Source organism: Castor canadensis, chromosome 12, assembly GCF_047511655.1.
Source record: "Castor canadensis chromosome 12, mCasCan1.hap1v2, whole genome shotgun sequence".
Lineage (NCBI taxonomy): Eukaryota > Metazoa > Chordata > Mammalia > Rodentia > Castoridae > Castor > Castor canadensis.
This window is the reverse complement of record NC_133397.1, coordinates 108,515,015-108,796,291: the sequence shown is the minus strand read 5'-3', so window position 1 is coordinate 108,796,291 and position 281,277 is coordinate 108,515,015. Positions and strand designations below refer to the sequence as shown.

Sequence of the window (281,277 nt, the reverse complement as noted above, 5' to 3'; positions counted from 1 at the left end):
CAATGGCAGTCTGAAGTTAAGTTCCTGAAGAAGTAACTAAGTTTGGTGTTTCAGACTGAAAAATGACACTCCTCCCCATCACTAGTTAATAAAATTACTCTGGTACAGTATGAACTAAGTCATGTGACAGAAGTCTCCAACTGGATTATCAATCCACTAGACCAGCTGTTAGCTCATGAATCTTAACCATTTAAGCTCCTTCTGGGACTAGAAAGAGCGTTTATCTCTATTTGATATGTCCCTACATTTTTTTTTTTCTTGGTACTGGGGTTTGAACTCAGGGCCTACATGCTTACTAGGTAGGTACTGTTACTGTTTGACCATTCCACAGCCCTTTTTTATAATGGGTTTTTTCAATACAGGGTCTTGAGAACTATTTGCCCAGGCTGGCTTCGAACCTCGATCCTCCTGATCTCTGCCTGCTGAGTAGTTAGGATTACAGGCGTGAGCCACCAGCACCTGGCTGATTGTTTTGTTTTTTTAAAACATACATTTTGTTGCCCAGTTATTTAAAAAGCATTACAAAGCATTCTCAGGCGGTTTTGTAAACTGATCACTGGCAAGGTCTCTTGGCCCCTTTTCATGTATTTATGGATATCAAGTAACTCATGCAACTGTTGGCCTTTTAATGACCTTCAGTACTGCTTGTTAGAAGAGATGAAGCCTAAATAGCACAGAGATGCATCGGAGGCTCCCTCACAGCTCAAATACATAGACATCTTCAGGTACATTTCACGGCCAATCTAAAATATTTATAGTCTTTCTAGTAGTTCTAGCTAGAAGGCTGTATTTTGTCACTTAAAATTCTCAAGATTAATTCAGTCAAATATTAGTGACCCCTCTCCCTATCTTCTTTTAAAGGAAAACGGTGAAAAACATTTTTTTGTTTAAGTTTTGGTATAATTAAGTTCCCCATAAATACAACATTCCAGTGTCAGATGGAAGGCGGAGGCTTGGAATCATTCTTTTGTAACTCTTATCTTCTTAATTAGGAAATCCAAGCTATCCTAACCCAACTCCCCTATTTTGCAAACTGAGGGCCTGAGTAGTAGAATTAGTTGAAACTCGGGTTCTGGCTCCTAGCCTGATGCTCTTCCAACTGTTCCAAGATTGCTGGATTAAGCACTGATGCAAAAATATGACAAAAGCGTTTCAAATTAATGTACGACCATGTGACAAACAGCTATCCCCAAGGTGAGTGTTGAAGCAAGCGGTGAATGTTTTACAAAGTAGTCCTCACTTATCCATGAGGGACAAATTCCAAGATCCCTACTGGGTGCACAAAAATGCAGACAGCACTATACAAGTGCATTTTTATCACATATATATATATATATATGGTTTCTTCCTACACATACGTATCTATGATAATGTTTGGTTTTTGTAAATTAGGCACAGTAACAAGTTAAAAGTAATAAAACAGAGCAATGGAAATATGTAATACAATTACAGCAGCTGGGACCACTCTGGGTAAAGTTAAGGATTTACTTCAACTTAAGCACTGTGACACCTCCACAGATAATCTGGTAACTGGGAAACCTACAGAGTAGGTAGCATATAGACAGTGTGGACATGCTGGGCAAAGGACAATTCATGTCCCCAGGGAGATGGTGCCCAACAGACAGTAAGAGATTTATTTCATCATGCTACTCAGAAGGGAGTGCAATTTCAAACTTATGAAATTATTTTTTTCTGGAATTTTCCATTTAATATTTTTGAGCCTGGCATAACAAAAACCACAGAAAAAGCAATCTCAGATAAGGTGGAACCAGTATTGAAATCAAGCGAACTCGACGCTTCCAACACTGCCCAAATGTGACATCTAAATGGCTAAAATTATTATTAGCTTTCTAAAAAGGAACGTCAGTAGGGAAAAATTATGACTAAGCAAAGAACTTCCAGTTTTTATTTTTAAAACATTATTTCACAAGGAAACATTGAGCCAAATGTTAAAATGGATTAATTTACAATAAAATAATCAACTTAAAATATCAGCCCTTTCAGCTAGGGCCAAGGAGGTCAACAGTTCCCAGTTACACAGCAAAATTGCACAATTGATATTTTACCTAGGCTTGATGGCACAGAATTGTAAGTCATACAACTTGCATTGACACTTCCTTCTCTCCAGAGTAGAGTCAAACACTTGCCTCTTAGGTTGGTACTCAGACTTTTTAATAAAATCAGTTACATTTTGAAATATATCTACAACTAATCTGATGAGAACACTTTGCAAACAATTCTTATAGACAACAAATACCTTAAAATAATTTTGTGGCACATTAGACTGCTTAAAGAAACAAAAAAGATGAAAAGTAATGTACAAGATTTAGTTCCTGGTTTATAGAAACCATCCAAATACTTTCCCTAATTAATTTATCTCATTTCTTATAATTTATTAGCAGAGATCTATTACAAGAAGCAGAATGCACCATTTTTGGTTGTGGTTGTAGCTGCCAGCTTGAGTTCATGACTAAATACAAAGCAAAATATGAGGATGCTTCTAAATTCTGGACTGGGAAGAAACCCAAAATCTCTTTAAAAGTTTTTGTCTATCTTTGCTATCAAGTCACAACAAAGAATTCACAGCAGTTTTAAAGGATGTGAAAGAGTAAAGAGAGGCCCACTATAACAAAATCGAGATTAATTTTACACATTATATTCTTTAAGGAAAACCGTAATAAGTATGACATATTACCAAGTTAGCATTCTACATAGTAAGCTACTGGAGCAAACACAGCACTTGAGATGCATTTACAGATTAGGCATGGTCGCCGTTAGACGGAACATCTTATTTTTATACTGTCCAATGAGCAATCCTACAAAAACAAAGATAAAGGAATACGTAATTCATGACAGCTGGCCAGGCACTTCAAACTGGGGAAAGTGATTCTGAGGTAAATCAGAATTATTTTCAGCAATCACAAACATATTCCAAAAACTATTTTATACCACACTAGCTGGACTTATTCTGCTTTTAACTCTGAGCTTGTCACTCATACTGTCAAAATTCCTAAGTTTAACTTCTTAACAAGCTTTTAAAACAGCATTTCAAGCCTGAATTTTGGGCCCATTTGGATACTTCTGTGCTTAGAACACAGTTAAGAAAACAAGAGGACAAATTACATACCAGGGAAGTTCCTAAAGGCTTCGGTGGAGTAACTGTCTCTCTAGCTTGACATTAAATTTAATCTACTTTCAGAAAGAATCACATTGGCAAACACATAGACACATAACAAAAGAACATGACTGAGGTGACAAGCCTCAATCTAGCTTCAGCAGATGGCACAGCAGTGCTCCAAAAGGTGCAGAAACAAAGCAGTAGTTCCACTCACAGCTGACAGTCTACTGTGAATGATCCCAGCATCAGCATCACGGAGCACAGCTCAGCTTATCATCTTCTGGGCACAATGCATGTTTCCTCACCTCTTCTGAATTCATTTCAAGATAATGTGGAATTTGCTTAATCGATGAAAATTCATATTAGAAAACAAAGGACCAGCAAGTATTAAGACATTAGAAGACTGGACAAGAAAGTAGCTATTTGGAATTAATCTATTATCAAAAGTTATCCAAGTCCATTTTTTATTACAATTACTGGGGCTGGGCACGAAGTTCAGGGACAGAGCATGTGTGAGGCACTGGTTCCATCCCAGCAGGGCGGGGTAGGAGTTACACCAGGGCATTATCTGCAGGGGCAATGCCAAGCACATCCTCTTATTGGTTAATTACATTTTCCATTCTTTGCTCAAACAGCAACTTCAAAGCCTATTTCCTGTTGTGAATAAATCATCTGTTTTCATTATCTGGCATGCAGACTAATCTATTAACATCTGTTTTGAACCCTTCAAGGAACATTATAAATAAAGACTTTAAAATGCTTTTATCTGACACATCCTGATTCTCAAAAAATGAGAAAAAATATTAGCTTTTTAGTTTCCAGGGGGCTAAAAAAAAAGGGTCTAAGTATTTATAGACTTCTAATTGATCCTCCTTAAGCTCAAGCTTTTCTAGTCACAATGAAGATGGTACTAACTAACCTCTTCTTGTCTTGCAGGGCTAACAGCAGGAATACACAAAACCACGTGGAAGAATTTTTCCCTCCATGATGGTAACTGGCTTGTTCAAGTTTTGAAGCTGTGACCCTGGTCCATTAGCACCATGGCTGACTAAACTGAAACAATGAAGCCCCTGTTACTGTGGGTGAGGGAGAGGGGTGGAGGGAGAGGGGGATCTAGGGCAATTATGTCATTAACAGACTAGGATATGCAGTGAAGATGTAATTTGTTAACATACTTGAGGTTAGAAAATCACTGGTCATAGCAATAAAACACACCAATATTTTTGTAATATTTGAGTAACTGAAATTGTAGAGCTAATATGACCAAAATTTGATTATAAATGGAAGTTCATTGAATATTAGATTATCAGTAAGCTAGAAGAAACAAATTATACACATTTACAGGTAGTAATCTACAAAAGAATGGAGATTAAGATAAAAATGAAGTGAAATTATTCATAATTGTTTCCAGTTTCATCCTTCTGCTGGGAGACCCCAAAACACAGGCCTCTGGAAAACATTTTCATATGAAATGGCACCTGCTAGTATGTAGGTGTGTCTTTCCCTCAAAGATAGATGGGTTACAGATACTCGCTTTCATGTATCATGGTTTTTGAGACATACATTCCACTGAAGTACTGTAAGGAAGTCTATGAACCACTTCTAGGAAAAAGGCACTTTGTTGTGAAAATCGGATTTAATTTCATGAATGTCAAGATGACTAGGATGGACTCAAAAGTCAGTATTCACTTTTGTATTTATGAAGACAGAGCAGATACCAATTTATAGAATATAGCTGATAATATTATGACCAAACCAATCACCAATATTAATTATATTCTTGGCAAAACAGCAATTTATGACATTTCTCCAAAAACTAACATAGGTCCAGGTTCAACAGTAAAAAGAAAAAAAAAAAAAAATCACCAGCAGTTGCTACTTAGAGCTCAGGAAACTGTTTTCAACAGAATTTCATGTCTACAGTTTGGTTCTCTGTTTCAGAGGATGAATCGCTTTTCAGATGAAAAACCTGGCTGGTGGAGGTTTGTTTGTTTTGGGGAAAGGGGGAGAACTCAGGGCAGAAAATTACTGGGGAATAACAGGAGGTGCATTTCTCTGGTCAGACACCCAATTGAGGAGGTAGTTATTCTGAGAAGTTCTCAAGTAGATGCTGTGTGCTCATCTACTGAGAGGTGGGGAAGTGGCAGAGCTTCTCCAATATAAACAGCAACAGGGACACTTCTCCTCCAGGGAAGTCAGGACCAGGGGATCAGTGCAGCTGTAACAGAGATGGAATGCATGAGAAAAACAAGTGTAAGAACTCAGTAAGAATGACAATACATTTTCAAACTTGCCCTACCTTGAAAGTGGCTCTTTTCTGATGATAGAACTTTATAGAAGTATCTAGAAGAAAAAGACACACACCATGTAATTATCATTTAGTTTCCATGTAGTGATCCTTCAAACTTGAGTTCCATGCCAAGAGGATGACACATATATTTCCTGAATAGTATTTTTCTTTCTTCTTATTTATTTATTTTTTTTGGGTGGAACTGGGGTTTGAACTCAGGGCTTCACGTTTGCAAAGCAAGTAATCTACCACTTGAGCCACACCTCCAGTCCATTTTGCTCTGGTTATTTTGGAGATGGGGTCTTGTGAAGTATTAGCTCTGGTTGGCCTTCAGCTTCGTTCTTCCTGATCTGTCTCCCAAGTAGACAGGATTACAGGTGTAAGCCACTGGTACCTGACTAGTATCTTCTAATTTCTAATATCAAAAATAGATATGTCAGTAGAATAACTGAATGTTTCAAGAACAGGTTAGACCCTGGTAATCCCAGAAATGATGCTGTGAGAAAAACATTTCATACTATCAAATACTGAGAAACTCAGTTGAATAGCACCAGAGACAGGAACACTGGCAGTTTTCCAAATTGCCTGGTGCTAAATCCTAAGATTTATAATGACGTGAAAAGAAGATGTGCTCACCTTGTTACATCACAACACATGGCAACCCCATACAACCTTGTGTTCCGTCATCACTGCTGTTGAGCTTTTTCATTCGGTACTGGCGTATTTCTCTCACCAGTGTGTAAAATGCATCCTCGACACCCTGGGAAAAGAGAACAATGAAAGAAAAAGAGTAACTGACACAATCCAAGTTATAAACTCTCTCTCTCTCACATTTATGTGGATTCTAAGTACTAAATTAATGACCGAAAAACTGGATTATTTAGGAAGAGTACACCAAGCTTAGCATTTCTATAGGAATCACATTAACAGGCTGATAATTCAAATGGATTATTTTGCAAAAAACATGCCAGTAAAGGACACAGAACAACCAGATCTAAAGAGTCTATTCAGGAGGGCTTATGCCCTAAATTGTGTTGAGTGTTGGTAGAAAATGGATTAATGTTTATAAATATTTTTTAACCAAGGGTTTTCACAGAAATATTGGTGTCTGTTAATGTAGGATAAAAAATAAAAATGCCATAAAAATGGAATGTAAGTGAGTTCATTCTGGATGTAAAGAAAAAACTAGAACACTATCAGAAATCTGTAACAAAGAACATAGATCACCCCTTTACCAGATGTGATCAATCAAACTTCTCTGCCCTAAATAACCCTTTACGTAGACGCTGAAAACTCTATCATACCTGTCTAGTCTTGGCTGAGGTTTCAATGAAAGGAATCCCGTAACTCTTCGCTAGTTCATGGGCTTGTTTCGTGTCAACTGTCCTTGTTGGCAAATCACACTTATTTCCTACCAGCACCATAGGTACATCATCTGAGTCTTTTACACGCTTGATCTGTTCCCTAAAATAGGAAATATGTTATCAGAACATAAGGAAAACAAGCTTTCAGGAAGGAATAAATTGGTAGGGTAAAGAGAAACTGACAAACTTCATACAGGCCTAGACTTCTAGTATTTAGCTTCACGTTTTTTTAACTACTTCTAGAACACCGTGTGAACCATGAAGGCCAGTTTAGACTTGATGTAGCAGCCATAGGGAAGCTATAAGGACCAGTTCACCCCATCTGAAATGCGTGGCTACTCAATCCCGACACCTGCTCTAGTAAGCTCCAAAGACCTTGCTTCTGTATTTAACTGGCAACCAGAAATTTTACTTTAGATGAAGGTCTGAAGTATAAAAAGTAAAGCTCACTGCCTCTAAATAACTTTTTGAAGTTCCCTTGGGAGTGACAGTATTGAATGGAAAATAATCCATCCACTTTTCAAGATGGGCAGTGCTCTAACATTTTCTTCAAACAAAATTACAGCTGGGAGTCTAAGATATAAAACAGAAAACACTGGAACTACGCTTTTTTTTTTTGTGATGCTGGGGTTTGAACTCAGGGTCTACACCCTGACCCACTCCACCAGCCCTTTTTTGAAAAGGCTATTTCGAGATAGGGACTTGCAAACTATCTGCCCAGACAGGCTTTGAGGTTCCTTTTTCTTTTTTTTTTTTTTTAAGCTCTCTTGGGGATTGAACTCAGGGCCTCATGCTTACTAGGCAGGCACTCTACCACTTGAGCCATTCCACCAGCCCTTCAAGGTTCTGATCTCTTCCTCCTGAGTAGGCAAGATTACAGGTGTAAGCCACTGGTGCCCAGTTCACCAGAACTACTCTTAAAGGGGGTAAGAGTGATGAAGGATCTGCAACTCCCAGACACTCCACAAAGCACACTTGGGAAGTCATGGCTCTAGAGTCTCTCAACTAACACCGTCCAGGAGAACATGTGCAGTGATGGAAATGGTATCTAACATGTAGTCATTGGGCCTATGTAGCTAATGTGGCCAAGGAACCTTTCCTGTATTTTACTTAATTTTGATTAATTTAAATGTAAAAACCACATTTGGTTGTGGCTACCATACTGCACAGCACTGCTCTAGACTCTATCCTTGAGTTACACATTCATGTACCTAAATGACACCCTACTGGCTTTCTGCAGAATGTGCTTTGGGGTGGTGGTAGTAGTCTGTCTTGGTTTTGAGACAGGACTTGCTATGTACTCTGGACTGGTCTCAAAACTTGTGAACCTCCTGACTCCTCTTCTCAAGTGCTGAGATTACATGGATGTAGCACCATGCCCAGCAGTATCCCTATGTTAAGGGATACTGTAAGAAAGCTTAAAATACCTGGGACATGTCATTGTTGGAATACTACTGTTCTTTACATGAAACCACCTTCTTTGAGGATCCTTTTGGTGTCAGTATAATTCTGCTGTTTCTGAGCAACTGGTTTATTTTCAGCATACAGATATTAAATCTGTCAGTTTGCTACTCCCCTTTTCGCAAAAACTGCCAAATTTGTGGCTTCATGCAGTTGCAGAATAATCTCATTCCTACGTCTGCTTTACTTTCTCATTTTTCTCTTTGCCTTACTTCTTAAGCCTATTTTTCATTAATTTTATCTTGCCATACTATACACATTTTTACAAGATGCTTTAAAAAACTCTTAAACTCTTGGTCTTTCTCTCCCATATGTGGACATTAGATCAAGGGCAAACACAACAATGGGATTGGACTTTGAGCACATGATAAAAGCGAGAGCACACAAGGGAGGGGTGAGGATAGGTAAGACACCTGAAAAATTAGCTAGCATTTATTGCCCTTAACATAGAGAAACTAAAGCAGATACCTTAAAAGCAACTGAGGCCAACAGGAAAAGGGACCAGGAACTAGAGAAAAGGTTAGCTCAAAAAGAATTAACCTAGAAAGTAACACACACACGCACAGGAAATCAATGTGAGTCAATGCCCTGTATAGCTATCCTTATCTCAACCAGCAAAAACCCTTGTTCCTTCCTATTATTGCTTATACTCTCTCTTCAACAAAATTAGAGATAAGGGCAAAATAGTTTCTGCTGGGTATTGAGGGGGTGGGGGGGAGAGGGGGGGGGTGGGGACAGGGGGGAGAAATGACCCAAGCCTTGTATGCACATATGAATAATAAAATTAAAAAAAAAAACAAAAAAACTCTTGGTCTGAGGTATGGCAGATAGAAAAATGAATAAATTTTTGTAAGCTAGAAGAAATATGACTTCTAGAAATGCAACAGATGTGTATTAAATACATTTGTCCCTTAGTATCCATGGGTCATTGGCTCATGCCCCCTCCCCTGCCAATGAACACCAAAATCTGGGGTGCTCAAATCTTATACAAAACATGGTAATATTTGCATATAACCTATGTACATCCTCCTGTGTACTTAAATCATCTCTAGATTACTTAAAATATCTTACACAGTGTAAATGCTATGTAAATAGCTGTATAACTACATTATTTAGGGAATAATGACAGGGAAAAGAAGTTTATACACATTCAGAATAGAAGTAATTTTTTCCCTGAGGTTGGTTGAATCTGAGGACGCAAAACTGTACTGACAGTATTTCCAGAGAGAAAATGGGAAGTAAAGAAGGTTTAGAAAAAACAATGAACTCATTTTTGCACTACTGGCTTCTGAGAGCAGACATCTTCCTATCAATAGAAGCAGGCAGACCACTCACAAAAGACGTACTATAGGCAAACACTGTTCTGAGTAACATACGTGTCAAGGTGTTTAACCTTCACAACTCTGTGAGATAGGTGCTATTAGCCAGATTTAGTACTTTGCCCCAAAGTCACAGAGCTAATAAACGATGGTGCCAGGTTTCAGCCACAGAATGGTCTGTATTCTTGACCATTATATTTGTGCCTAAAAAGCAGTGAGCTAGGGAACAGGCGTGGGGTTCTGCTGCTTGCTCTACTACTACAATAAAAGCCATGACTCCAAGACCCAGCAAATCAGCTTCTGAGCTCTATTTCTGATGCTATAAAATAAGAATGTTGACTGGGCATGATGGTTCATGCCTGTAACTCCAGCACTCACAAAGTGGAAGCAGAAGAATCACAAGTTTGAGACCAGCCTGTGCTACATAGAGAGATCCTGTTAATGAATAAGAAGGTTGTTCTAGAATTTTTTTATGGTCCATTCTAGATTTCCTCTGGAGAAAGCCTACCTTCATGGTCCTCTACCTCCCTTTCATCTTTACATATTTGTTACTTCCTATCATCTTTGTATTACCCAGTAGCTTCATTTACGTATTATAAAACATTAGAGTTAAAAATATACTACAGAAAAGAAACTAGCATTTACTTTCATGAATACCCCAGACTCTCATGTGAAACAACCTAAAACCATCTTCCCTAAGTCTGTATCTCCCTTAAATCCAATTTGCGTGCAATGCTTCAGAATACACTTGAGATTCTGCCTATAATGTCCCTAGTACCTGTAGAGGTTAATATCTGCAAATGATTTGCTATTGTTGATGGCGAACACGCAGAGGAAGCCTTCGCCTGTCCTCATGTACTGGTCTCTCATGGCACTGTACTCCTCTTGTCCAGCTGTATCCAGAATGTCCAATAGACACGTTTCACCATCTATCACCACCTGCTTTCGGTAAGAATCCTGGGAGCGTGGAGGGCAGGGAGAGAGGGAGATTCAATTTTTATGAAACACCAGAGGGGATGAAGTGTTACCACGGACAAGTAAGCTCCTAAGCAAGTCTACTGAGGTCTATTTGATTTGTCCCTCAAACTGATCATGTGTAATCACAGAGAGTACGTCATGTTTTCCTAGGAAAAAGCCCCAAGTCCTACATGCCTGCAGAAAATGAAATGTGGTCACTCTGTTCCTGGAAATGATGGGGAAAAAATGAAATGAAGCAACTTCTGTACTGCAGTTAGAAAAGTAGAGGTTAAGTTCACAGTGTATTTTATATTTTACTAAGCTGTTTTCTGTGAAATAGACTGTTTTACTTGAGCTGTTTATCTTACTTTTAAAATTCTGAGCATACCTGCACCAATTATAACCTAGCCCTGAAAGCAGAACCATTTGTGTTTATGACTAAATATACAAATAACATTTTCTGGGTGCCAGTGGCTCATGCCTGTAATCCTAGCTACTCAGGAAGCAGAGATCAGGCAGACTGCAGTTTGAAGGCAGCCTGAGTAAACAGTTCATGAGACCCTATGTTGAAAAAACCCTGTACAAAAAAGGGCTGGTGGAATGGCTCAAGCAGTAAAAGTGCCTGTCTAGCAAGCCTGAGGCCCTGAGTTCAAATCCAAGTGCTGCCAAAACAAACGAAACCAACAAATACCTTTTGTTTCACAGAGACTATGATACCAAAACCATTTTTCTCATCATCACAGATTGTACCTTTGGGAACTATTCTTGAACCACATTCCTAAAGTTTCCACACAGGGCGCAAGTCCTCAGGAAGACAGACATACGTAATCATGTAAAAATAATTCTACTTGGCTTTCTGGCAATAAATTTTACTTGCACTTTAATACTGTCATCACACTTGGAAGAACTCTTGTGGTGTTTGAAATGTTCTATGCTGTCACCTAGGGGTGGTTACAGTAGTGTACACGAATGTCACCTAAGTTGTAGATACAAGATGTACTTTACGTATATAAATTAGCTCTCAATAAACAAAACCAAAAAATATTGCAACCAATTTTTTTTTTTTTGAAAGTACTGGAGCTTGAACTCAGGGCCTTCACCTGGAGCCACTCTACCAACCCTATTTTTGTGAAGGGTTTTTCAAGATAGAGTCTCACAGACTATTTGCCCAGGCTGGCTTTAAACAGCGATCCTCCTACAATAATCATTAGAGTTAGACATTTATAACTTGAAATGACGAAACCTTTGAAGTCTTCGACATCACTCACTGCAGAGTCTGTAACATGAATTTCTATGACAACAGAAGAATTCTTGAGTATTATGAGGTGCTTTACCATTCACAAATAATTTAAACATGTTTTTTCCCCAGTGCTGGGGATTAAATCCAGGACCTTACACGTGCTAGGCAGTGCTCTACCACGAGCTATCCTCTCAGCCCTTCTGTTTTCATTTTGTTTCTGAGACAGGGTCTTTCCACTACCTTTGCCTAGGCTAGCCCTCACAGTCTGATCCTTCTGCCTGAGATGACAGGCATGCGCCACCATGCAGGGCTTATTTGATCTTTTACAACATCCCTGTGTGATGGGCGCAGGCTGGCCTCAAACTCAGATCTTCCTGCCTCAGCCTTCCCAGTGCTGGGATCACAGGCGTGGACCAGTAGCCCATGGAAATTTAACACTTGAGGAAAATGAGGCTTAGAAAGATTTACGTGATTTTTCTCAACATCGCATAACTAAATAAGCAAAAAGCAAGGACTCAAAATCTCAAGTTCTTTATACTCCAACAGTCTCGGTAGACTTGACAAAGTTAAAAATTGGAAGTGGAAGAACATCCAGATCTATGAATTCTGTATCTCTACCTTATTAGCTCCTATAAAATCAGACAATCTCCTTTCCCTTGACCTGCGTTTCTATTTATTAGAGCTGTCATAGATGAAGAAGCCGAATGAATGCAACACCGAGTGTGCAACAGTTTACAGAACTATTAAAAACAAATTGTAAACTTTTAAAAGAAAATATTTAGCAGCTAGTAAATATGAACGCTTTTCTACAAATGGGAAAAATTTTACTGTATTATCGAGTGCAGTACCCAAATAACTTTTTCCTTTCTCTCCCTCTTCACCTTTAAATAGCCACCTAGAGGGTGTGGGTAAGGAGAAACCGAAAGCAGGCGCTGGGGTCAGCTGGTGGACTATCGCGGGGCCTCACCTCTATGGTGGGATCATATTCATCCACAAAGTGGTTCTGGATTAGCTGGATGGTCAGTGCGCTTTTCCCAACACCACCTGCTCCAACCACCACCAGTTTGTACTCAGTCATTTCACACCGGCAAGAACCTGTGGGAGAGCTGCAATTAGGGTAAACGGGCAAGCCAGAGCTAGTGACTCAAAGCTTTCCCAAATCAAGAGTGAGAAAACCGGGGTTTCGAATGAATCGCTTCCACACACGTGACCTTGCACCTAATCCTCAAAGTGACGGGGAGCACAGAGACACTGGCAGGCTAAGGTGGGCCTGGGCGCCTGGACTCGAGCCTTGCAGCCACCGCCGCCGCGCCCGGGCCCCGCCCTCAGCCCAAGGTGAAGGAAGCCCCCCTTCCTTCTCCCGCAGCCTTCTCAGCTCCGGTGGGCCTCCGGCCCGCGACCCCCTCCTACTCCCCCTTCCGGCTGCAAAGATCGCCCCGCGAAGAACCCCACGCCAAGGACCCCCGCCCCAGGCCTTTGTCTCGGGTCTGTGGACTCCGCCCGACTCCGGGCTCCGCCGCCGGCCCCCGCCGCCTGCGCGCTCGAGCCTTACCTCCAGCCCCGCTGCCCCCGCTGCCCACGGAGCTAAGACCTCAACCGGGAAAAAGGCTGGAGACCCCGGAACCGCCATGAACAGCCCCCACCAGGGAGCGGCACTTCCGGCCCCGCCCGCTACGTAATCAGTCGGCGCCCGGGGCGTCCAAGTCCCCGCCCCGGCCACGTGGGCCTGCGACCTAGGAGTCACGCGGCAGGCCGCACCCAGCCCCGCCCCTCCCACCCGGGACGTTTCAATAATGAAAGCGCTGGGTGCTAGTGTCTCAAAAATCAGTAAATCTTTATTCGCTTTCATTCTTTCGCCATTAACAGAAAACTGGAGAAAGCAAAAATGTTTTATGTTTACAAAGATAAACGGCCTCTTTACCCGGAGATCAAAACCTCAAACGACAACGGGGAAGAGAAGCGCCCTCCCCACATCCCCTGAGCTGACCCTTGTCATCTTAGACAAAGCCTTCGGTCCACTGGCCAGGGACTCTTTATGTGGCCAATTCGAGATGAGGGCCAAGAAATCAGACCAATCCATTCCCGTGATATAAAGTTGGACAGAAGCCACACCAAGGATCAAGTGCCTGTATCCTACAGTACACAAGAACCAGGCGGCCACTTATAAAAAAAACAAGATTCATTTCAGGCACAACTTTTTTATTTTTTTTTTTTTTACGTTTTGTTTTTAAATCAGTAAAAGAAACTGGGTCCTAGAAGCTGCAGTGATCTAAGCAGCAGCAAGTTTGTGCATTTCTTTTTTTTGTTTTCGTTTAAATACGTTTAAATTATCACACTGCTGGCACACATCATATGCATGAAATTCTGCACCATACATACTAATTGTAGTAAAGTTATTTAACCCCCATCCCACCAAAAAAAAAAAAAAAAACCCTACTCTGGAAGGTAATTTTCACTGAAATCTAATCAAACTTTGTTAAATGGATTGTGACAAGATTATAAATGGTATGAAAAATAACATCTTAACATTTGGCCATCAACTTAAGAAAAATGGTTTGCTATATAAATTTTTGCAAATTTTAAAAGGTAATATATTCTACCCTCATATGGTCCTCAGAATTAAAGCATAATGAACAGGAAAGAAAAAAGAATGCAACTGAGTGCTAAGGCAGAACACCTTGCCAGAAGTAATGAAGGTAGAGTATATACTAAATATCAAGTGCAGAATTTCATAGGGCCAACAAGGTAACAGTCTGTATTTTTCACTTACACAGGCGAGGTGGATTTTGCAATTACCAGTTGCGTTAAATGCACCAAATAAAGCTCCTAAAATTGATACTATAAGGCGCCACCTTAAGTTTTCCAGGCTGCAACTGTGCATAATTTTAAAATGGTTTCTTAAATTTATTTATTTTTTTTAAACATAACATGAGGAAGGTGTTAAAACTGGTGTAATAGCTCAATAGAATAAGTATTCCAGATTTTGGGAGGGATGAAGAGGGAGATATTCAGAACCCTTCACCAGAATCCCCCCAACTTGATCATAGTGGATTAATGATGTGCTTGTGGATGTGGTTAGTCAATGACACCAGCTTGACGGATCTTTCTTTCTGCACCAAATCCCTGTGAAGAAATAAAGTTAGTTAATGACTTGAGTGTATGACAATCAGCCACATTCACAATTCCAAAATGAAATATAAACAGTATTATTATATCAAATCCACTACCAATTCTTTCTGAAAGGAAGAAATCATACAAGCCCCTCCTAACCCATTATCTAAGCTATGTATCAGGAAAAGGCAAGATATGCACTTTTGTGTGTGTGTGTGCACACACGCACAAGAAATGCACTCAGGGCTTTCATCTTGAGCCACTCCACCAGCGTGTGTGTGTGTGTGTGTGTGTGCGCGTGCGTGTCTGTGTGTGCGTGTGTGTGTGCGTGTGTGTGTGTGTGTGTGTGTGGTTTTTTTTAAAGGGTCTCTTGAACTATTTGCCCAGACTGGCTTCAAACCTCGATTCTCCTGATCTCTGCCTCCTGAGTAGCTAGGCACCGGTGCCTGGCAAAAGAAATGCACTTCTTATTGAAAGCAACCAGTGTATTAGAGGCTAAAGCAACGTGTAAGGGGTCCTAACAAGCAATGCCGAAGCTCCTTGCTTCATTAAGTCCTCTAACTTTATGCTGAAATGGGACTTCAAATAGTTTTTTAGCCTGTCAGTTGGATTCTCTCAAGCCTTGCATGGCATCATACCATTGAGTTATCTGGTCCCCTTGGCTGACGAAGAACCATTAGACGAGGAGCACTGGCATCATCCAGGGTGATGTTCTTCAAGCGATTGACCAACCTGTCAGGTCGAGGAGCTGCAACAGCCTTGGGGCCCTCACTGTAATGAAATCAAGAAGTGAGAAGAATCCACACTTGGTGGGAAAAAAGCAAGTGCTACCCAAATGACTCACTTTTAATGAGGGGAAGTCTTGCCTCATCCAGACAGCTAACAAGACAAGATAGACAAGTTTGTTTAAGTGTGTTGCACATATCCCCCCCAAACTGGAAAGATCGTCTTTGTGAGGATCAACCCTAGACTTGTCTACAACAGAGACATGATACATAAAACAAGGTAGTTATGTGTTGAAAACCTAAGAAATGTGAAATATGAAGAAAATAGCTTTAGAGTCTAGATCCTCTCATGGTAACAATGTTGAGATTTAAAAAAAAAAGAAAAAAAAAGTCTGCCTAGCAAGCTGGAGGCCCTGAGTTCAAACCTCAGGACTACACCCAAAAAGAAAACAGCATATAAATCAGGATGACTAAGGTATAAAAATCAGAATTTTAAGAAGCATGTATCTTAGAAATGACTTGATGAAAGAAAATGAGCTAATAAGCAGAATTAAGAACAAGGACTAAAGGATTAAATTTTTTTATATTTAAAATCTAGCATACATAGTGCTAGCACGGCAGAGTGCACAAGTGTTTCACTGGGACAGGTTTATAAGGCTAAAGGTCAAACAATAAAGACTAGAGGTAAAGATCACAAAACCAGATATAGAAAGTATCAAGCAATTACAAAAAAAAAAAAAAAAAAGGCAAGAGGGGAAAATAGCAGAAATGGAAAAGAAATCTAACAAAGAAGATACTACAGATGTTAACAGACAGCCTAGTGTGGTTACTAATCCAACTACAATTAGAGAAAAAAAACTCACCAGACTCGCCAGACATTACAGGCACTGCACTTGCCAGTGCGCTGGTTAAGAATCACTGAGAACTCCACCTCATCTCCTGCCTGTAGCTCAATGCCATCCTGAACTTCCTTCACGTGGAAAAAGAGCTTCTTGCTATCTCCTACTTCATAGTTAATGAAGCCAAACTGGAAAACCAAAGAGTAGAAAGGAGAACATGTCACAGGAAGGAAAAGCACAATGCAGAAAGGGGATTTATAAAACATAGCATTGATACCCTATTTAATCTCACTCCAAACTCATTTTCCACACTATGTATTTAAGTCACTAATAATCATTCATATTTCCTCTTTGCTAATATTGTCACTCCTTTTTATTTTCTTTCTAGGTTTTCTTTGAATTTTTTTATTAGGTATCCAAACCATTGAAAAGACTAAAAGTCAAAATAAAAAACCAAATGAATGTTGATGGGCTATTTGTTGGCTGAAAAAATGTCAGTGTTTTGGTTCCCAACACATGAAAGGATCAAATTCAGGTCCAGAGATGCTGCACTTACCTGATCTTTCACACACTCCACCGTGGCCCTACGCAGGGGTGTGATGTTGTAGGCCATCGTCTGTGCATTTTGGCCCAGGACACACAATTGGAACTTGACACTCTCCCCTTTCTGCAGGCAATCCCCTTTGTTGGCCATCCCAACTATGCCAAATGGATAGACTTCACCTTTCATATCCCCTGTAAGGAGAAACATATAAATCTAAAAGGTAATATTCACAACAGTGCTTTGATGGTTTTAATACCTCTAAAAATATTTTACATGCCTTTAAAAATATTTTTAAATCCTGAAGTTTAACATTAAAGCTTAAAAGGAATCCGAATACTGGGGGTATATTGTGACATTTACAAAAGTTCTTACAATATATCATAACCGAATTCACCCCCTCCCATCATTCTCTTTTAGCCCTTTCTCCCTCCATTCATGTAAAAGCTTCAACATGTCTCATTTTTCCATTTTCATACATGAGTACATAATAGAGAAAAGACCTTACTTGGTGTGTAAAATTCCAGTACAACTTAAAGATGGCCAACATTAAGGAAAAAATAAATAAAAGGAATCTGAATGTTAAATAGTAATATGGAAACAAATATGAACTATATGAACTATATTATAAGCTCATTAGCATCCTAGCTAACTTTTAAATTGCATTTATGAACTTAAAATAACACTAAAATTTATAATCCCATGCACTATCTTCTAAGCACTATAGGTTGCTAATTTATCCACGACTATCTTCTTACACACATGATCTGAACAAACCACTCAAAAATATTTTTGCCTCATACTCAACCACACAGCAAACTAGCCAGGCATAGGCAAAACAATGCAGATACATTGACATTCGCCTCCTTTATTCTGATCCACGTTCTCTCAAACCACTGGCTACTTTCTCCTACAAAAGGGCTCATAAGCTTTTTTTTCTTTTTGGCAGTACTGGAGTTTGAACTCACACTTGCTAGGCAGATGCTCTACCACCTGAGCCATACCCCAGTACTTTTTTATCATTTTTAGATAGGGTATTGTATTTTTTGCCTGGTGCTGGCTATGGACCCCAAACCTCCTACCAATGGCTCTAGTGTAGCTGAGATAAAAGGTGTGCTAACACTCCTGGCTTATTTGTTGAGATGGGGATCTCATGAACTTTTTGTCTCGGCTGGCCTGAAACTGCTCTTCTTCTAACTGGGATTACAGGCATAAGCCACCATACTCAGCAACTTTTTAAGGATAGTAAATATTGGGGTCACAAGTCATTCCATGTCTATTACAACTACTTGACTCTGCTGTTGTCATAAAGCAAGCAACCAAAGGTAGTATGTAAACAAACAGTTGTGGTTATGTTTCAAGAAAACTTCACTTATAAAAACAAGCCTTTCTCTTCCCTAAATTCTGTACTACAACAGTAATAAGCTGCCAGCAAGCCATAAATAAGTGAATGAGAGTTCACTTGCTCATCAACTCAGCTTTTAGGTAAATCCATTTAATGGACAAAGAAGAGAAAAATAGGCAAGAAACAGAAGTTTCAGAACTGGAACTGCTTTTAGCAATCATCTCAGTGATTATAAGACAAAACTTCTTTTAAAACATGCAAGGACCAAACACTTGAGATTATTCCGACAGTCCAAGTCTAGAATATAACCAACTTTTATTAAGCACTTCTACTGTTTAAAAATGATGAAACTGCGCTAGGTAAAATTTGTCTGTTACATAGCTAGGAAGTGGTGTTCAGCTCTTGGTCTGTTTAACTCCCAAGTCTTCGATTCAGTTACAGTTGTTCTTACAACTATGTGAGAAAATGTAATCTTGTCTGGTCCCAGAAAAGTCTAAACAGAGATGCACCCAAAATTTCCTTTCTACAAAATTCTTGCTTTGGACTATATCCTACAGCCAGTGTTGAAGAATAAGAGGCATTAAAAAGGACCTGGTTGAAATCTCAGGTCTTCTCATCTATTCCACCATCATGTAGTCCTACTATCCTAATCATTCAGTGTTCTTTACTTCTATTGCACTTATTTTATGGACACCAATGGTATAAAGTTGGTCTTTCAGGTGGTAACTGTTAGGAGGAAAGAGGGTACCAGAACTGAGAGAATTCTTAAAAATGGGGAGAAAAAAAGCAGCAGAAAGTGGAAATGCACAGAGCCATTCTGGAGATGAGAAAATCTCCACGGAACTCTACCTATTAAGGTACAATTTTTTTTTTTTAATTGGTGGCAATGGAGTCTAAACTCAGGGTTCTTGAGTTTGCCAGGCAGGCACTCTAGGAATTGGGAGCTTTTTTTTTTTTTTTTTTTGCAGCACTGGGGTTTGAACTGAGGGGCACACGCTTGCATGGGCTCTCCATCTGATCTCTGACTCCTGAGTAGTTAGGATTACAGGCCTGAGTCTCTGGTGCCCAGTCCTAGGAGTTGTTATATTTTGATTAAAGGACAGATAAACTCGTACAAATAAAAATATTTTTAAACCTGAAAACTGAATGGTTGCTAACGTAAATGACTAGTAAAAACTGTTAATGTTTGTTTACCATCATTCAACATTATATGCATTTTTTCAGTATGAGATTTTGTTCGTCTTTCTCTACAGTACTCAAATAGTGACTCTTATCAGTCATGTACTCACACAGTAGTCACCTGTTCACAATTTAAATTCAGACTGACCTTATTTCCAAGGAGCATAAAAATAAAAACCAAGCATGGGAGGAAGGGGAGTCCTTTCTTAATTCAGTTTGTAAGAAACTGGCAATGAATCTCATCATATTTTAAAATGTTGAAAGTGCTCATCAGAAAGTACAGCAAATCTCAGAACAATGGGACAGATTTGTGCTTACCTTCCTCCACAATCTCAATCATTCCTTGGTACTCAATCTGCGTTGGATCAACACCCCTCAGAGGGCGAATGACTTTACCAGAGTAGATGGTGGGATCAGCTTCCTCAGTAATGCCATTCACTGTAAGACAAATGCATGCATACCTCTTACTCAATTTCATTTAAACTCTATTCAACAGGGAAAAGAGAAAAAAAAAAAATGAGCACAAATGCAACCACAAGGAGATCTAGCTGCCTGCTATACTTGAAATGGGACAGGAGAACTTAAAAGTTCTATTCCTAGAATAACTGACTTCAAATATTTTGGTTTTTCCTTATTCTTGGCAGTACTAGGGTTTCAACTCAGGGCTTCACACTTGCTAGGCAGGCACTTAACTGCTTGAGCCACACCTCTAGCCCTTCCAAACTACCATTAAAATGCTTGATTTTACTAAATAAACTCAACTTGTTTAAGGAATTAGCCAGTATCCATGTTTAAAATATGCCCGCTCTTTCATTTTTTTTTTTGGTGGAACTGGGGTTTGAACTCAGGGCCTTGTGCTTGCAAAACAGGCACCTTACCACTTGAGCCATGCCACCAATCCTGCCCGCTCTTTCAAAGGAGACCAAATGTCACCTTTTTTAGTTAGGCCTTTCCTGGTCTCTAAAATGGAAAATCTCAATAGCTATGTACTTCTCTGATTTACCTTATAACATCTTTCCAAACAAACTGCATACAGTATTTTGTTCCTCTTGTCTGTCCAATTTTCCATCAAAAAAATAAGATCAACGTAGGCAGGAATTTATCTGTTCTCTTCAATACTGTATGTTATCTCTAATGACTAAAGCATATCATATACCTAGATAGTTAGGGAACTAAAATTAATGGTCTCAACTATCATTCTCTATGTCTCACCCAGAGAAAATGTTACTTTTGGAAATTCAGCTGAAAGCTGAAACTTAAGTTACTGCTTTTTAAATAGCTATTATTTTCTTTTCTGGGGGAATAGGGGTGATCCTGGGACATGGACTCAGGGCCCCAAGGTGCTCGAACACTGGAGAGACACCTTTAGGTTTGTTTCTTTTTTGGTGGTACTGGGGTGAGAACTTAGGGTGTTGTGCATAATAGGCAGGCACTTTACTGGTTGAGCTACACCTCCAGCTCTTTTTTCTCTGGTTGTTTTTGGATAGGGGTCTTGCTTTTCTGTCCAGGCTAGACTGGACTGTGATCCCCCTGTTTTATACCTTCTGCCATAGCTGAGTGACAGGTACAACCACCATCCCAGCCTTTATCAATTTACATGGGATCTCACAAGCTTTTTGCCCAGGCTGGCCTCAAACCACAATTCTCCTGATCTTGGCCTCCAAAGTAGCTCGGATTACAATGGTCATGAACCACAGTGTCCCACCTTTTAATTTCTCCCCCTACCACCAGAAGTGGGTGAGCATGGTGCTGGGGATCAAATCTAGGGCCTTGCACATGTCAGGCAAGTCCTCTACCACTCAGCTACTTCCGCAGTCTACATTTTTCATGAGACTCACTATTCTCTCAGTCTACTGGGGAAATGCCTTTCTCCGTAACTCCCTGAAGATTTATATGAATAGGAATTTACTTTTAAGAGAGACATTTAATGAAACAGACTGTTCACCCTAGAATTTTAGTAGCTCTAGGGTGGGAACAGACAACCTCCAATTTTAACAAGCAGCCGGGTTATGATACTGATCTGGATATCATGGCTGAGAATGACTGATGTAGAACTGGGTCTCGTCTTCCTTTCCCACCCCTATCCCTTATCTTCCAATGAAAGTATAGGATGAATAACAGAAGTCACATTTCATTACCTGAGTGAGTTTTGTTTACTTTTTCAGCACTAACTTTATTGCCTTTGCCTTTGGACAAGCTGTATTCGACCATGTCCCCCAGTTCCAGGCTATCGACATCACCAGAAAACTCACTAAAGGGAAAGGAAATGACATTTAAATAAGATAGTACCACAAACATCAACAATAACAAGTAGATTTTATTTCTTCTATAACATTCATGGCAAGTCTATTTCAGTTACACAGGTAATAAAGTGGTAGAGCCTGAACTCAAAACTGAATCTTCTAGTTCTAAGAAACCACACTCTTATTAACTAGTATGCCATACTGTGTACCAAATGCACAACTTTCTGGTACCAACATTTGTAACAAAGCAGTATTCTTTCACTGAAGCAGAAAGGCCTTATCTAATGTTCAAAGAAAGCACAGGCCTTTCTATCTTTGGCCACATTTTCTCTATATATATGTAGATGATTAACTTCAGTTTATACTTGTGATATTTTATCAATATGAAATCTGGGCTTCAAAAACTAGTAATTAGTTTTTTAAATTAATCTTTTAAATTCTAATGTAAAAAAAGAATGGATAATAAGCTGCAAGTGCCCAAAAGACAATCCTTACCTATAATGGAAAAAGATTTCCTTATCATGATTGGCTGTTTCAATAAATCCAAAATTATCTTTCAGAGTTGCCACATAACCCAAGAGCCTTTTGGAGCTGGAATTACGACCTAAGAGTCGCACACAAGTTGCAATCTGCTGTCCAGGCCTCTGTTTGTCACTAATACTAAATTCAACCTGTGAAAAATAAGAATGATCCTAATACCATACTCTGAAAATGAGACCTAAGACTCCTCCACACCATGTTTTCCACTTCAGATATCTTTACAATTGCTCTGATGAAATAAGATTTTTCACCGAAACACCTCTAATGTCTCATTCCATTTTGCACAAAAGATTAAGTTTTGTCCTTCAGTGTGTATTCCTGTAATGTTCTAATTTTTCTAACGGAGGGCTAGTATGAAAAAAAAATGAACAGCAATATAAAATCAGAGACTTTACTTTGATAATATTTCAATTAACTTTTAACTTTCTTACCAATATTAATATTTTTTTCTATGCTAGTGGATTTAAGCTAATCTTATCTAATGTTTAAATACAGATTCCTCAAAAAAACTGAGCTTGGAAAACCCAGTTTTAATGGAATGAGCTTTTAAATTGGAAAATTATCAAATATTAAACCTTTTTAAGTGCAAAATATACTTAGTCGAAACTTGATGAAATGTGATCAATCCTGCAGCATTTATTATTAAGATGACAACCTTTAAACCTTCCTCAAATAAGCAGAATTATCTTGCCTTATCTCCTATTTGAGGAGAAGTAGATCCTTCCACATCCTTGGCTTGAAAAGCAATTGTCAGTTTCACCCCACAATCATCATAAGCAATAATGCCATCCTCAGCCTCCTACAAAAAAGGTAGTCAGAATACAATGAAAATAGCCTCAATAACAAAAAGCAATATAAGTAACTATAGTTTTTAAGAGATCCTTAAACCAAAAAATTGGCAGAGCTATAGAAATTTCTTAAGTCTTGGCTTCTTTAAACAGTAACAATTTTTTGGGGGGAGGAGGGGAAAGAAATGGGATTGGGGTTTGACCCCAGGGTTTCATACGTGCAAAGCAGGTGCTCTACAGCTTGAGCCACACCTCCAGTTTATTTTGCATTGGTTATTTTGGAGATGGGGGTCTCAAGAACTATTTGCCCCAGAGGTTGTTCTTGAATCATGATCCTTCCAATCTCAGCCTCCAGAGTAGCTAGGATTACAGGCATAAGCCACCAGGGCCCAGTGTGAGATTATTTTTTATAAGGCCTTAACCCAAGAATGGCTCAATCTGCTGCCATTGGGTTCTTTAGTCTTAATCTAACTTTTGCTGATGAAGAGAAGTTATTGAAAACTTATAATACACTTAATTGTACAGTCCTCACAGCCAATCAGAAATTAAAGTGAGAGTATCATTTTCAAGTTGAGACTGAGTACAACATCAAGTCTTAGCATCCTCTACAGAAGTTAATATGCCTTCTTTACTATCCCACCACACCTCACATGGTGCTTTGGACACTATGTCAGTCACTACATGTACTAATGCACTGTAAGACCTAGCACAGCTCAAAGTACTTGATATAAAGTAGGTGATGAATTAACATGTGTATTAGTGATATACTAATATTTCCACAGTAACGTTTAAGAATTTGTTATGTCATACATACTATTACTTACTTAATAACTACATAAATTATATAATTTTTATGGTTTCAACATCATTTCTCTGGGGTTAATGTCCTTATCATTAATCTATCTTCTTTCCTAAGCTTCAGATCTTATATATGCAAAACCAATTCACTTCTATTTTTCTACAATTCATATTCCTCCTTTAACTGCTTATATAATGACTTACTGAACACATTATTAAATTTGTTATAGCAAAAGCATCTCCTTAATTACTCTTCCCCTCAGTCTTAGGAAGTTAACTAAACTTGACTGAGGTAGTCAGTAAAATGTTTCAGTAATTATTTCAAATTACTTGATGCTCCAGTGTCTCTCTGATGTACCTTCTCTTGTTTATATCCATTGTCTGTCTCTATATCAATAACTATCTTAACTATTAAGTAATTTCTTATTAATCTTCTCCATTTTCTGCCATCTTCCACCCCCTTTTAGGCTCCATAATAACTGACATTTTCCCAAAGCACAAACCTGATAGTACCCTCCAACAGAAAATCTTTTTCTTGGGAGTACAGAAGGTCTAAATTCTTTTGATAGTAATTATCATCTCCCTCCTCATCTAGCTGCAGTCTGATAGCTCATTTCCCCTATTCTCCCTCATCCAAAACAAAAAACTAGTTACTGCTGCTTTTTAAAGAAACACAATTTTTCCTGTACCTATTTTCTGTGAGAGTTCTTTTCATCCTATCTTTGCTTATTAAATGTTAACATCTTAGTGGAATCATCCCAGTTCTTCTCAGGTAGAATGAGAATTGCCAGCACACTCATTTGCTTTGATATTTTTTTGGGGCGGGGCAGGGGAGGAGGGGGGCGGCTCAAACCCGAGACCTCCTGAAGGTTACTCATGTGTTCTACCACTTCAGCTACATCCCCAATCCTTCTCATTGACTTTGAATTGCATTGTTTTATATTCTATTACATATTTCTATATAATGCTTTCAATTTGTTTTTACTTGAAAGTAGAACCTATCTTAAAACATCCTATCTCCTATATAGTGGATTTTTTCAATAATGTTTTAAGAAAATCTACCCAATATTGTAGTTTTAATCTGCTTAGAATACAAGGATCAACACTTCAAAGAACTATCCACCTAAAAATATGAATGATGCCAAGGTATGAAACCATGCTCTCATTACTTCAATGATAATATTACAGGGAACTCTTAAAGAGATAACACTCTATTATTGTGTGGATTCTATTACAAGGTGCTTGTTAGAAAAAATAAATACATATAAAATCATTTTCATCAAGTAAAACTTACCTTCTCTTTGCCTTTATTTGGGCTAGTGGTTTTAGGGTTAGAAAAAGTGGCTTCTTTTTCTACAGTGCCCAGAAAACGATGATCTGAATGGGAATGGAATGAAACTGTGCCCTTGGGAAGTTTTTTAATCCTAATAGCATGATTTCTTTGGGCAGAGAGCATATCCTATAAACGACAACACAAAATTAACTTTAAACCGGCAAATGAAGCATGAGAAAACCATTCCCCAAAACTTTTCTCCACCGTACTCACAGGAACCACAGTAAACTCTACTTCATCTGCAATATGGAGCTGGTTCCCATCTAGAATTTCACTGAAGTGGAAGAACATACGAGCATCGCGATCCACACACTTGATGAAACCAAAACCATCTCTCATGGCAGCAATCACACCCTGAAACCCAAGTAATATTTTCATGGTTGTGAAACTTGTCAAGTAAAGCAACATTTAAGTATGGAAGCACCATCAAGTTAAATTCATTAGGATTTCTTTCTTTTAACAATCCAAATGTTATATCCACATTTTGTATTTTTTTCACTGAAATACAAAGTTATTGTTCTCAATGAAGTAATTTAACCTCAGCAATTTTCTGAGACTTCTTAGCAGATACTCATGAGAAAAACTGTATTTAAATGTAAGCACATATGTACAATGTACTTCATAAAAGCCCAAGCCTTTTTATACAAAAAGTATTTTTTACAAATAACTTTCAGAAATTTCAAATATTTGTTGATAAACATTGCAGAAGTCATGACAAAAGCAACTCTCTAGTCTCAACCTCAAAAGTAAGTTTAGGCACAGAAAGGACCTAATATTTAAGCCAGAAGAATAAAACATAAGAAATACTTTCTTCATGTTTTCTTTCTTCTTACTTTAGGAAGAAGCTCTGTAAGAGCATTTTGTCTTAATTACCTTGAACATGGTAGACAGTCAATGTTTACTAGAATGAGCAGATTCTTATCAGTCTAGTTACAAAAGTATGTATTACATATTTACTATTGCAGAGATGATTATTCTGTAACTAGTTTTGAATGTGACCTACACAATATCGTGACATTTAATCCTTGCCAAGTCCTGATAACCAAGCTATTATAATCCGTACAGAAAGGTAGAGCCCTTCCTAAAAAAAAAAAAATCACACCCTCAGACCACCAAACTAAGTTAAAAGTGTCAAGTAAGATAAAAAGCAAGTGCCAAATAAGATTATTTCTCCAAAATCAAAGGTTAAACAAGTGTCAAATTTTAAATTTCATCAAGTATATCCAGTTTCACTGACAGCAATGACATATATAATGTAGAAGGTCTGGTCCCAAAAAGAACTATGTATTATGTCAGAGAAAGTCAGTCCACAAAAACGGAGTTTGTGAAGTAATTCTGGTACATGCCACTTGCAGACACTTGCTTATTAAAAAGAATTTGAAAAGCTCTACCATCATAAAACAAACCAGTGCATGACCAATTAGACCTTGTTCAATCTAGTGCTTACTAAATCTCTTAGAAAACAGATTGGGGAAATCGACTTTCTACTACAGTTGGTTTGAATCCTGTCACTAGTCCAAATATCTTAGCAATCATCCTGTGTAAATTTCTATTCTGAAGTTTTTTGCATGTATTTCCAAGATAACTGCAGATGCCAAATTCAGACTGACTCAAATACCTGTGGCTCTTCATTATCATAACAAGCCAACTTCCCCAACATGGTTATTATTACAAGACCTTTCAATTTAGTAGTACAAATTTGAACTTGACACTGGACCCTACATAGTAGATGCAAATCCAATAACTTAGATGCAGATCCAGTAACATCACTTACCATTTCTCTGGCTTCATTAGTGAACTGAAATGTATTTGATAGAACTTCTATGTTGGTTGCTCGTTCTAATTTGTCACGTCGGTCTGTTGAAATATTAAACCTAACATGGTCACCTTCCAGCAGGGTCACCTTGGATTTTGTATCTTTATCTCCAAAGGGAAGTTCTTTAGGAATCACAAAGTCAACTTTGATTCGTCCTGGTAATGGGTCATTCTGATGAGAAGGAAAAACGATTTTAGCTGGAGATTTCTCATCCTTCCTAGTTCTAAGTCAAACAAGAAGAACACACAGCAAACCCATGTTATTTATAATACACTTCCCAAGAGGGGAAAAAAGGTGTTGAAAATAAAGTCCATTTTGAAAGCTTCACGTTTCTATGGTCACATGACACAACAATACAATCACAACACTGCAATTAAGACTCTAAACTGTGATACTAAGTGATTTACTTAAACAATAGCATTCCCTGTCTTTTATATTCCATATTTCCTCAACAATGACACCACCCATCTCCTTATGCCCCCACATATGAAACAAATTGGGGGGGGTGTGGTGTGGAATTTGGAGAAGAGGAAACAAATTCATGTCCAAACTGCAGTCCAATTTATGAGTGGTTTTTTCCAATTTAACCAACAGTCATTCTGGCCTTTTCTCATCACCCAGTTAAAATATTCATGGATGTATCATTCATTAGTTTCTTTTTCTCTGCAGTACTAGAGATCAAATCCATAGCCTCAAGCATGCTACACACTCTACCACTGAAGCCACCCTCAGCCCCCATGAAGTTTCTCTTTTAAATTACTCATTATCAAGACACACTTATGTTTCACTATCATGTAATTACATTAATCACATGGAATAAAACTTCAGTATATCACACTGCACTTTTCTATTACCGATTTGGGGGGGAGGGAGGAATAACAGAGAACTCTCTTAAAAAAGACAACTTACCTGGTTTTTACTGGGTACTTTTGGGATAACTTTGGTTACGGTTCCTTCAAAATGTTCAATGCTGATATCTTCAAAAATGACTGTTCCTTGAGGCAATAGTCTGACATCTGTTGCAACTTCTTTACCCTAAATCAGGGATGGGGAGGGTGAGAGGGACAGGAATGACAGTGTAATTTTTAGTGTTTCTTAAAAATGTAATCTACTATTAATCTTAAAAAGTCAAAGATCAAGTTATTTAACCATCTTACATTTCTGTCCTTGATTGTGAATTCCACATCATCTCCAGGCTGTAAAGTTTCTAGGTCACCTTTAAATTCACTATAGTGAAAGAATATCTCCTTCACAACATCACCTCTTTCAATAAAGCCAAACGCCTCCTAAAGCAAAAACACCCCAAACCCATGAACATTATACCATACAATTTATAAATTTATGATCACAATATAAAAATTAAACTTTTTCATAAAATTATACTGCAGTCTAAACAATGTAACTTGGTTAAGTTAAAACATTAATAGTATCAATGAAAAGACACATAAAGAACATAGGAGGAGTATTTTACTCCCATCTCCTGTGTGGGGAGCAGGAAATGTTTCTATCACTTTTCCCCACTTCTCTCTACTTTATCCTGTTTAAACTAAAATAAATCCTTGCCAAAACTTAAAAAAAAAATTGCATTGCTAACCACACAATTTTATAGAGATTAGTTTTGAGGTTAACAGTGAAGTATGTTTTAAAGCAGAAGACAGGAAAAACAAGAAGACATAATGTAGTCAAAGAAAAAATGGAAAAATTTCAAATTTGTTGACACTTACCTTCATGGCACAAACTACTCCCTGACAGCGGGCTTGCTTCTTTTTCAATAGCATAATGTTACGAGCACTTACAGCACCAGTACTAGAAAGAAATGGGGCGGGGGCAGAGAATGGGTTAAAAAACAATGGCTTGTTAGGTTAGAAAAGGTGAGTCTAGAAAAACTAGTTTGGGTTATGGTATCTGATCGTTTTTATATAGCTTCATATGCAAAGGACTTTTGATCAAACTTGCTAGCATTCTAAATTTGCCATTCTTATATGGATCATTTTGAGACTTGTTTTTTAAAATGTATACTTGGGAGTCAGGCACTCATGGCTCACTCCTGTAATCCGAGCTACTCAGGAGGCAAGTGTTCAGGACGATCTGGTTCGAGGACAGTCCAGATAAATAGTTTGAGAGATCTTATCTCAAAACAGGGCTAGCAGAGTGGCTCAAGTTAGACTACCCGCCTAGCAAGCCAAGCAAGTGTGAGGCTCTGAGTTCAAGCCCCAAAACCGTCAAAAAAAAAAAAAAAAAGGTTACATGGTGTTCTACTCTGCTTTTCAATTCCAACAAAGACAAATTAAATGTTATCAAAGGCATCAAACACTAAAATTTCCAACAGTATTACTGAACAAATGTTTGTAAGTACTATGTGCTGTAAACTGAAGTACTGGTAACAGACGAATTTAGAGATGGTCTGTTACCAATGAAGTATAAATTTAGTAGCCCATCACAGTTGGATGCCAGCCCAGGCAAATAGTTCTTGAGATCCTATCTCAAAAATAACCAACAGGCGTAGGCAGTAGAATGCCTGCCTAGCCAAGCATGAGACTTTGAGTTCAAACCCTGGTACCACAAAAAAAAAAAAAAAAAAAAAAAAAAAAAAAATATATATATATATATATATATATATATATATATGTATATATGATTATATAAGACACAGCAGTGTTGTTGGTATAGTTGTTTTAAAAGTTGTAGACCAAACAATTATTTCCTTAATTCTTCATGAACAAATGGTAAACAAACTGTACTTTTTATTTAAAATACTTAACAGACTAACAAAACAGCAGAAAAATCCTCCTTGCCTTTGCAACTCACTACAGTGATTTCAATATTCTGCTATTTAAAAGCTGCGTGAATTTGGCAAGTAATTTAGTAAGAATTCATACTTCGTGCAACAGGTGAAGAAACAGATAATGCTCTTGTGAGGATAAAGAACTAAATATAAAAGCATTTAATGCAAATTGTTGGCAGGCACATATAAGCACTTCGTATATCCATGCTCACAACTCAACTTGCATCCTTATAGAATTCTAAGAGGTCTGATACAACTACTACTGCCCATATGCTTGAACTTTCCTTTCCATATGTTGCTGAAAAGTGCATTCCTAGAGCTTTTTCCAGCCTTACTTTTGCAGTGCTGGGGCTAGAACCCAAGTCTCACATATGTGGTAAGCACTCTTTCACTGAGCTACATCCTCAGCATTTGGTTTATGAGACAGAGTTATAATATGTAGTCCAGACTGGCCTGGAACTTGTGATTCTCCTGCCTCTGTCTCCACAGTGCAGGCATTACAGACATGTGCTAATACAACCAGCTCCAAACTTCCTACCCTTCTTGCATCTCTCATCTCTTTCACCCTAAAATAAAAATAATTATCCCTGGGCTTTTTAAACAACACATTCCTTAACTGCTTATGCTAATGGATTGAACAGCATTTCCCATTACTAGCTTCTAAGTCTCTGTGCTGTTCATGCAACTGTACATTTAATATTTCTAGAGTTGAAAACAGACATTTCCAACTCTAACTGCCAAAGTAAGCATAATTCTTTTTACACACTGAGTACTTTCTCCTTTATCTCCTTAGTCAACCATCTGTCCAATAGGCCAGGCAAGAAAAATAGCATTTGGAATTTGTAATTCCAATTATACCTCTATCTAATCAATTATTAAGCTTAATGATTTCATCTTCCCAATGTGGTTTGAGTTCTCTACCCTATACCCTGGCCTACCTATATTAGGTTCTCATCTTTCATGCTAACTTTCATATTGTATCACTAGACTACCTCTAGTCTAGAGCATCACTACTTTCCAAAAGTCTACCATCTACCCCATTTACAAAGATCTAAATCAATCCCTCCTTGTATTAAATTATGTGAAGATTCCTATAATGATGGTATAGAGTACAAACTTCATGTTCCTACAATCAAATCAGTTCAGTCATCTCAAACTTTTAGCTATTTCCCCAAACCTGTCATAATATACTTCCTCTGCCCAAAATGCTTCTCATTTCCCTATGACTTCTCTTTGTTCCCTCAAAATAACCTCAAGCACTGCTACTTTTCTAAACTCTTCAATGACCTCTAGAACAACGTGAAAATTGACCGTGTTTTAATCACCTTAAACAGTGCCTATCACAGACTACTCAGAATGTCAAATATTCAGCTGATGAATAAAAAGTTCAAAAGGCATGAAACTATTCAGATTTGCATGTTAGGTTGTAACCTCACTTTGTATTTTGTAATGTAAAAACAACAGTATAAGTAGGGTGGAAAAAATTTGAAAAGAACTTACTGGCTGCTGGAGTGGCTCAAGTGGTAGAGTGTCTGCCTAGCAGTGTGAAACCCTGAGTTCAAACCCCAGTACAGCCACAAAAAAAAAAAAAGAACAGAACTTACTGTTTATTGTTATCGATTACAAAGTTTATTTTATCTCCGGTTTCAAGCTGAACATTCCCTTCAACATCTTCTGGGGTGTAAGTCAGATAGAACACTTCCTGTGAATTAACAAGTTATTATTATTATCTTGGCAGGATGCATAGTCACTGTATACTGTGATTTACTTAAATACTTAAACTGGTGGCATTTTAAAGTCAAATTTCTTAAAATTATATACTTTATGATAAGTTGTTTTATTCATATAAACACACTTCCCCCTCCATGGTGCTGATGACTTCTGGGAGTCCACAGCTGAGCAGCAATCCAACTTCAAAAAGCTTACACACGTGGAAGCATTTGCCCAGAGACTGTAGTTACATTTCAAAAAGACAGTTTTTACATAAGGCATTCCAAACAAAAAAGGTGGAGTTAGTGTTTAAAAGGAACCAGAAATAAATCCCCCCACCCACAACCCCCCAAAAAGTGATTTAAAGGAGCATTTTTACCTTAATGTTCTAACTAAGGTCACACTTGGGCAAGCTAACACACTTGGAAGTCCTATGGATTTTTTTCTTTTTAAATTTTTTGATTATGCTGCACTTGAAGTCTCTTAGAAACCAAATTTAAAACTGATTTTAGCAACTAGCTTACGTTTTCTACTTTGAATTTCAATGTACGCTTATAGATCACATGGTGGATCAGGCAAAGGTTTAAGAAAAATACACAAGTTTACCCCATTACGTTCGTAGCATACACTCCCTGTTGGACTCTGACCCGGGGCAGCTGGAGATTTACTCTCTAAGTTGTGAGGAACAGCGCACACAACCTACCAGTCAAAAAAAAAAAAATTTCCATTGCTAATCATTTCAGGAGCAGCACTGTGCAATATAAACTGAATTTTAATATCCTCTATCCTATACACAGGGATGCATTTTAATATGATCCACAAGAGGATGCCATGCTGCCAAGTTTCAAACTTACAGTATGTAAACTGACTGTAAGTACAGACTTAGGGTTATATGTAAAACCCAAACTGAGTCTTGACCATATTTTTATTTTAGGTCAAGAAATGCCAGTGCTTCTGATATAATTTTAAAATAGTAATCTTTATATACTATAGCTTTCTTCCGTGCAAACTGAGGAGATGGGGAAAATCTTCCTTTTCTAATGTGAAAGATATGCAAATGCAGGGCCCTAAGAAAATACAAAGCATCAAAGTCACTAACTTGTCCATTCATTCGTTCTTCAGGATGGGTTTCTGGTTTTATCTTCACCAGTTTAATAGCAATGGGTTTCCCAGTCCGCCGGTCAGATGACACTTCGAATTCAACATCATCTAAAATAAAGAATGTGTTATGTTTGTTGGACTAATATTTGCAAAGTGGTATCTCACTCCTGAGCTCTTATTCAGGGAGAATTTGAGTTGCTTTAGACCAGTGGTTCAAGGTGTGGTCCCTGGACCAGCAGTACCAACATTACCTGGGAGCTTAGTAGAAATGCCAATTTTTGGGCCTCACTCCAGACCTATGCAAAGACAAACTCTGGGGATCAAGTTGGTTTAACAAGCCATCCAGGTAATTCTGATACACAAATGTTTCAGAACCACTGCCTTAACTAAGATAGTCATATATTAAATCTTACTTTTCACAGTACTTATACATACTACAAATGAGGCAATAAAAAGGCAAGTTTTTCTTTTGACCTCTTTGTTCTTCAGTTTCTTTATCAGTAAAGTAAGAATAATTCCTAACTAAAAGGCTCTCTGTGAAAATTAACCTAAACAATGCTTTAGGTACAATAGCATGTACCTACATCATTTGACAACCCAAATACTCAGATTAGCCATGACTCTAACTCCTTTCTTAAAAATGTTTTTTGAAAAATACAGAGATCTCATGACTTCAGTCCTTTAAATTTTCCAAGCATCTACTGTAAAAATACTCAACGATATCAATTAGCCTTTCAATACCTCAAGGAAACTACTACAATAGATATTCGGATTCTGCAATACAAACTTCAGTAACTGGTACAACTAAAAGGCAAATTCTTATTCTTTGACTTAAATACTTTTTGAAAAGCACTCTCATGAGCAAGATGACATGCAAGAGAAATTTTAAAGTAAAAATGACAGATTACCTCCTACTTTTAAGTCCTGCAGGTTGCCATTATATTGTGAACAGTGGAAGAAAAGTCTAGCTTGACGTTCTGAACACTGAATAAATCCATAAGAGGTTAGCAGTTTTTCAATAACCCCAGTTTCACGCAGTGCTGCTGAAGTACCATTGGGGTACCCATTATGTCCATTGTTGTGGAGAAGGTTTGGATCAAAGCTCATCTGTTTTTAAAAGAGAAAGAACTCAATATATAAAGATTTGTCCTTTAGCTCCATAGTACAGTAAGTCTAAATGACAAGTCACTGAATCTTCACTTTTTAAAAAGGCAAAGAAAATAAGGGGAAAATAGATAAAAGGAAGATTATGGGCTTTTATTTCTGAAATGTTAATTAAGCTAATAAAACATTTGAGAGGAAAAAAATTATTCTGGGGAAGGAACCGCCCTGGATAGAATTTTCACTTACCAGACAAAACAGAATTTCTGGAGCTTAAAATTAAGGTCAAGCAACTACATTAATAAAAGTTGCCTTTATGCTAACTCTAAATTACCAAAAAAAAATTTCAGAATAAATAATTCAAGAGATGGTAACCCCAAAGTACCAAGACTTCCTCAGTTGACTTGCAAGCACTTATCTTAAAGACATTAGTAGAGTTTAGTATAATAAAACAAACTTTCTATGCAATACTTAATTAAAACTACAAACAAATCACAAATCCAAAGTGAGTTAGAAAACTGAAAGACAGGGCCGGGCACCAGTGGTTCATGCCTGTAATCCTAGCGACTCAGGAGGCAGAGATCAGGAGGATCAAGTTTTGAAGCCAGCCTGGGCAAATAGTTTGAGACCCTATCTCGAAAACCCTGAGTTCAAGCCCCAGTACCACAAAAATAAATAAACAAAAACTGCAAGAAAAATTCTTCTATTCTGGTAGTGTCCAATCACGTCACAAGTACATTTAAAAAACCTTTTCACCTGAAAGAAACTATTTACCTTTCAGACACTAATGAAATCTCTAAATAATGTCATCTGTTGATATGATTCACTTCTAAGATCAGATAAATCAAAAGAAAACTTTTTTTTGGGGGGAGGGGGGTACTGGGGTTTGAACTCAGGGGCTCAGGCTTGCTTGGTAGGTACCCTACCACTTGAGCCACACTGCCAGCCCTTTTTTTGTATTAGGTATTTTTAGATAGAGTCTCTTGAATATATGCCCGGGCTGGCCTTGAACTGTGATCCTCCTGATCTTTGCTTCTCAAGTAGCTACTTTAATAGGGGTGAACCAGCAGTGCCGGGCTGAAAAAGGTGCTATCTAAATGCAATACAATATAATCTGTTTAGGCCAAATACTATCTCCATGGCTATTTAATTTTTTAGTACAAACATAAAAAAGAATTATTTTCAAAGTTTAAATGAAACATAAAATAGGACAAAAACCATGGCAAAGGCTAGGGGAATAATTTTACTACAGCAGTGACATCTCCCAATCTTTACAATTACTTTTAGACCTGTGCATTTAAATTTTGATTTATAAGCATTTTCATTTAAGTGAAATATTGGGTAATATGAAAGTAGTATTACATTATCCCCATTTTACTAATGAGGAAACAGCACAGAGAGGTTAAATCACTTGCTGAAATGAAATGGTAGATGATTCAAACCAAGGTCTACCTTCACAGGATGGGTTCAAAACCAGGGCTTCTTAAACTTAAAAGTCACCTGGCAATATGGCTGAAATACAAAGTCACATTCAGTGAGGGCAGGGGTTTGAGATCCTCCATTTCTAGTAAGACCCAAGGTAATACCAATGTTTTTGACTCTTGGACATACTTTGAACAGCAAGATAACTCAAGTTATCTTTCAAAATTCAAGGTGAAAAGAAATGCTTAGGTAAGTTGTGAGGTGAGTCTGCAGGGCATTTTAACCAGAGTAAGTCATGCTATTAACACAAAGATAAGCTGGGATCATTGCTTTCCTGACTTACAGATCTCTGATACGTGGGGGTCCTCTTTTGTTTTTTAGTCCCAGATGAGGTAGAAGATGAAGATAAAGGTAAAGAAAGTGAAGGAGGGGGTGGAGGAGCTGATGACACAGTAAATATGTTCTCCATTTCAAACAGCTGTGGTAACATAGCATAATGTTTATAACTATGATTAATAACAATTTAACACATTTGGCATGCAACCTGCATTATTTATTAGGCTACTTTAGCAAAATATAATTCGTGTAGTCGGATTTCTATTATTTAGGAAATGCATAGCATTAGGTTAAACTGAAAGGTATTTTAAATACATTAAACAGGGTTGGCAGAGTGGCTCAAGTGGTAGATGCCTGCCTAGCAAGCATGAGGCCCTGAGTTTGAATCTCAGTACTGCCAAAAAAAAAAAGAAACTTTCTATGTATCAAATACATTAAATAATCCAACCCCATGTTAGCCACAAGTTTTGAAATGTCATAAACACTCTAGTGGTTGGGAGTGAGACTATTCAGCTCAACAATTTTATATAAAATGTAGCATTTTCAATTACTGGTCTCCCTAAAGGTACACACAGATAGTCCAAAAGGGGTGTGGGAAGAAAGTATCAGAACTACATCTTTGCCTAGAGATAAAAGTTAGCTTTTATGAATATTTACTATGTATTTACAGTAGAAGCCTGAGTTGGTATCTCGTATGGTCACAGGTCTCATATTACCCAAACTGGATAACCCCATCAGAGGCTGACCGCAAAGCCTTCTTAATTGTTTCCTTTCTCAGCATATTATAGTTTAAATGTTCAGCTAAGTGGCCATGTAAATTTAATTACCTAGCTTAACTATCTTCACAGATAAATGGTTGAAAAATATTTTTGCAGAAGAAATGAACCAAGCCTTGTATGCACATATGAATAATAAAAGAAAAATGAAAAAAAAAAAAAAAAAGAAAAATATTTTTGCAGAAACTTAGAAAACAAAGCAAGCACAGGTGAAGAGCACAGTTGACACTCTATTCCAAGTACTAGTTATTCAACCTCTTTTTGAAAGAAATGACTAATTAATGTGATCTAACAAGTATGCCAAAAAGTTAAGACCGAGACTATAGTATGGACTTGTGTATGTGCAATAAAACACACTACATGTATATTGTCCCTGAGATTCAGGATAGTATTTAGAAAAAAAATTTTTTAAATTATTTCTCCAGAGAGCAATGTATGTAGCGAAAAAGTTAACAGGAAACTATTTTCATAATATTGCTTTTCTCTTCTTTGTGCTCTTTATTTCTAACACTGTTTTACAAATACACATATTGACAATCTATGTTTTTAATTAAGCTTGAGGACTATTATTAGACAACTGATTTAGATCATAACTTTCAAAGCTGTGCTTTTTACATACTTTAGACCACAGTCTTCCTATATAAATAAAAAACCAACTATATGATCTGTAATACAAAAACCAGAAAGCTGCAAAAAAAACCAAAACCAAAAACCCCACTCATTGTCCAGTCTCTATTTCTGCCAGGTAGGAAATAAGAATCCCATGTTTCTCCCCAAGGGGAAACATTAACCAGTCAAAAGGGACCAGAGTTAGCATTTTCTTCTAAGACTTGCTCTCTAATAAGGGGTATTGGAATTTAGGCTGTACTGCTCGAGTCTTATCTCACCCCTAAAATGTATACCAAAGCTGGGTGCTGGTGGCTCATGCCTGTAATCCTAGCTACTCAGGAGGCAGAGATCAAGAGGATTTGAAGCCAGTCTGGGCAAATAGTTCACAAGACCCTATTTCAAAAATACCCATCACAAAAAGGGCTGGCAGAGTGGCTCAAGGGGAAGACCTTGAGCTCAAGCCCCAGTACCACAAACAAAACACCAAAATAGAATTAAAAAAATCCTCACAGTATCTTTGCTGACTTGAGCTCTTTTATTTTTCAAGAGAAGACAATACCATTCAAACAACTTTAGATATGGCAATATGTTAACACTTGTCAAAGAATTCCTAATAAATTGGCTGAACTGTATTTTTATGGCATTATAAATTACTTCTTCACCAGCACCACCAAATACCTTTTAAGAAATGCCATTAAACAAAATGCAAGTTATTACAAAACAATCAGATCAAGCAGAAGATCAATGGACAAAGTAAGTTCAATAAAAGAGTAAGACAAAGAAAGAACCAGTAAGTAAACATTATTTGGCTTTAAAAAAAAAAAGGGGGGGGAAACAACTTCCCACAAATCACTTGCTTCATAGCATATCAAAACATAATCCAAAATGGAATAAATTAAATGCCTTAATTACTAAAAGCAGATGTGTGTCTTTTCAACAATGGAAGAGGGACTTCTAGATTTGAAACCAACTGAAAAAATTGTGAAAGATGCTTGATTATATAAAAACTACAAGCGTTTATAATTACCTAAGGAAAATGAACAAATATTGGTATAATAATAAAGAATTTAAATAACTCTGTAGAATTACCAGAATATATGCTTCTTGAAGGCTGTTACTTTTTGTTCACAGCTAAATCGCTAGAGTCTACGTAAGTAGTGCTTGGCATATTTATGAGTACAAACACTCATTTGTTGAATTACTAAAAGATACTAAGACAAATGAACAAACTAATGAATTAATTTTGAAGACCATTCATTAAATATTAAAAATACAAAAAAAATTTGAAACATCAGAAATATGAAAAAAACCCTTCAATTCTGGAAATAAGAAAATCCAGGTAAGGGCTAGAAAGGCTCACATTCTTAACCACTGTCTTATTCATTCACCCAGAACCTGAATGCCTACAATGTATCAGTACTTAAGGACAGTTTCATCCACACAGGAGTAAACACAAGTTATATAAACTTTCTACCCTTTTCTATATACTTACTTTTAAAACTAAAGAAGTCATTAACAAAACTAATCATAAACATTTTGGGGGGGGTGGTACTGGAGTTTGAACACAGGGCTTCACTTGCAAAGCAAAAGCTCTACAACTTGAGCCACACCTCCAAGCCCTTAATTTTAATAAAAGCAGAACTGGAAAGAATCACAGATGAAATTTACACTTCACTCTTAATGCAAGATATCCCTAAAGAACAGAAGTCAAAAGACTACTTTTGAGTCCTGGTTCTCAAGTACAGTTACAGTTACTTTCCCTGGGATTGTTTCCTTAAATGTAAAGCCATATTCTAACGAATTCCGAGTTCCCTTAAAAAATAAATATTCTATGTTTGCAATTTCATTCTATACCTCTGGGGGAAAACTGTTTTCCTACCCTAGTCTGCTTGACCTTTACTGACAAAGAACTGCTAAGAAAAGGTAGTTTATTTCACTCAAAGGCAGTTTTAGAAAAGTTCTGCATTCCTAATCTAAGCTTATCTTCCCTTGTCTAAGGCCTACTACCACCCTGAATGTGACCTGACTCATCTAAACTCATCTACTATAACTTCCATGTTTTCTTTCAGCTTCTTGAATGCAGTATTTTCATGCTAACTATTCTTTCTGGATAGATCCTAAATAACTAATCCTTAAAGTGCATTTCCCTGCTATTTTTATTGTACCATGACCAACAGAGTACTGAGTGATTATTTCTCTTGATTCTGCAGACTGAGGTTTTATTAACTTTGTATATATTTTTAAAAAAATCCTCCATATAGTTTAACAAACTACATTAGTGAAATCTGGCTCTAAACATAGTACTTCTATAATCCATCATTTTTTTCCTAATAACTATAACCTACTGCTTTTTCTTTTGTTTTTTGGTAATACTGGGGTTTGAACTCAGGGCTTTACACTTGCTTGGCAAGAGTTCTACTGCTTGAGCAACTCCACCAGCCCTAACCTACTGTTTAACTACTTTTGCTGGTTAATCTGGATTTCCAACTTAAAGAAATTAATTTTAAATTATTTTAAAAGTTTGTAGTCTTTCAGTCATTCTTTGTCCTATACTAATATCCATCTTAAGTGTTGTTGGGATGGTTACACAAGTTACTTCATATAAAAAGCCTAAAATAACTGCTTGGTATATAAGTACTCACTATCTACTTATTACTGGGTCTTTGGAAAAAAATAGAGCAAGGAAGAATCAGGCACATATACCTAGAGACCTTTCTAAAATCAGTCTGTCAGTCAATGCCTTTTAATAATTTATTACCCAAACAACATTTCTCCATACTGACTATTATAAGATATTCTGTCAAACATCCTTACTGAAATGTCTTTCTTAGTTTTTACTTATTGGCTCCTAGATTTTGCTAAGATGGGGAGAGCAAGTTCATAGTTTTGTTGACTTTGAAAAATTAGGACATTTTCCCTACCAAACAAATTTTTCTTTTTTTTTTTTTTTTTTTTTTTGGTGGTACTGGGGTTTGAATTCAGGTGTTCTACTATTTAAGCGACTCTGCCAGCCCTCAAATAAATTTTTCGTGTTTTTCTTTCTTGCCATTTTAGGGCTAATTCTATTCTTCTGTATTTATTCATTCATAATTATATACTACTTCTAACACTTTTACAAAAAATCCTTTAAAACCTGGGGTTCTGTTGCATTACCAAATCTGTTTCCTTATCTGTACCCCTTTCGATGGGAACGTTTCACAGCTATATAATTAGAGCATGTTTGGTAGCCAGTATCCTCTGCCTCAACTGCTGCAGCTTGTTCCCAAGTATGTACATAACTAAAGTTTTAGACAGCAATGACTAAATAAGGGCGTCCTTATTTATATATTAAAAATGTTCATGTAGCAAATATTCAGAATATAAAGATTGGTTAAACAAAAAAACCTGTAATAGAAGCATTTATAACTACTCTTTTGTACCACACTCCCCCCACCTTTTTTTGAATAGTCTCCCTGTTTTGCTCAGGCTGGTCTTGTGGGCTCAAGTGATTCTTCTGCCTCCCTAGTAGCTGAACTACAGGTGCATGCTACGACACCAAGCCTCTTTTACCCTTTTGAATCATAAATATAAAACTGTAATTTCAATTTAGTCTATCTTCTTCATCTAATCAAACAGAAATCACAGTCTAAAAATATTTTTAAAAATCAAATGAAATACAAACAGAAATGGTGTATGATATAATTATCTTAAAACTAATTATTGTTTATAGAAATAAATTAATTGGTACCCCTGGCAGTTTTCATTTTCAGTTGTTACAGAATAATTTTCGTCCACAATGAAGACACAAACACAACCTTTCAATAAATCAGATATAGGCCAAATGCTTTCTGAGATGAAGTTTTAATGATTTCTTTCTGAATCCCAAGCCTTTATTTCTATTTATTTTAGAAAATCCAGCATTTAATGATTAAAAAGGAAATGCTTAGGTGGGCGCTGGGGCTCACACCTATAATCCTAGCTACTCAAGAGGCAGAGATTAGGATGATCGAGGTTCGAAGTCTATCATGGCAAATAGCTTGAGAGACCCTATCTTGAAAAAACCTATCACAAAAGGGCTGTTGGTATGGCTCAAGGTAAAGGCCCTGAGTTCAAATTCTAGCAACACACACACACACACACACACACACACACACACACACACACACAAAGTGCTCTTCATAATCCTAACCCAAAGATAGCTACTGTTTAACATTCCATAAGCATACTGCCTTCAATTTCAGATTATCATCTAATAACACAATAGATTTCCACAATGTATTTCAAATTTCAACAAGTTTCCACCCAACCTTCCCTATTTCTGTGAACAACAGGTTTCTAGCTTGGACAGTTGCATAGACTAAGTCATTCTCTCTAGGCTTATCTTCACATTCCATTGGTCACTAAGACTTCCTTCTTACCATTAGAATAACTAATATTTATCCTCTTCTCTATCAATACACTATCATTTATATCTTTAGTCTATCCACTGTTTTTAAAAGATCTTTCAAGGCCAGGTGCCAGTGGCTTATGCCTATAATCCTAGGCTGAGATTGGAAGGTTAATGGTTCAAGGCCAGCCTGGGCAAATAGTTTGTGAGATACCATCTCTAAAATAAGCAGAGCAAAAATAGACTGAAGGTGTGGCTCAAGAATAGAGTGACTGCTTTGCAAATGTAAAGCCTTGAGTTCAAACCCCAGTCCAACAAAAACAAAACAAAAAATTTTCCAACTTATTCCTCAAATATAAATTATTTCATACATATTAATTTTAAATTAATATTTTATATTATACATTTGAACTTATTATCAGATATAAGATCTCAAATAATTATTTTCAAATTTATGTTGGTTTTAAACTACTTTAAACTCTAAAGCAATAAAGCTATATCACACTTGTAAAACAAAATCCATTAAGCCCTTGCCAATAAACCATCTGATGGTTCCTCTACAGAATATAGCCAAATATACTGGGCCCTTCAAAATGTGGATCCAGTAAGCCTTGCTGTCCAGTTACTCTCCCCACCCCACAAAATTGTATTCTCTACTCTATTCCACAATAACTATTCAATACACATGTTAATTTTCTAATTCTGTTACTTTTGTATTTCTACCAAAAGACTCTTCTCCCTCTTAAAGTGATACTCTCATCTTCAAATATCCTTCCCTCCAAGGCAACTGCTCCTTCAGTTACATTCTTATTACCTTGAGAAGTTCCTCTCTTTCGCCTTTATTAAACTGTAGTATTTTGTAATGAGGTGCTCTGAATCATAAGCCCATTAACACCTTATTCATTTGTTGTTACATTCAAACACAAGCAATGCTTAACAATACAGTGAGCATGTGAACCATCCATTCATAAATCTGCAGTAAATGGCAGTCAGTGGCAGCATGTAAGTACTGGACGGCTCCTCACTCACAAAGCTAACACTGGAAAGCGTGAGAAGAAATATGTCAGTACCAAAATAACACCTAGGTTTCAAAGACTTCTGTACAAAGACTACAATGGCTTATCTATTTGAAACTTCTAAGTAGTACAAATGAAGCTTCTCTAAGAGACTAATTAATCAAGAGACTGGCATGTATTAATATAATATTTTGTGATAAATCCTAGTTCTGAACATAAATACTGTCCTATCTAACAAGAGGCAATCAATTAATCTAGTATTAATATTTTTATACTAAGTAATTGCGAATATAAAAATTAGAGACTAAGATTTTACATATGGCCAAATAATTAGGAAATTCAGAATTACAGTATGGGGTTTGAACTATGGACCTTGTGCTTTATGATTGATTCTAAACAAAAGAAAACTACAAACTTACCTCGCAGTGATAATCTAATATTGCACTTTCAGTAGTATTTGCTGATTCTTCTTTTTCAGCACAAGTTTCAAAGGATGAAAGTTGCTAGTATTAAAAAAAAAGAGCGAGAGAAAATGATCTACCAAGCTAATAAAGAATACGACTGCTGCTGCACCAGGCAATCTCACAGTACAGCACTGAAGAAAACAAAGACTACTAGCAGCGTTGGGAAGTGCTCTTTCAAAGCTGTTGAGTAGGCACAAACTTCTTGTTTCAGATCAAGTGTTGTGTCTTCAACTTAAGTGTACTCTTCTTTGGTCTTGTTGGTTGTTACGAGGTTTGTTCCTTGCCTGATCTGAACTTGAAGCAGCAGTTTCAGGTGGTAAAGTCTGTTCTGTTACACTTCATACTAGAGGCAAAAAAACGAAGACATTAAGTATAACATACATAACAGAATTAGGAACAGAGGGTGGGAAGAGGGACAAATTTGTAATCAACTTAGAATTACTGGGTAATATAGGAAACTTGGGAGGCACTCTCATTCGACAGTACTCGAGAAATTATTCAAGCAACTATAACCACCTTTTCTGGCATCACACACGCAAGACCTCAAACTATTCCAGAACTTACTGACCTCCCATCCCAAATAAGCTGGAAGCTACAAAGCATGATATTCAACTTAGTACAAAGCATTTCAAAGGCATCTAACACTGGTTTTTTTGAAAATAGAAAAAGAGTTTACAATCTCTTTAATGGGATTTTGTAATCCCATTAGAGTTTATAATCTTGCTGAGTTACACTTGGGAGAAAAAACAGAATGTAGAACAAAATGTCAAAAATTAATTCCCTCAGCTAATATCTGGATATCTACATGTCACATAATATACTAGAAATATGCCAGATACTGGCGGCTCACACCTGTAATCCTAGCTACTTGGGAGGCTGAGATCAGGAAGATCAAGGTTCGAGGCTAGCCCAGGCAAACAGTTTGGATATAACCAAAGCAACGTTAACTCTGGAATTAAAAAATGAAAGAGAGAGTGTAAAATAGGTACAGTGTGTGTATGTGGGGGGGCCCTTGTGGGAGGGAGAGGAAGAAGGAATGGAGATGAAGTTGAGGGAATATGGTCCATAGGATTCATATACATATATGAAACAGAAATGATGAAACCTCTTGCAATTGCTTTAAGTGAAGAGCAGGGAGAGTGTTGTGTGGGGGATATGGTAGGGGTAATTTTACCCAATGTGTACACGGTTAAGGCAATGAAGCCCCCTGTACAACAAATATATGCTAATAAAAATGAAAAATGTAAAAAACAAAACCCCAAAATAACCAGATCAAAATGGACTGGAGGCATGGCCCAAGCAGTAGAGCACAAGCCTGGAGTTCAAACCTCAGTTCCACCAATAAATAAACAAATAAATAAATAAATAAATATCCAACCTACCTAAAAATACTACTTATTATTCACTACTATATATAAGCATCAAAGCATCATGGTGAGCACAGATAAGTAAGACAAAGAATTTGAGATGAACCTGGGGGGCGGGGGAGAAGGCAAATTCTAGAACAAAATAAACAGCTGAGTGCTGTAGGCACAAAATATCACATAAGCCAAGCCAAAATATGCCACTAAGTTCTAAGTTCCTTGAGAACAGAAACCACGTATTATAAAATTTTCCTAAGCCTGGCATCAAGGAAGGTTCTCTGAATGGCTATGGCAACAAGTGTGGCTTGCTTCAGAGGAAATCAACAGGACAGCCTGGCTAGAAGAGAGAGCTGGGGGTGGAAAGCAGATATGTGGTGTGACAGGTGTAATGGAACCAAATAACACTTTAACTTAATACAACAGGAAACAGAGCCTTAGTTCTTAGTGAAAAAATGGTATTAGTTAAAATCCTATGAGAGACTTAGTGAAGGAAACGAATCTCATTTGAGCTGTTATAGTAAATAGATGAAAATGTCTATAGAAGAGAAATATATTTAAAAAAACTTTTTAAACCACAGAATCGTTTTACACTACTTGCAAAATAATGATTTTTTTGGTACTGACTCCAACATTAACTCTCCCTGTTGACTTTTTTTTTAAGACAGGGTCTAGCTAGGAATGGTGGCTCTTTTCCGTATCTAACATTTCATAACTTTATACTGTTGCTATAAGTATCAAATATTGCTCAGTGGTGTAGAGTCCATGCTTAGTATGTGCAAGGCCCTGGATTCTACCTCCAGAAAGAAAAAACTAAAATGCTACCCATCTGCTTTTTCAACTTCACTTTGATCATCCTCCTATTCCAACTAGAGGAGTCTTAATGCAACAGTTCTCCAACCACTTGGAAGCTTTAAATATCTACTCCCAGTCTTCTCTTGGAGTAATGTACCTTGAGGCTTGAGGCTGGGCCTCTTCTTTAACTATCTTGATTATTCCCTTTCCATTTCCATACCCAGTATTTCAAGCCTTATTAGTATTTCCCTAAAAGTATCTTATGTATTCATCTCTTCTCCAAAAGGCAAGAGTCCAATAAACAAACTTGCCAGCTTCTCCTGCTGACCTTTTCCATCTTGTCACACACCACTGCCAGACTGACCTATGAAAAATTCCAATTTCATCAGGGTGCTGTGCCAAGCACCTGTAGTCCCACCTACTCAGGAGGCTGAAGTAGGCTCCCTCAAGCCCAGGAGTTCAAAGCTAGCCTGGACAACATAGTAAGGCCATATCTCAAAATAAACAAACAAATAAATAAAACCTTGTGGTTTTTTCCCAGCACTCCAGATGGAGGTTCTTAATCCCGACTATCCTCCGGACTCAACCACATGTGCAACTTTAAAAAAAAAATAATAATGGGGCTGGCAGAGTGGTCATGCCTGTAATCCTAGCTATTTGGGATGCTGAGATTGGGAAGATCGCAGTTAGAGGTCAGCCTGGACAAATAGTTTTTGAGACTTTATCACCAAAATAACCACAGCAAAATGGATTGGAGGTGTGGTTCAAGTGGTAGAGTGTCTGCTTTTATATAAAGCCCTGAGTTCAAACTCCAGACCCACCAAAAAAAATTCCATGAAGCCTAGGTCCCAGAGAGAGATTAAACTAAATTTACTAGCTAGGTTAGGTCTCAAGCATGGCATATTGTCTGCACATTCTCTCTCCCAACATGTTTCTCACTTGCATCCCCGGGGTTAAAAACCACCATTCAAGCCTGGTGCTGGCGGCTCACACCTGTAATTCTAGCTACTTGGGAGGCTGGGATCAGGACGACTGCAATTCAAGGCCAGCCCCAGCAACTAGTTCTCGAGACCCCCATTTCCAAAAATAGCCAGAACAAAATGGGCTGGAGGTCTGGCTCAAGCAGTACAGCGCCTGTTTTTTGCAAGTGTGAAGCCCTGAATTCAAAACCCCAGTACCACTGGTGGAGGGGGGGGGACCCACCATTCAAAGTAGGTTTCTCTACCTTTCCATCTTTACTTCTTTCTACTGCTTCCCAGTTCTTCTCTAAATGATGTCCATTCCTTCCCCCAGTCCTTAAACATAATTCTTGGGATGTTCTCAAACTCGATCATTCTTTGACCACTGCAACATAGACTCCATTACTTTTTTTTTCTTTTTGAGTTGCTGAAGACTGAAACCAGGGTCTCATGCATGCTATGTAAGTGCTCCACCACTGAGCTATACCCCCAGACCCATCATCTTAATTCCCCCTAAGTAAGGCAGCAGTATGTCTACATCAATCTTTTTGGTACCAAAATCACTTCTGCACTTTGTTTACTTCATCTTCTAACTATTTTCAAATTTCTCTGAGGCAAACTCAAGTTTAACTCTTTGTCATTTTTTGTTTTAGTGGTAATGGGATTTGAACTCAGGGTCTCACACTTGCTAGGCAGGTGCTGTTACCACTTTTTTATGATTTTTTTTTTCAAACTAGGGTCTTGCAAACTATTTGCATGGGCTGTCTTTGAACCACGATCCTCCTAATCTCTGCCTCCTGAGTAGCTAGGATTACAGGCATGAGCCACTGGGGTCTCACTTCAAGTTTAACTCATCATCACCCTTTTAGTATCTACCTAACCCAGTATTGCTAAACAACCACAACATAAACTACTATGTGAAAAGGGTAGTTAATCCATAATAGGCAAAAGGACACCACAGTTCAAGTTCTATCAACTTTAACTGACATCTTAATTATCCAATCAAGAAATAATTTCCTAGCTGGACACTGGTGGCTAACACCTATAATCCTACTTAGGAAGATTGTGGTTTGAAGCCCACCCGGGCAAATAGTTCACAAGACCCTAGCTTGAAAAACCCATCACCAAAAAGGGCTTCTGTCGTGAGTGACACATGTAGGGCAACTTGATTGCTCTGCATGCGGAATCTACATCAAGAGATTTTGGAAGCATAATTTTTTGGTATCTGGGCAGCTGGTGATAGTTGGTCCTAGCACCCTAATAAAAGAAAAAGAAAAAAAAAAAAAGAAAAACTCATCACCCTCACACACACAAAAAAGGGCCTGGCAGAGTGGCTCAAGTGGTAAGAGCGCCTGCCTTGCTAGCGTGAGGCCCTGTGTTGAAATCCAAATGTGCCCAAACCAAAAATTTCCTTCTTTCCCTGCTTCCTAGTTTTCCAACCTACCCGGACAGGTGGGCCACCATTGCTTTTTGAAATGCCTTCCCTTTACCACTAATAAACTCTACAAAAAGAAAAAGGAAATAATTTCCTTTTAAAAATGTAAACTTGGGCCAGATGCTGGTGGCTTATGCCTGTAGTCCTAGCTATTCAGGAGGATCATGGTTCAAAGCCAGTCTAGAGGGCTGGTGGAGTGGCTCAAGAAGAACGCCTTTCTAGCAAGCATGAAGTCCCGAGCTGAAATCCCAGTACCACCAAAAAGCAAAACAAGACAAAAAACAAATAAAAGCCAGTTTGGGCAAAAAGTTGGTGAGACCCTATCTCAAAAATACCCAACATAAAATGGGACTGGAGGTATGGCTCAAGTGGTAAGAGCACCTGCCTAGCAAGCAGAAGGCCCTGAGTTCAAATCCCAGTGCCCCCAAAAATAAATAAAACAAGACTGTGTATAGTGTAAGAAAAAATCATGAAGAAAAACAATTGTCAGTAGGATTAACCCAAACTAGGGTTTGTGTTATGTTAAGAACTATCAACTCTGTTGTCTGGACACTTCCAGAATCTAAAGTCTGCAGTACTACAGGGCCAATCTTAGGGCCTGATGAGGTCTATTAGGATCTTTTGAAGTTCAAACAAACTTATCAACAATCATGATATGAGAGTGGCTAAATTAGTATCTTCACATCTATGAGATTTCTAGAGTTAACATTTAAATAAAATTAGCTATCTACTCATGCAAACATTATTAACATCCATTAGTGATACTGACAACTTCTTTTGCCTTAGCCCTCTGACCATAAATGCATCTCCCTTCAATCCCTCCAAAGTTAAGACATTTAAGACTAGGGACCAATTCAAGAGTGTCTCCCTGACTGCTAAGTAATCAACTCATTTTTCCTTTACTCAAGATGGAAATAGTATCATTAGTTAGTTATCAACTATTATGCTTTTCAGGACTTAAAAGCTAATTCCTATACTTGAGGTGAATACAAATGGCTGCTCCTCATGGCACCCACCTTAAAATTATCACCACCTATTATTTACTATCTTCCTTAGCTGTTTTATCTCAAATGCCTAGCAGAAACCAGGGACATAGCAGACACTAAATTAATACAGGCTGAACTAATACATTAGTGTAAGAAAATCATCTAAACTGTATCATACTACCCAGTTTATCATTCTGCCAAATTATTATTGAAAGTATGACAGCACTTACTTGGGGCGAATGTTAATGAAAGGCTTAACCAATCTATAAAAGGCTCCCATCTAACGCACTTCCTTCAGGGAGCACTGTGTCCCTTTCAGAAGAAAAGCAAAGACCCATATGGGTGAAGTTTTCCACTGCTGACTATTTCAATGAGCACTATACTTAAAATTTCTCAATGCGGGAAAAAGCTGCCTTCACAGTTTTTCTTTTTTTATTTTGGTGGGTCTAAGGTTTTGAACTCAGGGCTTTGCATGTGCAAAGCAGACACTCTACCAATTGAGCCACACCTCCAGTTCATTTTGCTCCTTATTTTTGGAAATGGAGTCTTACAAACTATTTGCCTGGGCTGGCCTAGAACCACGATCCTGCTGATCACAGCCTCCCAAGTAGCTAAGATTACAGATGTGAACCACCAGCACCCACCTTCGGTTCATATTACTTGATGCATTAGCATATCTGAAGTCCAAGTATAACACGTGTGCTGTAACTGAAGTTACCTAAGAGGTCATAATTCACCTTTACCTTAGGATCTCAGGTTAATGGTAAAGTTCAGTTATTAACCAACTTATTCTAAGTTATTATCTATTGAGTAGAAATTTAAAAAATTACGCTGATGCAATTATCACTTTGTATATGTTTACTAGTAATAACTGTTGCACTGTTATCTGAATAGCTGAGATATTTAAAATTAATTATCTATCACTTAACTGCTCTTACATACTCTAATAGAATGAAGTAGGACAAACACCAGTATGAGGGAAAAGCTGAAGAAATGTCTAGACACATCAGAAAACAATGTATTGTTCAACAAAAATATAGTGCAAGCTACATTTGTAATTTAAAATTTTCTAGTAACCATATTATAGCTAAAGTGTTATTGTCCACATGTAACCAACCTAAAATACTGAGATTCTTACATTCCTTGAAATCAATGTTATTTTATAATTACAGAACATTTCAGACTAGTTACACTTTAAGTGCACAATAGCCACATATGGCTTAGTGACAACCACATCCTAGGGATGAGGTAAACTGGGATAAACTGAACAGGGGAGGAAAAAGCAAGCCTAAAAAAAGCACAAGTAAGGTTATTGGGCCATGATTTTCACTAATAAAAGGAAGCAAAGCTGGGCGCCAGTGGCTCAGTCATCTCAAGCTAAGTGGGGTGGCTAAGATCCGGAACTGTTTTGGTCAGCCCAGGCCAAAAAAACTTGTGAGACTCCATCTCAATGAAAAGAAGCCAGGCTTGGTGGCATGCACCAGCTATGGTTGGACACTGTAGAAGGATGGTAATCCAGGTTGGCCTGGGCAAAAAGTGGGACCCTATCTCCAAAATAACCAGAGCAAAAAGGACTAGGAGGCACAGCTCAATAGGTAGAGCACCTTTCTAACAAACAAGAGCCCCTGATTTCAAACTGCAGTGTGGACCCACACATACGCAAAAAAGGCATTTTCTAGCAAAAACTTATTGTAGGAGCTTGTAGTTACTTTAAAAGAAGTAGAAATGCAAATAACTGGCTATGTAGTGGCCACAGCCACAAATCAATGAACAGTTTGAATGTGCAACGTGAGAAAACTGTGGATCAATTTATTTTCAACTTCAGCATAAAAGGACTTATTAGAGCCAGGTGTGGTGGCTATGCTTGTAACTCCAGTACTAGAGAGGTTGGAAAGTTTGAGGCTTAACAGTCTAGGCTACATAGTTCCAAGCTAGCCTGGTCTACACAGTGAGGTACAGTTACCAAAAAAAGGCAAAACAAAAATATAATGCCACCCACCCCAAATATTAGATATTTTAAAAGTCTTGTTTTGTTTCTAAGTAGATACTCATACATGCAAGTGGAAAACAGTATCTAATATGAAGACAAAGGAATTTTTAAAATTCTGCTTAGGCAAAAGGACAAGAGATGATGGGACTCCAGAAAACAAGTCACTCCCACCACAGCAGTTTCACCACATAAACCATTCTAGCTATTAAATATTATAAAATACAATTATACGTTTTTTAGTTGTAATACTCTGTATGAAAATCCCAAAGAGGGTGTGGCAATGAACACTTGTAATCCCAGCACTGGAGAGGATGAGACAGGATGATCTTGAGTTCAAGGACAACCTAGGCTACATAGTTAAGACCCTGCCTTTAAAAAAAAAAAAAAAAAAGCTACTTAGGAGGAGAGATGAGAAAGATCTCAGTTGTAGGCAGCCCTGGGAAAAAGTTACCAAGACCCTCACCCCAACAAAACAAGTCAGGTCGGAGGCTCTCAGTCCAAGACCAGCCTGGGCACCAGACCCTATCTGAAAAATAAGTAAAGCAAAAAGGTCTGAGGGCATAGTTCAAGTTGTACAGTGTCTGCCTAACAAGCATGAAGCCCTGACTTCAAACCCTACTACAACACCTGCCCCCTCAAGACAAAAATCCTAATTTTTTTCAAATATGTGCATGTTGGAGGGGGTCTCACTGTAGACCTGGCTTGCCTTAAACTCAAGATCCTCCTGTCTCAGCCTCCTGAGTGCTGGGATTACAGGTGTGTTCCACCAAAAAGTTTTAACAGTTCTCCAGTTTGGGTTAAAGACCTTAAAGTGATTCCTTTGTTTTTTGCCACTTTTCTGTTTTTCTTGAGCCCAGAACCCTTTGTGCACACTAGGTAAACACTCTACCAATGATCTAAATTCCCCAGACCCTCTGTTTTTTGAAAAGACAAAGCTAAAAATGCATGTCAATCTTTGGGTTTACTGTACTTAAAAAAAAAAATCGTAATTTTTAAATTTCATTTTGCAACAGTCCTAAAATTCAACTCAAAGATTCACCCAAGGGCTGGCAGAGTGGCTCAAGTGGTAAAGAGCCTGCCTAGCAAGCAAAAGGCTGACTTCAAGCTCAAAAAAAATTCACCCCGAAGAAATTGTTTTAGTCATCTTGTTGGAAAAAATATAGCTCTCAATAATGTGAATATAATTAATACCACTGAACTGTACACTTAAAACTTAAAACAGTAAATTTTATATTATGTGTATTTTACCACAATTTTTAAAAAAGGGTGGAGGAATGACCCTGCTCTAGTGCTACCTTTAAGTGGGGGTGGAGGGAGAAGAAAACAGGGCAAAAGTCAAGTTTTACACTTTCAATTTTCATTTGCTAGAATTTTCAACCACTCTATAAAGGTCAAACTTAGAATTTTCAACCACACTCTATAAAGGTCAAACTTGTAAAGTCAGAACTTACTTACAAAAAAGGAAAACCTATCTTCTGTGCCTCAAATACTTTACTTTTCAACTCAGCTGCTATAAATACTCATCCTGATGGTAAACATCCAGAGCAGCTGCAAAACCACTCAAACTACTACCATCTCTTTTGTCTTAGGACTAGAAACAAGGCTGAATATAGTTCTATGACTTAATACTCAAGTATTATAGCCTCGTTCTTATCCATACTAACGCATTATAATACTCTTCAATGTAGTACTCAGAATGTTTGTTTACCAGTACCTCAAAATGAAAATTAGCATTTGGTAGCTTAAATTCACGGGTTATAATTTGGAACCTACATTTTTAAATAAACAGGTTGGTAGCTCTAGCTGTGAACTGCCAGTTCATACCAGCCTAATAAAATTTAAGTGTCTCTCTCAAAAAAACAAATTTAATTACCAGTGTCTGAGCATCCTCCCTCCCTCTCTGCCTGTCTCACAACTGGTTAAAGAGCATTATATTTTCACTCATTTTAAATGCAAAACAAGGAAATTAACTCGCCCGATAACGTCCAGCTTCTTTTTTGCAATATGAAGACTGTTTTAGGGAGCGTTCCCTGCCTCACTTGTGAGTCAAGCAAGACCGCAGCCATCTAGGTGTTTCTAAGCGAAACCTTTAAAGCAAAAGAATGATAGCACTAAGATTTCGTTCTCATTAAGCCTTCCATGTGTCCGACTGGGGCTCTAAAATCTACATAGAACGACGAAGCCAAACCATTCATTGCACAATGTGAGCTAGGGCTTGCACCATGTAGGGAGGACACCACCACTGAACTCTCAGCGCACGCCGTTTGCCCAAGATAGAAGAGGGGTGGATTTGTCTACAAGATTAGAAGCTGGTTCCCTTTCTCAAGAAGCCGAAGGTGGGTAGCTGTTATGACCCAGTTGTAGGTGACGGGAAGTAAAAATGTCAACTCTGCCGCGCTACAGCGCCAGATATGGCTGGGAAAAGGAGGTGTCCCTAAACACTTCCCCTAGATGGAGTGGGGTCTCAATCCACACACAAAGAAGGCGCCACTGCCGCACTGCGCTCTGGTACTCGTAGTCAATCCCCGAGCAGGTGACGGTCTGGAAACCACAGGATGCAGACAGCAGGCTCCTCTTTTCTGTCTCTTCCAGCCTCACACAAAGGACGGCGCCACCACCCCCGAGCTCCGCCCGCTGGGACTTGTAGCTCTCGTTTTCCCCGCCAAACCGCAAAGAGGGAAGTGGCCAGACTACAGCTCCCAGAAGCCTCCGCGCCAGAGCCCCGCACCCTCTGTCTCCATCTTGGCTGCGGTCGGAGCCTCCATTTTCGCTCCCTCCCCCCACTTTAGTCTCCACCGCCACTACCACCACGCGCACTCCCCTGGCCTCGACTCCTCGCTACGGCTCTGGGACCTGACAGGAGGCCCAGACGGTTGAACGGGAGAAGAATGGAAAAGCCCGGGTAGGAACTCGGTGAGATCTTCCCTACTCGGAGCTCTAGGAGAGCCCACCTTGACTCAAAAGTCTCTCCCGTTACACTTGGTCTTTTCATCCGCCCTTAGCCTGGGTTCTTGCTACCCCTAGTTGTACCCTGAGGCCGTACTCACCCCAACAGCTCAGCGCCCCCTCTCCAGCGCCGCCATAAGCAGCACGGCCCGGTACGTAGGAATAAATCTCGCTTCTCTCGCGAGAGTTGTAGGCTCCGAGCGCGTGCACGGCGGTGGGGTGGGGGCGTGCTTCTAGTACGCCTGCGCAGAAGGGCTGAGTGACGCCAGCCTGTGTGCTACGCTTATCCACAACCAAGATGGTGGCGACGTTCTCTTACCTTCTTTTCACCGGTGTGCTGCCAGAGGCAATCTTCGTGTTTCCTTACTCCACTGGAACGGGCGGGATGGCTGGTGACTTTGGGTGTCTCGGGTCTTTGCAAGCCTGACTACGTTTTAGGCAACGAGATTTGGGTAAACCATTAAGGGCGAACAATTCTAGGGCATGTCCAAGAATGTCATAAAAAGGATTTCCCAGCAATAATCTAGAAGTCCTTAACCCCCAATTTCTCTTTATTCACAAGGCAAAAATTCTTTTTCTTGTGTTCTGCATTAGATTGGAATGTCATTAGTATGGAATCCGGTTTTTAGCAAAGTAATTTGGAAGTCTGAGACTTTTGTCTTCCAGAAACTACATTGCTTGCAACAGATAAGACAAGAATAAACATGGCCGCATAATCGCTTGAAACAACAACAAAAATCCAAAACTCCTTCAACTGACCTTCCTAGTTGCCAGAAGATATTCTAGAGTATCAGGTAACCAGAGAATCTCAATTCATAATTAAAAGGTTGAAATCACGGTAAAGTATGATTCATCCAATGGAGGGAGAGCAGAGGAGAGAGATGGTTAATTCTGGCCCCAGAAAAGTTCAATGAATTATTGCCTGTCAAACAAAGAATCCTCTGGTGAGAGGAATGCTTTTCACAGATTCAGTGACTCTCTTACTTGACGGTAGTGGATAGTGACTTTTATCCTAAGAGTGTACCCATCCACTTTCCTCTTTGTGGAAGAATAAAATATCCTACCTGAAATACACGTCTTAAGCATACTTTGAATTGGTTATTCAAAGAAACTGCAGACTTCTGCAGACACATGTTGGCAATAATGGCGCTGATAGGTTTCAGTTCTTTACTGCACCCTTAAGCTTCTGTTTTCCAGGGTCACAGTCCTGCCTCAAGTCTAGCTTGAATCCTTCTGCCCCAACCTCCAATCAGCATGAACCATAAGATCCTAACCAATCAGATCATGCTGAGTCCCACTGAGGGGGTATTTAAGCCCCTGCTTTTCTCTCTCTCTCTCTCTCTCCCTCTCTCTCCCTCGCCAGATCACTCCTCTCTCTCTCTCTCTCTCTCCCTCGCCAGATCACTCCTCCCCGCTTTTGGGACCTATATTTCCTTACAATACAGGCATGGCTTTGAGGGAAAAGAAATATATCTAGAATAGTAAAAGTAAGCAACGAATGCAGATAGATTTTCTCTTCTACACTTCACCTTCTCTGCCAAAAAAGATCTGTTCAGAGGAAGAAGAGATTGGGGGTCTGACACCTAATCCAGGGCTGCTACCTGAGAAACTTGGTCTGCATAACAAGACAGCTTTTTTCTCTTGAGACAGGATTTTAGTATGTAGCCCTCATAGTCTCAAACTTGTGATCCTCCTGCTTCAGCCTCCTGAGTGCTGAGATTACAGGAGTGTACCACCATGCCCATGTAAAAAAATTTTTTTGGTAGCACTAAGGTTTGAACTCAGGGCCTCACACTTGCTCAGCAGGTGCTCTTACCACTGGAGCCATTCCACAAGCCCTCTAAAACAGTACGTGATTGCTGTGCAGCTCCTCTCTTGAGTCTCTTGTGGTTTGTGTTGCCACCACTTCCTCCCAGGAGCCCCTACCCACTATGCCTTTGTGTACTGCAAGATAGTATACAATTATCAATTATCTCTTTGTATGTGGTTCCCATGCCTATACAAATGAGAAATTTTGTTAGTTTTCCTATTAATCTGTCAATTAATTCACAGGCTAAAATGATCAAACCTTCATTGGGAAAAGAGAAAGATTTAAACTTCCTCACACTTTTACTACATTTTTCGGCTTCTTATATGAGTAATTGCTGGGAAGTATAGTAAAGATAAATGGAGTGCTGCACAGGTGGCGCATGCCTGCAATCAGGAGGACTACAAGTTTGAGGCCAACCTGAAAACTCAGACCTGTCTCAAAAATAAGAAAGGGGCTGGAGATGTAGCTCATTGGTCCTGGGTTTGCAAAATAAAAGGAAAAAAAATGGATATGTCCTGTCCTCAAGAAACTTTATTCTAGCTTTATTAAGAAATCACAAAAACAAGCCAGGCCACAGTGGCTCACACCTGTAATCCTAGCAACTCAGGAGGCAGAGATCAGGAGGGTCGTGGTTTGAAGCCAGCCCCGGCAAATAGTTTGAGGCACCCTATCTTGAAAACACCCAACACAAAAAAGGGTTAGTGGAATGACTCAAGGTATAGGCTCTGAGTTCAGACCCCAGTACAGCAAAAAAAAAAAAAAAAAAAAAAGACTGTAACCTCTGGTTCTGGCCATATCATCTTGAATTCTAAGAGGCAGCAGTATCCTATCTCTGTTTGAATATTCCCCCCAACCTCTGTTGCTGTTGGTCCAATCCCTTGTATACCACCTCATTGCTGCCTCTTTGGTATCTCTGGTCTTTATGCTTTCATATGCATAGATATGTGCTTCACTTTTTTTTTTTTTTTAAATACAGGGGTTAGATCTCAGGGCTTCATGCTTGTTAGGCAGGTGCTCTACTATTTGAGCCATGCCTCCAGCCTTATATGCTTCACTTTCAATGATTTCATAGTTCACTCTAATTAAGTAATTATTAGTTAGTACTAGCTAGTAATACTTCAGGACAGGGCCTTTGCATTCACCTTTGCATCCCTGTTTTCTGACAGAGCCTGGTCTAGACTTCTCTCAAAAGCTTCTTGAATGAGAAGCATTGGACAGCTATTGATGGGACAAGAGTATCAGAAGGTGTTAGAAATTGGAATGTCCTGCTAGGACAGAAAGTAACATTTCAAACCAGCTGTCTTGTTTCCTTTGTCCAATTCTTAAATATAGATCTCCCTTTCTTGGTAGATCTAACCTGGATATTCTAATGCAATGTTACAGAAGAGCTAGCTGGACATGGTGGTGCACTCCTGTAATCCTAGCACTTGGGAGACAGAGACAGAAGGATCCAGCCCAGGCCACATAGCAAGACACTGTCTCAAAACATCAGGCTGGAGGTGTGGTTCATGCAGCAGAGTGCCAGGAAGCTCTGAATTCAAACCCCAGTCCCACCCAAAAAAAAAAAAAGTTAAATAGTCAAACAAGCAATAGGTAAATAAATAAATAAGCTGGGCTAAAAGTAGAAAATAAAAAAATAGAATTAGGAACCAGGGCTAGTGGGTACTCCTATAATCCTAGCTACTCAATAGGCAAAGATCAGGTGGATCATGGTTTGAAGCCAGCCCAGGGAAGTAGTTTGAGAGACCCTATCTTGAAAATACCTCAGAAAAAAAAGAGGGCTGGTAGAGTGGCTCAAGTGGTAGAGTGCCTGCCTAGCAAATTTGAGACCCCAAGTTCAAACCCCAGTGCCAATAATAATAATAATAATAATAATAATCCTAGCTACTTGGAAGGCTGAGATCAGGTAGATTGCAGTTTGGGACCAGCCTAGCAAATAGTTCTTGAGACCCCCATCTCCAAAATAACCACAGCAAAATGGACTGGAGGTGTAGGTCAAGTGGTACAATATCTGCTTTGCAAGTATGAAACCTTGAATTAAAACCTCAGTCTCCCCTCTGTCCCCCCAAAAATAGAATCAGGACCCAAGATTAATCTCAGCACTCAGGAGGCTGAGGCAGGAGGATTGGGCTACATAGTGGGACCCTGTCTCAAGAAATAAGGTCTAAGAACACAAATTCTGAAATATCACAGCAAAGGGAAATGTGAAACATATAGTCATAGTATATTCTAGCAATACAATTTGCATTAATAAGAGAGGATAAATACTTGATTTCTACCATTACATATAACTTCTAAAGGCCTTAAGCCTCATTCTGAATATGTCCAAATTGCTTTTAAATTTCTTAGTCTAGAATTAGTGTCAATTTCTTTTAACACAAAATGTAAGTATGTATAAACCCAGAAGTGTAAATTTTAGCTTCTAATGAATTTAAGAAAGTAACAGGTGGAGTAATTTGATACAAATCACTAGTTAAAAGGATTTATTTTTCTATAATTATAACCCATAGAGATGGGATTCATTTTTAGCAGATCACTACATTTTAAGATAATGAATTTTTTTTCAGATGATAAAAAAGTCAAAACCTGAAAAGATGTAGTTATCTTTTAATGGTTTTTTAAACCAAAGTTATTAAAGCTGAAACTTGTGAAAGCACTTGAAACACTGCCTCCTATACAATGAAGTAGTCAAGGATTTGGGGAAGATATTTAGTCTTTTTAGGGAACAATCATCAGAAAACAAATGGATATATTATTTTTGTTATTCATCATACTTGTTTTTCTACTCTGAGAAATTTACTTTTTTTCCTCTTTTTTGTTCTTTTGTTCTTTCTTTTACTCTGAGAAATTTAAATAGACAATGAAGTTGATTATGATTAAATTTTTTTTTCTCTTCAATTATCAATAAGTACATTATCTCTGGAGTCTGAGAGTCAAAAGTCATCCTTCCATAAGAGCCGCCAAAACACAAAGCAGAAAAATCATCCTGTACATGTTTATAAGGTTTTTCTAGAGCAGTGATACATGAGATTTTTGTCATTTTTGTGTCAAGTGAGAAAAATTAGGTCAATGTGGAGCTTTTTAAAAAAAAGGCTAAATTTATTCAAGATTTTTAAGGACTTTTATTTTGACATGTCCTCGTTTAGGAGAGTTAAAAGAGGAACTTCTTTCATAAAATTATGGAAATAAAGTCCACATTTAAGGTTTCAAAACAGGAAAGTACATCTAGACCAGAATTTTCCTTAAAATGGATTATTTCGGGTCAGCCATGATGATCCATGCCTACAGTTCCAGCTACTTGGGAGGTAAAAATAGAAGTTTCATGGTCTGAGGCCAACCCCAGCAAAAGCAAGAGACCCTATCTGAAAAACAAACTAAAAGCAAAAGGACTGGGGGTGTGGCTCAAGTGGTAGGGTGCTCAAGGTTGAGGTCTAAAGTCAATCCCTGGTACTGCCAAAAAAAAAAAAAAAAGATATATTTCCCCAAGTCAGGCAGGCTGCACACCTCTATAATCCCAGCACCTGGGAGGCTGAATTAGGAGGTTCTCAAGTTTGAAATCAATCTGGGCTACATAGCCAGACCCTATCTCAAAAGAGAGAGGGAGCAGGGGAAGGAGGGGGCCAAAGGAGAGGAGGGGGGAAAAGAGAGATGGGGAAGATGGGGGGTGGGAGAGGGAGGGAAGAGGAGGGAGGAAAGGAGAGAGAGAATAAAGGAAAAGAACTATGTGGAAGTGCTAAACCATTGCATCTCAGTAATCACTGTAACATTGTAACTCTGGGAGTCAGTTAACCAGTGACAGAGTAGAGCAAAAGTTGTGTGTGTGTGTGTGTGTGTGTGTGTGTGTGTGTGTGTGTGTGTGTGTGTGTGTGTGTGTGTGATGGGGACTGAACCCAGGGCCTTGTGCATCTAAGCATGCACTCTACTGCTGTGTGTGTGTGTGTGTGTGTGTGTGTGTGTGTGTGTGAGATGGGGACTGAACCCAGGGCCTTGTGCATCTAAGCATGCACTCTACTGCTGTGTGTGTGTGTGTGTGTGTGTGTGTGTGTGTGTGTGTGTGTGTGAGATGGGGACTGAACCCAGGGCCTTGTGCATCTAAGCATGCACTCTACTGCTAAGCTACACCCCCACAGTCCAAGACATACATATATAAATATATTTATAAAAATATAAATACATATACATACATTTTGAGAACGGATCTGGATATATTGTCCAGGCTCACCTTGAACTCCCAATCCACCTGCTTCTGCTTCCAGAGGGCTGTTATTACAGGCCTGTACCATCATGCCTGGCCAAGAGTATTTTTAATTTAACTTAACTTAAATCCTGATTAAAGCCAATTGTACTTAGAATAAAGTTCAAACACTTGTGCAAGGACCTAAATGATCTAGACTCCATCTAATCATCTGGGTCCTGATTCACTGCGATCTAGTTCCACTCCCATCTTTTGTTTCCTCCAACACTTTGACTTTGTTCCAATTTTAAGACCCGTGAATCTACTGTTGCCTCTGCCTGGAATGCTTTTTTCCCTGTGTCACCACATATCTGGAACATTCACTTCATTCATGTCCCAGCTCAGATATCACTGACGCACAAAGATCTTTTCCAAAATAAAATCACTCCCCAGCCACATCACTCTGTATAATATTAGCTTGTTTATTGTCCTCACTACATGAATTGCTATCCCAAATTAACACACTTATGAATTTAATTGTTTAAATCTCATCTCTTTGAACTGCATAAGATTGAACTTTCTGCCTGGTTCATTATATACTCAAAAATCACTGCGTACAGTGACTTTCATATGCACTAAATACTTAATATTCATTGAATAAATGAATTGCAGATTTTATTGAATCTAACATATTTTTTATACTGCCAGGAATGGTCACAAAAACAAATATACTGCCACTTTCACTATGATGTAATACTTTTGTTATTTGGGATTGTTTTTTAGTTTTTTTGTATAGAGTCGTGCTATATATCCCAGAATAATCTCATATTCACAGTGCTGACTGCTGAGTGCATAGTGCTGAGTGAGTGCTAAGTGTTTTGGTTTTAGGTGTGTACCACCACACCTGGCTTAGACATAAACTTTTATTGTGTGTCACTCATATATATATAAGACAAAAAACTAAGCAAAGTAAGTTGGTAAAGGTATTCCTAAAACTTCCTGACAAGACTTAAATCTTTTGAATCTTTTTTTCATTTTAGTAATATATTCAATCGTATTTTTAAAATTCCATTCACTAAGAAGCAGCAGCTGGAAAAAGCCAGACACAGCTGGGTGCAGTGGCTCACACCTATAATCCTAAACACTCTTGAGGTAAAGATGGGGAGGATTGTGCTTTGAGGCCGGCCCTGGCAAAAGGTTTGCAAGACCTCGCCTCAACCAATTAAAACTGGGTGCACTGGTGAACACTTGTCGTCCCAGCTACGTAAGGAGGCTTAAGTAGGAGGACTGTGGTCCAGGCCAGCACAGGCATAAAAGTAAGATCATATTTAAAAAACAACTAATGTGTTAATGTTGAGCTGTCTCCTCACCTATCTCTCTGTGCCTTTTTCAGTCTAACATGCCTTTTTTTCAGTCTAACATCTGGTGCCAAAACCTGAGACAGGGCTCGTAGGTTCTACTCTCAGCTCTCCTGTTCTTGCAACATGAGAAGCAGTGGTCAGGGGCAGCTCTTTCTGGGTTTACTCCCAGATCCTGAGCAGACACTAGAGTCATCCTCCCCCATCCCCCGCTGCCTCTCCCTCCCTTTCATTACTCAGTTTCTCTTTCTTTCACTCCTCTCCTTTCTTTGATGGCTCTGTTGGGGACCACTCTCCATTGCTGGAACCTCCACCGAACACTGATCTTTAATTTTGCATTTTTAAGATGTGAGGACATCATCTGTAGGCCATACAGAATTAAAAATGGATGTCAGGCTACATTCCTTTGTACAGATTGCCACTCAAAACCATGTTGACAAAGTACTCATGCTTCGACAGGGACAATGCTGCTTTTATGTCAACCAGTTTAGGATTGTCCATGATGCTTGCCAATTATATATATATATAATTATTATATGTAAATATATACAATTATTAAATATAAAAATATATAATCAAAAGGCAGGAATGTTAGGGTGAACATCGGGCAGCCACTTTAGGACTGGATCCCTTTCCCATCACGGGTTACTGAAAACTCTCCACCCAGCCCTAAAGAATAACAGACATCCACCTTTAACCATTTGCTAAAAACAATTTGGCCACATACATGAATGTGGTCCCATATTACATCTGAAAAATTCCTATTGCTTAGTGATGTCATAGCCATAGTGAAGTTGTAGCATAAGAATAATGTCTAAGCTGGGCACCAGTGGCTCTCACCAGTATTCCTATCTACTCAGGAGGCACAGATCAGAATTGCAGTTTGAAGCCAGCCAAATAGCTCACAAGACCCTATCTCAAAAATACTCAACACAAAAAGGGCTGGCAGAATGGCTCAAGTGGTAAGAGTGCCTCCCTAGCAAGTGTGAGGCTCTGAGTTCAAACCCCAGTACTGCCAAAAAAATAAAAAGAATCATGTCTATATGGTGATGCTTGTTAGACAAACCTCCACTTCTAGCCCTGTGAAAATACAGCACATACGATTATGTACAGCACATAACTGAATATGCTATGTTTCTGGTTTACATATTTATTGTACTAGACTTTTACCACTATTTTAGAGTAAACAGTATAGTTTTACACTGGCAGTGGCCTTATACTTCACGTTTTCTAAATCTCAGTTGCATCAAGAAGCCACATGAAAGGGCTGGTGGAGTGGCTCAAATGGAAGAGCACCTGGCTAGCATGAGGCCCTGAATTCAAACCCCAGTGACCTAACCCATGTAGGTGTTGTTCCCACAATGAAGTCAGCAAACTGCATTTCTCAGAACACAATCCCATGCATTTGGAAGACTACAAAGGTGATATCCTTCATTGCGTCATATCAGGGGAAGGATATGGTGTTCAAATGTATTTCCTTAATATTTAATCAGTTGCTATCTGCCAGGATTCTCCATTACAAAGTTACTATTTTTCCCTTTGTAACTAGGTATTTTGGGAGGGATTCTGGGACTGTATGGGTTGAATAGTGTCACCCCTAAATTCATGTCCACCCAGAATCTTAGAATGTGATCTTAATTTGGAAACAGGTTCGTTGTACATGTAACCATGAAGTCATAATTGACTAGGATGGGTCTGAGTCTAATACTAGTGACCTTAGAAGAGGGAATTTTGAGACACATAGAGAAACCACCTTGCAAAGATAGAGATTGGCAGAACCTAGAACACGTTCTCCCTTAGATCATCCAGAAGACAACACCTTGATTTCAGACTTCTAACCTCAGGACTATGGGAGAATAAATCTCTATTGGTTTAAATCATCCAGTATGTGGTAGTTTGTAATAGAGACTATGCAAATGTCCTGTTTCTGCTTACACTTTAGTCCACTCATTTTATCGCCCATTGATGGACTGTTGAATCTCTTTTTTGCTCGTACTTGCCCACGTTTTTCCACACACAATTATTTCTGGACCACAAAGAACACTGGTGAGAAGGAATTTCCTCAGAGTGCTACATTGTCTGTAGGATTTTATTCCCAGCTGCTGAAGACATTCTGGAAGGTAGAATTCCAAGATGGCCACCAAACCTCCCACTCCCTGCTATACAAACCTTGTATCATCCCCTCCTCTTGAGCATGCTAGATATGAGAGGATATCACTCCTACTGCTTTTATGGCAAAGAGATTATGGCAGATGTAATTAATCAGTGGAGTTAATCATGAAGGAGATTATTCTGGTTGGGCCTGACCTAATCAGCTATATTCTTCCAAGGGAACCTAAGCCAGGTGTGTTGGTGTGTGCGCTTCTTTTCCCAGCCACTTGGGAAGCTGAAGAAGGAGTATTTTTGACTCCAAAGGAGTTCAAGGTCAGCCTGGGCAATTTGGCAGGATCCTGTGTCAAAAAAAAAAAAAAAACAAAACAGCCTGATGCTCTGATTTGTTATATGGTAGTAGAAAACTAATGTAGCCATACTTTAAATTTTTATGCTGGCACTCTCTTGAACCTATATGGTATCAATGGAAAGTTCACTGAAAACAGCCAAAACAGACACTCCTTTCTCAATTGGCTCTGTTAACTGAAATATTGAGACTGGCTTTCTTCAGTAATCCACCAGGAATGGAAATCAACTTTACTTGGCTTATAATCATTATCACAACTTCTAGTGTAAGATACACCACAATTGCAGATTAGGATAGGAAGTACAAGTCTTGGGATCAATAACATAAGAAATCCACCCAGTAATCCCACACATATTTCTAGGAGGCTAAATTAAATGTTGAGTGCAGTTGTAGTTAATTGCAACTCTGAAGGTCTTCCTCCTCTTTAGTATTCTTGGAGAGTGAAAGCTGGATGCGCGTGGCTCACACCTGTAATCCTAGCTATTCAGGAGGCAGAGATCAGGAGGATAGCAGTTTGAAACCAGTCTGGGCAAATAGTTTGCAAGACCCTATCTCAAAAATACCCAACACAAAACATGATGAGATGATTGAGATGTTGGTATAACATCTCAAATGGTAGAGTGTCTGCCTAGCAAGCATGAGCCCCACAATACTGTTAAAAAAAAAAAAAAGCAGCAGTAATCTGCTTTCCACAGTGTAAGTGGGTAACATTCCTTAACTCACTGAGAGTTGCCAAGCAGCACACCAGTGAAATAACTGCAAAACATGAAATATGAATTCTTATTTTGAATGTGGTTAATATAAATGAAGTAGCTGGAGGGAGAACTGAAAAGTCTGATTATTAACCCGAATTTTTTAAAGATGTATTTTATTACTTTTTTTTTGTATGTGTGTGTTGGATTGAACTCAGGGCCTTAGGCATGCTGGGTATGCATTCTACCATTGAGCTATACCTCCAGCCCATACATATGTATTTAAGAATGTACTGTATAATCACACAATGAAATATAAAGAACAAAATGTATGACTCTTAGAAACTTGAGTGAAAAAAACAATCAAATCCCTAGACTACTAATATGGTGTAACATTTCTATAAAGTCCACAAGGGAACAAAACTGAAAAATAAGTCACATTAGGAACACATATATTTTCAGTCTTTTTTTAAACCTGTGATTAAACTGTTGGGGGGAGGGTGGAGCAGAGAAGTGTTAGGAAGAGACAGGAGCTCAGATAGATAAATGCAAAACACTGGTAATATTTTATTTTTGGGATTGAACAAGGAAACATTCCAGGCAACACTCATCACTGAGCTATACTGTCAGCCCCAGCACTGCTAATATTTTAATTTCTTAAATTAGGTGATGAACTATTATGCTTGATGATTTGTATGGCACATTTACCCTTTTGTAAATGTCAAATATTACCTGAAAATATAAGTACAAATTTATAGTGAACAAAATTTTTGTACGTGCACAGCTGTTTGTAAAACTATGCTCATTTTGTCAGCATTCTTAGTTATAGGCAATTCAGGTTAATTTTAACAAAGTATATTTTTTCTTAAACTGAGATAGGGTCTTACTATGCAGCTAAAGGCTGGCCTGGAACTCCCCATGGAGCCCAGGCACGCTTGAACTTGGTGATCCTTCTGCCTCTGCCTGTGACGTTGCTAGGATTACAAGCATACACCACCACATTCAGCACAAAAAATGATTTTAATAAAAGTATTTCTCAAGATCTCTTGGCCAGCCAGAAAATGAAAATTAGAACTTACACAATCTCTAATGTCATCAGAGGATTGTTTCAGTGAAGTCTGCTGTTGAGTGGTCACTGTAGTTTGCAAAACTGACTCTGCTGACACTGAAGACTGAAATTAATGCCACTAAAAAAAAAAATCATTTTTTGGGGGAAGAGGTGGCCCAAACAATGTATACACATGTGAGTAAATGTAAAAATGATAAAATTAATAGAAAAAAATCACTTTTGCTGCTGTTCTATGAATTCTGTATGGTTCCCTATTTTGTTGTAACGCTAACTTTAAAATTTAAGGCAGATGTATCTTCTTTAGCTGCAAAGGAGCTAAAGAAAGCTCTTTTCTGGCACTTTTTAGTTGTTTAGGAGGGAGGAAGGCTCTGTATCATTTAGGTGAGGGAATCCTTATACCTAGGAATTACAACACTGGGCAGCCAAAAAAGAAAATGACAGATTTCTGCCACAGCCTGTTTTCTTAGCTATTCAACATAAACACATTTCTTCAAATAACTTAAGCTTGCTAAAAAGGATATTCAAGGTAAAAGGACTTGACAATGTAACACTTAAGACAATTTTCTCAATATAATTTCTCCTTGCTAACAGACTACTAATTTTATTTGGGATAGCTATATATTTGGCCTCATTTGCAATTAGAAGTGACCACTTAACAGGTCAGGCAGACAGGGCAAGAGGAAGTCCATTTGGAATTTCTAGAGAAGCTCCGCCTTTCTCATAAAAGGAGATATATAATATAGCTGGAGTAGGCCATTTCCTATTCCTTTCCCCTGCTTCCAGCATGGGCATGACATTCACACAGCTGAGACCTTGTAGCAACCACAAGAAAATAGAATAAAGAATGAAAGCCTTTATTCAGGAGGCAGGCAGACTGGAAAGACAGAATTGCACCATTTCCTTATATAAGAACCAATGATTAAGCATTGTTCTTTTTAATTACAAGCATAATACTCTCAACTATGCCATTCTAGAAAACAGGTAATAACGATTATATCTCATTAGTTGACTCCCATTTATCATGATATTTCCTAATGTATCAACTGTGATCTTTCTTTTGCCCTATTAATAAAAATAGGTTTTGCTAATCAAAAACCACAAACTCAGCTAGGGGCATGGCCCTGCCTAGCCCCTAAATTCAAGCCCCAACTGGTGAGAAAGGGAAGTGGGGAGAACCACAAACTGCAGTGTTTGGCATTTAAAGGCATGTTAACTTTGTGATTAAGAATGTATTTAAGAACCTGGGTTTGAATCTTGGTTCCAGTTTGGACAAATAACAACCTCCTTGTGTCTGAGCAATCATAAAATGAGGTACAGTTGAAATGGAGCTTATATATCAGTACCTGACACAGAAAACACTCATTAAATAGTGGTCATTGCTGGGAATACTACTCATACTTTACTTCTGTGATATCAAGGTTTTCCAGTTCCCCTCCTAGACATCATTGCTACTGGATTATCAAGTTTAAACTGTCTTTCCTCTATATACAGACCATACTGCATTGTATATACACTTGTTTATTTCCCCTTCCTAGACTTTTTTTTTCCATTTTCCAACTTCTGAAGTGTTTTTGCACACTAACATCCATATTCTTAAACTATATCCTTAGACATTATCTGGAATGATTATTAAAATACAAATTCTTGGGTCTCATCCTTCAATTTCTATTTCAATAGGTCAGTGAGCCATATTTTAAGGAACACTGAAATAGACCTTCAGTGGTTGCACAAGGTACTGCTGTAATTAATACCTAATTACTATTTGTAAAGTTTCACTGCTGGATATGTTGTGGTAATTACAAACCACTTATGAAACCTTTGTTGTGACTACTTGATAAGGTTACTCTGTGTGTGTGAAAGCCCAGTGCTTCCTAAAACTGAGTAAAATAAGCTAATCTTCTCAAAAAGACTTTTATTAGGGAAGATAATTTCCCACTAAAATTTTTGTTTTTTTTTTTGCAGCCCTGGGGTTTGAACTCAGGTTCTCACATTTGCTTAGGGAGGTGCTTTACCACTTGAACCACTCCACCAGCCCTCCTAAAATTTTGCACATCCATCAAATTCCTCCATCCACTGCAAAAGAGCATCCACTCAAAGTGAAGAGCATTCCTCCTCCATCTAATTTTCTAACTATATTACCTCCATAGTATTAACACCAGCCAGAATTCTGGCAGGCACTGAGAGCTGTTTATACTCTTTTCAAATGGAAAAGTTAACATATAGATATTTCCTGATACTTGAGATGTAAGGAACTTCCTAAAGAGCTCTAAAAGAACATAAGACAGATAAAAAGACACCATGCTATACCTTAAAGGACTATTTAATAACTATCATTTTCAGTGAAACCTGGCCATGACAGCTGGCAAATGGTATTGGATAGTTGCCTCCTAAATGGCTGGGTGGGACATACTTAGGGCACTTTCGGGCATTTTTCAAGGCAAACAGCTAGAATAACAGTTTAGTTACTCTTGGGAAATGACACCAAAAATGCTTACACTTGGGAGAACTATTTTTCAGTCAAATTTTCTATAGGACATGGGATAGAAGTTTGACAAATTCTGAAATGATACAAACCTGTTCGTCAATGCCCACTGCTCAGGCAGAGTCCTGTGATATTACTGGGATCAGATGTTTTCAGAACATCCTGGACAGAGTTTGTTGTTTTAACTGGAGTTAGTTCTTTGGAGTACAAAAGAAATTCTGAGTCACACAAAGCACTAGCAAATAACTTTTTAATATTGTTTTTCTCTCATGCAGTATGGTATTTAATGTTGGTGGAAAATATTGACAAACTTAACATTTGTTCTTTCAGCTGTTTTGGGGCAAACTTTATAGATAGTTGATAGGATATAATTTATAAATTTGAAATGTTAGTAAACTGAGATAGGTGAAAGAATTGATGTGTGAGTTGCTATCCAGCATTTAGTTGCTATCCAGCATTTAAATCTCGATGTTTCTTTGTTGCCCACAAAGCATTCTAAATATAGTAACTTTCTTTAGGTAATAAAAATGCTTCCATATTAAAAAAAAAAAGTATCTAAAAACCATTACTAGTGCTAGTAATGACACATCCAATTAAGTGGTAAATTTTAACTATAACAGTTATCTATAAATAGATATAGTACCTTAGAACTATTATGTGGATACACCTATGATATGCTCACTAGGTAAACTACTTAAGTTGAAGATTTCATACTAGGACAAAATTGAGAATTGACTATATTTAATCAAATAAATAATAGCTTCTTTTGGCATTTGATCTAAGTGCACATGTGTGTTTGCACATATGCAGGGCAAGTTCCTCAACATTCTTTGAATGATATAACTATACTATCAGTGGGAAACAAAAATTCCTGAAGAACAAAACAGTTCACTTATTTTCAAGTATGTTTCCTGGGGACTAGCAATGAGTTCTCTCAATTTAAGAGCAAAGACACCTGACCACAAAGTGCCAACTCCTAGCACCAGAGAGAATCTGAACTTCACAGGTGAATGGCATTACAAAGCAGAGAATCTACCAATCTAGTTCTGTGGCATCATATTACTTTTGACAAAAGGAAAAAAAAAAAAAACACATTTTATACCAAATACACAGTTTATATAAATTGAGGTCCCAGAAATGAAAATTAAAAGTAATCTCTTGGAGAAAGGAATGGTGAGACTCAGTATATATTCTCACTATTACATCCTAAAATTGTTTTGTTGACAGACTTCATTGACCTGGGAGTTCTAAACTGCCACCCAATACCTTTAAACAAACTAAATCAAGTCTGAGGCAAGACAGTGAATGGACAATACTCAAATGCAAAGATAACCACTTCCTTTCCGATTGACAATCTTCAGCCATCATTCAGAAGTTCAGTTATTTGATGGGCTGAGAAGCAGTGTCCACTGAGTTTTCCTTTCTGACCTGAAGAGACTCACTGCTGATGGACAGTAATTCTCGAAGTTCCTTATTTTCAAGCTGGAAAAAAAAAAGGTGTATGTTTATTTTCTGTATACTTATTGTCAAATTATGTCAGAACAGAAAACATACTTTAAAGTTTTAAGGGAACAAAAAAAAAACACTAGCTGAGTTTCTAAAGTACTATTTATTTATTCATTTAACATTTTATGAGTAATTTTTCTTTTCTCTTTTTGTTTGGTGGTCCTGGGGTTTGAACTCAAGGCCTCTGCACTTGCAAGGCAGGTGCTCTACCACTTGAGCCATGCTCCCAATGCTTTGTGCACTTAGTTATTTTTTGGATAGGGACTCACATTATTTGTGGGCAGGCCTGGACTGTGATCCTATTTATACCTTCCATACAGTTGGAGTGACAGGCATGTGCCACCATGCTGAGCTTTTTTATTGGTGTCTCCCTACTTTCTGTCTGCGCTGGTCTGAAACTGCAATCCTCCTGATCTCATGAGTAGCTAAAATTCTAGGTATGAGCCACTGTGCCTAGCCGTACTGTATATACCAAGTGTCAGGACTATAAAGAAAAACACTGGTCCTACTCTGCTTGAAGAATTTACTGTTTGTCATATTCTCCATTGTTCCCACAAGTTTTACTATTTTCTAAATTCCTAATATTAATTAGTTTCCTTTCCTAGAAGTACAGCAGTTTTAGAGAATGGATAAAAAAGGAGGAAAAGAAACCATGTACTGAGCACATAGCCACGTACAATGTGAGCACATTATACATTTTACCTTGTATCAATTTGTAGGCTAGATATCATTACCTACATACAGATTATATTTAAGATGAGGACACTGTGGCTCACAAAACTTGACCACATCCAGTCAACCTGAGATATGGTACTGCTGGCACCTGAATCAGCTGGCCATGTTTTTTCCATTTCATGTAATAAGTAAAACTTGTCCCGTATTTTCTTTGGGCAGTTTCCATAACAGGTAAATCAGAGGTAGTTTAGGTAAGGTTTCTGTGTCATTTAATTAACTCTTAATTTCTACTTACTGCCACTCCCTTAGATTTCTAGATAAGGTAGCTTGTACCCTTCATTTTTATTCTCTGCAGGAGATTCTGGTAACAACAGCATTTCCAGTTCCCCAAGAGGTCAAAGCCCATGGTCCATAAATCTTCTACCACAGAAAGTGCGTCCCTCAGTACTTTGTATCTTTCTTCTAGCACTTACATACCACTTCACATAATGTAAGTAGTAGTCTTGGTCCTTCCGCTAGACTTTTCCTCTCAAAGGGTCCATGACAGCACCTTGTAACAAGCACTCAAACCACCTGCTGAAATGTTTATCCTTAATAATTTGATGGCTACACTATTATTATAGGCCTTTCTTTTATACTATCTTCCTATTTTAATGAAAATAGTTTTGAAAAAATAAGAATGTTAGGCTTATAAAACAAATAACAGTTCCTTGGCTTTGTTAACACTTCTTTCTTTTTGGAAATGGTCTCATTATATAGCCTTGGAACTCATCATCTTCCAGCCTCCTGAGTGGGATTACAAGTGTGCACCACCAGGTCTAACTGTTAACACTTTTATCTATTTCTTTTGATATTCACTTCCATAATTGTAAATAATCTCCTATACTGCTATTTCCTGGTAATCAGTATTAGATACTATTTGACTTCCCATTATGACAGATGAGGGATTTCAGCTCACATAAAACCTCCCAATATGATAATATCTCACCTTCCAGTCAATACATGGTTGACATTGTCACTGATTGCTGCTTACTATACTTCCTTTCTTCAAAAGGGTATGGAGGAGGAATTTTAATTTTAAATCAGAATCACACAGAAAACATCAATACAACCTGCACATGTGATGGAGAGGCAGGAGGCTTGAGAGTTCCAGGTGAGCCTGGGCTATGTGGTAAGACCCTATCTCAAAAAATAAAGTAAAATAACATAAAACATCAATACATGTTTTGTGAAAAGTTGAGAATCTAAGTAACAATAATCTTACCTCTAATTGGGCTAGTTTTTCCTGAATCTTACAAAACTGATCATCATCCACCTGAACTGCCTTCCTCATCACTTCTCCCATTTCACAGATTCTGTCAATCTGACTCTCGATTTCCTATGAAAATAAGGTGAAAATTTATCTTTTGTACAAATATGAAGACAGGGCAACCTGTGCATTATGATTTTTTAAAAGCTCATTTAAAAAAACCTGCTATCTTGAAAAAATAAAAATGTTAATAGGGAAAAAAGTTCATTTAATCCAGACTGTAGAAATTATACTAACATCTGACCCATAAATAATATAAGTATACTTGTAGTATTCACAATTTCCATTTTTGAAAGATCAATTTTAGCCAAGTGTGGTGGCTTGGCTAAAATTCCCAAAGTGTGGAGTGCTTTAATTCCAGCACTCAGGAGGCTGAGGCAGGAGAATGGAGGATTTGAAGTCAGTCTGGGCTACACAGTAAGACCCTGTCTCAAAAAAAAAAAAAGTTAACTACTACCATTTGGTTGGACAGTATATCTAAGTGGCTATTTATCTTAAATTTGAATAATTTTATTGATAGGAAGCTTACCACAGTGCAAGTTGCACTTTGTTTTTGGGCATATCTCTTAGGAAGTATTTCTATTTGAGCTAAACGCCTATCTCCTTCAAGTTTTCTCCTCTGGATCACAGAAAATAAAATTAACTTTTCTCTTTCAGATGAAAGCCATTCAAATACTTAAAATATCCTTAGTCCCCAAAACTTTTAAGTCAATAAATATGCATTCAATGGAATCTACACTGAAGCTTGTCTTTCACATTTCACTGTACCAATCTATGAATCCAGGATTCGATGATGCAGAGTACATGTGGATGTACAATGACAACTAGAAACACTATACAAACTCCCAAATTAAATCATAAGCAAAGCAAAGTGTAGAAACTATGTTGTTTAAATTTTTTCCTAATAACATAGTATAATTAATTTAATGAAGATTTACTGACTGCCTGCTACGTTCCAGGAAGTATGTTACTGACAAAATATCCATTCATATTCCTTACAACCATGAACCTACCAGTTTAGTAAAATGTACAAGTAATAACTAACCAGGTGTTTAGTAAGTACCTTCAACACTAAATGGTGTTATGTTTGATGGAAAAGAACTCAATACATAACCCAGACTGGCCTCAAACTAGTGATCTTGTGGCCTTAGCCTCCCAAATACTAATTAACATCTTGAAAAAGAGATCTTGGTGAGGGAGAGAAGAACTTCAGTCTTACTCATGAAGGATCTGAGCATCCTTTCATCCCTTTTTCTATTCATGTTATTACAAAGCCATAGCAAGTTAAACAGTGAAAGAAAAACATACTTACTTTTCCAAAAACAAAAAAAAAAAAAACCAAAACAACCCCCCAAAAACAAAAACAAAACTAAGTAGACAAAGTAAAATGATCTCAAGAGTTCAAGTCAGTTCATTTAGAATTTATTTGTTAGCATTCTTACTGCAGAGTGAGACTGGTGAGCTTTCAGGACTGGCTCAGCATCCACTGCTTTTTTAGCAACCATTAACTGTAACATCTGTTTCCGGTACTTGCTCATGATGAGTTCCAAGGCATCCTGGTGTTCCTCCAAGGAAACCCACAGCTCTAACAAAAGAGTAAAACACCTTGGCAGTGATGTCTGAGCGATAGATCTCACAGCCAAACTTGCTAAGTAAGCACTCTACCACATGAGCCACACTCCTAGCCTCTCAACTCTTAACTGTTGGAGTTTTATGACACTGCATGAGCTACTCTAAATTCAAAGTTGTAGAAATATCATGTGATGCACAATCAGAAGACACGGGCTTGAGTTCAGTTCTATGCTCACTTGTTTAATACACAGAAGCAAATCTTTTACCTTCTTTCATCTTATTTCTTAACTGCACTGGGTAAATACTTGGTTTGTCTACCACCTCAAAATGAAGATATGAGAATATAGTGCAATGATGGATGTGAAAGCTGTAAACTGATATACAACTATTTACCACTATCACTATCTACCCTAAGAATATACCCTTAGGATAAAATTCTGCTCTTCCACTTTGTACAGGAACATAAGCAAAACTAATCTTAACTTCAGTTTTTACCCTAATTAGTACTGAAATATTACATTTTAGCTCTTGAGAATATTAACTCCTTTGTTAAGGCTTCTGAGATGCTTTAGAAAAGCCATACAATGATTCAGCTAAGTACCTCTTTGATAAATGTGTGTATACCATATACATATATATATGGTATATATGTGACTATACACATTTATCATACACACACACACATATATGGTCATTAACTAATTGTGTTTTTATATATATAAGCATGTAACATGTATATAAATACAGAATCAGTTTGTATGTGTACATATAAAAACATTATCTGTCAGATGACTTTAAAAAGGGTAATGTGATTAATTTTACAGTTACTGGAGAACTATCGAAAGTATTGATCTGGATGGGCTGGAGGTGTAGAGCACTTGCCTAGCATGTGCAAGGCTCTGGGTTCAACTCCAGTACTGCAAGAAAACAAAAATACATATAATACTGATCTGGAAATAGAGGATGTGCACTTTTGTAAACTGTTACAGCAATTTTGCAAGAACTTTATATTACCGGATATGAAAAAGGTCTGACTAACCTCTGTTTTCCTGCTGCAAGTCTCTAATCTGTGTGTTCTCTTGGGACAGCAGAATGTGAGGTTTGTATTTGGACATGTCCTTCACGTCGGATGCATCCTGTTGACACTGGACAGAGACAAAGGGCGCGGTAAACAACAGTGGCAGCCTCAACACAACTGGCAGGAGTCAGAGCACCGGGACAGGATCGTGACCCGCCCCCTGAGGGCGGGCACAAACTCAGGCTGAGATCCTCCCCTCAAGGTGCCCACACCGAGTGCACTGGCCTCGCACCCTCCGCCTGACCTGGTCCGGAAGCGCGGTCCCCGCCTCCCGCATAGCGGCCACCCGCCGGTGCAGCGCCGCTGACTGGTCCACCAGAGACTCGGCGGCCGCATCGTGTTCCCGCAGCCTCTCCAGCAGGGTCTTGGCGTCCGTCAGGATCTTCTCAATCGTGCAGCTCATAGCGGTTGGAGGACCCCAAACCTGGTCCTGCTCGCTTGCTCAGACCTTCCCGGAACTTGTCTCCGCGTTAACTGCGTCACTTCCGGGCACGCTGAAAAGGCCTGCTAGCGGACTGGCTGCGCGCATGCGCACCGGCGACCTGGCCTGCTGCTTGACCCACTTTAACCTGCAACTTCTCCTTTGCGCAAGCTGGGGGCTGCCCTTCCTTGCCATGTCCATGGTGGGCTCCCTGTTCCCAAACCCTGATGATCAAGCTGTTCTGGCCCCGCCATCTGGGGTTACAAATTACCTGCCGTTTTATTTTTTAATTAAAAAATTTTTTTCAGTTTTAATTTTTAAAAAAATTTTGGTTTTGCCATGGCTGAACTTTTAAATTGGTGATCCTCCTGCCTTTGTTAATCAGTCATAGGGTTTAAAAAAAACTTTTTTTTTTTCTGATGATGATACTGGGGTTTGAACTCAGGGCCTCTTGCTTGCTTGGCAGGTGCTCTACCACTTACTCTACTCCTCTAATCCTCTTTAATGTTGAGTATTTTCAAGACGAGCGCTCACAAACAATTTGTCCAGGCTGGCCTCCAACCACAATCCTCCTGATCTCTGCCGCCTACATAGCTAGGATTACTTGTGTTAGCCAATGGTACTCAGCTAAAAATTTTTTTTTAACTGGTAAAATACACCAAAACTTAACTGTTTCAGATCCCCCCCACCCCCTTAGGGTATTTTGGTTTTTGGTTTTTGGTTTTTGGCAGTCTTGGGTATCATGCTGACTTTGAGGTAGACCACAGAGCCCCGTTTATTAGTTTTTGTTTTGCTTTTGATAGTCATCCTAAGTGGGTTAAGGTACAGTCATTGTTATTTTCTGATAGCCCTGGTTTTTGGGGGGTTTTCTTCCTGGCTTGGTTTAATTAACCAATTGAGAATCTAACTAGCAGCAATAACTTCTGTGCTATTTGTTACATGGGCTTATAAGGGCTTAGTCAACCCTGTATGTCACTGTTCTTTTTCATTCATTAATTTAACACATGTTGTTAGAGACTCTTCTTTGTTTCGTGCGTGTTTAGTCTCTGTAAATATAGCTGAGCATAAGCACTGGTCTCTGCCCTTAGAAAATTTGTATTCCAGGTGAAGAAAGATTTCATACTCTAATCAAGAGTTGAAGGTAGGTAGTGAGAATTTAGAGAAGCAGTGAAAGGGTGAGGGCAGGTTGGGCTTTTAACTATTGTATGCCCAACAGCTGGCATAATGGAGACACTCCAATAAGTCTTTTGGAAAGAAGATGGGAAACAAGTTCAACCAAAATCAGGACCATTAGCCAACAAGAAAAAAATTATGTAGAGCCAAAGAGATAAAGAAGTTTCATTCATTCATAAAACAAAAACCACTGCTCCTAAGTGATCTGTTTCATTTGGCTTTGATTTCCATTCAGGGATAATATCTCTGAAATCCACTCTGTAGTCCAAATCTCTTTCATGAACATAAAATATTTATATTTAGTTGCTTCGAAGATGTTTCCACAGGGACAACTTACAGAAACCACAAATTTGATACAGTCTAAAACAGATCTCCTTGTCTTTACTGTCAGACTTGCTCCTGTTTCAGTAAAGAGAATGTTTACATATGCATTTGCCCAAACTATGATCCTGCAAGTCAGCCTTCTTGACCTCCTTATTTCTAGAGACATTGTTTATATTTGGCTACACCCTGTATCATTCACCAATAATTGTTCTTCATAGGGAATTTTAAGCTTTAATATCTAATCCTTTGGCTGTAGCCTTTGTTTTAATCTGTCTCATTCTTTTAAACCTTTCTCCCACTACCACTTTGATTTATCCAGGTCTTCAATTTCTGAATATAGCTATGCTATCCTAACCTATTACAGTATTCTCATAGTCTAATTTTCTTTCCTGCCCAGACTGAACCCTCATAATTGGCAGTCTTAACCATTGTCTTTCTTGTACCCCCAATTCCTTTACATCTTCATCTAGACTCTCTCTTCTTAGGCCTTTACATCTCTCTTCTTAGGCCAAATGAAACCACTAAACTGTTCTTTCTCAATCATACAATTCTAGTAGTGGCTGAAAGGTGACAGAGAAATAAAGGAGGGTATGTTTTCTGGATTTGCTATTGTTTTTAAATAAGGAAGTTTTGACCATATTCACAGGACCTGTAGGGTAAAGAGTGAAAAAAAAAGAAAGAAAGAAACACAGGAGAGTGGGGGGCATTTGAAGAAGGAAGAACTAGGAGAAGGATTCTCTGCTAGGTTCATTTTTGATGAATGTTGACTGGGATGATGGGCATAGATCAAGAGCACAGGTGCTATAGTTTGAGTGTCCTTCCAAAACTCATGTTGGGATTTAATTGGCATTGTGGACAAAATGCCTTGCTGACTCACTATGAAATAAAAATCTCCCCAGTTTTTTGATAGACTACTTTAAGCCATTTGTTACATGATATTCGTTTGCAAGTTGATGAAACTTTAGTGTATAAATTCTCATTTTAAAATTTTTTTCTTTTGTTCTGAAGGGAAAAGGCATTCTTTCACTTTGTTTTTTTGGTTTGTTTGTTTTTTGTTTTGTTTTGTTTTGTTTTTTTAATGACTTGCAGGCACAATACCTAGTACTGCAGCTGCCAGAACTTGGCATGGTAAATCCTGCTACCACTGACTAGCAGCTGGACTGATTGTGAATAAGAATGAAAGCATTAAAGGGTTTAACTACAAAAAAAAAAAAATTGGCATTGTGGTAGTATGAGATAGGACCTTTAAGAGGAGATTAGGTTATGCAGGCTATGCCCTAAGAAATGGATTAATGCTGAGGTCATGGGATTTGGTTAGTTATCACAGGAGTGGACTCTTTATAAAAAGGATAAGCTCATTCTCCACCTCTCTCCCTCCTCACCACCCATATTTCCTCACCACATAATGTCTTTCCATATTATGACATATCAAGAAGGTCCTTAACCAGGCACTGGGGGCTCACACCTGTAATCCCAGCTACTCACGAGGCAGACATCAGGAGGATCTCGATACAAAGCCAGCCCAGGCAGATAGTTTTTGAGACCCTATCTCAAAAAAAAAAAAAAAAAAAAACCACAAGGGCTCAAGGTTAGGCCCTGAGTTCAAACCCTAGTTCCAAAAAAATAAATAAATAAATAAAATAAAGGCCATGGCCTCTGGGCTCTTGGAGTTCCCAGCCTCCAGAACCACAGGCCAAATAAACTTCTATTGTTTATAGTTTATCCAATCTGTGCTGTAACACAGAAAACAGACTAAGACTGTAGATTAAGGTGCTAGACTTGAATAAGTGATATTTCACTCTCTCTAATTGGAAGGAAATAAGACTAAGTAACAAATACAGAGTCTAGATGAAGATGCATGAAGTTGAAGAGAGTTCTAAACTTTTTTTTATGGCAGTACTGGGGTTTGAACACAGGGCCTCACACCTGCTAGGCAGGTGCTCTACTGCTTGAGCCACTCCACCAGACCTTATTTGTGTTGGGTGTTCAAGATAGGGTTTCATAAACTGTTTACCTGGGCTTGCTTCAAACTGTGATCCTCTTGATCTCTGCCTCCTGAGTAGCTAGGATTACAGGTGTAAGTCACTGGCACTCAGCTGGTCTCCCCACTTTTATTCCCAGCTTTTGGCCTGACCATCAATCTCTCCTCTCTATCAAGGAATACATCTTACTCAAGTGGTCTTCTGAGGATCTAAATACCAAGTCTGACTCACCAGGCAGTGTTCCTGCTGTCCTGACATGAACTCTACCATGCCCACTGCTATAGTGGTCCCGTACTGAGAGGACAACAGGGTACTATTGTCCTTGAACATGAGAAATGCTGCCCAGAGGGAAGAGAGTACAGAGCGGTGGGAACATATAGTGGTCCTAGGGATCCAGTAATAGAGGCAAAGGACAGAGACATGCAACTTTACCTGAACTGTATCACCCACATGGGTCCCTAGAGTTATTTTCCAATATTCGTACCATACCTCTTGATGACACTCCTTTGGAACCTCTGGAAGATTTTTGCAACAATTCAACATGCAACTTTCTATAGAATTTAGAATCTATAGTTAAAAATATAGATGTAAAGCATCCTATGACTCATTTTGCATGTATGAAGCACCCTACTTTACTTTTTCCTCCTTTCCCTTATGGCAAGTTCTGAGCTCTTATATCAGTTATTTTGTTTTTGTTTTCTTCCCCCCTCCCCTTTTGCTGCTGCTACGTAATGGCTTTCTAGGATTTGGCTTTGAAAAAGCCCTTAAAGTCTGGCACTGCATGACCTTCACCTGTCATCCTAGCTACTGAGCAGGTAGAGATCAGGAGGTTTGTGGTTCAAGGCCAGCCCAGGCAAATAGTTCATGAGACCCTATCTCAAAATTTTCCAACACAAAAAAGGGCTGGTGGAAGTGGCTTAAGCAGTAGAATGCCTGCCTAGCAAGCGTGAGGCCCTGAACTCAAACCATAGTGCTGCCACAAAAAAAAAAAAAAGAAAAGAAAAAAAGAATTTTACTCATTGAAGCCAGGCAAAGTTGACTAAGCGTAGATAGTTCACATCTTATGATAGTGGTGCTTCTTCAACTTAACTGTACACTAACCACCTAGGAATCTGTCCACACACAGATTCTGATTTAGTGGGTCTATGTAACACAAAAAAGCATGGCTGGTGGGGTGGCTCAAATGGTAGAGCACCTGCCTAGCAAGTGTGAGACCCGGAGTTCAAACACCAGAACCTCCAAAAAAGGAAAAAAAAAAAAAGAAGTCCTTAAAATTAAAATTATAGTGAATGAATCTGAATAAGACACAGAGAAGTGTTTAGTGTTCTAGAAAATCAGATATGAGTGTGTATTATAAAATTCTTATGAATCTCATTTTTTTAACTTTTATTATTGTTGTACTGGGGGTACAATGTAACATTTACAAAAGTTCTTACAGTATAGGGTTTTTTTGTTTGTTTTCTTTCTGTCTTTTTTCTTTTTTTTTTTGGTGGAACCAGAGTTTGAACTAATAACTTATAGTCCTGGTCAATATTTAAATTAAATCCCTATTTTCTAAAATGTTTAAATATGCACTGTAGTGGAATTGCGTGTGGCCCAAGGATATGTCCAGCGGGTCACAGATGGCTCATGCCTGTGTCCTACCTACTCAGGAGGCAGAAATCGGGAAAATCACAATTTGAAGCCAGAGTGAGCAAATGGTGTGGAAGACCTTATTTCAAAAATACCCAACAAAAATAGGGCAGGTGGAGTGGCTCAAGTGGTAGACTGCCTGCCTAGTAAGTGTGAGGCCCTGAGTTCAAACCCAGGTACTCCCCCCCAAAAAAGAAAAGAAAATATATATGACAGCCTTCAAACATCTGTTGATTCAATCCACCACAAATTGAAAATATTCAGGAAAAAAGTTAACTGAACATGTATACTTTATTCTGTAAGCAATATAATATAAAAACTATTTACATAGCATTTTCATTATACTAGGTGTTATTAAGTAATCTAGAGATGATTTAAAGCTTGCAGGAGGGTGCACATGGGTTACATGCAAATACTATGCTATTTTGCATAAGGGACTTAGTATTCAAAGACTTTGGTATCTGCAGGGGTTCCAAATCCCCTGAAGATGCTGAAGGACTGCTGCTTACCCTTCCGTTACATGAAGATTCACATTACAGTAGATCTTGGAATTTGAGGATTTAGCACCTAGGATCTTTGAGTGTTCTCAGATGATTATGGGTTTATGACATGTAGTAATTTTTAATTTTACTGAGATATAAATCTCTAACTCTTCTAATAGTGCATCTGACCTCTGCTTAGAAGTGAGTTGGCTTACACAAGAGCCTAGCATCTGCACGGGCACCATTTTATTGTTGCCTAGGTGATTTTTGTGTTCATTTCATAGGGAAAATTGTATACTGTAATAGTCTTTTCAAATTTGGAATTTCACACCGTTTCAGGATTTACCATGAAGGAATGTTAAAGGTGAAGTGACTACAAGTCACCCTCACATACCTTGACAAGGTTTGAAGCCATACTACGATATTGTGAATGAAATAACAGTCCAACCACCTTCAAGAGTACTTCTTCGAGTCTGGCATTCTGGGATGCCAATGTAATCTGACCACCTTCATTTGGAATAACTCAGAGAAAAATGAGAAATGCTTAGCTTGCATCAGACGAAATAAGCACTTTTATAAAAATTTTTTACTTGCATATTCAGAATGTAGCCAGAACTGTTCGTTGTAAACTTGTCTGCAGGCTTGACAAAAGCATCCCAGGGCTTTTTGAGAAAGAATTTTCCTTAGAAATTCTGTAGCTGCTCAGCCCTCATTGGAATATATAATAGACTGTTCCCCTGCCCTCCGCTTAAATTTGGACAATAGAAATAGCGCTTTTCAAAAGGCCCATATTCTTTGTTGTTGCTCTTTGGCAGAACTGGGGTTTAAACTCATGGTCTCACACTTGCTAGGCAGGTTCTCTATCATTTGAGCCACCCTGCCAGCCCTGTTTTGTGTTGGATATTTTCAAGAAAGTGTCTCATGATTATTTTGTTTGGGCTGGCTTGGAACCACAATCCTCCTGATTTCTGCCTCCTGAGTAGCTAGGATTATAGGCATGAGCCATTGCACCCAGCTTGATGGTACTTTTTGAAGCACAAAAGTTTTTAATTTTGATGAAGTATAAATTATGTAATTTTTTTTCTTGTTTTTGCTTATACTTTTGGTGTCATATATAAGAAACTGTTGCATAATCCAAGATCATGATTATTTATTCTTGTTTTCTCCTAAGAATTTTATAGTGTTAGAGCTTACATTTAGGTTTCTTATCCATTTTTTTAAAATTAGCATATTTTAATTGTACAAAAGGGTTTCATTGTGATACAACATTCATATAATATGCTTTGATCACATTCACCCCATTTATGATAGTCTTTCTTGACCCTTTTTTCTTTCTCCCTCCTTCTTAACACATTTTGAGGTGATTCTTACGTCTGATGTGAGGTAGGTTTCCTCTGACATTGGTTATGAAATACCTTAAATTTCATAAATTACTTGAACATGGAAGTATATTTAAGGCATGATAGGATCCTGCTCCCTGACCACCACAGCTTGTCAAACTAGGAGTGGAATGAGTCACTTAATCTATAAAGATTGTCATTAGAAGGACAGTAAGTCATATATATATTGTGTGGTGAAGCTTGGAATTGTTTTATAGGTATTTTAGTAAGCGCTTTTAGACTTGGAGATGTTGATGTAATGAGTAATATTAATTATTGCTTTGGGGAGGGGCCTCACCCAGTGATACAAAACAAATTAATGGGCTTCCTTTTGAGATAATAAGTGTTTGGGTTTGATATGAATTGTATGCATCTCTTATGTGTAATTTCATCTTTTATAGAACCAGCTACCTACAAAGTTAATTGTTTTCTTCATAATTCCAGACTTAGGCTTCTGTCTGATAGAACTTAGTCATTAATTTCCTTTGGGAGTTGTGTGTGCCTTTGGTTTAAAAGAGCTTGGGAGGATGTGAGGGAGATCTGGCTGTGACATCTGTCACCACATTGATCGCCAGGGTTGATTCGGCTGATCTGGCTGGCTAGGCAGATGTCCCCTTCCTCCCTCACCGTGCTCCCTGTGTGTCCCTCCCGAAGCTGCACGCTCGGTCAAAGAGGACGACCATTCCCAATAGAGGAGGACCCTTCCTAGGTCAAGGGTATACGAGTAGCTTTGCTCCCTTGCTAGAACCTCCAAAATAGCTTGGGAGAACAGATCACAGGAGAGCATGCTAGTCTGAAATTTCTTTCAGTGTAACCTCCAGAAAAGGAACTGTATCAAGTCCATTGTGGCAATGCCTAAAGAACACAGTCAGTGAACCACACATGGTCTAGTTGAGGCTAAAAAAGTCAGAGTTTGGGACTTGTACTGTCAACTATAATACATTGACATCCAAGAGCCAGGGTCCAAATCATACTTGCATGGCAAGAAATAGATCTTGGCTTTGCATTGTGGTGTACAACTATAATCCCAGCATTTGAGAGATGGAGGCAGGAGGATCACAAGTTTGAGGTCAGCCTGGGTTACATAGTGAGGCCCTGTCTCAAAAAAGTAAAAAAAGAAGTTGCAGTTGCTGAAGCCTATAATCCTATCCTAGCTACTCTGAAGGCAGAGATCAGGAGGATTGTGGTTTGAAACCAACCTGGGCAAATAGTTCATAAGACCCTTCTCAAAAAAAAAAAAACAATACAAAACAGGGCTGGTGGAGTGACTCAAGAGGTAGGGCACCTACCTAGCAAGTATGGGGCCCTGAGTTCAAATCCCAGTACTGCCACACACACACACAAAAAGAATTTTCATCAATACAAATGTGGTCCCTAGGTAAATAAGACCAGCCTTTTCTCAGGCTGGGTCTGAAAGAGGTATATGGTGCAATGTCTTGTTGGCCTTGGCTAGGGGATGAAAAGGAAATATTGACAGGACTCTTGACCTTGAATAGGAAGCTGCCATTCCACAACACTGTGACTGACTGAAGAATATAGTAGGGCCTTTTAGAGGTCAGAGATCTGGACCGAGCCTTCAATTTGCCAGCCTTGGCAAGGTGGACCTGAGTGTGAAGAGTGAGGAGAGTCCCCTGGTGCCAGCCTAGCATGTATGATAATGTGGTTATAGATAGTCTAGTACTGTCCACATCCTATGTACTAGACCTCATTTCCTCCCCTGCCATTCTCTATCAGTTATACTCTAACTCTATTCCTATCTCATGGATTGAGTCTTGGCTTCCCCTCTTGTTTATCATTGTGGTCTTATTCATCAGCATTTGGTCTTCCCTGTTGGACTCTTGATCTTTCCTCAAGGACTTGGTTCAGGTACACCTCAGGTCTCAAAATCAAGCTCTGTTTTAGGATCCTGAAAACTCTTTAAAATTAAATTGTGATTGTAAGAGGAGCAATGACAGGCACTTTAAAACAGACATCTAAAGAGGTATGGGAAACAACAGGCTTCTTGGAGAAATAACAAGCCCCTTACCAAAATAACAAGATGCAGCTGCACAATGTAGTAGTGGACCCCAAGTCCAGGACGAGTTGGGCAAACTTCCAAGGCCAGGATGTGCTGACCAGACCCTCTTGGAATGTCCAGTTCAATAAGGAGAGGGACAGACAGGTGGTCAGATTTACTGAGAAGTTGACTAGGTGTCAACCAATCACCAGTGTAGTTTCAAGGTAGACTAGTTGGACCTAAGCCAGTTAGTGCCCTGTGTCATCTCCTGGACTTCAGCCTTTCTGTGACTTAGCTCCTTCACTAAGTCCCACCCATCAGGATGCTTTGCTGTCCTTTTAGTAAACTTTGTGCTTGCTTTACTCTTAACTCCTGCTCCAGCATCTTCAATCATCCACTACGCCAGGACACAAACTAGGGATCAACACTCCAATATTATGATGATGGTCATACAACCCTGTGAATATATTAAAAACTACTGAAATGTATACTTTACATGTGTGAATTTTATGGTATGTGAGTAAGCCTATTAAAAAATCAAGCTCTGAATCACTGGCCAGTGCAGAGTAAAATTAGCAGTATAGCATCCCTATGTGAAATAAAATGATCTGCATGCTTTATTCATAATTCTCACAACAGCCCTACATTTACACAGAAGGAGCATGCGACATTACAAAGCCATGTAATGTTCTCTAGGACTTGCAGCTTATCTAAGCCAGAGCCAAGATAAGAGTGGGAAGTCGGACTTCAAAATCAGTGTCATTGCCACTTTGCTACAGTGTAGCATTAGACAACTTAGTATATCTATTTTTCTAGTTGAAAAGAAGGTAAACTGAGGTGTAGGTAGTGGAAACAGTCATTGAATGGTGTAAATGTTTGCAGTAAAATAATTACTGAAGTGAATCAGAGCGCAGATCAAATACCTATTGTTGCATAATAAACTACACCCAAACTTTGTGGCTTAAAACAACAAATGTATTTTTTCACGTACCGGTGGGATAGTTCTGGTCTTGGTTAGGTTTGGCTGATTCCTGTTTGTGATTGGGTACTTGGCAGGGTCTATCTGGTTCTGAATGGATTCACTCACATGTCAGGTGGGTAGGCTGGCTATGAACTGTGATGATGGGGGTAACTGGGTAACAGGCTAGCCTGGGCTTGTTCATATGTCTATGGGATTGCAAGATCATTCAAGCCCCAGCATGCAAGTACTTTTCAAGTCTTTACTTCCTCATGTATGGTGCAATGTTTCATTGGACAAAGGAAATCCTGTGGTCAACCCACATTCAGAAGAATGAATGGGACAGAAAGAAAGTGTGACCATTTTTGCATCTACCATAGAAAGAGAGGTAACAATGATGAAGGATTAACGAGAGGTGTTAGGTGCTTGACTAAAATTAGAAATTATATATTTTTTGTCCTGTGGGAGATCAGATTGCACCCTGATCTGAGTTAGTGCATATTGTATACAGCAGTAGCTTTCAGGCTGTGTCTTGCCCTGAGTGACTCCATTTTATAAAATAGTAATTTATTCTATTTTGAATGCAAATGCTGAGGTAAAAATGACTCTGCACCTTCTTTGTGCAAGTAAAAAACCACCATCTGTCCAACACAAACCATGAGGCACAGATACTTTATTTACACAAATAAAATATCATCTATAAACTTATCAAATTAAATCAGTAACACATGGATACATAGTATATCAAAACACATAAAAAAAAAAACCCACCCCATCCCTATCGACTTATCAAACACACTAGCCCAATGAATGATGCAACTCCCTCACCTGGGAGTACCCCAAGACTGCTACAACGCAGGCACTGACCTATCACTTGGTCACTCATCACAACCTTTGCCAAGGAAAATCACCACAGTGAAGGATCTCTACCTCTGTCCCTAGGCTCCAACTCAAATACAGTTTCTCCTGTCTGTGACACACTACCTGCTTTAAACTGACTGTCAAAACTGCCGGCCACCCAAAACTGTGTTGGACAACCCTGCGCCCTGAACAGCTCTGTACCTGTGGTTTGTAGAACTTCTTTCCTGGACTCTGTATCAGCTCTCTGCTCATGCCTTCACTAAAACCCTTCTGAACTCAGCAACCATTTGAACCTCATTCTCTAACCTTTGTATCATTGTGTGAAGTGTACTGTCTGATCTGAGACTTAATATTAGTGAGTAAGATTGGAATAGAAGGAACTGTGTTTGCCAATGGTCACAAATACCAAGGGAAATTAGCATGGGTTCCAGATCATCTTTGGCTGGTCTTCTTTGTTGTCACAAGTGATTTATTTCTTGGGACATCCATAGTCTGAGTGCAGAAGACAGAAGACTTGGATGAAAGAATAAGGACAAAGGCCAGTGACACATACATTAGATTTTTAAACTCTATACAAAATCAAAACCATAATTCCTAGGAAGAAGATGGCTTCCATTTTTAATAAATTTGCCAGGTTGATCTAGGTTTGCCCTTTCCTTTTGAAAAAAAAATCTTCGAGTGGTTTGAGCATATGTGGGGGTACTGGCCTGGGTATAACTTTAGCTTTGTTATTCTCATGGGTTAGTGGTGATTATGCAGTAGACTTCCTCCACTGGATGGATGCCATGTTTCTGCAAGGTTACAAGGTTGTATATATTTTTAAGAAAGGCTAAGGATTGTAGTGCAATCTATAAACAATGTGAACATTTTCAGATATCATTAGACATTTTTTCCCTTGAAAAAATGCTATAGGAATTCTTTGGTAAATTTGACTTAGTGAAATATCTTTGTTAAAAAGAACAAAAGTAGTAGCAAAACTTAATGGAATATATCCACCAGAAAGCACAAAAATGTCTTTAAGCAGTAATAATCAAAATATGGATGTCATTGACGACTTTTTGTATTTTAGGCATGTGATAAGCATTTGTAAGATTTCATTTATGCTTTACAAAATTTTAGAATATAAATATGATCAAAGGGTATTGGTTGTGTTTAAAAACTTTGTAAAACATTTAAAATTTAATTATGGTAAGTCACTCACACCAATCAATAACTACATTTATACAAATTTAACATAGACAAGACATCCTTAATATTCAAATTATCCATTCAGATGTTCTTTGAAGGCCATATAATAAAAATCTGTTATGTTATTGAAGGACTGAAGGACGGGCTGCAGGAGGTCCCAAAAGGCAATAAGTAGTCAAGGAGACACTTCTCCTCCCTAGGAAATGCCTGTTTGCATCTGAAAGGCATCTCCTGCCATCAGGCAGTGCAAATAAGCTATAAAACCCACTCCCCACCCTGGCCCACGGGATCACCGGTTTCTGGGTCCCCCTGTATTCTCCAATATGTAGTCCTTCTCTTCTCTGTTCTCCAACTAAATTCTCTATAAATAAAATATTTCCGACCTCTGCTGTTAGAGTCTGTCTGTGCTTTCACTGTCAGAGCAGGCTCAAGAACCCTGAGCACCTGAAATTCCTGTGTGTGTCATTCGTGCATAATTATTTTCTCAGTAATATTTTGGTTTCTTTCCACAGTAATTATCTTCCCTTCAAATTAAAACAACAGAATTCATTGAATTAATTTTATTCTTGCTTTTGTATCAAAAGATTCTAAATTTTGCTAAGTGTGGTAGCTCAGGCCTATAATACTAGCTACTTGGTAAGTGGAGATCAGAATTGTGATTCAAGATTTGCATAGGCAAAAAATTCGTGAGACCCTATGTCAACCAATGGCTGGGTTTATAAAGCAAGATCCTATCTCAAAAAAACCAACAAAAAATAAAAGGGCTGGAGCATGGCTCAAGTGGTAGAGCATCTGCCTAGCATGTATATGGCCCTAAGTACCGCCCCTCCCCCCCAAAAATCCAAATTCCCTTGAATTTTTTTTTTTTTTTTTGTGTACTGAGGCTTGAACTCAGGGTCTACACCTTGAACCATTCCACCAGCCCTTTTTTGTGATGTATTTTTTTGAGATAGGGTCTTGTGAACTATTTGCCCAGGTTGGCTTCAAACTGTGATCCTCCTGATCTCTGCCTCCTGAGTAGCCAGGATTACAGGCATGAGCCACTGGCACCCAGCATGTCATGTGTTCATTTTTTTTTTTTTTTTTTTTTTGATAATACTGAAGTTTGAACTCAGGGCTTCATGCTTGTTAGACAGGCGCTCTATCATTTGAACCACTCTTCCAATCCTTGGTTTTTTTGGGTTTTTTTTTCCTCATTGCTATACTGGGGATCAAAGCCAAGTCTTTGAGCATGCTAGGCAAGTGCTCTACCACTGGCCTACATGCAACTCTATTGGTTTACTTTAAAAAATGTTCAGTTTAGCTGAGCGCCAGTGGCTCACGCCTGTAATCCTAGCTACTCAGGAGGCAGAGATCAGGAGGATCATGGCTCAAAGCCAGTCCTGGGTAAATGCTACGAAAGAGCCTATGTCAAAAAATACCCAACCCTAAACAAGGGCTGGCAGGGTGGCTCAAGTGGTAGAATGCCTGTTTAGCAAAAAAGGAAAAAAAGAAAGTGTTCAGTTTAACTTTCCTTTTAGAATATTAAATATTTAAGCAATTGTGTGACACAATTTTATTAAAACTGTTAAATCTTACTATTTCCTTAAGTTTTATTATTTAGTGTATACTTTTGAAACAGGAGATTTGAGGGTTGGAGTTCTGGGGCTCTTGTTTCACGAAGTAGAAGAATAAATTTCATGGACACGAGAAAAGTGTAAAGTGGGAGAGTTTATTGAGATAAAGTGTAAAGTGGGAGACTAGAGCCCCAGAGTTGGGGGGTGGGGTGCCAAGAAAGAGTGCCAAGAAGTGAAGTGATCTGAGGTTTATATCCATTCTCTCCAGGGCATTGCTCAATCTCTATGCTAATTAGGTGTAGAGAAAGCATTTTGGTTGACTGTGCCTGCACCGTTCTGATTTGTTGATCCTGATCATCACACAGTCCATCTGCCTGCATTCTTTCCACCCTTTAAGGTCACAGGGAGGTCATAACGGAGGTTTCCAGGGGCCCTTCCTTCTGTCTCACTTTGAAATTTAAATGGCCATTTACCTATGGAAAATACTTAAATTATATATATATATATATATATATATATATATATATATATATATATACACACACACATATATATATATATATATATATATATACATATACATATACATGTCATTCTTGCACAGGGGCCATGCTAGCTTTCTGTGTATTGTTTCAATTTTAGTAAGATGCTGAAGTAGGCACCTTAAATTGGTTTCCTTAGCTATTTTAAATTGACTCAAGGAATAATATAGAATATTATCAATTGAAGCATAGTGGAGATTCAGTTCAATTGTTTAACAGCTTCTGAATTATCTAGAGGAAAGAAATATGGTTAAGTTGTAGATAACATGATCAAGGTCATTCACTTAGATTATTTTTCTCAGTTTTCTCTTGAGACTTTAGTCTAATCTCTCCCTGTTACAGATTGTGTCTTGAAGATCTTTTATCTTCTTGTGCTTCAGTTACTAGGAAATACTTTTTCCAATGTATCCTGCATTATCAGTTCATCTCTGAAATTCCGTCACTGTCAGGTAACATGAACTCCTTTTAGGTTTGAATCTCAAACACTTATTAGGGTACAAATGTTAGGGTACCTTTGAGGCTTGCAGCCCACTCAGCCTGAAACCGGCCATGGCTAACATGACCCAAGCCACCACTTACTGGAACTAAGGGAGGTGGGATGGTTTCTGGGAACAGGGACAGTTTCTGGTTAATCTTGCTGGAACGGTATGTGAGTCAATGAGTTAAGACACCTGGTGTTTGCCAAATTCCTGATAAATAATCTTCAAGTAATCTTGCCCCACCACCAGGATGTAGGTGATATCAGAAATATGTGACCCCAGGGACCATAAAAATTACTGTGTGACCATGACTAATGTCTAAAAAATATAAAAGCAGCCTGAACTTTGTATTCGGGGTCCTCGTTGAAACCCGCTGCATCGGGCGGATATCCAGACCCCAGCTGGCTGGAAATAAACCTTGCTTTGTGGCTTACATTATCGTGAGTGTCTTTTGTTCCTCTGAGGGGTGGTCAACTTCAGACCCCAACATCTGAAGGTCCCACCAAGATCTTAGCCCCTCCCTGAGAGGAACAAACAGCCTCCGATACTGAGGTTTAATTGGGAAAGACCACGGAAGGAGGATTGGCCACCTCCGTTTGGAGGGACTTAGAGTCCCCATCTGAATTTGGTTGAGAATTCTCATTGAGTGGAAGGAAAGGGTTACAGCCCTGGAGGCTTCACTATTGGAAGTCGTGGGAGACATCCCCAATGGTCAGGAACCGTGCTGGTGTCCTCAGTGGACGCCGTTTGGGTAGTCTTTGGGTAAGGATCCTGAATCTGGTGTGAATGGAATTACGGCCGGTACTTGTGCATGTTAGAGAGTCCTGTGCGAATTTGTTTGTATGCTGGAATTGTCTCTCTTGTTCTTTGCTGTCTCCTCTGTCCATCTCTCCTGATCATCATGGGACAGGCTCAGGTAACTCCTAAGACCCTTCTTTTGAGTCATTTTTCAGAAATCCATGCTAAGGGACACAATTATGGCGTGAAAATTAAGAAAGGTAAGTTTGGCACCCTTTGCTCAGCAGAATGGCCAACCTATAATGTAGGCTGGCCTCCTCAAGGTACCTTCTCCTTGGACACGATTAAGAAGGTCCAAGATGTCATTAATAGACCCGATCTTCATGGCCACCCTGATCAATATCCCTACGTCCTTATGTGGCAGACTTTAGTAGAAGACCCCCCTTCGTGGCTGCAGCCATTTATCCATGGGGCACCTACAGACCGGCCCGCAATACTGGCCGTGTCGGGGAACACCCCACTCCCGTTAATTCCCCTAAGAAGCCTATCCTGCAGGAAGACCCAACTCTCCATCCATCCTTGATAGACTTAGATTGTGAAGTAAATCCCCCACCATATGCCGCTGCCGCGCCACTCCAGCCAGAGGCAGCTGGCTCCCCTGAGCCTCTCCACTCGTCATCCTCCCTGTCTGCACCCTCTGCCCCGGTCTCCAGACCAGTGAGGGGACTCAGGCCCCGTAGGCAGTGAGAAGAAGCCCCAGAGGAGGAGCCCTCCTCCACTTCCACTGGGCCCCCCCATCCTCCCGGTGCGGGCCCTGGGTGGTGCTGGTCCTGATGGGGGACACACCTATCAGTATTGGCCTTTTTCAAGTAGTGACCTGTACAACTGGAAAGCCCAGAATCCTCCTTTTTCTGAGGACCCTAGAGACCTGACTGATCTGTTCGAGTCCATTTTGCATACTCACAGTCCCACATGGGATGACTGTCAGCAGCTCCTTAAGACTCTATTCATCACCGAGGTACGGGAGCAGATTCTCACTGAAGCCAGAAAGAATGTCCCCAGCGACAATGGGCGACCGACCACCCTGACAAACCTGATTGATGATCGTTTTCCTTTAAACAGACCTGACTGGGACTATGGGACTGCAGAAGGTAGGGAGCATCTCCAGGTCTACTGCCAGACTCTTATGGCAGGCCTCTGGGTGGCAGCCCACCGCCCTACCAATTTGGCTAAGGTAAAGGCAATAATGCAGGGGGAAAATGAAAGCCCAGCTGCATTCCTTGAGTGTCTTTAGGATGCATACAGACAGTATACCCCCCTAGACCCACTAGCGGAGGTGAATCAGTCAGCTGTGATAATGTCCTTCATAAATCAGGCTGCCCCTGATATTAGGAAGAAACTATATAAGCAAGAAGGGCTTGGGGAGATGACTACCCGGGATCTGATGAAAGTAGCCGAAAGGGTTTTTAACACCCAAGAAACCCCAGAAGAACGAGAGGATAGAATCAGGAAGGAGAATCAGGAACTACAAGAAAGGATTCGGAAGGAGGACAGGGAACACCAGAGTAAGGAAAACAAGAAACAGCAAAAAGAGATGGCTAAGATACTGCTAGCAGGAGTCCAGGGTCTGGCTGGACCGAGTTCTGGATGGACCGGCCCCACATGTCCCCAAAGAGATCGACCCAGGCTAGACCAGGGACAATGTGCCTATTGTAAGGAATATGGACACTGGAAGAAGGAATGTCCCAAACTCCAGGGTCGCCCGGGACCAAATAGCAGGCCCAATAATGATGCCCGGGTCCTGTTAGCTGGAATGGACAGTGACTAGAGGGCATGGGACTCAGACCCCCTCCCTGAGTCTTGGGTAACCATATATGTGGAGGGGAAGCCCGTGAGATGCATGGTGGACACAGGGGCCCAATATTCAGTCCTTAATAAACCTACTGAGCAACTGTCCCAGAAAATTAGCCTCATGCAGGGAGCCACTGGATCCAAGGCATATCAATGGACTAGCAAATGTCAGGTGGATTTGGGCCGACATCAGGTGACCCATTTTTTTCTGGTCATTCCTGAGTGCCCTGCCCCCCTTCGGGGATGCGATCTGCTAACTAAGGTGAGGGCTCACATTCACTTTGAGCCAGATGGTATCAAAGTGACAGATGGACAAGGACAGCCCCTCCAAGTCTTGACCATGTCTCTCAAGGATGAACATCACTTGTTCTCCTTGCGGGACCCTCCCCCGAAACCTATTGAGTGGTCCCCTGAAATGGCTTATTGGATTCAAACCTACCCCCAGGCTTGGGCAGAAATAGCAGGTGTGGGGCTGGCAGAACATCAAGCCCCGGTAATAGTAGAGATCAAGGCTTCAGCTCAGCCCATCCGAGTCCATCAGTATCCCATGTCTTCCGAGGCACGGAAGGGGATTGTCCCTCACATTAACCGTCTCCTGGAGGCCGGAATATTACGGCCCTGCCATTCTGCTTGGAACACTCCACTCCTCCCCGTTAAGAAACCCGGGGGAAAAGACTATAGGCCAGTCCAAGATTTAAGGGAGGTAAACAAGAGGGTCGAGGACATCCACCCCACAGTCCCCAACCCCTATACCTTGCTGAGCCATTTGTCCCCCTCTCATGTTTGGTATACTACTTTGGACTTGAAAGATGCTTTTTTTAGCATAGCCCTGGCACCCAACAGTCAACACATTTTTGCCTTTGAATGGCATGATGAAAATACAGGAACCCCTGGACAGCTAACATGGAGACTTCAACAAGGTTTCAAAAACTACCCTACTCTGTTCAATGAGGCTCTTAATCAGGATCTGGACTCATATCGCCAGAGCCACAGTTCTGTCACACTTTTGCAGTATGTAGATGACTTGCTTCTGGCAGCTGCATCTGAAGCTGAGTGCCGGCAAGCCATTGGAGACCTCCTACAGGAGCTGGGGAAGTTGGGCTATCAGGCCAGTGCAAAGAAGGCTCAAATTTGTAGACAAACAGTCACCTACCTGGGGTATGAACTAAAAGAGGGAACCAGATGGTTAACGAATGCTATGAAAGAAACTATTCTCAGACTCCCCATCCCCACCTCGGCTCGAGAAGTCCGCAAGTTCCTGGGGATAGCAGGCTACTGCCAGCTGTGGATACTGGGGTATGCTAAACTGGCAAAACCCTTAATACGAGGCAACTAAGGACAAGGCCCTTGGGCCTGGGGGCCAGATCAACAAAAGGCCTTTGAGGAGCTCAAGACCGCCCTCCTGAGAGCCCCAGCCCCAGAGCTGCCAGACCCTCTAAAGCCCTTCACCCTCTTTGTAGATGAAAGGAAGGGGATAGAGAAAGGGGTACTAATGCAGTGCCTAGGGCCCTGGAAGCAGCCAGTTGCTTATCTATCCAAAAGGTTAGACCCAGTTGCAGCGGGCTGGCCCCCATGCCTGCAGATCATAGCAGCAGTTGCCCTAATGGTAAAGGACGCAGATAAGCTCACTTTTGGGCAACATCTGAAGGTGGTAACCCACCATGCAGTAGAGGGGGTCCTAAAGCACCCTCCAGGTAGATGGATGACCAATGTCCGACTGACTCATTACCAAGGGCTCTTGCTGGATGCTCCCTGAATCCTCTTCTCTGAACCAGTTTCTCTAAATCTGGCCACCTTGCTGCCAAATCCAGACCTGGAAGCCCCTCTACATGACTGTCAGGAGATTATAGCTGAAATCACCCAAGTGCACTCCGATCTCCAGGACTCAGCCCTACCCAGCAGTGAGCTGGTATGGTATACAGATGGGAGTAGCTTCGTCTCGGATGGGGTGCATAAGGTGGGCACAGCAGTGGTGGACCAAGGTGGGAACATAATTTGGAGTGTCCTGTTGCCCCCGGGGACCTCAGCCCAGAAGGCTGAACTGATCGCGCTGGCAGAGGCACTCGAGTGGGCTGAGGGAAAATGAGTGACTGTTTATACCGACAGCCGTTATGCTTTCGGCACCGTCCATGTACATGGCGCCATCTACCAGGAAAGGGGTTTCATTACAGCGGAAAGAAAGGAGCTACATAATCTCCCGGAGATCCAGAGACTGCTGACTGTGGTGCAGAAGCCCCAAACTGTTGCGGTAGTACATGTTCCTGGTCACCAATCTGCCCAGACTCTGGAAGCTACGGGGAACCAGTGTGTGGACAAAGCATCCCGAAATGCTGCTTTGGCCTCCACGACCCTAGCGCTGACCTTACCCGTGCCTGAGCTTCCACGCTTGCCACCGCGACCCGAGTACACCCTGGAAGACAAACAGTGGATCCAAGATCACCAATGCCCAGAGCCCAATCAGCAAGGCTGGTATCATGATATTGAAGGGCAGCTGATCCTTCCTGAAAAGTTAGGACTGTTTCTCCTCTCCAATTTACATCGAGCCAACCATTTAGGCAAGAAGAAACTACTCGCCCTCCTCAAGTTGGCCCGCGTCCAGTTCCCGCATCAAACAGCCCAGATTCAAAAGACTGTGGACCAATGTGCCAGGTGCCAGGCTATGAAACCCAGCAAAAAGGGACTCCTACATACAGGTACACGGGTATGGGGGAGGGCACTGGGATGGAGCTGGGAAGTGGATTTCACTGAGGTGAAGCCGGGAAGGTATGGGTATAGGTATTTGTTGTTCTGATAGACACCTTCTCAGGCTGGGTGGAGGCCTTTCCTACAAAACAAGAGACTGCCCAGGTTGTAGCTAAGGTTTTGCTGGAGGAAATCATACCCAGATATGGCATTCTCGAAACTCTAGGCTCTGATAACGGTCCGGCTTTCATCAGTAATGTCCTACAAGGGCTGGCCTGGGCAGTGGGGACTAATTGGAAACTGTATTGTGAATATAACCCCCAGAGCTCAGGGCAGGTAGAAAGAATGAATCGGACCCTAAAGGAGACCTTATCTAAATTAGCCATTGAGACTGGCGGAGACTGGGTGGCCCTCCTACCCTATGCCATCTTCCGGGTTTGAAATTCACCATATGTACATGGATTGACACCTTTTGAAATTCTATATGGGACTCCATCCCCCCATTGTTGTCCAAACCCTACCAGACCAAGACCCCAGTACGGCCCCAAATTACTTGGCCAGCTTAAAAGCCCTACAGGAGGTCCAACATGAAATCTGGCCCATAGTGTGCACCTTGTATGAGACAAAGGACACATCGAACCCAGAACATGGCATCGTCCCGGGGGATTGGGTATGGGTAAAGAGGCACAGAGCCCGCACTCTGGAAGAAAGATGGAAAGGCCCTTACCTGGTCATTCTGGTTACCCCCACTGCTCTTAAGGTTGACGGCATCAGGCCTTGGGTCCATCACTCCCACGTGCGTCAAGCCAATCATCAGGAACAGAAAGAGGCTAGAGAGTGGACCGCACGGTGGCACCCAGATAACCCATTGAAGCTGAAGCTTTTGTGACCCCGGGAACATGCAGAGTCTTCAGGAGCAGCCACGGATGGGTTGGCTGGTTGCTCTGATCTTGCTCAACGCCCAGAGCAGGAGCCTCGCAGAAACCAACCCTCACCAGACCTATAAGCAAACCTGCATACTCACCGATGGGGAGGCTCATACCATCCTTAACGAGACTACTCGCACTGCCCCCATAGGAACTTGGTGGCCGGAGCTTCAATTCTGCTTCAGAGACATCAATCCTGCCTACAAGTCTACTGCCCTGGAGTCAGCACAACGTTACAGTTTTTATGCTTGTCCCGGCCACAAAAAGAACAAGGACTGTGGGGGGATACAACTCCTTCTGTAAGTCATGGGCATGTGTCACATCCAACGATGGTGAATGGAAGTGGGGGATATCAAAACCGGACCTAGTCAAATTTTCCTTTGTAAACAGGGTACCCTGGGGGCACAGAATTCCGTCACCCACCCATGAATGCCAGCCCACAGATACAGATAGAATCAAGGTCACCTTCACTGACAGTGGCAAAGAGGACACCCATGGGTGAATACAAGGCAAGGTGTGGGGACTTGTGTTTTATAAATATGGTGGACATTCTGGCTCGACTGTAGTAATCAGATTAAAAGTTGAGCCCATGGGGCCACCGTCCAAAACGGTAGGCCCCAACAAAGTACTCAAGCCGCCCTATGTAGAGCCACCTCTCCGACCTTGCACAACCCCAGTCCCTACCCGGCCTCACACAAAGGCTAGTGTTAAAACTCCAGGACCATTAGGCACCGGCCCTCCCTTGGTGAAGCCCAGTGTCATGACCGGGTCCACAGACCCCCCTCTGGAATTTGGTAAATGCTGCATTCCTAACATTGAACCACACCCACCCTAATATGACTACCTCCTGCTGGCTGTGCTATGATGTGAGGCCCCCATTCTATGAGGCAATAAGGCTAAATGTCACCTCCGATATCTCGACTAGTGAAAATCCCACTCAATGTTCCTGGGGAGACCGTAAGAGAGGTCTGACCATACAACAAGTGAGCAGCCAAGGATCCTGCTTAGGGAAGGTGCCAGTGGGAAAACAGGACCTATGTGCTGTTGTAGATAACAACCCCACCTGGGGCGATGGTATTAAGTGGGTAATTCCAAAAGGCAATGGATGGTGGCTATGCTCACAGTCCGGGCTCACCCCTTGCCTATCAACTAATGTGTTTAATGGCTCTAAAGAATTCTGTGTCCTAGTGGCTGTGCTGCCCCGCATCATCTATCATTCTGAGGAGAGCCTATATTCATACTGGAATACAGGAACAGGTGAGAGAAAGAAGAGAGAGCCTATTTCTGCATTAACCATTGCTACCCTACTTAGCCTAGGGGTGGCTGGGGCAAGAACTGGCATAGCCTCCCTGGCTACTCAACATAAAGGGATGTCCTCGCTGTGTGCGGCCATAGACGAAGATATAGAGAGGATAGAAGCCTCCATTAGTCACCTAGAAAAATCCCTTACCTCCCTATCTGTGGTAGTGCTTCAGAACCGACGGGGCCTAGACTTATTATTCCTCCAGCAGGGGGGACTATGTGCAGCCCTAGGGGAGGAACGTTGTTTTTATGCTGACCATTCAGGGGTAGTTAGGGAGTCTATGTCTAAAGTGAGGGAAGGACTGGCAAAAAGGAAACGGGAAAGGGAAGCCCAAGAAAATTGGTTTGAAGCTTGGTTCAATAGGTCCCCCTGGTTCACTACCTTGGTCTCTACCCTGGTGGGCCCTCTGGTCATACTACTGCTTATCTTAACCTTTGGTCCTTGTATTCTGAATAAGCTAGTGACCTTCGTGAAAGATTGAGTTAGTACAGTCCAACTCATGGTCCTGAGACAGCAATACGAACAGTTACCTAGCCCTGAGGATGTTTACGCTCGTCGCCTAGATGAGCATGATTCCTCATTATGAACAACTAAAGGGGGGAATGTTAGGGTACAAATGTTAGGGTACCTTTGAGGCTTGCAGCCCACTCAGCCTGAAACCGGCTATGGCTAACATGACCCAAGCCACCACTTACTGGAACTAAGGGAGGTGGGACAGTTTCTGGGAACAGGGACAGTTTCTGGTTAATCTTGCTAAAACGGTATGTGAGTCAATGAGTTAAGACACCTGGTGTTTACCAAATTCCTGATAAATAATCTTCAAGTAATCTTGCCCCACCACCAAGATGTGGGTGATATCAGAAATATGTGACCCCAGGGACCATAAAAATTACTGTGTGACCGTGACTAATGTCTAAAAAAATATAAAAGCAGCCTGAACTTTGTATTCGGGGTCCTCGTTGAAACCCACTGCGTTGGGTGGATACCCGGACCCCAGCTGGCTGGAAATAAACCTTGCTTTGTGGCTTACATTATCGTGAGTGTCTTTTGTTCCTCTGAGGGGTGGTCAACTTCGGACCCCAACACACTCAGTAGTCTCAAATGCCTTCATTAATCTTGCCTTTTTAATCTAACTAACAACTAAAGGACTAGTTTCTTGGATTCTTGGGAGTTGTAAAGTAACTGTGGATTTCTGTGTCTAGCCACTTGTTTTTGTCCATTTTCGTGACTTCCTCTTTGATGGAGAGTTGCATGTCCCAGGAGATAAGATCGAAATATTTGTCTTTCGTTGATCTCATGACACTAGCCCTGGAAGAAGGAAATAATAAACATTTTAAAAAATGAGAATTTATAGGGATAAACATCTAATTATATACACTATATGGTTTTATATAATGTATAATAAAGCAATTTATGATACCATCCATTGTATAATCTTGAAATGGTTAAGATGACTTGGTTTTTATACCTAATTGAATAAAGTATCTGTAAGTTTCAGGCAGTAAATCTGAACAAATTTGGGAGTCCCAGAAAATATTCCACTTATATTTAAAAGAGTAATCCCAGGTAATTATATTTGTTCATCTGGACTTAATTCATAACATCCCAGTGTGGACCAAAATACCCAGTCTCTAATGTCAAGCCTTACTTAAGAAAGACAGGAGCTGGACATGGTGGGGCATGTCTGTAATCTAGCACTGGGGAGGCCGAGGCAGGAGGATCAGGGTTTGAGGCAAGCTTGGGCTCCATTTTCGGTTGGATGAAGGCTGTGCATTTCTTTCCTTTCTTTTCTTTTCTTTCTTTCCTTTTTTTTTTTTTTTTTTTGGTTTTGGGGATTGAATTCAGCACCTTGTGCATGTTACCCAACTACTCTAACACTAAGCTACATTCCCTAGCCCTTTTATTGTTTTAGGATTTTTTGAGACAGGGTCTTGCTATATAGCCCAGGCCGGCCCAGAACTCAAAGTTCTTCTGCCTATGCATCCTAAATGCTGGGATTATAGGTATGAGGTACTATGCCCACAAGAGGTATGCTTTCTTTTCTAAAGTAGGAGAAAGACTATTATCGTATAAACATGAGCTCATTCTCAGGCAGATCAAATGTGGAAAAGGTTTCTTCTTTTTGAGGCAGGGTCTTGCTATGTTGCTCTTATTTCTCAGGCTGGTCTTGAACTCACAATTCTCCTGACTCAGCCTTTCCAGTAATTGAGAACACAGGCATGTACCACTGTGCCCAGCCTAGAAAAGGTTTCTAAAAGACTTAGAAATTTATTTCACAAAAACATTCTTAGACAATGTAAGAAGTTTTCATGTGTGTCCATGGGGACCAGCATCCCAGTTTGGAGACTACTGTACCCTTAAGGTCACCTTTCTTTTGTAAACAAGTTCTTTGGCAAGCTGAATTTTTCAAATATATTTTCAATTTCTCTCTCTTTTTTTCCTCTTGTTTTTAAAACTTGGTTCTTTCTTGATAATAATCTCCTTGAACTCTTAAGAGGAGGCTCTTCTCTCTTGGCCTGCCACTGTGTCAAAGCTTCAGGAGATGAGATCTCTGATCTGGTCATTAATCTGACACATTCTTGCATCTCTGAAATCCTTTAAGGCCCAGCTTAAGTATCTTTTGTTCTTTGGGCCTCAACTCAAGGGTCCTTCATCAGGGAAGGCTTTATCAACTCCCCAGTTTTGGTTTGTTCCTTTATGACATATTGTTACAAATTGTGTTTCATTCAGAACTTATTTCATTTATAATTATATATTCACCAGGGTGATTATGAGATTATTTTTCCCTCGAAGATAATGATCTCCATTAGAGCAAAGACAATGCTCTTTTAGACTGTCACTGCTCCCTACCACCTGCAAAACACCTGAAAAACAGTAGACACTCAATATCATAGAATGACGGATGGTGTATTCTGAGTATTCTAACCAATTCCTCTAACTTAATTTGGAAATCTTAACTCTATTGTGAGCCGTCGAATTTGGAGACAAATGCTGCAACTACGTTATATGTGATAGAGGGTCTTGCTTAATATCCGGGCTGGTCAACAGGTGGAAATACGGCAGAAAAAAGGGTGGCCATCATTGTTAATTGCCACGTCTATCAGTTAGTTGTCTAGTTGTCTTAGTTGCTAGCTAAGTAAATCTTCCTTTTAGGATATCAGATTGCTTACAACATGACTAGGGAGACTGGAGGTATAATTTTTTAGTTGTGCGACCAAAAACCACATTCAATATCATATTGTAGACTTGGTCCAGAAAGGACATCATAATCATTATTCTCATCATTAGAGGCTCCAGATTGTTCCTCAGTGTTTGAGTATACCTATTTAATAATAATCACTTCAGGAACTTTATTTGCAATTGAAAATACTACTACAGACAGAGTTCTGTAGTCTTTGCTACTGGGGAGGGTTAGTGGGGGATGATGCCTGATCAATTGGGGTGAAATCATGGCCCAATATTCTAACTGCAAGGGAACATTTTGGTTTCTGTAGTGGAGAGCTATGGATGCAGCTCAGTGGTGAAGGATTTGCCTTGCATGTGCAAGGCCCCAAGAACAATCCCCAGTATGGTAAATAAACAAACAAAGAGTTTCTATAGTGGAAGTTGAGTTATTCTTTATCAAGAATCATAAGGTGAGGGGATTTTACAAACATAGTCAAAAGCTTCAGATACTGGGTAGTTAGAAAGAATGACAAATATCAACTACAACTGTTTACTGTAGGCTATACTAAGTCTTTCTTTGTTTCTTTTTCTTTCTTTCTTTCTTTTCATAGTTCTTTGTTTGCATAGTACACATCACATTCTACCCTGTGTACTATTACTTGTGGATATGTCTTACTTCCCACTAGAAAGGAATTACATTGTATTTATCTTTGCATTTGTTTAGTAACCAGTGAACTGCCTGGGTTGTAGTCACATGGCAAGAGGTTTGGGATAATTATTAATGTTTGTTGAGAACTTACTATTGTAGCTTGCTGTGGGTAGCTATAAGTTGAATTAAATTAAATTTGGCATGGAGATGGTGCTATCTAAAATATTGTGATCTGAAAATTCTTGAATCTAGAGTTCTTATATAATGTATAATAAGTCAACTCCTGATACTATCAATTCTACAGTCTTGAATGGTAAGGACTACATATAGTGAATGTTTTACTCTGACAGTTTAGTTTCACCGACCATAAGCAAATAGAGTTATGTTAATCAACATTAAAACAACTATTTACATTGCCTCTTTCTTCTAATGCCTTCACTTTTTATCATATTTATTCTTTCTAGGTTGAAGAGAATAGGTCAGTTTTTCAGTCTAATTTTTTTGTTTTTAACTTCAGCTTGATAAAATACTTAAATGTGTGTACCACATGAAAAATGGGGTTGCTAAAGGTTAATGCTTTTAATAACTTTTAGCACCACTTCTGCATCTTGTCAAAATGATACAAGTTCATTCCGGCAGGAACCAGAAGAGCTGCTAACAAAGAATTATTTGAGTTAATCAAAATACAAGAAGAAGCAAACATCTCCCTCAGTAGATAATTTTAAAATATGCTTTGTAACTCTGGCATTAATATAAATAAAAGTGCCAACTAGTTATAAACACTATGTTAAAAATGTGAATAATTTTTTCCCTTACAATTAGAGCTTGAGCTGATCTGTCAATGCTCTTTACACAAAACAGACCAAGTCCACAAAGCAGAAGGAAAGAAGAAAACATTGTAGAAATCATGTGCATTTTATACTATTATGCTAAATATATGATTGATTAAGAAAAAGGAAGTATAAAAAGAAAAATTCTTAGAGTATTTAATTCAGCATTTTAAAGCATATTGATAGAAAATATCTGACAGTCTAAAAACAATGGTGAAATTTCCACGTCACTAGTTTGGAGTCATAAATGGTGAAACCCCAAATTCTTATTGATACTGCTCAGTGCTTTATTTCATACCAGTATAATTCACCTGGCCATTTAAACCAGTTTTTTTTTTTTTTCTTTTTAATGTTGAGGACCCTCAATAGATGCTCATATACGTTGCTACTTTGTAAAAAAAGTAATATTTTTTTCCTAGCAGATTTTGGCTGGTGTTACGAAAAAGATATTGGGCAATATTATTTTTCAAATTCTCTAGATAGGAAAATTGTGGCCACTTTAGAAAACTTTCCTGCCCTTGAAATTGAGATTGCCATGAGATTTAATTTCCTCAATGGTGACTTTCTTTTGGAGGGATACTGGGGTTTGAACTTACACTCTTGTGCTTGCTAGGCAGGAGCTGTACCACTTGAACCACACACATCTAGACATCAAGGGTGATTTTATTAATACAATTTTTAAAATGTGTAATGTTCTATAAAAGCTGACCAGAAAAACCTCATTAAGTATTATTTAGTGCTAATTAGAAGTCATAAATTTTTGGAGTCATTTAAAAATAAACCAGGGCTAAGAAATAAAATTTAGAAAAAAAATATTGAAGTTGTCAGTAGGTAAAAATGGCCTTGACATTTTCTACAAATCTCTATATTTTGAAAAGTCTGAACTACATTCATGTACTAGAAACAACATAAAAATGAAGAGGAAAATATTTTAGAAGAAAGTATCACTTTTATATACAAGTCACACCAGAGAAACAAAAATGAAAATGATCCCTGCTTGTAAGGTACCAGTGATCAATTTGTTAGATAATTGATCATGTATTGGAATGAGAACAATTAGAGCCCAGTGAGATTAAGCATCCCAGTGAGTGGATGCATAAATTGTCAACTACTGATGGTCACTTGTCTCCTATAAAATCAATGTAAATGAACTTTGAATTCAAAATAGATAATGAACTCCTTCACAGAGTATCCTAACATCCTTCAGTGCTAGAATAGCTCAGTCGATTGGCACAGCAGCCATTCATGCTCCAGCATGCGCTTATTTAGTCACTCATACAAGAAATGCTGAGCACATTCTGAGCCAGGCTGTGGACACTGGGAACACAGAATAAAGAAGGCAGTCAGACCAAGAGCCTAACGGAATAATAATGAAAAAAGAGCATGGGCTTGACCTCCAAGCACACATTGGAGACTTTTCTGTCTGCATGTCTATAGATCGGCCCCTTTAGTCAGTGTGATTGAGAACTATAGAAGTAGCTCAAAGGGACAGGCTCAGTAGATGGTTACTAGCACCAGAGGAAGATAAAACTTGCATCTCATCGTTATCCTGTGTATTCTGAATAGCATTCTAGTACTCTGCATTATCTTTTTAAAATTAATATTCACATTTTCCTACAAACCATTTAAATATTTGTGGCATTCTCATTAAATCCCAACAAACTTATAAATGGATATTTAAATCTAATTTTATTTTTAGACGTACAAGCTGCTAATTTTGCTTGTGCCATCTCATAAGAAATGTATCTTCAAATAATAAATAAATCTTAAATTGCCTCACATGTTTTTCACTGAGTGAACTAAAAATTAGCTAGAATGTCTTTAAGAGTGGTTTGATTAAATGTAAATCTGATTTTTATTACTTATAGGCTACATAGGTAGTTAAAAACTTAAGTTTTTCACATCAGTGGATGAAAAGTACTGTTAAAATAATTACCCTGGTATAAAAGAATTCAGACAGATTCTAGAACAACTGTGCCAGAAGAAAGTCTATGGCTCTCCAGGAATCTTTCATAATAAATGGAAAACAATAATAAAGTAACCGGACTAGTCCTGTAATTAGTAGAAGTAGCATTTAACGTGCATTTGCTTTGCCCAAATCTTATTCTTTGTTTAAATTTTGTGTGACAGGACTTTTATTAATGATTAAAAGAGGTGGTTTCTGTTTCATTAATGAGGTTGATAATGTCTAATTGCTAAAGTAAACAGTTCAAAACCAGATTAAGAATGAAAAGCCAATTATGTAGAAATGATCCAGCTGTATTTAATATGATTTCCTTTTACTATCGAAAAACTCATGAGGTCTGACTTTTTTCCTAATAGAATTAAGAATTCTAATGTTGAAAACTTGTACAAGTTCATATGGAGCAAAGTCTAGAAAAATGAGAATTATAGATTAATCTATCCTAATATGTTATAAAGATGGGAAAAGTTTAGTGCCATAATTTCTCTCATCATTGGTGTTGTACTTTAATCAGTTGAAACATAAGATTCAATAAATGTTTGCTTAATTAAAAAGATACTTCAAATATGTGCTGGAATGCTTGAGAAAACTCAACTAAGTCACCTAGCCTTTAATGACAATTCTTGTTTTGTTTAAGATTAAAAGCTACATCTAGTTTTTTTTCAAATTCAGTGACACAGCTTCAAGACACAAAATGGAATTCATCTATCTAAATATAAAATGCAAATCAGTACTTTAAGAGATTTTTGGTTGCTTAAATATGGACTCCATCTGTAGAGTCTGGCTGTTTTTTAAAAAAAATTCAAGCAAGATTCATTCATATAGTATAAAGTTAACTGCAATATTTTAAAGTGAACAATTCACTGGCATTTGCATACTCACCATGCTGTCCAATTATCACCTCTATCTAGTTCCAAAAAATTTTCATCACCCCAAAAGGAAAGGCCACACCCATTAAATTGTTTCTCCCTAATCTCCCCAACCCCAGCTCCTGGCAACCATCAGGTGGATTTACTTATTCTATGTGTTTCATAGAAATGAAATCATACAATATGTGATCTTTTGTGCCTGGCTTCTTTTGCTCCACCTGTTTTTGAGGTTATTCTCCCTGTAGCATGCACCAGATTTCACTTATCTGATGGCTGAATAATAGCCCAGTGTATGTATAAGCCACATTTTGCTTATCCATTCATCTATTGATGGGCATTTGTATTGTTTCCATAGTTTGGCTAATACTGATGTTATGAACATGTATTTATCTGAATATCTGTTTTCAATTCTGTTGGTTATATACCTAGGAGTGGAATTGTTTGAGCAAGTAATTCTATGTTTATTTTTAAAATTATTTCGTGGCTTATATAAAATTGCACATAGTAAGGGTTTTGCCATGACATTTCCATACATGCATATTATGTACTTTGATCATAGTCATCTCTATTACTCTTTCTTATTCCCCTCTCTCCTTTCTCCTTTTATCTTCCCTGCCACCTCCTTAGTAGTTCCAATTTTACTTTCATGACTTTTTGGGGTTTGTTTTGTTTTGCTTTGCTTTGTTTCCTCCTAGTTTCATTCTTCTCAATGACTGAGTAAAACTCCATTGTGTATGTACACCACATTTTCTTTATTCATTCATCTGTTCATGGGTACTTAAATTGGTTCCATAATTTAGCTACTATAAATAGTGTCTTGACAAACATTATAGTAAGCTGATTTTGATTCTTTTGGGAATATATCCATAAGTGATATGTCTAAGTCATATGGGAGTTCTAGTTTAAATTTTTTGAGAACCTGCTATACCAATTTCCATAGTGGCTATGCTGATTTACATTCCGCATCAGCAGTGAATAAGATTTCATTTTAATTATATAATGTGATTTGGACAGGTTCTTTTCTGGTCATGTCTATTTGGGGTTCTAAATGCATCCTGTACTTGGATGCCTATATCTTTCCTTAGATTTGGAAAGCTTTCTGTTATAATTTCATTGAATAGATTTTCCATGCTTTTAGTTTGTATCCCAGCTCCTTCTACACAAGGATTCTTAGGTTTGGTCACTTGATTATTTCCCAGAGTTCCTGGAAGTTATGGTCATTATTGCTTATTTTTTCTTTATTGCTATCTGAATGTAATAATTCTTCAACTTTGTTTTCAACCCACGAAATTTGTTCTCGTGATTGATCTAGTCCATTGGTGATTCTTTCCAGTGTGTTTTTATTTTTATTGAATTTTTCCATTTCCAAGATATCCTTTTTTTTTTTCTGAATCTATCTCTTTGTGAATTTCTCATTCAAGCCTTGAATTGACGTTTTTACTTTATTCATCTGTTGAGTTGAATCTCCTTTGAGGTTATTGATTATTTTTAAAAATAAACTTTTGGAATAGGGTGCATGACTCAAGTGGTTGAGCACCAGCCTAGCAAGTGTAAAACCCTGAGTTCAAACCTCAGTACTGCCAAAAAAAAGAAAATAAACTTTTGAATTCTTTGTCTGTCATTCATTTCAGTATCTTTGGATTTGGTATGGAAGGTTTAAGAATTTTTGGAGGAGTCATAGTGACTGTTCTTGTATTTCTACATTATGATTTGTGCATCTGTTGGGATAGATACTTCTTATGGTTTTATATGTGGTCTACTAAGTGAACAGCTTTCTCTTAAAGTCTCAATTCCTACTACTAAAAATCAGGACTCAAACTCCTGGGCTTTCTCATGTTAGGTTCAGCTACTCACCCCTATATACCAAATAAAGAGACATAGTGAAGGGCAGAGAAAATAGATTTATTACATGGCCTGGAACATGCTGTTTGAAGAGGTTAAGTAAGCACTCACTCTATCTTTAGCCATCTTCAGGATACAGACATGAGCTGAGCTTTAAATAGACAAAGAATTTGGGCAGGGGACAAAAAGTATGCATAGTTAAACAGTCCCAGTCACAGGTGTGTTCCAGTGAGGCCTGGTTGACTACTAACTCAGTCCTTGTTTTTCAAGGGTTATCACTATCATCACTTTGAGGGGACTAAACTGGTTCCTAAGAGCTGATTGCTCCTGTTCCAGGATGCAGACTCATCATTGTAGGTAATTATCCTCATTTGGAGGGGTGGTCTGTCCTGCAAGGCTCTCCTGTTCCTTAGGGGAAGTTTCAGTCCCTTGTCATAAAGATGTTATTGATCATTTCTGTCCTTCCTTGATTCCAAGGTGGCTGCAGAAGAGAATGGCTCAGAGCAAAAGACAACAGGTACAAAATGGAGACACAAATGCCAAGCTTTTCTCCTGGTTTTAGTTAATTTGTGGACCCAAGTAAGGACTCAGTGCTTTTCAGCAAAAGCAGTTTAAGCACCTCTTAATAGTATCACTCAGAGAAGAAAAATCTGGTTGCAGTAGCAATAACAGCAATTAAACAAACAAACAAACAGATATTTAAAAATAGTTTAAAAAACATTGAAATTCTAAGTACATATTCAGAAAAGAGCTAGGATCTTTAGGATAAAATAGGAATTTAAAAATTAGTAAAGGTAAAAGTGTTAACTAGATAACAAGAAGAAGTGAGGATGGGGAAAGGAATAAAGAAAGAAGCAAGATAAGAAAGAGGAGAAAATACATAGAATGAAGGCAGGAGAAATGATATTGAGGGAAAATACAATAAAATACTGAACAAAAAAAAAAAAAAAGAAAGAAAGAAAGAAAAGAAGAAACCATCAGTCAGTCCTTTCTTGCTGAGGAGATGTTGTTTTGCAGTTTACCCGGTGAAGGGGACAAAGGGTTATTGAATTATTTTTTTGAAAAGTCTAAAGCAGTTAGACCAGAAAGGGCTGTTTGCAAGCTGAGCCCCACCCTGCATTTCCTGCTGGGAGCACTTGCTACTGTGACTGCTGCTGGGTTGAATTCCTGCCAGTGTTCTCCTTATTCAGGCCCAGAAAATGGTGAGCATAGGAGCCATCCTCAAGCTGCTTCTACCTGTTGAGCCTGCAGATTGCCTATTGGATGCCTTCTTGCACCAGAGGTGCTCTAGTAGTGTATGCACGGATATGGCAAATGCCTGAGCAGGAGCTGTGTTTACACCAAATATATATGGGGCTCTGGGGGTGTAGAAAACAAATCAGACCTAGCCAATCTGCTCTGGGTGGGGAGTGGGAGGGTGGGGAGGAGGCATGGGCACTGAGTGGTCCTACATGCCCTAGCTAAGCTGGTATTTGCCCAGACTCCCACTTATATTCATATACAGCTCGTCTTGCTCCTCTTCCCAGAGGTTAAGGCCACAGTTCCCAGCTCCATGTGCCCTCCACTTCCCTCCACAGCACAGCTTGTACTTCCCACTACATAGACCTGAGTCTGCAAATCTGCATTCAAGTTACAACCAGATTCCTGCGCCCACACTGATTTCCAAGGTGGTTTACTCACTTAACCAGTGGAGATGTAAGAGGTGCTTAAGTGGCTTTTGCTGAAAGGCACTGAGCCCTTACTTGGGTCCATGAATTAACTAACAGAAAATCTTAGCATCTCTGCCTCCATTTTGTGCCTGTTGTCCTTTGCTAAGTTATTCTTTTCTGTAGCCATCTTGGAATCAAGGAAGGATAGGAATGATCATAGCATCTTTATGACAAGGGACTGAAATTTCCCCTAATGACCAGGAGAGCCTTGCAGGACAGACCACCCCTTCAAATGAGGATAATTACCTATAATGATGAGGCTGTACCTTGGAGCAGGAGTAATCATCTCATGGGAACTGTAAGGAAATATAGGCCCCAAAATGACCACGTGGAGAGGAGTGATCTGGCCAAGAGATTCTTTATTGCTGGGTGGGAGAGGGAGAGAGCAGAGAGAGCCAAGAGAGCAAGAGAGAGAGGGGCAGGGGCTTAAATACCCCTCAGTGGGACTCAGCATGATCTGATTGGTTAGGATCTTATGGTTCAAGCTGATTGGAGGTTGGGGCAGAAGGAGGATTCAAGCTAGACTTGAGGCAGGACCGTGACCCTGGGAGGCAGGACCGTGACCCTGGAAAACAGAAGCTTAAGGGTGCAGTAAGAACCGAAACCTATCGGCGCCATTATTGCCAACATTCCTCCCTTTTTTGTTTGTTAAGGAAGGGGCGTTGTGTTCGCTCTGGCTTCTTCGAGCTGGCAAGGGGCGGCGTAGGGGAAGGGAGGGTTAGTTGGCAAATGGCATTGGGGTGCTGAGCCTCATGATGGCGTACACCCAGACTCCAAAAATGAAGATTTCCTCTTCCCTGAAGTTGATGAAGGTCCCTTGTAGCCATAGGTCATAAAGAGTCTCGAGCCAATCCTCCGAGCTCCGCATGGTGGGTGTCAGCCAACTATCCTGGCGTTTTGGAGAGGTTGGTATCCCTGGAGGTACAACTGGTTAAAGTTTTGATTAGCAATAGCAGACATGTAGTATGATACAAGGGAGGAAGGTTAAGAATAGGAGAGCAGAACACAGGCATTAGGACGGGCATTGGCCAGGAGAACCACTGTGAAATGTTGTTCCCTAGACAATTTCAAGAGTCCTCCAACTACAGAGAGAGAAATGGCTGGCCATACATTATCTAAGACCCAAATAAGAATATTAGGAGGAGCAAAAAAAGGTGTCTGTTCAGGGACTACATACCTAGGGATCTGAATTCTGCAAAATCCTGTAACTGTCAGGAAAGCTGTAAGCTGTCTTATGGTATGGGGGTTGGGAAACGGAAGATTGGGTTGATGCATTTATGACTCAGGTAGTGAGTCTGTCCCTTTAAGGCCACAGCTAGGTAGGTGACCTGTGGGAGGCAGGGACTGTCAGGATTTAAATGTAACACTCTTGGATAAAAGAGAGCTTTAGCTCATTATTTTATATAAATTGACACTTTGAATCTTTTAAATGTTTGTACCATATTTAGATAAAGTATAACATAACACTGTTACAAGGTGGTCATTTAAGACACATAAGCAAATATGTAAATGAACTCTGATTTAGTAGTAGTTAAAGCTTGACAAGATCAGCAGAAAACACGAATAATTTCTTTGATAAAATCTTTCTCTGTAATGGTTTTTTGTAGATGTTACTCAGAGCAGAACAATATTAAGATAACCTTGTTATTTCATAGACATAGAGGATTTGATTTTAGTTTGACATGACCCTAAAAATCTTTTAGGCAACTCTTAGATTATATTCAACTTTAACTTTATCACACATCGACATTTTTTTATTATACACTTTTAAAACTTACTCAGACCTTTATATAACTTAATAAACCCTTTGATAGTTTGTCCTCATATTTCCTATTTGAAACAATCTTTAGGACAAATCCTTCTTTACAAAATCCTTTCTCATCCAAAAAACCATTCCTTTTCTCTTTAACTTCCCAAAAATACATTTATTACCTATCTATATCCTTTCCAGTTGTTTACTTTGTGACTTGTATTTTAAAATTAACTTTCTAAGAATTTTAAATTTATTATAGGGGCTGGAGCAACTAATTAGTAGCCCTTGTTGTTTTAAGGAATAGGCATAAGGCCTGATCATCCCCAGGCTTGAGGTGATATTGTTTTAGGTGTGGAAACTGTAAGGGATTTTTGAGTTTTATTTGAATAGGGAGAGCCATCCTGGCTCACCCTACACTTGTCTCATCAGTCCACACTATGGAATCCTCTTTGTTCCTGAAGGAGGGGGCAGCAGATTTAGCTGCGGGGGGTGGGGGGTGGGGGGGAATTTGAGCTTTTAATTGAGATAGTAAATCCTGTCCCAGCAGGGACACTGGAGTTTTAGGTTCTATGAGGAAAGAGTGACAGAAGAGGAGGTCTCCCCAAGAGCAGGCCAGAGGCCAGGTAAACTAGCGTTCTAGGGGCTGGTCAGATTTGCCCGAATGATAACTTTTGTCATTGGACCAGGGACCAGGAGAAAAAGGTAAAACAGAGAAACGGGCTCCACTGTCTAGGAGGAAAATGACCTTTTGTTTTTCTGCCATTATGGCTCCTCAACATTGATGCCAAGAGTGGAGTGTGGCCAGGAGGCTTGGACCCATCAATCCATAGGAGGAAGCACCTCGCCTTCCATCTGGAGGCGGGGGCACTTAGGCCTCCAGTGGTTACCCTTGCAGAGGGCAGGGTCCCGGTTGGGGGAGAGGCTGTCTCCCAGGCTGTCCCCCCTTAAGCATTCTCTGCAGAAGTGCCCCTCCTGCCCACCATGGTAGCAAGTTCAGGATACAGGCCCCAGTCAGGTGGGGCCCTCTCTGAGAGCAGCAATGAGGCCATGGTGTCTCTTATCTTTTTCTCTCCTGTTAGTAAGGTCCTGGACATACAGACGTAGTCATAAATACAGACATGGCTAGCTGTATTACTTGGTTCAATGACTTTTTCCTTCAGCCACAGTCCCAATTTTTTACAAATATCTGGGACTGTTAGAAATTTATCTTTGAGGAGAACCTCTCTCACCTGTGACTCTGAGTCCACCGTGGTATGCTTTCTGATAGGTTGTTGCTATAAAGTAAAGTTGTTATTTTACGTTGACACCTGACACTCTGGAGAGCAAATCTCTGAACTGTTCTGGGCCTCAGTTTCCTCACTTGAAGAATGAGGGATCTGGTCTAGGTTAAACTATGTTTTTCCACTATGAGATGGCTGAAGTGATATAAATGCCACTTATCTTCTTTACCATTTTTTTTTTTTTTTTTTTTAGTAATGCTGGGGAATTGAACCCAGGGCTTTGCACATGCTGGGCAGACATTCTCCCATTGAGCTACTTCCTCAGCCCCAAATATTATTATTATTTTTTACTTTGGCTGTACTAGGCTTGAACTCAGGACTTTCTGCTTGTAAAATGGCACTCTACTGCTTGAGCCATATAATCATTTCCAACCTGAGTGGCCTGGGCCAGAACCCATTGCTTTTCTAATGAGAGAAATTTGAATAGGGGATCTCAGTTTACTTTTTTTTTTTTTTTTTAACTTTTATAGAAAAGGTCTAATTGGAATATGATATTGTAATTTAAGGAACCCTGTAAAAGCCACTTGTCTTGGTCACCCAAGGCATATTAAGGCCAGGCCTCAGTACAAAGCTTCCAACATCTACCAGCCAGAAGACTGGAAGATGCAGGTCCCATCTAGAAAGAACAAAACGTTAGGATCCTGCCTTTTAGCTAACAGCAGGCAGCCTCTTTAATAAAGGCTATCTTTTTAATGAAGAAATCATTTGTTAGAGGAGGGCATTCAGAGGGCATTTCAGACCAATAACAGTGCCATATGGGACAATTAGTATTAATATTTGGATGGAAAAATTTATGCTGAGGCCAAAGGTATAGGAAATTCTAAATGAGAAATTTAGAGACCACAGAAATGTCTATTTAGTTATTTCTGGAACTACAACCTTGAACTAACAATTGACTTACAAGGATCTGATGCCCTGAGGTGTGAGGTGGGGCTAGGAGCAGGACTTGTGCAAGGCGCCACTCCCTCCACACACAGCTGGGACAAATGACCCTGACTGCCTAGGCCTGATCCTGCGGTCTGTCACCCCTCCCCCCATGTGTGGCTGGTGGCCCAGGATTTGCTGGGTCCTCTCTATGGATTTTCTTAGCTATGGCAAGTATTTTGCTGTGTCCAGAAGCCAGCATCCTGTGCACAGGTGTGCCTGTTTGCTTTCTCTCCTCCCCTTGTGGGGGCGGAGTAAGAGCATAAGCATGGCAGCTGCAGGTTTTTGTAAGAGCTTTTGTAAAGCAGCTTATTTAAAGTTACTTTAGTCTGAGAGGCCTGGCAAACTAGTTGGAATAGCTTAAGTCATAAGGTACCATGCTACAGGTTTTTCATGGGAGGCAGGGTCCCAGTAAGCCCAGGGAGGGGAAGGCAGACAGAGACAGAGGACATGTGGTGAGACCATGGAGGAGGCAGAAAAGGTGAGCTGACATCTTAGGTAAGGGAGGGGAAGGCAGAGCCTGGAGGCATGACACACGCCTGAGGGATCAGCCATCACCTGTGTCTCCAGGTTGCTCCCATTGATTGGTACTGGCAGGCTTTCAGCAAAATGAAACCTCCACTCTCCAAATAAAGCATGAGCTCTCCAGAGATGGAACCACATTGAGGTCAGAATTGGCAAGGAGTGGCTTGCTTAACTCCATGACAGGGAAAGTTTTTCAGGAAAATAGGAGGAGTTAGGTATGGTAAGCAGTGCAAGAAGTCTGTTTACATGGGGAAGGAGGAGGTTTGGAGAGGAATTGGCTGATTTAGAAACTGGTTTACAGGCTGATAGAATCTGCGTAGGGAAACAGAAAGTACAGAGGGAGGGTTTGAAGTCAGAGAGCCAGATTTAGACGGAGGTATGAAAAGGCTTGGACATAATGGAATCTCTCCCCATCGTCCCAATCACTCACAGTAGTTACATGTCCCATAAAAGGCTGGGATTTAAAGACCCAAAAAGGGGCCAGTGATTTTGGTTGTCTAAAGGATAAGTGGGCCAGATTTGAGTGCAAAAGCGGATTAAATTTTTTTGGCTTTATGTCTGGGGTCAAACCCAAGGTGTCTAAATTATTGAGGAGGCATCTCAAAGGGGAGTCAGACGGCAGAGAAGATGTAGAGGCACCCATTATGAGGGACCCGGTCCCAGAATGGGAGAGGAGGATATTATGTACTGTGGAGCGTCCTCACGCGGCACAAATATCCGAGAAAACACAAAGTGCACGAGAATCAGCCGTCGCTGAGTTCAGGTGGTTTGCAGGCCAGAGGCCGGCGGCTTGGATTACCTAGGCCTAGGTTTTGTAGGGTCCCGGACCCTGTAAAATCCAAGCCCTGTGGCGAAGGGGATACCTCTACCGTCTGAGCTGCCCAGAGATACCCAAAGCAGGGGAAGTGTTCTAAAACCCAGAGACACCAAAGGGAGAGACCGCAAAGGGAGCCCAAGAAGGGTAGATGGACTCACCAAAGAATGTCCGGTGTTGAATGCGAGTGAGTTCTGGCCAGTCACGTCCTCAGGGTGGTCGTGGGGTGAGTTGGAATGGGGGTCCCACCAGGATTAGTGGGGAGCCTCCATCCAAGTCATGGCACCAAATGTAAGGAAATATAGGCCCCAAAATGACCACGTGGAGAGGAGTGATCTGGCCAAGAGATTCTTTATTGCTGGGTGGGAGAGGGGGAGAGCAGAGAGCCAAGAGAGGGAGAGAGGGGCAGGGGCTTAAATACCCCTCAGTGGGACTCGGCATGATCTGATTGGTTAGGATCTTATGGTTCATGCTGATTGGAGGTTGGGGCAGAAGGAGGATTCAGGCTAGACTTGAGGCAGGACCGTGACCCTGGGAGGCAGGACCGTGACCCTGGAAAACAGAAGCTTAAGGGTGCAGTAAGGACCCGAAACCTATCGTCGGCGCCATTATTGCCAACAGGAACCAGATTGCTCCATCAATAACTTCTCCAGAACCTTTCTCTGGCACCCTTGGGACTGAGATAATAGCCAACCAGGGCCTGCTTGGACACTGGAAATCACCTGTGATTGGCACTGTTTAACTATGCATACCTTTTACCCCCTACCCCTAATTCTTTGTCTATTTAAAGCTAAAGTTCATATCTACAGCTTTGACCTATAGCTCAAAGATGGCTGCAGTTGGGCAGAGTGTTTACCTCTTCTCAATGCATGTCCCAGGTCCTGTAATAAATCTCCTTCTTCTGTTCTTCTCCATGTCTCTCTATTTGGCTTATAGGGGCGAGTGGCTGACTCTGACCTGAAGAAGCCCAAGAATTTGGGCCTGGGGTCCAAAACTCCAGTTTCAGAGGGGAAGGCACTTGAGACTGGGGGAATATAAAAATGCAGATGCTTCTGCTCCCTCTGGATAGAGGTTTTGTTGTAGCTGCTGCTGATTCTAACCAAAAGATTTTCTTTTCTTTTTTAATTTTTCTTTTCTATATCAGAAGGTTTTTGGTTCTTGTGCTCTGGCAAGGAAGAATCCAAGCAGAACACATGGGTGTAGTGAGGGAAATAACAGAGATCTATTATAAGAAAGGAGGGAGGAGATTACAGGCAGCGTCTCTGTCAGGTGGAATGGAGGTGTTGTGTGCAGGAAAAAAAGAGGAAGAATTTTGTTGTAGGTCATTTTTATGTCATCCTTAACTTGGAGATGGGGAAGAAAATCTGCCTTGTTCCCGGTCTCCAGTGACCTTCTGGCCAGGGGGAGGACCGGGGACTCATGCATACACCTGGGCTAATTCTCAGGAATGCTATATCCACGTGGGAGGAAATTGCCACTCTAATTTAATAAAGGTTCTGCAATTGAAATGAAGCACTCTGGGCTCAGAGGAGATGGGTAAAGGAGGGGGGAGCAGAGTGCTCTAAATTAGGCTGAATGGTTTTTTAAAGTCCCAAACTTTCTCTAGCATCTAGTATGCCTCAGTTTTGTGAACAGCTCTGGTTCAGTCTGTGATCAGAAGACTTCCAAATTCTTTTTCCTGTGTGGAAGAATTGTGGGTGTAAACAGTGTTTATTAAAAGTTAGGGAAGAGAAATACAAAGAGAAGAATGGTGAGTCCTAGGTGGAAGCTGGAAGCCGAGAAAGCTTGTTTCTGCCTTTCAGGTGCCTTTAAAACCTACCATAACCTATGAGAAGGGGAGAAGAAGGAGATTCCCAGCCAATGATCATGACTAGGGAGGGGCATGGGTGGTTCCTAGCCAGGTGAGGGTGGTCCCTCAGCCAAAGCATGGTTATTAATCTAAGAAGTAACATTTTTTTTTTCTATGACCTGAACTTTCTCTACCTTAGTAGAGACCTAAAAAATGAAGAAATATTCCAGATTCATGGATTTGAAGATTCAACATAGTAAAGATGTTGATTCTCAAACTGATCTGTTATTTTACTATGATTCCTATAAAAATCCTACTGAAATTTCCGTAGCTGTTTTTTTTAAATTTGAAAATTATATGAAAATTACAAGTCCTAGAATAACTGAAATAATCTTGGCAAAGAAGGAGTAATTATGTAAGGAGGATTCTGTCTACACAATATTAAGACTTACTATATAGCTACAGTAATGAAGAGTGTGGTGTATTGGTGGAAAGATAGACACACAAATCAATGGAAAAAAATAGAGAACCCAGAAATAGACGCACACAAATATTCTCAACTGAATTTTGACAAAAGTGCAAAAGCAATTAGTTGGAGAAAGGCTCGTCTTGTCAACAGTGTTATAAGCATTGAACATCCATAGATAAAAAAATAAACAGCACCTTAATCTCGACCCCACACCTTATAATGATGTTAACTAAAAATGAATTATAGACTTAAATGTAAAAGTTAAAATATAGGTGAAAATCTTCAAAACCTAGTGCCAGGCAAAGAGTTTTTAGATTTAACATTAAAAGTAGGATTCCTTGGGTTGGTGGAGTGGCTCAGGTGGTAAAGCTCCTGCCTAGCAAGCATCAGACCCTGAGTTCAAACCCAGTACCACCAAAAAAATAAAAAGAATTCATAAGAAAATAACTTGACACATTAGAGACAATCAAGATAAAAAGAAAAAATTTTTTGCAAGTTTTGCAAGTCATATAAGCAGCAAAAGACTCGATCTAGAATTTTTAAAGAAATTTCAAAAGCCAATAGTAATAATATAAACAATCGAGTTAGAAAGTGGGGAAAATAGAGCCAGATGTCAGTCACTCACGATACTTGGGAGGATCACAGTTCGAGGCCAGCCCAGGCAAATAGTTTGTGAGACCCTCCCCCGCAATCTCCAAAATAATCAAACAAACAGGATTGGAGGTGAAACTCAATCAGTAGAGTGCCTGCTTTGCAAAAATAAATAAATAAATAAAAAGAAAGTGGGGAAAAGAGGATAGACAGGTGGCAAATAACACTTGCAAAGATGTTCAGCATGGTTGACAATGAAAGAAATGCAAATTAAAATCACAGTGAGATATTTCTACATATCCATAAATCAAATAATAACATTGAAAATAATAAATACATAAATGAAACCAGTGGGCTAGATCATTGGTGGCAAGGCATCAATATTAATATTTATGTTAAGTGTTATGTGTCTATTTAAGATGTCTGTGTATTGAGTGACTATACAAAAAGAATTAACTTCAAGAGATTGCCCCGCCCCATTTATGATTATTATGGCATGTCAGTGAATTATGTGGTTATAAATAGAATGTAAGTGATAGTAGCTTGTGTGAAATTTAGAAAATGTTCCATTTTCACTATTTGAAAATATTGGCATATTTACACATATCATAAGTGTAATCTCATGCGTCTGAGGTGTTACTGTAAACCAGGAAAGCACATGTACAAAGCTATAACTGCATAATTCTGAATGCTCATTTGTAAAACTAAACAAGGAAGTTGACTGTCAGTAAATTGGAGTATCTCAGATATAATTTCGATCTTAAGGAATTATATTATTTCTGACAATATTTAAGATGTATATAGTGTTAATTTAAAGGTAATGGACATATTGATACCTTGGGTTTCCAAAGAAGTTTGTTGTAATAGACTTCATTCACTAGTTGTATTTATGTGATAATGGTTTCAAACCAATTTTGGGTTTTTGGGTGTTGGATTAAGGGAATGGATGGTCAAGATGATATAATTTAATGAAAAGTTTGAATCATTTTAATACAGAAACAAATAATTCTGCTGCTTAGTAAAGGTTTAAATTGGGAATCATCTAAATAATAAAAGTAATTGAAAATTACCCCACTACTTTTTTTTTTTGGGGGGGTGGTACTAGGCTTTGAATGTAAGACCTTGTGCTTACTAGGCAGGAGCCCTACCAATTGAGCCATGCCCCTGGGCCTACCTTATACTTGTGTACTAATTATTAAAGGTCTGAAGTTCTTTTAAAAATGTTCTCCTAAGGCCTCCTAGTGCTTACCACAACTGTGTTCTTACACTGACTATAGAAAGAGGAGGTAAAGTAAACATGCCTCATGAACACCTCAGCGCAGACCCTGTGCCTGGTCTGTATTGTGAATAGGGAAACATGGGGTGGGAAAAAAAAAAAATGTTCTCTGGTAATGAATGCTCCTGCCAGGCTTGGTGGTGAACATTTGTAACTTAGCACTTGGTGGCCTGAGACAGGAGGATCGCAAGTTCAAGGTCAGACTGGGGCTGTTTAGTGAGACCTTGCCTAAGAACGAATAAACAACAACAACAAAACAACAACAGTAAAAGAAATAAATGTTTCTGATAAATATTTTAGAAGTAAAGCATTGCCTTTTTTTGTTGTTGCTGGGGTTAGGGTTTGAATTCAGGACTTTGTACTTGCAAGGAAGGGAGTCTACCGCTTGAGCCACACCTCCAGTCCATTTTTGCTGTGGTTGTTTTGAAGATGGGATCTCAAGAACTATTTGCCTGGGCCGATTTAGAACTGAGATCATCACAATTTCAGTCTCTCAAGTAGCTTGGATTACAGATAGTTTAAGCACTGCTTTTTTTTTTTTAATCAACTACAATATATTTGTCTTGCTATTTTTCAACAGAAAGTTGCTAGTAAGAGTTATAATTCTTTTAAGGCATAATTTTGAACTGTTTTTGGAGTATTTTAGAATCAATACAAGTGAACTATAACGTAGCATTAGTCTTTGGTTCATTGATTTAAAAATTTCAATACAGGGCCTATTATCAAAAAGTAAGCACAACTTCATGTGACTTAAGATATTTTATTGTGAATTCTTCCCTGTGGAAAATTTTAGCATGAATATAGAGGTTGCAGAGTCAGAAAATGGACTGAGACTAAAGCCTAGAGTCAGAAAACAAAAACAAAAACAAAAGATAACAACAGGTGAGTCATCAACAAGTTGGAGAAGATATGACTAGGAAAATCAGAATTTAATGGCAGGACTTTTGTAACCTTCCCCCCTTAGGAAGCTCTTAAAGGGATGAGACCATGAGCTTAGTATCCAACAGACTTTGTTTATATAAGTGATATTTCTTTAAAAAAACAAAAACAAAAACATAATGAGGTTACTTATATATCCTGCTTCAACTGCTTATATTTTCATTGAGTCTCATCTGTTATTAATTAGCCATGAGAACTTGACCAAGTAGTAACATCCATTTGTGTTGCAATTTTTTTCTGAGACAGAGATAGTATAAAACTTAAATAAATCTAACATATTAGTTTATGAATTCTTATGAAGTATGAATTCATACTTCCAGTTGGTTTAACAACTTCTTTCTCTGCAGGTAATTCAAAGAAACACTTTAAATTGTCACAGCACCTGTATTAATGGAGTTTCAATTTTTTCCTCCTTTCTGTATATATTATTCTTCAGTTCGTAGAGACCCAATGTTTTGTAACCATAGTGGAAGAATGTCAAATACAATAGAGAAAACAAAATATTTATTAAGTAAACAATATGGAACTCTGGAAGAGTGTGACCTGAGGTCTCAAAGGGCTCTACTCTGATGATCCATTTATATTTTGATTTATGTCAGCTTGTAATTGCCTGTGTTTTGACCCATGAGAGGACTGTGTGGGAAGTTTGTCTCTGAGATAGTGTCGAAGCATTGCTCTGCAGAGTGTCTGGGGCCTGAGTGCATGCACTGTCCCCCTGTCCACTCCTTCTTATTAAATAGAGAAAAGGCCCACATTGCTCCAGCTGGAAGCTGAAGTTGTTGCTCAAGCTATCTGTGCTCATTCCATGAAGAAAAGGACAGTCTATAGTGAGATCACCTAATGTGAGTATTTCGTCTTTTCTAATATGAGAATTAAATGTGAATTAAATATGAATGCTAATATCGATGGCAAATTGCTTTATTACTAAACTGTAAGATGTTAACCAAAAGGATATTCCTGACAACTTTAATCTCCACTGTCACAAGTTAATCTTTGCAAAGTTCAGTAAGTCAGTTATTACTGTAGCGTCAAACTACAAAAAGCATTTTCCCCTTGAATATAAGAAATTTAATTAAGTAAAGTAGATTATAGCAATTTGGTTCTCTTCCAAAGAAGGTCAAGCAATTTTGGACTGCAGCTGGACTTTCGCTGACATTTGATATTATAATGATATCATAATGATGTTTACTGTTAAACATTTGCTAAATGAAAGTTGTTTTAAAATCAAGAGCTTTTTGATAAAATAATTTTTGAAATAATGTTACATGTAAATTCAAAACAACATAAAATATACTCTGATAAATCTATATTCATGGAGTTAGATCTCTGTTGAAAATACTATGATGATACAATTATGAAAAATATTCCAGACCATGGAAATAGATACAAAACACATTTCAGTATCTCTAAAACATATCAATATTAATTTCATGGGCATTCATTTTCTAAATACTAGTCTTTTTTCTCTTTTTTGCTCTCTCTCTTGATCTATGATAATTACTTAATTACTTGACATAATATTAATTAAATACTTTTTTTCTTTTACAACTCTATATGGAGTTGTATGATTCTACACAGAGAGTAAGTACATCAGTCATTGTGAGGTGATAAGGACAAGTGGGAGTGAGGAGTGACTTCAAATGGATATAGGGTTTCTTTTAGGGGTGATTAAAGTACTTTGGAATTATTTAGTGATGATAGTTGCATACTCTGAACATTCTGAATTGTACCCTTTAAAAGACTGAATTTTACAAGTAAATTATATTTCAGTAAGCTGCTATAAAAAGTATATGTGAAGACTACACAATGGAAAATGGTTTCTATTCTAAAGTTAAAGTATAAATTCTTATAAAGTATTCAGTAAACCTTGATTTGTGTTGTTCAAATATGTCCTTTTTTATTTTCCTTTTTTCCAGTATGTTCTGACTAGAGAATTTTATGGCTCAAAGAAGCTTTACCATGGAAAATCTTTTAATTATTATTTAGCAAAGAACCATCCTACCATTAGAAGCCTTTCTACAATAACATGTCATCCTCTAGAGGCTACTATGAAAGCTAAAACGTTTTTCTTGTGAAAGGAATGTGCTTTTCAGTTCTATCAATTCATGCTGTGCATCTGTTCATAATTCAAGTGACATATATTGCAAGAATGAAATGTAATAGATGTCAAATTCTCCAGCCTGAGTATTTGGTACTCAGAAATCAATATATTTTTCCTGGTGAAGCTCAAGAAATATGAAAGTTTACTAAGAACCATTTTTGATTAAGGTGGAAGAAATGCAAATTCATTTATAGAATTAAACATCTCTTCAGTAGAATAACCATACAATTTGTGAAGGTTACAGTTTTTTAAAATAAAAGTTATATTTGTTAAAGAAAAGAGAAGTAGACCTTTTCCAAGCTCAGTTTATTCTCTTGTTAAAAGCTCTCTTTTAATTAAGTTATGTTGTTTTAAATAAATAGTAGGAAAGATAATAAAACAGAATCATTTCAGACCTGTGGAAACTTTTCTCTTTGCTTTAATAGGATAGAAGTTTTTATTATGTACCTCTCTACTAACAATTGACTTAAATACTTTATAAACAATTTTTATGAATGTTTTTGAGCCTCTCCATTATTAATAATTTGCTTAAATGTTTTAAAACTAATTTTTATGAATTTTTTGAAAGATTTATTTTACTATGCATACATATTATGTAACACTTCTATTAAACACTGAAGTAGAGTTGGGGGCATAGCTCAAGAGGTAAAGCACCTGCCTAGCAAGTGCAAGGCTCTGAGTTCAAATCCCAATACCCCAAAACAACCTGAAGAAGATTTAATTAGTGAAAAATATTATATAGAAATAAAAAAGTGTTATTGTGAGCACATAAAGAAATTCACATTTTAAAAGAGATTTCATATTTTAAACGGCATTTTTTAATCAGAGGGCTATATATATCCCATATATATTCCTGGAGTATACTAGTCCATACACTAGTAAGAACAGATCTGTTGTAGACAATAGTTGAGAGCATTTATTTACCTGTAGTGAAAGAACTTGGTTTTGGAACATTATTATTATTTGTAATATGAACCCTGACAGTGTATTATTATAAGGTGTTGTGGGTTTGTCAGCATATGACCAGTTTTGTTTAATATATGACCTCTGATTTGTTCTATATTATTTTTCATATGAATTGTCAGCCAACAAAGCCTATATGTAAACAGAATGAATGCTTTTATAATTTTCGGTCCTTTTCAGATGTTTAATACTGTATTAAGTGAAGCTTAATGGTATGCAGCAATTTTAAAAGGAGGGTGAATAACAACTTTCAAACCTTCGAAGATGTATCTTTTGGAGTGCCTTCTTTGGAAATAATACAAATAAATAGTGTTCTCATAAGGGATAGCATTAGATTTTTATTATTTTTTTCATCATGATGAATTACAGTTTTTAAGCTATACTATTAAAAGTAAAGTTTTTTTCCACTAAGTAATAAACTGTTGTCATTAGCCAAGCAGAACCAAAATTAATGTTTTAATATTTAGCATATCATAATGCTGTGGAAAAAAATAAATATTTACAAAGGACTTAGAAGATAAGAAAATGCTATAAGGCTGGTGTAGTAGTTCAGACTGTAAGAGTGTTTGCCTAGCAAGCATGAAGCCCTGAGTTCAAACCCTAGTACCACCAAAAAAAGAAAATAATATGAAATCCATTATTTTCCTGCTCTTTAATTTCCTCTGTATTCATGAAAAAGTCTAATTTTTATTCCTAATTCATCTTAATTTAGACAAAGCAGATCTGGAAGCAATTAGAATAACAATTTGGAATGAACTATTGTCAAGATTTGTGCTGGGTTTTTCAGACACTACTTACCCCCTCACCCCCACCCCGGCCACTAGAGAGGAGCCCAGGGTCTGGACCACACTAGGCCTGCACTCAGCCTTTTTGTTTGTATTTTGTTTTTGAGATAGGGTCTTGCTAACTTTGCCTGGGCAGGCCTCAAACTCGAGTTCCTTCTGCCTCTGTCTCCCAAGCAGCTGGGATTTCAGCTAAGTACCACCATGTCCTGCTTAATTAAAGTCTTCCAACAACTTTGCTATTTCTCTTCAACAAATAAGGAAACTAAGGTTCAGGGAGGCTTAATAATAACCCATAAGTAAGTGGTAAAGGTGAGGCTTACCTTTAAAGTGTGGTGCACTTTCAAGAGCTACAAATGATTGCTACCAATATTTATTAATTTATTTGTAAAGAGCTATAAGAAGTTGGCAAAATTTTTAAAAAATGGTGTTTAGAGAGAATACAAAAAGTCATTATTTTCTTAATTAAAATGGAAATCTAGATCTCATGTATAAATTCTTTATTTAAAAAAATTCCATTGTAATTTTTATAAAATCACACTGATTTGATAATTATCCTTTCAAATACTCTGCAAAAATTTTGTTTCCTTTAGGCTTTTTTCTGAAAAGTCTAAAATCAGCAAGCAGTGAGAACTGGACCAGAGAATGGCAAATACTTATGTCACTACATCTGATGGATACTGTCTTGCTGAACCTGTGCAGTACTGTGGTATGTAACAGTAAAACACTTTTTTTTGTGGTATTACAGTTAATAAAAGATACTTTTTAAAAGAAATTAACAAATTATCAAATGACTTTCAATTATTCCCTATGAAAGAAAATAATGAATTTTAATAATCAGTAATATAAGGCAAACCATAATGAAATATAAAAAGGGAAGGGCACATTGAGTCTAAAATTGCACTCAATTTAAAAAAGGAATTGACATGCAAATTGAAGCTATTTTTAGGGGCTAGCTGAAGGGATTTTTCATGCAATTTAGTAGATTCAGCTCACAGTAGCTATTTAACATACTTGACATTTTAAACCTAACACAAGATTCTTATAAAAAGGGAAGAAATAGAGAAGATGGAGGTGACACTAGAAAATTTCTACAAAAAGATTAAGGTAATAATATAAATTTAATTTTACATACAGTTTAAAAAACTAGTTTAAACTCTGATTTCCACATCAATGGAACATTAGCGAGGATTCTACTGGGGTGAAAAAGAGGCAGTTTTTTCCCTTGGACAGTCATCTAAGGATTCTTTCTTTCTTTCTTCCTTCCCTTCCTCCCTCCCACCCTCCCTCTTTTCTTCCTTCCTTCCTTCCTTCCCTCCTTCTCTTTCTCTTTTTTAAAGCTACATTGTTTTATTGATTTCCTTTCTTCTTATATAATACTATTTGGTATTCATTCAACATTTACAATTGCATCGGATGCTGTAAGATTGTAAATGATGTATGTGAACTAATAAAAATTATCCTGCTTACCAATCTCGGTGGTAGAATTTTGAGGGTAAATATAAATTGAATCACTTAGTGATTCAACACCATTAAAACACAACTATTACTAGTTAAATCATACAGTAACCAAGTATTCCTGAGTGGTTTTGGAGACAATATTTTGTATTTAAATTCAGTAATTCTCCCAAAAGCAGGGAAGCAAATTGATGTTTGGGAGCTTCTAATAATAGTAATAAACTATATGTCATTTTATAGTCTATATGTGCTTTTAATTACCATATTTCATTCTTACAATAACCTTGCAAGGTCACTAATTTTATCTCTAGATAAACAACAAAGCAAAAAAGAGCTAGTAATTAAAATCAGGCTAAAAATGGCATAGGAAGATGTTTAGATATATTTAATGAGATGTCAACCCCCCAATTTTTAAATTTGAAATAACTAAAGAACCGCTAAAAGAGTGTTTTAGGGTTTTTTAAAGGGTGTTATAATTTATTGATTCATATTGTTTTTGACCTGATTACATTCAGAATAGCAACAACCGCAACAAGGGAAAGGCAGAAAATAGGGAACGTTTTCCGTTCTAAGTTGTGGGAGATATTCCTTTCTACTTAAGGAGAGAGATTGGAGTGACGTGTGAGCCAGTGGCACCTATGGCTCTCTCTCCCAGCTCCTACTCGACTTCTGCCCACCTCTGGGATGGTGTAGTGCAATGCCCATCAAGTACTACCAGCCCATTGCGCTGGACAGCAAAATCCTGGGCTGCAGTGGGGGTGTTGAACTACTCATGTTGACCATGAAACACTTTGAAATTTAAAAACAATGATGAAGCTCTGACTTTTTTACCGTTTGTTCTTTTTTATGTGACTAAAACTAGATGTTTTGCGGGAACCAATTGATTATCAGCTGTATGACACTGATTTCCAAGAATCACCTTATTGCCAGTATTCTACTGCTCAGTTTCCTTCAGCTCTACAGTCCCATCCTATCCAAAGTCATTTCAATACCTATAGCTTGGTTCCACAGTACAGTGGAAATGGACAGTGTGGACCTGATGCTTGTGAACTGAATCAGCCCACTTACGTGGTTGTTCATGATGCTGAAGATGGGTTCCCTGGCAGAGAAAGGTGCAGACCAACTTGTTCTATGCGAGCGAAAGGACAGGAAGAGCTTTGTGTGGTTTGTGGTGATAAAGCGTCTGGATATCATTATAACGCGCTTACCTGTGAAGGTTGCAAAGGTAAGAATAAAGTTCAAATTAAACTGAGATCTCATTACTCATTGGAGGGATGAAATGTTAGGCATGTGAAAATACTCTTACTTTTTCAAATGTGATAAGCAAAATCGAGGTGGGCTAGACATGCGGGATCAAGGACATGAAAATAAAATGTAAAGTTTAGGTTTAGTTTCTTTTCATTTTTTGATGAGTTTCATATTTAAATTTAAAATCCAATATTTATAAAGCAGAAGATGTCCCTATTCCTAGCTGCATCTGATGCTGGAACAGAAAATGATGTTTTAAAATGATACGAATATTCACTATTACATCTGTTTATGTGGTTGGTATAATCCATGAATTTGGAGGGAGTTTGATTAACTGACTTCTAAGAGTCTATTTTTTTAACTGCTTAAAAAAAAAGGTCTGAATGAGAAGGCCAATATTGATAATGGTATTTGCAAATCATGAAATGATCATTAATTTTGAACAGTTTTGAAGCAGTCCTGCATTTTTTAAAGTCATAAACGCAGGGCTGGGATGTAGCTCAGTGGTAAAGTTGTTACCTAACATGTTCCAGGCTTTGGGTTTGGTTCCCAAAGCCAACCAAAAAAAAAAAAAAAACACAAAAAAAAGTCCCAAATGTATTGTCATGGGGCAGAACCTGGAACGGATTAGGCCAATACAGAATAGCTAAACATGTTTATAGAGGTTCAGGGTGAGGTTGACTGTCAGAATCTCACAATTCACCCCTTACAAAGAACAGCCAAATGAGGAACACTAGAAAAGAACCCACAGCTTCGTGAAGAGAATGGCTTGCTTCCTCTTGAAATGTAGGGTCTTGCTGTTAAAACTGGGTTGAACAATAAGGCATAGTTCTGAAAACCTAAGCCGAACTTTTTACTTCCTTTGTTGGATCCAAATTATGAAATTCCCACTCTTAAATATCTACTAAGAGAGGATGTGGCATGGCTTTAAAGAGAGGCACTGACTAAGTTTATCAGCTGCAATTGCGGGAAAGGAAGAAAGCAGAGATCATAGCAGAGAACAGAAATGAAGGAGATGGGAAGAGAGGAAAAAAAAAACAAAAATAAATCTTCTTTCTGTCAATCATTGCCTCTTCAATGTCTCAGATCATATTAAACTAGGAACACTTCTTAAAGTGCTTTAAACTGGGGGTGTGGCTCATGTGGTAGAGTGTCTGCCTAGCAAGTATGGGGCCCTGAGTTCAAACTCCAGTACCAAGAACCCCATCACACCTCTGCCCCAGGTTTTAGATGATATAGTATAGGTATTGTAGAATAGAGAATTTCTTCTTCTCCTTCTCCTCCTCCTCCTCTTCCTCCCTTTTCTTCTTTCTTCTTCAGTACTGAGGTTTGAACTCAGGGCCTACACTTTGAGCCACTCCACCAGCCCTTTTTTGTGATGGGTTTTTTCGAGATAGGGTTTTGCAAACTATCTTCCCAAGCTGGCTTTGAACTGTGATCCACCTGATCTCTGCCTCCTGAGTATCGAGGATTACAGGCCTGGGCCACGGGTGCTCAGCAGTTTTAGACCTGTTTTGAATAGGGTCTGGAATTTATGCCCAGTCTGGCCTGGACCACAATTCTCCTATTTATACTTCCTGAGTAGTTGGGATGATAGAAAGGCACAACCATACCCAGCTTTTTATTGTTTGAGATGGGGGATCTTGTTACTGCATGAAGGTTCCCTCAGATTCTCAGTTTCCACGTAAAAATCACAGGTTCTTTTTTTTTGATGGGACTAGGGTTTGAACTCAAGGATTCATGCTTGCAAAGCAGGTACTCTACATCTTGAGACACACTGCCAGTCCATTTTGCTCTGGTTATTTTGGAGATGGAATCTCCAGAACTATTTGCCTGGGCTGGCATCAAACAGCAATCCTCCTGATCTCAGTCCCCCAAATAGCTAGGGTTACAGGTGTGAGACACCAGCACCAGGCTAAAATCACAGGTTCTTGAGATTCACAAACATGAAAAGAATTTCAAGGTGTCTCACAAACAAAAAGGAGAGTCTCACAAAATGGAAGTTTTAGCAGGATTTATTTTAAGATGACAAGATAAAAGTAGGGAGAAATTTTAAAAAGAGAGGAAAAATCACCTCCTGTTGGAAGTGTGCGGGTGAGAGACAGGCTTAAAAATGGCAGCCCTTTTGTGTGTTCTATATGTTGAGTTGGGGACATACAAGTTATCAAATGCACGTCTAGTAACCCCTAATCATTAAATAATGGTTCTGGGTGCCAAGATGGGTGCTAAAACATGGAGATGTGATCTAGGCCTACCCAAAACACAGGAACTAGAGATGAGTTTTAGGACTTCCTTTTGCAAGACACTTCTTTCATTTTTCTCTCTACCCATTTAAGGAGTCTTGAAGTTTCTTAACATCTCAAAGTGGAGGGCAGATGTCTCCCCATTCTAGTAACTTAACATCTAAAAGGAGGTAGGAGGGAGGTTAGCTGCTCTGGCTCTTCAGTTTTTACTTTTACATCTGAGTTTGGCTCTTTTAATATTTATCAAAAATAGTACAATTTCTCTGTCTCCTCATCTGTCCTTTGTGGTTTGAAATGGAATTGTTAGGAGAGAAGAAGTCATGTTTTCTTTATAGTTTTATTTTACTTGACCTCATATTCTATTTTCTCTGTCTACCTACTTTTTCTCTGGGCTGATATAGAACTGTGATCCTCCCAATCTCTGCCTCCAGAGTAGTTCGAATATAGGTATGAGCGATGGTACCTAGCTTGGGTAGTTGTCATAATGGGATAGAATTATTTAGTTTAATTTCTAGATTAAGGAGAATTTATTGGAAGGAACAACCTTAGATTAGAATATATCAATTAGGAAAGTGTGAGAAATATGCCTACCTGTCCAAACTCAAAGAATGGACTCAGAGACATGTGGAGTACAGTGAAAGTGAGACTTTAATGGCGATCTTGCAAGATCAGGGGTGTGGCACAGAAGAGACACCAGAAGTGGTTACAATAAGCATTAGAGTGTCTAGTGCCAATTCCCTCCCTGGTTCCTCATTTGTACTATGGGGTGCACATTCTTTTCCTGGACATCATCTAGATTTTCTATTGGGTTATTTAAAATATGCCTCTCTTGGGATTGGTCATATTTTAGAAGTGGTATCTGCTTCTTCCTGTGGTTGGAAGGTCTCCCTGTGATATGTGCCTTCTGGCATGTACATAGTTTTTACCCCTCTCAGTTTAAGTTCCCTTATCACTTGCCCCTCCCCCAATATCTGCAAACTGATATGAAAACAAGTGGCTAAGGTTAAATGCCTTGCCTTGAAAATGGGCCACCACTGACTTTATTTCTAACAGAAAGGATTAGATAACTTTTCAGATAAAGTATATGTTAAACTGAACATTTTTGTCCAGAAAAAGCATCTTATTGAAATAATTTAGCATGATTACTTTTAAAGGTATTTAGAAATAAAAATGATGACTACAAATGCCTATGTTAAAATCTGAAAAATTGTTTTTATTAGGTTTTTTTCGACGTAGCATCACCAAAAATGCAGTATATAGCTGCAAGAACGGCGGCCATTGTGAAATGGACATGTACATGCGTAGAAAGTGTCAAGGGTGCAGACTGAACAAGTGTAAGGCAGTGGGAATGTTGGCAGAATGTGAGTGTCATTGTGTTTTTGCTTTGTTTTGAGGGAGATTTTAAATTTTCTTACCTTTCTGAGAACTTAATATATTCTTCATGTCATTTTGAACATTTACATATTTGTTTGGATTTAATCCATTTTTTTCCCAGCAACTGCTCAATTAGGATGACCAATTACCAATCTGAGCAGTTATTTCCACAAACTTTGCTGTATAATAATTTGCTCTAATTCTGGAAAAAATAATATTTTCATTTTAATTAGAAATTCTTATATTTTCATGCTACCAAGCCTAAAGTTATATAATGTACCTAGAAAGAGCAGAATTTAAAGTTAGTTGCTTCCCAAAGCCTACATGATATCTGGGTATGTAAGTAACAGTTAACACAGATGTTAAAACTCAGCTCCTGGGATTGGGGATTTAGCTCAGTGGAAGAGGGTTGCCTTGTTTACATGAGGGCTTGTTTCCATGCCCAGGGCTTCTGTATACAAACAAAAACACAAACTCAACTACACAAGCAGAACAGTGCTCAAACCTTTTGAGGCTCTGTATTTTTTGCTTAAATTAAATTATGTCATTTACTCCTCACAGTAGTGCTAAGAATTTGACATCATTTCTTCAGTTCTTCCCAATCCCCTGACTTAAATTTTAAAATTAATTCATTTCTGTAGTGTACTATTAATGTTTTCTTTTCATGTCTGATCTAGCCTTATGCAAACTCTTATTGTCTTATTTTTATGTTATGGTATTAGTTTCCTGGTTATCTCTTCATTTTGTGTAATTCAGTCTACTTTCCACTGCTGTAATAATCTTCTGCTGGAGACAGCTGCCTCTCACTGAGGGCTCTCACATGGTGAAGAGAAGAGAGAGCAAGCTCTCACATGTCCCTTTTCACAAGGGCACTATCCCTGTTTCAGGCCCCCACGGTCGCAACCTCAGTTAAACAAAATGATTTCCCAAATGCCCCCATCTCCAAATACCATCACACTGGGGGGTTAGAGCTTCAACACAAGACATTTGGGAGACACAATTCAGTGTGTAGCAATTCCTGATAAACTGTCTTTTAAACTATGCCTGAAACATATGTAAAGGTGAACTCATTTTCTTCTGAGGCAGTCTGTAAATGAAATGTGTCCCTCTTCCTATTAACTTGAGGGAATTATGCCAAGGCTGGAAAAAAAGAAAAGAGAACTGATATTAGTGTAGTTATCATGAGATGTGGATGTGAACAGTATTCAAATGTACTCACATGCACTCAGATTCCTGTCATCTTTACTACAGATCTTGTACTGCATCTACCCCTACTTTGACTGAAGAGTAGCTAGTGTGTTGAACACTTTAATCTTCTCACAGCTTCATAATTGGTCATAGTAGCTTGCACAAACAGGCCTCTACAACCTCACTTCCTTTCTTCTGTAGTCTCAGCTTTCTGACCGCATGATACTTCAAATATTTTGTTCCTCATGAATTCTTTTGTCTCATTTTAAAGCCATGTCTACTACCAAATATGTGATACTTACTCTAAGGTCTTGCATATATGAATAGTGAAATTCAAATACTTCTATCTTTCTAGTTACTATGATGCATTAAAATAGATTAAAACCATTTGGCTTTTAAGACCCAACACTAGGATGAGTGATCTAGGAGTATGATTGGATTTTGATGGAGGAATCGATCAGTGTTCAAAAGTGGACAGGACTGATTTAGTGATAAGAATGTCTCCTGTTCACTCTTTGAGGTATAATCACAATAGGTAGTGCAATGTTTGAAGTCAGATGAGTTGTAATACCGTCTTTCCAGATTATTAGTGAATTAAAATTGTAGCAGAAGTTCAAGGATGTAGGGGACCAAGACCCTATGAGGGAGCTGGTGAAATCTGAGTGTTTGTAGGTTTCTTGTCAAAGGCTAGGTCTTAGAACAAGGTTCCTCTCTCATTGAAGAGCTGAAAGCCAGTAAAAATAACTAAAATGGAAATGAGCATTTGTTATACATCACCTCATTTAATTCTCATTACAACCACCATGAAGCAGTGGTTACCATTCTGTTGTTAAACCATTTTATAGATGAGGCAAGTAAAAAAGTCATAGAGAGTCACCCAGCTAACTAAATGGTAGAGCCACAGTTCAAACTCAAGCATGCTGCCCAGTTCTAATGTCTGTTATGTTAACCATTATGCTGTTCTATAATCAGAAATGACAGACCCTTTATGTTATTCAAGATTGGTTACAAAGCACTGCAGAGCTCACCTTGCAAATTAAAGATATTAGCACCCCTGCTAGAGCATTGGAAAAATCGGAGACTGACATATTGATATCCTAACATCTATCCCAGTGAACTTTTCCTTTGTTATATTTCAGCATTTTTTGGCAGTACTGGGGTTTGAACTTAGGGCCTCATGCTTGCTAGGTGGACACTCTAACATTTGAGCCACACCCTCAGCCCTTTTTGCTTTTTTAGTTTATTTTTCAGATAGGGTCTAGTACTTTTGCCTTGTGCTGGTCTGGGACCATGAGCCTCCTACCTCTGCCTCCCACGTAGCTGAGACACATACCACCATGCCTGGCTTACACCAACAACCTTTTTTTTTTGTTGTTGTTGTTTTTATACCAATAATCTTGAATTCATCCTGGCTATTAGCATATATTATGAGAAATTGTAAGACATATTAAAGCCCATATATACTTTGTCTAAGATATTTCCTTGATCTGTCATTCTTAGAATCCTACCTAAGACAGAAGTTAAATTAAGCTAACATGACTTGTTCTGATTCTTTTATACTGGGTTTCACTGATTATTGCTTTTCCTGTGAGTTTCTAAAAGCAAAATGTTCAGGTATGTAGTTTGTATAAACTTTATCTTTCTGCTTTTTTTTTTTTAACTCATTATGAAGTTGAGTTAGCTTTCTGTTGCTGTGACAAAATACCTGTGAGAATCTACTTAAACTAGGAAAAGATTTATTTTGTTTCATGATTTCATAGGATTTAGTCCATGGTCACTTGGTCCAATCACTTTGGGCCTGAGATATAGAGAATATGTAGTGGAGCAAAGCCCTTATTCCATTATGAGAATGAGAGGGGAAGAGGAGAGAGAGAGAGGTGGGGCGGGGGAAGGAGGAAGAGAGAGATATGAAGAACGAGGAGGAGGAGGAGAAAGGATGGGGAGGACGGTAGAGAGGGGAGGAGGGAGGAGAGGGGAGAGAGGAGAAGAGAGAAGAAAAGATACATCTTTTGAGGACATGTGAAAGGAAGGAAGATAAGATAAACCCTTCAAGGGCATGACACATTTCAGCCAACTAAGCCTCACCTCAGAAAGTCTCCAACACTTCCCATGGTGCCAAACTGAGGGCCAAGCCTTCAGCACATGAGTCTTTGGGAGACATTCCAGATCCAAATTATAGCAGAGGTCTTTTAACTTTTGATACCATTCTTCTTATTATTTTCCAGAATCACAGGCTGCAGTTCAATTTAACCTCATTAAGAATACATGCTAATGGTGGGGTAGGGGTGGGAGGGTGAGGGTGGTGGTGGTGGTGGTGGCAATGGTGGTGAAGGTGTGGCTCAAATGGCAGAACTCCTTCCTCATAAGCTGGAAACTCTCAGTTCCAACCCGTTATCACCAAAAAGCCAAAATAAAACAAAACAAAACAAACAGAAACTTTGTTCATCAGTAGTTTGTTCACTCACTTTTATTTTTTTCTATCCAAAAAGGAAGATGATTTTTGTTTTCTTTATTATTTATAAGTATACCAAACTGTGAGTCTCATTAATTCTTACTGTGAATGTAACTAAAAGCATGTCCGTTTCCTTTGTATCTTGGACTCCATGATGATGTAACTTCTTTCCTTAAATTAGTCTATAATTATTCTTCACAAGTGACTTATTCTTGTTAATTAGAAATGGGTCTACAGTTGGAGTTTTTACCATCATTGTGTCTGTGTAAGACTTTTATCAGTTTTTCTCCCTTTCCCTATTTATCTTTGCCTGTCATTCCTTTTCCCTATAGGCAGCTCTTCTTTCTCCTAAATTAAAACCTCTTTCTAATGTACCTCTTTAGTAAGCCTTCTTTCAATTTGTCCCCTCTGATTCTAATGACCACTTTTCTGTATTTCATTTTTGCATTTGTGTTTTCAATTCAAATTATTTTGATACTTACTTGACTTACCTCCGCCCCACTCTAGTACTGAGGATTGAGCACAGGGCCTCCTGAATGTTAGGGAAGCATTCCACCATCCAGCTACACCCACTGTCTTTTTGTTCTTTTGAGACAGGGCCTTGTTAAGTTGTCCAGGCTGGCCTCCAGCTTGATATCCTCCTGCCTCAGCCTCCCAAGTAGCTTGGATTACAGGTGTGTGCAAGCACATCTGGCACTTGATAAGTTTTAAATGACTTCATATTTTGGTGTATTTTTGTTTCCTAATAAAATAATAAAGTTATTTAGAAAGGGGCAAGGGCTTTTGTTTTGTTCTCCACTTCAGTTCCTGACATAGTTATATAGTATGTATAAGTGTTTATGAAAAAGTGACAGACATAAAAAAAGGTAAATATTAATATTTCATTAACTTTAGTAGGGATTTATGAATAACTACTGCTGTTCAGGTAGAGGTGCCAGTTGAAGATTAAAAACTTTATAATGGCAACAAGCCCAAATTAAAAATTGTTCACTTTATAAAAAGAGTACCACAGCTTGCCTTATTTAAAAAGGAAAAATTTGACTTAGCTCATTTTAAAAATAATAAGATATTCTCTTGTTCTTATGATAGAAAAATCAAGGATTTTTAAAAGCTGTTGATAACAAGATAGTTCCATTGCTCTTCCAAATGACGTTCTATATTACTTCCAAGCTATAATTAGTGTGTTCATTTCCCATATAAAAAGTCCAAATTTATAATTGAAAGATGCAAAATTTTGAAATTTTTGTCTAGAGTAACTTTGTATTTGAGGTAGTAATGGGAGGAAAATGTGAAAGAAATAGAGTAAATTTAATTGTTGGGTACATACATGCCCCCAAAGAGGATTCTTTACAAAAAGACAAGTTGATGATCATATACGTGTACAACATAAGACTATCGTTATCAAATTCTATAATGTTATTTTCTGCACCAAAATCATTTTGTATGAATTTTATAATATCCCAGGTTTGCTCACAGAAATCCAATGTAAATCGAAGAGACTTCGAAAGAACTTTAAACAGAAGAATACTTTTTATTCTAACATCAAAGTGGAAGAGGATGGGGCAGACCACAAACTTGTATCATCCACCACTAGATCTGGAAAAGTGGCAAGATTGTTCTTCTTTTACAATTTCTTGTTTCTTTAATGATGATCTCTTGTTTAATAATACAGTTTTCTTCTCTGTTTTCTTACAGGTTCAGGATGGCCTGGAACTAACTCAAGAGGAGTATCATTTTATTAATAATATTGTGACTGCTCATCAAAAATATATGATTGCTTTAGCGGAAACAAAGAAATTTGTATGTATTATCGGCAAGAAATAATTTGAAATTAATTATGTTAGGAAATAAGAGTATAAACATAGATAAAAATTTCAACAGTTTAGCTGGGCACCCGTGGTTCATGTCATGGTTTGAAGACAGCACAAGGCAAATAGTTTGAGAGACCCTGTCTTGGAGAAAAACCCAGTATAAACTAGGGCTGGTGGAGTGGCTCCAGTGGTATAGTGCCTGCCTAGCAAGCTTAGCAAGCAGAAAGCCCTAAGTTCATGCCCCACCCCCCAAAAGTTTTTTTTTTTAAGTTATTTGAAGGAAAATAGCATTTGTTAATTTTGTTTCTTTTTATGGGTTAGTTGCAGGAATATGCTAACCCTGAACTGAGGTTTTTGAGACTTTCAGAGACAGCAATCCTACACATACATGGGCTGATGGATTTTACCAAGGGACTCCCAGGTAATTATTTATCTCTGTAAAAAAATGAATACTTAAGCTAAGTTTCCTGTTTTAAATAACAAAGTCAGTGTGAGAAAACAAAAACCTCTATTTTTCTACCAATGCAGCTTCTGATTGCAAAAGCATGTTTATTTTGTCTGTTCCAATTAATCAGGTGGGTGAAAAAGCTAAATATAAAAAAAATTACTGAAATTACTTTGTTTTTTAATTGAACACTAAACAAAAAATCCCCTATATAATACTAAAAATATCAAACCACTATTGGCCAAAACTTAGCTATTTACATTTATAGGTAACTCATTGTAAAAATCAATTCTTCAAGGTTAAATCAACTATGTTTAATTTGTTCTTGCCATAAGAAAAGTAATATCCAGTTCTCATGAAAGTGCCCCAAAATATTACAACGTGTCTTTTGATCTATGTCTATGATCATACATGTGTACAATATAATTTTCATCAAATCATATAAAGAGAACTCTATTCAGATTTGAATTAATATACCATGCTTATTCTAAGGGATAGAACTTATAAGTGAGAAATAATTTAAAACATAGATTACTACATTTGAACATTGTCTTTTTGTGATCTATTTCCTCATGATCTTTCCTTAAAGGATTTGAAAATTTGACCAATGAGGATCAGATTGCCTTGCAGAAGGGATCAAAAACTGAAGTGATGTTTCTTCACATGGCACAACTTTACAGCCACAAAGAATCAACCTCTGAAAGTAAAAAGGGCTTTCTTTTAACTTTAATATCAGTAGTTATATTAAATTTAGCAATGAATTATATAACATTGATTTTTTCTTAATATATTTTTATTTTACCAGTTAGTGTAGGAACAAATGCAGCTGTTTACAAATAGTTTTCTAATACATTGGTCTAGCTTTTATTTCCTTTAGAGAAAAATCATTATTTAAAAAACCCATTATTTTGTTAGCATATAATAATTGTACAGGGGGATACATTGTGGTATTTACATATGTGCTTACAATATATCTTAGATGATTCACCCCCTCCATTGTTCTCCCTCTCCCTCACCTTCTTAGAACAATTTCAACAGGTATCATTCTTCTATTTTCATATATGCATACAAAACACATCCACCATATTCACCCTCATTCACCTTTCCTTGTGCCCACCCCCTCCCACTGGAAAAGACCTCACCTCTGGAAAATGTATAGTGATAGTCCAAAGGGGTTTTGCATTAGTACATTCAGGCCTACATATTGTGCTTTAATCAAATTAACCTCCCTTACTTACACGTTCTCTGTCACATGTGCCCCCAATACTCAGCTACTTACTGTATAGTGCATTAAATTGTATTCAGATCTAGATGGATTGTTTCAATATTGAGAAAATCATTCTTTATAGCATCATGGAGAACACACTGTGGAGTGTCTTCTACACAATCTCTCTATAAAATGTGAACTATTAACCTAGCTTTATGCTTCAATAATTGAAAAGTTACCATTTGTTGGGAATGTTTCCTATTGAATAGCTATGCTGGATTCTGAAAAAGACTGAATTTATTGTCTATATAAGATTAGAAAAAAACCAGACTTTCTATTTTTTCTTTTACTAGGTAACACGAGACTATCAAAACACTCAGCTCATACACTGAATGGTCATAATCAAAATGGTGATAAAGATGCTATTTATTCTATGGAAAAATTTTGCAATGAAGATTGTTCTTCTGCTACTCTAACTGGTAATATTATACTATGCAAAATATTATATTGGATGGAAGAAACTTCGTTAGATATAATGTTTCATTTTTCCTCTGCTATTGAGAAAAGATGTTAATGACAACATATTTAATTGTGCACTATATCCTGTTAAAAATAGACTTCATATGAATCTTTTTTAGGTATTACTGAAGAATTTCTTACCTCACTGTTTTACTTCTACAGAAGAATGAGTGGACTTAATATAACTGATACTGAACATGCTTTGCTTGCAGCCACAACAGTGCTTTTTTCAGGTAAAAATCACTCTGCAGTAAAAATTTGGATTAAATTTGGTTATGAAATAATGAAATTTGTTGTTATTAAATTATTAGCTGCAGTCAAATGTACAAATTTATTTCATCATAATTTTATTCTCATGAGAGTATTTCTTTAAGCTCATGAACTTGCTGTTGTTTCTTGCATCTTAAAAAACAATGCCTTCTTGCTGGGTGCTGGTGGTTCATACCTATAATCCTAGCTTCTTAGAAAGTAGAAATCAGGAGGATTGAGGTTTGAAGCCAGGCCAGGCAAATAGTTTGCAAGACCATATTTTGAAAATACCTAACAGAAAACAGGACTGAAGGAGTGGTTAAAGTGGTAGAGCATCTACCTGTCAAGCATGAGGACCTGAGTTCAAACCCCAGTACCATCAAAACATGACAAAACAACAAAGTCTACTTATAATGAAATACACTGACTGTTCATAGTGGGTGGGGGAAGGGTAAGGGTAAGGGAGAGTAACAGAGGAGTAATCTGATTAAAGTACGATATATTCATGAGTGAAAAACCATAGTGAAACTTCTTTAAACAATTAATATACACTTAAAAATGGAGGACAGGAGTGTAAAACAGGTCCTGTTAGGGGTGGATACTAGTGGGAGGTGGAGGGTAAATGGAGAGGGTGAATATGGCTGGTGTACTTTATATACCTGTGTGAAAACAGAACAGTGAAACCTGTTGAAATTGTTTTAAGTAGAGGCATGAGGGTGAGAGAAAATGATGGAGGGGATGAATTTAACGAGGGCACATTGTAAACATAGATGGAAATGTGACAATGAACTCCCCCCACCCCCGTATAACTAATATATTTTAATAAAAATGTTTAAAAGAATGCCTTCTTGACCCCGCATCCCCTTTCTTCTGTTCTCTCATTTCTCTGTTCCACTTTATTGGAAAATATCCTTAAGAAGTGTATATTCCCCTTTATTGCATTCCTTTTACTCATTCACGAGCTCTCTAGTCAGATTTTGCTCTGTCCTCTCCACTCTATACCACAATTGTCATTAGCTTCAAGATTTTGGCATTTGCTGATTCCAGTGGCCAATTCTTAGTTATCTTACCTCACCCAGCTACTTTTGGCAGAGAAGACCATATGGTTTTTCTTTCTTTCCTTCCTTCCTTCCTTCTTTCCTCCCTTCCTTCCCTCCCTCCATCCCTCCCTCCCTTCTTTCTTGGCAGTATTGGAATTCAAACTCAGGGCTTTGCACTTGACAGGCAGACGCTCTACCACACCTCCTACCCTTTTACTCTGGTTGTTTTGGAGATGGGATCTCACTTTCTGCCCAGGCTTGCCTGGGCAGTGAGCTTCCTATTTATGCTTCTTGATGAAGCTGGGATGTCAGACAGGTGCCACCATGCCCAGCTTTGTTGTTGTTGTTGAGATGAGGCTGGCTTTGAACTGAGATCCTTCCAAACTCAGCCTCCCAAGTAGTTAGGATTACAGGTATGAACCCCTAGTGCCTGGCTTATACTCTTTCTTAAAACACATCAATTGGCTTTGCTTCTTGATGCACAATTTTTTTTCACTTGATTTTCAGAATACCATCCTTCTGGATTTTCCTTGTTTAGTAGCTGTTCTTTCTGTGAGTCCTTTATTCATTCTTCCTCATCTCCCATAATGACAAAAGTTAGAGTATCTCAGGCCTCATTTCTTTTACTTGCTTCCTTCATAATTTCATCCTATCTCATGACTTAAAGGCCATGTATGTAGTGACCACTCCAATTTACATACTAACCTGGGGTGCTCCCCCAAACTCCATTAAGTAGCCTCAAGGTTTCAACTTGAATGTCTAGTAGGCATATCAAATTTAGCATGCCCAAAGATGAATTCCTGATGGCCTCCTACCCCATTTTCTCTTACATTTTTTCTCTATCTCTACTAAACGATACCTCCGTCAAATGTCAAAATTGTTTAAGTCACCTTTAACTTCTTTCTCCTACATCTATATCAAATGTGTGACAAATTCTGTTGGTCCTTCCCTGAAACTATATTTAGAACTTAGTTACTTCTTATTGTCTCTAGTCCTACCACTCTCATCAACACTCTTTCTTAACTGGCTTTCCTGGTTCTGTGCTTGCCTCTCTAGAGTCTTATTCTCTATATAGTAGCAGAGTGATTCTTTGAAAATGTAAGTCATTCTTCTGTTCATAACCTTCAATGGCTTCCTATTTTATATTGATTAAAGCCAAAGTTCTATTATTGCCTATTACGATCTATCTCTCTTTCGTACTCCACTCCAATTACACTGTTTTTGACACACTTTCCTTGGAAATCTCAAGCAGACTCTCGCTACAAGTTCTACAATATTTGATGAGATCACTGTTCTGTTTTCATATATGTGTATAGAATACATGGACCATATTCATCCCTCCACTCTTTCTTTTCACCTTCTTCCTTCCCACTCATACCCACCCCTAAACAGAATGTTTTTACATTCTTGTCACTCATTTTTTTAAAGACTAGATTTCACATATGAGAGAGAACATATGATATTTGACTTTCCTAGTGGACTATTACAGTTAGCAATGATGATCCCTAGTTCCATGCATTTTCCTCCAAATGACATAATTTCATTCTTCTTTATGGCTGAATAATATTCCATTATGTGTATGCACCACTAGTCTCAAACCTAGAGTATAAGTTCAATGAATAGAGGGGATTTTGCCTATTATGTTCACTGTTGTATCTCCAGCACAGTGACTAGATGAATGATTACTGCCTAACCCTTCAGAAATTCTTGGTTGGCTCATATTTGACAGCTAGGAACCTAGGAAGCTTGGCCTTTTATTTCCTGTTGACCTCCACTGCTCTTACATTCTCAAAACTACTTCTCTTCCTATGTGACTTAGGGAAATTACTTAATTCCCTAAGTTTCAGGAAGCTCATCTGAAAAATGGTGGCAAAAACAGGACTCAGCAAAAAAAAAAAAAAAAAAAAAAAAAAAAAAGAACTTATCTCAAACAGTATTGTGATGAATAAATAAAATAATGCCCAGAGGCAAGGCACTTAACATAATATCTGGTATCTGTTAAGGGTTCACTATGCAGTTATTTTTATTATTTAAAAATTGCATTGTGTTAAATGAATTATCTCCTTCTACTTTGTAATATATATTAAGATAAATATGATGCTGTTTTTCAGATCGTCCTTGCATTAAAAATAAGCAACATGTGGAAAATTTACAAGAACCAGTTTTACAAATTTTGTATAAATATTCAAAAATCTATCATCCAGAAGACCCACAGCATTTTGCTCATCTCATAGGGAGGCTCACTGAACTGAGAACTCTGAATCACAATCACTCAGAAATACTTAGCACTTGGAAATCAAAGGATCCCAAACTGACTAGTTTATTGTGTGAGAAATGGAATTTGTATTCACATTGCTGAAGTTTCAGAGTATGTGTTTCATCTTAAATTTTCTAAATCTAAGTTGGATGACTGATTTGACAACATGAACAGGATTGCTGTGTTATTAATATGTCACCATCTAATGGATACCATTGGGGCTCATCAAATTTTGGGGACTATCGGTCAGTGGATGGACACCTAGAATTCTTCCCAAGATTGGACTCAAAAGAAGCAATGACTATTGTTTTTGAACAGTTCCTTCAAAGGAACTGGAAAAGTTTTCACCTGAAGAAACCACTTTAAAAATTATTTTGTTTTTGAGTTATCATACATTAAATATATGAGGGGATTTCATTGTGACAATTCCATAAATAGATAGAGTATCTTGAATAAGTTCACCCCTCCATTATATCCCATTTCCCCTTTTTCTCTCTACCCTTTTACAAACATTGTATTCTGGGTTTAATTATTACTGTTTTTCATTTTAGCTGAAAATACATAATTTATAGACATGAAAAAAGGTTAGCTAATGGAGACAGTTGTAATTAGAATAAGGTTGTTTGTGAAGCTCATTAATTAAGGCCAGGTCGATAGAATAGGGACCTAACATTTTAAACCAATTCCCTTTTTATTTCTGTTACAGCATTTTGTGAATTATTAAAGGGGAGCAAAGCTTCATTCAACTTTTTTTTTAATTAGTATATATTAATTGTGCAAAACAGTGGGTTTCATTATGACAGTTTCATACATGTATATAAGGTACTGTGATCATATCCACCCTCTCTCTCCTTACCCAGTTTTCCCTCCTCCCTCCTCTGCTGCTCCACTTCCATCCATTTTCCTGCAAATGACATGATTTCCTTCCTAATGGACAAACAATATTCCATTGTGTATATATGTTATATTTTCTTTATTCATTCATCTGTTGATGGTCACCTAGTTTAATTCCATGACTTGGCTATTGTAAATAGTGCCACAATAAACATGAGTGTGCAGGTACTCTGTTGTTTGCAATCTTCAGTTCCTAGGGGATATATACAAGAATGAGAATAGATGTGGTTGCCAGTAGTGTTCAAAGCAGCCAGGCTGCCATGAGGGCAGTTTAGTTGGCTGCTTAGCTGACTGGCCTCTGTTCAAAGCAGCTGAGACACCAGGGAAAGTCCTAACAATTTTCAATTAGAGAGTCAAATTGCCCAGGCCCCTAACATCTTAGCTTATTTAAAGGAAAAATAAACATTAAAAGGGTTGCTTCATTAAAGGCCTATTATTAACAGTGCTTTAACAGTATTTAACAGTGCTCTACTCTTAGCCAAATACCCTTGGGGAGAGTTGTGTCATATTTATCTCAAAAACTAGGGTGACAGACAATCTTGTCACTTGATTAGATTAAGAAATGCCTAGGGGATTATAAAACATACTTTTGAATGTGTCAGTGGGGGCATTTCCAGAGACGATTGGATCACAGAGCTCTGACCTAATCAATGGATTAATCCCTTGATGGATTCATAATACAGTGACATTATTGGGAGGTGGTGAAAGTAGGAGCTGGGGCCTAGTTGGAGGAAGCAGGTCACTGAGGGCGTGTCCTTCAGGGCTATATCTTATCCTGGCTTCTTCCTCCATTCCCTTTCTCTGTTTCTTGGCTGCCATCAGATTCTGTTTCTTGGCTGCCATGACATAAACTTCTTGCTTTGCCCTGCCATGGCCTCCCTACAATAGACTGACACCTTTGAAACCACGAACCAAAATAAATAACTCCTAAGGTTTTCAGGTATTTCGGTCACGTATGCCTAGGTACTCAGCCCCCTGATGACATATCTAATTACCCAAGTCTGAAAGCAGGCAGTCATCTTTGACTTCTCTCTCACTTCTACCAAAACACCATTAATTTACTTCGAAGTATCTTTTCCAGCCGACACCTCATCTCCAATGTCCCGCACACACAGCTCAGCTCCTCACGTCTTACCAAGGTTATTGAACCCTCCTCCCAACCTCCAGGCTCAGCTCATAAGCCTAGAGTATTCCTGACACTACAGATTTTCTGCTGAACCCAACTATGCCCCCCGCCCACGTTTCTGCTCGAAATTCCTCAGGACCCCGGTCCCTAAAGTCTAAGACCGAAATGCGTTTAAGAGGATCTCCGCTGTCCATTCCCAGTTTCATTTCTGGCGTTTTCCGTACTTGGTCTTCACACACCCACGCCACACTTCTTGGAATCCTAGGAAGGTCACGACCCCAGCGCCTTTGCCCACCTTCTCCCAGCCAGGAAAGCTCCATTTCACTCTTCTCTTGACTGAAGCAGTAACAAAAACACCCGTGAAGCCTCCCCTGACTCTCTAAGCCGCCTTCAGTGCCACTTTCCCTAAGTCCTCAGGACGTCACCTTTGAATGATTACAAGGGACCATCATTCTTTGCAAGACTGTCGGTTCTAAGGAGGCAACAATGGATTTTTTTTTTTTTTCACTCTCGACGCATCTATTCTTTCCCAGCATTCTTCGACAACAGGAGAAACTTACAGAACTCCAACTTGAGGGAGAACTAGAATGCCGGGAGAAGGGAAGTTCCCGCGAGAAGAGCAGTCTCGCGAGACGTGGCCCTGAGCGCCCGGACAGGAGACCCCGTGGACGGTTATTTAACCGTTAAACCGCCAGCGGCTCCTCTCTTTCTGCCCAGCGGCCGCCTTTCCCGAGGTTCGGAGGCCGAAGCTCGCGGTTCTTTCCGCTGTCCTCACAGAGGGCGGTCCACGCGGGCGCGGCCCACGGTCTCTCGCTAGTTCTACAAAGGTAGGGGCAGGTATGCCGGGTTCCTTTCCCGGTGATGGAACCTAGAGCCGCGCGAGAGGAGGCCGGGCTGGCCTTTCGGGCTGTCATGAAGCCTGCTTCGAGGGTTTCCCCCCTCGTGGCCAGTAGCGGTTGGGGGACCGGCTGGCTGGGAGTGGTGGGTGGTGAGCGTCACCATTGACGAAGTCTCACCTTTTTATAAAAAAAAAAAAACAAAAAAAAAAACACTGCACTAACCAAGTAATGTAACGCTTGCCTCCTCCCCGGGGCAGTAGGTCTTTGCAGGGAGAAAATGGAAAAGCACAAGCCTTTTAAATTGTTTGTACCACCAAGATTCAGCAGCAGTCAAGTGTCTGCCGTGAAGCCCCAGACTTCGGCAGGAGATGCTAATTTCTTCAAGGTAAATTTGCGTAGGAGTCTAAATCTGACTGTGCTTCACTTTCAGAAACAGAGTAAACGTCATCTAGTTTACCTAAACACTTTTTCTTTAGGTGGTGTGGCGTTTGAACTGGGCCTCGCACTAGTTGGTTGGGCGGGGGGGGGGGGGGGGGGGGGGGGGGGGGGGGGTGGTGGTGGTGGTGTAGCTCTTAAGCCACGCCCCCAGCCCTCTAGCAATAAACCAAGCCCCAACAGCTAGTCCTTAAGCCACGCCCCCAAGGATTTTGGCTGGATTCCTTTAAAGGAATGAGCTTTATCTGTAGGCATCATCCGTTTAAAAGAAATAATCATTGTTGCTGTAGAACTCTGCCTGCATAGCAGAATTTGCTTATTTAAATCCTTCCTCTTAAGTGATAAGATGCACATATAAGACCTGAACGATGAAGTAGGAAAACATAAATTAGGGAAATTTCCAAGGAAAATTAGACAGATGGAATTATAATTGGTGTGACTGAGCTTCAAATTTTGTTCTGAACTTCCTGGTGGACAGGATAGAGAAATCCACTTATATAATAAAATTGTCTTAGAAGTGGAGGAGTCTTTGAGTTTCTCAGGTGAAACAAAGCTTTTAATATTGCTCAATTATTTAAAAACTTTCTCATGTGGTGCTAGATATAGAACGATGCAAGTAATTAATTTTATATGCTGTAGAAAATTTGTTATGGATGCTATCTCCAAGATACATCAACATGGCACTCAAAGGTAGGTTGGTAGCACATGCCTGTAAACCCAGTACTGGGGAAACTGTGGTAGGAGGATCTTGGGTTCCAGTCCAACTGAGGCTACCTAGGCTAAACTCTATCTCAAAAAGCCAAAGGCCCTCTCTCCCCACAAAATACCCCCAAAACCAACCAAAAATGTGTTCAATGAAGACAATTCTCAATTTGATTGAGATGAAGATCATAATGAAATTGAAGGAAACTATTAATATTCTACTAATTACTAATATTCTTAAATATCTACAAAGCTTGTGATAAGTAATTTATAGTTTAGGTTAATTTTACTAGTGAAAATACCTAATTAAAATTTTGCTTTGCATTGCAAAAGCATTTGATATTTTTTTTTTGTTGAACTTGGGATTTGAACTTGGGGCTCCACCCTTGCTAGCCAGGCACTCTACTGCTTGAGCCACTCCACCAACCCTTTTTGTGCTGGGTATTTTCAAGATAGGGTCTCAGAAACTATTTGTCAGGGCTGGCTTTGAATCATGTTTCCTCCTGATTGCTGCCTTCTGAGTAGCTAGGATTACAGGCGTGGGCCACCGACACCTGGCAGCTTTTGATATTTTAAAAACTGTACATGTGGGGGTGAACCTAATCAGTGTATATTGTAAGCATATGCCAAAATGTCACAATGACTCCCCCCATACAACTCATATATGCTAATAAAAAAATTTAGATGTGAAAAAAAAAAGCTGTGTGCATCAAAGGATTTACAGTTACAGAGGCTTCTTTTAAGTCACTATGTAGATACATATTTGTGCATTAACTGCTATATTTCAAGGTGTTATGGAATGGTATATTTAAGAACTTCTTTTTATTTCTAGAGTTTCAGCAAATGTATTGAAGATGATTTTGGTTTTCCATTTGCAATGGCTAATCTCTCTAAAAATGGGAAAAACATTGATTCAGGTAAGAGCCTGGTTTTACCTGCTCTTGATTTGCATAGAATCATTTTATTATATATATTGTCATTTACTGAAATACAGTGTAAGTATTGATATCCTCACCTAGATATAATAACATAAAAACAAAATGTTGGCATATTTAATACTAGCTGTTTTTTATCTTGCAGATCCTGCTTTACAGAAACTTAGTCTTTTGCCCATGCTTGATCAGGTCAGTTGAGCATAGAGTATATAGATATAATCTGTTCAGGTATTGAATTGCTTATTTAAAGAACAGAAAGCTCTTTAGTTGTTGGATTAGTAGTCTTGTATATTTAATTGCTATTATTTGGAAGCTCTCAAGAATATTTTCTTATGAGAAGCATTCATTTTTTTAGGTTGATAATTCTGACAGTTGCCACTATCAGGATGGACTGAAAGACTCTGATTTTGAGGTCAGATTTCCTATTCGTATTAAGTTTTTCTTCTTTTCTTTCTTTTTTTTTAAGTTTAGAAAGGGCAAAACTGAGAGAAAAAGAAAAGGAGAAAGGAGCATCTCCCCTCTTCCCAAGGTTGGGAGTGGGAGGCTTACATTCATATTAAATTTCTTATAAGTGTAGTATGATTTATTACTTACATAACTTTCTTTTCAAGCTTTTGAAGGATTAATATTAATGTTTTAAAGTCAACTTTTTTTTTTTTTTGGCAGCTCTGGGGTTTGAACTCGGGGCTTTAAGCTTGCTAGGCAGGAGCTCTTAATTGCTTGAGTCACTCCACCAGCTGGGGAGTGGTGCTGGGGATTGAACCCAGGGCCTAGTACATGCTAGGCAAGCACTCTACCATGGAGCTTCATCCCGTCCCTCCAAACCTTTTAAAGTTGCCGAACCACTAAGCTTTTATATTTTGTTAGATTATAAAAGCATCCAATTCTTTAGAGGTAATTTAATTTTAAACCATAGAAATCAAAAATAGAAGATGGGAAATGGATACAATTTGTAAAAGGCTTAGAATCAAGTCAGTATTTTATAAAATAATACTTTAATAAGTGAAATTGAACATTTGGCTGATTTGTTGTATAAGGAATTTGTAGAGCATGCTATATTTGATATTAATAATGAAAATGATACCTACGGCATATAGATGTCTTTATTTTTTGGTAGTACTGGGGTTTTGTACTCAGCGCCTTGTAGTTGCCAGGCAAGTGCTCTACCACTTAACCCAAACCTCCAGCTAGATGTCCTTTAAATGAAGGGAAATTCCATGGCCCACAGTGCTATGTGTTTGTTGTGGTTAATAATGTCACAGAGTTTTAAAATTTGGAACCTATTCATGTGTTTGATAAAAAATGCTGTTAGCAAGTAGAAATCAGTATGCTTTAAAAAGATGAATAGGGTTTGATTGGACTGTAGTGGTAGAGCTCTTGGCTAGCATATGTGAGGCCCTGTTTTAGATCCAGCACTACAAAAACAACAAACAGAAACCTCAGAAGAACAACAAAAAACCCACTAAAACAAAAAAAAATCCAAAAAACCAAACATCAAGAAAACACGCTAGCCTTTACAACATTATGGGTATAAATAAGGCAAGAAATCTAAATAAAACCATAGGCTCAAAGTTATATTTTGTGTTCACTATAATCTTTCATGTCATTATGTTTTAAATTTAAATTTTTAAGTTAATCCTCAACTGTTTCTGTAATCTAAATGTTTGAAGACCATTGTTAAAATTTATAGATTTCTTGTGAAAGTGATGTATTTTAGCTTTTACCCACCCAGATTTTCTCATTGATTAAAATCTAGCTTCTTTTTAAAAAAGAATTTGCTCTAGAGTTTAATGTGCATGTATTTATGTGTATATATATATACACATATATATATATAGCAGTGCATTTAAATAATAGTACATTAATTGATTCATATTCCATGTAAGATTTTACAACTGTATGTTGTCATTTTCCCATTGTTTTTTGGGCTGTTTTTGCCTTAGGTTTTATGCATGCTTATTAGACTGTGGACTTTTTTTTTTTTCATTTAAAATTCTTTTATTTTTCATTTTTAATTCACATTGGTAGTACAGAGGTGTTTTATTGTGATAATACCATAGATGTGTACCAGTGTAATTGGAACAAGTTTACCCCCTCTATTATATTCCCTTAACCCTCACCCTCTTTCTAACCTTTTTTGGTGTTTGGTGGTCTTAATTATGCTATCTTCATATGCTAACTTCTTGAGTACATTTTAGTCATTTGATTTTATTCAGCAAGGTGTAACTTAGTCAAGTGACCCATAACTTTAGTGAGGTAGCTAACACTGCCTTAGTAGTTTAAAAGTTAATTCAGCCTTCAGTATGCTGTTGAAACGTAAATCTAAGAGAGAAATGGCCACCATTAGCATATTTTTGATAGGCACCTATAGCTTGGTTATATTAAAATTCTGAACAGTTATTTTTTAAAAATCCATTTTAATAGAATTCAGAGCCGATGAGCAGACTATATTCAAAACTGTATAAAGAGGCTGAGAAGATCAAAAAGTGGAAAGTGAGTATAGAATCTGAGCTGAAGCAGAAAGAAAACAAGTTGCAAGAAAATAGGAAGATAATTGAAGCACAGAGAAAAGCCATTCAGGAACTGCAGGTATAATGAAATTATGAATTTTAATTATAATGTAGTAAATATCATTATAATGTGCAAAACAGAGTATTATTTCAAGGTAAATTGGGTTAATTTTGTTTCTGAGTTGGAGACTTTTTTTTTTTTGGCAGTACTAGGGCTCGAACTCATGGCCTCATGCTTGCTAGGCATGTGCTTTAGGCAGGCACTCTACCACTTGAGCCACTCCACCAGCCTGGAGACTTTGAGAATAGGTTTTCTTTTGGGGCAATACTGGGGTTTGAACTCAGGGCCTAGCACTTTTCTTGAGTCTGGTCCCCAGCCCTTTAGCTTAGCTATTTTTCAGTTAGGGTCTTTCATTCTTGCCTGGGCAGCTCTGGGACTGCGATTTTCGTGACTGTGCTTCCCAAGTAGCTGGTATCACAAGTATGAGCTCCCATACCTGGCTACAAGGCCCTTTGAAGTTTCCTTGATACTAGCTGCAGTTCAGCTTTAGGAATGAGCCAGGACAAATTGCTGAAAACAATGCAAAATGATTAGGGAAATAATAAATGATTTCTGATAAAGACTGATGTAATAACAGCAATTTATTGTAGTTTGAATTTTATTGAAATGTCTTTCATTGTGTCACAATAGGCTATTTATAAAACTCTGAAACTCATTAGCTTTGATTTTATAGTATGAGGTGTGAAAAAATGTTGGGAAAATGCAGAGATAAAGCATCTCTTCAAAATGATTAAAGGAGGTAATATTGCATTAAAATTTTTTTTTTTTAGAAATCAAATTTTAGATTGATGAATGTGAGAAGCATATTATGGCAAATCTATAAACTGTGACAAAAAAGTTCTTTTTTGTACAGAAGGAATTCATGTAGGCCACTGTAGCATGTAGTAAAGAAATGCTACTTAGTGATTATACCCAAAATTATTTTGCTAACCAAAATATGAACTGTTCTGTTTTTTAAATTAGTTTGAAAATGAAAAAGTAAGTTTGAAATTAGAAGAAGAAATTCAAGAAAATAAAGATTTAATAAAAGAGTAAGTAATAATTTAATAAACTTGTTATTTCCAAATTTATTTTTATTATAAATTTATTAAAATAGTTTTCAAAAATTCTTGTACACTCTCTATGTGTTATAAATAATAATTTCTACCTGAGTACTGGGGAAAAAGGAAGACATACCCATTCTATGTTCCTGGATTTGGCATTGTGGTCATTGACTAATAACTTCTCACTTTTTAGAATGTTAGATATCAGGAAGAATTGTTGCTTGTTGTCAAAAAAGATACCTGGTAATTCTGTATCTATAATTCTCTATGTGTACTGTCTACCTCCTGTTTCACTATTGCCCTATGTGTAACACTTGCAAAATAGAGCTGGATTTACTTCCAAGCTGATTCTCATTCTCCATTCTCTTGTTGTTGCTAGTGTAATAATTTATTTCTGCAGAAAAATTAAAAGTTGGAGAATTAAATCTAACTATATATTAGTAACTTCAACAAGATAGCAGGTGGTCTTAATATTCACACAATTAATGCCTTCTTAGAAAGTTACCTTATTTTTTGTTTTGAAAGTTAGACATCTAGCACATTTTTGGGGTAATTAGTAAATGAAAAACCTAAGCCTCTCTTCTCACTATTCTTCTTAGGCAAATCTAGAACTATTTCTAGAAAATTTTTGATAGGAACTTGGGTGGAGATTTGTTAAGGAGTTGTCACTTTTACTTAAAGGGAGGCATTTACTAAATTATCTGCTAATGTAGTCAGTTTGGTTTTTTTTCATATTTGTGATACATGATATATACAAAATATATTTTAAAAATTTCTTTAAAATTTAAAAGTTACAACTAAATGTTTAATTACTTTTATATATGATTTTGCTTTCAGATCAGTTTATACTTAGACAAACTCTTTCCTTTGTTTTAGGAATTATGCTACAAGGCATTTATGTAATCTACTCAAAGAAACTTGTGCTAGATCTTCAGAAAAGACAAAGAAATGTAAGTATCTTTCATGTTCTATGAGTTGTAACAAGTTTTTTATTTATTTAGTGGGGGAGACAGAAAAAGAAATTGTCTTCATTTTTTGGAACTAATTTTGATTTGAATGTTGTATGTGCCTCGACCATTTCTTTGTATATGTGGTAACTAGATTCTTAGTTCTTTGAGTTCACAGCTTTCTGAAAGCTCAAAACTTTTTTTTAAAAGGTAACATAGTTCAAGAGGTATGTACTTGGCATTTGTAATTACTTCACATTTCAGTTAAAGTGTGATTTTTGGAACAACCTCTTCTTCTGTTTGGAACAACCTTTTCTTCTGTTTGGAACACCAGAAAATTGAGTCAAAAATAAGATATATAGCTATGTCATTGATAGAAGATGTCAAGGCAAGGCATGGTGGTGTGTGCCTGTAATCCCTTCTACCCTGAAGGCAGAGATTGAGGAGCCTATCTGAAAAATAACTCAAACCAGACAAGGCTAGAGATGTGAGGCATAGCTTAAGTGGTATAGCACTTTCCTAGCAAGCAGAAGGCCTTAAGTTTAAACCTTGGTACCACAGAATAATAATAATAAAGAAAATACTGGTGATACTGGTGTAGAGCTAAGCTGAAGGCATGGTACAATCATATGTTGTATGATGACATTTGGGTCAGTGATGGATTGCATACATGATGTTGGCCCTATAGTTATATAATGAACCTGCAAAACTCCTGTCACCTTATAAAGTAGCCTTTGTAATATTGTAATGCAGTATATTACTTGTATTTGTGTAATGTTGCTATCAACAAACCTACCTCATTCCAGTTGCATAAAAGCATACATAATACATACATTTTGTTTAGTAGATAATCCTTGATAATGATAATAAACAAGTATGTTACTATATTTATTTGCTTTACTATGCTTTTAATTGTTATTTATTTATCTATTTATTTTGCCATACTGGAAATTGAACCCAGGATCTCATGCACACTAAACCCTACTGCTTGAGCCACACCCCTGGCCCTTTTGTCTGTATTTTTGCTTTTGAAATAGGGTGTCACTAACTTTCCTGGACTGGCTTCAAACTTGAGATCATCTTGTCTTTGCCTTCCAAGTAGCTAGTATTATAAGCATGTGATATCACACACATGATTTGTTATGCTAGTATTTTATTGAGAATTTTTGAGTTCTTCATCAGGGATATTAATCTGTACTTTTGTTGGTGTGTCCTTATTTGGTTTTGGTATCAGGATAATGCTGGCCCTATAGAATGAGTTTGGAGTTCTGTTTTAATTTCTTGGAATAGTTGGAGAAGAATTGGTGTTAATTTTGTAAAAGTTTGGTAAAATTCAGCAGCAAAACCATACATGGTCCTGGGTGTATTTTTGTTGGGAGACTTTTTATTACTGATTCAGTCTTGTTACTTGTTATTGATTTGTATAGGTTTTTGTGTCTTCATGTTTCAGTTTTGGTAGGTTATATGTGTCTGTGAGTTTATTTGTTTTTTCTAGGTTTTAAAATTTTTTAGCATAGTAATCCCCAACAATCTTTGTCTTTCTCTTTTTTTTTTTCTTGGTTAGTCTAGCTAAAGGTTTGTCAGTTTTGTTTATCTTTTTAAGAAAGCCAACTCTTTGTTTCATTGGTACTTATATTGGTTTTTAAATCCTTATTTTATTCCTGCTCTGATTTTTATTATTTATTTCTTTTTACTAATTTTGGGTTTAGTTTGTTCTTGCTTTTCTAGTGCCTTAAATTACATTGTTAAATTGTTTATGTTAGATCTTTCTTTCCTTCTTTTTTTTTCATTGCTATAAACACTTAGTTTTGTTGTGTCTTATGGGTTTTGTTATGTTTGTTTCAATTTCATTTGTTTCAGAAAAAGTTCTGATTTCCCTTTGGATTTCTTCATTGGCCTCTTTGGTCACTCAGGAGCATGTTGTTGAATTCCCAAGGTTTTTTTTTCTCTTTTAATGTGATTTTGATTTTATTGAACTTGTTGAGATTTGTTTTGTGTTCCATGTACTAATGAGAAGAATTTGTATTTTGCAGTGTGTTTTGTTCTATAGTATAGCTCATCTCCAGTGTTTCTTTCTCAGTTTTTTTGTTTGGATGCTCTATCCACTGATGAAGGGATGGTGTTGAAGTTTTACTGTTATTATTGTTGTTATTATCAATATTACATTATTATCATTACTTATTATTTGTGGTGCTGGGGATTGAACTCAGGGCAAGTTTATCTCTCCCTTTAGAGATGAACTATTCTGCCATATAGGAAAAAGATTGACTTCTGTATCTTGCAACCTTGCTTATAATTGCTTATTAATTGCAGGAGTTGTTTTGTTAATTCTTTCAGATTTTGTATATAGGGAATGATGTTATATCTTAATAAAGAAAGTTCTATTTCTTCTTTCCCAATCTATATCCTTTTATTTCATCTTCTAATCTTATTGCATTAATTAGGACTTTTTAGTGCCTGTTGGAAAGATCTTAGTGGGAAAGCTTCTAATTTCTTACCATTAAATGTTAGTTGTACGTGTTTGTAGGTAATTCTTTAACAAATTGAGGAAGTTTCCCTTGTAGTTTACTGAGAGGTCTTTTTTTTTTTTTTTAAATTGTGATGCTGGGGATTGAATCTAGTGTCTCATGAATGCTGAGCAAACACTCTACCACATGACCCAGGCTCCTAACCCTTTTGTTTTGTAGTGTTTTGAGGTGTCCCTAACTTTTCCAGGGAGAGCCTTGAATCTGTTATCCTTCTTCCTCTGCTTTCTGAGTGGCTAGGATTATAGGTGTGCACTACCATCGGTATTTATTAGTATAACCATGTAAATTTTCTTTTTTAGCTTGTGATGTGATGGATTGCAGTGATTAATTTTAAATGTTGAATTAGCTTGAATACTTAGGATAAATCCTACTTGGGTTTGATGTATAATAATTTTATACATCATTCAATTTGATTTGTTAATATTTTGCTGAAGATTTTTGCATCTAGTTTTCTTGTCTTTGTCTGGTTTTGGCACTAGGGTAATGCTGGTATTATAGAATGAGTTAAGATATATTCTCTATGCTTCCATCTGTTGTTTTGGAGAGAGATTATTTTTTTCATTTTGTTTTTTCTGATATTAATTATTGATTAAATTCATTTAATAAATGTAAGTCTATTATCTTTTTTTTTTCCTTTGTGTTTTGGCAGTTGTGTTTTGGTAGTTCTATTTCATCAATGTTATCAAATTTGTGGACATAGAGTTATTTATAATATTCTTTTATTATCCCTTTTTTAATTCAATCCTTCTTGAGACAGGGTCTTGCTTTGTACCCTAGGCTGCTCTGGAACTCTTGATGTAGATCTAGTTGGTCTTGAACTCTCGATCCTCCTGTTTGAGCCTCCTGAGTGTTAGTTTTAAGGCCACCGTGCCTGGCCTTATTATCCTTATCCTTTTAATGTCCTTTTATTATCCTTTTAATGTTGGATGTATTTTATTGTAGTACCATCCTCTTTTATTTCTTTTAAGCTTTTTCTTTTTTTTGTGGTACTGAGGCTTGAACTTAGGGCCTATACCTTGTGCTACTCCACCAGCCCTTTTTTGAGATGGGTCTCGGTAACTCTTTGCCCAGGCTGGCTTCGAACTGTGATCCTCCTGATTGCTGACTCCTGAGTAGCTAGGATTACAGGCATGAGCCACTGGTGCCCAGCCCTCTTTTCATTTTTGTATTAGTAATTTGAGTTTTCTTTTATTCTGAGTTTGGCTAGAAGCTTATTGATTTTGTTAATATTTTCAAAGAACCAGCTGTTGATTGCATCGATTTTCTGTATTGCTTGTTTATTTTCAACTTCATTGGTTTCTGCTGTTACATTGGATTTAATTTGCTGTTTTTTTCTAGTTTCTTAATGTTGAAATTTAGAAAATTGATTTTAGGTCTTTATTCTTTTCAAATATAACACTCAAAATATTGTAAATGTATGTTTTTGCTGTATCCTTCAAATTTTGATGTGTATTTTCATTTTCATTTTCATTTTTTGCAGTGCTACAGATCAAACTTAGGGTCTTGCACTTGTTAGGCAAGTGTTCTTCTACAGAGTTATACTCTCAGCCCTGTGTATTTTCATTTAGTTCAATATATTTAGTTCACTTAGTTCAAAATATTTTTAAATTTCTCCTTTGACTTTTGTATTATTTGGAAGTATGTTGTTCAATCTCCAAGTATTTTGTGATTTTCTAGCTATCATTCTGTTACCAATTTCTAGTTTAATTCTACTGTGGTCTGAGAATAGACATTGTTTGGTTTCTGTTCTTTTACATTTGTTTGGTGCTATTGTTGGATGAAGTAGTCTGTAGATGTCCAGTTGACAGATGGTGTCAACTGATTTTCTCCCTATTAGATCTGTTCATTTCTGATAGAGAGATGTTGAAGTCTCCAACTACAACACTGGATTTTTTTCCTTACAGTTCTATCAGTTTTTGCTTCATGTATTTTTTATAGTATATTACATTATGTGTATTCATGTTTTAAATCATGTGTTCTTGGAGAATTGACCCTTTTGTCAGTGTCTAATCCACTTGGTTTTTTTTTTTAATTGAGTCAAGATCTTGGTATATTGTTCAAATGGACTTTGAAGTCACAATCCTTCTGTTTCAACCTCCTGCATAGATGAAATTACCTAGTGAATGTATTTTTTACTTGATAACTTTGGACTTCTTTGGAGTCTGCTCTGAATGAAATTAATTTAGCTACTCATAATTCCTTTTGATTAATGTTATATGGTATATCTTTCTCTGTCCAATTCCTTTTAATATATAGAAGAGTGTCTTGTAGACAACATTTAGTTGGGTTTTGGTTTTTGGTTCACCATGACTGTTTCTGTCTTTTAATTGGTCACTTAGACCATTTTCATTAAAACCGATGTATTGATGTAATTGGATTATTATCTGCTATACTTACTAATTTTTTCTATTTGTTATTCTGTGGATTGAACTCAGGACCTTTTTCTTGCTAGGTAGATATTGGCTAGACACTAGTTAGGCAGGCACTTTAACACTTGATCCATGCCCCCAGTCCTTTTTAAAATTTTCAGATAGAGCCTCATGTTTTTTGTCTGGGTCTGGCCTCAGACCATTGTCCTCTGAATAATTCATGAATGCATGAATTATATGAATCAACATACATAATCTAATACATTGTTATTATTACTAACAAACAATTATATGTTAGACCAGTTAAGAATAAGGAGGTTGGTTTCAGCAGTTCATGTCTGGAAGGCAAAGATGGGGAGGATTGAGGTTTGAGGTCAGTTTGGGCAAAAGTTAGAGAGAAACCCATCTTAACAAACAAGCAAGGCAAGGTAGTGTTCATCCTTGGTCCCAGCTATGGGGAGGCATAGGTAGCAGGATTATAGTCTCAGGCTGGCCCCAGGCAAAAAATGCAAGAACCTACCTGAAAGATAACTAAAGCAAAAAGGAGTAGGGTGTGGTTCAAGTGGTAGAGTGCTTATGGAAGACCCTGAGTTCAAACCCTAGTATCATAAAAAAAAAGAGAAGAAAGAAAATAAGCTGAGCATGGTAGCTCATGCCTATAAGCCCAGCATTTAGGAGGCTTAGGAAGGGGAGGATTGAGAGTTAGAGGCCAGTTGGGGCTACATAGCAAGTCGGGAGCCACCCTGAGCTACATAGTGAGACCTTGTCTCAAAAAAACCAAAGACTGGGGCTGTAACTCAGTGGTAGTACATATGGCCCTGGTTCCATCACCATCTTGATCTCCAGCACAGAAAAGAAAGTTTAAGGTTTTACCTTTATTTTTTCCCTGTCTAATGTGCTTCCTCTCTTTAATACAGATCTGAATTTCTTACCTTTATTAATTTCCTTCTCTCTAAAAAGTTTAAAATTTCTTGGAAGGCAGGGCCATTGGCAACATTTCCTGAATTCTTGTTGTCAGAGAAAATTTTATTTCTCCTTCATTTTTGGAGGATAATTTTACTGGGAATAGAATTCAAAGTTGGGTTTTTTTTTTTTCCTTTAAATTCTCAACACTTCAAATGTTGGGCTCTACTATCTTTTTGTTTGTACGTTGTACTCTATCTGAGAAGTCAGATGTAATTCTTACCTTTGTTTCTCTGTAAGGAAGATGTTTTCCCCCTCTAGCTTCTTTATCTTTGGTTTTCTATAGCTTAAATATGATATGTTTAGGTGTAATGCATTTTTCTTTTTTTCTCTTTTGGCATGTATCCTGCTTTGTGTTCTCTGGGTCTCTTGTAGGTTTTTCTTTTTCTTTTTTTTTGGCAGCACTGGGTTTGAACTGCCTGCTAGGCAGGCTCTCTTACCTCTTGATTAACTCTGCCAGCCCTCTCTGAGTCTCTAGGATCTGTGGTTTGGTCTCTAACATTAATTTTGGGGACATTCTCAATCATTGTTTTTTCAGATGTTTCTTCTGTTTTATTTTCTTGTTATTCTGGTATTCCTATTATGCGTATGTTCCATCTTTTGCAGCTGTCTTCCAGTTTGAGAATATTCTGTTCTATTTTTTTTTCAATATTTTTTTCTCAGTTTTTCATTTTGGAAGTTTTGGAAGTTTTTGCTTGTATGTCTCCCAGGCTCTGAAATTATTTCTTTAGCCATGTATAGTCTACTAATAAGCCCTTCATTTTTGTTACTATGTTTTTGATTTGTAACATTCTGATTTGGTTCTTTCTCCAATTTCAATCTTACATTGCCTGCCTTGTTTTTGGTGGGGGTGGGGGATGAAGGGTTAAGGAGGTAGGGAGTGGGGAGATGCTGGGAATTGAACCCAGGATCTTGGGTGTGGTAGGCAAGCACTCTACCATTGTGCTATATATACCCCTAACCCCTGCTTATCTATTCTTGTATTCTACTTTACCTACTGCAACCCTTGGCACAGTACTCACAGTTGTGTTGTAACTTCCCAGCTTCTTACACACCAGATGGGAACAAAACTGCTTCTGATGCTATTTGGAAAGATTCAGAACTGAATTAGGTATTTCAGTGTGCCTTATTAACAGAGAATTTTGAATATTTTAATTTTTTTTCTGAGATTTTGAGTATTGTCTTAATGGTATCATGTTTTAAAATTTAATTTGAAGTTTTTAATATTAATTACAGATGAATATGAACGGGAAGAAACCAGACAAGTTTATATGGATCTAAATAATAACATTGAAGTAAGTGCTAGTGAAAATGTGAATATTTTAAACAGAAGAATTTCTAATAAAGTAGAATGACAGCTAGAAAGATATGGACAACTGTTATTAAAAGCTAAAAGGATCATTACTTGTTTGTTGATGTGTGCTTGAATCACTAGTAAAATTCAGAAGGTTTTCTGTACTATGAGTACTATTATTTGTTATGTAGTAGCTTTTTAATTTATGTGTTAGTGATACCATTTAACTTACCAAATGTTTATTGACTTTGTATCAGAGACCAGTACATTGTGACATATAACCATTAATTTGAAAAAATTAATTTGAAAAAAAGTATTAATTTGTATCTAGTTCCTGCTTACTTTTGTTGTCTTGTCTCCAGTCATTCACTACTTTGCTTTTCTGTGGTAGTCATTCTTTGTTTTCTCAACTTTGCTAAGCACTTTCTGATCTTAGTTCATTGAATTTGTTCTGTTTGTCTAGAACTTTTATGTTCAAGATCTTGTGCACATTTACAAAACTTCATTCTGGTTTTTGTTTTTCCCAACTTACTAAGTCTAATTAATTAAGATAAACATCTAATTTATTTTTATTATTGTACTGAGCGTACATTATGACATTTGCAAAAGTGCTTACAATACATCATAGTTGAATTCACCCCTCTACCATTCTCCTTTATCCCCCCACCCATTCCTCAAATAGTTTCAACAGGTCTCATTTTTCCGCTTATGTACATTTGTACATAATATTACCACCACATTCACCCTTGATGTACATACATATGTGTATTGTGTGTGTGTTATTCCTTACCTGGAATGTAAATCACTTCCAGTAGGGCACAGACTTTGTCTTATATCCTAAGTGCCTAAAGTAGTGACTGACACATAATAAGCAGCTAAATATTTAATGAGTGAGTGATTGAAAATGAATCTGATTTTGCAAAGTGTAATTTACTGAATGCTGAGTGAATACATGCTGCCAAGATAATAGAAATAAAATTTGGAACTCTTATGGGGAGAGATTCATTGGTGAGGAAGAGAGAAATTAAATAAGAACAAATAAGTATAAAATTACAGATTTTAATGTGTTACATGAATTCATGCAGTGCTGAAAATCACTTTGCCTTATGTTACTGTCCCAAAAGCCTGTAGGCATTTGGGAAACTAACATTATAGGCACTCGATATATATTTAGTAAATTTATTATTCAAAGCTGTATGGATTTATATCTAATAATTACATGTTAAATTTATTACTGTTTTCAAAGTTGAAAGAAAGGTATTTTAAGACTCTAAGTATGATTCTTAAAAGTTTAACTTCATATTCCAGAAAATGGTAATAGCTTTTGAGGAACTTCGTGTGCAGGCTGAGAATTCCAAAAAGGAAATGCATTTTAAGTGTAAGAATCCTATTCAGTTTTTATATTACTCTTTAGCTATTTACATTTTTATTAGATTTTGTTCATGTTTTCATCCCTTCAGTTTGATCCCTTGACTGTTTTATATTTTCTATTGTCTTTGTTTTTGTAAGTCCCTCAAAATCATGGGGAACGTAGCAGGTTAATGTATCAAAAATATTCTTTGGCCGAGTGTGGTAGCTCACATGTATAATCCTAGCTACTCAAGAGGCAAAGATCAGGAGGATCATGGTTCAAGGGCAGCCCAAGCAAAAAAAGTTTGTGAGATCCCATTTTAACCAATAAAAAGTTGGCTGTATGGTACGTGCCTGTCACTCCAGCTATGTGGGAAGCATAAATAAGGGAATCGTTGTGCAGGCAGGCCTGAACATAAATTTGAGACTGTATTTGAAAAATAATTAAAGCAAAAAGTGCTGGGGATTGGGTCAAGTGGTAGAGGGTCTGCCTAGCAAGTGTGAGGCCCCAAGTTCAAACCCCAGTACCACCAAAAAAAAGGTGTGTGTGTGTGTGTGTGTCCATATAGACACATAAACAAAGTATATATACATATATGTATACAAAGTATGCATATATCATATATATATGCTTTAAAGGTACATTTTTTGTGAAATCAGACCTATTATGGTTGGTATTTAATGTTTTAGAAGTGCTGTTTTGTCTTTTATATTTTTTTCTTTTTGGTGGTCTAGGGTTTGAGCTCATGGCCTCACACCTAGGTAGGTTCTCTACTACTTGAGCCATCAACTAACCCACTTTTATATTTCTTTATCAAGTGTATACCTTAAAATAATATATATGTGGTTTAGTGTGTTTTAATAGAATAAAGTTTTATATGTGTGCTACTATAAGAACTGTAATTCTAAGTTCTAATTTTGATATATAAATCCAGTATTTTACTAAACAGTGGTAAGCAAATATCAGTTGTAGTCCTTTAGAAACTTTTGAGATTTAATATAATTTCAAGATAAAGAAATGATCTTTAAATTTTGTTTGTAATGGAAAAGTTACATAATTGTTAAGACATTTGTTGTATTTATTTTATTTTTAAAGTAAAGGAAGATTATGAAAAAATCCAACACCTTGAAGAAGAATATAAGAAGGAAGTAAATGACAAGGAAAATCAGGTTTTTTAAAAAACCAACTCTATATTCTTTTTTAAAAAATTAATTTTTAAAGGTTTTTGGTCAACATATAGTATTTGTACATATTTATGAGGTACAGCATTATATTTTGGTTCATGTATATATTCGGTGTTGATTAACTCAGGGTAATTAGCATATCCATTACTTAAACTTTTATCATTTCTTTATGGTGGGTACATTCAAATTCTTCTCACTTTTCTGAGATATAAAATGTTATATTCTTTGTATTTATTAACTCATAAAATGCTTAAAATTTCAGAAGAAATTTGTATTTGCTAACTGTATGATAAATTCCTATGAGAGGAGATATATATAATTTAATATTATATATATCTACATATTAAGACTTTGCCTAGACAAATTAATTTTTAACTCAAATATGCACCCACAAAATGCTTCCCTTTTTGGTTTTAATCAGTGAATCTTCAACAGTATTTATATCAGTTTACATTGCTCCCAAAATATATTATTTTATAAGAAAGTTTGTTCAGATAAGAATCCTAATAAAATGTAAGGATGATCATGTCTACCCAATTCACAGTTTGCAGTTTATTTTGAAATAACTGTTTATGACACCAGTGAGAGGAACCTAAAACATTCTCTTGCTTCTATTAGTATCAATAGTGGGAGACTTGAAAATGTTAAGTCTTTATTCTGACAGTTGCAAGAATGTCAATTTCAGATTAATATTATGCCAACTCTATTCTTTTCAAGTCTTCTGCTTCCTAAATAGAAAGTGATATACAAAAAGGAATTCTCTACTGTTTGCTACTTTTTTTTTTTGAACTCTGTTTGAACTCAGAGCATGCAGCTTGAGCCACTCCACCAACCCTTTTTTGTGATTGGATTTTTCTAGATAGGGTCTTGTGAACTATTTCCCCAGGCTGACCTTGAACCACGTTTGTCTTGATCTCTGCCTCCTGAGTAGCTAGGATTACAGGTGTGAGCCACCAGCGCTGGGCTTCTACTATTTTTGTAGCTTTTCTTTTCTGATTTGCCACACGATATCTTGTATTCAGAGTTAAACAAGATGTTTAGTTAAACAATAATAAAAAGTTAATTGAAAGAGAAAGGATATTTAAGTTGTGAATAAATGATAATATTTCAATTTATGTGTTTAGATTTTTTGAAAAATTGTTAACAATTTTTTTTGCATTTTAACTTTATTTTAAAACCAGATTTCCAAAAGAAGGAAGTCATTTAAAAAGTTACAAAATTATTATAAAGAACAAAAATGAGAGGGAAGTGCTAAAAAAGCTTGCTGGAGTTCTTGGTGCATGGACAGAGCTACAGATTGTTGGGCATCCTTGCAAAATGATTGTGTGGCCAGCTAGTGCTTTCTTTTTCTCTGAGAATTCCTAAATATCATTATCACAGTATTTTTTCCTGAGGCTTTCCACATTCCTGCCTGGGGATTTAAACTTGACTGATGATGTTATGGAACAGAGTTGGCAGGGTAGGAAGGGCCAGCCGAGTCTTGCCAAAATATTTGCTGACTTTTTTACTGTATCCTTTATCCTTGTCCACTCCCATGCCCAAAATAACCCCGTTTAGAGATTATCTTTTTCTTTTTTGTGATGCGAGAGAACGAACCCAGGGTCTTATTCGCTTGATTAATTTCTATGTAGCTATCAAGACTCAATTCAACCTTTGAGAATTGATTTTTTAGTACTTCTCTCAAGACTGATTTAGGTGTTCCTTTCCTGCTTTTTTGTTATACTAATAATAATATTCAGATATAGTTGTTTGTCTCCTAGACAAAAGTGAGTTCCCTTCTCTCTATATACTCAATAGTTATGGTTTTTGTGCTTAATAATATTTATGGAATAAATGAATTAATAGATTGTACTGTGTAATCTTCTCGGTAATAACTTAAAATGCAAACTGTAATATTGGGTATATCATACTAGTGTTTTTCATTTGTTCATTAACTCATTCAAGAAATGTTTATTATAAAAGCATGTATTATATGCCAGGAACATCCATCTGAAAAGCACATAAACAAGCATACAGAATAATTGTAAGAGATAATTGTAAGAGATAATAAGTGCTAAGGTACCCATTTAACTTTTTCTATCTATGTTTTTTTAAAAAAATATTTCATTTTAGGTATCACTACTATTGGTCCAAAGTACTGAGAAAGAAAATAAAGTGAAGGATTTAACATTTCTGCTAGAAGAATTCAGAGATCAAGTTAATCAATTAGAGGAAAAGACAAGTAAGAATTATATGAGAAAATATAACATTGTGCCTTATGTATGCTTGTTATGTTCTAAATTTTGGCTGTCATCAAAAGTTTTTTTTAATGGCTGGGCACTGGTGGCTTTTATCTGTAACACTAGCTTCTCAGGAGGCAAAGATCAGGAGGACCATGGTTTGAGTCCAGTTCAGGCAAATAGTTTGTGAGACCCTATCTTGGAAATACCAGACACAAAAAAGGGCTGACACAATGGCTTAGGTGTTAGAGTGCCTGCCCAGTAAGCATAAGGCCCTGAGTTCAAACCCCAGTACTGGCAAAAACAAAAAAGTTTGTTATGATATTTTACAGTGCTATAATCCTCAACTAGGTTTGATCAGTTGGGTAGGGCATGATAGAATCACGTTAGGAGTTTTTTCAAAGTCCATATACTCCTCTTTTCCCTTTTCCAAAGTTTTAACCTTCTTCAGAGTTTCAACAACATGCTCCAAAAAGTCATGAATTACCTAATTTTAATTAATACATAATATTTATTTATTTATTTATTTATTTATTCATTTCTTAACTGTAATGCTGGGGATTGAATGCAAGACTTTGTGCATATTAGACAAGCACTTTACCATTGAGCTACACTCTAGCTATTTTATGTATTTATGGATGCAGTGTAATGTTTTGGTTCATAGTATACATTGATTGGGTAGTGATTAACCCAGGTAATTAATAATTTTATTACCTAAAACTTGATCATTTCTTTATGGTGGGTCCATTCAAATTCTTTTTTGTTCATTGGTACCTTTCAAGTGCTTCAAACACTGCCTGAAACATGAGACACTCAATATTTTATAAATAAAGAATCCTGTGGAAACAGCATTCTTCTCATGACAAGACATTTGGAAAGGCCTTGGGGGGAACTGTTGAACCTAACCTTAGATGCTTAATAGTTCACTAGCTAGTGACTTGGTAGGAGACAGTAGAGGCAGAAGAAATGGCTAGTGGATGTCCTAGAAGCGTGAAAGTTAGTGTATGCTAGATTAACTGACGAGAGTGGTTATATCTTAGAGAAGTGAGGCAGATGAGATTGTAAATGAGTATTTGAATCTACTTATGAAGAACCTTGAATGTCATGGCATGTTTAGACTATCTTACTGAATATTTTTCAAACTTGTTCAAGTAGCAGGACACTTGGAAGTCATAATATACTTTGTGAAATACAATGCATCTTCAGGAACATAATTAGGACTTGTTTTTCTATCCTTCAAAAACATTCTTCTTCACATGGGAAATAATTATCTGGTTCCTGCTAACCTGTGCATTACTTTATTACTGTTATTACTTTATAAAAGCTACATTTTGTATTCTTATCTCACCCCATGCTTTTGGTTACTTCCTCTACCTCAAATCCACCTCCTACTTCAAATCTTGGCTAAACTCTAGTGAACTATTCTTCTCTCTTAGTAATGGGCTAAGTAGTTTTCCTCTGTCTTTTGTGACTGTGAGTGTCTTAAAGATAGGGAGTGTCTTGAAGATAATTCTAGTGCCTGGTATACTGCTTTGCACACAATAGTGGTTCAGTAGATGTTTGGATGGGTGCATAATCTTACTTAAATTCTTAACAATTTATTTTTAATAACTACAATTATTTGTTACTCTGTAGACTCATAACCACAAAAATGTATCTGTTTAAATTATTTTTCATTGTTTCCCACATGTGTGTATCTTCCCTTTGCTTCTCTCTTTGTTTCAGTTTGAATATTTTCTATTGACTTGTTGTCTTAATTCTGCCTGTTATGTTTAATTTACTTTAAACATATCTTCTGAATTATTAACTTTAATTATATATTTTTTCTTCTAAAATTTCCATTTGATTTTTTTTAAAGACTTCAGTCATCTGGTTAAATTCTCCTTTCTTAAAAATCACATTTTTAGTTTTTTTTTAATATATTAATCACTGATATTTTTATAGCTGTTTTCTTTACTTTAGTATCTTTCTCACCTTTTTGTATTTATTGTTGCTTTTAAAAACTGTGGTAAAATACATGTGACATAAAAGTTACTCCGTTTTAAAGTTCACAGTTTAGTGGCATTAAGTATGTCCACATTGTTGTATAGCCATCACCACCATCCATCTTCAGAACTCTTTAATCTTGCAAAATGGAAACTGTACCCACCAAACAATGACTCTCCATTCCTTGCTTCCCCCAGTCTCCTGGGACCAACATGGCTGACCAAGAAAACAGCTAATTGTCCTTTGCTTCATTATAATGACATCCTCCATATCACGTATCATTAGCCTAAAAAATTCGTTGATGCCATCATGCATCTGATGCCATGGCATATCCTAAAACCTCCTGCAAGGACAGAATAGGGAAGTAAACCCTATTCTGGGAAAATCCTGACCCATTCGTAGAATTCTTCACCTTTTCCTCCTACCTTAACTCATGAATAATCACATTCCTGGAGGAGTTGACTCACTCTGAGAAGTCTGCACTTCCTTTGCCCTGAGTGTATACATCGCTTTGAAAGCAAAATGCCTCTTTCCCTCTCTTTTTCTTTCTTTCTCTGTTCCTCTCCCTTCCACCTCTCTCAATTCCTTATTTTGTCTTATTTCTGAATTCTTTCTCTGATGGTAACAAGAACTTGGAAAAATTGGGTAGTCTCAATTTCCTTGTCCCTGATTCCTCCTAGCTAGCCCACCACTGCTGGTCTGCAAATAGATTGTTTTTACTCTGCACCAGTCATTATGGGTTTGCTTTTTTTTTTTTTTCTTCTTCTTTTTCTTGCTTTATTGCAGTGACTAGAACTTCCTCTACTGTGATGAATAAGAGTTGTGAGAGTGGACATCCTTGCCTTCATCCTGATTTTTTTAGGGCAAAAGCATTCAGTTTTACTCCATTAATTATGATAATTAGAGCTATAAATTTTTCAGTAATGCCCCTGTGCCATGGATGTTGAATGTCTCCCCAAAATCCATGTGTTAAAAGCTTCATCCCATTGTGATACTTTTGGGAGATTATGGTACCTTTAGAAGGTGGGCCCTGGTGGGAGGTCTTTAAATCATTGTGCACATGCCCCTGAAGGAGTCTGAGAGACCTCATCTTATTCCTTGTTTCCTTTTGCTTCCTGACCATGAGGTGAGCAGTTTGCCCCTTCTTATGCTTTCTACTATTGCAGTCCAGTATGCCCTTAGAGACCCAAAGCAATGAGTCTGTGAGCCAAAACAAAACTTTTATAAATAATTTATGAGTTAATTATCTTAGATACTTCATTACATTGATGGAAAACTAATACCTCGTGTTCCTCATTTATTGAGGGTTTTTATTATAAAGAGTTGATGTTGAATTTTGTTCATTGATTTATGTTTGAATTTGAGTTTATATTTGGGAATTTTCTCCATTGATTTATATTATCATGTTATTTTCTTTAGTCTGTTATTATGGCATATTACATTAATGGAGTTGTTTTTGGTTTATATACATTAATCACTTTATTTTTTCTCTGTTTTTTATTGTGCTGGGTGGAGGTACATTGTGTCATTTACAGATGTTCTTACAATATGTCAAATATACTTGAATTCATTCTCTCCACCATTCTCATTCTCCCTCTGCCCGGATGGAATTTTTTTGAGTATTGAACCAGTCATGCATAAATCCCTCTTTGTTATGTTATAAAATTATCATTTTATATAATGTTGAAGTTGGTCAGCTAATACTTTGTTAGGAATTTTTACATTTATGTTCATGAAGGATTTTGATCTGTAGTGTTTTGCTTTTATACTTTTATGTATGATTTTGTATCAGGGTAAGACTAATTTTATGAAATGAATTGGGAAATGTTTTCTTTTTTCTTGAAAGAGATAGTATAGAATTGTTGTTAATTCTTTAAGTCTTTGGAAGAATTCTTTGAGGAATTTGTTTCTTTTAATTTGTCAAATTATTTTTATAGATTTTTTTTGTGGTATCTTTTTTTATCCTAGTGATATCTATAGGGTCTGTAGTGATATATTTCCTGACTCATCCTGATACTGGTAATTCATGTCTTCTCTTTTTTTCTTTTTGTGATACTGTAAAAATTTGTTGATGATATTAAAAATCTTTTCAGATATGATCATGTGATTTTTATCCTTGATTCTGTTTACATGCTATATTTCATTTATTGATTTGTATATGTTGAACCATTCTTGTATCCTCGGAATGAAACCAACTTGATCATAGTGTAATGTGCTATATTGAATTCAGTTTGCAAGTACTTTATTGAGGATTTTTTTTTATCTGTGTTCATCAAGGAAAGTGGTGTATAGTTTTTATGTTGTATGCTTAACTAGTTTCAGTATCAGAATAATGCTGGATTCATAGAATGAATTTGGAAGAGTTGCTTTCCTTTGTATTTTGTAGAATAGTATTAGGAACATTGGTGCTATGTTTTTAAAGTTCTGGTAGAGTTTAGCAGTGGATCTGTCTGGTCCAGGGCTTTTCATTATTGGGAGATTTCTTTTTTTTAAGTTGCTGTTTCAGTCTCATTTGCTTGTTACTGATTTAAGTTGTTTATTTTTGTGGTTCAATTTTGGTAGATGGTTTGTGTGTATAAATTTATTCTTTTTGTCTAGATTTTACAATTTATTACAATATGAGCTTTTAAAAAATATTCCTTAATTATCTTCTGTATTTCAGTAGTATTTGTTATAATGTTACTGTTTTCATCTGTAATTTTATTAATGTTTGTTCTCTTTCTGTTGGTTAGTTTGACTAAAGTATTATCAATATTGTTTATCATCTCAGAGACTCAAGTCTGTTGGTGAATATCTTCCGTATTATTCTTTTAGTTTCCATTTCATTAATTTCAGCTCTGATGTTTATTATTTCTTTCCTTTTCCTAATTGTGGGATTGGCTTATTTTTGGTTTTCTAAGACCTTGAGCTGCATCACTAGCTTATTTGGATCTCTCAGATTTTTTAATGTAGGCTATAAGTATCACTCTTAGAACCACTTATATTGTATCCTATAGATGCTGGTATGTTGTGTTTTCATTTTCATTTACTTCTAGGAATTTTTTTAATTTCTTCAATTACCCACTGATCATTCAACAGTGTATTGTTCAGTCTACATGTGTCTTTATATTTTCTGTAGTTTTTTTTTTTTTGATGTTTACTTCTGCCATTATGGTCTGATAAACTATTAGGAGTTATTTCAATATTTTTTATTTGTTAAGTCTTGCTTTCTCTACTAAAATATTATTTATATTAGAGAAAGTTCTGTGGGCTGCTGAAAAGAATGTATTCTTTTGGGGGGGTATTCTGTAGATGTCTTTTAAGCTCATTTGATACATAGTGTCATTTAATTCTGAGTTTCTTTGTTGACTTTTTTCTGGATGACTTATCTTTGTGAGAGTGGGACATTTAAGTCATCCATATTTATTGTGTTGGGGTCTGTCTCTTTATGTCTATTTGTATTTGTTCTATGAAATTTGGTGTGCTGATGTTTGATGTACATATGTTTATGATTGTTATATCCTTTTCACATATTGTTCCCTTTTCTTTTTTGTGATACTGGAGTTTGAGCTCAGGACTTCATGCTTGTTAGGCAGATGCTCTACTGTTTGAGCCATTCTTCCAGCCTTTTTTGCTCTGGTTATTTTTGAGATAGGGTCTCGCTTTTTGCCTACTCTGGCCTGGATCGTGGTCCTCCTAGTTTACTCTTGCTGCATAACTGGAGTGACAAGTGCATGCCACCATGCCCAGCTTTTTTCTGTTGAGATGGAATCTTGCAGAGTTTTTGTCTGGGCTGGCCTGGAACTGCAGTCTTCCCAATTGCAGCCTCCCACTGTGGGGTGTGGCTGGGATGACAGTTGCAAACTATTATGTCCAGTATTGATTGAGATGGACCCTCTATCTTAGCCTCCCAAGTAGCTAGGATTGTGGGATGATTTTTTTTAAATGATGTGAGGCAAGCGACTAATTAATGGGAAAATAGTATTTTGGATTATAGGCATGAGTCACCAGCACCTGGCTAATGAATTGTTCTCTTTTTTAATAATAAGAGGCCTTTTTTCTCTTCTGACTAATTTTGGTTTGAAGTCTGTTTTGTCAAATAGGAGCATAGCTACTCCTGCTTGCTTGGGTGCCCATTTGCTTGGAATGTTTTTACATCCTTTTACTTTTACTTGTATTTGTCTTTACCAGCGAGTATGTTTCCTGTAGGCAGCAAGTAGTTGGGTCTTGCTTTTTTAATCCCATCTGTCTGTCTGTATTTTAATTGGAGAATTACAATTATTAACATTCAGAGCTATTATTGAAAGGTATGTGGTAATGCCTGTCATTTTGTTGGTTTTGTTATGCTTCATTGTTTCCTAATCCTCATTTGCTTATCTACTCTTCTAAAGAGATTTTTTTCTTTCCCATATCCTCATGGTTGTGTTTTTCTTCTCCTGTGTGAAGGATTCATTTATGTATATTCTGAAGTGTTGGCTTAGTGGTCATGAATTTCTTTGGTTTCTGTTTATCATGGAAAGATTTTATTTCTCTTTCAATTATGAGGAATAGCTTTGTTGAATACAGTAACCTAGGTTGGCAGCTCTCTTCTTTTTTTCTTTTCATCCTAAAATAAACAACAGAGCGATTATTTTCTTTATTGGTTAAAGCACATTATTTCATGCCCTTCTTGCTTTTAGAGTTTCTGTTGAGAAATCTGTTATTCTGATGTGTTTGCCTTTATATATGGCTTGACATTTCTAACTTGGGGCTTTCAATATTGTTCAGTTTTTTTTGTTCTTTTTTTGTTTTGTTTTGTTTTCAATATTGTTCAGTATATTTAATGTTCTAATTACATAATGTGGAGAGGTTCTTTTCAGTTTTTTGTCTTTTGGGTGTTTTAAAAATCTTTTATACTTACCTGAACAAATCTTTCCCTAGATTTCAGAAGTTTTTTGCTATTATTTTATTGAATACTTTTTTTTTAAATCCTACATTTAGTGTGTACCTCTTCTTCTATACCCATGATTCATTGACTTGGTCTTTTAGTGGTGTTCTGGAGGTTTTGTATAGTCTTTTTATACTTTCTCATTTTTCTTCTTATTTTCTGAATATTCTATTTCATATTCCTTGTCTTCAAATCCTGATATTCTGACTGCTACTTGATCCTTTTCAGTGTTGAGGCTTTTAACTGAGTTTTTAAATATGACTGATTGAGCTTTTCATTTACAAAATTTCAATTCCAACTTTTCCTTGAATTTTACTTTATTAAATTCCTCTTTCATATCTTACATTTTCTTCAACTATTTATTTTTATTCTCTTTAAATTAATTCAAGTGTCTATTCTTGCCCACTTTGGTTTTATTGATCATCCCTATGATTATTCTTTTGAATGTTTTTTTCCTGGAATTTCATTACCTCACTATCATTAGAGTCAATTATTGTGCAATTGTTGACTTCTGGAGGTATCATATTGCCTTTTTTTTTGTTTACATATTTCTTCTGTTTTTGCATTGGAATTTTAGCATTTTGGACCAAGTCATTGGTTAGAGGTTTTAATCTGTATTTTTTCAGTTGAAGTTTTTCCAATGTTCAGTGGCTAAGGTGTAGCTCAGTAGCAATACTTTCACCGAGCATGCTAAAAGTGCTGGGCCCCACCTCCAGCACCATTCAGAGAGAAGAATACTAGCTGCAGAAGCAACTACAATTGATTAAAATACCACTATGGAAATCGAGTAATAACTAATTAAGAACAATCACCATAACTCCAATAACTTTAAGAGGAATAAAGAAATAATGATAATACTATTGAAGTAAGAATATACAGGTTAGTAAGTAGAAGAGTAGAAAGAAAGTAGGAGGAAAAATCCTAGAAGCACAGGATATAAACAGGATGGATGGAGAAGAGGTGAAAGTAAATAGAAGCAGTGAGTAGAAAGAAGAAGAGAATAGTTAGAGAAGATCCAGCTACAGGTTGAGTGAGAAAGGAAATAAAAAAAAGACTGAGCAAATAAACAAGTCAAAAACAATGACAATACAGAATTGTTGAAGGAGGAATAGAGAAAGAAGAAAATTAAGTGAGAAAGAAAATTGATCTAATTGAAGGCAGAAAGAGAATACAAATGGGGTACTGATAACCGAGAGGGAGGAAGAAGAGGTGATTTTTAAAAACTACGTATGAAAAACTGGTTGTGGACACTCATTTCTACAATCCCTTCACTTGGGAGGCTGAGACCATAAGTCCCAGTCCAGTGTGGATTCTATGGGGAAGAGTCTGTCTTGAAGATGGATCAACAACAACAACAAAACAACCACAACAAAAAAACAACAAATACATAAAAAAGTGAAACATTTTAAGGAAATTAGATATTTAATGGAGAAACATATAAGGAAGGATAAAAGCAAAGAAATTGTATAAAGAAGATAGAATTAAAAATATATATGTAATGCTTAAATTGATCAGTATGGTTTTAAAAGTCTTTATAGAAAAGCAAACAATTAAAGAAAAAAATGAAAAAAAGAGGGAAAATATAAAAACAAAAACTTTTTAACTGGACACCAGTGGCTCCTGTCTCCTAGCTATCCTCCTAGCTATTTGGGAGGCTGAGATCAGGAGGATCGCAGTTCAAGATTTCCAAAATAACCAGAGCAAAATTGACTGTAGGTGTAGCTGAAGCAAAAGAGTGTTAAAGCCCTGCGTTCAAACCCCAGTCCCACCAAAACAAAGCAGCAAAAAGTAACAAAAACATTTTTATTTAAATAAAAAAAGAGGATTTGTTTCCAGTGTAAGAATACCACTTATGTGGGCTTCAGTGCAGATTTTCAGTCAGTGTGTACTGGCTTTCCTTTCTCTGGCAGAATTGCAGCATGCTACTGGGTGTGTGCTATTTTGACTTCCTCTCTTTTCTTTTGTGGTGTTCCCTAGCAACAAGAGTGCATGCCTTGTGGAGGTAATTGCTTCTAAGGACTGTATGGGGTGGACTGCAAGTTTTCTGCTGGCAGGTCCTAATCTGGAGCCTTTAAGTATCTGGCCCTGTGTTGAGGAAGCTCTGTGGAGATGCACATTATGCCTGGATGCTTTTCAGGCTATATTTTCCAGTTTTCCCCTCCAGGAGCTCTGCCTAGGTGGAAAGTGACTTCCATTCTCTCTGTAACTCCCTACCAGTTTCTTCCTATGGCACAATCTGCATCTCTGACTCCGACTTTTCATTGTAGCTAGACCTACTCTTCTGATCAACACTCAGTAAAAAGTGCCCAATCCTTGCCACGTGTTCCCATAGACTGGGCAATGCAAGGATGGACTTCTGACTTCTAAAGCTGCCAACTGTTTCAGGGCATTTGGACCTTGGCAATGTGACCAAATGCCAGGAAGAAAAAAGGTATTTCCCTATTGCTTATATGGTTTGTGACTTTTGAACCCCTTTCTGGCTAGACTGGAAAACTTTTGAGTTCAGTGTTAATTGTGTTTTCTGAGTATCTCATTCTTTGTTTTGTCTCTGCTCCATCCTTTTGCTGTGCCAGACCACTCTTGGAAACTTTCTTTTTTTCTGCCATTTTGTTCTTCAAAACTCTTAAAAAAATAAGATGCTGTCCATTCACATGTAAAACCAGAATGTGTTTTTTGAGACTTTTGTTCTTTTGTTTCAGTCCCTGCCCTCTGTAGTTGCCTCTGTTCCATGTTTCATGCTGGGCTCTCTGCTCATGTTGGAGTGGTCCAAACGTCTTCTGTTCTGCTTACCAAAGTAGTTCACCTTTCTTTTTAAAGTCTGGTTCTATCTATTCAGTAGTGAAAGCTAAGCACCTTCTCACCTTCAGTCACCTGAAAGTACAGCTGGTAACTTCCCCAGATGCTAGGGGTGGGTACCTTTAGTCTGCCATCTTAACTGCTCTGTATTGTTTTCTTTTTGCTTAGATAACTAGAGCCATTGTCTTAGAGATGTGTGCTTGTAAAAGTTTCTCTTTGTTTTCCTTCATCTGAGAACACTTATTTTTCCTTCCTTCAAGATAGATATTTTTGTTGGTTATAGGGTTTCTGATTAATAGGTATTTTCTTTTATCATTGAAAACATACCATATCTTTCTGACTTTCATAATTTTTGATAAAGAATTAATTGTTATTCTAATTGTTTTCTTCCTGTATGTAGGGCATCTGTTTTTCTCTTGTTGCTATTAAGATCTTTGTGTTCAAAAGTTTAAGTATATGTATTATATATTTCTTTGAGGTTTGCTAAGCTTATTGCATTTTAGGTGTTTCGTCAAACAATTTTCTGCCATTCTTTTTGAATTTTTTTTCTGTCTGGCTGTCCTGCTTTTCTTCTTTAGGCACTCTAATGACACAAAAATTGGATTTTTTGGGGGGGAGGGTTATAGTTGTACAGACTCTGCTAATTTTTTTTAACTTTTTTCCTTTGCTGTTCACATTAGCTAATCTTTATTGTCCTTTCTTCCAGTTTGCTGCCCTTTCCTTTTGCTCCTTTCATTTTGCCATTGAACCCATCCTGGAGCCTTTTATTTTAGTTGTTCTATTTTCCAGTTGTACAATTCCATTTGGTTCTTTTATATCTTCTATTCCTGAAGCTTTCTAATTTTTCAGTTTTTAATTATATTGTTAATGCTCTTGGAAGAATTTTTGTTATGGCTGCTTTAAAAATCTTTGTCAGATAATTTTAACATACTGTTATTGATTTTGGTATCTGTTGATTAACTTTAAATTCAGTTTGAGATTGTTTCTTGTGATGAGAAATTGACTAAAACCTAAATGTGTTGTGAAACTCTGGATCTTATTTTCTTGGTTGTACCTGGCAGAAAAAGAGGGGAGTGCTCCCTTGTTATTGCCAGGTGGAGATAGAAGTTTAGTTTTCCCATTTGGGCTTCATTACATCTGAAAGTGAGAATCTTTATTGTTGGGCTTGTTTCTTCCTGCTGGGTTGATTTGGAGTACTGGTTTTCCATGTTGTTTTCTGTGATACCACAGTGGGGGTAGCCTCATTACTGCTGGGTTTGTTGAAAGTCATGGTTCCATACTACCAATGGTCTATACTTGTCTTCTTTGATCATATTACCATGGGGGAAGGAGAGATGCCTTGTTATTAATAGATAGGGATGGACATCCAGGCTCTCAATGTGATCTTTACTGCCAGTGCTGGGAATAGTCGTATTATTACTTGCTGGTGGATACGTAAGCTATGGCTCTGTAATTAAACTCCTCTGGTACACTTGGATGGGGATTTTTTAATTCCTCATCACAGCCTGATATAATTAGAAGTTTATGATTCCCACTTGGCCTTTGTTGGAGTGGGTGGGGTAGGGTACACATTTTTTTTATGTGATGTTTGGGGCTGATGCTGTCATGCCAGATTGTCCCTTTCCTGGCCCTTTGGCTACAAGAGCAGATTTTTGTTACAGCTTTTTCTTGTTTTCAAGGTTTTATATTTATAAGGTTGCCTTTTATTTTTTTAAATTTTTATTGGTTATATATTTATCCAAGTATATTTTTTTGTATCAGTATGGGCTCCTAGGTTCATTGTTGTGCTGGGTGTGGGGGTTACATTGTGGCATTTACAAAAGTTCTTACAGTGTATCAAATATATCATACTTGAATTCACCCTCTCCACTGCTCTCCTTTATCCTCCCTTCCCCCCATTCCTGGAATAGTTTCAACAGGTATCATTTTTGTAGTTACATACATGTGTACACAGTTTTTGTACTGTATTCACTCTTCTACTCCCTTTTCCTGCTACCTCCCCCTTCCCACCATTTATTAAGCATGGCTATTTTACACTGATTTTGTTTATTATTATTATTATTATTTTTTTTTTTTTGCAGGACTGCAGTTTGAACTCAGGGCTTTGTGCTTGCAAAGCAAATGCTCTACCACTTAAAGGTTTATCAGTCTTAGGGTTTATCAATTTGTCTTTTTCAAAGAACCAACTTTTTGTTTCCTTTATTCTTTGTACATTTTTTTGTCTCGATTTCATTGATTTTTGCCCCTATTTTTTAAAAATTATTCTTTCTGTCTGTTAGTTTTGGGTTTAGTTTGTTCTTGTCTTTCTAAAAGCTTAAGGTGCATCATTAGTTTGTTTATTTGTGATCTTTTTAAAAAAAATGTAGGCATTTAAAGCTGTAAACTTTCTTCTCAGCACTGTGTCCCAAACATTCTGGAAGAGTATGTTTTCATTTTTGTTAGAATCTAGGAACTTTTTGATTTCCACCCTTATTTCTTCAGTGACCCACTGGTCATTCAGCAATATGTTGTTCCATCCCCATGTGTTTGAGTATTTTCTGTAGTTTCTTTTGCTGTTGAGTTATAGTTTTACTTCATTGTGGTCTGATAGAATACAGGGAGTTATTTCAACATTCTTACATTTGCTAAGACTTGTTTTGTGTCCTTATTTTAGGACACAAATATCTACTTGAGAAAGTTTTGTGAACTGCTGAGGAGAATGTGTATTGTGCAGTAGCTGTATGAAGTACTTTGTAGATGTCTGTTGAGTCCATTTGGCCATAGTGTCAATTAATTTTGAGGTTTCTTTGTTGATGTTTTTTGGTCTGGGTGATCTGTATTGGTGAGATTGAGTATTGACTTCTCCACTACTAGTATTTAGAATTATTTCCTTTTGATAGATTGCTCCCTTATATGTAGCAACTTTCTCTGTCTCTTCTAATTTTTGTATTAAGTCTGCATTGTCAGATATGAATATAGCTATTTCTGCCTGCTTTCAAGTTCGATTTGCTTGAAAGATCTTTTTCTACCCTTTATCTCTAAGCCAGTGTTTGTCATTGAGATGTGTTTCTTGAAAGCAGCTAATGGTTGGGTTTCACTTTTTAATTCATTTTAGCATTCTGTGTCTTGATTGAGGAATTGAGTCATTCACATTCATGTTAATATTGAAAGATATATACTATTTCCAGCCATTTTTGTTGTTTGCCTGATGTTTACTTTTCCCCTGTTCCTTATTTGCTAATCTTTATTGTTAACAGGGTTTATTCTTTAAAATTTTCCTGGTTGTGTCTATCTGCTGTGTACAAGATTCCTTTGTTACTGTAGTGCTGGTTTAGTGGTCCTGAATTCCTTTAGTTTTTTCTTATTATGGAAAGTTTTTATTTATCCTTCAATTATGAAGGGTAGTTTTGCTGGGTAGAGTTTAGGGTTTGAAATACATCATTCCATGCTCTCCTTCTGTTCAGAGTTTGTGTTGAAAAATATGATGTATTCTGATGGGTTTGCCTTTATGTAGGAACCTGCTGCTTCTTTTTAACAGCTTTTAGAATTCTTCTTCCTGTAATTTCATGTTTTAACTATAATATGTCGGGCTGCTTCTTTTCTGGTTCTACCTGTTTAGTGTTCTGAAAACCGCCTTTACCTGTAAATCCTTCCCTTTCTACATTGGGAAAGTTTTCTACTATTATGTGACTGAATATGTTAACTATGCCTTTAGCTTGTATCTCATCTTTTTCTTCTATAAACCATGATTCATAGGTTTGGTCTCTTGGTGGTGTCCCTGAGGTCCTACATATTCCATTATACTTTCTTAGTATTTTCATTGTCTTTGATTGATCTAATTCCTATACTTTATCTTCTATCCTTGATACTCCTACCTGCTCTACTCTTTTAGGCAGACTTTCTGTTGAGGTTTTTATTTGGGATATTGATCTTTTCATTTCCAAGATTTCAACTTGATTTTTTTCAGGATTTCTATATTCATTGAATTCCTCTCACATCCTGCATTGTTTTCTTTATTTCATTCATGTGTTTGACTGAATTCTCTGAGTTCAGTTATTCATATCTTCTTTGAATTTCTTACCTTGCTTATATGCTATTTGAATTCATCAGTAATTTTTTGAATTTGTTAGTTGGTATTTCTTATTCTTCTTCATTATTGTTTAAGGCTTTTATTGTGAAGTTGTTGGCTTTTGAAGAGAGTTGTTGCCTTATTTCATGTTTCTGTGTTGGGATTCATGGATCTGGGTTAATTTTTGGTTGGAAGTTCCAAGCTTTCTCAAAGATTATTTAGGAATGGGTTGTGGCTGTGTCATGGTGTATTTTTTTATCTCTTGACTGGGAGTGTGTGGCTCAGTAGTCAAACATTCATCTGCAGTTCTTATGGTGCTGTATGCCACCTATTCCACACAGGGAGAGGAAGCTTAGCTGCTAAAAGCTATCACTGTTGATAAACCACAGCATTGAGACTGGCAGTCTTTAAAGAAGACCAATTGCTGCTGCTCCAGTATCTTTAGAGCTATATTGGAGCAAAGATAAACTATGATCAGGGAAGACCCAAAATAATAAGGGTTGTAATAGGGAAGACATAGAGGGAATAATTTTAATGGATAATACAAAGTGTATGGTTTTATAAGGCAGAACAGGGTGGCAGCTAAGCTTAATAGAAGGTGTTAATGAGAATGTGAAGTAGGATAGGTAGAAGAGATCTAGTTAATATTGTGTTGAGGAAGAGAGAAGAAGTGGAGAAAATTGCATAGACAAATAAACATAACCAAAAAAAAAAAAAAGATGAACTGGCAGCGTATTTGCCATATGAACGTATAGGTAACCAAGGAGGAGTATGGGTGGGTAAACAGAAATAAAAGAAAATATGAGCTAGAGAGCAGTTCTTGTTTTAGATGGGGGAAAGAATAAATGGGGAAGGGCAGTAACAAAAGGAAGGGGAAAGATTAAGATTGAATACTGAAAGATAGGTTTTGTGGCTTTTGTGATATCTGTAGAGAAAAGGAGGGGGAGAAAAGCAGAACTAGAGAGAAAATGGGAGAAAGAGAGTACAAAATTGCCCAATTCAGATGTACAAGAAAAAAATGACAAATACGTAAACCTAAACATCCAAAATTTAACATCGTAAAAAACAAATGAATGTAGAAGAAAATTTCAGAAGTTTCTATGCTCTTCTGAGTGGGTGGTTTTTTGTTTGTTTGTTTTTTTCATCCCCCTTGGTGTCCAAATCTTTCTGTCCCTGGGCAGTAGTCTAGTTGGATATCCACCTCTGGAATGATGTCAGTTTACTGCCTTCTACACCTTTTCCAGTGTGAGGTGGGAATTAGGGGGGAGGATATTTGGATATCTGATTTGATTATTGTCTCTAGTGAAGTGTTGTGGAGTTTGGGACCTCAATACACCATCCCCCCCTTAACTTGTATGTTTCCCCTCTTCCAAGCTCCTTTTGGGTACAGTCTTTTGTTAGGTGGCTGCTTCAGTCTCACACCTCTGTGGTGGGATGAGAAACACAGGCAGGCAGCTTTGAACAAGGATACATGCTGCTGCAATTTCTCAGATGGGGCTGTAGCTGGTCACAAGGGCTCTTATTTTTTGTCACAGAGGGGAAAGTTATGTTTACTGTTGTTCTTATTGTTTTCTCTGCCACTTAGCAATCCATGCACCAGATGCACCATGTGGGAGTGCCACATGGTAATTTCTGGGCTCCTGGTGGAGTCCTTGTGCAGAGAACTTGGTACTGGGGTTCCTGGGCACAGGGTTGTTTGCCAGGTGTATAGGGTCTTGGGGGGGTCTGCAGGCAGAGCACGCCAAACATGGTTTTGTGATTTGGGGGAAACTATGGTGCAGCTGGCCTCAGCAAGTCCTTGGGCAGAGCACTTCTTGTCTTTTTATAACTCTTCCCTTTTCTTTTTACATTTTAAAAAATCGATACATGATAATTATATGTATTTATGGGGTACAATGTGATAATTCAGTACAAGTATGCAATTGGAACTGTATTATACTTTAAGTCTTATGTTACTGAAATACATTTCCTTTAGATCCCAAAATGTACCATCTGATCTGTTTTATTTTTGCCATCGTATATGTTGTTTCACCTTCATGTAATTTTCTTTTTCTTTAATCCCTTTTATTCTTATTTTGACAAATCTTACTTTCTTTCAGATGTTTCACCATTTTCTGGAAGCCTTCCTTGAACTTCCCCTTTCTATCTCTGCCTCCCCTAATCTGTAATCCTTACTGGTTCTATTTGGTGTAGGTGTCCCCTGTGCATACTACTATAACTTCTAGTGACTCAGCACTTATTATTGTTTATTTGTCTACCTGGTCAATTGTATTGTAAATACCATGTATAGTAAGGTCATTTTCCAGCATATATCACCATTATTTTCATCATCATAATAATAGTTAACATTTATTGTTATATACTAGACTCTGTGGTTCAGCATTTTAAGTTGCATTGTCTTGTTTAATCCTAAGAATAAGTCTTACAGATATGAATAATTATTACTATTTTAATTTCTCAGGTGTGTGGGGAAAGTAGAATCAAACTGGTTAAATATCATGCTGATAGCTAGTAAGAGGAGGTAGTATAATTTGAACACAGAGAAGATGATATGCTTATTTTTTCCCCTAGTGTTTACACGAAGCTTAAAAAGTAAATGAGCACATATAAAGCACATAGACTACTAACTGAGACTTAGAATTTAGTAAACATTATCTATTAAATGGGGTCAAAGGATTTTTCATAATTTTATATTTAAATGAAGAAATAGTTAATATTTTTGATAAAAATTAGAAGTGAAGATAGAAATTTGCAAAAATAAAATCATGACTAATCTATTAGGAAATAAATTTAACATTTTAGTGTGTATTCTTTCCTTTTACATGCTTTGTTCATATAAATACTACTTTTAACCTGTGGTAGTGGGGCTTAAACTCAGGGCCTTCATCTTGAGCCACTCCACCAACCCTATTTTTGTGAAGGGTTTTTCGAGATAGGGGTTGCAAAAAAAACTATTTGCCTGGGCTGGCTTTGAACTGCGATCCTCCTGATATCTTGCTCCTGAGTAGCTAGGATTACAGGGATATTCTTTGATTTTTTAAAAAATTATTTTTGTGGTACTGGGAATTGAACTCAGGGCCTTGTACTTGTTAGATAAGCTCTCTACCATCTGAGCCATACCCCCATCCCTATTCTATGACATAAATATCCATAAACAATACATAAGTTCAGTATCATCATTTTCAATGATTATGTAGTATACCATCCCATTTGTATACCATCATAATTTAGTCTGTCCAATTTTGGATACTTAGGTTTTAGCTAATGTTTTGCTACTATAAAAAAACCTTTAGCACTGAAAATCCTTAAATATTCATCTTTGATGAAACTCCATAGGGAATTGACTATGTCTTATACAGTAATAAAAAACAAACACCCAAAGATCCAAACTATATCACTGAAGACCTACGGTTTAGGTGTTTCTATGCTACCTATTAGTTGTGATATTTGAGCTGAGGTTCATGACCTCACCAAGCCACAACATCCTCTAAAATGGAGATAAGACTTCTATTTCCAAAACTTTTTTTCTTTTTTTGTACTGGGGAATGAACACAGGACCACTGAGCTACATTGCCAGCCCCTTTTTAATTTTACTTTTATACAGGGTCTTGTTAAGTTGCCCAAGCTGGCCTTGAATTTGTGATCACAAATCCTGCCTCAGCCTCCTGAGTAGCTGAGATTACAGATGTACTCTGGAGTGTACCACCACACCCATCCTCAAAACATACTTGAAACAGTACATTAGTAGCCATATACAAACAAAAATAAGGACAATATTTTAATCCATTTGCCAAAGCTGAGTTCTCCCATGTACCTGTTTTGATTCTATTATAATTATAAATATAAATATTTAAAATGTTTAATACCATTCATGTTTCAGTATTTGAGAAGTAACAACCTTGAGAAGTCAGTAAAGGTTGATGATAATCTAAATTAATGTGTCTATAAATTTGTATAATTCTTCCTAATTTTGGGCTTTTGCCTACTGGAGGAAAAAGAATAATCATAAAAAACAAATAGTTTTCTTCTTATGTATTTTCTGTTAAGTACTACATATCTCTAAATTTTTATTTTAGAATTACAGGATGAAAACTTAAAAGAATCAAATCAGAAGAAGGATCATTTGACATTAGAACTGGAAGATACTAAAATATCTCTGGAAAGAAGTCTGGTATGAGTAAAAACTGATTAGTGTGTAGTAAGTCTCACACTATGACAAATATTTTTGAATTCTAATACTTATGTACAAAGACCCAGAACTTCAAAAAGAGAAGACACAATTCCAGTCTACAAAATGCTTGTAGTTTAATTAGAGACATTGGATAAAAACACATCAAAAGTTTAATAATCAAAATACAAGACCAAGCTAGGTACCAACAGAATGATTCATACTAGTACTTTATCATAAGAGTTTTAAAAATTGAGAGAGTTCTTATGGACTGAACTGGCTAGGAACTCTCCGTAAAGGAATTGGAACTGGCATTTGGAGAATGGTGAATTGAAATAAGAGTAATGAGTGGGTATTCCAGAGTGGGTAGGAGGGATGATAAATAGGAAGTGGAGGGCAAGAGGGACAGCATATGTGGAGAGCAAATGAGTTTTTTTTTTTTTTTTTACAATGTTTGGATCATTCCTTTTGTTTTATACTTTATTTCATGTAGAGTTCCCAAAAAGCTTTAGAGGAAGATTTGCAGATAGCAGCAAAAACAATATCTCAGCTTACTGAAGAAAAAGAAGCACAAATGGAAGAATTTAAGAAAGCTAAAACTGCTCACTCACTTGTGGTTACTGGACTTAAAACTACAATCTGCAAGTTGGAGGAATTTTTGAGAACAGAACAGCAAAGGTGAAAATTTTTAAATAAATGATTAAAAAATTTACTGCTAATTGCACTATTTCTATTCATTGTCAACTGATAAGCAATTCCTAGAACTGTAAGCAAGTCTTTTTTTTTAATGTATGAAGTAGGAATACATTTGAAAATATTGTATTGGGTAGAAATGTGTTCTAAGAAAAGATTAAAAGCAGGGATTTCTAGAATAGTTCCCAAGCATGCTTCGCTATATAGTCACTCCATAAAGACAAACTCCTAAGTGCTGATGCAGTGATTTGACAAATTTATTGATCCTATGTAGTATTACTACTTTTATGAGAATAATTTCCAGCCTGAGGAATTTCTTTTATTGAGGTCTGTACCTTTTCTGATTTATAATAAATTTAGAAACTATCCTGAGAGAGATACTACTTGATGTTTATTAAATTAATGAATATGATTAACTGCATATCAAATAAACTTCATTTGCATTCCTTCTAAATAGAAGTTTGTCTGAAACTTGAATATCAAAGACGAGCTCTATTTTTCATGACTTTACAGTTAGGAAATATCCATATAAAGGTGTGTTATGAGGACTAAGTAATTATTTTTGTCCCATTAGCATTGGGGTTTATTAGATTTGTTAAGGTAAAGAAGAAGAACAGATTGCTCTCCCAAGTCATAGCCTGGGCCTACCACCACTGCTTCTGCATGTTGAGTAAGAAAAGCTATCTCTTTTAGCTTCCCTATTTTATATATTACCATATGCATGTGTGCTTGCGCGTGTGTGTGCTCTACGGGTGACTGAACTCAAGGCCTAGTAGGCAAGTGCTCCACCACTTGAGCCACACCCCAGTCCTTTTGCTTTTAGTTTGTTTTTGAGTCTGCTTTTTCTGGGGCTTACCTTGGATGTGATCCTCTTATATCAGCCTTGCAAGTAGCTGGGATAACAGTTGTGTGCCACCATGCCCGGCCATAATGTTAAGTATTTTTTAAAAATTATTTACATTACTAGAGTTTGAACTCAAGGGCCTTGTGTTTGCTAGGTGGGCCCTTTACCACTTGAGCCACATTCCTAGCCCTTTTTGCTTGAGGCACATTTTGAATAGGGTCTTGCTGTTTATGCCAGGCTGGCCTGGACCAGAATCCCCCTGTTTATGTTTCCTGTAGTTGGAATGCAGGCACGGTACCACCAAGCAGCTTTTTATTGGTTGACATGGTGTCTCAAGAACTTTTTTGCCTGGGCTAGCCTTGAATGGCAGTGCTCTTGGTCTCTACGTCTCAAGTAGCTAGAATTACAGGTGTGAGCCACCACGCCTGACTTAATCTTATGTATTCTCGATTGACCTAGCCAGACAATTTTCAAAGTTTAAAATTGTGAGTTAACTTAGATTCATCCTTTGCAGTTACCTCAGTTTTATTGTTTGAGGAAATAGGAAGCCAGAGAAGTCACAAAATTATACAATATTCTCATATTTATATTGTTCCTGAAGGCATAATTTAGTATAATAGTAGTTACATATCATTAATTTGATTATCATCAATAACTAAGAGACAAATTAACCATAAACACTAAGGTTTTATGTAGATAAATTAATATGATTACATATTTTTAGTAGTAATCTCTTATTTTAAGGTCTTAATACACAGGGATTATACTTAATAACTGTTTAATAACTGAATGGGTAAATCTATGTTTTATCAGTTGCCTCATTGTTCCAGTTTTAATTATTAGATGAATTCTGACTAAAAGAATATTTTACATTTTAAAATAACACATCTTACAAGATTGGAACAAAATGAAGATCAACTGAAAATACTTACCATGGAGCTTCAGAAGAAATCAAATGAACTGGGTAAGATTTAGAGAATAGCAATGTGTACTTGGAAAATATTACTTATAAAAACATAAAGGAATATAGACTATCTAAACCTTAAAAAGAGTATTCTGTTTCTGTATGCAGTTTATACATAGAAGCCTAAGAGATATTTTGCATTCTTTTTCCTTATTTTAGGATTCAGAGGCCTTAATATTCCTTGATTTTTTTTTTCATGGTATTGGGGTTTGAACTCATGGCTTCACACTTGGTAGGCACTCTACCACTCGAACCACTCTGTCAGTCCTTTTCTGTGTTGGGTATTATTTATTTATTTTGGTTTATTTATTCATTTATTTATATGTGCATACACTGTTTGGGCCACCTCTATCCCCACCAACATTTGTTTTTGGTGGTGTTCTTGATGCTAGCTATTCTAGCAGGAGAGCGGTGGAATCTTACTGTGGTTTTGATTTGCATTTCCTTTATGGCCAGGGAAGGTGAGCATTTTTTCATGTGTTTTATGGCCATTTGGATTTCTTCCTTTGAAAAACTTCTGTTTAGTTCAGTTGCCCACTTCTTTATTGGTTCATTGATTTTGGGGGAATTTAGTTTTATGAGGTCCCTGTATATTCTGGTTATCAGTTCTTTGTCTGATGTATAGCCAGCAAATATTTTCTCCCAGTCTGTGGGTGGTCTCTTCAATTTAGAGCCTATTTCTTTTGTTGTGCAGAAGCTTTTTAATTTCATGGAGTCCCATTTGTCCATCCTTTCTCTTAGTTGCTGGGCTGCTGGAGTTCTAGTGAGGAAGTATTGCTTCCAGAATATTCCCTGCTTTTTCCTGTACTAACTTCAGAGTTTCAGGTCTGATATTAAGGTCCTTGATCCACTTTGAGTTGATACTAGTACAGGGTGATGTGATAGACATGGATCTAGTTTCAGTTTTCTGCTGGCAGATAACCACTTTCCCCAGCAACATTCGTTGAAGAGGCTGTCTATTCTCCGTCATATATTTTTGGAGCTTTGTCAAAAATAAGGTGGGCATAGTTGTGTGGATTCATATCCAGGTCCTCTGTTCTGTTCCACTGGTCTTCATGTCTGTTTTTGTGCCAGTACTATGCTGCTTTTATTGCTATGACTTTGTAATATAGTTTGAAGTCGGGTATTGTGATACCTTCAGTATTGTTCTTTTTGATGAACATTGCCTTAGCTATTCATGGTCTCTTGTGTTTCCAAATGAACTTTAGGGTAGATTTTTAAATCTCTGTGATCAATGTCATTGTGATTTTGATGGAAATTGCATTGAACATGTAGATTGCTTTTGGTAGTATAGCCATTTTTACTCTGTTGATTCTACCAATCCATGAGCACAGGAGTTCTTTCCACCTTCTGTAGTCTTACTTAGTCTCTTTCTTCAGAGGTTTATAGTTCTCCTTGTAGAGGTCATTGACATCCTTTGTTAAGTTTACTCCAGGTATTTGATTTTTTTGAGGCTATTGTAAATGGAATTGTTTTCATATATTCTTTCTCAATTTGTTCATTGTTGGTGTATAGAAAAGCTAATGATTTTTGTAAGTTGATTTTGTATCCTGTCACATTGCTGAAGCTGTTTATGGTGTCTAGGAGTTTTTGGGTAGAGTTTTTAGGGTCTTTGAGGTATATGGTCATGTCATCTGCAAATAAGGATACTTTGACTATTTCTTTATCTATTTGTATTCCTTTTATGGTTTTCTTGTCTTATTGCTCTGGATAGGAATTCTAGGGCTGTGTTGAATAGGAGTGGGGATAGTGGGCACTCTTTTCTTGTTCCTGATTTTAGGGGGAATGGTTTCAGTTTTTCACCATTAAGTATGATGTTGGCTATAGGTTTGTCATATATAGTCTTTATAATGTTGAAGTACATTCTTTCTATTCCTAGTATTATTAGAGCTTTTATCATGAAGTGGTGTTGAATCATATCAGAGGCTTTTTTCTGTATCTATTAAGATTATCGAGTAGTTTTTGTCTTTGATTCTATTAATGTGCTGTATTACATTTATTTATTTTCGTATGTTGAACCACCCCTGCATCTCTGGGATGAAGCCAAATTGGTCATGGTGAATGATCTTTCTGATATGTTGTCGAATTCGGTTTGCCATTATTTTATTGAGGATTCTTGCATCAGTGTTCATTAAAGAGATTGGCCTATAGTTCTCCTTTTTGGAGGTGTCTTTGCCTGGTTTTGGGATGAGTGTAATATTGGCTTCATAAAATGAGGTAGGCAGTATTCCTCTGTGTTGGTTGTTTCTGAGACAGGGTCTTGTGAACTGTTTGTCTGGGCTGGCTTTGAGTGGTGAACCTCCTCATGTCTGCCTCCTGAGTAGTTAGAAATTATAGGCGGGAGCCTCTGGTGCCTGGCTGTTTTTTTGGCTTTTTGAGATAGGGTCTTACCTTGTATTCTATGCTGGCCTAAAACTCACAATCCTCCTGCCTCAGCTTCCTGAGTGCTGGGATTGCAAGTGTGAATCACCATGCCCAGCTTTAAATTGAAGTTTTAAACTTTAGTTGTGAACTATTTATTGTAAAATATGATCTTATGTTATCATAAGGTATTATTCAACAAATTTTATGGCCCAAAGAGACGTTCTATAATTATTTTGTGATTTATCCCCATGTACTTAGCTAATTCTAATAATCTATGCTTCATATTACACACATATATTTACTTTTACAAAGTTAAAAGTATGTTATAAATTAAATTGCATGAATTAAGAGATATTTTAATATTTCCATAATTTTCTGTAAGCTTTATTATTAGCCTTTAATATATGTATAATTAATTACCAGTAGTATTGCCTAGCATTTGAAATGTTTGCTTACCATTTTATAAGTAGTTAGATTGTTCAGTTGAATTCTTTTTTTGTTGTTAAAAAAGTTAAAAACTTTTATTTTTTCAAAAAAAATTTTTATCATATTTACATTTGCATACATGTGTATACATTTTTGTAGTATAGTGGCTATCAGTTGAATTCTTGAACCATATTTATGCTTTTCCCTTTTGCAATGCTTAATTTTCCACTGTAGATTAATTCTTGATCATCTAAAGTTGTCCTATTGAAATAATTTTATCTTAGTAATAGTTAACATTAGAATGATTAAAAATGCATTTATTATTTAATTTTTAAATTTTTTTCAGAGCATAATGTACTATTTTAAATTATTGCATATTACTTTCTTTAGGATTATTGAATGTTTTGGACGAAGGAATAATTTTGGACCTTAAAATATCTTTACTAGATAATTATTTAGAACAGTTTAGTTTAATATTGAAATTAAGTGGCTGTTTTTTAACGTATTACAAATTCAATTGTACAGTAAAATCTCATAGTAGAAGAATACATTATGAGAAATTTGAGTAAGGAATTCTAGAATTGTGGAATAGTACTATGTATGCTTTCTTAGCTTTGTCTTAGAAGTTGTGGGAACGTATAGAAGAAGTAAAACACCATGCTCTTGAGAAATCTCTTAACTGTCATGAAAGGTTGAACACTGAAACTATTGGGGTTTAGGATAAGGGGTTTAGCAAGAATTCCATTTGGATAAGGGAAGAAAATGCTCGAACTTAACATTTTTTTGTTTTAGGTATGTTTTATAATGAATGATATAATGTGCATTTATATTATAGCTTTGCATAAAATATAAATACAGCTTTGTATTTTTTACATATTTATATCTGGGGTAAATGCTCATAGATTCCTATTGATGGAAGTGTGTTAAGGCTGATACCAAAAGGAAGCCAGAGATACCAATGTGGCTTTATGGAAGAGGTAGACTTTACGGTATAGAGAGGCTTTGGATAGTTGTAGAGGCTGATGGAGTATAGAAAATACAAATGGGAGAGCAGCATTAACTATCACATGGGGATTCAGCATTAATTTATTTCCCTCTCTTTGGCTACTAGTATAGTTCCCTAAATCAGAAATCTTAAGGATATTCTGTATTTTTCTTTTTATGTTTCAATTCTAATTTGCTATATATGCTGTTGTTCCTAATTCTTAATATCTTATTTATAGAATAATATTATTAAATATCTTATTGGAGAGTATCTAACTCTTAAATAACCTTTGAAGCTCTCCCTTTTCTTTCATCTCCACTGCCTTAAAGAATTGAAATCTTTCTTTGTTTTAGAGTATAAGTACATTCTCTTAACTTAGCAGAAAATGAATGAGAAGAACATAGTGGAACACAAATTGTATTTGTCAAAATAACCTTCACATCATGCTTCATATTACCCTAATATATCCTCATATTTCCTCATTCTTCACTCTGTTTACTTAGCTTCTATTTGATCTGCCTTTACGTACCCCAATAGCCCTCATTCTTACTGCCTTATTTCCTGGCTATACTTTGTATGTATATGTTTGTGGTTGTGTATACACACACACATTTCTTTTTTTCTTGTGTTTTTTGATTTTATGGGATTGAGGTGACAGCATAGAGATACATTATGAGTCCTTAGTCCATTGTTTTTAGCCAGTCCTTAAGTTTTAAAAAATTAAGTATTTTTACCTAAAATGGTGCTGTCTGGTTAAATTAGCTTTTTGTGCCAGTGACAAGTTTTTCTTTAAAGATTCTGTATTGACATTTCATATTTTGTTAATTTTTCTTTAAAGATTAGATAATTATTACAAATGTCTTTTAAGTGTACAGTTTGAAAAATTTTCAGAAATTTAATTAAATGTCCAATAATTAATAACCTTAATAGTGAGCAAAAACAGTATTTCAGACATAGTATATATTTAGATAACAGATGGATATTACTAGGGAATCCTGTAGGTAGTTTAAAAATGGAACAAATGAGGAAAAGCAGAAAAAATTCATTATCATATATTCATAGAAGTATAGAAAAGCATTGCATAGTACTGTAATTTAGGGTGGCAAGGAGGAAGGGAGTTTGAGATGAAGTAGGAAGTGTAAATAATACAAGGTTTTGGTAATTAAAAGAAAAAATGTAGAGAGTATCAAATACTACCAAGCTTCATAATGATGGAAGACTGAGAGTTGGATCACAAAATGGCTATTGATGTGAGATCATAATTTTATTAATATGATGGCACTAGGCATTGGTTTTACATGCAGTTAAAAAAGAAATGTCTAGTTAACAAACTGGAATTTGAAAAACAGACTGAGAAATCTAAAGTAGCTTGAAAGGGCAGATTAATGAGATTTAAAAAAAATATTCAAGTGTGGTATTTATCTGGCATAGGAACAAATTTAAAATTCCCCTATATGGTGTTGGGACATATTAGTAATGGGACAGCTAAATCTCAGAGGTGGAAATGTTGCAATTCTAAGTCTAATGGGCAGAATTAGCTTGAGAAAAGATCACTTCTTTTAAGTTTGAAGTGAAGATTAAGAGACCACATGGATTTAGATAGTGATGAGTTGAAGGTAAAGGCACATACTGACCTCATTTCCAAACATATTTTATGTAGATCTTTTGTTTATTTTGCTTTATGATCTTTGGGCACATTTGCCTGTGGAATTAAACATAGGGAAACATTACTATTTATCCATGATTACTTTTTGGTTGTCATTGCTGTTTTGAGACAGGTTCTTTATCTGTGTAGTCTAGGTCAGCCTTGAACTCACTATGTAGTCCAGGTTGGCTTCAAATTCTGGATTCTTCTACCTTTGCCTCCCAAGTGGTGGCATTACATCATATGTAGCTATGAATTATGACTAGCATAGTTGATTTGGACTCACTCTATGTTTCCTCTGTGTTTTACAGTACTTTAGTTGTATTAATCTGTCTCTTTTGATTTTTTTCTTGTTCAATCGCACTATTCTTACTTATTTCTTTCTTTGCAGTACTGGGGATTGAACTCGGAGCCATGTGCTTGCCAGGCAGGCGCTCTATCACTCGAGCCACTCCACCAGCCTATTACTTCTTTTCTCTTCTTTCCTATCCTTTTATTCTAGCTTTTAATACATTTATTTTCTTTGGTTTATTTAGAAGAGATGACTAAGTTTAAAAATAACAAAGAAGTTGAACTTGAAGAATTGAAAAAAATCTTGGTAAGTATATAGTCTTTCCTATCAATGTTTTACAATTACTTTTCAAAATAATGTGGAATTCACTGACTTACACTCTCAAATTATAAATGTTTCATACTGGCTTTTAGCTAAACTATAAAAAATTATGTTTGATTTTAAGTATACCTACAATCTTATCTGTACCAATTTTTACATATTTTGTTAATGTCTTGGCCAAGGTATTTATATAATTTAAATATCTGTTGATACATCTGATACTTAATTTTTGGTAAATGTTTCATATACTTATGAATATATATTCAGCTATATTATGAAATATTCTGTAAATGTCTGTGAAGTTCATTCGATCTATAGTATATTTAAAAAAATGTTCTATTGGGGGTACATTGTAACATTTTCAAAAGTTCTTATAGTATATCAGAGTTGCATTCATCCCCTACATCATTCTCCTTGATCCATTCTCCCCCCATGTAGTGTAATTTAAGTCAGATGGTTTGATTTTTTTTTTTGTCTCAATGACCTATTAATGAGAGTGCAGTATTGAAGTCCCCTGCTGTTATTGTATTGAGGCTTATCTCTCCTTTTATCTCTTGTAGAGATTTATTTTTTAATTTATTTTTATTGTTTTGCTGGATGTGGGTACATTGTAGCATTTGTTAAAGTTCTTATAGTGTATCAAATATATCATACTTGATTTTACCCCCTCCACCATTCTCCTTTATATATATATATAATTTTTTTTTCATTTATTCATATGTGTATACAATGTTTGGGTCATTTCTCCCCCATACACCCTGCACTCTCCCTTTCCCTCTGCCCTTCCCTCTTCCTCCCTACCCCTCGCTTCCAGGCAGAAACTGTTTTACCCTTATCTCTAATTTTGTTGAAGAGAGAGTATAAACAATAATAAGAAGGACAAAGGGTGTTTGCTAGTTGAGAAAGGGTAGCTATACGGGAGATTCCTTGCATTGCTTTCATGTACATATGTGTTACATTCAAAGTTGATTCTTCTCGAACTGACCTTTTCTCTAATTCCTGGTCCCCTTCTCCTACTGGCCTCTGTCACTTTAAAGTTTCTGCATTAGTTCCTTTGCATTGAGGACATCAAACACTATCATGTTTTTTGGGTTTCTTACCTATCCTCATACCTCCCTTGTGTGCTCTCACCTTGTCATGTGACCAAAGTCCAGTCCCCTTGCTGTATTTGCCCTTGATCTAATGTCTGCATATGAGGGAGAACATACGATTTTTGGTCTTCTGAGCCTGGCTAACCTCACTCAGGATGATGTTCTCCAGTTCCATCCATTTACTTGCAAATGATAAGATTTCATTCTTCTTCATGGCTGAGTAGAATTCCATTGTGTAGAAATACTATATTTTCTTAATCCATTCATCAGTAGTGGGGCATCTTGGCTGTTTCCATAACTTGGCTATTGTGAATAGTGCTGCAGTAAACATGGGTGTGCCTCTGGAATAACCTGTGTCACATTCCTTTAGGTATATACCCAAGAGTGGGATTGTAGAGATTGTTTTATGGAATTGGATGCTTTGTTACCTGGCATATATAAATTTATAATTGTTCTATCTTCTTGATGAATTGTTCCTTTAATCAATATATAATAAGCTTCTTAATCTTTTAACAGAGTTTGTCTTAAAATCTATTTTGTCAAATGTAAATATGAGTACTCCTGCTTGCTTTCAGATTCCATTTTTTTGGAATATCACTTTCCATCCATTTACTTTCAGTCTGTGTTTATCTTTGCAGAAAAGGTGAGTTTTTTATAGGCAGCATATTGTTTGGTCTTGTTTTTAAACTCAGTCAGTCTGTGTCTTTTCATTGGAGAATTTTGACCATTTATGTTCACAGTTATTATTAAAAGAAATATATTTGTTCCTGTTATTTTGTTGATTTTGTTTGTTTTGAATATTCTAAGTTCATTTTTATATATTTATTCATTATAGAAGTTTGGTGGCTTACTCTATTAATAATATTTGATTCTTTCCTAATTGTCATTTGTGTGTCTACCCTTCTAGTGAAAAACTCTACTATTGAGATCTATCCCCAGTCCATGAATTCCATTAGGTTATTCTTGTGTTGAAATGTCTTCATTTCTTCTTCAATTATGAAAGATAACCTTGCTGGTATAGTAATCTTGGTTGGCAGTTATTTTCTTTCAGGACTTAAAATACATCATTCCATGCCCTCCTGATGTTTAGCTTTTTTGCTGAGAAATATGCTGTTAGTTTAATTGGGTTTGCTTTTCAATGTTGTCACCTTTCTTACAGACATTAATATTCTTTCTTTGTCCTGAACATTTGGCAATTTGACTTTATGTGTCTTGGAAAGGTTCTTTTCTGGTCATGTCTGTTTGGAGTTCTAAATGCCTCCTGTATCTGGATGTTGATGTCTTTACAAGATTTGGGAAATTTCCTATTATTACTTAGTTGGATAGCTTTTCTTTTCTTTGTTTTTGAACTTGCAGTTCTCCACCTCCTGAGTGCTGGGACTGTAAGCAATATCCATGCCAGGATTGAATAGGTTTTCTTTACCTTTAGTCTATAGCACCTCTCCCTCAGGTATGCTGAGAGTTAGATGATTGATCTTTTTGATAGCCATTTTAATTGGGGTATGATACCTCATTATGTTTTTTATTTGCATTTTCCTGATGATTAGTGAGATTGAGCATTTTTTATTCACTTGTCCATTTGTATGTCTTTTCATGAGAAATATTTGTTTAGTTCTTTAGCTCATTTGGTTTAAATTGTTATTTAATTTCAGGGTTTTTTTTTTTTTTTGCTATTTTGGGTAAAGTTCTTGACACTTTATTTAAAACAGTATACTTGATAAAGTGAGCCAATCAAACAGAATGGGGAATTCAAAATCATTTTCATAGGAAAAATGATAATAAGAGTTAGAGATTTTAGAATAATTAAGATAAAACTTAGAGGGTGATAGTAATGCTCTTCAAATATTTGTTATTTATCATGCTGTATAGGCTTGGAAGGAAGAATAGTGAGTGTTGTATGAAATTTGTAGGGTAAAACGTAGTGTGACATGAGAACAAAAGAGGATTGATTGAACAGCAAGTGATTAGCTGCTTACAAATAAGTTGTGATTTACATATATGAGAAGGTTTAAATTCACTGATCTGTATAATTTTTAAATTACAGTTTTATTCTTCTTCCAGGGCTCTGTCCATTAAGTACTTTGTTATCATATTTCATTTTTAAGTTTACTTAATAATGACTTACTTTCTCTTTTTAAGGAATTTTAGCCAAGGAGAAGCACATAGTTATCTTTGGTTAGTTTAATTATTTTCAGTATGTGTACAGTTTGGCTTTCATGATTTGTTAATATTTTAAAATAGGCAGAAGATCAAAAACTTTTAGATGAAAAGGAACAAATTGAGAAGATGGTTGAAGAATTAAAGGGCAAAGAACGAGAACTAACTAGTCTTTTACAAATCAGACAGGTTTGTTTAAGTATAAATTTTTGTTTCAAATGTTATATTAATAGAATATAGATTTATAAAATAGATTATGGAGTAGCTATTTGATTTGTAAAGGAGTTCTTCACAAAATTCCTTTTAAAAGTGTATGCTTCTATTTAATATGCTAATGATTGATTTAAAATGCATCTGGAATGTGTTAATATTAGAATGTGGGGAAGAAAAGTCAGTATTTAAAGTACCAATCCTATGCATAATGCTGTGGTTTATTACATTTTTTTCATGTCTTGAGTATATAACTGGTACATTTGAAATTTGACCTTTATGAAGTTAGGTTCTTATATTACAAAACATTCTATAGAGCTTATATTATAGTTTAAAATTTTTTTTACTTGAAAGTATCTTTCCAGTGCAAACATAATTAGATTAAAATTGTCTTTTTATTATAGTAACATCATTTTAGTATATAAGACACTATGTAATTTCACTAATTTTCCTTAGTGATACAGTGTTTTAATTAAAATTAAATACTTGGTAGAGTAAAATTGATAAAAAGTATTTAGTGACATAAATGTCATTTTTCTGGTTGAGTTTCAGAACATCAAGATAAAATTTACTTACAAATTATTGCATTTGTCACTGCTCATATCATATTAAGTGTGTTTAAATTTAAAATATTTGGTATCCTGCCAATTTTTGCCAATGTGTGACTCGATTAGAGTGACCATACCTTTTAAATGAAAATTTGGAAAAACACTTGCTATAGATAATACACATTTATTTTGCAGAAAGAGGTACACGATTTGGAAATACAATTAACTGCCATTGCAACAAGTGAACAGCATTATTTAAAACAGGTTAAAGATCTGACAGCTGAGCTTGAAAAAGAGAAGTATGTTTTCCATCTATCTATGAAACAGTTTATATATTTTATAGATTACTGAGCTTTGGGGTAATAATAAACTGGTAAATTATCTTCAATATTTATATGAGTGGATTTGAAATTTCATTTTATTCCAGTTAAAGATTAAAATAATTACCAGTTTCATTGCTAAAGTAAGTATATACCATTGAACATAAAAGGACTAAAAAGTAAAATTAAAGTGCTTTAGAACAATATATAGTCATCCCTGGCTATTGGTGGGGAGTTGTTTCCAGGACCTCGTAAGATACCAAAATCTGCAGATGTTTAAATATAAAATGTCATAGCAGTTGAGTATGATCTGAGGATTGTTCTCTCATATGCTTGAAAAAATCTCTAGATTACTTTAGTAGCTATTATAATGTCAGTGCTATGTAAGTAGTTGTAATTCTGTATGATTTAGGAAGAATGACAGGGTAAAGAAGTCTACATGTTCAGTACAGATGTGGTTTTTTTTCCTGAGAATTTTTAATCTGTAATTGGTTGACTGTATGAATATGGAATCCTCATAATATAGAGGTTTAATTGTACTACTTTTTTGGAAGTATTTAGTTTCCTCTGAAAATTATAATTTTCAGTTCTGATTATGTTGGTTGTTTGGATAAATTATTATTTGTGAAGCTTATATTAATAAAATGTAAAAGATATGAATTTATTTCTTACTTCATCCAAATATTTAAGTGAATGACTTCACTTAAATGACTTTACTTGGAAATAAACTGGAGGAAATAATCATTTCATTATTACTTTGAAAGTAGTAAACTCAAGTGCCAGTCTGGTGCTGAACGTGATTTTTTTCCCCTATTGGTTGCGCCACAACTCTAGATAAAAATGAAAAGTAAATAGCTTACACAGCAGCCTCTCCTTTCCCTTGTAGCTCTCATTCCTTTTGTCTGGTACCCTTGCAAAGGTACTTTTTTTAGGAGCCCTAGGTAATAAAATCAATCTACTAACTAGAATTTCCTTTAAAGAATGGAGTAGTTAGTTGTTTATAGTTAAAAATACTTTGTTACTTTTGGTATATTTGCTTTTTCAATCTTTCATTGCTTAGCAAAAAACTTGATTTTCCCATTGAGTTTCCAGTATTAAGTGAGAGGAGTTGTTACATCATATTGAAGCAATAATAAGGAAAAGAAGTATATATGTTCAGTACAGGCGTGTAAGAATGTGGGAAAATGACAATGGGGAATATGCAAGGACATTTTGAAAACAATATGGTAAATTTTCAAATATTTACTAAGTAGAATCACTTTGCTTTAGGAATTAATTAATGGCCAATCTTGTTTTATTTATACCCCCAACCCTTCTTTTCTTTCTTTTAAGAATATTTTGAGTTAAATTTTATATCATATCAGTTCATATGTAAATATTTTAGGATGATAATTTTTTTAAAAATAGACTTAAGAATACTGAATTAACTGCAAGCTGCAACAAGCTTTCACTCGAGAACAAAGCACTAGCACAAGAAGCAAGCGATATGACACTGGAACTGAAGAAACAGCAAGAAGATATTAATGTGAGTTGATAAATTACCAGTTATTTAGTTTCTTGCCTGTAAAATTGGGAGGTTTTAGAATAGAAAATTTGGGGACTTTAGACTTCTAAAAATTCTTTTGGCTTTAAAATATCTGATTATATTAGAGCTCATACTTTATTTTACAAGAAAAATATGGATATTGATCTTAGATGGTGATAATGGGAACAGAACGTAGAAGCTAAGTGAGTCTAATTTTGTGCATTAAGATTTTTGTATTTTGTAAACAAATACTGAGTCATAGAAAACTGGAAGATATAATGATGAATAAACTATTGTTCTTTTTCTTTAGGAGGTTATGACTTAGTAGAAAAAATAGTAAATGCTCCAGTAACTTAAAACTTGTATGTGTTGTCAGTGGGACAAAGTGTTATTTGACTTCATGGAGTCATTTCTGCCTTAGTGAAAAAGAAAGCTTCAGAGAACACTAGCATAAATTTTGACCTTAAAAGATGAGTTATGGAGTTCAGTAGGAAAGCAGTGAATGTAAAGTGTTCCTTGAAGCTAGAACAATATGAGCAAAGGATATAAAAAGTATCATTGAGAAATAAAGCATGTTTTGTTAGCTGCTATGAAGAGAGTTTTAGGGGAATACAATTATCGTAAGGCTTCAGGTAGGGTAGAACTGTCCAAATTAAAAAGCTTACTCTTGCGTTATAGATAATTAAATTTTATGGTGACAGACAAAGGTTTTATTTACTTGTTTATTTATTTATTGGCAGCACTGGGGTTTGAACTCAGGGTCTCACGCCTGGTAGACAGGTGCTCTTATCACTTGAGCCACTTCCTCAGCCTTTTTTTTTTGTGATGGGTTTTTTAGAGATAGGGTCTTGGGAACTATTTGCCCAGGGCTGACTTCCAATTACTATCTCCTGATCTCTGCTTCCTGAGTAGGTAGGATTAGAGGCGTGAGCTGCTGTGCCCAGCCAGATAAAGGTTTTAAATATTAATTTCAATCTTACTTTTGTTGTGACAACAATTACTACAAGTAATGTTGATTATCTTTTCAGAATAGCAAAAAGCAAGAAGAAGGGATGTTGAAACAAATAGAACATCTGGAAGAAAGAGAAACACAATTAAGGCAAGACTAATAAGTTGGACTTTTTGGTCTAAAAAAATTTTAGTATTTCTTTTCTATTATAAGTTAATTTATATTAAACATGTTGAGTAGTGCATGAAATAAAATTATGTTTAAATTACTGTTCTGGAATCCTGCTTAAAAATAAAATTATAATAATGTCTGTTTTATACTTACCATTGAAACAGTGAAATTAGATGAAAATTAGTTACCATAAACCTTCTAGTTCTTTAAGATTGTACTTCTAATTCTGTAAGATTGTACTACTGACTATATCCAGAATATTTAGAAGAAAAACTTCAAAGTTATTTCTAGTCTCATTAACTATCATAATACTGAAGTATTTATACCCACTCTATATTTTAATGAATTATTTTGGTGGTGCAGGGTATGGGGCTAGATGGATGGGTTGAACTTGGTCTTGTGTTTGTTGGGCAGGTGTTCTACTACTTGAGCCAGTCTACCAGCCTGTTTTGGGTTGGTTCTTTTTGAGATAGGGTCTCACTTTATGCCCAGGCCAGCCTGTACCATGATCCTATTTGTGCTTCCCTGCAAAGCTTAGATGACAGGTGTGCACTACTATGCCTAAACACTGGTTGAAATTTTGCATATACTGGCTTCCAAGTTCCATCCTAATCTCTGCTTCCTGAGTAGCTAAGATTACAGGCTTGAGCCATGGCACCTGTTCTCTAACTGTATATTTAAAAATATATGTTTGTATGCACATATGAATAATAAAAGAAAAATGAAAAAAAATATATATGTTTGGTCCTTGGTTGCAACCATTGATATGCAATATTACATGTGGCTGTTCCATTTAATATTATTTTAAACACTAAATAATATTCTTATAAATCAATACCTAATTTTATTTAATATTTAATAGTATTTTAAATATTTAGTAATTTGATACTATTTAACATTTGAATAACTAGCATAATTAAATAGTACTTGAAATAATATTAAAAGTAATATTTAAGTATTGTTCATGTTTCCTGATGTTTTCACAATCATCTATTTTAATTTCTACATGCTATTCAATCAAGTGTATATAATAATATTATTTAACTTTTTATTTTTGGATACTTTTCCAGTTTTTCTCTATCATAATACTGAAGTAAACATTTTAGCATATAGAGTTTTCCTTATTTTAAATTTGTTAGAATACATTTCAGGCAGTAGGATTTATTAGATCTTACAAATAATGATTTCATTGACTTTTATGATCAAATTTTTTCTAATAGGTTTTATCAGTTGTAAGCCATGCAATATTACCAATATTGTATGAAAGTGCTGGTTCCAAAATGTTTTTGTTGTTATTATATATTATCACTTATTTATTGATAATTTAAAACATAAAAATAATGCATTGTTATGATTTGTAATTTTATGTTTTGGACAACCTTTGGAATTTTTCAAGGTTGGCTTTTTAGAATTTCTTTGGAAAATTGTGTGCACATGCCTGATGCCCATTAATCTTTTGAGGGCTTTATTGTTTTCTTATTGACTTGAGCATTAAAATATTAATCCTTTACTTATTTTATTTATAGCTTTTTTTTCATTGTTGGGATTTGAACTCAGGGCCTACACCTTGATTCACTCCACCAGCCCTTATTTGTGATGGTTTTTTTTGAGCTAGGGTCTTACAAACTGTTTGCCTGGGTTGGCTTCGAACCACAAATAGCTAGGATTAGAGGTGTGATCCATATGCCCAGCAGTATATGTTCTCTGTGACCTATTTTTTCCTTTAACTTGAACAATTTTTTGTTTTTGGAAGTTTTTATTTTGTATTAAATTTGATTTTCTTCTTTTTGTGATTTTTATTATTGCTTTTATATTTAAAAGTTTGTTTGCCTGAAATCAAATGCTAATCTTTTCTTTAGTTTTTGAAAAAATTGTACATTGAGACTTAGTTCATCCTTTTCTTTTTTAAATAATACAAACACTTCAAGTCATAGTTTACTTGTGAACACAGCTATGAATTTATGATATTGTGTTTGAAATGCAGTTTCCATGTTCAGTATTTTATAAATACCCTGTTTTTGTATTTTAAGTTTCCTTTTAAATTCATTGGTAACGTAGATGACTTCCAAATACTTGGTAGCTCTTGTTTGTATTCGTATTGAAGTTTTGGTTCTTATGTTTGGTTAAAGAATGGGTTCGTGAAAACTTCCTCATATTTTAAATGATTTGAAATCCTCTTTAGGCCTAATGCATTTTCTTCATAGAATTGTTTGAAGATTATATGAAGTATTATGAATAGGGTGTTGAGTATAATGCCTGACTTATGGTCAGTGATTAATAATTGTTAGCTGTTACTATTTTCCAGATTTGGGAAGTCATCTTTTTTAAATCTATAAGGATTGCTTTTGTCTTTTTTTGCTCAGGTTTCTTCTTTAGAAGTAGCTGTTACTTATAGGTTGAATATCTGTGACTAAGCTGCTGTACAGTTTGGGGATAAAATGTGATGACACATTTTGGAAAGAATTCAAATTGTATATTTTGTGCATATCTACTTCCTATATGTTCTCTTGGAACCATAAATATACTTCTGAACAGTAAGAAAATACTGATTACAAATGTAATACTCAGTTAAAAGAGTAAATATCCTTGATTTTCAGAAGACCCAGCTAATACACACAAGTACTGATTATATCCAACCTACTAGTGGTAATAAAGAAGATTATAATTAGAAAAATAGCTTCAAGTATCCATCTGAGAAAATGCACCATTATTTTCATACAAAGCAAACAGGTTATTAATTAAAATGTTTTGGAAAGGCTGATTTTTACATATGGTATAAAATTTAAGAGACAAAGGAACATATGGGAAAAGAAAAGTATCTTTTTTACCTATTTCCTCATCTCCAAAGTCTTCCTATTATCTGAGTTCCTTCTCCAGAAGCATCACTGTTTCTTGTGTATATTTCCAGAGATACTCTAAGCACATAAAATTATTTGTGCATGTAAATATTTCAGTCCTGTAGTTCATTAAAATCACTTAGTTAAGTGCCTAATTTATTTGTATAAAATTATTGTTTTAGAATAATGACTAACTTATGACTAAAATCAAAATGAAATCAACTTAAGAAATATGCATTTCTAGTGTTGTTTAAAATAAGAAAATGACTATAAGGCTTCAGATAATTTTAAAATAAATATGTGAATTAATTTAAATGTGGATGTGTGCCTATTGATAATAATTCATGAAAAATTACCCAACAATATGAAAAATTATTCAACAAGAATAATAGTCAACCATTAAAAATATCTCACAAAGGAAATATAATGAAAATATAAGTTTGATTATAATGTTACTCTTCTATTTCCTTTTAGGAGTGAACTTGACTCTGTGAGAGAAGAGCTAAAACAGAAAGGAGATGAAGTTAAATGTAAATTGGACAAAAGCGAAGAAAATGTATGTTATATTTCACAATAAATTGTATTCAAAAGTTCACATAATGAAAACAATACCAGATGTCTAAGAAAGGGTGACATATATCATTGCATAAAATCTAGTGATCTAGGTCATTACCTTAAAGATACAGGCAAAGTTGGATTATTTTGCTTATATGATCTGTATCTGAATGAAAGATTTGTATAATTTTAACAAATGCTCAATATATATTTCTAGGCAAAATAGAAGTGTCATGCTGTGGTAATATGGAATATACTGAAAAGTTTATGTTGTACTTTGAAGAATATAATTTCAGATAGAATGTTTTTAGGGAAGAATGTCACAAAACTGAGCCGGACAAAGCATGTGACATGATTATACAGTGTAGTATAGAATGTAAAGAATAGAAGAAAATTGTGCCAAAAGAATCAAGCTAAATTATGAAGTCTGTATTTTTTCATTCATTCAACCTATATTATCTATCACCTATGACATGTTAGGTATTGTTCTTGGTGCTGAGTTTAAATTTATTTGTTTAGATTTGGGGACAGTAGTGATACAATAAGGTTTTCATTGGGGAGATGACACTTTTTAATATTTGAGAATGAAATGGAGAGGCTATTAAAAATAATCTTGAGAGCTCTGAAAAAAATCTTGGAGAAAACTCTGGTTCAGTTTACTTATTTCTGAGCCCATCTTTGTGGGTAGAGGTAGAACAATTTAGCTAGGCTTAAGCTACATGCCCATTCTTGCAGACAGAGTTAGTCTCTGTCAAACTACATGAACTGAACAGTTACTGTGAAATTCACTGTAATGGAGTTCTTGCTGAAAGGGTGCTGTCTAGATCTCTGTATGAATGCTGTTGGAGTCCATAGAAACGATATCTAATCCAAACTTAAGTTGGGAGAAGCTTACTGAAAGAAGTGACATTCACTTCACCTAGATTAATATAAATTAATGGAAAGTAGAGAGGTAGATTCTAGTATAGCAAGGAGAGGAGGAATGTTCCAAGTTAAAAGGCATACATCTTTTATGGAAAGTCCTGTAATTATTAGAGAACATGGCATACTCAAGCAACTGAAATTCATTGTGGCTGAAAATCTTAGATAGTAGTAGTTTAAGACAGTGCTTATAGTGGAGGGAGTAAGGAAAGATGAAGAGGGTAGAGATGCATGGAGAGATGAGGGAAAAGAGAAAAGAGGAGGGTTAATTTAAGGCTAGATAAGTTGTATTTAGGAGTTTGAGGTAATGAAGAGTTTTGACTGAGGACTGTTAGTTATATTTACATTTTAGAAAGCTGTAAGATGATTGGAATAGTATGAGTTAACATTTTTAAGGGCTTACGGTAGACCATACACATTCTAGGTTCTTCTCTATGAGTCATTTTACCTTACTGGAATTCATTATTTTTTTCATTTTATGAATTAAAAATCGGACCTCAAAAAGGTGAAAAGGTTACATGACTAAGAAGTAGTAGAGCTGGTCTTCTGCAGTGTTTAGACTATATCACCTTTCCCCGCTAAAAATCTTTTTTTTTCATCTTTACATTTAATAGTTACATTCAACCTGAATAATGAAATTTAATAAAATGAATTTAATGTATGAAATACTTGGTATGTAATTCACTGCTTATAAATTTGTATCAGAGGCTACTTCAAAGCACTAAACCTGTTGTTTGTGTTAGGAAACATGAATCTGATGTTGTAAAATCAAAATCCTCCATTAAGAATTTAAAAGTATAATCTATTTTGCTAATGTAGATCAGTGACAGTGATAAGGAACAAAATGAAATATTAGCATATTTCAGCTTTCCATGGTTGAATTTCACGTTACTTATTGAATTATTTCTTAGATTCAAGTCACGAATATTTTTAGATGGTTTGCTTGACGTTTTACTAATCCACAACCTTAGTTCGGACATTTTATTATTTCACACTAACTTTACCTATCTGAGCCTCAGTTTTGTTTGAGACATAAATATTTATATGTAAGAAATTTTTACAAATTCAAGATAAATTGGGGCAGCTGATAAAATATTGCAAAGTGTGTTTGAGCTAAGGTTAAGAATGATGAGCATTGACATATAAACATTAACGTATGAAGATGACTAATTTTAATTGATAAAAATTGTATATATGGTATATAAAGTAATATTTTGATACATGTATACATTGTGAGATCATTAATTAAATCAAACTAGTTAACATATCCATGTTTTTTGTATGTAACTGCACATACAAAAAAGAAGTAAACTGGAATAAACTGGGAGAGCTATAAATATTTTTGTAAAAATATAAATAAGACTTTTATAATTTCATTTTTTAGAAAAAAAGCATATGGAAATTTTGTTAACATTTTAAATCTGGTGTCAATATATTTCAGGCTCGAAGCATTGAATGTGAAATCTTAAAAAAAGATAAGCAAATGAAGATATTAGAAAATAAGGTATTTTCAAATTATAAAATGTTTTGGGAATAGGGACATGCATGACTGAATTCTGAAGGACCAGCCTTTAGCCTTTTTCAAAAAAAAATCTCTTGAGAGAAGTTATGTCAATATAATTTTTTTTTACAGTGTTGTGGTTTGAACTCAGTACTTCACATTTGCTAGGCAGGTGCTCTGTCATTTCAGTCATGTCTCCAGCCCAGCAGTATAATATTTTATTCAGTTATATTCAGAATATTAGCTGAATGTTACTATATGTGAGTGTTGCAAGAAGAATATCAACAGTGTTTTATGCTAATGAAGGAGATTTGGATTTTTTTCTGCTGAGGGTTCTTTTAGTTTGATGGAAATTAGAACAATTTGTGTATCTGATATTTTATGGCTCCTTAGAAATCTGTGCTTCAAATATTTCTTGGATTAATAAAATTTTAATCCAGTTCTGCCTGTGAACCCAGATGAAATAGTCCCATAATGTGGGATATTAAAAAGTAGTTTAGTCAATATTTTAATAAAGGAATTGGAATTTAATCAGAAGGAGATAGAGTGTCATATTATTTCTCTTTCCCAAATATAATAACAAGACTCTCAGAAGTGAGAAAGTAAGAATAATGAGTAAGGAAGAAGACAAATTATAGTTAATCTTACCTGTAACTGCTGCTTTTCACAATGTGATTTATTATTTTTATTATTCATTTATTCACATGTACATACATTGTTTGGGTCATTTCTTCCCCATGCCCCCCTCCCCCACCCTCTACCCCCTTCCCCCCTCAGTTCCAGGCAGGTTCTATTCTGCCTTTATCACTAATTTTGTTGAAGAAAAGAGACAAACCTAATAAGGAAGACAAAGTGTTTTTGCTAGTTGAGTTAAGGGTAGCTATACAGAGAGATTCCTAGAATTGCTTTCGTGTACACATGTTATGAACCATGTTAATTCATCTCTAACTGATCTAACTGGTTCCTGATCCCCTGCTCGTGATAGCCTCTGTCTCTTTAAGGTTTCTGTATTAGTTCCTCTGGAGTGGGGACATCAAACGCTTTCATGTTTTGGGTTTTCTATCTATTCTTATATCTCCTGTTTGTGCTCTCCCTTTGTCATGTGACCCAAGTCCAACCACATCCACAATGTGATTATTAATGAAAATATGATTCAGTCTCTGTTTACAGTTGACCAAGAGGTGCTATTTTATTTAAAGTGATTTAATTTATTTGTTTTTCAAGAAATGTTGAGAATTTCTATACATATTACAGTGAAGCACCTTGTACAACTGATATATGCTACTAAAAATTTCAGCAAAAGAAATGTTAAGAAATGTTAAGAATTTCAAATTTATATTGAGAAAATTTCATTAAGAGCTATAACTTTAACATAACTTATACATTAATGAAGTTATTCAACAGCATGACTTTTGAAGTTATGTTTCTTTATGCGGTATAATTAGTCTGAAATTATTTTGAATGGAATATTGAGTAAAATGCTGTAATTTCTTGTAATTTTGCAGTGTAACAATTTAAGAAAACAAGTTGAAACTAAAAGCAAGTGTATTGAAGAGCTTCAGCAGGAGGTAGGCTCAAAATCAAACCAGTGTTTTCAGATAATTTTAGAGAATAATGCTTTCCTTTCCATTAGTAATTTAAGTCTAAATCAGTGGAGTGTAAATCTAAATCATTTTAGGAGTAAATTTAATTATTTTTTACTTTTAATAGAATAAAGCCTTGAAAAAAAAAAGTACAGCAGAAAGCAAGCAACTGAATGTTTATGAGATAAAGGTATTTGACCTCTTTATTTTTGTTCTTTTAAATACTAGTAGATACATGAGAATTTAGAAATGTTGCACCATTTATTTATAACAATAACTTTCAGAGATTATCTTTTTGGTTAGAGGAGATAAATCCTTGTAGTTGTAACAGAATGCTTACCTGATTTTGAGCTAAATTAGTATCATCTCTTAAACATGTATGTGCATATGTGTGTGTTTGAGTGTTTTATATTCTTTATTCATACATTGAAAGTGTGATTGAGTAAGCGTGGGGAGGAGTTTGGAGTCTAAATATGGTGGTACATGCCTGTAAACTCAACTACTGGGGAGACAAAGGTAGGATTGTAGTGTCAGACCATCTGGAGCAAAAGTGAAAGATTCTATGTGGAAAAAACAAAACAAAACAAAATACTAAAAAAGCAAAAGGACTGGGGCATGGCCCAAGTGAACAATCAACTTTGTAGAAAATAAATTAAAATCCTAGGATGTAGGATTATTATATCAAGGCCATATTTTGTCATCTTCCTCCTAAGTCTTTAAACAATGACTGACAGTTTTGAAATCTTTAGTGGAAAACAGTGGTTCCCAGTGTATTAAATAAGCCTTTTTATGGGGGGAGGGAAGCTTGTACCTTTCTTTAATATTATTTGAAATAAAAATATGTAAATATTGTGACTAAAATTAAGGCAAATAAGAGTCCTTATAAACTGCATACAGAGGCTACATATATATAGAAAAGTAGCTGACACATATATACTATAATTATGCACTTGTACTCCTAGATAAGAATCAGGAGAAATGTACAAAAATATTAATAGCATTATCTGTTGTAGCCCAAATTGAAGATGACACAGATGTTCATCAATAGTCTAAAAATCAGTTCCTTAAAGATAACCCAAATGTTGTACTTTTAATACCTAAACTCTTACATGAAGCTGTTATAAACATGTTCAAAGAAAGAAATGAGAATAAGGTCATAATGAAAGACTAGATGAATCTAGTCAGTGAAGAATCAGAAACTATCAAAAGTGAAATATTTTAAAAAGCAAAACTAAAAAACTTTCAAATGGTCCCAGTAATATAGGAAAACAAATAAATAAAATGTCAGTGAAATTGAAGCTGCATAGAGATTATCTACTTAGAGGAATACAGATAAAGATTTTTTTCTTTTTCACTGTGGCCTGTTTCATCACAGTCCACCTCTGCCCAGGCATCAGTCATAGGCCCAAACACTATGACCTCAGATGAAGATTTTTTTAAAAGAGCATAGTGCCTCAGAGGCCTGCAGAATAGGCATGTAATTAGAGTCACTGAGGAACAGGAGAGAAAGAATAAGGAACAAGAAAATTGTTTGATGAATTTATCAAAATTATTTTGTTTTTATAAAAAAATGTAAATTTGAAGATGTGTGGTCCTTAGTAAGATAAAGCAAGATTAATAGAAAGAAAACTATATTTAGGAAGGCATATCTTGATCAAAGTGCTAACCCAAAGATGAAGAGAAAACTTTATAGTTGGAATAATGTCACAGTACAACAGTTACGGAAATGATGAATGCCTTGTGTCAGGACAATGAAAGCTGTATGACAAAGGAATGACATTTGTAAAATGCTGAAAGAAAAAAGCCATCAACCTAGAATTCCATATTCAGCAAAAATATCTTTCTAAAATTAAGTTGGGATGACATCAAGATCTGCACTATAAGAAATGCTGAAGTCATATCTTTAGGCTGAAGGAAAATGTTATCAGATGGAAACTTGGATCAGTAGAAGAAATGAAAAGTACTGGAAATGGTAAATATGTAGTCATTTGTTAGGATTTAAAAGCTTTACATTTTTCTTTTTTCTCTTAACTTTTAAAAGGATATATATATATATGCATATCTATACACATACACATGCATGTATGTAGCTACTTAAACAGTTAACAAATATTTGTATTCATTTATTCACATGTGCATACATTGTTTGGGTCATTTCTCCAACAAATTTTTGAAGTTAAAAAAATTGCAGGCTGAGCATGGTGGCTTTCTTCTGTAATCCCAGCTACTCAACAGGCAGAGATTGGGAGCATTGTGGTTCAAGGCCAACCCAGGCAAAAAGTTAGTAAGATCCCATTTTAACCAATAAGCCTAGTATGGTGGTATTCATCTGTCATTCCAGCAACAAGGAAGACCATAAGTAGGAGAATTGCAACTTGAGGCCCAGGTTTTGGCAAAAATTTGAGATCCTATCTAAAAACTAAAGCAAAAAAAAAAAAAAGGGCGGGGGTATGTCTCGAGTGGTATAGTGCCTGCCTAGCAAGTGTAAGGCCATGAGTTCAAACCCCAGTGCCACTAAAACAATTGGTATTACAGAGTTTATAGGATATATGACAACCATAGTACAAAGGACAGAGAAGTAAATATAACTGTTTTGGTGGTGCGGTATTGGAGTTTGAACTCAGGGCCTGTGCTTGATAGACAATCTCCTCTTGAACTGTGCTCTCATCATGGTATAACTATTTTGTTGGAATGTTTCTACATTATATATGAAGTAGTACGATATTAACTCTTAACAAATGTGATATATTAGTGTTAACTTCATTCTTCCTAAAACAACCACTCTAAAATAGCTCAAAGAAGTATGACTGCTTTAGTTTGTGTTACTATAACAAAGTACCATAGAGTGAGTGGCTTATAAAAAACAAACATTTGTTTCTTACAGTTCTGGAGGATGGGAGGCCCAAGATCAAGGCACTAACAGATTCAGTGTCTGATGGAGTCCTACTTACTTTCTGGTTCATAGAGAACTATCCTTTCACTGTGTCCTCACATAGCAGAAGATGGAAAGAGAGATCTCTGGAATCTCTCTCTCTCTCTCTCTCAGCACATTCCCCCCCCCCAACTTTTTTTTTTTTTTTTTTTTGGTTTTTGTTATTTTTGAGATAGAGTCTCACTTTATGCCTGCTCTGGTCTGGACCCAAATCCTCCTATTTATGTTTTCTACATAGCTAGGATGACAGGACGTGTGATTAGACCCAGGTTTTACTGGTAGAGATGGAAGTCTTGCGAACTTTTTGCCCTGGCTGTCTTTAAACTACAATCCTTCTGCTTTTCACCTCTCAAGTAGCTAGGATTACAAGTGTGTGCCACTGTACCCAGCCTCTCGGATCTCTTTTACAAGGACACTAATCCCATTCATGAAACTTCCACCCTTATGACCTAATCACTGCCCAAATGCTCCACCTGCAATCATCACATTGGATTTTGACATATAAGTTTGGAGGGAAGGGACACAACCATTCAGTCCATAACAATAGCAAGAAAAAAAAAAGAATTGAAATGGAATACTAAAGAGTTTGATAAACTCCAAAGAAGACCAGAGGAACAAAAAGTGATAGGAATAGAAGACAAGTGACAAAATGATATATCTGGATTCCATCACATCAACAACTATGAACATGCCTTGTTGTATCAGACTTCACTTTATTGTGCCTCCCAGGGCTATAAGTTAAATGAAAAGTAAAGCCACAATATGACACAACTACAACTATAGAAGTATGAACAACTACATAGCATCCAGGGCTCAGTGCAAAATTAAAATGTGGGGCTCCTAGGTAAAAGTTATTGAAAATTTCAAGATGGTGACAGCAGAGTATGAAATTAAGTGAGGCGCTTCTTGTGACGACACAAGTCTTATGTACATGAAGCTGTGCCCTGCCCACAAGAGTGGCTGAAATGAAAAGGACTTAACAACAGACGTTAGTGGAAATATGGATTAACCAGAACCCATATACATTCCTGGAAGGGTGTAAAATAACACAATTGCTTTGGAAAATGGCTTGATGATTTATTATAAAAGTAAACAGGCACCTACCTTATGATCCAACAATATTTTTCCTTTGTATTAACATAAGAGAACTTAAATCATACATACTAGAAGTGTTATATAAGCATTTTTATTGTTGCTTTATTCACAATGATTAAAAACCAGAAGCCATTCAAATGTCTATTAACAGGAAACTGGCTTAAAATTTTTGTAATATGAGCTAGAGGTGTGGCTCAAGTTCTATAGCACTTCCCCAGCAAGCACAAGACCGAGAATTCAAACCCTAGTACTACCCGAAAAGTTTTTCGGCGTATTCATCCAATAGAATACTACTCAGCAATAAAAAAGACCTACTGATACCTCAGGAATATGGATGAATATAGAACACATTGAATGAAATAACCTATACATAATTGAGTTATGTTTGACATTCCAATTGAAGTCTTAGAACAGACAAAGCCAATTTATAGAGACAGAAAGCAGAAGAGTTGGTTGCCTGGTTGGGGGAGTGGTTTAGTTTGGGAAAGGACATAAGGGAATTTTGAGGAATTATGGAAATTATATCTTGATTGGCATTGTTGGTACAGGTTCTAAAGTCATTTGCTAAACTTTATCAAACGTGGTTAGGAATTTTATTTGTATAGAAATTACATCTCAATAAAGTTAAACTCAAAGGTTCCTTGGCCTAGAATTCTCCTTGTGAATTCTCTCTTAATTTCTGAGTGCAAGGGAGCATGTTATGCTTTTGTTCCTGATTTCTAGCAAAATGACATTATCATTAGAGAGCACATTCTTCCGTACTTTTAGATTCGTCAGTTTGCTTGATGAATACCATATAATCTCACCTTTTGTATGCACCCCTTTATGCGCCAGAAAACAAAGTACATTCTGCAGTCATTGGGTGGAGTGTTCGTACCAAGATTACTAGTCATATTTTAAATTTGTGTATCTTTTTTGATTTTGTGTCTTTATGGACTTTTTTTTTTTAATGTGCTAAGTGTTTTTATTTTATTTTATTTTTTTATTCATATGTGTATACAATGCTTGGATCATTTCTCCCCCCTTCCCCCAACCCCTCCCTTACCACCCACTCCACGCCCTCCCTCTCCCCCCACCCCCTCGCTACCTGGCAGAAACTATTTTGCCCTTATCTCTAATTTGTTGAAGAGAGAGTATAAGCAATAATAGGAAGGAACAAGGGTTTTTGCTAGTTGAGAGAAGGATAGCTATACAGGGAGTTGACTCACATTGATTTCCTGTGCATGTGTGTTACCTTCTAGGTTAATTCTTCTTGATCTAACCTTTTCTCTAGTTCCTGGTCCCCTTCTCCTATTGGCCTCAATTGCTTTTAAGGTATCTGCTTTAGTTTCTCTGCATTAAGGGCAACAAATGCTAGATAACTTTTTAGGTGTCTTACCTATCCTCACCCCTCCCTTGTGTGCTCTCGCTTTTATCATGTGCTCAAAGTCCAATCCCATTGTTGTGTTTGCCCTTGATCTAACGTCCACATATGAGGGAGAACATACGATTTTTGGTGTTTTGGGCCAGGCTAACCTCACTCAGAATGATGTTCTCCAATTCAATTCATTTACCAGCGAATGATAACATTTTGTTCTTCATGGCTGCTTAAAATTCCATTGTGTATAGATACCACATTTTCTTAATCCATTCGTCAGTAGTGGGACATCTTGGCTATTTCCATACCTTGGCTATTGTGACTAGTGCTGCAATAAACATGGGTGTGCAGGTGCCTCTGGAGTAACCTGTGTCACAGTCTTTTGGGTATATCCCCAAGAGTGGTATTGCTGGATCAAATGGTAGATCAATGTTTAGCTTTTTAAGTAGCCTCCAAATTTTTTTTCAGAGTGGTTGTATTAGTTTACATTTCCACCAGCTAGCCAGAGAAAATGGGTGAACTATATTTATCCATGTAAATATGTGGAACAGACTGTTAAATGAAAAAAGCAACACAAAAATATATGTGCTGTAAAAATATTTCTATAAAGTTCAAAAACAAATATTACTTGGAGATATGTAATTATGTAATAAAGCTAGAAGAACAAGGGAAAAAATAAAAATATTAAGTATTTGTAACACTTTGAAGGGAGAAGTAGGATAAAATAATAAAGAGAGATACTCAGAAGCTTTGTTAACACTGGTAATGTTCTGTGTCTTAAAGTTGACTGTTGATTTATGGATACAAAATACAATTGGATTCATTGTCAAAACACTCTTGCTTCCCTTCTTCAATGCCTGTCCCTGAAGTGTACGCCCCTCTCCACTTCTAATTCACCTCTAAGGTAATAGTGAATCTGGACAGTGGGTGCTAATTGAGAACCTTTCTCTCTTGATAATTTCTATACTCAGTCACAGCTGTGCAACTCAGTGAGTATTTATACAAAGTAGGTGAAAACAATAGAAATTGAAAGTGTTTCTTTTTTACGAAAATTAATCCAAGTATGCTTTTTCTTTGACTGCATGGGTTTGCTATCCGTTTGGAATAGTTACTTATTATAGTCAAACATATAGAACTAAAACTTAACAACTTATATATTGTTGAGAAATTCATTAAAACTAAGTATGTGCTTATTTTACATTACATGTCAACATTAAATACATATTTTAGAGGATAAGATAGACCTTGTGAAAAACGAAGCACATATCACCATGTGGAAAATGATCCAACTGCAATTACTATGGATAAGTAATCTTTGGATTCACAAATAAATATGGAATATTTTCAGTAAATTCACAGCATTGTTAATATTAACATTATTTTCTTTACTTAAAGGTCAGAAAATTAGAATTAGAACTAGAAAGTGCCAAACAAAAATTTGAGGAAATGACTGACAGCTACCAAAAAGAAATTGAGGACAAAAAGAAGTCAGAAGAAAATCTTTTGGGAGAGGTAGGAAAAACTATATATGTTTTAGACCTCATTGTACTGCGGTAAAGCACTTGTCCAGAAAGTGTGAGGCCCTAGGTTCAATCCTCAGTACTAAAAAAAACTTGTTATATTAAAATTCTGTTTATTAGCACTTAATATTTCTTTACTAATTTTTAAATTGTGATTTAAAACAGATTTAGTAAATTCATATTAAGGACTGTTGTTAGTTTCTATAGAAGCTAAAAGTATCATTGTTATTCTGTTTGAGTACTGAATAGCTTGTAATTTTTTGAAATGATTAAATATTTGTCATAGTGTTATACTATTAATTTCACTTGATAAAGCACCCTAAAATAAACCAAGGCAGTGATGCACTTTTTTCTTGTGTTTTTTTCCCCACTTTTCTAGTATTTGAGTTTTGTATAGGTAGAGCATATGAATTTTACATTTGAATTAAATTTGGTTTTTGTGCATTAATTTTAAGAAATACTTTTCATTTACTTGTTAGGTCGAAAAAGCAAAAGTAATAGCTGGTGAAGCAGTAAAATTACAGAAGGATATAGATATACGATGTCAGCATAAAATAGCTGAAATGGTAGCACTTATGGAAAAACATAAGGTAATGTTTTTATACAATGAAAATTATTAATTAGATCCATATTTCTGTTAAAAATGGCAAACTCAAGATAGCCTGATTTGTCAGAGGAAATTATTATCTATACAACAATGATTAATTATTGCTAGAATACTCTTGATCCCCATTTCTCTAAGTTCAGATCTTAACCATACAAAGCTGAGCTTGGGTATCACTTCCTTGAGTTAATCTCTGCTCGTCACTTATAGTAGATGGAAAAATCACTCTATTTTTTATTAAGATATGTGTGGGGGGATTCATAGTGACAATTCCGGTTAGACCTATGTTGTACATTACTTACATTGCCCCCATTGTCTCCTTGCCTTAACCTCCTCCCCTGCCATTTAAAGCAATTCCAAGAGGTTTTGTTCTATTTGTCATAAAGGTATATGAAGTCCTTCATCTTCTTCATTCACCCTCCCACCTCCCACTAGTACCCCTCCATACTGTACCTATTTTACAGTCCTGTCTTTTATTATTAATATTTAAGTCAATAATTTCAAAGGTTTCTCTGTGTATCCCCGCTGTGGGAGAGAATCACTCTTTTTATGAATTTTTCTAATAGTCTCATAGCACCTTTTTATCTTTTTGTTGTTGTTTTGGTGGTACTAGGGGTTAAAATTAAGCTCATGGCCTCAGACTTGCTAGGCAGGCACTCTATTACTTGAGCTATTCTGCCAGCCCTCTTTGAGATGGGATCTCTCTTGATGCCCAGGCTGACCTGGACCACGATCCTCCTAGCTGTGCTTCCCTACATAGCTGGGATGACAGGTACGTGCCACCACAGTCAGTCATTGGTTGAGATGGGTTTTCACTGACTTTTTGCCTGAGCTGACCTTGAACCACAGTCCAAGTAGCTAGGATTGCAGGTATGAGCCACGTTGTCTGGCCTCCTCTTCTTTATTGTTGTTTAGAATAAGATTATTCTCCTCAAGATTTGGAGAGGAAGTACCCATGTATTCACTTTTTAAAAATTGTGCTGGATGTAACATTATTATAAAGCAACCAATTAGTAGTTTAAGACATAATTTAAATAGCATTATGAACTTACAGATTTAAGCAGATTTGGCATGTTTCAATCCGCTGTAGTTTTAATCCATATCGATACTCAAATTGTCCCACCTTTAGCCAGTGAGAACCTCTTTAAGCTGGTTGGCCAGTCCTTTTGACTTGACTCTAGTAGTTTCTAGCTTTCTTTTTATCATGACAAAAATTTCAAGGCTTGTCTTCAATATCCTGTCCCAGATTTGGAATCAGCCACTTTTTCTAAGAAGTCCTGGTGTTTCTTTTGGTTTTTTTGGTCTTTTCTTTTTTGGTGCTGGGATCGAACCCAAGGCCCTGCACATGCCAGGCAAGCACTGTACCACCGAACTACAGCCCAGCCCTTGTCCTAGTGTTTCTACTGTACTTTTAAAATGATGAAATTCAGTTTTTCTAATAGAGTTATTTCTTGTTCTTGTGTTAGGCTGTTTCCAGCTGTTGTCTGTGTTTCAGTTTACGCTGTTTGAATGAAAAAGACATATAATTAAAATATTTAAAAAAAATATATATATATACTCAATTTATAAGCAAAATTTTCTTCAAATAATGCATATGTTTGGATACTAATCTTATAAAACACTATCTGTTTAGTTTTAATATCCCTAAAACATTTTCTTTGTTTAATATAGCACCAATATGATAAGATTGTTGAAGAAAGAGACTCAGAATTAGGAGTTTATAAAAACAGAGAACAAGAACAGTCATCAATGAGAGCATCTTTGGTGAGATACAGAAAAAAATAGCAGTAAAACCCAATTTTTATAATGTTAGCATGGCTGATGGTAAAAAATAGTATTAAGTAAAACTAATTTTTGAGCTACAGAATCATAGTCTTAGATCTAAAAGGCATTTTACAGATCTTCTACTTAAGTGGCTTTCTACTTTAATGGTGGAATAAATTCTCTTTTCAACTGAAATCTTATAAGGTCTAGTTAACAAGTAAATTTGAAGCTCTGACGATTGGGAAAAGAGAATGGGATTGATTAGGAGAAGATGAGGAGAGATATATGTAATGTTAAGTGTTTTAGAAAACTATTTTTAAAACTTGTTTAAATGAATTCTAGTTATATTCAATTAGCAGTTTTTATATTTGTAGACTTTTTGTTTGACTTTACTGGGGTTTGAACTCAAGGTCTCACACTTGCTAGGCAGGTGCTCTACCATTTGAGCCATACCCCCAGCCATTTTGTTTTAGTTATTTTTTAGTTAGGGTCTTGTGTTTTTGCCCGGGACTGGCCTCAGACCATAATCCTACTACCTACAACCCCACACATAGCTGTGATTGTCACCATTATGCCTGGCTTATTAGTTTCATTAGCTTTCTCTGGGATGGCCTTGAACTGTGATCCTCCTTATGTCCACTTCCTGAGTAGCTGGGATTACAGATGTGAGCTACCATACCTGGCATATCTGTAGACTTTTAAAGGGCATTTTGTGAGTGAATTTATTTCTCTATAGAGCTGAATTTACTTGAAATACTAGTTTATGTTTTCATCATCTTAAGAAATATATAGAAGCACTTATATACTCCATGTTTCTTTTTATTTAGGAGATTGAGCTATCTAATATAAAAAATGAACTTTTGTCCATGAAGAAGCAACTTGAAATAGAAAGAGATGAAAAAGTAGGTCTTGTGGCATTTATACTTAAGATGATTATATGCTTTTGGTGCAACTTTGCATTTTTATAAACATGTCATGTTAGAAAATAATTTGATAAATTTGGATAATTAGAAGTGAGAAAATACAGCTTTTCCCTATTAGCTTTTTCTGGAAGTATTTAGCACATTATTTCATTTAAATGCTAAATACACATGAATATATGAACACTTTCAAGAATAGAAATGCAGAGCTGGGAGCATGGCTCAAGTAGTAGAGTCCCTGCCCTGAGTTCAAACCCCAGCTTCCCAAAAGAATAGAAATGTTTTTAAGTGTGCTCTATCTATTTGAGAAATATTATCTCACATATTATAGTGCTTATATAGTTAATGTGTTTTTTAGCTGTTCATTGTTTCAGAAAAATAACTGGTATCTGTGTAGCAATTTGAAGTTTTCAAAGTGAATTGAACATACCTTAAAATAACAAAGATTTATTTTTTTGTTTGTTTCTTTTTCTCCCTCCCCTTCTCTCTCTTTCCCTCCCCACACTCTCTCTCCCCCTCCCTTTTACCCCTTCTTTCTCTCTCTCTGACAGTTCTGGGGGTTGAACTCAAGCCTCATGCTTGCCAGGCAGGTGCTGTACCACTTGAGCCACTCTGTAGGCTCTCATTTCTCATTGGTTGTTTTTCAGATAGGGTTTTGCTTTATTCCTGGGCTGGCCTGGACCCTGATCCTCCTATTTGTGCTTCCCATATAACTTGGATGACAGGCATGTGCCACATGTGCCACTGGGCCCAACTATTGGTTGAGATGTGCCACTGTGCCTGGTCTGACCTCAAACAGCAATCCTCCCAATATCTGCCTCCCATAGTAGCTAGGATTACAGGTGTGAGCCACCACACCTGGCTTGTTATTTTGCTTTTTATATGGCAAGCACCCTGCGGAGTATCCTACTTATTTCTAACTTTTTATCCTTACAATAACATTGCATGTAGTACTTACTGTTGTCTTAATTTTTAAAGAGGTTAGGTTATTTCCTGAAGGTCACATAATAAGAAAGTAGAATGGCTAGAATTCAAGTGTAGGTCTGTTTTACATGAGTTCAAAACCTGTTCACTTAATCACTCTACAACAGCTTAGATATTGAAGTTGAATTTCAAGTCTCTGAATTTGTTAACTTCGTTTTTTGGACTTAATTCCTTTCATTCTTTATCTGTGGAAAATCACACACACCTTTCATCCTATAAATATGAATTTACTGTATTACATATATTCTCATAGCATTTTGTTTTTGCTTAAAGTAATAATTTTACTCTGTGCCTTCCATTGCAGTATTTTCAAGGATTAGTGTTATGTCTTATCTTTGCTTTCTCTCTCTGAGCACAAGGTTTTGAAATTTTTACATTTTCAATAAATATGAGTTAAAAATGACTAAGTGGATTTTTCTTTTCTTATAATAATATTCACAATTACCTTTATTCTACTGTTTCAGAAGAGGAATCCTTCTGTGCCTTTACCTTTGATGCTTTTGATTGAAAACTGAGAAGTCTTCACCTTTTACTCTTTAGCTAATAAACATGAGTAAGACTTACACCATCTTAAAAATAGTCTCAAAACCATTACCTGCTCCTTATGCTACCATACTATCTCTGTTCTGCTCTTAAGCATCAAACTTTTAGAAAGAGCAGCTTATATTACTATGTAGTTTTTCAACTCTCTTCTTACCTACTAGATTTATTAGCCTAACCACTTTCTTGATGTGGTTCATGATGGACTCCTTATTGACTAATCCGATGTCTTCTTTTTTATTTGCATATCAGGGTCACTGTTTCTACAGTATTTTTTTTACTGATAACTTGTCTGGATATGTATAGTCCTCTTATTTTGCCACTTCAAGAATGTTATACAGGTGGAAGGTAATCTTTTGGGATTGGCTTTTTCATTCATGATTGCTTGGAGACTAACCTAAGTTGGTTTGTGTCAGTAGTTACTTTTTCTTTCCAAGTAGTAGTTCACCACAGTTTGTTTAAATATTAGCCTAGTGAAGACATCTCATTTTTTCCAGTTTGAACTACTATGAATAAAACTGCTATGAATAGCTGTGTGCACAGGTTTTAGTATGGACGTGAGTTTTTATATCTCTGAACTAATGTCACAGATCACTGAGTAGCATAGTGGTTGTGTATTAGTTTTATAAGAAACTGCTAAACTCTTCTCCAAAGTGGCGCTTCCATTCCCAACAGCAATGTATAGATGATCCAGTTCCTCTGCATCCTTGCCAGCAACAACTTCCTATTTTTTTTGTTACTTAAATAGGTTTGTAGTGACATTTACTTGTGGTTTAAATTTGTATTTCCTGATGACTAATGATGTAAATATCTTTTCCAGTGTTTAACACTGCCATAATGGCAACCAAATTATGAGTTTTGGCGGGGACAGATATTCCAACCATAGCATGAGAGAAATGGTTTGCAAATATAGTAGTTCCCCTTATTGACAGTTTCACTTACATTCCAAAAATATTAAATGGGAAATTCCAGAAATAAACAATTTATAATTACACACCATTATAGCTAACTTGATGAAATCTCGTGCTGTCCTGCTCCTTTTCCTCATTTTTGTACTTTTGCTTCACAGTTAGCCTTAAATATTTATATTGTGATTGATTTTTTTCTATTTGTCTAATTTTTTGCATACTTTATTACCTTTATTGAATCTCTGAGAGTTTTTCTCTAATAGTTATATTTATTGATGTAATGTATTTTCTTTTGACCTATTCTTGCATTTCTGGAGTAAACTCTGTTCAGTCATTATGATTTTTAAAACGTGATACTGGATTATGTTAGCCAACATTTCATTTAGTACTTTTACATCCATATTCCTAAGTTAGAATAGTTTATTTTCACTTTTTATTTTTTATTTTTATTAGGATATATTTGTTGTATGAAGGGATTCATTGTGACAATTATTTTTTTTAATTTTTATTGTTTTATTATTCATATGTGCATACGATGCTTGGGTCATTTCTCCCCCCTGCCCCCACCCCCTCCCTTACCACCCACACCACCCCCTCCCTCTCACCCCCGCCCCCTCAATACCCAGCAGAAACTATTTTGCCCTTATCTCTAATTTGTTGAAGAGAGAGTATAAGCAATAATAGGAAGGAACAAGGGTTTTTGCTAGTTGAGAGAAGGATAGCTATACAGGGAGTTGACTCACATTGATTTCCTGTGCATGTGTGTTACCTTCTAGGTTAATTCTTCTTGATCTAACCTTTTCTCTAGTTCCTGGTCCCCTTCTCCTATTGGCCTCAATTGCTTTTAAGGTATCTGCTTTAGTTTCTCTGCATTAAGGGCAACAAATGCTAGCTAACTTTTTAGGTGTCTTACCTATCCTCACCCCTCCCTTGTGTGCTCTCGCTTTTATCATGTGCTCAAAGTCCAATCCCATTGTTGTGTTTGCCCTTGATCTAACGTCCACATATGAGGGAGAACATACGATTTTTGGAGAAGGTTCAGTGGGCTGCCGAGAAGAATGTATATTGTGTAGAAGTTGGATGAAATGTTCTGTAGACATCAAGTAGGCCCATTTGATCTGTTGTATATTTTAGATCTTGGATTTCTTTATGGATTTTTTTTTGATGACCTATCTATTAATGATAATGGGGTGTTAAAGTCTCCCACAACCACTGTGTTGGAGTTAATATATGCTTTTAGGTCTTTCAGGGTATGTTTGATGAAATTGGGTGCATTAACATTGGGTGCATATAGGTTGATAATTATTATTTCCTTTTGGTCTATTTCCCCTTTTATTAGTATGGAATGTCCTTCTTTATCTCATTTGATCAATGTAGGTTTGAAGTCTACTTTGTCAGAGATAAGTATTGCTACTCCTGCCTGTTTTCGGGGACCATTGGCTTGGTAAATCTTCTTCCAGCCTTTCATCCTAAGCCTATGCTTGTTTCTGTCAGTGAGATGGGTCTCCTATAAGCAACAAATTGTTGGATCTTCCTTTTTAATCCATTTCATCAAACGGTGCCTTTCGATGGGTGAATTAAGTCTGTTAACATTAAGTGTTAGTACTGATAGGTATGTGGTGATTCCTGTCATTTAGTTGTCTTAGTTGTTTGAAGGTTTGATTGTGTGTACCTAAGTTGAGGTTATGCTCTACTGTCTTGCTTTTTCTTATCCTGTGGTTTGGTGCTGCCTGTCCTTTCGTGGTTATATTGGGTTTCACTTTCTGTGTGCAGAATCCCTTGAAGAATCTTTTGTAGTGGTGGTTTTGTGGTCACATATTGTTTTAGTTTCTGTTTATCATGGAAGACTTTTATTGCTCCATCTATTTTGAATGATAGTTTTGCTGGGTAGAGTTTCCTGGGGTTGAAGTTATTTTCATTCAGTGCCTGGAAGATCATCTTTCTTTTAATGTTTTTTGTTGAGAAGTCTGCTGTGATTTTGATGGGTTTACCTTTGTATGTTATTTGTTTTTTCTCTCTTACAGCCTTCAATATTCTTTCCCTAGTTTCTCTACTTGTTTTAATGATGATATGTTGTGGGGTAGTTCTATTTTGATCTGGTCTGGTTGGTGTCCTGGAGACCTCTTGCATCTGTATGGGAATATCTTTCTCTAGATTTGGGAAGTTTTCTGTTATTATTTTGTTGAATATATTACGCATTCCCTTAGCTTGCACCTCTTCTCCTTCTTCGATGCCCATAATTCTCAAGTTTGGTCTTTTGATGGAGTCGGTGAGTTCTTGCATTTTCTTTTCACAGGTCTTGAGTTGTTTAATTAATAGTTCTTCAGTTTTTCCTTTAATTACCATTTCATCTTCGGGTTCTGAGATTCTGTCTTCTGTTTGTTCTATTCTGCTGGTTTGGCCTTCTGTTTTGTTTTGCAATTCTGTTTCGTTCTTTTTTCTGAGGTTTTCCATATCCTGGGTGGTTTCCTCTTTAATGTTATCTGTTTTTGTCCTGAGTTCATTTACCTGGGCATGTGCTGCTGCTCCTGCAGGCTGGCATGTTTGTTTACAGCTCAGGTGGGAGGTGGATCTTCCCCCTTCTCCTGTGGAATTTCCCTCCCTCCGCCCTCTCACAAGCTTTCCCGCTCCTGGTTGCTGGGCACACGCCCCGGCCCCTCACTGCCACCGGAGCCTCTCCGGCCAGTCCCAGCTCATTTATTTACAGTTCCAGGAAGGATTCCCTTCCCCCCCTCTTCGGAGATCAGGGTGCCCCACCCTCTTTGCCAGGTGTCTTAACTGTTCTTATTGCTTATTACTCAGTTTCTCTTTTTTCCCCCCCGGGTGGGGTTCGGTCTGTCCAGGGGGCTATGCTGATCTGGCCCAGGTTTGTCTGTGGAAGTACTGCGTCCCGCTTAGCTCACCTGGTCCGCGTCTTCCCAAGGTGTCTGGGCGCGGGCGACTGGCGGCCCAGGGGCCTTTTTTCCTGGTTTCTCTGTTTAACATGAAGTGGAGGTTCTCTGCGCAGGCCGGAGGTGTGAAGGGGTCAAAGTTTTGCCTCTTCTCGGTGGCCTTGCCTGCAAGGTGTGTCTCCAGCATTTCTCCAAGATTTCACTGTAGGAGACACGCTTTCTGCTTCCTCCCTCTAGCTGCCGTCTTGGAATCGCCCTCATTGTGACAATTCTGAATAGGTTTACATTGTACATTGGTTACATTGCCCCCAAGTTTTATTTTCTATTGTGTTAAAAACACATAATACTTTTTAAGTATTTAGTACATTTGCATTGCTATGCAGCATTCTCTACAACTTTTTCATCTTGTAAAACTGAAACTGTATATACATTAAGCACTAATTCCCCTTTCCTCTTTTTGTAGTCCTGGGCAACCACCTTTATGAATTCTAGTTATGATTTTGACTGCTTTAGATATTTCATAAGAATGGAATAATAAAGTATTTGTCTTGTGACTGGCTTTTTTCATTTAATTTAATGTTGTCAAGGTTCATTCATGTTATGACTTGTGACAGGATATCCTTTCGTATGGGTGTATAACATTCCTGTGTGTGTGTGTGTGTGTGTGTGTGTGTGTGTGTGTGTATGTATAGGTTTTATTTTATTTTATTTTTTTTAAATTTATTTATTTATTTTTTTCATTTTTCTTTTATTATTCATATGTGCATACAAGGCTTGGTTTATTTCTCCCCCCTGCCCCCACCCCCTCCCTTACCACCCACTCCACCCCCTCCCGCTTCCCCCCTCAATACCCAGCAGAAACTATTTTGCCCTTATCTCTAATTTTGTTGTAGAGAGAGTATAAGCAATAATAGGAAGGAACAAGGGGTTTTGCTGGTTGAGATAAGGATAGCTATACAGGGCATTGACTCACATTGATTTCCTGTGCGTGGGTGTTACCTTCTAGGTTAATTCTTTTTAATCTAACATTTTCTCTAGTTCCTGGTCCCCTTTTCCTATTGGCCTCAGTTGCTTTAAGTGTGTGTGTATGTATAGGTTTTAAAATCTACTCATTCCTTGTGTTACTTCTACCTCTTGACTATATGCTATAATGAATGTGAATACGCATATATCTCTTTAAGATCCTGTTTTAAATTATTTTGGATGTATACCCAGAAGTGAGATTGTTAGATCATGTTATCAATTATTTGAAGAACCTTCGTAATGTTTGTGATAGTGACTGTACCATTTGATATTCCCTCCAACAGTGCACAAGAGTTTCCATTTCTCTAAATTCTCTTCAGCCCTTGTTATTTTCTGGTCTTCAGATAGTGGCCATCCTAGCGTGTGTGAGATGGTGTCTCATATAATTATGATTTGCATTTCTCTTATAATTAGTAGTCACAGGCTTCTTTTAATATGCTCGTTGGCCATATGTATATTTTCTTTGGAGAATTGATTATTCCAGGTCTTTTGTCTATTTTTAAATGTGTATTTTCATAACATTTTTGTCATCTTACTTTTCATTAAATACTAATAATTTTATTTTCTTTAATGTATATTTGTGAGTTTATTTTTAAGTTACTGGTTGCCTGCCTTTGTATTTAGAAATAATACATATGTAACACTTTTTTCCTACTTCATTGTCCCTCCCATATATGATTTTAACATTCATTTTTACTATTTTACATAGTCAAATATGTATTTTTTTTTTTTGGTCCTGTGAGCTGGTGAAATAGACTTCGATTCCATCCATTATACAACTCCGATCTTTTTTATTCTGACTGGTGAGAAATAGTCCTAACATTATAGATCTCTAAGAATCGGTATTAGCTAAGAGTCAGTTTTAATAATTCATGAGTCTTAATATTTTCACAGTGCACAAATAGTAGGAAGGATACAGTGTGTGTGATATTATTGTGCAGTCCTTCCATAGTGTACCAGGTTTCTTTTTTATTTATAGTCTCTAGGTTTGTACATTTATGTCTGAGATTTGGTCAGATAACTTGTTCTCCACTCTGGTGGTTCAAGTTTATCTTCTACTTGCCAGGCCATATCGTAGAAACATTTTACTTAACTTAGAATAACTAAGGACTTCGTGGGCACATCTCTTTGAAACTAAGGAGTTCATGATCACCTTTCTTCTACCAATGATACATGCTTGTATATGAGCTAATTCATACCTTGGAAACACATATTGTGTTAGAAGAGACCATACTAAGATCTCCAGACCAGCAAAAAGACCAGAGCATACTAAGATCTCCAGACCAGCAAAAAGACCAGAGCATACTAAGATCTCCACTCCAGAATTGTAATGATGGTACAGTTATGGGAGATGCTTTCTTCTTTTGTCCTTTAGAAGTAAAGATATTCTGAAAGTCCGTGCAGTATTGCTAGTTTAGCAAAACACCCTGTCCTAGGAGACAGCATTCCAGCCCCAGAGTATGAGTAGATGCTAGACATCAGTATAACTGAAGATCAGCCTTTGGGGGGTGATAGGGTATATAGTAAGAACAGTCAATAGTATTAAATCAGTTTACTGCCAACTTCTTTCACAGTGCCATGAGTTCTTTGGTTAGGATCAGTGTTGTAGCAGAGATACCATTGTGACATGAGGCAAATGATTCAGTGAAGATAGCTGTTGGCATAGGCATCAGGAGTAGGCCAGTCAAGTCAGACTGCCTTAGAGTTCTTGGAGATTTTCTCTTCTCTGAGACCTTTTTGACTCTCTGGGGCTATAACAGGTCTGTTCTGTGGATAACTGTTATATTATAGGCATACTCGGTTTTCATTCCTATAGGCTGAACAAATCATATAGCTTAGCATATCACACTTGTCACTCTGACTACAAGTCTCTTCATTTTTGTCTTGACTACTTCTATATAGACACCTTATTCTTTAGTAAAAGTTATATATCTCTCTATATATTTTCCTAAGTATTATGTACTCTTCTGTACTTATTCATGTGATGACTTTTGCTTTTCAGCATTTTCTTTTTATTCCTCATCTCTCTGTTATGTTGAAAGCTTGTTGATTATTCAGTGAGCAATGAATTGTACCTTTTCTCAACACACAGGGAAAAAGCTGATTCTGCCTCTAAAGTTCTGTAATATTTTAGATTTCTTTGCAGTTCTTCATAGTTTACTTACTCATTGTTACCCTTATTCTATAATTGTGTTCATCTACTTCAGTTTACAATTAAGAAACCTGAGATTCAGAATTTCAAGATGCTAATGCAAAATTCCATAGACATTACTGATGTCAGAATAAAAGGAAAAGATAAATGTAATAACCAAATGATACCTCTGTAGAGAGGAGTTAATTTTTTTTTGTTGTTATTATATAGTCTCCTTTCTTTGTTAATAGCTATTAGGAAAGATTTTTGATAAGAATAGTCACTTCAGTGGTACTAATTATTATGTTGTGTATATTTGATATTCATTTTTAATAGGAAAATCTCAAAAGAGAGGCAAAAGAAAACACAGTTATTTCCAAAGAAACCAAGGACAAGGTAAGTATTTTAATTCTCAGTTTTTGTTATAGCCCATTTATTTTCTAACATTTACTTAGAAATACTTCTTTTTGTTCATAAGAAAATAACATTTAAATATATCATACAATTTTATATCCCAAATTATTTCATGCTGTTTATTAGTTCAAAAGCACTGACTAAAAATGTCAAAATATTTGTCATTTGGAGATTTACAGATGATTTTAGTCTTTATAATTTTTAGAAGTGGTAGAGCGCCTGCTTAGCAAGTGTGAGACCCTGAGTTCAAACTCCGGTACCACCAAAAAAAAAAAAAAATCTAAAACTTGGCTAGGGGTATAGCTTAGTGGTAGAGTACTTGCCCAGCATGTGCAAGGCCCTAGGTTTGATTTTCAATCCTGCAAAAAAAATTCTAAAGTTTATATTTAGATTATGTGTAATTCAGATTTTCTGGGGACTAAGTAAGTGGCATTCTGCTTTCCTTGTCTACACTCTGATTCAATTTGAGACACACAAAAGGTAAACAAAAGAGTGTCTTTACTATTGATAACCAATTTTGGAGAATGTGGTATGTAATTGGGAAGACAAGAGTTTTAGTTTTTTTTTTTTTTGTGCATGTGTGTTCTGCTGGGATTGAACTCAGATCCTTCCATATGCTAGAAAAGAATTCCCTAATTCTGAAACCCCAAATTAGACTGATTTACCTATTCTGTTATAAGGAGAGCTTGGCTGGGACAGATCTACTCACTTGATGGGCTGATCTTATAAACTTAAGGATAAAGGAGCAGAGCTTTCTGTTATTCTTAAGAGGAGTAACAAAGGAGACCTACTATATGTATTCATCCAGTTTTTCCTTTCAGTGTTACAATCACATTAGGTCATTGTTTCCCCCCTAAGTAGGGAGTGAGAGGATAGGAACACTAGTCTACATGTGGAAGGAAGCTCTAGATATAGGAAAGAAGAGTATAAGTACCCCATAGCCTCTAATGATTTGATAAGATAGGATTGTTGCAGAAGAATTTTGATTTTACCAACTCTAAATTTATATAATTAAACATATTCATTATATATAGAAGTCTTCTAAGTCTACACAGAGGTTGCTATGATTATAGTTAAACTGAAAGTGAGAATTGGAATAGTTTGGGAACAGTTCAGTTGCTAGGCTAGATAATGCTGCAGTTTCGTTACGTTTGAGTTTAAAGAAAGAGAAGGAAATATTGAACTTGTTAGAGAATATTTAGTGCTCCATTTGTCCCAGACACTGTACTGAACACTTGAAAACATTGTATTTAGAGAAATTATCATCATCATAAAATTAGTCAGCAGGGCTATATAGTCTTAGTGAAATATCTGATAAAGATAAATAAATTGGTTAATCACTAGTACTCTTTCATAAATATAGAATGTGTTCATATCCCATAGTCACATAGAGGAGTTTTGATTCGTATATAATTCTATAATATACACTTATTATTTGCATCTGTATCTAGTTGATTAGCAAATGACATTTGAGGAGTCTGGATAGTATATATGTTGCAAAAATGAAGAAAATTTATTAAAGAACTTTAATTAGGCCTTTTTTAGCTGTACTTTATTATAACACTGCTGAAATATAACAGGTCTTTTGCACAATACTCATTAAATTTATCAGATGTTTCTGACTTTGGATAGGTTACTTACCTTCTTCATGCCTCAGTTTCTCATATATAAAGGCATCATATGAATACCTCCTTTCTAAAAGCTGTTAAGAGTAAATTGAATATAAAAGATTTAAAATAGTGTTTGGCACATAGTAAATGCCTTTGAAGTGTTCAAAAAATATAATAGAGAAAAAAGTACATGTTCTGTATGTATTTATCACTGGAAATATAGCTTGCATAGTATGTAATTTGCAAGGGAATATATGTTTCCATAATTATTTCCATTATGAAAAGATGTAACTATTCTCCAACAGAGGTATGGGGCTACACAGGGCAGCGGGAGGGAGTTCCGCTCCCTTTAGATTACCAGGTAAATGTAAATTCCCTGACATGGCCACAAGGTGGTGGTGTAGTGACTTTAAATTGCAGTTCTCAGGCCTATGAAGTGACAAATTTGTCCACAACAAGTTACACTGTTGGAAGTTCGAAGTGTGACCCCTGATGAATCCAGAGAGCAGAAAAAAATTTAATCAGAATTGTGCATTGTTTAAAATATGCAGGAAAAAGGATACAGAAATGCATCTTGTGAAGAATGGTGCCAAAATTTGTACCTGTTGGAAATATGATTATGAAGTGATAAATCACTAGAACTAGGCAAGAAAGCAACAAATCACCTCATTTAATTAGCTTCTTGATTGTATAGATGGATAGATTTAAGCCTGGAGGTACTTGGAGATTACCTGGCATGCCAGTAAAAGATCCAGGAGAAAAGAGCAGGTATTATATGGCTCCTACTCCAGTGCTTCTCAGCAGTGCATGGAGTGCCTCTTGATCCTGCACCTTGCACCTCCTAATTCAGTTTCATCCGTAATGTTTGAAGTGTTGGTCTTATAGTCCTTTGGTGTATGCGTGTTCCATTCTTTACGTGAGTGATTACCATGATTGTATTCATGGGTGTCAAGGTGACCAAAGCAAAGGCAGAATAGGAAGTCATGACATGGGCTTCACGTAAGATACTGTAAAGCGATTATTACTAGCATTTGAGGGCTGAGGGTGGAATTCAGTGGTAGAGCCTGTGCACCACCCTGAGTTTGTTTCTAGCATGGTACACACACACATACACACACACACACACTCTCTCTCTACTAGCTTTTACTAGAACACTAGGATAGATGCTAAAGATATCTGTACACAAAGGTAGAGAGAAGTGTGGAGGAAGCTGAGTTGAAATAGTGTCTTAACGGTAAATGTGCCGTTCATTTACTTGCAGAATTGAAGCAAATGGCCATTTTCTCCTTTTTTCTGACAATTTCTCTTGTCTTTTTTCTTGGGGTGAGGGATACTAAGGATTGAATTTATGGCCTTGTCTACCCCTTGAGCTATACCTCCAGTCCTTTTGTTTTTATTGTTTTTGAAATAGAGTCTCATTAACTTTTCCTAGGCTGGCCTTGAACTTGAGACTCTTCTGCATTTGCCTCAAGTAAGTGGGATTACAGGTATGACCCACTATGCCCAGTTTCTATCATTTTATGATTTTTCTTCCCTTTCTTGAAGGTATTGTGGCTGCTGGATAGGAAAAGTCTGTTATTAATGAGAGAGAGAAGGAGAGGAAGGAAGGGAGGGCAAGAGAAAATACATAAATGAAAATAAATTGCCCTCTGGCTTTTAGGCTATTAGAGTGAAGAATAGATTAAGACTCTTTTTCTGCCAGGAAGAGACTTTTGTTTGGAGAATCTCCAACTTTTGATCAGTAGACAATTGAGATCTTACTTGTTTTCATAGTCACTCATACTATATTCATCTTAAATGGGTAAGAAAAGTGACAAAAAGAATAAAGTGTAACGATTCACACTTATGTAATCAATAATAAAATTTGGGATAAATTGTAGTTTACTTCAGCACTAATCTCATTAGCTGCTGCCCTTTAGTTAGAGAAACCAATGATAATCAGGAGCTGGATGTGGCGGCAGATGTCTCAAAAACAAACAGTAGCAAATTAATAATGGTTCCATTCATCTTTGTTCAATACAGAAAACACAGACATCTTTACTGGAAACATCTGAAATTACTTACCAGAAATTTGATTCTAAAGCAGCTTCTTCACAAAATACATCTGGAAATTTCTCATCAGCCGATTATGGCAAATCCAAAAATAAAAGACACCATCCTTGGATATCTACCAAAAGTAATTTATCTACTCCATTACCAAAGGTGGGTTGCTAAAATTTCCAAAATAATAGTATGTTTTAATAAAAACGATTTTGGTGTCACATATATATCTATAATAAATATGCTAACTTATATATAATTTATATATGCTGATATATATGTTAATTTATCAAGAATGAAATGATTTCCTTTTATTTTTTCTATTACTGCCCACAATTTAAGGGCATCGCGAGCTGATTCCATAACTTGCTTGTAACTTCTACTGCATAATTCCAATGTGGGAGATCTGGTTCTGATTTAATGTTTTATAGTCTACCTGTTATCTCCCTTTACTGTTTGTCCCATATCATCTTGCTGCTAGAGTCCTTTATTTAGCATTCATCTTGGAGTAGGTGTCACTAGCAAGGTGACTCAATTTTAGCCATCTTCCTGATGCTTACTTAAGCCATAGGGAACTTCAGTGACTGTGCAATGCTAGTGGAATTCAGAATATTGTCCTTATCTCTCTCCTGTCTTTGCCATCAATCTCGCTCTAATTTCTTTTTCTTTTGCTTAGCTAGACACAAAGACAGATGAAGAAATTTGCTTCCTAGGTTCATATTTTACTATGGAATGAGATGCCAGTCTCACCTTCTTGAAGGTACCATTTAGTAGTCTTTATGATGGCACTCTTGGAGCTCCTGCCTCAACTTATGAGTTAGGTGGAAAGTATCTCAGTCATCTCTACTATTGCAAGCCGAAATATACCATTTTCTCTCTGTTGCCTTAAAACAATTGTGAAGGAGAGAGGTATTTGTTGATCATGGGGCTTATTCTCCCATTTTTTTATTAAGATCTAGAAAAGGAACTGACCTCAATCATAGTTTTCTTTATTTTTTTATCCATTTTTTTTTTCATGGTACTAGGGGTTGAATTCATGGACTCATATGTGCTAGGAAACCACTCTACCATTTGATTCACAACCCTACCTTTTTTTGCTTTAGTTATTTTTCAGACTCTAGCAGGCCTCAGTCTCTGATCCTCCTACTTCCACCTCACAGATAGCTGGGATTAGAGACATATACTCCCATGGTTGGCCTATTTTTTCATATAGGGTCTCACTAACTTTTTTTTCTGTCCAGGTTGGCTTTGAATTCTGATCCTCATATCTCTGGTTGCCAAGTTGTGATTACAGATATGTACCACCACTCCTGTCCCATAGTTTTCTTTTTTAAGAATATGGGTTGCTAGCACTTTTCTGCCACTTTTTCCAGTTGGCAGTTCCAGAGCAAAAGAAAGAAAATCCATTCATTTAGATAGGTACAGTGACTCACACTATAATCCCAGCCTCTTGAGAGTTGGGAATAGGAGGATCACTGTTGGAGGTCAAACCAGGCAAAAAATTAGCAAGGCCATATCTCAAAGGACAAACTAGAATAGTGCCTATAATCCCACCTATCTAGGAGGCAGTGGCAGGAGGATCATAGTCTGGCAAAACCTTTTTTACTCTGGATAAAAAGTGAGACCCTTTCTGAAAAATAACTAAAAACAAGAAGGGCTGGGCTGTGGCTCAAGTGGTAAAGCACTTCAGTGCTTGCCTAGAAGTTTTGAGGCCCTGAGTTCAAACCCCAGCTACTACTGCCCCCACATTCCATTCATGTCCTGATAAACCCATACAATATTATCCAATTTGTGAAAATTATGAAATTAGTAAACTGTGTAGCTTAGAAAAGCCTCTGTATAAAATTATTCAGTTATATTAACTGCCATATTATTCAAAATATGAAGCTCTTTGTGAATGACCTTACTTAAAAACCTTTTATTTGAAATATTTCTAAGAAAAATATGCAGATCTTAGTTATTCAATTTGAATTAGATCAATATAACCTTATTACTGGCATTCAAATTAAAATAAAGATGCTTCTGTTATAAGAACAGACTTTTGTTCTCTTTCCAGTCATTAGAACCTCCTCTGAGACTAATTATCGTCTCAGCTTCTAATATTAGATGTTTCTGTTTTGTATGTTCTGCAAGTAGAATCATATAGTGTATATTGTTTTTATCTGGATGTTTTTCATTTAATTAAGGGACTCATCCATATTTTTGCTTAAAGTTGTAGACTCCTTATTTTTGTTTTTATACAGTATTCCATTGTGAGACTGTATCACAGTTTATTGATCAATTGTGGGGTTTTGTGTGTGTGTGTGTGTGGCATCAGGATTTGAACTCATGGCCTATGCTTACTATGCAGGAGCTCTATTTGAGCTATGCCTGCAGCCCTTTTTTGCTTTGATTATTTTTCAGGTAGGGTCACAAGTTTTTGTCCAGGGCCAGCCTTAGACCATAGTCCTTCTACCTAAGGCTTCCCCAAGTAGCTGGGACCACCATTTACTTGGTGTCCGCTATCCTCCCTGGCTTACTGATTGAGAAGGGAGTCTTGCTAACTTTTTGCCTGGGCTGGTCTCAAACCACAATTCTCCTGATCTCTGCCTCCTGAGTGGCTAGGATTATAGGCATGAGGCCACCTTCCCTGGCCAGAACAAAGTTTTAAAGCTATTTTAAATATGGTCATAGAAAACCAGGTTTAAAGAACTAAGAAAAGAAGCCTATAATCTTAACCACAAGGAAGGTGGAAATTGGGAGGATTGTGGCTAAAGATCATCCTGGGAATAAAGTTACTGAGATCCATTTCAACAAAACAAAATAAAAAAGCTGGGCATGGTGGAACATGCCTGTCATCCCAGCTATTTGGGAAGCACAAGACCTAGGCAAAAATGTGAGACCCTATCACAAAAATAAACAAAGGAAAAAGGGCTGGTGGTATGACTCAAGTAGAATAGTGCTGGCCTAGCAAATGCAAGATCTGAGTTCAAACCTCAGTACCATCCAAAAGAAAAACAAAAACATAAACCTTTGTCTAGTAAGTCCAATAATGTCTACACTTCCTCAGGAACAGTTTTTATTGATGGCTTTCTTCTTCTAATGTATGAGCAATTCTTTATTTCTTAACATGTCACATAGTTTTGTTTTGTTTTTTTCCCCTTTTGAAACAAGGTGTCACTATGTTTGAGGTCTAGACTGGACCAGACTGGACTCAAACTCAAGATTCTCCTGACTTAGCCTCTTGAGTGCTGGGATTATAGGCATGTCCCATAATGCCTGGCATATGTCTCATTGTTCTATGTTGAATACTAGATATTTAAAATAATGTGACAACTCTGGAGATGAGGTTGTCTTTTGTCCACAAGTTTGTTGTTGTTTCTGCTTGTAGTTCTGTTTACCTTGTGTCATTACTTTTCTAAAATAATTCTATAAAGTTTGTATTCTTTGTTATGAATGCTCCTGAAGTTTTTACTTGGTTAGCTTAGAGTTCAGTTAGTGTCTGGATAGAAATGTTCTTAAATAACCTGAAATCAACATATCTTCCTTTGTTTGCCAAGGGACTTTATGTACATATAAGAGCATGCTTTCAACACTCAGCCAGGCAAGTGACAACTCTGCCTTAACTTTCTACTCCTGCTTGCACAAACTCAAGAGCAGCCAGTGGTGAGACCTTCAGGTCTTTCCTGAGCTTTTGCACATCCCTGCCACATGTGTGTGTCCTACATTTCCAGGAATTTATCAGAGTTTTTCACAGTCCCTGTAGATGTCTAATTTCCTTTTGGTTAGTCTTTTGTTAGCTCAAACTGTTAATCACTGCTTCAGATTACACTTGAAACACTTACTTCTAATTGTTTTTGACAAATGCTGTCCCTCACCTCCCATACACTCAGGAGAAGCCTTGGTGTACTGACTACGATCTCAGGTCAAATATAAACAGCATAAGTGGCGGAGAACTGCTAGACAGATAAAATAATGATGAGCATTCAGATATAAAGCTTCAACACATCTACAGTTCTGTTGTCTGTCAGGCCACACCAGGAATGTGGGCTATTATTTTTTAAGGATAATGTAGATCTAGTGATCAGAGATGGGACAAGGGAAAGTTAAGACACCACAAAGCTTGCTGCTCTTAGAAATTCAACTTAAAAAAAAAAAAAAACACTATGAAGGCTGTTTTTTGCCTTTTGTTACTTTCCAGAGTAATGAAAAGAGCAGATTTCTGACTTTCTATCCTTTTTAAATTGCCTTTATAGAGAAGTGAAGTTTTAGGGATCCTTACTCTCATTTTTGCTGATGTCACTGAAATATTTTTAAAAAATACTGTGTGTGTGTGTGTGTGTGTGTGTGTGTGTGTGTGTGTGTGTGTGTGTGGTATTGAGTTTAAACTCAGGTCCTCATGCTTGCTAGGCAGGGGCTCTACCACTTGAGCTATGCCCCTAGCCCTTTTTTTTGTTTGTTTGTTTGTTTTAGTTATTTTTCAGATAAGGTCCTGTGTCTTTTGCTTGGGGCTGTCCTTGAATGATGAACCCCAAAGCTGGGGTTATAGGCATGCACCACCATACCTGGCCCTTCATAATACTTTTTTAAAATTAGAAAAGGTAGAGTATAATATGGAATATTAAACATTGGTTTATGTGAATTACTTTACCAATCAAAAATAAATAAGCATATTTTCTCACAGAGCAATAGGAATTTTATGGATAGAATAAAGTTCCATTTAGTTTTTATTCTCAATTATGGTTAGAAAAATTAAAGCCCTTATTAAAATTGTTGATTGATGAAGCTATGGTAGAAATTTGTTTCTGTCTTGTACTTTTTCTCTTTACTGTTTTCTGTAGTAAGTCAATCAAAAGAAAGGACAAAGAAAGCCTAATGTCTAATATTGTGAGGTGTTTGAAGAAAGAAAATTTCTAGTATCAAAGACATCTTAATTAAGGCTTGTGACAGTGGCTCATGTCTAATCCTAGCTACTTGGGAGGCAGAGATCATGGGGATTGTGGTTGAGGCCACCCCAAGTAAAAAGTTAGTGAGACCTCATCTCAACCAATAAGCCAGTTATGATGGCATGCATCTGTCATCTCACCTATGTGGAAGGTGTAAATAGGAGGATTGTGGTCTAGTCTGATCCAGACCAAAAAAAAATTGTGTGAGACCCTATTTGAAAAATAACTAAAGCAAAAGGGCTGCAGTGGGCTCAAGTGGTAGAGCACCTGCCTAGTAAGTATGAAGCCCTAACTATAAACACCAGTATCACCAGAAAAAGGGTGTGAGTTAAATTTCTGTGCAAAATTTCTGTTTCATATACTTGCCAAAAATGGAGATTTCTGATTGCCTTTAAATGTTTTACTAAATACTTTATTAAGAATATATTTTTATTTGATATGACCATATATTTTTTATTTTTGGGTAGGCCTATACAGTAAAGACACCAACTAAACTAAAAATACAGCAAAGAGAAGAGAAGAATATGCCTATTGAAGAAAGTAATAAAAAGAGAAAAATGGTCTTTGAATTTGATATTAATTCAGACAGTTCGGAAACTACTGATCTCTTGGTAAAAATCAGTTATTTATTTTCTGTTTACAACATTTATTATTTGTATTATGTCTTTCCTTTTCTTTTTTTTCTTTCTTTTTTTTTTTTTTTTGTGGGACTGGGGTTTGAACTCAGGGTTTTGTGCTTACAAAGCAAGCACTCTATTTCTTGAGCCATGCTGCCAGTCTGTTTTGCTGTGATTATTTTGGAGATGGGGTTGTTAGAATTTTTTGCTCAGGCTGGCCTTGAACCATGATCCTTTTGATCTCTGCTCACAAGTAGCTAGGATTACAGGCATGAGCTACTGGTGCCAGGCTTGTATTTGGTTTTTTTTCAAAAGAGGTTTGAACTCAGGGCCTTGAGCTTGTTAGGCAGCCTGCATTATTTCCTCATAAATAGTGTATTATATGGTACCTACTATTATAGTAATGAAATACAATAAACTACTATAACACAGAACTCTTGTGCTTTTGTGACATTTTAGAAAAATTAAGAGTTCAAATAATTTCAGAAAACATGACCTTTGAAATACCTGATAAGGCATAGTTGGCACATGAGATAATTAATCATTGTCTTGTTTTCTAGCAGAGTATTTTAAAAGGAGGTTTTACCACATTAAAAAATACAGGTGGAGTGAATATTTTTAATCTTTCTTCAGTCAAATTCTGGGACCCCTCTTTTTTGCATATTACCCATTTTGCTTTATTTTATGTCACTTACTGGTTGATATTTATATTAAGGTATTGGTTGACAACTGTAACATTTGTATCACTCTTAGGGAGTAGTAAGGATAACATGTTGAAAAACTACTTCCTCTAGCACTTTGACACTATTTATTCCCTATTCACACATGCCAATATTTTCTAAAGGAATAATCATGGTTTACTGAGAATAATTAAACTTAGAATTATTTAAAAACAGAGAAGAGAACCACACTAAATGTAGCAGTGAACCCCAAATTATTAACAAAATTCCAGTATAGCCATTTGTTTCACTAACAACTATAAAATCCTTCCAGCTTTTTACTGCTTTGGATAGCCCTTTTTTTGTTTTTGTTTTTTATTTATTGGAGAGCCCTTATTTTCGTTTGTTCTGAAATAATGAGTAACCAGATTCTTAAAACTCTATTACTGAAGTTAATTTATAGAGTTCTTACTCCAGAATCCTTTTGTTTTTTAGATAATGATTATCATCTTAACAATGAAAGCTGTGAACCAGGGCCTATAGTAAACACTTTATGTAGATTACTGAAATTATTTCTTAACAAAAATTTCATGCTGTAGAAGTATAGAGAATATTGTTATTTCCATGTTACTGTTGAGGAACCAGGGTCACAGAAGTACCTTTTACAAGAGCATATACTTGGTAAGACATGGAGACAAAATTTTAACACAAAAAGCTTGTCTCCATGGCCTATTAAGTCACTGGACATAGTAATTGCAGTTTCTAATGCAAATTGCTGTCCAGATATATAAAAATGTAACGAGAATTAGTGTTATAATCCCTACTATTTTTCCGCAGTGTGAATTTAGGCCACTTTGTTAGCTGATCTGATATTCAAAATTATTTTCATTTTTTAAAAGGGCATCATATGGGCTAGGTGTGTAGCTCAATTGTGTGAGGCCCTGGGTTTGATAATAGCACTGCAAAAAAATTAAAAAGATCGATTGCTAAGCATGACCTTGGGAAGGTGCTGGAGTAGGAAGTGCCAGGAATCCATCTCTCCACCTAGATAACATTTGTACTGGAAGAAACTAACTAAAGTAATTGGGTCTCTGTAGTCTTATTTAAATGTTTGTAGCTTCCAGTGGAAATCTTGGTTAGCAAATTGCTTGATTTTGGTCCATTTCAGCCTTAAACATGGTAGTGCCTACTAATCCCCATGAACCACATTAAAGGCAGACATACTCATGTTTCTAGTGTACCTTGTTGGAGCCAGGGTGGGTAGTAAGGAACTTGTCTTTAAATATCAGGGTTGAAGTGTTACTGCTCCACAAGCCAAAGTGACTTCACAGAATTTATTCAAAACACACCTGTTTGCCCCTCCCCACCCCCAATTTTTTTTTTTCCATTTTAACTTTGGGTGATCCAGACATTTAAACATTAGGACACTCAAAAACAAAAATAAAAAAGGAATTTAAAAGCTACTTTAAATGCTGAGGGAAAGGCACAGGTTCAGAAAAAAACTTTATACTTTTACCTCAAGCAGTACTTTAAACAGTAAGAAAAAAGAAAACAACAAAATTCCAAACAAAAACAGCAAACCCCAGAGAAGAAGGAAAATCTGATGTCCAGAATTATCAAAATACAAGATTCAAAGGTCTAGTTTTCAGAAAAAGAATCATAGGGCATACAAAGAAACAGGAAGTTATGATTCATTGAAAAGAACAAGCAGCCACTTCCTTGAGTAAGTCATTGTGGGACTAACTAGACAAAGACATTAAAAAACTGTCTTAAAGTAGCTCAGAGAGCTAAAGGAAGACATGGTCAAGGTCAGGAAGACTATGTATGAATAAAATGAGAATATTAATGAAGAGATTGACATTTTAAAAAGGACACTCAAAACTTTTTGAGCTGAAAATAAAATGACTTAAATGAGAAGTCCACTAGAAGGATTCTAGCAAAAGAAGGAATTGGTAAACTTTAAGACAGACATTTGAAACTGTTGTAAGGAAGGGAAAAGAAAAAAGAATGAAAAAGTTAATGGAGCCTCACACATTTGTAGAATACCATCTAAAATGCCAATATAAGCATTGTGGAAATCCCAGGAGAAGAGAGAAACAAGTAGGGAAGGAGGAGGAGAAAGAAAAAAGAAATAGGAAGAAAGAGTATGTGAAGAAATAAATGGCTTAAAAACTTTCCACATTTTGTTGAAAGGCATGTATCTACAAATCCAAGAATTTTAACAAACTTTAAGTAGGACAAATTCAAAAAGATTCACATTGAGATAAATTATAAACTGTTGAGATAGAATCTGGAAACAATAAGAGAGACATTACTCACTGCATACAAGTTATCCTCAATAAGAATATTAGCTGATTTCTCATCAGAAATCTTGAAAGAAGTAGATTTACATATTAAAAGTGCTAAAAGAAACAAAACCCTACCAACTGAGAATTCTGTATGTGGCAAACTGCTCTTCAAAAATGAGGTAGAGATTAAGATATTGTCAGGTAAATTAGGGAATCTGCTGCCCCTAGAACTGCTCTTTAAGAAATGATAAAGGAAGTCCCTTAGGTTGAATGTAAAGATATAAACAGTAACTCAAAGCTGTTTGAATAAGTAAGTATCTCTGGTAAAGGTAAATACACAGGTATTTTATAAAACCTACTATTATTGTGGCTTTGGCTTATAACTTTGTGTTTTATTCTACATAATTTTAAAGATAAATTCATAATAGTTTATGAATATTATGGTTAGCCTACCTTATTGGACACACAGTACATAAAGATGTAATTTGTGACATCAATGACAGAAAGAGAGGATTGAGTTGATTAGGAGCAGAGTATTTGTAGGGTATTGAAATAAGTTGGACAGAATTCAAATTAGATTATTATAATATCAGGATGCTAAGTGTAATCCCATTGTAACTACAATGAAGTTATGCACATAATATGCATTAAAGGAAAAAAGGAGGGAATCAGAATAAGTACAAAAATTGCTAAAGAAATGAAAAACAGACTCCTATAATGCACATGGAAAGCAAATAAAATGGCAGAAGTTCCTCCTTACTGATAATTACCTCAGATATTAATGAATTATACTCTTCCACAAAAATTCATAAATTGGCAGAATATATTTTAAAGACATAATGCAGAAGACAACTTACTTTAGATCCAGAAGACACAAATAGATTGAAAAGGAAAAGATAGAAAAAGATATCCCATGCAAAAAGTAGCCAAAAAGAGAACCATACTACTACCAGACAAAATAGACATTAAATCAAAAAGTATAATAGACAAAAAGTACATTATATATTAATGAAAGGTTCAGTAGAGCAAGAAGATAGGACAACTGAAAAGATATATCCAGTTACAGACTATTGAATATATGAAGCAAAACTTCATAGAAGTTTCTTCTTGAAGAAGATAATAGACATTTTTTTCTTTCTTTTATCATTTTTTACATTTACTTACATGCATATACACTGTTTGTGCCACCTCCTCCTGACCCCATGCTTCCAGGCAGAACCTGTTCTGCCCTCTTCTTCTCCAATTTTGTTGAAGAGAAAACATAGGCGATAATAAGAAACACATAGTGTTTTTGCTAGTTTTTGGATAAAGATAGCTATACAGAGAGATTCCTAGTGTTGCTTCTGTGCACTTGTGTTTTGAAACCCACATTGGTTCATCTCTGCCAGACCTATTCACTACTTCCTGGTCCCCTTCCCATTCTTAAACACTGCCAGTTTAAGATTACTTTATTTGCTCCTCTACAGTGAGCATATCAGCCACATTCAAGTTTTAGGTTTCTTTCCCTTTCCCGATTCCTCCCATGCACGTTCTCCTCTTAGTGTGTAACCCACATCCAATAATATTACTGCATTTGTTTTAGGTCTGTAATCCACATATGAGGGAGAACATGCAAGTTTTGGCCTTCTTAGCCTGGCTAACTTTGCTTAAGATGATGTTCTCTGTCGAGCGCTTTCTCGTGCTCCAGGTCCTACTGATCTAACTGGGGGCAACTGGAGATGCAGAAAGGACAAAAGATAGAAGACAAATCTGGGGCCAGGTGTGCTGGGCACTCGGATGGAGACACACAACAGCCTCGTTACTTCTTTCCTCTATTATTCTTTTCTTTTACTTTGCTTCTTTTCTCTTATTCTTTAAAACCTTACTTCTAAAGTCTTTCCTTCTCTATTCTTTAAAACCTTCTAAAGTTTCTTCTTCTCTATTCTTTAAAACCTTACTTCTGAAGTCTTTCTTCTTTTCTATTCTTTAAAGTCTCTTTCCTTAGACTCGCACTGTCCCATGTTTTCTTTAATTGCTCTTAAAGTCTTGGCCCTCAGACTTACACTGTCCCATGTTCTCTTTAGCTTTTCTTTAGTGTAGCTTTTCTGAAGTCTATGTATATAAAGTTCTCAGTGCAGAGAGATGCTCTGATGGAGACACACAACAGCTAGCAACTATAGTGGCAGCAGCAGCCTCACAAGCAGCCTGTAGCCAGCCAATCAGACTCCCCTGTCCTCTGTCAGCGGGTCTTTTATGTACAGTGGTAAGCAAGGAGGTGGAGCAGCAGTTCTCAGGACATTGTAACAAGAGAAACCTGCATTCCTACTTCTTTCTCAGAATGTAAACAACTTAGGAAAAGCATCTGTGCTGCATTTTGCCTTTTGCTCTCTTCTGTGGCTGAGGCCGTGCCAAACTCAGCCTGTAGATCATTGACCGCAACTGTGCTTATGTCAAGTTCTCATAGGATAATTATAATCCACTCCCCACAATTTTCCAGTTCCATCCATTTGCTTGCAAATGACAAAATTTCATTATTCTTTGTGGCAGAGTAATGTGTTTATATACCACATTTTCTTAATCCATTCATCGTTATTGGGGCATCTTGGCTGTTTCCATAGCTTGGCTATTGTGAATAATAAACATGGATGTGCAGATGCCTTTGTAATAACTTAAGTCACATTCCTTCAAGTATATCCCTAGGAGTGGGATTGCTAGATCATATGGTAGATCGAGGTTTAGTTTTTTAAGAAGCCTGCATGTTGTTTTCCAAAGTGGTTGTACTAGCTTACATTTCTACCAGCAATGTATGCAGGTTCTTTTTTCCCCACATCCTCCAACATTCATTGGTGGTGGTGTTCTTGATGGTAGCAGTTCTAAAGGGTGAAGTGGAATCTTAGTGTGGTTTTGATTTCCATTTCCTTTATGCCAGAGGTGGTGAGCATTTTTTCATGTGTTTTTTGTCTGTTTGAATTTCTTCTTTTGAAAAAGTTCTGTTTAGTTTAGTTGCCCATTTCTTTATTGATGCATTGATTTTGGGGGAGTTTAGTTTTTTGAGCTCCCTGTATATTCTGGTTATCAGTCCCTTGTCTGATGCATAGCTAGCACATATTTTCTCCTACACTGTAGGTGGTCTCTTCAGTTTAGAGACCATTTCTTTTGTAGTGCAGAAGCTTTTTAATTTCATGTGGTCCTATTTGTCCTTTCTCTTAGTTGCTGGGCTACTAGAGTTCTACTGAGGAAGTCCTTGCCTATACCTATTGTTTACAGGGTATTCCCTGCTCTTTTGTGTACTAACGGCAAGGTTTCAGGTCTGATATTAAGGTCCTTAATCCACTTTGAGTTGATACTAGTACAGGGTGAAAGGTATGGATCTAGTTTCTGTTTTCTGCAGGTAGATAACCACTTTTCCAAGCAACATTTGTTGAAGAGGTTGCCTATTCTCTATTGTATGTTTTTGGCACCTTGTCAAAAATAAGGTGGGCGTAGCTGTGTGGATTCATATCTGGGTCCTCTAATTCTGTTCCACTGGTCTTCAGATCTGTTTTTGTGCTAGTACCATGTTATTTTTATTGCTATGGCTTTGTACTATAGTTTGAGGTTGGGTATTGTGATACCTTCAGCATTGCTCTTTTTGCTGAGTATTACCTTGGCTATTCATGATCTCTTGTGTTTCCAAATGAACTTTAGTTTAGGTTTTTCAATCTCTGAAGAATGTTATTGGGATTTTGATGGGAATCGCATTGAATATGTAGATTGCTTTTGGTAGTATAGCCATTTTTACTATGTTGATTCTGCCATTCCATAGCACAGGACATCTTTCCGCCTTCTGTAGTCTTCCTTAATCTCTTTCTTCAGAGGTTTGTGGTTCTCCTTGTAGAGGTCATTCATATCCTTTGTTAAGTTTACTCCTAGGTATTTGATTTTTTTTTTGAGGCTATTGTAAATGGAATTGTTTTCATATATTCCTTCTCAATTTGTTCATTGTTGGTGTATAGAAAAGCTAATGATTTTTGTAAGTTGATTTTGTATCCTGCCACATTGCTGAAGCTTTTTATGGTGTCTAGGAGTTTTTGGGTAGAGTTGTTTGGGTCTTTGAAGTATAAGATCTGCAAACAGGGATACTTTGACAGTTTCTTTACCTATTTGTATTCCTTTTATTTCTTCTTCTTGCCTTACTGCTCTGTGTAGGAATTCCAGGGCTATGTTGAATAGGAATGGGGAGAGTGGACATCCTTGTCTTGTTCCTGACTTTAGTTTTTCCCCATTAAGTATGATGTTGGCTATACGTTTGTCATATATAGCCTTTATAATGTTGAGGTACATTCCTTCTATTCCTAGTTTTCTTAGAGCTTGTATCATGAAGTGGTGTTGAATCTTATCAGAGGCTTTTTCTGCATGTATTGAGATGATCAAGTGGTTTTTGTTTTGCTTCTGTTAATGTGCTGTATTACATTTATAGATTTGTGTATGTTGAACCATCTCTGCATCCCTGGGATGAAGCCAACATGGTCATAGTGAATGTTCTTTCTGATATGTTGTTGGATTCGATTTGCCATTATTTTATTGAGGATTTTTGCACTGATGTTCATTAAGGAGATTGGCCTATAGGTCTCCTTTTTGGAGGTGTCTTTGTCTGGTTTTGGGATGAATGTAGCACTGGCTTCATAGCATGAGTTAGGCAGTGTTCCTTCCCTTTCTATTTTATGGAAATTTTAAGGAGTATTGGTATTAGTTCTTCTTTGAAGGCCTGCTAGAATTCAGCTGAGAATCTGTCAGATCCTGGACTTTTCTTTTTTGGGAGACTCTTTATTTGTTGCTTCAATTCCATTATGTGTTATAGATCTGTTTAGTTGATTAGTATCCTCTTGGTTCAGTTTTGGATGATCATAAGTATCTAGAAATTTGTCCATTTCTTCTAGATTTTCCAATTTATTGGAATATAGGTTCTCAAAGTAGTTTCTGATGATTCCCTGGATTTCCTTAGTGTTTGTTGTTATCTCTCCTTATTCATTTCTGATTTTACTAATTTGATTCTTTTCCCTCCTCATTTTAGTCAGATTTGCCAAGGGCTTGTCAATCTTGTCTATTTTTTTCAAAAAACCAGCTCTTTGTTTCATTGGTTCTTTGTATGGTTTTTTTGGTCTTTAGTTCACTAATTTTGACCCTTATTTATTATTATTTCCCTCTTTCTACTTGTTTTGGGTTTTCTTGTTCTTGTTTTTCTAGGAGTTTGAAATGTAACATCAGGTAATGTATTTGAGATTTTTCTGTATTTTTAATATATGCATTCTTGGCTATAAACTTTCCTCTTAGGACTGCCTTTTCTGTGTCCCATATGTTTTGGTGGGTGGTGTTTTCATTTTCATTAGCTTCCAGGAAACTTCTGATTTCCTTCCTTATTTCTTTTGTGACCCACTGATGAGGAATGTGTTATTCAGCCTCCAATTATTTGCTGTTGCTTTTGTTGTTGAGTTCTAATTTTAATGAATCAGATAGACTGCAGGTGGTTATTTCTGTTTTCTTATATTTGCTGAGGCTTGCTTTGTGCCTTAAGATATGATCTGTTTTGGAGAAAGTTCCATGGGCTGCTGAGAAGAATGTATATTGTGCCTTTATTGGATGAAGTATTCTGTAGACATTAGTTAGTTCCATTTGGTTTATGGTGTCATTTAGTTCTAGGATTTCTTTGTTGATTTTTTGTTTGGATGACCTATCTGTTGGTGATAGAGGAGTATTAAAGTCTCCCACTACCACTGTGTTGGAGTCTATATGTGCTTTTAAGTCCTTTAGTCTATGTTTGATGAAATTGGGTATACTGACATTGGGTGCATATATGTTGATAATTGTTATTTCCTTTTGATGTAGTGACCTTTTTATTAGTATGAAGTGCCCTTCTTTATCTCGTTTGACCAATGTAGGTTTGAAGTCTTCTTTGTCTGATATATGTATTGCTACTCCTGCCTGTTTTGGGGTGCCATTCGCTTGGTAAATCTTCCAGCCTTTCACCCTAAGCTAGTGTTTGTTTCTGGCAATAAGATGGGTCTCTTGTAAACAACAAATTGTTGGATATTCCTTTTTAATCCAGTTTGCCAAGCAATGTATTTTGATGGGGGAGTTGAGTCCATTGACATTCAGTGTTAATATTGATAGGTATGTGGTAATTCCTGCCATTTAGTTGTTTTTGTTGTTTAAGGGCTTGATTGTGTGCTGCTGAATCTATGCTACTCTCTGATTCCTTGTCTCTTCTCCTGTGGTTTGATACTACCCATCCTCCCATGGTTTTGTTTGGTTTCATCTTCTGTTTGCAGAATTCCTTGTAGAATCTTCTGTAGTGGTGGCTTAGTGGTCATGTATTGTTTTAGTTTCTCTTATTGTGGAAGATTTTTATTGCTTCATTAATTTTGAATGATATTTTTGCTGGGTAGAGTATCCTAGGGTTGAAGTTATTTTCAGTGCCTGAAATACCTCACTCCATGCCCTTCTTACTATTAAGGTTTTCATTGAGAAATCTGCTGTTATTTTGATGGGTTTACCATTATACATTATTTGTTTTTTCTCTCTTATAGCTTTCAATATTTTTTCTCTGTTCTCTGTGCTTGTTGTTTTAATGATAATATGCTGTGGGGAGGTTCTGTTTTGGTCAGGTCTGTTTGGTGTCCTGGAAGCTTCCTGTACCTGAATGGGCAAAACTTTCTCAAGATTTGGGAAATTTTCTGTTATTATTTTGTCAACTATATTATGTGTCCCTTTGGCTTGCACCTCTTCTTCTTCAATACCCATGATTCTCAGTTTTGGTGTTTTGATGGAGTCACTGAGTTCTTGCATATTCCTTTCACAGCTCTTGAGTTGTTTAACTAAGATTTCTTCTGTTTTTTTCTTTAATTTCTGTTTTATCTTTGAGCTCTGAGAGTCTGTCTTCTACTTGTAGTTTGCTGGAGTGGCCTTCCACTGTGTTTTTTGTTTGACTAGAGGGACTTTTTATTTCCAGGATTTCTGTTTAATTCTTTTTTCTGAGGTTTTCCATATCTTTGTTCAACTCTTCTTTTATGTTTTGTTTTGTCAACTTTAATTCATATATCTCCCTTTTTATAGTGTCCTTTGTTTCACTTTGTTGTTTGTTGAAGTCCCCTCTGAGTTCCTTTATTTGTTTGTGTCTTCTCATGTTCTTTATTTTTGGTGCCTTGAAATTTTTTGAGTGCATCTAGTACATTCTGGTTAGTCATGTCTGGTATCTTCTCCATGAATTTATTGGTGATATCTTCCACAATTTCTTCTTTGAGTGTTTTTATGTGGGTGTCACTGGGCTCCTTGGAGATGTTTATCATTGTTTTGTTGAGGTCAGGAACTGGGTATCCATTTAATTCATTTCCCTTTGAATCCTGTATTGAATTATTCTTTTGAGGAGAGTGGTTTCCATCCCTTCTTCTTCTTCCCATCATTCCACTTGGTGTTGTGCAACTGTTTTTGATAGGCTAGCTGATGGTTTTGATTGCCTGATTTCTTTCCCTGATTTAAATTTTGTGTTGTGACTGACTTGGTTGTTAGGTAGGTTCATGTGCTCTTTCTGCCCTGACCTGGAGGTGTAATATAGCAATAACAAACTCACAGCTTCAATGCCAGACCAGTTGTTTACATGTTACATAGAAAACCCTTTGATGATAATATCTATAAGCAGTGGGAGTTGGGGTGGGTGATGGTTATTAAGTTAGTTATAGATTTTGATGAATTGGTAAAGGTGGTACTAAAGGTAGGGGTGGGAAAAGGGGTGGGTGGGTGGGGGAAAAGCTATAGGGGCTGCTGAGTTTTGTGGCCTTTGTGTTTTGGGGTGTATTTCTGTTGTAGTGGAGGGTGCTTGTGTCAGGGATTGCAGGGGCTTGGGTTGTGTACAGTTGGTTCAGTAGGCTAGCGAGTGGGTGGTGAGTGTGTAGGAGGGAGGGATAGTGTGATGACAGGTTAGAGAGGATTGGAGGGGGAGGTGAAGATGGGGGAAAGAGTAGATTAAGAAGGGATAGAAGGAGCAGTTGGGAGGGAGAACCATGGATTGTAGCACAGGAGAGGGAGGGAAAGTGAAGAAGGTAAGAATAGGGATAAGAGAATAGTGATGGTGAAGTTAATAATACAGGAATAATAAAAATAAAAATTAAAAAAAATAAACACAATAAAAAACACCAAGTTGAAGAACCACAGAAAGTTCAATCTTTTGGTAAAAGTTCTGGAGTTTTTCCTTAAGTGTCCAATCCTGTTATTGGCATATAAGCAGAAGCTCTGACGTGGTCTCAGCAGGTTACTGGCTTGTGAGTAGTCTTTTGTTCCTTCTGTCCACAAGATTTGTTGGAATTGTGAGCCGAGGTAAGACTGCCAGCTCATGTAGGGTGGTCAGAGCTGTTTTCACCAGACAGTAGCTGGGTTGTCCTTCAGCTGCAGCTCTGTTTGGTCATCTTCTCCTCCAGCGAGGTGGGGCAATTCAGTTTTGAATGCTGCCCTCTGTCCCAGAGATGAGCTCTGGGATCCACCACCTGCCCTGCTTTGGGAGGTTGGCCTGTCTCTCCCCCACTTAGCCTTTTTGATTTTCCCAATCTTTGCTGGGTGTCAGTGAGTCCTCAGGGAGGTTGGCTTGTTGCCCTGCTCCCGCTCTTACCCACATTAGATCACTGGTTGTTCAGCTCTGAGAGTTCACCTCCTTGCCCCCACCCCCATTCTCTGGGGCAGATTCAGCATTCCACCTCCACCTCCACTGTTGGTATTAGATTACAATTTGCTGTTTATGTTTTTCAGTTTTGCTGGGGAGCGGGGGCGAGGTTCAGTCTGCCCAGGTGCTGCACTGAATTATTTTCCTGGGGTGGGGGAGTGCATAGGAGAATTGTGTGTGGTGCAGGATGCTCACTTATTCTTCTGCAGTTTTACGCAAGCAACTTTGGAGCCGGCTGGTGGGGAGAAATGGTCCACTTTTTTCAGTGTGGCACAGTGTAGGGAGGCTTTCCATGATGGGTTAGGGATCAAGGAAGTTGCAGAGTTTGATTCTGATTGATGCTGTGTCTTCTGCTTATTGGGAGAAGGAAAAAAAAAATAAGAGAGAGAGAAACAGCTGGGGGCTTTTTTCCCAGAGCTGGAGGCTGGACCCACCTTGCTGGCTGTGTAGTGTGGGATTTTGCAGCTATTAGGTGCAATTAAAAGCTGATTTAAGGGTCAGACTTTGAATTTTATCTGCACCTAAAGTGATGGCAGTTATTATTTTGGCCAGGAGCCATCAGAATTACCCAAGTGTAGCTCCAACATCTCAATGAGGTTTCTGGGGTCATGGAGCTTTTGATTTCTGATTCCCTAGCCTGGCTGTCATTTTTGATCTCCTCAAATAGACAACTTTATAGTAATTTTGGACACCTCAACATACCATTTTCAGTAATGGATAGAGCCACTCAAAAAAAAAAAAAACGTAAGGAAAGAGACTTAACACAATATATAAACTAGATCTAACAGATGTATGCAGAACACTATCCAACAAGAGTACATATTAGTAGATATGCATGGGGCATTGTCTATAATAGACCATATATGTTAAGCCACAAGACAAATTTCAACCCTGGTTAAATCTCCAGAAAGACAAATAAAAATCTAACTAGAAAGTCTAACTAGAAAATGAAGAGCAAACTAAACTCAAAGCTACCAAAAGGAAGAAGATAGTAAAGATTTGAGCAGGAAAAAAAAGATTTGAACAGAGATAGAAAACAATAAGACACAAATTAGTTGAAAGTAAAAGGCTGGAAAAAGATATTCCATGCAAAAAGAGCTACAGTAGCTATACTACTCTCAGACAAAAAAAAAGACTAAATTAAAAAGTACAATAGACAGAAGTACAACAGAGAAAATAATTCAAACCAAAAGTTGTTTCTTTAAAAAGGTCAACAAGATAGGTAAAAGTTGAGAGAGGAAGAAGGAGAAGGATGTATAACTTGCCATAGGCCAAAGAGATGGGGACAATTGGCTATGGACTAACACCTCTCAAAATGTGAGCCAAAATAAACCATTTGTGTTTGTAAGTTTATCATCTCAGATATTTTGTCACCATGACAGAAAACTGACTAATACAACATGTAAAGAGTTTAAGTTGGTAATAAAAGGAAGAAGAAAAATCTCAGACCAAATGGCTTCATTGATGAATTTTACGAACACCAGTCCTCCCCAGAATTGGAGAACACTTCCTAACTCATTCTATGAGGTCAGAGTTACCCTGATAACCAAAGCGAGACCAAGATATGACAAGAAAAGAAAATTACAGACTAATATTTCTTACGAGTTAGATGCAAAAATACTCAATAAAATATTAGCAAATACAACGCAAAAGTATATTAAAAGGATGACCATGTGAGTTTTATTCCAGGAAAACCAGTGGTGTTCAACACAAAATTCATCAGTATGATGCATCATTTTAATGGAATGAAAGGAAAAAAAAACCCCACATGTTCATCTTGATGCAGGGAAGGCATCTAACAAAATCTAACAACCTTTCAGGATAGAAACTCTAAGAACACTAGAAATAGAGGGAATATTCTTCAACATAATAAAAGGTATTTATGAAAAGTCCCAGCAAACAACGTCACTGTGAGAAACTGAAAGCTTTCCCCCTAAGACAGTCAGGATGCTCACTTTCATCACTGCTATTCAGCATTGTACTAAGAGTTCTAACTAAAACTATTAGCTAAGGAAAAGAAATAAAAGGCATGCAAATGGAAAGGAAAAGGCAGAATGATCTTTCTTCATGGATGACATGATTCTATGCATAGAAAATTGTTTAGACTACAAAAAAGCTGCTAGAGCTAATGAATTCAGCAAAATTATAGGGTACAAGATCACCACACAGAAATCAATTGTGATTCTATATAACAGCAATGAATAGTCCAAAATGAAGATTAAGTAAGCAATTTTATTTATTATAGCATCTAAAAGAATTGACTACTTAGGAACAAATGTAACCAACAAAGTAAAAGACTTTTCCTCTAAAAAAGTACATAACATAGATGAAAGAAGTTAAAGGTCTAAATAAATGGAGAGACACTGTCTTAATGGATGGGACAGCTCATTATGAAGATGTCTGTACTACCCAAAGCAGTCTCCAGATTCAGTGTAGTTCCTATAAAAGATTTAGTAGCCTGTTTTGCAGAAATAAAAAAGTCAGTACTCAGCTTCACATGGAATTTACAAAGGATCCTAAGTGGCTAAAACTATCTTGAAAAGTAAGGATAAAGTTGTAGTGCTCATGATTCCTAACCTTGGTACTTACTACAAGCTAGAATTTAAAACAGTATGGTAATGGTATATAAACAGATAACATAGAATAATGGAATAGAAAAGTGAGCCCAGAATAACTATGTATCCACATCTGTATCTGTCTATGCCTCTTATGTATCTATGCATGTATGCATCTGGGAGTATGTCTGTCTATCTATCCTCTCTTAAGTATGCACATACATGAATGAATATATACAATTGATTTTTGACAAGAGTGGCAAGATTCTTCAATAGGGGAAAAGACAAGTCTTTCAATAAATGGTTCTGGGAAAAGTGGATATCCACATGTAAAAGAATGAAGTTAGACCTTTATCTTATACCCCATAAAAATTGATTTGAAAAGTATTGAAGATCTAAACAAGCTAAAATTACAAAAATCTAGAAAAAAATTGGAAAAATCATCACAGTGCTGGATTTGTCAACAACTTTGTGGATATGACACCAAAAGCACAGGCAATAAAAGAAAAAGATAGATTGGACTTCATCAAAATTACAAACTGTTCTACATCAAAGGACACTTTTAAGAAAGCAAAAAAGCTGGTCTCTGATGGCTCACACCTGTAATCCTAGCTACTCAGGAGGCAGAGATGGGTTGTGGGGGGTGGGAGGATCAGTTTAATGCTAACCTGGGTAAAGTGTTTATGAGGCCCCACCTCAACCAATAGCTGGGCACGGTGGTTCACACCTATTATCCCAGCTACTGTGGGAACCATAAATAAAAGGATCAGTACCTAGTCCCAGGCAAAAAGCAAGAGCCTATCACAAAAGTAACCAGAAACAAAAACAGCTGGAAGTGTGGCTCAAGCATTAGAGCTTCTACCTAGGAAGTGTGAAGCCCTGAGTTCAAACCGAAGTATGAAGGAAGGCAGAAGGAAGGGAGCAAGAAAGGAATATGTGCTACAGGATAGGAGGGAATATTTGCAAGTCATTTTTCTGACAAGGGATTAATGTCCAGAATATATAAAGATCTCTAACAACAATGGGCAAATGTAGCCATTTTCCCCAAAATGATATATGTAAATAGCCATGAAAAGATGGATGCTCCACAGAATCATTAAGGGCAGATACGATTTTGTTGTTTTAAATTGGATTATCTTACTAACCATTGTTTTTATATGAGCAGCTGTTAGTGGATTATCTGAAATTTTAATAATTTACAACATGATTTTAAAATAATTTCTATTTTCTAACCTGGCCAATTGGTACATTATGGTTCTGAGTATCTGTAAAGGTAGTTTTATGACTTTTTGCCTTCTGCTGAATTCTTAGAATTCATGCAAATATGTTAAAATATTTCCTATCCATGATGCTATTGCTAAGCATAGCTTTAATGAGCATGAGAATAATCATGTGCACTGACTGCTTCCCTGACTGAACTGAGTAGCATACTCATTCAGAGAATGGATTCTGGAGCCAGACTACCTGGGTTTGAGTCCTGGCTCCACCTCTTACTAGGTTTATAATGTAGAGAAAGTTATTTAATATTTCTGTGCCTTAGTTTCCTCATCTCATAAAATTTTTGTGAAGATTGAAACTAATTAAAATATGCAAAGTGCTTAAAATAGTATTTAGAAAGTACAAAGAGTGATTATATTCATAAATCGACAGTTGGCAACTATAATTTAAAAAGTTTTCTTGTAATAAAACACACATAACATAAAACTTACTCCTAACCAGTTTTTACTGTACAGCTGTGTGTTAATGCATCCATTCATAATGCAGCAACCACTCCACTATCCATCTCCATAGCCCATCGTCTTATAAAGCTAAAACTTTGTGCCCACTAAGCGATAACTTCTATTTCACCCTCCCACAGCACTGCCAACCACTGTGACTCTGTCTACTTGAAGTATCTCAGACTGTTAGGTATACCTAACTTTTCTCTTCATGACTGGTTTTTTTCCCTTATTATGTCTTCAGAATTCACCCAATCTAAAGGCTATGTCAGAATTTACTTCCACTTAATGACTGGAGAAGACCAGGCCAATAGCTTACACCTATAATCCCGCTTCAGGAGGCAGAGATTGGGAGGCTCACAGTTAGGATAAGACCCACCTCAATCAATAAGCTAGGTTTGGTGGTGCACAGCTGTGAACTCAGCTGTATGGGAGGCCATAGGTAGGAGGATTGTAACTAAAGCAGAAAAGGACTGGCTTGTGGCTCAAATGGTAGAGTACCTGCCTAAAAAGTACAAGGCCCTGAGTTCAAATCCCAGCACCACACAAAAAAAGACAATAATAGTCCATTTATGTGTACATTATATTTTGCTTTCCCACTTATTTGTTGCTTACATGATTTAGCTTTTGTGAATGAAGCTGCTGTGAATATGTGTGTACAATTATCTCTTCAGGACTCTGCATTTCAGTTCTTTTGGGTGTATACCCAGAAGTGGAATTGCTGGGTCAAGCACAACATAGTATATCGTAGATTATAAGTGTTCTCATTAGGTCTTAAGTGTGAGTTGAGTGAGCAGGATAGAGGAAGGAGGGGACAGTAGTAGCATAGCTTCTGAAACTGAAATAGAAATGAGTAGGAAAGTGCTACTCGTTGTGCATATCTTATATTTCACATAATCTTTAAAGAATATATTTAATAGAATAAAATAAAGTCCTGTTTTGGCTGACTGAGGATTTATTTTGCTTTTGTCTTCTTTCTCTGGTCTTTTTTTCTTTCTCCTTTTTCCTTCTCCCTCCTCCCCCCTTTTCCTCATTCTACTCTTCATTCTCTTCATATGTGGGCTTTTGACAAGACTTTAGTAATAGTAATGATTATATTTTTGTACAAATATTTTTGTATTTTTTTCAAGAGCATTGTTTCAGAGGAAGAGAAAATGAACAAACTATACAATAATAATCCACCAGTGTCTCATCTTTGTGTCAGAACACCAAAGCAGGTAGCTTTCAAGTTTTATTTTAGAAAGCAAGATTTAAAAGTCATAGTTTCTTTTTTAAAATATTAAAATATGATTATTTTATTTTGAATTTAGACTCCTTCATCTCTAACAACTCCTGGATCTACGATGAAGTTTGGAGCTGTGAGAAAAATGCAAGAGGACCGTTGGGCTATAATTGCTAAAGTAGATAGGAAAAGAAAACTAAAGGAAGCAGAAAAATTATTTGTTTAATTTCAGAAAAATCAATGTACTAATGAAGCCTAATACCATTAAATTTCTAGTTCATTTTTAACTCTTTTTCCACAGAGCCAAAATTTACTTGGAAATGGGGACTTTAAAAGTATTTACAACAATAATTTATTTCCTTATGTTAGAATTTTTTGGCCTAAATGTGAAATAACTACATATTATCTGAAAATTTATTATATTTAGATAATTAGATGATTATATTTTGTTGCCTTGTATTTAATACTATGTTTTCAAATCTTTGAATTTAGTCTTTGAATGCTAAAAATGCATTATTGAGATTTATTCTTAATGTACTATTAAAATATTTTGGGCGCAAATTAATGGTTCTTGTTGATTCTGTAAGAACATCATTATAATATTATAATATTGTTGATTTAAAAAAAAATCCTGAGTTTGTATTAGTGGACTTTTAGACTTCCCAAGCAGTTTTGGTTGCTCTACTTGTAAAATTGTTAGTTTTTTGAAGAGGGGGTCAGGAAGAAAGGCTTCCCAAAATACTTAGTATGACTTCCCAAAATACTTAGTGTCTGCTAAGTGTCAAGCACAGTCCTAGATACTGGGAATACAGCAGTGAACAAAAAAGAAAAATAAACCCTCTATTTTCCTGAAGTTTAGTGAGGAAAATATATAATAAATAAGTCAAACATATGGTATATTAATTTATAATAATTATTAAGGAGGAAAACAAAATGGAAGAATATTAGGGAATATAAAGGGGGTTGAATTTTTGGTACTGTAGCCATCACTTACATGATATAGAGTGACGATCTGATGAAAATAGCAAGTGGTCCAGAGGCTGTGTAGGGGAAGAACATTCCTGAAAGAAAGAATAGGAAGTGTAAAGGCAGAGAGGTAGGAGTGTGTCTACCGAATCCAGAAGCAGCAGCGAGGCCTGTGTGACTGGAGGATAGTGAACAACAAAGGAAAGTAGAAGAAGAAGACCTGATAGTTAATGGGATGGGGAGTTTTGGGCAGTCAGATTATGGAGAGCTTGAAGGCTGCTATCAGAATTTTGGCTTTTACTCTGAATAAGATGTGAAGTTATTAGATGGTTTTGAGCAAAGAGGAGCCATGATCTCACTTACGGGTATTTGTTTACTTTTTTGAGACATGGTCTTACTATGTAGTCCAGGCTGACCTTGAATTTGCAATCCTGCCTCAGCCTGCAAAGTGCTGGGATTACAGGCATGTCACCATGGCTGTGACTTAGTTTTTCTTTTTTTAAGTATCTTTTTTAATTGAAAAGATAACAAACTGTCTATTTACATTTCTCCCAAAAAGTTACAAACCAGGTAGTAACTGAGTCTCTAGACAACATATTCAAAGTTGAGAAGAGTTTTTTTAAAGTCCTCAGGTCCAGTTAAGAGAGCCCTACTAATTAGTACCAGTAGTACCTGTTTGACTCCAGGAGTCTGGAAGAATCCAAATGCCCCCACTCAGAACATTAACTTCAAGTAGGCCTTTTCCAGTTAGTTTCCAACTCATGAATAAAGATAATAAAACTTTTTGCAAGTTGTTTTATTTACAACTTTTAAAAGCTTAATTAGAGTTAACTGAACAATGAACTGAGCAGAAATTGCTTGACAGAAAGAGGGAAAGCCCAAAATGGTGGTTTCTACAGAGAACCCATAGTTCAATTTAAAAAAAAAACTGAAAAAAAAAGCTTTTATTCATACTAGCAGAAACTCAGCTATAGGTTTGGAATCTGTACTCAGACTGCACATGCAATGAGGGACAATCTTATGCTAATACAATTGATGTGCTGCTTGTCTGTCTAATATTAATTATAAACAGAGAAGTGCAACTAGTATTTGGAACAATGAACAATCCTTACAGTGTTACAGTGTTGGGCACAATATTTCACTTCTCTTCACATCACTGGTTCTCTTTGCATACCTGGGCTTCCTCCTCTTCAGTAAAGTCATTTTTGATATTGAAGGTTTTGCAAATCTCAGAGTCTTCCCTTTAATCATATTGGCAACAGTCTTGCATGTAACATCAAGCAAACCTTTGATGTCTAAGTAGTTTGCAGCCAGAATAAGTTCAAAAAGTATTTCTTGGTCAATTTTCAGGAATTCTTGGTCCCAAACAGGTTTAACATCTGTTCACTTTTCTTTGTTCTCATCATCTTCAGGAGGAGGAGGGTTGTCCTTATGGTGGGTGCACCATTGAGTGACCTTTTTTTCAATATTGCTGCATTAACATTTGGCAGAGCAACTGGGTCATCATGTCCTTCATCATCCTCTCCCAAATCTTCCAACATAGTCTTGATGGTCACAATTTCTACATCAACTTCAAATATCCATCAGGACTCTGCAACTTAATTGAAGGCATGGTGTTTGGTCTTAAGGAGATGCTGGGCTGGAGGCTGACAGAAGCAGCACAGAGTCCATGTCAAGGAAAAGAAATAAGGCAAGAACAAGGCCACTACCAATTTTTTTGGGTGACACTGGGGTTTGAACTTGACCTCATATTTGCTAGGCAGGCACTCTACCACTTGAGCCACTCCACCAGCCCTGAGTTTTAGCAGGATCTTCCTGGCTGCTAAAATAGGGAAGACAGGTTATTTTGTTGATGAAAATGAGAGATGGTAGTGGGTTGAACAAGGGTGTGAGAGCAGCAAGGGAGCATAAAGTGTCAACTTTTGGATCTGCATTATTTTGAAGATGAGAAGTGATAGGAGAGAAAGTATTTTGAAAATTAGAGGTGATAGGACCAAGAATAACTTCAGTATTTTTGGCCAGAGCAATGGAGTTTTATACGTCTTGGGTTTAAAATGCACATTAAGCATCTAAATAGAGATGGTAAGTAGGATGAGAGATAGGTCCAGGCTACTCATAGAAATTTGAGAGCCAACTGCATATTTAAAGCTATTAAACTGGATAAGAACATGTGCAGTCATTAACTAGAATGGTAGCAGGAAAACTAGAATCATGGTGTCCTGGAAGTTAAGACCGTATTTCGAAGAGGAGGAGGGGTGATAAATTGTATGAAATGCGGTTCAGAGGTAAAGTAAATAATGTATTATTAATGTGGAGCATATTGGTAGTCACAACAGTTTTAGTGAGGCTGAACTTTATTGGAGAAATTTAAGGAGAGAATGGGGGAGAGGAAGTAGAATATTAGTAAGTATTCTTATTTAGTGAGTGTAGAAACTCCAAAAGTTACATGTTAAAGGAAGAAAGTAAATGGGGCAGTTTCTGTAGAGGGAAGTGGTTTAACATTTTTTAAGAAAGATATAATAATAGCATATTTAAATAACTAGGAGGAAAGATTCAGGATAGGAGAGAGATGATGCAGGAGAGAAGGAGAATTTTTTGTAGACTGTCTTGCAGTAGGCAAGAAGGGTGAATTTAGTGAATAAATGTGAACATGTTGGGCCTTTGGTAGAATGGACATTTCTACCATAGTAACAGTGAAAAGGAAGTACATATGACACAAAATGATGGTCAGTGGATGTGGATTTGTCCAATTTTTGGTTTTGTGTCTTTGGTTTTCTCACTGAGGTATGAATTAAGATCATTTGCTGAAAGTGAGTGTGAGGAAAAAAGTGCTGGAGGTTGTGGACTCAAAGGAAGATGAAAAACAACTAACAAATAGATAAATAGTTTTAGAATGGTTTGCAAATAATAATTATGATGTAATTAGAATTGTAACCCCTTTATGGTGGAAATTCCTTTTGTAGGAATGGCTAGCCAAGAAAAAATAAGAAAGTGTTGTACCCTTATAGAAGTTATGTTCTTTCTTTAATTTGTGTGACTATTTTGACTATGGTGTTGGGTTTTCTAGCTTCTTAATTGAAAACTTTATGTTAGTCTCCTGAGCAAGCATTTTTAGAGGCTTATTAGCCTTGAAGGTGTGATATTTTCAAATATCTTAAAGTAAAATAAGACTAGTGTATTATTTAACAGCTGCTCTTGCTAGTTGTTCATATACTTCCCACTTTTCTAAAGTCTAACATAAATATTCTTATTTAGTGAATATCATTCCTCCAGGTAGTGATTCAATAACTCGGCTCTTTTCAACTTTTTGTTCTGCAGGTTCAACACTTGACTTCCAAGATTACTGTTAAAAAGGGAACATCCTTGTGGGAAGTTTGTAATGACTCAGATGTGAAAGAGATGTTTATCACTTCCACCCACATTTTACTCTCCAGAACCTGGTCAGAATGGCCACACTTAACTTAAAAGAAGACGGTAACTCATATTCTTGCTGTCTCTCAGGAGATCATAAAAATAGGTACACAACTTCCCAGTCTGCTACAATTAGTTCCTTAATTTTCAAATATTTTTCATCATTGCTTGTATGATTTCATTTAAAACAAGATGAGTTAGTTAAAGCATGTAAGGTTTGAAAGATTGCTTCCCCTTGCTGTTCCTTGAACATGGCTTGTCATGCTTCTGTTTTGAAACTTTCCCACTACTTCCAGCACTTTTTATTCCCCTTACACAACTCCTTTTCTTCTCATGGTATATGATATCTTCTAACATACTGTATACTTTATTCGGTATGCTTATTAGTTTTCTCTCCTCACTAGAATGTGAATTTCACAAGTAGAGGGAATTTTGTCTGCTTTGTTTATTGGTGTATTCCAAGTGTCTAGAACAGTGCCTAGCCATGGTAGGTACTCAATGTTTGTTGAGTTGAGTAAAATAAAATATTAATACATATGTAATAAATACATGTACCAAATTTGTGATTCATACAGTTAATAAAATTTCAGAACTAAAATGTCAAGTACATGATTTAGAAGATCAAATATTACAAATTAGAAAATCAAGGAAAAATTTAACTAGATATTATTGTAGTATTGACTCTTCTGGAAAGTTAACTTTTTTTTGGCTATACTGGGGGTTGAATTCAGGAACTTGTGCTTCCTAGGCAGACTATGCCTCCAGCTCTTTTTGCTTTGGTTATTTTTTGAAATAGGGTCTCACTTTATGCCCAAGCCGGCCTGGACTGTGGTCTTCACATTTGTGCTTCCCCATGTAGGTGGGATGGCAGGTGCATGCCACCACACCCTATTGGTTGAAATCGGGTCTTGCAAACTTTTGGCTAGGCTGACCTCAAATCACAATTTTCCTGATGTCTGCCTCCTGAGTAGCTAAGATTGCAGGCATGAGCTATCTTGCCTGACCGAGAATTTAGTTTTGGCAATCAAGTCCAGAATAGGGTTCAAAATTAATGCTATTTTTAAAAATAACTCTTTAAAAAGCCCCAGTATTAATGAACAATTAGAAAATTTATAATTTGATTATCATGAAATTACACAATCATCAATTAATGCCTTTTGAGAAATTGAGTGCATTTTAGAGATTATTATAGGAAGAAACTTTTTGTGATAGCCATAGGATTGACATCTGATTGATGATTTCAGGATAAACTGGGCATAAGGGACGCAGACTCTTCTCTGCCTCTTTTGAGTGTAGAGCTTCTTGCAGTGGCTAGGTGATCTGTTCCATGGTGTGTGTATGTGTTTGGCTGTGCTGAATTTTGGACTCATGGTTTCTCACTTGTTAGGCAGGTGCTCTACTGCTTGATCCACGCCTTCAGCCCTTTTTTACTGTGATTATTTTTGAGGTGGGTTCTTGCTTTTTGCCTACACTGGTCTGGACCATGATCCTTCTCTTTATACTTCCCTCAATAGCTGAGATGATGCGTGGGCACTAGTGCACTCAGCTTTTTCTGTTGAAGTGGAGGTCTCATGGGGTCTTGAGAATTTTTTTTTTTTTTTTTTGCCCAGGCTGGCCTGGAATTGCAAGCTGCTCAATTTCAGCTGTTGGTTAAAATGAGGTCTCCCAAACTTTTTGCCTGGGCTGGCCTTGAAACATGATCCTCCAGATCTCTGCTTCCTGAGGAGCTAGGTTTACAGGTATGAGACACCAGCTTCATGGCAGGTAGAAGGGTGGTTCTGTTGTGAGGGGATATGTTTGATTCAGGAGAATATTAGCAAATCCAAGTATTTTGATAAACAGGTTGAGTACTTTGACAGGAAATGATTTGGCTTTATGGGAACTAAATAATACATTAATATTGAACTTCTGATGTGGCTTTGTTGGTAGTCTCTGTACAATAGCCACATAGGAATTTTTACTTGGTGGGTCATTGTAGCTTATGGTATCCTTATTTTTATACAAGTTAAGTTTTTATAGATACAGCTTGCTGGTTCTTGGTCTTCAGTAGTTAATGTGTAAGCTTTGTCTGAAGCAAAAATGAATATCTTCATTTTTCCATATGCCATAGACTTCAGGAGAGGCATGGGCTGAGGGGCCCAGCCACATACTTAGGAAGAGTACCGAGTACCATTAGGAAAACCAAGCTGTAGTTGCTTCACATAGGATAGTGTGTGTTATGTGGCAAAGCTTGAACTTTTTTGGTATAGAAAATGGAACAGAGTTTAAGCAAAGAAAATCAGACTTTATTGTTTAAAATGTGGTATTTTAAAATTTAAGATTTACAAAGGTTATAAAATATAAGACTCTTAATTCTATCATCCATCCTCCCAGCTGAGAAAAAGACTTGTTTTCAGAAGATCACTAAGAGTAACTGGAACAGGATAAGGCTATTGAAATGGTCCAGCAAAAATGGAAAAATTTCTTTAATTGAAAGTTTCAGACTTTTGGATTAGATCTAATACCTGTCTTAAGGAAAATATTATAACTTTATTACTCTAGCTCTTAATAAAATATCTCCTACTTAATGTAAATGTAAATTAATGATGTCAAAGAGCAGGCTGCTTTGGTTTATATAAAGGTTAAAGATACATTAATTCATAGTCAGGCAACCTGAATTCAGTATAATTAATAGTCCACAGGCTGCGGTGGTACACTAAGAACTTGAATCAGTAACAGGCCAGCTGTAGTTTACAGATAGAAAATGGTAAGCAAGAGAAAGGCAAGACCTGACAGTACTTTACTTACCAAATTACAGAGTTTAGAGCTGAAGAGAATGCAAAAGATCACTTCATTTCAACAAATCATTAATTAAGCTGTAAAAAAGCAATTAGAGTTAAATGATAGCTGTAAAAATGACCCTGAATCTGTTTGCATATATAAAATTTACACTAGTTCATAAATATGACCATATAATAAACCATTATGTAAATAAACTTTGAAAATATACTCTTCAACAAAAATATATTCTATAAAAATTTTATAAAGCTGCTAACAATGTAATAGAAACTGTAGTACAAATTGTTTAATTGTTCCATTAATTTTTTTTTTTTTTTACAGTACTGGGGTTTAAACTTAGGGTTCAAATGCTTGAGTCATGCCCTCAGCCCTTTTTTGGTTTGATTAGTCATTCTGAGGTCTAGCCTCAGACTGTGATCCTTCCAAATATGCTTCCCACATAACTGGAACCACAGGTGTGTGCCACCAGGCCTGACTTCTTTGTTGAAATGGGGTCTTACTAACTTTTTGTTCATGCTGGCCTTGAACTCTGATCCTCCCAACCTCTGCCTGCTGAGTAGCTGATATTACAGGTGCTATACCACACCCAGCCTCCAGTTTATTTTTAATTTAAAAACGCCATTGCTATTATTTGCTTGATATGGCTGTCTAAATAGTTAAAAGAAGTCTCAATCTGAAGTATGATTTGTCAAATGAAAATTCATCAGTTTTTCATAAAATCAATGGTCTTTAAATGATCTATCTTAAAAAGTGAAAAATTTGTTTTCACTAAAAAATAGCTTGTAGTGCTGAGTTCTCTTGTCCTTTGTTAAATTAACAACTATTACATTAAAAGTTTTCCAGCCTTTATAATAGCATCTGAGATTCTTATATATTATTTATTAAATAAAAACAAATATAGTTTATTGGATTTTATTTAATTGGGTCAACACTATTCAGTCCATAGTATGGGTGATGTATCAGTTAACACTATGAGGTAGGTTTGACTGCCTGAGTTTGCAATCCTAGCTGTTTGTTTAAGTTTTGAATAACCTTGATGTGGATCGTCTTTCTCATCTCTAAAGGGGGATGATTATAACAAGAGGAAATGAGATAGTATACATTTTGAAAGGTGCCTAGCACAAAGCAAGTGTTAGTATAAGCTTTTATTTTTAAAATTAATAAAATACGTGTTTTGAATGACCACAAAAAGTGGGCCTTCCGTGGGTTTTAATGAATTTGATTCACTATACCAGGTTAGAATTCAGGGACAGTAAAAAAGGACTGGCACTCTAGCAGTCCCCTAGCTCCAGATTTGTCCTATGGGGTTCTCTATCTTCAGAAACTGCCTTCCCATTCTGGAAATACCTGAAACATCGTCAGGCTGATGACTCTTCTCCTTTTCCCAAGTTCTTTAATAACTCTAACAACTACTATAACTTGGAGGATGCCATTCCTACAAATGAGCACATGAAGGTTACACAAAGCAGCTCTGGCCAGTGATAAGTGACCAACAGTATGCGAAGGGCCAAGTTAGTCATGAAGCTGTGAACTACTAGTGCAACTCCACTGATGGAGTGCTCTCTGGTTTAGAAGATTCAAGGAATGGTGTCTGTGCATGTGAGCCACAGCAGATTTTCTGGCAGGCCAGAGAGGTAGGTGGACCAGCAGGTAGATGGGTAGGTTTGCCTGCAGTACCAGTGTTTGCCTTTCAGGATCCAGGAAGGGGTTATGAGTGGTCCTTCAAATACACTATGGCAGGGGAAGTCAATAATGAGATATTACCATTTTTTTTGTGGTACTGGAGTTTGAATTCAGGGCCTCACACTTACTAGGCAGACCCTCTACCACTTGAACCACATCCGCAACACATATTTTTACTTTAGTCATTTTTTGAATAGGGTCTTATGTTTTTGCCTCTGGTGGCCGGGACCATGCTCTTCCTATTTATGCCTCCCATGTATCTGGGATGACAGGTGTGCACCACACCCAGCTTATTGCTTGAGATAAGATGTTGCTAACTTTTTGCCTGAGCTGGTCTCAGTATGTATTCCTCCTTATCTCTGCCTTCTGAGAAGCTGGGATTACAACTGTGAGTCACTGTGAAATTATGGTTTTTTTAAATGGAGACGTACTATGTTGTCCAGACTGGCTTCAAACTCCTGAGATCATGCAATCCTTCTGCCTCAGCCTCCTGAGTAACTGGATGACAAGCATGAATCATTTCATCTAGCTAAGTGGTGGGATTTTTGTCTAATGAATTTATGTCTTGCAACCATGATGGTCATTTATTATTTTAGTATATTTTTGTAGATTTCTTAGAATTTTCTGTGTAGATAATCATGTCAACTCTGGATAGAAACATGTTTACTCCCTCCTCTTCAATATGTATGTTTTTATCACCTTACTTTACAGGCTAGTCACTCCAGTACAATGTTGTATATAAGTGATAAGAGTGGGCATCCTTCCTTTTTCCCAATTATTTCACCTTTGAGTATGATATTAGATATTCTTTTTCAAGTTGGGGGATTTATTTTTAATAGTAGCTTGCAAAAACTTTTATCATGAATGAATATTGAGCTTTGCCATTTTTTTCTGCATATTTTGAAATGGTCTCATGGTATTTCTTTCTTGGTCAATTAATACGATGAATCACATTGATTGGTTTTTGAACCTTAAGCCAATGTTATATTGCTACGATAAATCTCACTTAGTCATGTATATTATCCTTTGTATATATTACTAAATTTGATTTGCTAAATTGTTCATGAATAATTTTTGCATCAGTTTCCCTTCATTTGGAGTTTGAACTCAGGGACTTGCACTTGAGTGCTTTACCACTTGAAGCAGGCCCCCAGCCCTTTTTGCTTTCATTTAGTTTTAAGGTAGGGTCTTATGGTTTTTCCCAGGGATTGTCCCAGACCATAGTCCTCCTACCTCTGCTTCCCACATAATTGGGATTAGAGGTCAGTATCACCATGCTGAGCCCAAGAACACTGCATCAACATTCTTGAGAGATAATTGCTTTTTCCATGTAATATTTTCATCTGGTTTTTCTATTAAGGCGATGCTGTTTTATAACATGTATTGAGAAGTGTTTTCTAACTCAATTTTTGGAGGTTATATCAAATTTACATTTTTTTCTTTAATGTTTAATAAAACTCATTAGTAAAACCATCTGGGGAATCATCATGGGCTTTTCCTTGAAGCTATATATTTAAATATGAAATTAATTCATGTAATGAATATGTGGCTATTTAGAGTTCCTCATTCTTCTCAAACCAGTTTTAATCATTGGTGTCTTTCTTCTTAGTGACTGAATGTATTGGGAATAAAGGTGTTCATAATATTGTTTTACTATCATTTTAGTCTATTGGATCTGTAGTGCTAGCTCTTTTCATTCCTAATTTTGGTGATTTAGTCTTTTTCTCTTGACTACTGTGTTCAGAGATTTATGGATTTTATTGGTCTTTCCTAGAACAACTTTTAGGTTTTACAGATTTTTCTGTTATTTTTAACTTTTTTTTTTCTGTTCTTACCTTTATTTTTTCTTGATTTTAGTTTATTTTTTATGATACAAACTTAAATGGCTGATTTTAGACCTTTCTTCTCCTCCTCTTGTTCCTCCTCCTTGTCATCCTTATCTGTCATCTTCCTCTTCTTCCTTCATCCACCTCTTTTTCCTCCTCTCTTTCTTTTCCTCCTCCTCCTTATTTTAACTGGGTACCCTGTATTTTTGTTGGCCAAGTCCAGCAACCTTATTCCTAAAGAACTAAAGGTCACTCTCTGTCTAGAAAGCAACCCGTGAGAAACTTGTTGGATATGTTCAAAGAAGGCTCTTCCATCTGATTTAAAGAGAAGAAATCATTCTACCAATGTTTGAGAGACCATTTTAGTTGCTTGATAATAGTTTACAAGGGAAGAGATCAGAGTCGCTGTGTAGGGTAAGAAAAAAAATTTTTTTTATCTTTCTTTAGGTTCTCAGCTCAGTCTCTGTAACTAAGCAGACTTAACAAACTACTTCTTTTCTAATACACATATCTAAAGCTAAATTTCTGTAAGCACTGCATGAGCTAAATTCTACAAATTTTGATATGTTGTGTTTTCATTTTTGCTCAATTTTAAATATTTCTAATTTTTCCATGTGATTTTTTTCTTTGAATCTTTGAATATTTAAAAGATAAATTTAAATTTCCAAATATGTAGAGGTTTTTAAATTTCCACTTTTGCTGTTTAATCCTGTTTTTGTCAGGACTCATGCAGAATACGATTTCATCCTTTTAAATTTTTTGAGGTTGGGCATGATAGTTCATACCTGTAATCCCATTTACCTCAGAGGCAGAAAATTGGGAGAGTCATAGTTCCAGTCCAGCCCAGGAAAAAGGTTAACAAGACTCCATCTCGATCAATAAGCTGAGTGTGGTGGCATATGCCTCCATCTATGCAAGGGGTCTTAGGTGGGAGAATCATGGTCTGAAGTCAATCCTGTGTAAAAACTGTAAGATCTTACCTAAAAAATAACTAATTAAAAAAAAAAGCTGTGGCTGTGGGTCAAGTATAGAGAATCTACCTAGTAAGCCTAAGGCCCTGAGTTCAAACCCCAATACCACCAAGAAATATTTCTGAGACTTGTTTTATGGCCTAGAATGTAGTCTGTTTTGGTGAATGTCCCAAATGAACTCATGTGCATTTATAAAGAACATGTGTTTTGTGGAATGTTTTATAAATGTTAGTTTAGAGAAGATGACTATGTTACTGTTTGGTTTTTCTACATCCTTTCTGATATTTTACATATTTGTTCTTTCAATTACTGAGAGCAAAACATTGAAATTTCCAAATATAATAGTAGATTATCTTCTCATTCTATCAGTTTATATTTTATGCACAAACATTCCTGAGTCACATGGGATCAGCTTATGATTTTTTTGACTTTATGATTGTGTGAAAACAGTACACATTCACTAGAAATTGTACTCAAATTTTGAATTTTGGTTTTTTCCTGGGAAAGCAGTATCTAATACAATACTCTCCGCAGATACTGGGCAGTGTCAGTAGGCCTAAGTTACCAGTCAGCCATGTAATCTGCTGATGCTCTATAGCATTTTGTGGTGCTCAGCTATGATGACGTGATATATTTTAACTTACAGTGTTTTTAATTTACAATGCATTTATTGAGATGCAACCCCATCCTAAGTTGAGGAGCATTTATAGTATGAAATTTGTTTTTAGGGTTGCTTTTTTCTTCCTTGATGAATTTATCATAAAATTGCTCTCTTTATGAATAGAATATTCTTTGCTCTGTTTACTTTGAAATTACTTTGAAATTTTTATAGGCGTTCTAGCTTTCTTTTAATTAGTATTAGCATAGAACATCTTTTTCCATTTTTCTGTCTTCAATCTATCTATGCATCTTTATATGTGAGATGGGTTTTGTAGACAGAATATGGTAATGGATTTTAAAAATACATGTTGAATAAAGTATGTCAATAATAGAACAAAAGATAAAAATGGAAATGTATTTCCATGAGATTCTTATATTCTATACAAAGTGATATTATTTGAAGGCAAACCTTAATAAGTTAAAAGTTAAACATTGCAAATTGTAGTTCAAACACCAAAAACAAGGTAGAGCTAAAAAGCCAAGAGAATTAAAAGGTAAGACACAGACTTATCAAATTTGAAAATATTTCATTCATATTTGTTTAAGCTTTTTTACCCCACTTAAGTTCTCATCTCTTATTTTGAGACTTGAAGTATACGTACTTTATTCTGCTTGCTATTTTTCCACAAAGGCTGTAGTCTTACTAATTTTTTTTCTTCTGTGTTCTTTGTTTTGTATAGTTTCTAGATTAGCTAGTTATTGCTTAATAGATTATATACACACACACATATCTCACAATTTCTGTGGAGTATGAATTGGGGAGTACCTTAGTGGTTCTTGCTTAGAATATTTCTCATCTAATTGCAGTCAAAATATTTTTGGGGGTAAGTGCAGTCATTCAAAGACTTGACCAGTATTGAGCCTCTACTTCCCATTGTTGATAAGTTGGTTCTGATTGTTCCTTACCATATGAATTGTTCCACATTGTTTTTTGAGTGTCTTTGTGCCTTGAAAACTGACTTCTCCCATAGCAAGTGATCCAAATGAGCAAGACAGAAGTGGAAATGTCTTTTTTGACTTAACCTCAGGAGTGACATAATGTCAGTTCTATAGTTTGCAGATCATATGGGTATATCAAATCCTGTATTACACAATGGGAGAGTGTATTAGTCCCTTTCCTGTTTCTATAACAAAATACCTGATCTAAGTAATTTATAAAGTAAAAAAATGCTTATTTAACTCACAGTTCCAAATATTCAAAAGCGTGGCACCAACATGTGTTTGGCTATCATGAGGACTTCATGGTAGATGACATGATAGTGTCATATATGAAAAACAAATCATATGGTGAGAGAGGAAGCCAGAGGAATTCAGATGCCAGACTCACTCTTTTATAACAGCCTGCCCTCACAGGAACAAACTGGGGTCTAATAGCAACTACTACACTAATCCCTTCAAAGGACAAACTCCAGTGACCTAATTGCCTTCTACCAGATCCCATTTCTTGAGGTTTCCACCACCTCTCAACATTGCCACACTGGGAACCCAGCTTGCAGCATATTCATTGTGGGGACATATACCCAAGCCATAGCAGAGGGTATTATACAATGACATAAGTATCAAGAAGTGAAGATTGGAAACTTCCTGGAAGTTGGAGTTACAGGTTCTGTTGTTCCATCATCAAGTTTACTATTATATTCTTAGAAATATCTAATGTGTTGTTTGTAGCACTCAGTGACTTGGTTTTTCATTTCAAATATTGTACTTTTTATGACATTTGGGTCTTTTATTATGCCTTCTACTTCTTTTCCTATTCATGTTTTCATTTAGACTCTTGACCCTATTAAAACATAAAGCTATATATTTTTTTAGATAGATCTTGTTATGTATTCCAGGCTGTCCTTCAACTCAAGATCCTCCTACCTCTGCCTCCCAAGCACTGAGATTATAAATGTGTGCCAGCATGCCTGCCCTATAAAAGCTGTTTTAAAGTTCTAGTCTGTGCAAAGTAGACTTCAAACTTGCATTGGTCAAACAATACAAGGTTGACAATGCTTCCAATGTCAGTGTAGCCAACTCCATTAAACATACTCTAAAAGACTTAAAATCACATATAGACTCCAACACAGTGATAGTAAGGGACTTTATATTCCTCTATCACCAATAGACAGGTCATCCAGACAAAGAAAAAACTAAATTACACCATAGATCAAATAGACCTAACAAATATCTACAGAATATTTCACCCTGCAACAGCACAATATACATTCTTCTCAGCAGCCCATGGAACTTTCTCCAAAATAGACCTTATCTTAAGGCAGAAAGAAAGCCTCAACAAATATAAGAAAATTGAAATAACTCCCTACATACTGTCTGATCACAGTGCAATAAAACTAGAACTCAACAACAAAAGCAGCAGCAGAAAATACACAAACAATTGGAGGTTGAACAACACATTGCTCAACAATCAATGGGTCATAGAAGAAATAAGGGAAGAAATCAGAAGGTTCCTGGTATTTAATGATAATGAAAACACAACCTATCAGAACCTGTGGGACACAGCAAAGGCACTGTTAAGAGGAAAGTTTATAGCCAGAAGTGCATATATTAAAAACACAGAAAGACCTCAAATAAATGACCTAATGCTATATCTCAAACTCCTAGAAAAACAAGAACAAGCCAAATTCAAAACAAGCCAAAGGAGATAACAAGATTGATAAACCTCTGGCAAATCTGACTAAAATGAGGAGGGAAAAGACCTGAATTAGTAAAATCAGAAATGAAAAAGGGGAGATAACAACAAACACCAAGGAAATCCAGGGGTTCATCAGGGACTTTGAGAATCTATATTCAAATACATTTCTAGATACTTATGACCATGTAAAACTGAACCAAGAGGATATTAATCAACTAAACAGATCTATAACATCCAATGAAATTGAAGCAGCAATAAAGAGTCTCTCAAAAAAGAAAATTCCAGGACCTGATGGATTCTCTGCTGAATTATACCAGACCTTTAAAGAAGAACTAATACCAACCCTCCTTAAACATTTCCACAAAATAGAAAGGATAGGAACACTGCCTAATTCATTTTATGAAGCCAGTATTACACTCATCCCCAAACCAGTCAAGAACATCAAAAAGGAGAACTACAGGCCAGACTACTTAACGAACATTGATGCAATCCAATAACATATGAAATATACACTATGACCAAGTTAGCTTCATCCCAGATATGCAGGGATGGTTCAACATGTAAATCATTATATGTAATACAGCACATTAACAGAAGCAAAGACAAAAACCACTTCATCATCTCAGTAGACACAGAAAAAGCCTTTGAGAAGACTCAACACCACTTCATGATAAAAGCTCTCAGGAAACAAGGAATAGAAGGAATGTACCTCAACATTATAAAGGCTATATATGACAAACCTACAGCTAACATCGTACTTAATTTGGAAAATCTGAAACCATTTCCCCTAAAATCACGAACGAGACAAGGATGCCCACTCTCCCCACTTCTATTCAACATAGTCTTGGAATTCCTAGCCAAAGCAATAATGCAGGGAGAAGAAATAAAAGGAATATAAACAGTAAAGAAATAGTCAAACTATCTCTACTCACAGATGACATGATCATATACCTTAAAGCCCAGAACTCTACACCAAAACTCCTAGACACCATAAACAACTTCAGCAAAGTAGTAGGATACAAAATCAACTTACAAAAATCAGTAGCCTTTCCATACACCAACAATGAGTAGATTGAGAAAGAATATAGGAAAACAATTCCATTTACACTAACTTAAAAAAAAATCAAATACCTAGGAATAAACTTAACAAAGGATGTAAATGACCTCTACAAGGAGAACTACAAACCACTGAAGAAAGAGACCAAAGACTTCAGAAGGTGGAAAGATCTCCCCTGCTCATGGATTGGTAGAATCAACATAGTAAAAATGGTTATACTACCAAAAGAAATCTACATGTTCAATGCAATTCCCATCAAAATCCCAGTGACATTCATCACAGATTGAAAAATCTACCCTAAAGTTCATTTGGAAACACAAAAGACTGCAAATAGCCAAGGCAGTATTGAGCAAAAAGCAAAACTGGAGGTATCACAATACCCAACTTCAAACCACACTACAGAGCCATAGCAATAAAAACAGCATGGTATTGGCACAAAAACAGATATGAACGCCAGTGGAACAGAATAGAAACCCAGATATGAATCCATGCAGACACCCACTTAATTTTTGACAAAAGCACCATAAACACACAATGGTGAAAAGACAACCTCTTCAACAAATGTTGTTGGGAAACTGGTTATCTACATAGAAAACTGAAACTAGATCTATGCCTGTCACCCTGTACTAGTATCAACTCAAAATGAATTAAGGGCCTTAATATAAGACCTGAAATTGTGAAGCTAGTACAGGAAAGAGCAGGGAATACACTGAAAGCAATAGGTATAGATAAGCAAGGACTTCCTCAGTAGAACTCTAGTGGCTCAGCAACAAAGAGAAAGGACTGAAAAATGGAACTACATTAAACTAAAAAACTGCGCACAACAAAAGAAATGTCTCTAAACTGAAGACGTTACCACAAGGGACTGATAAATCAGAATATACAGGGAGATCAAAAAATTAAACCCCCATCGCTTCTCGGCCTTTTGGCTAAAATCAAGTGTAGTACCTGTTTATCAGTTTAATAGCTGATACATCCTCTATCCGAGGACAATATATTAAATGGATTTTTGGAAACAGGAGATGGAATAGGAGCTTGCTCCATCCACTCCAAAAAAAAAAAAAAAATTAAACTCCCAAAATTTCAATTACCCAATAAAGAAATGGGAAACTAAACAGAACTTTTTCCAAGGAAGCTTAAGGTCCCTAATCAGTTGCCCCTCCCTCAACATCTACAAGCTGATGTGCAAATAAGGGGCTACGTTTAAATGCCTTGAAAATGGACCTCCACTGACTTTATTTCTAACAGAGATCAGCAGAGAGAGATCACGTCACCACCTTTGCCCAATCCAGCTTGTCAGTTTATACTTCCCTGACAACATGCCAGGGACTGGAGGGCTTAAATAACAGGAATCTACTTCACAGTTCTAGAAAAGGGTGAGCAAGGTGTCAGCTGTAGGTTTAATCCCCAGTGGAAGGAAGGAAGGGATGGACAAAGGAAGAAAGGAGGGAGATTGGGAGGAAGGGAGGAGGAGAGGGAGAAGGAAAAAAGAAAAAAGCAAAGTTTAAGAGTTAAAAAAAGGAACGAGGTTGAGCGAAGTGGCTCTCTCCTATAATCCCTGTTGGTGGAGATCACGAGGACTGAGGTTTGAGGCCAGCCCGGGAGAGAAGCTAGCAAGACGCCATTTGATTAACAGGTTGAGTGTGATGACACATGCTTATGATCCCAGCTACTCAGGAGGCTGTAGGTAGGAGGATTCGAGTCTAAGCCTGGCCCAGGGTGGGGGGGTGCCAGGACATATCTGTAAAAAACCACAGCAAAAAAAGCACTGGGGGTGTGGGAGACCGTGGCTAAAGTGAGAGCACCTACCTAGCAAGTGTGAGGTCCTGAGTTCAAATCCCACAACCACCAAAAAAAATTGGCTGGGAGGCTGCTGGCGTAGCTCAGTGTTAGAGTTATTTTTATTTTCCACAATGAAACACACTACTGATGTGTTACAACTTTTGTCTAGCAGGCACAAGGTCCTGGGTTCAATCCCCAGCACCAAAAAATAAAAAATAATAATGAAGACAGCAGCTGGTTCAGTTCCCTGGTGAGGGCCTCCTCCTGGCTAGCAAAGACCCACCTTCTTGCTGAGCTTCATATGAGAGAGACAGACACACATTGCACACAAACGCTTCTCCCATGAGGCAGGCTCTTTCGTGTCCCTTCTATTAAGCGACGCCATCTTGTAGTAGAGGGCACTAATCCTGTCAGGAGGACCCCACCCTCATGACCTCTTCCAAAGCTAATTACCCCATGTCCCGTCCAACACATCATGCCGAGAGTTAGGGCACAGTCAGCCCACAGCATGTGTAATTACACTTAGAGCACAGCAGAGGAACCATCTGCTAACATGTGCCTTCTGGTTTTTCTGTGGTATGGGATTTAATTCAGAGCCTGTGCTTGCTGGGCAGGAGTTCCACCACTTAACCACTGCCCACATCCCCATCCTTTCTCCTCCTCCTTTGTTTTATGTTATTTTTCAGGTAGGGTCTCAGATTTGCCCCAGGCCACCCCCAACTGCGGTCCTACTTATGCTTCCCTGATAGCTGGGATGACAGGAACCACCACTCCAGCTTATTCATTGATATGGGGTCTTGGTAACTTTTTGCCCAGGCTGGTCTCAAACCTTGATCTTGCAGATCTCCCCCTCCCAAGTAGCTGTGATTACAGTGTGAGCCACCTCACCGGGCCCCTTCAATGTATATTCTTGTGAAAATACTTAGTTTGACTGCACTAGTGGAGAAATAATCAAAAATATCCTGGCCGTTAGACATTCTGCAAGGAAACTGTCCACACTCTTCAGTATAAATGGTTTTAGATTATTTGTTTGTTGGTTTATTTATTTGTTTATTTTGGTTTTGTTTGAGACAGGCCCTGGCTGGCCTCAAAGTCAAGATCCTTCTGCCTCAGTCTCCTGAGTGCTGGGATTACAGATGTGCACCACATTGCTTGTCTTGCTACTTTTCTATATGTTTGAAATTATTTCAAAATAAAAGAACACTTTTTTTTAAGGAATGAGTATTTCTGTTCAAAGGAAATAGCATAAAGTCAAATGAATGGCTGAAAGAGTTAAGATGCTAGTCTGTCTCTAAACTCAACGAGGGCTTAACATCTAGCACAGAAGCACCTACTGAAGTCAGCACCCAACAAAAAAGTGAGCAAAGAACAGGAACACATCATTTTTAAAGAAGAGGAAACTCAAAATCTAACAGGTGGAGTGTGGCTGCAGTGGTAGTATTGTGAGGCCCTGAGTTTAAACCTCAGTACAAAAAGAGAAATCTGTCAAACCTATAAATAGATTCATTAGCAATCTGAAACAAAAGCAATAGGTCACTTTATAGTTATATATTGTTAAAACTTAGAATTTGGGTAATGTTAAGACAGGGTGGGCCCATGTGTCTTTGGGAACTTCCGTGCACTGTGGGTGGAGAGTGTAGTCTGTGTAAGTCTTCTGGAGACGTCTCATTTAAGTTAGTCAAATTAAAGGTAAACATCTCATCATTTATCTCCCGACTGGATTTCCCAAAGAAAACTTCACATTGACTCATAAAAGGAAACACATAAGGATATTCTTTGAAATGTTATTTGTGGTCACGCATAAACTCACTAATACAGTAATCTATTGTAATATTATTATAATGTAATAATAAGATTGGAGCCTGTCTGGGTACATATGGTTGGGAGAAGACAGGGTCACCATGGTGCTCCATGCAGGATTTAGTAGCAATATGTTACATGCATAGCTGGCAACATGGTTTCTTTCTTTCTTTCTTTCTTTTTTGGCAGCACTGGGGTTTGAACTCAGGGTGTCCATGTTTGCTAGGCAGGTGTTCTTATAGCTTGAGCCACTCCACCAGCCTTTTTTTGGTGTGTGTGTGATGGTTTTATTTGTGATAGGGTCTCATGAACTATTTGTTAAGAGCTGAGCCAAGGAGGATCACGCACCATGATCCTCCTGATCTCTGCTTCCTGAGTATCTAGGATGACAGGAGTGAGCCACTGGTGCCCAGTGCAACATGGTTCTCAAAAACATGGTTTTGAGACAGGCTAGTAACCTGGAAAGGAGAAATCACAATGTGAACTTTCCTTGGCATCATGAAAGTCTCCTTAGTGCATTTTGCTGAACTCCTTATCTCAGTCCAATGCCATTCTTTGCAGGTATAAATTTCTTTTCAATTGTAAAATAAGTTGTACATTATAAGTTATACATTATAAGTTGTACGTTATAAGACAAGAAGCCTTGGGGGAATTCCACCCTTGTTTACCTCTTAGGGAAAAGCCCTCTGCTTAAAACATGAACGTTGGTCACACCCTATACATGCAATTAAAATCCCTGAGATAGACAAAAAGAATAAAATAAAATACCTGGGAATTAGCATGCATACAGTATGCCATGTTATAGAACAGGAACTTGTCAATCAAAACTGTCAGTCACCCTAGCCCACCTTTCAAAGACTGCCCAGATTTTCCTACCCTTTGCCCTTTCCATTTGTAAAGGCCCTTTAAGAAAGAGACCAGGGCTTCTAAGCCATGTGGCCAGAGCCACAGCTTTCTCTTGTGTTGCCTTCCCTTCACTGCCAATAAACTTTACTGTCACATCCACTACATTTTTGTGTCCTGTCTGAAGTCTTCCTTCCCAGGACGCAAACATCTAAAAATCTTCTGGTCAGGATCTTCAGAGACCATATACTGAAAACATTTTGCTCAAAGTGGCGGTACCCACCCTATAATTCTAGCACTTGGAAATGAGGCAGGAGAATCATTCAAGGCCAGCTTGGACTATATACTGTCTCAAAGAAAACCAAGAATAAGTAAGAATTATAACATGTAGTTCCCCAAAGATGTGGGTCAGTGCCAGACTACTTGCCTGGTTGTGGATTTGAACCCCCACACTGGAAAAACAAAAACAAAAACCCTACATGGTTTCAAGTAAAAAGAGAGGAAAAAATTATATCCTATAGATAAAAATGGATAAGATTCGCTGGGTGTGGTGGGCCATGCCTGTAATCCCAGCTACTCAGGAGGCAGAGGTAGATGGATTGTGGTCTGAGACTGGCCTAAACATAAGTGGAGTGCCAGCTGGGCACCGGTGATCCCTGCTTGTAAGCCTAGCTACCCAGGAGGCTAAGATCAGGAGGATTGAAGTTTGAGGTCAGTCGAGGCAAATAGATCATGAGACCCCTATCTCCAAAGTAACGAGCAACATGGACTATGTGGTTCAAGTGGTCGAGTGCCTGGCACAAAGCCCTGAATTCAAACCTCAGTTCTCCAGCCCCCCAAAAGAGTGCAAGACCCTACCTGAAAAACACACAAATAGAAAGGACTGCAGGCATGGCTCAAGTGATAGAGTACTTGTTTAGCAACCTCCAGGTCCTGAGTTCAATTTCCAGTACAGCCAAAAAAAAAAAAACTGATTATGTTCAAGTTACCTCTCACAACCAAGTCTTGCAAGCCTCTTCTAGGATGCATTCGCCAACACCACCTCAACTCCTCAGCTCTCCCAACACACACACACACACACACACACACATATGTACATGCATACTAGTTCAAGACAATCCTTTATGTGCCCAGGAGGTTCTTATACTTTTTTTTTGTCATTTCCTGGAAACCTGTAGTTTCTCCAAGTTTGATCTCAGGAGAAGGAGCCAACAGCCTATCTATCTCCCCATATTCATCAAAAGATGCCATTACACAAATTATAATGGTGCTCTAACAAAGGAGAGAGGTTGGGACTGGGATATGATGTTAAAGGAGAATGAATGAATAACTGAGTCAAACAAGGAGAGAAACTTTGCATGGGGCAAAAAGTCTGAGCGCATTCAGAGTTTTCTACAGTAAACAGCAATACACTCCACCCAGGTGTCTTCAACCTTAACACTCAGCTCTCAGCTTTTCCTTTTGGTACTCACCTTGTATTTCTAAATAAATTCCTTAAACTATTTGTTTGATGGTTTGTTTGTTTCTGGTACTGCAGATTGAACCCAGAGCCTAGGAATACTAAACATACGCTGTACTACTGAGGTAGCCTCTGGCTTTAAATTCTTGTTTCTGGGGATGTAGCTCAGTGGTAAAGCACCTGCCTAGTGTAGAGCACAAGGCCCCAAGCTTGATGCCAGCACTGCAAAATACAAAAACAACAAACAAGCAAAAAACAAAACCAAAAAACCCACTTTTACTTCTGACTTTTCAATTTTAGATGTGTTCTACTGTTTGTAGAGGGATATTTTTTCCACACGTTACTAGCATACATTAACAGTACAAGTAGTTTCACTGGGAAATGCATACAGTGCATTCTGAACAAGTTCACCCCTTCTATTTCCTATCTCCCCCCAACCCCATTTTGTTACCGCATGGGTATCTCTAAAGGCTCTGGTCAGAAGACTCCAAGGCCCCTGAATCCTGCATGAGAAGAATCCAGGCAAGGGCATGAAAATGTAGTAAAGTTTATGGAAGGTGAGGGGAGGGCACCATAGAGAAAGCAGTGGTGGCCCTGGCCAGGTGGGATAGAAGCAGGCACACTGGTCTTTGTTCAAAGGACCTTTATAAAATTAAGGGAAGCCAGGTGCTGGAGGCTCATGCCTGTAATCCCAGCCATTCAGAGGCAGAGATCAGGAAGCCCAAGGTTCGAAGCCAGTCAGATAAATAGTTTACAAAACGCTATCTCAAAAAACACCATCACACACACACACACACACACACATACACACACACCCAAAATTGAAAGGGTAAAGGGCAGGCAGGGAAAAATCTGTGTGGTCTTTGCAGCATTAGCTAAGGTGGTTGACAGGTTTGATTGACAAGGTCTTGTCATGCAACAGAGCATTTTGTGCATGCACTTATGCTTGCTCTCAGGTATCTTAATTACATGTTTGAGATGTGATCAATATTCATGTATTAAGCAAAGAGCTTTTCCCTGAGAGGTAATTGAGGGCAAGGCTTTCTGTCTTGCAACTGCAGAGGATTTACAATTGAAAAGAAATTTACAACTGCAAAGGATATGGCTAGGCTGAGATAAGGGGTTTAGCATGAAATGCACTGAAAAAGTCGTGTCTCATGAGGCCAGTCAGAGTCCCAAATTTCTATTGCCAGCCTGCCTCAGTTTCAAACAGTATTTCGGTGGGCTTCATTATGATCTACATAGGCATATACATATAGATGAATATGCAGTGCACTTCCATCCTCTTTGGGGAGATTTATTGTGAAACTAATAAAGGTTAAGTTTGAGTTCATCACTTTTATAAGTCATCTCCAAGGCCCCATTCTTAACTTTGAAGTTGCAACTTTCTTTTTTTTTTTTTTTTTAAGAGTCAGTATTCAATTTTGTTGCCCAGGTTGAACTCATAATCCTCTTGCCTCAGCCTCCCAAGAGATAGGATTATAGGTATTTTATCGGAGGAGGGGTGAGGGGGCTCCCACAGCTTCCCTGAGTTCACATAAAAGCACAGACCCTTGAGATCCACAAATGTGAAAAGCATTTCAAGGTGTCTCACAAGTTGTTTCACAAGGTAGAAGTTTCAGCAAGGATTTATTTCAGTATAACAGGTTAAAGTATGTAGAAGTGGAGGTGAGGCAAGCTAGTAACAGAAATAAGAAACTCTTCCCTGTCTCAGTCCAATGAAGCAATGGAGTTATGCAAAGAGAACCAAAATGGAGCATTCTTCAAGGTCTCTGAGGAAAAAACACTTAAACAGCCTCCATTAGCATCAAAATAACCCACCAAGGACATAGTAAATCACAAGGTATTTGCCTAATCTACCCTGGTGTGTCACCACCAAGATGCTGAAACAATAGATACAAAAAGACACAGGAAGGAGAGCCATATCCTAGGGGTAGGGTGGATCAGAGATACTTTGTAGCCCCATCCTAATCCATCCTGCAAAGACAGCCTAAATCCACACCTCTCTCCCCCACCCCTTTATAATACATAAATCACCCACCTCCCAAAGATCCCAGCTTTTTGGCTTCTAAGCTGTCTGGCCAGAGCCACTGCTTTTCTCTTGCAATACTTTCTTTGAAACTCCTGTTTTCTCTGTAGTTGCAATAAAACTTTCTTCTGCTTTGCAATTGGTGTGTCTGTGTTCAGTGTTTTATTCAGGACAAAAGAACCTAAGAGTCTTCTGACCAGGATCTTCAGAGATCACCCTCTGGTAACTGAGTGGGAGATGGGCAACATTTCTTATTCACCATGCAGGAAAGGGATGGAAGCAAAGACTCAAGATGGTGGTTCAGTAGCCGTGGTCTTATACTTTCTTGGGATGGGATGGGGGAATACTCATTACCAAAAGTCTAGCAACCCTAACTATTAGATAATGGTTCTGGGTGCCCAAAGATGGGTGCTGTTTATTATTGTAAAATGTGGAGATGTTGTCCATGCAGACCCCAAACATAGGAATAATAGGTGGGTTTTAGGACTTCTTTTTGCCAGATGAGCCTTTCCCAGTTCTCACTTAGGAGTCTGGCTGCTTGTTAACATCTCAAAGCAGGTAACCCCGTTAAGTACACCTGATCTTTTAACTTAGGATCTAAAACAAGATGGAAGGTTCTAGCTTTCCATTTTTACTTTTTCCAATGTCTGAGTCTGGCTCTTTAAATCTTAAATAATCTAATCTTAAAATCTTTAATCTTTAATATAATCTTTAAATCTTAACATAATATGATTTCCTTGTCCCCTCATCTGTCTTTCTGTACTCAATATGAACCACATGCTGGACTACTCTTTCTTTTTCTTTCCTTCCTCCCTTTTTTTTGTGATCCCAGGGATGGAACTGAACCCAGGGCCACAGGCATGCTAGTCAAATACTATACTACTGAGCTGTATCCTTGGCTCTGCATTACTCTGGAAGATGAAGACTAACTTTAAATCTCATCCCACACAGCACAGACTAACAGACATCTTTCCTCTCCCCCAAGTTTCTGAAATATTAAGCTTTTGAATTTAGCTCATCTGTCATTATTTTAACTATATTATCCTGTTCTTTCCCGATAGAAACAATATTTCATTTCTCTATTAATATTGCCAGGTTTTGTTTTGGTTTTGTCTGCATTTTAGTCTCCTTTTATTCCCTGATTTTGCTGGCAGCTGATGGTGCAGTCTGTGATCAGAAGACTTCCAAATTCTTTGTGTCCCTCAGGGAAGAATCCATGGCAAGACACATGGGTGTTAATGCAGTTTATTAAAAGTTAGGGAAGGGAAATACAAGTGATAGCCGGGAAGCAGAGAGCATGCCTCTCTTCTCCAGGTGTGTTTAAAACTTGCCCTGACCCATGGACAGGGAGGGACCAGGTGATTCCCATCCAATGATCAATGAGTGGGGAGGAGCATGGGTGGTTCCTTGGCCAAGTGAGGGCTGTCCCTAGGCCAGGCATGGGGCAACCTACACACACATGCAATGTTACATTGTATGTTTTCTTACTAGCCCTGGACTTTCCCTAATTCTAGCCTGCCTCAATTCGTCTCTGCTTCTTCCAAGTTCCTTTTCCCCTCATGGTTTGTTTTGGTGCCTCTCTCACAGTGTTGACTTTCTTTACATGGGTGGTAGTCCAATCATTTTTAAGAAAGAGGCACTTAAAAGCTGATCAGAAGCTCTGGAGGAAGATGTTTTCTAAATGCTGGGTGTGGTAGGAAGACTGATGTGGTCCCCAGTGAGCCTCACGTTCTGGTCTTCCAACCTGAGTGGTAAAGCATTAACCTTCCCAAAGAGAGGCCTGTCGTTTGCCCTCACTTCCTGAGAGGTAGGTAATAGTAAACCCTTGGAATGTTCTGCCTGACAAGAGCATCTTTGTTAAGCTGGGGGGCCTTAGGCCAGACTGGATCATCTATGCTAACAGTGTGGTTACCATAACCAAAGATGGGGCCTTTGAATCGTGCAGTTCCAGCTCAGCTCTGGAGGAGCTGGAGGGTCAGCCACACTGCCATCGTCTATGTGACCAAGCCCCAGTAAAAACTGTGGACACCAAGGCTCAGATGAGCCAACCTGGCCAGCAGCAACCTATGTACTTTGTCACACCCCACTGCTGAGAGAAGGCAGAATGGTCTGCAAAGTCCTCCACTGGGAGAGGACTGTGGAAGCCCTGTGCCCAAAATTTTCCTGGGCCCTGCTGTATGGGCCCTGTCCCCGGGGCAATTTTAATCTAGATTTTCTTTTTAATAAACTAGAGCCATGAAATACAGCAGCTTTCAATGTGATCCATGAGTCCTAGCAGATTGTCAGATCTGAGGGTGGTCACGGACTCCCGAACTTGCAACTGGTGTCAGAAATTTGTGTGGTCTTGGGGGTCCCAAAACTTGAAATGGCTTTGTGTAATCGTCTCCCTGTGAGTATAGGCTAGACTTAATGACTTGCTTTTAATGAATAAAATACAACAGAGTGATAAGATGTAAATTCTGAGATTAGATTATAAATAAGGGGCTTCAGCAGGGCATGGTGGCACATGCCTGTCATCCCAAGCTACATGGGAGATTGAGATGGAGGAGGATTGCAGTTCCAGGCCAACCCAGGGAAGAGCCCATCTCAAAGGGAAAAAAAAGCTAGGAATGGTTGCAGGTGCCTATCACCCCAGCAACAGGAAGTATAAAATAGGGGATAGATGTCTAGGCCAGCACAGGCAAAAAGCAAGACCCTACCTCCAGAATAACCAGAACAAAAAGGCTAGAGACATGGTTCAAGCAGTAGAACTCATACCTAGTAAGATAGAAGCCCTGAGTTCAAACCCCAGGACCAACAACAACAACAAAAAAAGTTTTCCATCCTGGGTTGCTTGTATTGCTTGTCCAGGGAGATAACAGTTGTCATATCCTAATGCAGTCCTGTTGAGATGTCCACTTATCTGCAGACCAACAAACACATAAGTGATCTTGGAAGTGAATCCTTACCCCAGCTGAATCTTCACATTAGACCGCAGCCCTGGATGACAGCTTAACTCAAGTCCCGAGAGAAACCACAGCAAGAGGTACCCAGCTAAGCCATGTCCTGATTCTTGACCTAGAGGAACTGTAGGGTAATAAAGGTTTGTTGTTTTAGGCCACCCAGTTGTTGAGGTAATTTGTTATACACTGGGCTCTGATGTAAGCTGATCTGGTAGGTCAAGTATTGAGTATTCACAAATGTTTTTTTCTACAGGTCTTTTTTCAGGGGTTATTAAATTGCTTTGCAGGACCAGCAATGTGCCTGTGAGTATACGCCGACATGCCTGAGTTCAGAGGCAGAGCTGAACCAAACTTTCATTTACCCCCTCGACTTTTAGCTCCAAGATAAACCCATCATCTGTTGTATGTCCCACATCATTTATCTAGAGAGATCCCGGCCTTGCTATACTCAGTGGAGAAGGGTCTATGGGTGTAACTGCTGCCTACACAGACTTTCAACAGTTTTCCCTGTTTTCAGTTTAGCCCCTTGTTCCACCTTTTAACGTAACTAGTGCTGGACTGTAGCTCTGTGCTACAACATTTGCCAGCATGCTTGAGGCTCTGGGCTGTGTCCTCAACCATCAAAACCAAATCAAATAATAAAGCAACTAGTGCCATTCACAAAGTCAGTTCCACAGGCTATGGATCTACTATAAAACTTTTAGGAAGCTGGGTGCCATGGCTCATACCTGTAATCCTAGCTACTCAGAAGGCAGAGATCAGGAGGATCATGGTTTGAAGGCAGCCCAGGCAAATAGTTCTGTGAGACCCTAACTCAAAAAACAAAACAAAACAAAATAACCCGTCACAAAAAAAGGGCTGGTGGAGTGCCTGAAGGTGTAGGATATAAGTTCAAAATCCAGTACCCCCCCCCAAAAAAAAAACCTTAGGAGATAATATAGAATAGCTTCATGACCTCACACTAGACAGATTCTTTTCCAAATGGGACTACATGAAAGTAAAAAGCTTCTGCACAACAAAAGAAAAGGTTTCTAAATGGAAGAGGCTGCCACAGAACGGGAGAAATCTCTGCCAGCTATACATCTGACAAAGGGCTGATAACCAGAATATACAGGGAGCTCCAAAAACTAAACTCTCCAAAAAATCAATGTCCAATGAAGAAATGCGCAAAGGCACTGAACAGTGCTTTTACAAAGGAAAAAGTCGTAATGGCCAAAAAACACATGAAGAAATGCTTACCATCCCTGGCCATAAAGGAAATGCAAATCAGATTTCACCTCACTCCTGTTGGAATAGCTACCATCAAGAACACACATGACAACAAATGTTGGTGAGGATGCAGGGAGAAAAGGAACCCTCATACACTGCTGGTGGGAATGTATGCTGGTAGTGGTTGTTAGCACAACCACTATGGAAAGCAGTAGGGAGGGCTCCTCAAAAAACTAAAAATAGACCTGCCATATGATCCAGTGATACCACTCTTATTAGTTCTTTCTGCTTGTTATAGTTTCATTTGCATTTATATTCTCCTCTGGTCAGTTTGTATTTTTGTAGGGTTATATTCTTTGTGTCATTTTGGCTGTTTTATGTGTTGGTATAAAATTATTAATTGAGTTCCTTTATAATTTCTTTGATTTTTGTAACATTAGTTGTGAAGACTTCTTTAATTCATCATTATAGTAACCTGAATCTTCTCTTTTTGTGATGTGAACTAGCTAGAGATTGTTTTCTGTTGAAAAGTGAATTGCCTTCACTTTTCAATTTCTATTATTTAAAAGTAACATTTATCAAATCTTACTTTCTGATTGCATTCAATGTTTTGTTATTATTTGTCTAGTTTCAAGGTAGAATTTTAGTGTATTTATTTAAGACCTATATACTTTTAAATACACATTTCACTACCAGAAATTTCTCCCTAACCATTGCTTTAGCTACCGTGACATTTTTAGTTCTTTATTTTATATTATTTTCTAATTTTACTTGGGATTTCTTCTTTGACTTTGAGTATTTAGAAATATCATGATTTATTACCACATATTATCATATTTTCAGTTATTTACTTCTAATTTCATCTCATTATGTGTATAGAAGATACTTTGATGTCAATTCTTATTAAATTTATTGATTTTTTATGTCTAAACTGAAAGTTTCTCCTGAAAGATATTCCATGAACACTTGAGAAAAATGCCAGTTCTATTGTTGTGTGGATTGTGTTGTAGATGGATGAATCCGCTCATTTTTCCATGCTTCTTTATTCTACTTCCTTGGTCTTCTGTATCATTTTCTGTCTGTTACTGGAAGAGAAATATTGCATCACAACATTTTATTTTTAAATATGTCTTTCTTCCTTTAGACCTGCTAGTTTGTAAAAATGAATGCAGGGCTGGGTTTTTTGGATACATGTGTGTTTTTATTTGGTTTTTTCGTTTGTTTGTTTTTTTGTTTAGGCAGCACAGGGGTTTGAACTCAAGGCCTTATGTTTGCTAAGCAGGCACTCTACCACTTGAGCCACTCTGCCAGGCCTTGTTATGTTTATGTATTCTGGATGGACTAGCACCAGAACCATGATAAATGACTTTCATTATCTATCTCCTTGTGTTGTAAAGTATATTTTTTCTGAAATAAACATAGTTTGTTCAGTTCTCCTTATCTTTTTATGTTATGTCTTCACTCTCATATTATTTACAATCTGTTTCTGTCACTGACTATAACGTTTGTCTTTTAGTTGTCGTGTAGTAGGACAAATTTTAGATCTCTTTTGCTAATCTTTCTTTAAATTGGTATGTACAAACACTATGTATAACACATTAGTGATACTAGATTTACGTCTGTTAGTTTGCTATTTGATTTCTATGTCTTTTATCATTTTGCTTATTATTTTCCTCCTTTATTATGTTCAGCAAATATTTTCTGCAGTGACACCAACAAAATGGTGTACTAGACATCTCCAAGCTCCTCTTTCCTATAGGAGGTCCAAAAACCCAGCAACAACTTTTAGAAGCACCTTTTTCAGAGCCTAGAATATATATAAATGCTCATAGCAACCACATAAATCAAGAGAGAGAAATCTTTAAATTTAAGTAACATCTTGTGACATTTTCTATGCCTGAACCCTATATTCTCCCCAGCTGAAAAGCATCATTAGAAGATGTCTTCTAAGTGTGAGACCCTGGTCACATATTCTGGAGGGAGCAAATCACAACTTACTCACCAGTTACTGTGTCTGTCTGTTCTAACCTATTTGGGCATAGCAGAATGGCTGATAAAAATGCACATTTCTATTTTGCCTAAATCAGAACTCACCCAAACTCAAACTGGTGGATACTGTTAAAAAATTATTGTGGGATACTTTAGCCAACCCCACCCAAAATGTCTGATACAAATGAGTGTAATTGAGAATGCCTAGGGTTGCTAAGGCTGGGGTGGAGAAACTAGATCATTTATTTTCATTCAGTAGTCTACAAAAAAGACTGAAAAAGCCCAACTTCATTCCCAGTCAGGCATTTCTTAGCTTTTAAATTCTCCTAACTATTGCCCATTAAAAAAAAAAAAAAAAAAAGAGGCTAAGGAATTTTAGCTCAGAAGCAGCCCCCTCAGCCTTCCAGGATGTTTGACCACACAGGTGACCTTGGGAGCACTGGGAAGAATTCACTGACAGATGCACCTACTGGGCTTTTCAAAGTCAGCCTGGGACACAGAGCAGGTCCAGCTATGGGGCTCAGTCCTGGCCTGTCTCCCTTTGGTTTGGTTTGGTGGCACTGGGGGATGAACCCAGGGTATTGCACATCAAAGCGATCTTTCAGGCTTAGAAAGTCAGATATATCTAAAACTCTAATTAATACCTCTTCTACACATTAGGCTTTCTTGTAAGGAGAAAAGTTCGATTTATATTAGCCCCTCAATACTTTCAGTTCATGTAAAAATGTAAGCTTGGTGAATGACCAGTCATGTAGGCATCCTATGTGTAGTTTTTGTCATGTGTGTGCGTGTGTGTGGTACTGGGGCTTGAACTTGGGGCCTACATCTTGAGCCACTCCAGCAGCCCTTTTTTGTAATGGGTGTTTTCAAGATAAGGTCTCATGAACAATTGGCCTGGGACTGCCTTCGAACCACGATCCTCCTTCCTGATCTCTACCTCCTGAGTTGCTAGGATTACAGGCGTGAGCCACCAGTGCCCACTAATTTGTGTCTTGCAGGCAGAAATAGTCTTTAGTGACAGATTCACATCACACATGCATCTAATGATACCTCCTTTCATCACCATGGTGGTCGGCTGGACCGTTTTGGAAGATTGGTGGAAAGAAAAGAGTACATCAAATTTTAATCAAGTTTTCAACTTTAATAAAATATTGCTGTTTGTTACATTTTCTTGTATTTTCTCAACTTACAAAGACAGCAATGTCTTTGCATGTTTTTGTGGCCCCTTTTCAAATGGGTCTAATCTTAATACAAAAGGGTGATTGGAAAGGAGTGGCAGGGAAAGGGTGGCAGGGACTGGGGTGGGGCAGAGCCCCGGCCCCACTTTAAACACACATAATGGTCACTTGACCATTTCTATCACCCCTGTAAAAAAGGGGAGGCAGAGGTCATCCTTCAATTCTACACACTCCTGCTGGTTTGGGATGTTGTACCACACGTGCAGGTTCTGCTGCATTTGGAGTGGGGAAGTTGCTCCAATGTCTCGTTCCTCAAAATGCACGTCATCAGTGAGGCTGATGTCTTCAAACTCCCCGTCATCACACGCAACTTTACGTTCATCCTGGGGAACTGGAGAACATCATCAAAAATAAAATTAGCCAAGTTCAGAAAGCCAAAGGCCAAATGTTTTCTCTCATGTGTGGAAAACAGACCCAATACAAATACAAGCAATATTATGAAAACAGGTCACGCTAAGGGGACAGGGAGAGTAACAGAAGGAAGTTAAGAAGGTGAATATGGCTGATGTACTTTCTATACAAGAATGAACATAGAATTTTCAAACCTTTTGAAATCACCATAAGGAGGGGACTAAGGAAGAAAGAGAAAAATAGAGGAGATGAACCAGTTTGGACTGTAACACACACATATACATAGAAATGTCACAAGAAAACTCCCTGTAAAGCTATTAATCAAACAAAAGTGTCTTTTTTTCAAAAACAGATAACAGGAAGGTAAAACAGGTCCTTTGTTGGGGGGGTGGTAACCATGGGAGGGGGAGGATATAAGGGAAGAGTGTAGGAGAGTTATGGTAGAAATATTTTGTACTCATGTATGAAAATGAAAACTGAGACCTGTTGAAACTGTTCCAAAATGGGGGAGGAGGGATAAAAGGATAATTATGGAGGAGGTGAATTCAACTATGATACAGTGTAAGAATTTTTATAAATGTCACAGTGAACACCTAGTACACCAGTAACATGATTTTAAAAACAAGAATACAAGAAAAAACATTTCCTCTGGGGGCCCTGGGTCCCTGAGGTGGGCTCAGCAGCACAGCTGTGGGTGACTGTGAGAACTTGCCTTGCCACATTTTGTACTGGTCATCAAGCTGGAACTTCAGATCCTGAAGCACCCAGGTAAATTCCACGTTCTGTCTGGGCAGTGTGCAGATGGTCTCCGCCTTCTTGACTTCAGTCTCCTTCAGCAGTGCATTGAGGGCAATGCATTCTCCAATTGCCCCCACTGGTACCCCTTGAGGCTCTAGGTCTTCTGCCATCACCTCCAGGAGGCAGTCTTTTGGTGCCTCTGTCTCGCCAGTTGGCTTCTGGTTGGCAGCCACCTGATCTCGATGGGCCACCATGTCTTCCTGCTGGTGGCACAGGCACTGGACTCCCTCCTCCTGCCAGCTGGGAGCCTCCTGGCTATTCACCTCCATGATAACCTTGAGGTCATCTAGGTTTTCTTGCAGCTGGCCCAGCTTCTTGACAAGCTTCTTCTTCACATTCTGCTCCTCCAGCAGGGCGGAGGTCAACTTCATATTGTCATGCTGAAGCTGGGCCAGTTGCTCCTTCAGCACCGCGCTCAGGTCAGTCAAGGTCTCCTGGTTCTCCATGCTCTTCATATCCTCCTTTCCATCCACTGCCTGCTCGCCCAGGATTCTGGCTGCCTGCTCCAGCGCCAGGAGCTGCTGCTCCTGATCCTCTTTGAGGCGACTCAGCCTGTCATTCTCCCTCACTTGGGCCTCTAATTGACCCTCCAGGCACTCTAGCGCTTTTCTCAGCTGCCGAGCCTCCTCCTCCAGTTGCTGCTCTGCTGCACTGGGCCCGGCTGGGGGCTGTGGAGGTGATGGCTCTTCCAACTGGCTCCTCAGTTCCTCAATGGTGCTTTTCAGTTGAAGAACCTCTTGGGCGCTGCGCTCCTTCTCTTCCTGCAGGATACGCATGGCTGCTGAGGTCTGCTGCAGCTGGCTGGAGGACTCCAGCAGCCTGGCCTCGGACAGCGCCAGCTTCTTCTCAAGCTCCTCCCTGCTCAGCTGCATGGTTTCTTTTTCTGCCAAGAGGATTTGAAGCTTCTTCTCCAGCTGCAAGTCCTTCTCTTTCAGATCTTCGGTTTTGTGGTTGCACACCTTGAGGGCATCTCGCTCCACATCATTCTTCCTGGATGTGACCACGGCCTCCCAGTTTATGACGGGAAAATCCTCATATGCAAGCTTTTTGCTACTCTTGATGCCAGTGTCTGGTGAAGGGACACTGGCAGGTAATGCACCCTCACAAGCTGTTGGTGCAGGAGCACTGCGGTTTGGGGGCACATCCTCACAAATAGTGGGGAGCTCAGGGTTACCATTTTTTATCTTTTGCTTTTTCTTTCTCCCTACAGGCACATTAAGGTTGTTCCTGAGCTGGAAGGCTCTCGGCATTTTCTTGCCCAAGGCCAGTTTCTGAAGTCTGACTTCTTCAGAAATAGCTGGTCTAGGAGGAGGAAGGTGGCGGGTCCACATGACCACACAATCTACCAGCTCTTTCTCGAACACTCAGGATCTTTGTCCACCACACACAACCGTCTTCCTCCACCAGTTATCACGATATATCTCTACCACAATCGACAGTCTTCCTCCACCTCTTATCACGTTCTCTCTACCACTCTCCACAATCTTCCTCCACCTCTTATCACGATCTCTCTACCACTCTCCACAATCTTCTTCCACTTATCACGATCTCTCTACCACTCTTCACAATTTCCTCCACCTCTTATCACGATGTTTCTTGAATTTTCACACCAATCTTCCTCTAACACACAACACGTTCTTCACACACCACGATCTTTCGTCTCCAGCACTAAACCCCAATCTTCCTCCCACACACGCCACAATCAACTCCCACACACACCACAATCAACTCCCACACACACCACAATCAACTCCCACACACAGAAACAGTCTTCTCCCCCCCCCACACACACACCACAATCACTAGAAACACTCAGTGCACCACGTTCCTCCGCCTCTAGCCAGCACCGCGTCCTCCTACTCCAACAGCTCGCAGCGGTGTGAGCCAGAAGAGGCAGATGCAGGGGATGCTAGGCAGCATGGAATGTAGAATGTGGGCGTGGCCTGAATCCTCGCACGCCATTGGTGGGTGAGTGAGATGCAGGAGAAAGGGTTTGTGAGGGCTGGGCAGGGTCACAATGAGAGCAGGTGCAGCCCCTGCCCCAACCCCACCCACCCATGAGGGTGGAGGTGGGGCAGATCTCCCTGGGTGCCTATGCACAGTTTTCAAGGCAATGGCTCATGACATCCTTCACAGAGTTCTGGTTACCTGAGGCACAAAAGAGGCTGCTCTCTGGCCACTGCAGACCCCTGATCAGGGGGCCTCAGACCTCAGTCCTCGGGAGATGGGTGACAATGGACAGCAGGTGACAGTGCATCACTTTACAGTAACTTTCCTGAGTCCTCAGCTGTGTCACGTACGTCCATGTTTAAGAAATCACATGCAGCGTATCCCCCATCCAGTCCTCCACACAGTCCCCTTTCCACTACCCCCCACTTCCTGAATGTCTCTGATCCTCAGTAGAGTATATGACCCCACCCTTTGATCCAGTCCTGGTATCCCACTTCCCAGCTGCTGCTCCTCCCACACCTCCAAGGTACTGCTCTCCACTCAGAGTGGCACTTGGTCCAATCAGCCATTCTCCTTGGATTCTTTTCCAGGACCAAACCAGGACGGAACCAAAATTGCAATGGTGACTTCTGATCCCCTGTGAGTACATCTGCGTCCGTCCCATTTGTCCCTCTCCAACCCAAGAACAGCCCACCGACTTCAGCTCTTTAAGGTCTTTCCTCAGCAGACCTGTTCTGAGAAGCTCCACGTCATTTCTTGATCCC

The 281,277-nt window shown here is 37.3% G+C and overlaps 5 protein-coding genes, 5 non-coding genes and 1 pseudogene across 20 annotated transcripts; 6 read left to right on the top strand and 5 right to left on the bottom strand.

Annotated features, from left to right (window-relative positions):
- Positions 1 to 1,892: 1,892 nt before the first annotated feature.
- Nras (NRAS proto-oncogene, GTPase) lies at positions 1,893 to 13,437 on the bottom strand. The gene is made up of 7 exons (XM_020178932.2): positions 13,302 to 13,437; positions 12,717 to 12,844; positions 10,331 to 10,509; positions 6,713 to 6,872; positions 6,045 to 6,168; positions 5,418 to 5,461; positions 1,893 to 5,336 (listed from the first exon to the last, which is right to left on the bottom strand). Exons 2-5 carry the CDS (start codon positions 12,825 to 12,827, stop codon positions 6,049 to 6,051), a joined length of 570 nt encoding a protein of 189 aa, XP_020034521.1. The 5' UTR covers positions 12,828 to 12,844; positions 13,302 to 13,437; the 3' UTR covers positions 1,893 to 5,336; positions 5,418 to 5,461; positions 6,045 to 6,048.
- A 122-nt stretch (positions 13,438 to 13,559) lies between these two features.
- Csde1 (cold shock domain containing E1) lies at positions 13,560 to 53,404 on the bottom strand. 4 transcript variants are annotated; one of them, XM_074050698.1, is made up of 22 exons: positions 53,267 to 53,332; positions 52,195 to 52,306; positions 42,649 to 43,036; positions 35,470 to 35,604; positions 33,512 to 33,710; positions 32,602 to 32,711; positions 32,109 to 32,201; positions 31,397 to 31,494; positions 28,732 to 28,813; positions 28,165 to 28,293; positions 27,917 to 28,042; positions 26,966 to 27,178; positions 25,405 to 25,545; positions 25,153 to 25,317; positions 22,964 to 23,071; positions 22,228 to 22,403; positions 21,628 to 21,740; positions 19,808 to 19,927; positions 16,981 to 17,159; positions 16,449 to 16,612; positions 15,499 to 15,631; positions 13,560 to 14,872 (listed from the first exon to the last, which is right to left on the bottom strand). In XM_074050698.1, the coding sequence occupies exons 4-22, from the start codon at positions 35,593 to 35,595 to the stop codon at positions 14,825 to 14,827; spliced, it is 2,523 nt and encodes an 840-aa protein (XP_073906799.1). In that variant the 5' UTR covers positions 35,596 to 35,604; positions 42,649 to 43,036; positions 52,195 to 52,306; positions 53,267 to 53,332; the 3' UTR covers positions 13,560 to 14,824. The 4 variants fall into 4 exon arrangements, with proteins under 4 accessions (XP_073906799.1, XP_020034515.1, XP_020034516.1 ...); XM_020178926.2 differs by lacking the exon at positions 52,195 to 52,306 and having other exon boundaries at positions 53,267 to 53,404; XM_020178927.2 differs by lacking the exons at positions 32,109 to 32,201; positions 52,195 to 52,306 and having other exon boundaries at positions 53,267 to 53,404.
- On the top strand, positions 46,935 to 47,068 carry LOC141415315 (U11 spliceosomal RNA). The gene has a single exon (XR_012440291.1). It is a non-coding gene; the product is annotated as a U11 spliceosomal RNA (small nuclear RNA).
- On the top strand, positions 47,597 to 47,670 carry Trnaa-agc (transfer RNA alanine (anticodon AGC)). The gene has a single exon. It is a non-coding gene; the product is annotated as a tRNA-Ala (tRNA).
- Positions 53,405 to 65,564: 12,160 nt separating the features above from the next.
- On the bottom strand, positions 65,565 to 73,826 carry Sike1 (suppressor of IKBKE 1). The gene is made up of 5 exons (XM_020178931.2): positions 73,593 to 73,826; positions 73,310 to 73,415; positions 72,141 to 72,283; positions 70,654 to 70,767; positions 65,565 to 68,690 (listed from the first exon to the last, which is right to left on the bottom strand). Exons 1-5 carry the CDS (start codon positions 73,749 to 73,751, stop codon positions 68,589 to 68,591), a joined length of 624 nt encoding a protein of 207 aa, XP_020034520.1. The 5' UTR covers positions 73,752 to 73,826; the 3' UTR covers positions 65,565 to 68,588.
- Positions 73,827 to 87,859: 14,033 nt separating this feature from the next.
- LOC141415214 (U6 spliceosomal RNA) lies at positions 87,860 to 87,963 on the bottom strand. Its single transcript, XR_012440222.1, has one exon. It is a non-coding gene; the product is annotated as a U6 spliceosomal RNA (small nuclear RNA).
- Positions 87,964 to 116,225: 28,262 nt separating this feature from the next.
- LOC141415294 (small nucleolar RNA SNORA51) lies at positions 116,226 to 116,354 on the top strand. The gene has a single exon (XR_012440277.1). It is a non-coding gene; the product is annotated as a small nucleolar RNA SNORA51 (small nucleolar RNA).
- A 1,600-nt stretch (positions 116,355 to 117,954) lies between these two features.
- On the top strand, positions 117,955 to 139,607 carry LOC141414921 (bile acid receptor-like). The gene is made up of 11 exons (XM_074050697.1): positions 117,955 to 118,050; positions 121,648 to 121,763; positions 123,375 to 123,737; positions 127,224 to 127,364; positions 132,482 to 132,624; positions 132,713 to 132,817; positions 133,150 to 133,249; positions 133,863 to 133,976; positions 134,834 to 134,959; positions 135,119 to 135,232; positions 138,400 to 139,607. Exons 2-11 carry the CDS (start codon positions 121,700 to 121,702, stop codon positions 138,645 to 138,647), a joined length of 1,518 nt encoding a protein of 505 aa, XP_073906798.1. The 5' UTR covers positions 117,955 to 118,050; positions 121,648 to 121,699; the 3' UTR covers positions 138,648 to 139,607.
- A 1,648-nt stretch (positions 139,608 to 141,255) lies between these two features.
- On the top strand, positions 141,256 to 246,684 carry Sycp1 (synaptonemal complex protein 1). 8 transcript variants are annotated; one of them, XM_074050690.1, is made up of 33 exons: positions 141,256 to 141,392; positions 141,665 to 141,789; positions 143,374 to 143,458; positions 143,622 to 143,665; positions 143,832 to 143,888; positions 145,901 to 146,065; positions 147,011 to 147,078; positions 147,967 to 148,040; positions 155,134 to 155,192; positions 156,500 to 156,569; positions 157,638 to 157,711; positions 159,839 to 159,947; positions 177,758 to 177,852; positions 178,343 to 178,527; positions 180,283 to 180,350; positions 186,307 to 186,368; positions 189,716 to 189,820; positions 190,585 to 190,688; positions 192,117 to 192,234; positions 193,263 to 193,333; positions 196,666 to 196,747; positions 199,109 to 199,171; positions 200,674 to 200,736; positions 200,879 to 200,941; positions 207,531 to 207,647; positions 208,135 to 208,245; positions 209,931 to 210,023; positions 210,851 to 210,925; positions 219,757 to 219,816; positions 223,467 to 223,646; positions 228,877 to 229,020; positions 246,045 to 246,131; positions 246,225 to 246,683. In XM_074050690.1, the coding sequence occupies exons 2-33, from the start codon at positions 141,682 to 141,684 to the stop codon at positions 246,360 to 246,362; spliced, it is 2,997 nt and encodes a 998-aa protein (XP_073906791.1). In that variant the 5' UTR covers positions 141,256 to 141,392; positions 141,665 to 141,681; the 3' UTR covers positions 246,363 to 246,683. The 8 variants fall into 8 exon arrangements, with proteins under 8 accessions (XP_073906791.1, XP_073906790.1, XP_073906795.1 ...); XM_074050689.1 differs by having other exon boundaries at positions 141,267 to 141,392; positions 141,662 to 141,789; positions 246,225 to 246,682; XM_074050694.1 differs by lacking the exon at positions 228,877 to 229,020 and having other exon boundaries at positions 141,267 to 141,392; positions 141,662 to 141,789; positions 246,225 to 246,684.
- A 1,556-nt stretch (positions 246,685 to 248,240) lies between these two features.
- On the bottom strand, positions 248,241 to 248,714 carry LOC109682240 (S-phase kinase-associated protein 1 pseudogene; annotated as a pseudogene).
- Positions 248,715 to 263,032: 14,318 nt separating this feature from the next.
- Positions 263,033 to 263,219, top strand: LOC141415126 (U2 spliceosomal RNA). The gene has a single exon (XR_012440151.1). It is a non-coding gene; the product is annotated as a U2 spliceosomal RNA (small nuclear RNA).
- The last annotated feature ends 18,058 nt before the right edge of the window (positions 263,220 to 281,277 follow it).

What these genes read in the sequence shown, in the direction of transcription:
- Nras (XM_020178932.2), bottom strand. Translation starts at nt 12,827, where the DNA reads ATGACTGAGTACAAACTGGTGGTGGTTGGAGCAGGTGGTGTTGGGAAA. An exon ending in AATATGATCCCACCATAGAG is followed by an intron (nt 10,510 to 12,716) that starts GTGAGGCCCCGC and finishes CCACGCTCCCAG; the next exon opens with GATTCTTACCGAAAGCAGGT. An exon ending in CCTCAGCCAAGACTAGACAG is followed by an intron (nt 6,169 to 6,712) that starts GTATGATAGAGT and finishes CTCTTTTCCCAG; the next exon opens with GGTGTCGAGGATGCATTTTA.
- Csde1 (XM_020178926.2), bottom strand. Translation starts at nt 35,595, where the DNA reads ATGGAGAACATATTTACTGTGTCATCAGCTCCTCCACCCCCTCCTTCA. An exon ending in AAGAACGAATGAATGGACAA is followed by an intron (nt 32,202 to 32,601) that starts GTTAGTGACTTT and finishes TTTGACTGGTAG; the next exon opens with GTTGTGTGCGCTGTTCCTCA. An exon ending in TAGAGTTTACTGTGGTTCCT is followed by an intron (nt 25,318 to 25,404) that starts GTGAGTACGGTG and finishes TGTCGTTTATAG; the next exon opens with GATATGCTCTCTGCCCAAAG.
- Sike1 (XM_020178931.2), bottom strand. Translation starts at nt 73,751, where the DNA reads ATGAGCTGCACGATTGAGAAGATCCTGACGGACGCCAAGACCCTGCTG. An exon ending in CTCACCAGTCTCACTCTGCA is followed by an intron (nt 70,768 to 72,140) that starts GTAAGAATGCTA and finishes TTATTTTCATAG; the next exon opens with GAAATCGAGAGTCAGATTGA. An exon ending in AAAAACTAGCCCAATTAGAG is followed by an intron (nt 68,691 to 70,653) that starts GTAAGATTATTG and finishes TTTTTTTTCCAG; the next exon opens with CTTGAAAATAAGGAACTTCG.
- LOC141414921 (XM_074050697.1), top strand. Translation starts at nt 121,700, where the DNA reads ATGGCAAATACTTATGTCACTACATCTGATGGATACTGTCTTGCTGAA. An exon ending in TAGCGGAAACAAAGAAATTT is followed by an intron (nt 132,818 to 133,149) that starts GTATGTATTATC and finishes TTTATGGGTTAG; the next exon opens with TTGCAGGAATATGCTAACCC. An exon ending in CAAAGAATCAACCTCTGAAA is followed by an intron (nt 133,977 to 134,833) that starts GTAAAAAGGGCT and finishes TTCTTTTACTAG; the next exon opens with GTAACACGAGACTATCAAAA.
- Sycp1 (XM_074050690.1), top strand. Translation starts at nt 141,682, where the DNA reads ATGGAAAAGCACAAGCCTTTTAAATTGTTTGTACCACCAAGATTCAGC. An exon ending in ATCTAAATAATAACATTGAA is followed by an intron (nt 155,193 to 156,499) that starts GTAAGTGCTAGT and finishes TTCATATTCCAG; the next exon opens with AAAATGGTAATAGCTTTTGA. An exon ending in TCAATTAGAGGAAAAGACAA is followed by an intron (nt 159,948 to 177,757) that starts GTAAGAATTATA and finishes TTTTTATTTTAG; the next exon opens with AATTACAGGATGAAAACTTA.